This window comes from Amblyomma americanum, chromosome 9, assembly GCF_052857255.1.
Source record: "Amblyomma americanum isolate KBUSLIRL-KWMA chromosome 9, ASM5285725v1, whole genome shotgun sequence".
Classification (NCBI taxonomy): Eukaryota; Metazoa; Arthropoda; class Arachnida; order Ixodida; family Ixodidae; genus Amblyomma; species Amblyomma americanum.
The window spans coordinates 30,304,909-30,593,266 of NC_135505.1; the positions used below are offsets into that span (position 1 = coordinate 30,304,909).

General features: G+C 48.5%; 4 protein-coding genes, 1 long non-coding RNA gene and 1 pseudogene across 5 annotated transcripts in view; 3 read left to right on the forward strand and 3 right to left on the reverse strand.

Moving 5' to 3' along the window:
• Positions 1-65,969: 65,969 nt before the first annotated feature.
• On the reverse strand, positions 65,970-70,461 carry LOC144103272 (uncharacterized). The gene is made up of 2 exons (XM_077636036.1): positions 69,265-70,461; positions 65,970-66,014 (listed from the first exon to the last, which is right to left on the reverse strand). Exons 1-2 carry the CDS (start codon positions 70,459-70,461, stop codon positions 65,970-65,972), a joined length of 1,242 nt encoding a protein of 413 aa, XP_077492162.1.
• Positions 70,462-107,642: 37,181 nt separating this feature from the next.
• LOC144103980 (L-sorbose 1-dehydrogenase-like) lies at positions 107,643-206,038 on the forward strand. The gene is made up of 12 exons (XM_077636729.1): positions 107,643-107,755; positions 110,276-110,439; positions 128,483-128,685; positions 135,430-135,622; positions 156,274-156,405; positions 167,828-167,952; positions 181,014-181,181; positions 182,823-182,967; positions 190,840-191,003; positions 199,088-199,265; positions 204,093-204,312; positions 205,737-206,038. Exons 2-12 carry the CDS (start codon positions 110,289-110,291, stop codon positions 205,927-205,929), a joined length of 1,872 nt encoding a protein of 623 aa, XP_077492855.1. The 5' UTR covers positions 107,643-107,755; positions 110,276-110,288; the 3' UTR covers positions 205,930-206,038.
• Positions 200,752-202,881, forward strand: LOC144105065 (uncharacterized; annotated as a pseudogene).
• A 2,460-nt stretch (positions 206,039-208,498) lies between the features above and the next one.
• On the reverse strand, positions 208,499-209,895 carry LOC144103273 (glycerophosphodiester phosphodiesterase 1-like). Its single transcript, XM_077636037.1, has 2 exons — positions 209,751-209,895; positions 208,499-209,534 (listed from the first exon to the last, which is right to left on the reverse strand). The coding sequence occupies exons 1-2, from the start codon at positions 209,893-209,895 to the stop codon at positions 208,684-208,686; spliced, it is 996 nt and encodes a 331-aa protein (XP_077492163.1). The 3' UTR covers positions 208,499-208,683.
• Positions 209,896-217,088: 7,193 nt separating this feature from the next.
• On the forward strand, positions 217,089-222,730 carry LOC144104229 (uncharacterized). Its single transcript, XR_013308470.1, has 2 exons — positions 217,089-217,215; positions 222,561-222,730. It is a non-coding gene; the product is annotated as an uncharacterized LOC144104229 (long non-coding RNA).
• Positions 222,731-274,176: 51,446 nt separating this feature from the next.
• LOC144103274 (lipase member K-like) overlaps positions 274,177-288,358 on the reverse strand; it is a 24,744-nt gene continuing 10,562 nt past the window's right edge. The window contains exons 5-10 of the mRNA XM_077636038.1: positions 284,994-285,144; positions 282,114-282,206; positions 279,005-279,160; positions 277,167-277,238; positions 274,562-274,630; positions 274,177-274,437 (exon numbers count right to left, since the gene is read on the reverse strand). Of these exons, the coding sequence (XP_077492164.1) occupies positions 274,177-274,437; positions 274,562-274,630; positions 277,167-277,238; positions 279,005-279,160; positions 282,114-282,206; positions 284,994-285,144 (802 nt within the window). The remainder of the gene's footprint in view (positions 274,438-274,561; positions 274,631-277,166; positions 277,239-279,004; positions 279,161-282,113; positions 282,207-284,993; positions 285,145-288,358) is intronic.

The window sequence follows — 288,358 nt, forward strand, 5'->3', positions numbered from 1 at the left end:
GGATCGCAGCCTCAAGAAGTAGACGACGCTGAAGTGTAGGTCCGTTTCTCTGGTGCCCTCGTTCAGCCGCTGCAGTTCCTTTTTAGTGTAACAACTGTTACAATATATTGTAGAATATCCTTTACGAAAGCCTGCCTAATCATTTCGTTGATTAAAGGCAAAGGTTGCCTTGACTCTATTGGCGATTACCTTAGTGAATACCTTGTAGGCAACGGACAATAAGCTGATCGGTCCATAATTTTTAAAGTCCTTGGCGCCTCGTTTCTTAAGAAATAAGATAATGTTTGCGTTATTTCAAGCCTCTGGTACGGTCGACGTCATAAGGCATTGTGTATACAGGGTGGCTAGTTTTTTTAGCACGATGTCCCCTCCATCCTTCGACAGATCTGCTGTTACCTGATCCTCCCCAGCTGCTTTTCCCCTTTTCATTGCTCCAAAGCCTTTCTTTACTTCATCTTTCGTTAATGGCGGGATGACGCATTGCTGTGCACTACTGTCTTTCTCATTAACGCTCTGATTACATTGGCTACTGTACAGGTCTGTGTATAACTCTTCGGCTACGTTAACTATCATCCATATTGCTAATGACATTGCCCTGCTTGTCTCTTAATGCGTACATCTGGTTTTTACCTATGCCTAGTTTCCTCTTCACTGCTTTTAGGCTACCTCCGTTCTTTAGAGCATGCTCGATTCTCTCCGTATTAAACTTCCTTATGTCGGCTACCTTGCGCTTATTTATTAACTTTGATAGCTCTGTTCTATTCTGTCGGTAGGGTTAGACGCCCTCATGCTTTGGCGCTTCTTAATAAGATCTTTCGTCACCTGAGATAGCTTTCCGGTATCCTGTCGAATTGTCCTGCCGCCTACTTCTACCGCACACTCCGTAATGATGGCTGTCAGATTATCGTTCATTGTATGAACATCAAGATCGTCTTCCTTATTTAAAGCCGAATATCTGTTTTGCAGCGCTATCCTAAACTCTTGTACTTTCCCTCTTACGGCTAACTCATTGATATGTTTGGGTTGCTACAGGATATGAACATTTGACCCGCCAAAATGAAGAAAGACCAACTTAATCAGTACTGTGAACGAAATCAAGAGAGGTCAGGAGGCAATTCAGAATCGTTGATCCGATATTGATACTAGGCTACATAACACCTACATAAATGGTAGGTGTTACTGTTACGACCAGCTTAACGACAGCGTTTCTGAAGTTCGCGGTATTGGATGCCTTTCATCCGAATCGTCCGCAGATTAAGGATGCGTGAGCGGTAGTGGGCACCCGTCACTGTCCAATCGCTCATTATCGTTTCTGTGCACTAATATTAGAACTGCTCTGCCTAAACGTGATGAGCTTTGTGCGACTATCGACGCATGTGATGCAGACATCGTTTGCCTTACTGAAACTTGGCTTTCAGCAAAAATTGATAGCTCGGAAATCTTTCATTCCCACAAGCATTTTAGCACTTATCGGTACGACAGGGATGACAGAAACGGCGGTGGTGTTTTGATAGCTGTTGCCGACACAATTTTCCTTCTCCTGTTCATGTAGTTACCAGATTAGAACTTGTTTGGGTTGAACTGCGCACGCGCCTAAAAAAATTGATTTTGGGCGTTTACTATCGCCCTTCATCGTACAATGCCACTTTCTTTGAAGAACTTCATGATGCTGTTTGCGCGATTGTCGTTCGCTTTCCAAATGTTCCTATTCTTTTGGTTGGAGACTTCAGCTTTCCAACTATTATTTGGTCCAATGTACTTTCTTATGCCGACCCTTTTTCTACGGAGTGGGATGGTTTCTGGCGCCTATGTTCCGACTTTAATCTCTCCCAACTTGTTACTAAGCCTTCCTATGTTACATCTTCATGGTCCAATCTGTTAGACCTTGTTCTTACCACGTCGCCTGATCTTGTTGCTCCAATATCTTGCTTGCCGAGCTTAGTGATCAATGTATGCTTCATTTTTCATTGAACGTCGTGTCACCACGCCAAAATAAGAATTCTAAATACATCCGTGAGTACAAAAATGCCAACTTTGAGGCCATAAATTGCGAACTCGCTGCTTTTATCAATGTATACTTACCGTCTTTTCACGAGCGTCCAATCGAAATTAACTGGAACCTTTTTAAGCAGAAAATTGCGTCCCTGAGAGATTCTTATGTGCCCCTGAGAAAAGCATTAACTAACAAATGTTTTTTTTTCTGGTTTAGTTCTTCACTAAAAAGGCTAACAAAAAGAAACGCCTGTTTCGATCCGCCAAACTGTCCAATTCTGTGCCCCGGTGGGATGCTTATCACTCCGCTGCGTCTGAATACAAGTCAGCACTAGAGTCATTTTTTATTCATACTCTTCCGTCGATGCTATTAAATAATCCCAAGTAATTTTGGAACGTGGTTAAGAAAACTGATCCATCTACAATTAATCTCAAAACTTTAGGCGATCACGTAATTCCCAGTGAAATGTGTGCTGATGTCCTTAATGATGTGTTTACAACTTCTTTTACTAACGATTTAATTACTGCAATTCCTCTTTACTCACCCCACGGCTACTTGACTATGAACCGCATTATAACGAATTCTGTTGGCATCAAAAAAAAAATAATTGATCAGCTGAAGACACCATCATCATGCGGAGTGGTTAGCATAAACTCGAAAATTTTGAAAAATACCAAAGTGTATAGTGCGGTTATTCTTGCTGAACTCTTTCAACAATATCTTGTCTCGCTGTGTTCTTAGCGACTGGAAGGTGGGCAAGGTGGTCCCTCTGCACAAGGCTGGTGTCAAACATTCTCCTAATAATTATCGGCTCATTTCACTTCTTAGCATCCCATGTAAGATCATGGAACATGTAATCTGCTCTCAGCTTGCCAATTTTCTTGAGTCAAATTCTTTTTTCAGTCATTGCCAACACGGGTTTCGTAAATTATTCTCATGCGAGACGCAACTCGTATGCTTTACACAGGACCTTCATTTCCTTCTTGACCGGGGTTCCATAGCTGACTGTATATTCTTCGATTTCTCCAAAGCCTTTGACAAATTTTCTCGCCAATTACTACTTTTAGAATTAAATAATCTCAATCTCGACCGTAACATCATCTCGTTGCTTCAGTATTTCCTCACTAATCGTTCTCAATACGTGACTGCTAATAAATCCAACTCTCGTTCCTCTCCAGTTGGCTCAGGCGTTCCCCAGGGTTATGTCCTAGGGCCCCTACTTTTTCTCATTTATATAATTAACCTGCCTCATAACATTGCTTCTTCCGTTGCTCTTTTTGGAGACGATTGCGTTGTTTACAGTGAAATTAACAGTCACTCTGACACTTCTGTCCTTCGCTCTGATATTAGCCAAGTTTCAGAATGGTGCAAATTATGGCACATGGAACTTAACATTAATAAGTGTAAACATTTGCGTGTTTCTCGACCTAACACTGGAATAGCCAGTTACGACCTTAATATTATTCCTCTTGAAACTGTGTCTTCGTATAAGTACCTTGGTGTGCACATAACTTCTAATCTTTCTTGGAACCTGCACGTGGAATTTATTACTAATAATGCTAACCGCATGTTGGACTACCTGCGTAGAAACTTCTTCCTTTCTTCTGCAATAAAACTGCTCCTTTATAAAACACTTGTTAGGCCTAAATTGGAATATGCAGCATCTATCTTGGACCCTGACCTGCAATCATTAGCTACCGAAATTGAATCTGTTCAAAACCCTCCGTCACGTTTCATACTTTCCCATTATCATCGTATCTCCAGTGTTACTGCTATGAAAACTACCTTATCATTGCCACCTCTTTCACTCCGCAGAAAAATTTCGTGCTTATGCTATTTCATAACATCTATTACTACAAATGTCTGGTTAAGAGCCGGCAACTAACCACCCCTACATATGTTTCAGGCCGCATTGATCATCTTCGCAAAGTAGGTGTTCCGTCATGCCATACTAAACACGCTTTTTCTTTTGTCCCCGACACTTCTGACAGTTGGAACCTCGTTCCCAGGCACATTGTCGATATATCTAACCAAAGTTCCTTTAAGACTGGCCTATGTAATCTTTATTTGTAGATTTTAGTCAGTTTTGTTTTACCTTCGTTTTCGTTGTCTTATTGCCGTTTTCCGGAAATGTTCTCTATTTTTGGGAATTGTTGTTTCCCTTTTGCCTTCTCTTGTCTTATTTTGTGCTATGTTTTGTTCATTTTTTGCCACGTTTTCAATTCTTCTATTTCAGTTTTCTGCTGCTCTGTATCTGACCCAATGTATGTCCTTCCCACTCCCCTCTTTAATGCCTTCGGGCCCTGAGGGTAGTTGAATAAATAAATAATGGACCTCCTCTCCACTAGCTTCTTACGTTCTCTCTTCAAGTCTAAGCTAATTCGAGACCTTACCATTCTGTGGTCGCTACAACGCACCTTTCCGAGGACGGCCACATCCTGAACGATGCCAGGTTGAGCGCATAGTATGAAGTCGATTTCATTTTTAGTCTCATCATTGGGGCTCTTCCAGGTCTACTTCCTGTTTTCTCGTTTGCGGAAGAAGGTATTCATTATCCGTAAATTCTTTCTATCGGCGAATTCGACTAATAACTCTCCCCTGCTATTTCTAGAACCTATCCCATAGTCACGTACCGCGTGGTCGTCAGCCTGCTTCTTGCCCTCCTTCTCATTGAAGTCGCCCATCAGCATAGTGTACCGTGATTTTACTTTATTCAATGCCAATTCTACGTCCTCATTGAAACTTTAAACGGTCTGGTGATCATGGATGGATGTGGGCGCGCAGGCCAGCACCACTTTCAGCTTGTACCTCCTATTCAGCCTAATTACTATAGCTGCTACCCTCTCGTTAATACTGTAGAACTCCTCTACGTTGCCAGCTATATCCTTATTAATGAGTAAACCCACACCTAGTTCTCGTCTATCCTCTAATCCGCGATAGCACAGTATGTGTCCGTCCTTTAGTACTGTATACGCCTCACCTGTCCTCCTAACTTCGCTAAGCCCTATCACATCCCATTTAATTCCCGCTAGTTCCTCGAGCAGCACTGCTAGGCTAGTCTCACTAGATAAAGTTATAGCGTTAAACGTTGCCAGGTTCAGATTCCAATGGCGGCCTGTCCGGAGCCAGAGATTCTTAGCGCTCTCCTCTGCGTCACAGGTCTGACCGCCGCCGTGGTAAGTTGCTCCGCAGCCGCTGAGGACTGAGGGCCGAGGGTTTTTTTATTTATTCATTTATACAAAATGCCCCTAAAGGCCCTAAATTTTAGAGTATTACATACAGGGGGGGGGGGGTCCAGGCAATAATCAAAAGTAAGAAATAAAGCCAAAAATTCAAGAAAAAAGATAAAACAAAAAACAAACAAAAAAGATAAAAGAATATGGATCATTGGCATAAAAATACAAAAACGACATAACTAAACATTGAAGCATAAATGGCAAGAAACAGAAACATTAAAAGAGGAAAAATTATACAAGTTATACAATGTCTATCCACAACGGCATGAAAAATAAAACAACGAGAATCATCAATAACAGAAATAAAAGACAAAAAATCTAATGCACTGGTAAGTTAACAATGTACTAAAAGATGTTACGCAAAAGTAGTGGCAGATGTTAGTTTATGAAATTTCTCCGGATCAGTGATGGTAGCAACATCTGAAGGGAGAGCGTTCCAGTTGGTTATAGTGCGTGGAATGAATGAATGTGCATAGTTAGATGTACGGCATGACAAGCGCTTAACTTTAAACAGATGGTCGCGGCGGTCAAAAATCGAGGAAGGCAAAGAAAAGAGTCATTATGAAGCGTTGAGTGATGGTATAATTTATGAAAAAGTGATAAACGTGCCACTTTACGACGGAGATATAGATCTTGCAGATCAGTGCATTTCTTCAAGGCTGTGATGCTGAAATGACGTGAATAATCAGAGTATACGAAACGAGCTTCGCGATTCTGCAATGATTCGATGTTATTTATTAAATATGATTGATGAGGGTCCCAAATAGCCGAAGCATATTCAATTTTAGGTAGAATAAAAGTGGTGTAAGCACGTAATCGGAGGTGAGAGGGAGCATGCCTTAAGTTATGTTTTAAGAGATCTAATGACCGATTAGCAGATGCAGGAATAAGGTTAATGTGGTGGTGGCATGTTAGGTCTGAATGAACGTGAAGACCGAGGTATTTATACGTGGTTACCAACTCGACTTGAGTGTTATTTAAAGAATACGCTGTTTGAAATCGAGACATTCGGTTAGTAAAAGACATAAATTTTGTTTTGGAAAGGTTCAGTTACATAAGCCAAGTAGAGCACCATGCTTTTACTGTCTCGAGGTCGGATTGTAGGGCTAGGCAATCTTCGTTAGCATAATTTTTGCGATTAATTACACAATCGTTGGCAAAAAGCCTCATTCGAGAAAAAATGGAGTTAGGTAAATTATTACTAAATATATAAAAAAAAGCAAGGGGCCATGCACGCTTCCTTGTGGGACGTCAGAATGTACTTGGCTGAGAGACGAATTATGGTTATTGGCACTGGTAAAGTGAAACCTGGAGCAGAGAAAATCTTTATCCCATGCGATAACAAGAGGGTGAATATTAAGAAGTGTTAATTTGGTAAATAACCGGTTATGAGGGACCCTGTCGAAAGCTTTGGAAAAATCAAGAAATATGGAGTCGACTTTAATTCCAGCGTCAACAGATGAATTAAGTTTGTGGATGAAACCAGCAAGTTGCGTTTCGCACGAGTACCCTTTACGGCAGCCGTGTTGGTATTTAAAGATGGTGTTGTGTTGTTCTAAAAAGTTAAAAACCTGCGAATGAATCACGTGTTCAATGAGTTTACAAATCGTGCTAGTTAATGAATAAATTGGTCGATAATTCAGTGGTAAAGAACGATCACCGGACTTGAAAATAGGCACAATCTTAGCTAGGCGCCTGTCGCGTGGAACCAAACCAGATGAAAGGGATTGCGAAAAAATAGTGGACAAGATGCGATGGATACTTTCAGATGAGTTCTTGAGTATTTTGTTATTAAAACCAAGGTGATCAAACGCTGATGTCGTTTTAAGTTTCCTTAGTAAAGATAATTAAGATGCCAGTCTCGCTAATAACTATTTCGGACATTGAGGTATTAGAATGATTCGTAGTAGCAGGTACTGAATAAACCTCTTCTCGGGTAAAGACTGATGTGAATGCGTCGTTGAGAATTGGTGCGCATTCAGCCACAGGAACGCTGCCTCCTTCGGCATTGGTAAGAGTTATATCAGTATGACATTATGGAAACAATAAATAACTGCGCAAAAAGGATGGGACAAGAGAGAAGAAACACACGAGACAAGCGCAGACTAACAACTGGGGCGCGATTACGGATCAGTCTCAATCGAAATTGTCTCAAAAAGTATATCATTTGCCGCTCTCCTATTGGTCGGCGGCCATTTTGATTTTTTTCGTCACTGACTGACGTCGTAAATGGCGCAGAAGTGGTGACGTTGGCCATCTAATTATGCGGGCAGATTGAGACGATTTTTTGAGACTGGAAAAAGTAGTATCAACACGTTTGAGACAGAAAATGGCGGCTGTTTACATCGTCGTATACGCGGGTGACCGCGCGAGCAACGGTGTCGGAGGGTGCATGAAGACGACTTTGACGCGCGGGAGAGTTACTTCGAGGAGACTGCGCAGTGTCTGTGCGACGAACTGGGAGGTGCGCGGTTGAGTGCGCTGTCAGTGGAGCGGCAGGTGCTGTGCGCGCTGCGCTTCTTCGCCTCCGGTGGGTTTCAAGGCGCCGTTGGAAATGAAGAAAACGTCGGCGCAGCCCAACCGACTGTGAACAAGCCTTTGCGGCGGGCAGCGGAGACCAATGTCAACGTTGGGTAACAGAAGGGGGGTGTTCGCTGTCCGAGGAGACCCGAGGAGAAGGCGGCGGCGAAGGAGGGCGTCCTTTGCCTAAACGTTCGCCGCGGCAGCATCTCCGGCGTCGTCGGGTGTGTCGATTGGGCACTCATCACTATCAAGGAGTCTGGAGGCAGTGCTGCGAACGAGCCGCAAGCGGTTCTACGCTGCGGACGTAATAGTGAGTATACCTCGGCCACTGTTTTTGACCGCATGAGTTCAAGTGCTACAAGTGCATGAGCTACAAGTGCGGGCCTCGGCAGCGAGAGTGAGTACGGGCTGTGCTTGTTTTTTGTCAGATCTGTGGCGCGAACATGTGCATCCTGGCCGTGGACTCGCGCTGACCCGGATCCTTCCGCGACGCGTTTGTCTGGCGGCATTCCGAGGCGGAGGAAGGCCTGCTGGACGACGGTGATTTTTTTTCTGGGTAAGCAGTAAAATAGCCGTGTCACCCGTCGGGCGAACTCAGTCACATCTATTGAGCTCCAGCACTATGCATTTGGCCGGATCTGCTAAAGCTACAAGAATCAGTCTGGACAGTTACACAAATGCAGACACTTTACAGTATGATACAGTGTATTGCCACCCTTTCCTTTTGTTAAATATAATTGCAGCAGAAACACAGGACACATATTACATTGTTGAAATGCATAGCCTTTCCTGTTGAAGAAACCAAAGCAAAATGCACCTGACAGCGCTTGTGTTTTGTAGGCAATCATAGCGCATCATTTATATGAATATGGTGGTAAAAGACTGACCTTACAGTAGTGCTCACTTATACATCTAAATCCTGCATGTATGTATGCTCTTGAATGTCATATTCAGCAAAGCCTGGTTGTGGGCTACTTGGCGTGAGTCTTCTACTGTATAGCAGAGTGTCCTGTAATGCTGTTGAGATCACTGAGAAAGGACATGCTTAGCTGCATCATTTTTTGTTATGCAGGAGACTGTCTACCCACTGGAGCCATGGCTGCCTGTACCAGTTGCATGACATTACAGACCTGACTCAGCAGAAGGCCTGTACAACACACCACATGCTTTCACACAATTTGTGGCTGAGCGCTTCCGTTGCTTTCAAGGGCACCGGATGCACCAGTGCCAGTGGAAGTGGACAGTGCGCATCATCACCGCACGTGCTGCACTTCACAGCCTCTGTTTGGATGTGCCCATATCAGCAGAGGGTGCAGGCGACACTGCCTCTGACCCAGATAACAACGGGCCACCTCTAAATGGTGGCCGCCTCGTACAGACAGGATCCCTCCTCACCTGCCTCCTGAGAAGAGCATGCGGTGCTGTACTTTTGGCCTCTCTAGGACGACCCGTCTCCAGAGGAAGGCGTACCGAGGGATGGTGCTGCGGCAGTTGCGATGGAAAATCTAGCGTCCAGAGACGACTCACCATGCTGGCATAGAGAGTCATACAGGCACTCTTCCCCTGTTTCCACTGTCATTTCCTTGTGTCATTGCACAACACACATCTGCAAGTGTGTGAGCAATTGTGTGATGTGGTTGTGCCCTTGGCCAACCTGTGTGCAGCGAGAAGCCAGCTGTGACAAACAAGTGCCCCCCACCGGCTGCCACTTCATTTTCAGTGTGTTTGCTAGTATATCTTCCAGTCCCTCAGCAGCGTGTTGCACAGTCTCTTCCTGAAGACGGAAAAGGTGTTGAAGCAGCTCGCCCAATTTCTGAAAAGCATCATTTTGAACTCTCTTTTGTCAATGCTTATGTCAGCCCACCTGCCCCTTCTCTGCTGTCTCCTTCCAGCTTGGTGGAGTGCCTGTGGTCATTACCTGTGTGACGAACATGCATGAACCAAACGTGTAGTGCTGGAATAAGGCATGAAATATTTGTGGTGCTTGTTGGAATCAAAAAGCTGTTTTTTATTGCATCATACATTCAGTAAGCGCGTTTATTTTTTTAGGCACAGCATTTGACACGAGTGTTTCTATTGCAGAAAAGGCAGTGTACATACAAGCATACTTTACCTTAATGTACAATTACCGTATGGCATTTCTGAGTGCAGTTAAGAAAAAAAATCTGAAAAATTGAGTTAAAAGTGCATGTTTTCTTTCATACAGCGGCTACCTGTACAATAAATATGGCATAGTACAGTGTACATGATGCATTTTCCGGACTACAAAACATTTTGGCACTTATAAGTAGTGTAAATACCAAAGCTAAGCTTTTAGCGTAATGGTGTGTGGCTAGGGGTTTCGCTCTGTGCTAAAAGCTGTACCTACTGCAAGGAAACCACTGTAAAACAATGCATAATAAAGATTGTAACGTGCAGTGTCTACAATGACTGCTGAATGGCTAGAACATCTTCACTGATAGACAAAGATGTGTAACAGACACATCATCAAGGAGATGGTGTGTGATTAGAGGTTAGTTTACAATCACCAATCATGCAACACCGTTACTGGAAATGCTCTACAGCTCTAAGAATATACAGGCAGCTCCATTGTGGGAAATTTTGAGCACTCGGTTATTGCCCCATAACTGACACCTAGCTTGGTTTGCGTAACACAGGGCTATGAAGTCTTGTCCATGATGACACGAGACGGTGACAATGCCGAATGGCCGGACAAGCTCCTTGTGCTATCATAATGTGTGATAAGTGCAACTGCTGTCAAGCTACTTTTCGCCTAGGTATTTAATGTCCTAGTCATTTTCAACTGGCTGTTCCCTTTCAAACTGGAGTGGCCTGTATACAGGGTGTCTAAGATATGATGGACCATAATTAAAAAAAAAAAGTGGTCTTCCGACCTGAAAGGAAGTGCATGTTAGAAGCTATGCAAAGTATTTAAAGCCCTTCAAACACTGCCCTCACCAAACCCAGTTATACCAACATCACTCCGCCTGCTGAGCAAAATACAATATTACACATCACTGCCCTGTCCTACCTACCTCACTGCCCTGGATCATATGCAATTCAAGCGCTGTGTACCAGCAAACATAAACAAACTTGCTCAACTTTCTGCCCAGTTGCAATTAGCCTCTATACAAGCAAACTAATTCTTTCCAGGTTGACCCTGGATCTACTACATGATCAGTAAATAACGTTAATGGAACAAGCTCGTTCTCTCCTCGGTGACAATAGCAAAGTTATCAAGTGCTTCCTTTCTCTGTAAACAAAGTGGAGCATAAACATCACAATTTCTGCATCTTGCACAGGAAAAAAAAGAAACTACGGCAACAACTGAACATAAACCGAACGGAGCTACAAAAATACAAACGGAACATCAAGTGCTTAGCCCGATGTGGGCGGCAACACTTGGTTATGAGGCAGAAGAGTGCTGCCACAGAGGCAGGCCGTGTCGGCTCTCATTTCCCGCACCGAGATTGCAAGCTATCAGTAGCTGCACCTGTCTGTCGGCAGTTGCTTCTATGTGATGATTCATGGTTTTCTGGTATTTTCTAAAGAAAATAAACAGAACCACACGTCACTCGGCGATCGATAGGCGCCGACCGAGAACACAGACTAAAGTTGTCTTCGTCGATTTTCGAGCCGAGCGCTGCTTGTAAGTTGATCTCGGCAGGCCCGTAGCATTCACTGCCTTCAATCAGATTTTTCTGCACACCTCAGACATCCGCGAAGTGCCTTGATTTTAGACGACACGCGAAAAATCGGGAACTAGCCGTGGAATCAGCTGTTTTCTTGCACGCCGCCATGTTCACGGATACCACTGCCAGCGCGCCCTCATGGCAAAAGAAGTGTTACGTTTGGAGACGCCAACATGCCAAGAATATTAAAGCCACTGGGACTCATCAATCTACCGAGGCTTCAAAGGGCCGTCGATGTGGTTGCAGCGCTACGAGTGCAGGTGGTGGCGTCTACAAGGGTCATTCCCCCCCCCCCCCCCCCCCCCCCCCCCCTGCTGTTTAAGGGGTGAAACGGCTTCCCGCTGTCTGAGAAAGGCTTTAGTGAACCTGTCTTTTGTTCTCAACGCCGGACCAACCCGGGACATTTTTCTCCCGGAGGGGACGGCGGGGGAGCCGGCGAGCGGCGGAACTGCAAATCAGCCGTGACAAATGCGGCCGGGTTTGGCTAAGCCAACGTCTCTGGAATCTTCGTGCTTCGAAAACAACTTCGACTTGGACTGTGCTTTCCCACGCTCTACGTGACAGCTTCTGCGAACTGCGGTGGGATCCATTCGCCCCCACACTACCGCTGTGAAGTGCAGGTGACTGACCTTCAACGCTCTCAATGGGACCCCCTTCGGGCTATTCATCACTGAAGCCTGGACAGCGCGGACACTAATCTGCCGGAAGTGGCAAGAGTGTGTGGATGGGGGCGGACCCGGAAGACTGGACACGTGATCTACATCACAGTGATTCGACGCATTTTTAATGAACTAGATTCCCCAACTAGGGACCTGGGGACAGCGGACCCTATTTAAGCAGCGATCTGGCGTGTGTTCGCCAGCTCCCGATTCACTCTTTCAATCTTTGTATAAATGTAAATAAACCCTTCAGTCTCTCCTTCACCTCGAAGACCCTCTCATCTCTTCGTCAACCCCACTACAGCAGTCTCCCGATCCGGAACCCGGAGACACCGACCTTGGCGAGAGACGGCACAGGCGAACCAGGGGCCCACATCTAACAACTGGTGGCAGCGGTGGGATCGAAGCGCAATCCCCCAACACCGGTGGCCTGCTACGGGAGAGAAGCCCCGCACCTAACAACTGGTTGGCAGCGGTTGATTCGACCATGCGGCGTGGTGTTGCTTCCGTGGGTGAGTGCTTGAACTTTGCTTGAGATTCGCCAGGCTTCAATTGTTTGGGTTAATACATTGAACTGCTGGGAATCGAGGAAAGTTGATCAGTGAGTCTGAGTGCGTGTAGCTCACGTCAACAGTTGTTCAGCAAAGTCAAGGCTCAGAGCAGCAAACATGGACCTAATGAAGTTGCTAAGGTCAGATTTGCTGTCATTGTGCGAAGAGTTGGGTGTAGATGTAGAGGTTAAGATAAAAAAGACGGACATTTGCAAATTGCTCTTGGAAACCGCCGAGGAAGGAATAATTACCGATACGTGGGAACTCCTCAAAGCTGAGCGAAAGAAAAAGAAAGATGAGCAAAAGAAAAAGGAAGATGAGCGGAGAAACATAGAGGAACAAAGGCTAGCGGCAGAGAAAAAGAAATGGGAGCTCAGAAGGTTGCAGCTTGCGCATGAGAGAAAGGAACTGGAAGATGAGATCTCGAGAGCCAAGGCTCCAGAGAGAGCGAGTCAGGCCGGATCGTTCCAGTTGGACAGACGTGACGACATAAAACAGTATTGTGAAACAGCGCACAACCGTCAGGAAGGCTGCGGAGCTGTAATGTTGAAACGCAGTATCGAAAGCCACGCGGAGACAGAGGACGAAAGCTCAATTGCAGACGAGCAGGCCTTTTCAGGGGTAAGCGCTCAGGCCGATAAGCGGGCGGTGGATGACTGCCTTCAGGAAAGCGAACTGCCCAACTCGGGGGCAGCGGAAGGTTCGTCTGTCAGCGGTGCGGAGCTGACACTGACCTGCGAAGGCAAAGCGGCCAGTTTGCAATTGGATGAAGGTCTCCGAGGTGCCTCTGAAAAACTAGATCAAGCTAGTTGCGATCAGGAGCCACAAACGGAAGGGCTAAGGCGTAAAAACAGGAAGAGGGCACGGACCAAGAAAAAACGGTTGAAATGCCAAGCCCTAAATCCAGGAGCGCAGGCAGGTGCTAATGTTAGCACAGATATAAGTGCGGCAGAAGGGAAAGAAAAGACTTCCCGCATGGAACCTTGTAATTTTGCAGGTAAAGTTACTGGTCAGGCGGCACGCGCAGGTGCTTCTAAAGGTGACCGCAGTAACAGAAAGAGAAAAGCGCATCTTGCAAGCAGGACAGGAGCGAGGTTCTTGAAAGGGCATCGGCCAGCGTTAAGACCCAGACAACCCCGACCTGACAGAAAGGCGGTAAAGAAAAAGGCAAAGTGGCAGGAAAGATCAGAGGGCGCTAGATTGCGGTACACCCGGCGCATGCGAGCTCGGGGGTCGAGCAATAAAGACCACGCATGCAGGCGTGTTCGGCGCCCACAATTGACAAGGATGGGTCCTGCACTTTCCGCACTGTATTTGAGGAAGCGCGCAGGGCGAAAGGGTAGGCGGGCTTGCTTGGGGCGAGAACAGAGAGCAGCTTCTCGCTCCGGTCGCTGTCCGTCGCCCGGAATCGGTTATCGGCACTGCATGAGCTACCGGGGTCTACTGAGCGCGTCGAGGGGCTGTGGAGATGACAGTAGCGATCAGGAATGTCTTCTTTCAGTTGCCCTTTGTCACGAGTTGACAGTCGTACAATCAGTCAGAGCGCGACCCCGGCGGGCGCGGCTGAAGGACTAATCCTTTCGACGCGGGGGTGGTGAGCCATGTTTGACCCCGCGTAGCAATTCGAAGTAGCTGTTTTTTTTTATTCCTCTTTTTTTGTGTGTGCGTGTAAAAACGGGGAAGGAAATGCTACTTTGTTTTAAGTTAAAAAAATTTGGATTTCATCAAGTGTCACTGTTTTCTTAACACTTAAATAAAGGTAATTGGGCGATTGGGTTAGAAAGGACGTGTTTATCTTTGAGATGCTACTAAGTGATAAAGGCACTCACAGGAGTTCAGCGAAGACATATCCCGAGTTGATGATAAGCTGTTTGCTTATGTAGAACCGTTCCGAGTAAGCAAATTTCTTTGTGTTTGAATTTTGAGCGCACGTTTCGCTTTGTATCTTTAGCAAATACCGGACGACAAGTTTTGTTGGGGGCCATAGTTAGATACCAAACGTTTGTCTCATTCGCGATAGTGTAGCTAACGCATTGCAGAGGCAATGAAAGTACGTGAATTTGAGCCCATTTGAGTACCTGTGTTTAGCGGCGCTGGGTTAGCTAGCCGATTTTGCTATTCAAGGATTAAGCGAATGAAGTGAGGCTACAGACTTCTGCGGAGAACAGCTGTAGCAGCTTTCTGTACAAGTGATGGGGACGAGGAGGCCGTCAGACCTCAAGATAGCCCCTATCGCTGAATTCCCGCAGCCCCGAACTAAGACGGATGTACGGTCATTTCTCGGTCTGGTGGGGTACTACCAAAGGTACATACCCAACTATTCACAGCTAGCAAGTCCTTTGACCGATGCGCTTCGCAAAGAAAAGCCGAATAGCGTTATCTGGGACGCAGCAAAAGAAATTTCGTTTCAGAGCTTGAAGAGCGTGCTGGTTTCGCGGCCCGTGTTACGCGCGCCGGACTACAGCAAGGAATTCGTGGTCCAGTGTGACGCCAGCGACCGGGGTATGGGGGTCGTATTAAGCCAAGTCGGAGACGACAATGAGGAGCACCCTATCCTTTATGCCAGCAGGAAGTTAACCGTAAGGGAAGAAGCCTACAGCGCTTCGGAAAAGGAATGCGCTTGTCTGGTTTGAGCCGCACAGAAGCTAGCCTGTTATGTTTACGGGGCGAAATTTACTTTCGAGACAGATCATTGTCCGCTTACATGGCTGCGTCAAATGTCGCCCAAGAATGGCCGCTTGCTTCGATGGAGTCTAGCCCTCCAGCAATATAACTTTTCTGTGCGATACAAAAGGGGCAAATGTCATGGAAATGCCGACGGATTGAGCAGGTTATTCCCATAATTGAGGTATCCGTTCGGTGGCAATTTGGTGCCTTTTCGTATTTTTTTAGGTACTAGTTAGCTTTGTTTTGGCGTGGTGTCCTATTATCCTTTTTCTTTTGCTTCCAAATTTGCCACCTCTCTTCAAGCCGTGTTCGGCGAATCGGACTTTGGCAGCGAATTTGGCAGACATGGAAGCTGTTCTTAGTAGCCGAGATTACTGCTGTCAGCTACAAAATTTTGTGCTTACGTTTACATTGACAATGCAGTAGTATTGCAAAACAGCCTGGCGGCTCTCGGGTGAATTTCGTGCACTGCCTGGGGAGTGGCGCCATGTTGAGTGGCTGATTTCGACTAATGCCTCCGTTGTCCGAGGTTTAGGACTCTACTCTGTGCTTGCAGACAAGATGCAGAAGGGCCTCCCACGCTACAACTCAAGTCATCTCTCCTCGACCAGTGATTGTGACCACTGGCCGATCGAGATTTTCCTGGCCGCGGAGGAGCTGTTACGTTTGGAGACGCCAACATGCCAAGAATATTAAAGCCACTGGGACTCATCAATCTACCGAGGCTTCAAAGGGCCGTCGATGTGGTTGCAGCGCTACGAGTGCAGGTGGGGGCGTCTACAAGGGTCATTCCCCCCCCCCTGCTGTTTAAGGGGTGAAACGGCTCCCCGCTGTCTGAGAAAGGCTTTAGTGAACCTGTCTTTTGTTCTCAACGCCGGACCAACCCGGGACATTTTTCTCCCGGAGGGGACGGCGGGGGAGCCGGCGAGCGGCGGAACTGCAAATCAGCCGTGACAAATGCGGCCGGGTTTGGCTAAGCCAACGTCTCTGGAATCTTCGTGCTTCGAAAACAACTTCGACTTGGACTGTGCTTTCCCACGCTCTACGTGACAGCTTCTGCGAACTGCGGTGGGATCCATTCGCCCCCACACTACCGCTGTGAAGTGCAGGTGACTGACCTTCAACGCTCTCAATGGGACCCCCTTCGGGCTATTCATCACTGAAGCCTGGACAGCGCGGACACTAATCTGCCAGAAGTGGCAAGAGTGTGTGGATGGGGGCGGACCCGGAAGACTGGACACGTGATCTACATCACAGTGATTCGACGCATTTTTAATGAACTAGATTCCCCAACTAGGGACCTGGGGACAGCGGACCCTATTTAAGCAGCGATCTGGCGTGTGTTCGCCAGCTCCCGATTCACTCTTTCAATCTTTGTATAAATGTAAATAAACCCTTCAGTCTCTCCTTCACCTCGAAGACCCTCTCATCTCTTCGTCAACCCCACTACAGCAGTCTCCCGATCCGGAACCCGGAGACACCGACCTTGGCGAGAGACGGCACAGGCGAACCAGGGGCCCACATCTAACAGAAGTTAACCTGCAGCAAATTTCATTGCAAAACTGAGAATGCTTCTAATTTTCCCTCGTGTTGTTGAGATTGCAACACAGTTTACTACCAAAATAAAACGTTGCTTGTATTCTTTATTGCGTTTTTGTTCATTTTCAGACTAACATGTTCATGCTATACCGCTGACAGCACACCTTCGCGGCAAAAAAAGTGACTGAACAGCAAACTTAATTGCAAAAATGAAAACACTGCTTTTTTTGCTTGGTGCTGTTGGGTTTAAAATACAGTTACTTAGCAAAATAAAACATTACTCGTTTTTATTCACTGCGTTTTTACTGCAAAACATTAGTCTACGGTCCCTTGTCGTGCGATTAGTGGTTTCGGGGCGGAGCCCACCGCCTCCTTGCTCCGCATTGGCCGATTCGGCGGTCGGCATTTCTCGGTGTCGTCATTTTGACGTCACTGTCTCAATATTGAGACAGTTTTTTGAGACTGATCCGTAATCGCGCCCCTGGTTTATTGCACCAACGCCTCCTTCCTTCGACACCAAAGCGCATGCGCACCAACAGCAAAGACAAAAGCCATAATCACCACGTCAAACCAAGAAACACCAACTCCTTGCGGTACAGGTGTATGGAAGCTTCGCTAACACATTTGTCACGCCCTAATCTCGCGATTTCCAAGGCTTCGATAACTTCACGTTCTTTTTTGTCCCTCGCGCGTCTGATAATCTTAGTCCTGCCGAAAAGTGGAGTGCAATCTTTACCGTCTTGCTTGCAGGTCGTACAATGCCTAGGCAGATGCTGCCCTCTAGAATCAGCTAAGGAATTGGCATGCTCTAATAATTTAATGTTGATGCAGCAGCCAGTTTTCCCTAGAAGCAAGAATATGTTAGCGAGGCTTCCATACACCTGTTCCGCAAGGAGTTGGTGTTTCTTGGTTTGACGTGATGATTATGGCTTTTGTCTTTGCTGTTGGTGCGCATGCGCTTTGTTGTCGAAGGAAGGAGGCGTTGGTGGAATAAACCAGTTGTTAGTCTGCGCTTGTCTCGTGTGTTTCTTCTCTCTTGTCCTGTCCTTTTTGCGCAGTTATTCATTGTTACCATAACGTCGTACCAACTAGCCCTGCACCGCGCTCTTCTGGATAACAGTATTATTCGAAGGGTTGATCGTCTGCCAGAACTTAGGAGGGTTATTCTTTAACATTGATTGTAAATCATGGGTGAAGAAATGGCAACGAGCAGATTTAAGCGCCGTCTGATAATCATTATCGCACTTTTTGTATCGTGGCCAGGAATCAAAGCGCCTGTTTTTGTCGGTCTATCTTTAAAGACGCTTTTTCTTATTGTTCAGGCGACGCAGGTGTCTATTAAACAAGGGCGCGGTGTTAGTGTGTGGTATACTGATAACAGGTATATATCTGTCGATAAGTGAATCAAGTTTGTTGCTGAAAAGGTTCCAGTTGTCCTCCACTGAACGTGTTAAGAAATCGAGAACGGAGTCCTCAGCAAAAACTGTCATCTGAGCGTTAATTTCATCGAAGCTTGCTCGGTTGTAGCCCCTGATTTGTTTCTTGCGAGTTATTTTTTATGGAGCGTGAAATTAATCTTTCTGGTGATTATGGAATGATCCGAAAGTCCTTCTAAGAGCGTAATATTGGAACAAAGATAAGGATTATTTGTTAAGACAAGACCCAGAACATTTGCAGAAGTGGCGGAACAACGCGTGGGTTCAGAGTTTAGTTGCTGCAATGAGAAGTCCAGGCAACACTGGAGGAAAGCCCGAGCTTCCGGATCATTAGTTGGAGCAAATAGTGAGGACAAGTAAATTGTCGGAAAATTAAATTCACCTACCAACAGGAAGCTTGGCTTCGGAAACCGAACAGCAAGTTCGCTTAATATTCGATAAAATTCACTTAAGAATGAAGTGCTCATATCAGGAGGCCGGTAAACTACACCAATAATGATAACAGAAGGGCCACATTGCAAGCGAACCCACACTGACTCCTGGCACGACGCGACGTCAATAAGCAAAGCGGTGATCTCTTAACTGCAAGAAGTACACCACCACCCCAACGGCGCACGCGGTCACAACGAAATATGTTAAATTCGGAATCACAGGTGAAAAGGACATTGTCAGGAATCAGTCATTTAACCAAGTCTCGGTAAGCGCGATGATCGACGAACAGCACGAATCGATTAGTGAAGAAAGAGCCACGTTTTTATAAAGAACACTTCTTATGTTTGGTGTAGAGGAAGTTTGTGCCGAAAACAGCGCAGCGCTGTGCAAGTGACCGCAAGGGTGGTTTGTCTGCAATTTCTGAGGACTGGAAGGTCTGCGTCACTCTTGAGACACCTGCACTGCACAATTGGCTTCGTTATCCCGGAAATAAGACACCATTGATATACAGTTTATCAAGAACCAAACGCACTTTGTCACCTTCTGATTTTACTGATTTTGCATACGTGAGTAGTTGGCGGCGTTTATTGCGAGAAATTTGTGAGTGATCGCGTGAAATACTGAAGTTCGTATTCTTGAGCTTATAGTCCCTACTCATAAGAGATTCAACTTCATTTTCGTTGAACTTGGCAATAATAGGCTGGTTTTTGCCGTCTCAAAAACGGCCTATGCTGTGAGCCGGAGATAAGGAAGATACAGTAAGACCAAGTTGATCAGAACAAAATTTGTTAACAAGACGTTCAGAGTCTTCCCAAGTTTCAGCCATATCCTTGTCAAGAACGCCATAAAAAAGAATGTTGGACCGGCGCGATCGGTTTTCCAGATCATCAATTTTTACATGAATGTTAGACACACATCGTGAGTGCTGCTCGTGGGAGCCTCCGATGAACGTGTTTACTGATTCTTAAGTTCAAGTTCTTCCACACGTTTAGCTAAAGACTTAAATTCATTTATCAGGTCTGAACTTGACTGGTTTTTGAGCTCAAGTTCATGTACACGTTTAATTACAGACTGCATATCATTTTGCAAGTCGATATGAATAGTGAGGACCTTATTAGCACTTTCAAAGATGTTCGCGTGCTCAGGAGCAAAAGCTCAAGCTTTCCCTCCTGAGCCTTTGTCATAGGACTCAGGTTCATTTAAATGTCCCCTTCCAGAACCAAAGAGCGTCATATAAACGTTGCCACGGTGCTAAAAACGGTTCAGGACTTGGGTGGCCACGACACCGCTAAAAGGCAGACATCGTCATCTCGGTAACAGGAATATTCGTAATAACTAACCTGGAACAGCATGAACGCTGAGTGGCGTGGCATTTATTCAGCAGTGCCGTGGCCCTAATTGACGGTGAAAACCGCATGCCTTATCTAGGGGTCCTGATCAGCTGATATTGTTGCGTGTTGCCAGGTCAGAAAGTTGGACGCCTCCAAAAACGGCTGCGATGCGCACAGGTAATCTGTACAACGGTTGCAGGTGTCAAGAATCCAGTCAGCGGTGGCAGCTTGCGGATCCGGTAGGCATCTCGGTGAAACGGGTGGCTGATAGTAGAATCCGGTCAGCAGCAGCGCCTTAAACATTCGTTTGTTCGTAGAAGGTTGTGGCCAAGTACTGCACCAGGGTGGTTAAGTCCTGTTCTGGTGAGGGAGTGCGTTGTCGGTTCTGGTCACCGAGATCAGGCCGTACCCCAGGCCTCGTTATGCAATTCCTTCGACACGCGGATTTTTTTTAACCCGCTGGAGAATTGTGGGGCAACAGATCGTCGAATATCAAATATCACAAACTGTTCATGCTGGCAAAAGAATTCTCGAACGCGAAGTGGTAAACTCGAAAATGATAAAACAGGCAACTACAGATATTGCAAAGCATATCCACCATCTACCGTTATTTTTTTGTTAAGGTGTCCAGTGGTATCAGCACGTGATACGGGAAACAGCGCAAAGTATTGAAAGTTGAATGAGGTGACTGCAGATGCAGCTGCGCGCATAGTCTCGCACATTGTGTGTTGTGATTATCGGCGATTAAAAGTAAAGGCTGAGATGGAAGCGTATTCGCATATTGTTAGGCCGGAAGATCGTCGTTCTCAGCTGGGTTTTCTCTGCGAGGATGGAAACAGTTGGTCTACTTTACCCACGGTCTTCTCATGTGACACTTGCTGCTACCTCTTCGCAGCGCCACAGCTTTTGGAAGCGCACCGGCGGAGTGCCCACCCACAGAAGCCGCAGCGAACGCACCGCTGCAACTACTGCAACTATTCTAGCGAACGCAAGTAAGCCAAGACTTAACCAAATCATGCGCTTTGCTTCAGTTTTTTTTTGTACACGTCGGCAACAGTAGCGGCGTTAGACAAGCGAATGTGAAGATGTGTTTGGCACCATGTTTGTCACCAGCGGACGTTACTGCTGTTGCATGTTTATTATTTGACTAATGCTACAACTTTTAGAAGTGATAACCGCTTCTTTTTAGCCCTGCCGTGCCCTCGCAGTACCTGTACTTTATATGTACAGGTACACAAAGACTACAGGTGCACGAAAAGTAATACGAATTACGCGAGCTGTGGCTGAACTGGAAGAAGCCTTCAGTTTTTTCTAAAGTCACTGGGACGGTAAAAGTACCGCAACTATCGCCGGAGCCGCCGACCCGTCGCCATACTTGGTCCAGCGCCGCTGAAGCGACAGCCGCGCGCTGTGCATTTTTTTTTTCAGAATAAATTAGGTTTTCAGAATTGTGCGTGCTTTTACAATAATGAATGAAGCATGGCGTTGTTCACTTGCTAGTTGGGCGAAAAAAGGCTAATTATTAAAGCGGAAGCCTTTCTAGGCTCATGGAACGAAAATCTGTCCGCGGCTGTGTGACCAGATGTGTCACTTGTACATTAGAAGGCATGTAAGGAGAGAAATTTGACGGCTGATATGGGCCCAACCTGACGTACAACTGTATTTCACTACCGCGCACAAAATGGTGACCACCAAATTTGGCCCGGACCACACCCAAATTTGGCCCAGACACTCCTGAAATTTGACCTTTGGCCAATATAGAACAATATCGACGTAGAACCCAATTTCACTACGGCGAACGCGATGATGACCTCCACATTTTCCCCGGACCACTCTCAAAATTGGCCCACCCACCCCTGAAATTTGACCTCGGCCTGTTTGGACGAAAATCGATGTGCAACCTAATTCGACGGCGGGAAACGCGACGGCGTCCACCAAATTTGGCCTGGGCCGCTTAAAAGCATCACACTCAACGCGCAGGAAGGCACAAATTCCTTCGCATTATCGCACGTAAGGAGATGAAGTGCTCCCCTGAATTTTTGCTTGCGTATGCATCACGCGTACTGTCTTGAAAAAAAAAAAAAACATGCGAACAGTGCGGCGCGTGTGCGCTCCGCTGTTCGCATTTATTAAGGCGAAAGCCTTTCTTTCCTCATGAGTGGCGTGATGCAGGCATCAAATGCACAAGCGCCAATACGCGACTGCAAATGCTGTGCCTGCTTATCTCAGCCCATAACAGCAAGTGCTACGTAATGCCCCGGGCGATTTGTGTTGGCGCGGCCGCTAGAAAGAAGCGAGCGGACCATTTACGGGAAGGAATGACCACGTGAGCGCGGAGAACGAATCGGGAGCGCACGCGAAAACGAATGGGCTACTTCTGCAGTGACTTTAGAAAAAACTGCATGCCAGCGTGCTTTGCGCGCAGATGCGCGGCAAAGGGAGAGGGTACGTCGGCACATCCGGCTCACCCATCTCGGTATCTTGATGCTCACGTTATCGCCACCACGAGCGAAGATGCGCTGCTACAATCAGTGCTCGCCGGCGGCGCTCTCAAAGCATCATGCAGGGGTTTGTTGTTTGTCCGCGCCGTGTAGAAAGTTGTTCGGCAGCTTGTGTATTAGCCGCCATTTTCAGCCTGCGTGACCGCCGTGGTTGGCTCTTCGCGGCGAGTTTGTGACATTGAAAACAGCAAACTTCACGAGCGACGCAGCAAGGGAAGACGAGACACAGACACTGATCTAACTGATTGTCTTCCCTTTCTGCGTCCTTCGTGAAGTTTGCTCTGTTTTTATTGTGAGGAACAACCAACTAGCTCATGATGTGTTCTGCGAATTTGTGCGCGAGCTATAGAGTACAAGCGCTGGTCCAATGCTTTGGCAAGTGGCGTCAACTTTTTCTTGGCTCGAACAAGAGCATGAAGAAAAAAGAACATCATGCGCGTGTTTTCATCGTTGTCTTCATTATAAGGATAGGGGCTAAACACTACAGCAAGTGAGCTAATTAGGGATCACTTCCCTTAGAAAAATTTTTTTACATGCAGGAATAATTACAAGCAGAAAACGAGGTTGTCTCTCATTTAGTCGCCCGTGATTGGCTATATTTTTCAAACATACAAGGAGAAAAGGGCAACAAGGGGCAGTCAATTAAAAAAAGGCACTTTCTATGCGAACTCAAAGTTTAATGACGGGTGAAGCTCCCGCTCACGCTAATGACATCGGCCATACGCCGAGGAAGGGACTAACACAAAAAGTCGACGTATCTGGGTTGTTCTCGGAGGTTGTCCCACTCCGTCTTGACAGCCTCCCAGAGGTCATCTGGACGCATGCTATGATTGATACGAGAGAGATTACTTTTCAAAGTTCCCCAAACGTTCTCAGCGATGTTCATATCGGCTGCTTTCGGAGTCCACTCCAATACCTGCGCAGCCCGTTCTTTAAGCAAGGCTTTCATAACTAGCGCAGTGTGGACAGGGCTATAGTCTTGTTGCAGGAGAAATACTGAATCTTTAATTGGCCCGCCCAACGCGTACGGGATGACACAGTGGTCGAGGACGTCGCAGTAGCTGGCTCCGTTAAACTTTGACGGCAGGCGAATGAGAGGGCCGAGGCCTTCTGCACTGACAGCTCCCCAGACGTTCACGGCAAAACGGCCACTGCTGATTACTTGCGTCGTGAAGTCGGGCTGGTGCTTATGTGCTAAAAGAATAATGCGTTTATCAGCTCCTACGTAATATATTGCCGCGTCTACAACAACAGCCGCTCGACGGCTGTTCGGCACGCAGCTCGTGCACCACGGCACCACGCTGTTAACTTCTGAAGAAGAAACTGACGTTCCGCTCCGGCCGTCTCGGTGTGCTCTCGCATCTTCTCACATCTTCTCGGTGTTATCGTCTCTCTGCCGTATAGACGCAAGCTACCAGCACCAACTGCTACGTGACACTGGTGGAGGTGGCGGGCTCAACGCCCAAAGCCCAGGACCCCTCCAGACAGCCGCCGCCTCCGGGGACTGGTGCCCGAGTTTGGTCTCTTCCACAAAGAGGCACGAACTCATCGACCTGGTGAGCGTACCACTATGGGGCAGGCTAGAGCGCCACCCTCGACGCTTCAGCAACCCCGTGTGCCAGCCAGCTTTCATGGCGCCACTTTCGAAGACGTTGCAGACTGGCTTAACCAGTTTCAGCGGGTCGCCGATTTTCACCAGTGGAGCCCTGCGGAGAAGCTGCGGAACGTTTATTTCGCACTCGAAAACGTACAGAGCCAAGACTTGGCTCGAGAACAAGGAGACCAATATCGAAAGCTGGGATACCTTTCGCCAGCAGGTCCGGAACACGTTTGCTAGCACGGACCACTTGGATCGTGCATGGCGCCTCCTGGACGCTCGCATACAGAAGCCTGATGAGATCGTTGCCATGTTCGCCGACGACATGACCCGCATTTGTCAGTGCGCTGACCCAGATATGGCGGAAGCCACGACGCTCCGCCACCTGATGCAATTTGTGAAGGACCAACTCTTGGCTAGTTTGGTCAGAAATTCACTCCAGACTGTGGGTGACTTCATAAAAAAAGCGACCGCGATTGAGCGTGTCCAGTGACAATTCGTCGTCGCGTGAGCTCGTACCCACGGTTGTCCGTGAAGCGCTCCAGAAGCAAACCCTCGCTTCGCCTGATCCGACAGCTGCAGCTCTTACCGAAGTCGTGCGCGACGAGATCCGCCAAGCATTTCCTCCGCCTCCTCCATCCATTCCGGGGCCAAGCCCACGTGAGCTACGGCGCGGCTCTCGCCACCTATGACCGTTTGCCATACCGCCCACCGCCGTCACTGTGCCAGCGGCCCCAGCGAGGACCTGCATTGCGTCCAACGGCTCGGAAGGTGGCTGCTTGGCGCACTTCTGACCAGCAGCCGCTCTGCTTCTATTGCAGGAAACCCGACCACCTGTGTTGCCGTTTCCTCTACCGCGAAATAGGGCTCTGGGGTTTTCCACGCGACACTCACTGTCCCCGTTTCGGTGAGCGACCCCACGAAATAGAGGAATACCTTGCTGCCCGTGACTCTTCCTCTACCCGCCGACCACGATCTCCGTCTCCCGCGCCGCCAGGCTTTCGCAGATGGGCTGCGGGCCGGTGTCCAATCCCGCGCAGGGGAAAATGAAAGCGGCGACTCTAAGCTAAAGAACACCTCCAGTGCCTCTTGACTGTGCTACACGCTATAAGATGAGTCGGCGTGACTAAAATCCCGAGAAATGCCACTTTGATTACGAGGATCTCTTTTTCCTGGGCCATGTCGTCAGCCATCGTGGAGTCCGGCCGGATCCTGCTAAAACAGCTGCCGAAGACAACTTTCCCACTCCTGACAATAAAATGGTCAGGCGTTTTTTGGGCCTTTGCGCTTATTACAGACGGGTCATTTCCAACTTTTACAAACTTGCTGCACTATTGATGCGTCTTAAAATAGAGGACGTCCCGGTCACGTGGACTGAAAAGCAGCAGCAGCAGGCATTTGATGAATTAAGGCGCCGCTTGCAAACTACGCCTGTCCGTGGTCATTCCAATTCTGGTGTAGAGACTCTGGTCCACACAGATGCCGGCAACTTGGGCCTCGGTGCTGCATTCGTCCAGTGGCAGGATGGTGCCGAGCGCGGGATAGCATAGGCCAGCCCAACTCTGTCTCGTGCCCAATCTAATTATTATACCACCGAAAAAGTATGCTTGCCGTGGTATGGGCAGTAATGAAATTTCGACCTTACCTGTACGGCCCGCATTTTTAAGTCGTAAGCGACCACCACTCTCTCTGCTGGTTGACGAACTTGCGGGATCTCTCTGGCCGCCTTGCGCGTTAGAGCGTATACGTCTTCACGAGTTCGACATGGCCATCGTGTACAGATCAGGGCACCAGCATAACGATGCCGACTGTTTGTCCAGATCTCGAGTCAAGGTTGCGCGCGACGACGACGAACCGGACTTTCCTCTCATCGCAGCCGTAGCTTCAGCGACTATTTCCAATCGACTTCCTGGATGCACGTACCACTGAGGTTCCCAAGCCCTTCGCAAGAACGCAGTCTTCCTTTTGTATGCGCAACAACGTGCTGTACAATGCCAACTTTTCTCCAACCGGAAGCGACTACCTCCTAGTCGTTTCAGCGAATGAATCTCCGTGAAGAAATTTTGCTGGCGTGTCATGACGAGCCGCCCTCTGGTCACCTCGGCTACGCCAGCTCTCTAGCTCGGATCCGAAAGAGCTATTACTGGTCTGAGCTTGCAGCGACAGTGCGACACTGTGTGCGCACGTGCCGCAATTGTGAACGACAAAAAAGACACCCCTTCAAGCCAGCTAGCTGGACTTTTACATCCCGTACAAGTGCTTAGAGACCCGTTTTAGCAAGTTGGCGTGTACCTTCTCGGCCCTTTGCCAACTTCCTTTTCGGGGAACCGGTAGATCATCATAGCCGCTGATTACCTTACACGCTACGCTGAAATTAAGGCCTCCAGCGAGGCATAGCAGCCGAGGCTGCGAAATTTTTCGTAGAACACGTTGTCCAGAGGCATGGCGCCCCGGCACTTATCACGCATAAGAGACACCGCTTTCACTGCCAAACTTTCGGAATCCCTCATGCGGCCGAGTGGCACTACTCAAAAGAAGACAGCCGCCTACCATCCCCAGGCCAATGGCCGGACCAAGCGCCTTAACAAAACTCTTGTCGTTGTGACGATTCGTGCACATGCACCGGTGCCACGGCGAGCCGGTCAGTGACTTTTCCTGGAGACGGTTGGCCGCGCCGTCCCGGCGTCGGGTCGCAGCGGAGAGACATGACCATATTTGGTTGTGGCGGAGAAACATGACCATATATGGTAACCGCCGACGGCCCTGTCGAACGACGCTTGAGTGTCCCCGTCATTATGCACCCCTCGAGGGCCACGGGGGAGTGGACAAAGGCGCGGCCACGGCTGAAGAAAGAAGCAAAGGCTTTAAAAGCGGAAGCCGACGGGAGGAAGGAGGAGAGCGATCGAGGCGAGTGGACGTGAGGGCCGGAGACGGAGCGAGGCAGAAGACTGGGGCTGCGCATTGACCTGAGCCCGGGGTCTAGCCGTCGCTAACGTTCGACCTTCGCCAACGCGCCTCCACGCCTGGCAGCTCATCCAACGACCTGCCGAGAACGAGGGCAGCACCGCCACGAGGAACTCCCAGCCCGGCCGCTGCAGACAACCAGCCATTCATCGAGCCCGTGCCACACCACGCTGACTCAGCCCCGGCGACGACGAGCCCAGCTTCAGTCCCGTAAGCGGCATCGAGCCAGATGCTTTAATTAAATCACTTCAAAATCATTTTGGAGTCTGTGCATCAATCTCCTCATGCCCAGTGTGGACCCAGGGCCATTTTAAGAAACTGGTTCATCACATTGGTGTCAGAAGTGGGGTCCACACTTAAATCATTGGGCAAAAGCTGGACTGCACCCCCGGCGAGAGGAGCTTGAGGCACTGACTATATTTGGTCTAATATGGAAGAAGCCCACTCGAGTGCACAGCCCTTTGGGGCAAGCGTACTTGCATTAGCAAACATGGTGGAGAGATTCACTGGCGACGGTCAGGGGCCGTCTATTGTTGAATTTTTTGACATGTTGGAGCAGGTGTGCAAAATGGGCGGGTTAACAGATGCACAACAGCTGGGAATGGCGAAATGTTGCATGTCAGAGGCAGCACATGATTTTGCCTGGAGAGATGAGGGAGTCAGGAAGGCGGGCACGTTGGCTGAATTTAAAAAGCTAGCGTTTAAATATTTTGACAGGGAACATTCTAGCGTAAAGCTCAGGCGGTTCCTCGACGCTCGGCAGAAGCCGGGAGAAGACGCACGCGCGTTTGCCTCCCGCCTTCGCTTCCTTGGGAACGAAACCCTAGCGCGAGAACCGGGGCCTGATAGTTCGAAGCAAAAGCACGCCAGAGAGCTGCTTCTGGAGCAGATGACGTCCCACTTCATCACTGGCTTGAGGGATCCGGTGCGCAGGTTTGTTCTGTCTAAGGCGCCGTCTACTTTTGAAGGAGCGGTAGAGGCAGCTGTAGACGAGGAGCGTAATGAGTTGCTTGTCTCCAGTAAGGAGAAGGTGCGGCTTGTAACAGAGCCAAAAAGTGCAAGCGCCGACGCGAATGTTACTCAGTTAACAGATAGGCTAGACCGGCTGGAGGCGCTCCTCGCGGAAGGCCTACAGTTAAATAACAGGGGCAATTTCCGGAACCGTGAAAGGAGGCAGGTTCGCTGTTATGCTTGCAGAAGGTACGGACACGTTGCCAGATACTGTCCCGAGCTAAACCGTGAATCTGGTACGCCAAATGGGCAGCAGCGCGCGCCGACCAACACGGGGATGGAACAAAGATATATTGTGCCAAAAAACGCGTAGAGTCCCCCGCAGCCGAGCCGGTTGGGGGGGAGAGCAGTAATAGCTGTGCTATTGTAAGCATTTTTGGAGAATCCTGCCCGATTGCCAAATTCGTGGTAAACGGGGTCACTTGCAATCTGTTGGTTGACACTGGCTCCCGGATAACGCTCCTTAAGCAAAAGTTTTTTGATCTGCTGACAAGGAAGGGAGACAGGCAGGTGCATGAGGCCCGAGAATCTCCGAAAGTAAGATTCGTGGGCATCACAGGAGCTGACCTCGGCACGGGAGGACTGTACCTTTTGCGCTTCACAATCGGGAACGAAAGTTTTGACCATCCCAGCTACATTTGTTCCGATGCTGTGTCGTTGCCGGATGGTATATCGGGCCTCGTAGGTCAGGACCTGTTACGGCAGCATGGCATCGATCTCATGTTAAGCCAGAACTGCCTTTCCTGTCGCGGGGCTTTGGTCCCATTAGCAAATCGAGAGGCCGAGTACGTTGCACGAGTTGACTATGGGGAACAGAGCGCGAAACAGGGCTCGCTAACACACGCGGGCGTTAGTGTTAGGACAACGAGAGAAACAGTGGTGCCGCCTCGGTCAGAGATAATCTGTGTGGGAGCGATGTCGGCTCAGATTGATGAGGGACACATAGGAGTCGTTGAACCTACAGAGGGGCTCGCAATAGGACTGAGTGTGGCGGGCTGTTTGGTCACGGTTGACTCAAAGAAAAGGGTTCCCGTCCGCTTATGTAACTACTCGCAACAAGAGCTTCACCTGCCGAAAAACAAAAACATAGCTACATTCTCCACGGCTGAGGTAGATGAGCAGGGTACCCCGATTTGCACTACGGGCCTCGTCAATGAAAGGAAAGGAAAAGAAGGGAACCTGCAGTTTGACCTCTCTCACATCGACTGCAAAGAGCGAGGAAGAGTTGAGGGTCTCCTACAGCGCTACTCGGATGTGTTCGCTGCATCGAAGCTAGACCTGGGAAAGTGCGGAGTGATTAAACACCGCATTACGACTGGCGACTCGCCACCAGTGTACCAACGGGCCTATAGAATTCCCTACTCACAAAGAGAGGAAATGGATAGGCATGTCCAAGAGCTAATCGACAAAGGCATTGTTGAGCATTCCAAGTCGCCGTGGGGGGCACCGGCACTTCTAGTTGAGAAACCCGATGGTTCATTTCGACTGGTAATAGACTACCGGCGATTGAATTCCATTACAAGGATAGATCCCTACCCGCTGCCACAGGTGCAGGAAACCCTCGCGCAGCTTGGGTCAGCCAAGTATTTTACAGTTGTCGACCTCGCATCGGGGTTCTGGAAGATCGAAATGGATCCAAACGATGTCGACAAAACCGCATTTAACACCCCGTCTGGCCACTTTCAGTGGAGACGCATGCCGATGGGACTTGTTAACAGCCCTGCAGTCTGGCAGAGAACTGCGGACGTAATCTTGGCCGGTTTGCTGGGAAAGAGGGGCTTCGTCTACATGGACGATATAATAATTTACAGCAGTACCTTTGCCGAACACTTGGAGGCCATTGATGAAGTGCTGGTCAGATTGCGAGCTGCTGGCTTAAAATTGAAACCTTCAAAGTGCCAACTTCTACAGCGGCAGGTCAAATACCTTGGACATATCGTTTCCGCAGACGGCGTAGAACCTGAAGCGGGAAAGTTAAGTAGCGTCCGCGACTTCCCTAGACCAACTGGAGTTCGAGGCGTTCGCGAGTTTCTTGGCTTAGTCGGATACTACCGAAGGCATGTGCGAGATTTCGCCCGAATCGCAAAGCCACTGACTGCACTAACAGCAAAAAATATAGAGTTCGTATGGTCGGAGGAGGCAGAGGTGGCGTTCGAAGAACTAAAGGAAAAATTAATAACCGCTCCCTTGCTACGGTATCCAAACTTCAGCCAGCCTTTCATTGTAGCGACTGACGCCTCGAAGTTTGCAGCGGGTGCAGTGCTGTCTCAGAATTTTGACGGCAAGGAGCACCCTATCGCGTTCGCGAGCCGGCAATTCAGTCCAGTCGAGCAGCGGTACAGTGCCACTGAGCGGGAGTGTCTTGCAGTGGTTTGGGCCGTGCGGCACTTTCGGTGCTACCTCTATGGCCACAGATTCAGGCTAGTGACCGACTGCCAACCCCTTAAGTGGCTTCTAAACGTGAAGGATCCGAGCTCGCGCCTCGCGCGCTGGAATCTGCAACTTCAGGAATACGATTTCGAGATAGAACACAAGCCAGGCAAGGTGCACACTAACGCGGACGCATTAAGTCGAACTAACCTGGTACGCACCGTGAATGAGTTTTGTCCGGCCATAGATACAAACGATCTCCGCACCGAGCAGCGAAAGGACAAAGGGCTAGAGAAAACATTTCATGCCATTTCTGGGGGGATCGCCCGGGATCCCGACAATTGTTATTTTGTTGACAACGAAGGAACCCTACGAAAGCGCACCCGGCCTACGCGGTCAGGAAGGAAGGCTAGCCAGGTGTGGGAAAGAGTGGTGGTACCAAAGTCAATGGTGCCGCACGTCTTGAGGGTTTTTCACGATGCCCCATACGCGGGCCATTTTGGAGTAATGAAGACGCAAAGGAGGTTGGAGCGCTACTACTATTGGCAGGGCATGCGTTCAGATGTTAAAGAGTACTGCGCTAACTGCCGTTCTTGCCTGGAAAGAAAAACTCCGAAAAACCGCAGGCCGGCCCCCCTTCAGGAATTCGAGGAAGTCTCGACGCCTTTTGAGAGGGTTGGCATGGATATCCTAGGCCCACTTCCGACTACGACAACAGGAAACAAATATGTACTGGTGTGCGTTGACCACCTAACGAAGTATGCTGAGATAACAGCACTGCCCGACCAAAAAGCAGAAACTGTGGCACGTGCCTTTGTAGAAACAGTGGTTCGGCGGCACGGCGTTCCGCGGCAGTTGTTAACGGATCAAGGGTCAAACTTTGTGTCGAGGTTGATGAAAGATGTGTATAACCTTCTGGGAATTGACAAAAGACAGACCACCCCTTACCACCCGGCTTGTAACGGTGCTGTGGAGAGGCTTAATCAAACAGCAAGCAAACTGTTATCCCATTATGTTTCGCGAGACCAACAGGATTGGGACCTCTGGATACCGTTTGCTGTTTTTTCTTACAACACGGCGGTGCACGAGAGCTCCGGTGACTCCCCTTTCTACCTCTTGTACGGTCGCGACCCAGACACACCGAATGCGGTGGTTGATGGACAGAGACGGGTGCCATACGGGTCACTAGATGATTATCGAGCCGAACTGACGTCTCGATGGCAAGTGGCCCATGACGTAACAGCCGAAGCATTACGGGAAGCAGCCGACAAAGGAAAAAGGCGGTTCGACACTAGGGCTAGGGCGGTTCCTTTCAGGGTGGGAGACCGCGTATACCTTGAGTGTGTGCAGGTCAAGGCAGGGCTTGCCCGTAAGTTAACGCCCAAATGGAAAGGACCTTACCGCATAGTAGAGCAGCTATCGCCGGTTAATTTTCGGATTCGGGAGATCGCAGGGCCCTCAACCGCTGTGGTCCATGCTAACCGGTTAAAGCAAGCACCAACATGTTCGCCTCTTTCTGAAACGGCTGCCTCAAGGGAACAGGAGGGGGAGGATAACCTTCGCACGGAGCCCGCCATTGTAAATAACCCTGCATTGCAGAAAAGCGGTCAGAGCGGCCGGCACAAAAATTTCAGTCCATGTGATGAACTGGAACACTTCATGCAGTCGCAGCTCGGAGGCGCCCTTCTCGAGGAGGAGGCATTCCAATCTGGCAGACGTATTCCAGCCGCTAGGTACTACCTCCGTAACCGAGTAGTGGACAGGGAGGTACCTCGCTAAGACTACATTTCCTTGTTTTGTACATTACAAGTGCGCTTCGTTTAGTTTCATTTTTTGTTCGTTCTCTTGTTTGAGATGTTGTACATACTGTTAATTATGGTCTTATATTGTGCACTCGAGTGGTATCTACGGGGAAGAATTGTTCTGAAATTCCGCTCTGGCTCGGTGCTCGTGGGGAAGAAAGGAGCGACTTGTGCGGGATACTGGCCCGAACAGCGCGGCGTGTGTGTGTGCGCGTGTGTGTGTATGACGAATTCCTAATGTTCAATGAACATTCCTTTTAAGAAGGAGCGGATGTGACGATTCGTGCACATGCACCGGTGCCACGGCGAGCCGGTCAGTGACTTTTCCTGGAGACGGTTGGCCGCGCCGTCCCGGCGTCGGGTCGCAGCGGAGAGACATGACCATATTTGGTTGTGGCGGAGAAACATGACCATATATGGTAACCGCCGACGGCCCTGTCGAACGACGCTTGAGTGTCCCCGTCATTATGCACCCCTCGAGGGCCACGGGGGAGTGGACAAAGGCGCGGCCACGGCTGAAGAAAGAAGCAAAGGCTTTAAAAGCGGAAGCCGACGGGAGGAAGGAGGAGAGCGATCGAGGCGAGTGGACGTGAGGGCCGGAGACGGAGCGAGGCAGAAGACTGGGGCTGCGCATTGACCTGAGCCCGGGGTCTAGCCGTCGCTAACGTTCGACCTTCGCCAACGCGCCTCCACGCCTGGCAGCTCATCCAACGACCAGCCGAGAACGAGGGCAGCACCGCCACGAGGAACTCCCAGCCCGGCCGCTGCAGACAACCAGCCATTCATCGAGCCCGTGCCACACCACGCTGACTCAGCCCCGGCGACGACGAGCCCAGCTTCTGTCCCGTAAGCGGCATCGAGCCAGATGCTTTAATTAAATCACTTCAAAATCATTTTGGAGTCTGTGCATCAATCTCCTCATGCCCAGTGTGGACCCAGGGCCATTTTAAGAAACTGGTTCATCACATCGTCATGCTATCCATGTATGTTGGCATTGAGCATCGATCTTCCGACGATATCATGCCTTATATTACTTTCGCGTATAACAAGGCTCAACGGGCAACCATGCAGAGGACGCCCTTGTCTGTTGTACGGCCTTGAAGTGTCGACAGTGTTGGAAGCAATGCTGCCCATGATGGCCGCGACCCCGACTTTGGCACTGAGGAATTTACGCTTCGCGCAGAAGCTCGACAACTTGCTCTGAGAGTGCGCATCCTGAGCCAACAAGGCCGTGACGCCCGACGTTACAACCGCCGCCACAGACTGATGACGTTCGCCCCGGACGACAAAGTATGGGTATGGACCCGCTTTCGAAGCAGCGGTGTTTCCGAAAAACTGCTAGCAGTATTTCGGCCCCTACGGAGTTCTCCGTCAGCTAAGCAACGTAACCTAAGAAGTTCTTCCGGATGGAGTTTCCCGGACCACTTGCCGTCAGCAAAGACTAGAGATTGTTCATGCCGTGCGCATGAAGCCCTATCTTTAGCGAGAGATTTAGTCGGCAAGTGCCGCGCGTTACTCAGTTTTGTTTTGTCTTTCTTCCTATTTTCTTGCTAAAGCATCGGGCCGATGCTCTTTCCAAGAGGGAGCGCAATGCCGCGTCTACAATAGCCGCTCGGCGGCTGTTAGGTAGGCAGCTCGTGCGCAACGCTGTTCGCTTCTGAAGAACAAACTGTCGTCTCGGTGTTGGCGTCTCTCTGCCGTCTAGACGTGAGCTACCAGCACCAACTGCTATGTGACAATATTAATAAAAAATGCATTTAACCCAAAACCGTGATTGTCGGGCCACAGAGAAAAAGAAAAACACTTTTCTGTTTACGGACCTTAAATAAGAGAATACTAGTGAAGACGAACAGTTTCGTTTCTCTACTTTTGCTTGCTCATGGCTTCGTGTGCTTTAGAAGACTGTGCTCTTCACTTCACACAAAACAATCTTACTCGGACATACCTGCAATTGCATGGACGCCAAACACGCCGCTGCTAGTTCCATCTTGACGAGAAAGTTGATTAATCTGTAAAGACGACTTGCCGCCAGTCGTCCAGTCCACTGTTTGCCGTCAAAAACAGCTTCCGCGCCGCCACACATCCACTTCATCCGGCTTCCTGGAGACGGTTCCGAATGGTGCTCAGACTGATGGCTAAACCGAGGGCATCCCGAATTTCTGTGGCGCTCTGAGAAGTATCCGCAACGGCTGCTGCGACGATTGTTGGTCAGCCGAAGTGCACCGCTCGCGACATGGACGTGGCGCATCGCCAAGGCGGCCGCCTTCATCCCTCTAAACTTGTATTATCCGATTAACTGCAGTCATCGACCTTCCAGTATTGCGGCATATTTCTCGTTGCGGTACATCCTGCGCGCATAGAACAATTTCGCGCCCAACAGGCAGTGAAACTCGAGGCGGTGTTTTTCGTGGAATAACGATTTCCACACTGTTTGTTAATATATATGTGCGTGTGAGCGTGTCTTGCAAAAGGAGTCTAGCCTTGTTCTCATCGATTATCAAGGCGACAGCATGAACGAAGTGAGCTGCTGCGACGTGCTCGACCACTATCTCATCCCACATGACTTGGACGGCTCTTTTAATGATGAGGTATTCTTCCGGCATCAAGACTATAGTCCCATCCACATTGGCCGAGTCATAAAAGCCTTGCTGGAAGAACGGGCTGTGCTACTTTTGGAGTGAACGCCAAAGGGCACGAATATGAACACAAGTGAGGTCGTTTGGTGAACGTTGGAAAGAAATCTACCTCGTATCAGCCGCAGAATGAGTCCAGATCACCTTTGGGTGGGAGGCTGTCTAGAAGATGTGGGGTAACCACCGAAAGCGACGTCGACTCCTTATACGAATCTCTTTTTCAGCGCTTGGCTTATGTCGTCAACCTGCGTGGGGGCTTTTCTGGTTATGAAACGGCTGAGTTTGCATATAACGGAACTTTTGAAGCTTATTTTGTTTAGCTGTCTCCTTACTGCCACACATTTCTGCCTTCATTTTTTTTAAACTATGTTGTCCAGTGTAAGAAAGTCAATTGGTGTGAAAGAAATTGTTCTTGAATTATTAGCCCACTTGGTATGCCGTTGAGCACCTTCTTTTATCGAAGAGAGCACATGTATGCAATTGTTTCAATTCGCGTGTTTCCTAGAGCGAAGCAAAATTTTCTCCGCATTTGCAAAAGCGTTGCACGAGCGTGTATGCTCGTCAGCGCCCAAACTAGCCGTCAAATGAAGCAGAAACTTCGGCTGCCACTCAGACAAAGATCAAGAAATTCCTGACGAAGTATAAAGTACACGGATATAGCGAATTCTAGGCACTATATCACTGTGCCAATGGAAAGCATTTCACCACGGCCGGGACGAACAACAAACCCTTGCGTGGTGTATTGAAAGCGACCCTGGCGGGCAGGGATAGTATGCAGCGCAGCTTCGCTAGTGGAAGCGATAGCGCGAGCATCAAGTTATGGAGATGGGTCAGTTATCGGATGTACCGACGCCCCCTTGCTCTTTGCGGCGCATCTGCTGATAGAACGCGCTGGCATGCCGTTTAATAAGCGTTCGCCCTTACTCATCACGTTTCGAGATTTCGTGGGGTCTGGTGCCACTCTTCACCACAGCGCCACTTGTCACAGCAAGTATTCATCACGCTTCGAGATTTCGTGACGTCTCCTACCACCCTGAGATCAAAGCGCCGCCTGTGGCTGCAACAGGAAAACAGCACATCTCGAATTGTCAGTTGTAGCGCCCTCTACAATAGCATTGTAGAAACAACCATTTGTCGCGTGCCAATGATGATGTCACGGTCTAATATGGTGGATAGAGGCGGAACAACGTGACCGAAGCCAGTATTACGTCTGGGGACGAAATACCGGCATAGTTCCGGTTTATCGAATCCAAGATGACAGCTATTAAAATTGGTTGTGCCCTCTCATCCCTGCCCTCCTCCCTCACCAAAAATATTCCAAAACTGGTAGGAAAACTCCATTTACGGGACCACTATGCATGTATACATCCGTTTTGCTATATATACTCCGACAACAATGGGCACCTATCCGGGGACAGTTGTATACCGAATTTGGTAGGCAAATGAAACCGTATGGGTTGTGGTGTAGAAATAAAACCACAATTAATAATAGTAAACTTTTTATACATGCAATTACTAATTAATGTGTTGCCATATCGCACCGCCAGCCGAATTCTAGGCCCATCTTGACCCCCCAAGCGAAGCACATTCCGTTTTGGACGTACCTTGAGGGGGTGCAGCTCGACAATGAGTAGACGTGCATCGTAATTTATCTCATAAATGGCGCTAGGTGGCGATCGTTCTTTTAGGCGGCGTGCGTGCATGCGTAGCCGAGCATGTTGGCAATCCACCCCGTTTCAAAGGGTATTACGTTCCGTTTCTCGAGACGAGCGGCGCGTTCTTCTTCGCTTTCTTCAGCTAGTAAACCAAACAGCTAACGCTCGTTACTTCAACATCTTCCAGACGGTGGCGTCTTTTTTTTCTTCATTTCGGCCACCGCTCACGCGCTCCACCTTCCTTTGAGGCACCTGTGCATATAAATTCGCCCGCAATGCGAAGTGTTTTCAAGAATATAGCTTGTCTAAAAAAAGGCTTGGGTGCGGTAAGTTATTATGCAGTTCAAAGCGGCAAATGCACCGTTGTAGCAAGACACCTGTATTCGCATTCCATCATACAGCTACAGCTCTAATGCCTGCAGTCTCGCTTCAAAAGTGAGAAGTGACTGAAGCAATGTATGTATGTCTGCTATGTCGAACGACACAGAGCAGCTTTTCTCGCGTAGGAGTGATGTCTGCGGACTTCGTTACCAAGATGCATTGAATAGCACAAGCGGGTACAGCCAGCGAGAAAGGCGAAATCGCTGTGTCCAGAAGAGAGCCTGTTGAAGAAGCGCCCTAAGATAGAGGTGCGACACAGAGGGGCAGCACTATAATATGGCGTCAGTGCGCATTGAAGCAAATTCGCGAATTCTGCGAGAGCAGAGTTCAAATCTTCGCCGTTCCCGTTGGGCTGTGTCCTGTGTCTAGGAAAACAAATTGGAGAACACATAAGCTTGGTCTTCAAGAGTGGAACGCGACAACGTATCAGAGCGCTGACAGGGAGTCCACGGATAGCCATCGCCCGTTCGACGCAACGCCTTTGCCGTTGTAGAAATCACTCGCAGACTTTATAAGACTCTAGGAGGGCTCTCAAAACAGACCATCCGCTACCCGAACAGATCACGAACAGGCTTCAGTGAGGCTGCTCTCTGAATTGGCTGTTCTCCGTCTCCGTTTCGATTGTAAATTTAGAGGAAAAGAAAGGCGCAGTAACTGTCTCACGTATCGTTGGACACCTCAACCGCGTCTTGAGGGAAAGGAGGAAGTCTAGTGAAAAATATGACAGAAAGCGAGGCCGTAATGCAGGCCTGCGTCTCCGTTGGGATCACATTCGTTGACCACAACAGCACACAGACACGTATATCACAGGCCTTCGGGCGGTACGGGTTCCATGACATCGCAATGCTTGATACCCGCACAAAGCATGATGCACACTGGTCAGGTCGCCGGTGCCTGTCCGTCTGAAGCCTGCAGAGGTCGCGAAGGGCTGCATCTATGCTGCCGCCCGCGTGGGCGAAACCGTCGTGTTATCACCGGGCTCCGCGTTAGGACCAGCTGACGTCTTCAAAGGTTTCTCTGCCCGTTCTACAAATTCATATAAACAACACCTGTGCGATGTCAGTGCAAGTTAAACTAACCCCAGGCCACCGACATTACCGAAACCCTCCACTAAGCCGTCCCTCATAGCCTGAGTGAGTTTTGGAACATAGAACTCCATAACCCCCCAATAACCTCACCCAAGTAGTATACGCCTTTCAGGGAACAAACGAAGAACTTCTCGACACCCTGACAGACAAGTACATTAACATCTCGACCGAAGTTGTGGGAGATGGTGCTTCAATCCTTCCGCTGCCACCAGTTATTGGATGGGGGGCTTGGAATCGCTCGCGACAGAACTACGGGCCAGGAACGACGCTTGCTCAGACCGCCACCACCACTAGGACAGTACTGCCGACGAGTTAAAGGCGTTGGATGATGGGAGGAAGGTTACGAGAGGGTTTATTTACATATTATCAGGAGGAATGATTACAGTGGAGGATGAAAAGGAGGCTTAAGGAGCATCGAGGATGATCCCTATGGTGCATTAAAAGGGAGCACACAGGAGTAGCATGATAGAGGAGCATTAAGGGATCACGTTTAACTGCACTCGCCGACCAGTTTGTATGCAGTTCTCCGTCGTTAGATTCCCCAGGTTGAGGACGTCTCCGCCAGGGTGGCAGTGGCCTATAACTTGCATTATAGTGCACAAACACGCACCACCGCACATAGGAACACGCCCTCGTCACGTGTCGAGCCAGGGTGAGAAAAGGATTCCCTCTGGTCCACTCCGACTGCGGAGGGTGAAAGATTTCTGGCCAGCCGAAAGTCCCCACGCGGGGTTGACACCTGTTTCTTCACTCAAAGAATCCGACGTGAAAGACCGCAATCCCAGGTCGGCCTACTTGAAGCCAAATTGGTTGTTCCATTAGCCGACGCGCCGGACAACATCGCATGGTCGGGTCCAGTAGCCGAAAGGATAGTTTCGTTCCTGGCGACGCCTGCGAAGGCTGGCGGACGAGGACCACTAATCCGCCGCCGTTTTCCCACGCAGACCGTCTTCTACCGGGAACCAGGCCGCATTAGTTCTCCCAACTTAGACACGACCATTGGGGATTAGCTGCCGCTCGATCCCTGTGGCGGCCTCTGCTCCGCCAAGGGTCCATTCAGTGCAGCCGCACTCGGTGCGGCCTGGGAGCGATCGTCAGATGCTCGACGCTCGCTGCGGCGGCGTTCTTCGGGCCTTCACTCCTCTTACTTGGATCCCAGAATCCCTCCGGGTGACGGTTAGCGTGCGAGCGACCCTTATCGCGGGAGTCGAAACCACCCCGAAGAAGCTTAGTGCTGGCTTTTAGCAGTTGAGCCTTGCCGACGACGCTGCTAATACAGACGGGTGGGCGCCGGAATGTAACACCGGGCTCCGCGTTAGGACCAGCTGACGTCTTCGAAGGTTTCATCTGCCCGTTCTCCAAATTCAAATACACAACCCCTGTGCGATGTCAGTGCAAGTTAAAGAGCCTAAGGCCACCGACATTACAGTGACCCTCCGCTAAGCCGTCCCTCATATCCTGAGTGAGTTTTGGAACGTAGAACTCCATAACCCCACAACTACCTCACCCGAGTAGTATACGCCTTTCAGAAAACAAACAAGGAACTTCTCTACACCCTGATATACAAGTACATTAACACCTCGACCGAAATCCCCATCCCAGCGGCCTACACGGGAGTTCCAAACCCCGACATGGCCACAGGCATCACATTATCCGAAGTCCGTGCTGCCGTCAATCACATCAAGAGCACCGCAGCCGGTGATGACGATCACATAACCAACAAAATGCTCTGTAACCTTGACGACCAGTCCCCTGAGGCACTCACAGAACTTTTCAATAGACACTGGCATGATGGTCACTATCCGGATAACTGGGAGCATGCCAAAGAGATCTTGATATCTAAGCCAGGAAAAAAAGCTTGAGCTGGGCAATCTCCGACCGAGCTCCCTTAAATCTTGCCTTGGTAAGGTCATGGAGTACGTCGTCCTCCACAGACTTTAAACGTACGCAAAGAAGACCTCCTCCCGACGAATATCGTTGGGTTCAGAGCCGGAGTCTCCACTCATGACATCGTGTGGTAAATACACCACGACATACTCGACCCTGGCCCCAACCGAGCCACGCGCACTATCCTCGGCCTTGACGTTACTAAGGCGTTTGAAAACGTATCACACGCCTCCATTTTGAGAAATCTCGCTGAGGTGAATGCGGGCACTCGTATCTACTATTATATCGCAGACTTCTTACACAACCACACCGCAGAACTTCAGATTAGAGAACCCAGCAGTGACAAGACAACCCTGGGCACCAGACGAACACCACAAGGCGCTTGCCTCTCTCCTTTCCTCTTTAACGTCCCCATGAGGGGTCTTCTCTCCTTTTGACCGCACTACCTCACGTAAAACACTCGCTATATGCTGATGACATCACCATCTGGACGAACGCTTGCTCAGACGGGTAGATCCGGACTCTTTGCAGAGAGCCATTGACACCGTTCACACCTTCGTACAGGGGACCGGCCTCACATGCTCCCAAACCAAATCTTAATTGCTTGTCTTCCGTGACAGGAAGTTGCACCTACCCACCCCCGAAGCACATGAGCTCATCATGCTCCGCATCAGCACACACCCCATTCATTCCGTCCAGACCATTAAGTCCCGGCCATGCTGGTACCGAACAATACGCACACCTCAGAAGCAATACAATACCTCCGCACAACAGCTTATTCGCCGCAACTCCACAGGCCGTAGGATGGACGGATGGACGGACGGACGGACGGACGGACGGACGGACGGACGAACGGATGGATGGATGGATGGACGGACGGACCCTTTAAAACGGGTGGTGGTTCAAGCAACCTAGCCAACTAGTAGAGGCATGAAGGAGGACGACCTCTGTTGGCTAACACAGGCATTTCTCTTCACTAGGATAGTGTACTCCTACCCTTACTATCACCTTCGCAAAACAGATGACGAGGCAGTAAACCGCATCATCCAATCAGTGTACAAGGCTGCCCTAGGGTTGACTAAATGCGGCAGCACACACATACATACATACTTACATACATGCATACATAGATATATACATACATACATACATGCATGCATGCATGTGTACATGCATACATACATCGTCGTCCATCCGTCCGCCGCTCCGTTAGTTCGTTCATTCATTCACTGCAGTGAATTGAAATACTTTATAGAGTAGAAAGCGATTTTTATTTTATCGGGTTCTGTCTCAAAATTAGCATACTCATAATAATTCATGTACGCATCAGAACACAGACACTTAACGATGTCAAAGACTACAACACATTCACTGGGTCCACTTTTTAATCAGTTCGAACTAACGAACCTTCATAGCGTGTTCTGCGCGTCCTCGCCTGGCAATATGAACGACTTTGGCTCGATTCCCCATGGTTGCTGTTGCGACTGCAGAAAGAATGAAAAAATGAAAAGGAAAGTGCACGGGCCCGCCCACTGGCTCAGGTTGAGCCACATTCGCCTCCACGTGCAGAATATAAAAGAGATATGAGAGGAAAGATTGAAAGAAAGTACGCGCGTCGCAGCGAGCGTGATATCTAACATTACGACGACGGTTTAGTACCAGATACCATCGGTGACAAAGCGCCCTCGTCACATGTGCGAGAGCTTTTAGATGCCAGCCACGTAAGGCTAGGAAGCCACCTATCTCTACAAGCTTTTTAAGGCGAAAGCCTTCCTTGGCTTATGAGTGACGTAGACGGAAGCTCTATACGGAAGCTGTCCGCGAGAAGTGTCAATCATAAGTTGTGTGACAAATGAAACAAAAATATAAAAGTTGATTAAGCAACAGTTCTTAAAGGGGCCATGACAGCCTTTTTTCACGCATACCCTGCTTACCGCCTTTAATTCTGAACACATTAAATTAAAATTCCCCAAGTTTCAGTTGATTCTGCGCGGTAAATCTTTTCAAAAGGAGTTTCTTCCGTTTCTTCAGCGAACTGTTTGCTCGTCTGGCAACCTCTGATCGCTGACGTCACGGGGGCATGCATACCCGCCCCGCGTCGTCTTTTGCGCGCTGTTGAGGTGTTTGCATGCACACCGTAGGCGGCGGTCTCTCAAAAAGTTCTTTTTTTAGGTTATCGAAATGAAATGCATTGTTCCTGTTTTCTTTTCGGAAGCCTTCAACTTAGAACGCGAGCTGAGTGATCCTGGGGAAATCGGACTTGCTCGTGGCACCCCGTTTTGTGATTGTTGAGGAAACAGAAATCGATGGACCCCTGCTTTATTATTTGCGCTCAGAAACTTGTTATTTTTATGTTATGAGTGTGGTCTCTTTTGAGCAGTCAAGTTCTCCCGTATGTGAAAAGCGGAACGGGTCGAGCATGCCTTCGCCGATGCGCGCTGTGAAAGCCGCGGAGTTTTGTAGCTGGCTACCAATTTCTTGTTCGCTATTCATCGGCTCGATAATTAAACTCAAATTATCACAAAGTGGCACTATAGTAACTTTGAAGCACGAAAGGAGGAGGGAAAAGTGCCGAACAAAATGACTTGCATGTGCGCATTTGTAAGTCCTACATACATTCCCTTCGGTTCGTAGAACCCTTTTGCAGGAACCAAGACACTTGCAAAACCCTACGCGACTCGAATGCTTTACCTGCTCGCACCGATGAATAGTCTCCGCCGTGTGAATGAGTGCTTCAAAATAATAGTACATCATTTATTGTTTACTGTGCGTGCGCATTGTGACCCAGGAAAGCGACGATCACGACAACTGCAGCCCCGCGCTGGGGTTGTTTACGTAGCTCTGCACAAACTGTACTGCTCGTTTGCTTGGCATAAAGGGCAAGGTGGGCTCTCCTCACCTTAAATATTAAGTAGTATTGCTCACAAATGTTAGCTTTACTCATATGCACACTACGATAACACTGCAATTATTAAGCGCCGCTGATGCTATATCGCCTCCTTGGGAAATGCATCAAGTAAAACCGGCGCTTCCCGCTTAGTTTTATCTGCTTCCTCTTATGTCATCAATATTTGATTTTAAATCGCTTTAGCTATATATACGCTCGGACATTGCTTGAATTAATGAAAGGAACCAAATTTGTTGTCAAAGTCGACGCCGGCGGCTGCTGCCGGCTGCCTTCAGCATATGCTGTGCAGACCGGGTCACATATCGACACTTCCCCTTTATTGTACTCGCGCTCTGCGAAGTAGGCAGTCGTCGCTTTGAGGGCACTGTAGCCAAAAATACGCCCGAAAGCTATTTCCAGGCGCTAAAACTTGCGAATTCGCTCTCCTCATTCGCCGAAATCGCACACACGAATCGTCCGTACTCGCTAGGTCTTGTCGCGAAAGGGGCCGGCGGTCCATCGTCGGCCGAAATTAAAGCATCTGGGAGGAGTTCCCCGCTGATTAGTAAGAAAGTGCGAAGATATGAAATGCAGCCGCTCGTTTCGCTTTTTTCGATACGGATAAGGTACACAAGCGCAGTTTTTCGGGCCGCCTTTTCACCGGGCGTGAAGCTTTCGCTCGGCCGCAGAAGACCAGGCGACGGCGGCGAGCGGCACCGTCGTGCGGCGTTTTCTGCCCGTGTCGCTTGCCTCGCCGATAGGCACTATGCGCAGACACCGAATGAAAGCACATCTTCGCTGGTGCATGCGCATCGCGTACGTCGCCGTGGCTAGCATTATCAGGTCCAATAAGTTTTATGGTTCTTAAGTTTATAGAATGTCATACCAACAAGCCCTCCACCACACTCGGCCAGTTCCCTCTAAGTTCACTCTTTACACTACTGCGATACGGGGTCGTTCATCGTGCTGGCGTCGTCGTGGGTCTAGCTTGGCAGACCAGTGAGTCAGCGACGGCATTTGCATACCGACCAGCCAACCGACCGCCGATCGCCGTCGCATCGGCCAATAGTGGGACCGGACCCTACCTATACCGAAGAATGACTGCGTTACTGTTATTAACGCTTTTGCGGCACCAGTCACTCATATATGGGGGATGACTGCTACTTCGATCGCCCGCGGAAGTGCAGGGGGGAATGAGACTTCACTGCGCATATTGCAGCAACGAGAGCAGACGACGCAGCTCAGTGTAGGCCCTATTGTGACGTCACGGCAGCATTTAATATGGCGGTCGCTGCCGGTGGGAGGAGTTCCCCGTTCTTAATCTCGATCGCATTTTTTTTGGAATATACAGCTCGTCCAGGCCCCCCAAATTTCGGAAACTGAATCATAAGCTCTTGTGTTAGTTACTGAAGCACAAAACCACAATATGAAGAACGACCATGTAATGGCCCCTTTGAGCAACATGTATGTAATGAAATGAAAAATTAGAAATAAAAAATAAAAACAAGAAAATAGATACAGAACTAAAAACAATCAAAACAAAAATAACGAAAGAATAGTAAAAGACTTGCCGAAATTATAAGAAAAATGAAGGGAGGAAGAGGGAAGAGAAAGGCTTTCGCATTTGCGCTCTTAAGCAGACTGCAGAGCAATCCTGTAATTTTTTATTGGCAGATTCTCGTGTTTACTGTTACAACGCCATCAACAATGGCCCACATTGCCGCAGGGGGGGCGTCTGCAGCTTGCAGGCGTTGGTGAGTGGCGACACCACAGGGTTCCCGAGCATCCACAGGGACTGCACTGCAGGGGGATGATGGTGAACGGTGCATCACCACGGACCCGAGCACCCGCGCCTCGCCGTGCGTGGCATCGCCATGTCCGGGGAAAAAGGGGCTTCTGGTGGTTCAGCCGATTAAGCGCGTCTGGACCTTTAAGGCCCCTCGGCAGAGGCAACACACCACTTTGGTCTCAGCTTCCTGTAGATGGCACCTCCGGCCTGACCCGACCGGGGGAAATCGGCGGTCGCCTTTTCCTGTCCTCCTCTCCATCTTTTACTTTCCTATCGTCTTTCTCACAACTCTCCTGTCTCCTCCTCTCTTCCCGTTTTTCCTACATATTTCATAGGCGGCAAGGGTTAACTTTGTGTGGCGTAACTACCCTGAGTTGCCCATGTTTGGTTATAGCAGTGGTGTACAGCTGGCGTGGGCAGAACTTACGTGTTCCTGTCCCGTCCCCTTGTTGGGCTCCATGGTTGGGGGCTGGCACAATGGCCGAAGAACAAACTTTTTTATGGCTACCTCTCTCGTTTCAAATGATCGCCCTCTGAAAAGAGGGCGGACCGATGTCACCTCTCAGTTTTTCAGCGAAAAGAAAACTACCTTCCCAAAGTACGACGTCGTTCATAGCGGACAAAAAGAAAAGGCAGCCAGACTTATATCCCTGTTTCTAGTATCCAAAGTTCTCACAGATTCCCTTGGTCCTAAGTATAAAGTGAGAAAACAAGCTAGTGGTGACCTTTTGCTCGAGCTGATCGATATCATTCAGATTTCAAAGCTGGCAAGCATCGAAAATTTTGTTGATATTCCTGTCTCCGTGACTCCACATAGAACTCTTAACACAGTGCGCGGCGTCATTTCTGACAATGACTTCTTGCAACTAACCGAAGAAGAATGCTCGAAGGATTGTCAGATCAGAATGTGACTAAAGTACACAGAATCAAAATCGGTAAAGAGAAGAAAATTCCGACAAAGCACCTGGTTCTGACCTTCTCCTCCTGCACCTTGCCCTAGCCAATCGAGGTAGGATATGCAAAAATCCCCGTCCGTCCGTATATACCTAACCCTCGACGCTGCTTCAAATGTCCGAGATTTGGCCACGGGTCCCAAAGCTGACGTGGCCGCGATACCTGCGCCAAATGTGCCTCCAATGATCATAAATCCGAAGACTGCGACGATGCGCCACGTTGCGCAAACTGCCAAGGCGACCATGCCGCTTATTCAAGGTCGTGCCCTGCATGAAAAAAAAAGAAAAGGAAATAATTACCATAAAGACCAATGAAAATATAACATGTAAAGAGGCAAGACAGCGTTACGCAACAACTCAGTGCACAATCTCTTTCACTGCATGTACAAACTTCGCCGATGTTGTGCGTGGGCGCGGCACACTACAGCGCCCTTCGGCACCTGCCCAGCTCACACCTAGTGAGGCTGAGGCAGGGCCATCCGCGCCCTTTGCAGATGGAGCGAAAGATGCTATGCCACCCCCGAAAAAGGGCCCGCCGGCCACCAAGTCGGCAGTCCGCAAGGCTTCCCCTGTTCGAGAGAAGCCCACAACCTCCCTGCCCGTGGGCTCCCCGCAGAACTCCAACGCCTCCAGTGAGGCGATGGACACAAGTCAGAGCTCACTGCGCCGCTGCGGAGGCGGAACTGTCTTGATCGCAAAAAAGCAAAAACATTCATAACAGGCCCTCATTAAGGAGGGACCTAAGCTCTCAATACAATCCCGCCCCCCCCCTCCCAATAAAAAATATCATCATGGCGTTCCTTACACACTGGAACTGCCGTGGAATTCTAAATAACTATAGTGGCGCAACAGATATCCCGAATTCTCTATCTTTTGTAGCACTGTGTCTGCAGGAGACAAACTTGGGTCAAACTCATGAAAATATTTTTAAAAAGTATTGTCTTTCGCCGTGACCGTGAGCAAGCAAATAAGCTCTCTGGAGGCGTTGCTGTTGTAGTTCAGAGCGGCGTTGCAACCCATGAAATAAAGCTCCAGACGAATTATGAAGCCGTTTCAGTCACCGTCGTCCTAAGAATTAAAACAATTACCGTATGCTCTATATATCTTCTACCACATCTTCACTGTTACGTTACAAGGTCTAGAGGAGTTTTTTAGGCAGCTACCAGAGCCGTATCTGGTAGTCGGCGATTTTAACGCCCACTCCTCGTTTTGGGGGAGTGAACAGACACTTGAGGTCGGATTTTAGAAGATTTTATTCTGTGCAATAACGTCTGCTTGCTCAATACAGGCAAACCCACATGATGCTCTTCATCCTCAGGTAAGATGAGTTGCATAGACTTGTCTTTTAGCTCTCCATTCGTTTTTACCGATTTTAAGTGGGATATTCTTGATAACCCGTACGGAAGTGATCACTTTCCAGTGGTAATTAACTGTGCATCACCACCACCAATAATCCCAACAAAACCACGCTGTTTTAAGCTGCACTTAGCGGACTGGCCACTATTTCAAGAAAAGGCCTGTCTGGAGAAAATGTTTTGTGATAATCTTAGCGTTGTCGAACTAAATGAAATTTTTACAACATGTATCATTGTGGGTGCACGTATAGCCATTCCTCAATCGCCAGGAGTTGTAGGACAAAATAATAAGCTCTGGTACACATAAAATTGCAGAGAAGCAAAAAGAAACAAAACAAAGCCTGAGAAACTTTCCGAAGGTACCCCACACATGACAACCTCATAAATTTTAAAAAGGTGAGAACAAAAGCACGGTACATACGTCGCAATGCTGAAAAAACTTCATGGAAAAACTATGTGTCGTCCAAAAATAGTTCAGTTATATCGAAACAAATGTGGGAGCAAGTCCGCAAACTTGATGGCAGCTTTACTCCTTTCACAATTCCTTTCCTAACAGCTCCAGATACACAAACAAGCATTAGCGAACAGGCCGACAAACTAGGGGAACATTTGGCCACAGTTTCTAGCTCCTCACACTACACCCAATCATTATTAAAGCACAAAAACACAACTGAAAAACAACGACTGCCGACAAGTGGCAATACAAATGAACATTGAAATAAATTATTTACACTACAAGAAATCCGTACAGTACATTCGGCCGGCAAAAAGACAGCACCAGGCCCAGACAAAATCTATTGCGAAATGCTTGCTCACGTCCCCGAAGATGCTGTAGAAGCTGTTCTAAAATTCTTCAATAAAATATTGCAGTCCTGGAAAATTCCAGAGGCCTGGAAAAACGCCGTGGTTGTGCCATTCCTAAAATCTGAAAAACCGCGAACTTCGGCTGGTAGTTACAGGTCAATAGCACTTACGAGTTGTCTTGCTAAATGTTTTTAAGGTGTGCTAAATATTAGATTAATGTTCTTCCTTGAATCGCGAAAACTTCTTGATATCCACCAATGTGGTTTTAAAAAAGCATGCTGTACAAATGAAGATCTCGTCGGTCTTGAAAACGCAGTCCGTGAAGCATTCATACACAAACAGCACTGTCTAGCAGTATTTTCTGACTTGGAAAAAGATTATGATACCACCTGGAGGTATGGGATTCTTCGTGACGTCGCGGATCTAGGTATTCGTGGTAGGATGCTGAAATGTCTAAAAGACTTTCTTTCTGACCGTTCCTTTCGTGTACGTCTAGGCTGCACGCTTTCAAAAAATTCATCCAAGAAAACGGCGTACCGCAGGGGTCTATTCTAAGTACCACACTCTTTATTGCAAAAATAAACTCAACATCGCGAATAATTCCAAATGCCATCATGCATTCCGTATAAGTTGACGACCTTCAAATTTGATGCACATCTTCCAGCTTATCAACATTCGAAAGACAGACACAACAAACCAGCAACTTGGGCAGTCCAAAATGGATTTAGGTTCTCTCCACAAAAAACAGTTTCTGTCCTTTTCTCACTGAAACGAGGCATTCAGATTTATCCCACCCTGCACTTGAATGAAAGTGTTCTACAAGTAAAAGAAGAGCATAAATTCCTAGGCATAACTTTTGACCGAAAGCTCGCATTCTTACCCCACATAAACAAAGCTTCTCGATCTCTAAATATACTGAAAGTACTCTCAAGGAAACACTGGAGTCCGAAATGTTATGCCTGTTACAGATATACCGCTCCGTAGTACGGTCTACTTTGGACTATGGATGCATTGTGTATGGGTCTGCAAGACCATCATACTTAAAATACTGGATCCCGTACATAACCTGGGTCTTCGTATATCAACTGGTGCATACAAAACATCCCCCATAAATAGTCTATATGTAGAAACAAATGAACCATCTCTTGCAAACAGAAGAGCAATACTTACCTGTGCACATGTACTAAAAGTAAGATCCTTACCAAAACTCCTTTGTTACCCCGTAGTTACCAAGTGCAGATCTAGGAGACTGTTCAATAATGAACCACAATCGATCTAACTTTTGTTACTACGCTTTGAAGATGCATGTCATGAACTCGGAGTACTAGATGCTCTACCAAAAATTGCCCCGAGGCACGATCCATTGCCACCATGGTACTGTCTTCGTGCTGCTTGCGACTTCACGCTAACATAGTTTCGTAAAAACAAACACCACAAGAACATCTTCTACAACAATACTTGGCTCTGAAAGAGAAATATTCAAGCTACATTGAGTTTTACACATATGGCGCTAAAACAGCGATGCACGTTGGAAGTGCCGTAGTACATGAGAAATGGGAAAAATAGTAAGATTTCCGAGTTATGTATCAATTTTTACTGCCAAATGTTACGCAGTGTGTATGGCTGTGGACAAAATAGTACGAGAACATCGAAAACAGTATAATATTGACACAGTGCATTCCGCATTTTCGCTTAGCGCTGACCTGAAGCACGCGCCGTCTCGAAGAAGAGGAAGCGGAGGTGTCAGCGATCTTGAGCTGTGGTACAGACGTTCGTCGGATCCTGCGTTCCGGTGTTCAGTGATCACCGCATTCACGCGTGACATTTTGGTGGAGCTTTGCTGGGTAGTGCACCCCATGCTCGGGACCCCTCCAAGAAGCCGGGACTCGAGCCCGCTTGACACCTTGAGAGTCGCCCACCCATCAAAGTAGCCGGCGGCTGCAAGGACTGCAACCAGAGTTCGGGCCTCTGCAGTCTCGTCCGACCGCCAGGAAACTGACCTCAGCGCGACCATCAGTGCCCACAAACACCTCCGTCAGCATGCCGGATGCCATCCCTTTGCCGTCTGTCGTGCTGCAGCAGCCACGCGAACCACCCACCTTTCAAGGTTTCCCAGGTGAGGACCCTGAGGACTGGCTCCGGAAGTTCGAGCACATAGCCCAATACAACAGGTGGGCTGACGACTCGAAGCTGCAGCACGTGATTTTTTCACTGGAGGGTGCAGCTCGTATTTGGTTTGAGAACCGAGAAGCCACAATAACAGCATGGGGCTCCTTCAAGACTCAGTTTTTGCAGGCTTTTACCACCGTCCTCAGGAAAGAACGTTCCGAGCTGCTCCTCCAGACACGCGTCCAACTACCAAACGAGACCGTCCTCGTTTACTCCGAGGACATGGCGAAGCTCTTCCGCCGGGCTGATCCCAACATGTACGAAGAGAAGAAGCTGCGTTTTCTTACGAGGGGCATCAAGGAGCAGATCTTCGCTGGGTTAGCTCGAAGCCCGCCCAAACAGTCACCGAATTTGTTTCCGAAGCCACTACGATGAAAAAGATGCTCGACATGAGATCCAGACAGTACGAGCGTCCGCCGTCGCCGATGTCTACCAGCGGTGTCGATGCTTCTAGCCACGACATCCTTCGGGAAACCATTCGGACCGTCGTACGCGAAGAGCTTCAAAAGGTCTTTCCAGCCCTGGAGTCGCCGCAAGTTTCTTCTATTTCGGACATTATTCGTGAAGAGGTCCAACAGGCGCTCACGCCGCCAGCCCCTCTTCACCCGAACACAACACCCCAGATGACACACGCCGCAGCCGTTCGCCGTCCACCGCCGCCTCCAAGTCGCCCGGATACACCTGGCCACATTCACCGCCAACCACACCCACCTCACCCTTCTCAGGTTCTCCCTCGGAAGAGCGACGTCTGGCGTACCGCCGATTATGGCCTTCTGTGCTATCACTGCGGCGGGCCCGGTCACGTCTAGCGCAACTGTCGTTACCGACGTACGGGTCTGCAGGGATATCGTGTCGATGCGCCCCGACCGCAGCGTGGTCAATGGCCTCCAGAAATAAGCGATTACCTGGCCGCGACACCCGAAGCACCACACTGCTATGTCCGGTCGCCGTCTCCACGTCGTTTCTCGTCTCCGCGACGTTTTTCCGCCGACATTTCGCGTGGAAGGTCTCCTAGACCCCGTCGGGAAAACTAGAAGCGGCAACCTTTGGGGGCAAGGTTGCTCACCTGCGACATGTCCAAGATCCTCCACTGCTGCACAAACATGACCGACCGCTTATACGACGAACCGACGATCACCAGACCGATAACACGCCTCGCCGCATCAATTCTTCGCCGCAACGAAACCGCCTGGTGCCGCACCGCAGCCGTGAGCGAACTCCACGACGTTCCCGTGCACCTACGACTACAACTGCTGATCTGAACATTTCAATCGACGGTACCGACGTCACCGCACTTGTGGACACCGGCGCCGACTACTCGGTAATCAGTGGACCTTTTGCCGCGACTCTGAAAAAGGTGGCCACACCTTGGACGGGCCCACAGCTTCGTACTGCCGGGGGTCATTTGATCACCCCAGCTGGCACGTGCACATCACGATTAACCATCGAAGAGGACACGTACCTGGCCACCTTCGTCGTAATCGACCAGTGTTCCCGGGACGTAATCCTCGGAATGGATTTTTTGACAGAAAATGGCGCGGTCATTGACCTTAAATTGAAGTCAGTGACGTTCTCCACCGAGAACGCAATCCACAGTGCTTTCGAACGTCCCGCGGCTCTTTCCATCCTTGATGACGTCACCATTCCACCCCATTCGAGTGTTGTGGTCTCTGTCGGCGCGAAGACGCTGCGAAAGTTTGAAGGTGTCGTCGAAAGCAAACCAATCATGCTTTTCGACCGCTGCCTTGTCGTCGCCAGAGGGGTCGTTTACCTCGAAAACGGAGAAACCGAAGTCCTGCTTACGAATTTTGGCAGTGAGCATCAAACATCTTAGCCTGGGGAGTACTGTGGCCCACGTTCATGGTATCGCCGACATTCGACGAGCGCCCAGTCTTGCCATGGTGTCGTCAACAGAAGTTCACACCGGTGTTCCCGACTTCCAGTACGACATTAACCCCGCACTTTCGCCGCAGCAGAGAGGCCAAGTAGAAAATCTCCTCCAGCGCTACGGCGATACCTTCTCGACTTCTTCCCGCGTCGGCAGAACACACTTGGCCAAGCATCGGATAATTACAGATGACGCCGTGCACCCTCTCAGACAGTCACCTTACCGCGTGTCTTCCACGGAACGCGCCGCAATCAGCCGTCAAGTTAAGGAGATGCTTGGAGACGACGTCATTCAGCCCTCTCGTAGTCCCTGGGCGGCACATGTCGTCCTCGTGAAGAAAAAAGATGGTACACTACGGTTTTGTGTGGACTATCGTCGCCTAAACAAAGTAACTAAAAAAGATGTTTATCCCCTTCCTCAAATCGACGATGCTCTCGATCGCCTCTGCTATGCAAAATATTTCTCATCCATGGACCTCAAATCAGGATATTGGCAAATCGAGGCAGATGAACGGGACCGAGAAAAGACCGAATTTATTACTCCGGACGGGCTCTATGAGTTCAAGGCAATGCCATTTGGTTTGTGCTCTGCACCCGCGACGTTCCAACGGCTGATGGACACAGTTCTGGCAGACCTGAAGTGGCAGACATGCCTCGTCTACCTTGATGACGTTGTTGTGTTCGCCCCAACGTTCGAGGAGCGCCTTCGGCGCCTTGAAGGTGTGCTGCAAGCCATAAAGTCTTTTGGGCTAACGTTAAAAAATGAGAAATGCCGCTTTGCTTACACTGAGCTAAAGTTCTTGGGTCACGTCGTCAGTTGCGAGGGAGTTCGGCCGGACCCGGACAAAACCAAAGCTATTGCCAATTTCCCTCCACCGCAGGACCAAAAGGAAGTCCGCCGCTTTCTAGGATTATGCCTACTACCGTCGCTTTGTGAAAGATTTCGCTCAAATCGCCGAGCCCCTGACGAGTTTGACAAGGACAGACACGCCTTTCACGTGCGATGCCCCTCAAGCACAAGCCTTTGAAACTTCAACGCCACCTGCAAGGACCTCCAGTTCTGGCTCACTTCGACGAAAACGCAGATACGGAGCTTCATACTGACGCAAGCAACGTAGGCCTGGGTGCCGTTCTGGTTCAAATCCACAGCAGTCGAGAGTTATCGCTTACGCCAGGCGCTCTTTGTCTCGCGCTGAACCTAACTACTCAGCAACTGAGAGTGCCTAGCGATCGTGTGGGCGACGTCGAAATTTCGACCCTACCTTTATGGAAAACGTTTTACTGTAGTTACGGACCATCATGCCTTGTGTTGGCTTGCGACCCTCAAAGACCCATCAGCCCGCCTTGTCAGATGGAGTCTGCGCCTCCAAGAATACGACATGACAGTGGCGTACAAGTCCGGCCGGAAACACTCGGATGCCGATTGCCTCTCGCGTGCCCCCGACGAATCCCCAACGGAGGACGGCAACTACGACGACGACATCACGTTAAATGCGATCAGTGCAACGAGCCTTGCTGACAAACAATACGCCGACCCAGAACTTCGGGACCTCTGAGTTTCTTAACGGGACCCGCCCGACTGTCCCGAAGGCTTTCAAGCGCTCGCTAGCGTCTCTCTGCGTTCGCCATGGTGTCCTTGTAAAGAAAAATTTCGCCGCAAACAATCAGCAATACCTTATTGTTATACCGACGAGCCTAAGGGACGAAATCCTTCAAGCTTCACACGATGAACCGACTTCTGGACATTTGGGTGCAGCCCGCACGCTTGCAAGAATCAAAGAGGAGTATTACTGGCCCCGCCTTCAGTCGGACGTTGCACACTACGTCAGAACGTGCCGAAGCTGTCAGCGTCGCAAAGTGCCCTCAACAAAACCTGCTGGATTCTTGAAGCCTATAACACCGCCATCGCGGCCTTTCCAGCAGATCGGGATGAACATGCTGGGCCCATTCCCTCTTTCTCATTCGGGAAACAAGTGGGTCATCGTGGCAACTGACTATCTGACCCGATACGCGGAAACATCAGCTCTGCCAAGTGCCACAGCCCTTGACGTAGCAAAATTTTTATCCATCAGATCGTTTTGCGTCACGGTGCCCCGGAGACCCTAATCACCGACAGGGGTACAGCTTTCATGGCTGACCTCCTATAGCAGATTTTACTCCACTGTCATACAGATCACCGAAGGACGACATCCTACCACCCTCAGACGAACGGTTTAACGGAACGCTTAAGCAAAACGCTAGGTGACATGCTCTCCATGTATGTCGACGTTCAGCACAAAACTTGGGACGAAGTGCTCCCATACGTCACCTTTGCATACAATACAGCCGTTCAGGAAACGACAAACATGCCCCCGTTCCGTCTCGTTTACCGCCGCGACGTGACCACGATGCTAGACGCCATGTTACCGCATGTGGACGACATCGACCCGAATGCGGATCTTCACACCTTCCTGCACCTCGCTGAAGAGGCTCGTCAGCTAGCCAGGGTGAGGATTCTCGACCAACAATGCCGAGATGCCCAACATTATAACCTCCAACGCCGTGATGCTCGTTACTCATCAGGAGACCGTGTGTGGGTCTGGTTTCCCATTCGCCGACACGGACTTAGCGAAAAGCTCCTCTGCCGGTATTTTGGACCTTACAAAGTCATCAGGCCACTTGGAGACCTGAACTATGAGGTCGTTCCTGACGGCTTTCAGAAGACTCGGCACTCCCAGCACCCTGAGGTGGTACACGTTGTCCGCCTCAAGCCTTACTACAAGCGGTAGCGCTGGAGCTGGACTTCCCGCCGCACAACACGTGAACTTGGTGAACTTTTTTTTTCAACACACCGGCTACGCATCGGGACGATGCTCTTTTTTTTCCGGGGGCCAGTGACACAGTGCATTCCGCATTTTCGCTTAGCGCTGACCTGAAGCACGCGCCGTCTCGAAGAAGAGGAAGCGGAGGTGTCAGCCATATTACTTGAGGAGAAGAAGAAGAAGAAGCGATCTTGAGCTGTGGAGCAGACGTTCGTCGGATCCTGGGTTCCTGTGTTCAGTGATCACCGCATTCACGCGTGACAATATACGCAGATTCCCTCAGCCTACTCGCAGCGCTGCAGTCAAGAAATGCAGTTGAACCCTTAGTAGGCCACATCATACACAGCACAGAAAAAGTCAACACAAGGACATATGATAAGGTTCTGCTGGGTCCCGAGCCAAGTCGGCATAGAGGTTAACGAGATAGCAGACTCAGCAGCAGTAAAAGCTCAAATAGGTGCAATAAAAAAGTGAACATACCTTTTAAAGACTGCATGAAGTTCATACATCACAAAGTAAAGAAGAAATGGCACATAGAGTGGGATAATGAACTGAACAACCAACTGCACTTCATAAAGCCCATCTTGGGGAAATGTAAGTCATGCAGACACAAGAAACGTTTCACTGAAGTAATCTTATGTCGCCTTCGCATAGGAAACACACACTTGACACAAAACTACTTACTTACAAAAGAAGCCAAACCAGTTTGTGGTAGATGCGGCGACGAGCTCACACTAAACCATATCTTATTTACATGTTCTAACCTAGAAAAGTTAAGAAATGTATTTTAGTCAATTTTATAATCAATGAATTCTATTTCACCCAGCACTACTCTTGAGTGATAACACAACTGTTGACATTTCTTATGTTTTTAACTTTTTACGAGAGGTTGGTTGTCCTAATGAACTGTGAATGCCTCACTTTCATGTGATACACCTCAGCCACCTTCTCATTCCTGACAAGAATGCTGAGGTGTGTATTTCATTGGTTGGGGGCCTCGACATCCTTCCTCTGCAAAGGATGGTCGCTGAGGTTACCTGACCTTTTTTAAAGCTTTTACCACTAGCCATTTCGAAAAATTCTCACCTTTACCTTAACTAGATGGTGTGAAAAAACATTTTAAGTCATTTACACTACCGCTTCATTTCTGTCATGAAATCCGGCACAAGAAAATTTTCTATACCTTGCGTTTGGCCGATGATGGTCTTAACCGCCTATGTGCCATAGATAGGTAGATAAAGAGGAGGAGGGAAAGGCAGGGATGTTAACCAGAAAGGGGTTCTAGTTGGCTACCCTGCACTGGGGAAGAGGAATTAGGGCACTAAACGGAGGAAGAGAGAAGGGGAAAAAGGCATAACACACACACACGCACAACGCTGTCACAATTTGTCACTCAATCCAGTCGCACTCAAGTAGGCAAAGAGTGCCTTGTATGCCTTGTGGGCAGAAGACTGCTGTGGCCACAGACCGATGATCTTTTGCTCTGTTAATGGGCTAGAATCGAGGCGGTCCAGGGCACAACACAGTATATGTCTTGCACTCGCAAATGCAGGACACTCACGGAGAAGATGAGCGATGGTCTCCTCACAACCACAGCTTTCACAGGCAGGACTGTCGGCCATCCCCATCCGGAAAGCATAGTGGTTGGTATAAGCAACACCGATTCATAAACGGCATAAAAATGTTGCTTCGCGACGTGATAAGTTACGTGGAATACGAAGGCGCAGTCCAGGGTCCAGTGCCTTGAGGCGGAGGTTGCAAAACTCTCCCGTGTTCCACGCTGAAAGTGTGAGCTCCAGCGCCAAAGGGCGAAGCCCACACGCAGCGTCAGGTCTTGATATTGGGATCTTCACTGGAAGTCCGTCGTTGCGAGCCGAACGCGCAGCCGCATCGGCCTGGTGATTACCGTTAATACCACAGTGTCCTGGCAGCCATTGAAAAATGATGTCATGACCTTTGGAAACGGTGCCGTGGTAGTGTAGACGGATCTCAGTAACAAGTTGTTCCTGCGACCCGCGGCGTAGCGCAGCTTGCAGGGCTTGAAGGGCTGCTTTAGAGTCGGTGAAAACCGTCCAGTCATGTGGAGGTTCTTGAATGATGAACTCTATCGCAGCCCGTAAGGCTGCGATTTCCGCAAGCAGTTGAAGATGTTGGATAGGTCGTCTTCAATGTAATGAAGATGGATCTGGCCGGTATCACCACCGACCCCGCAGAACTGGTCGAGTGAACTGATCCATCTGTGTAAACATGTACGCGGTGACTGTGGTAAGAATGCAGGTGATTCAATGTCAGTTGTTTGAGAGCGGGCAGTGATACACCAGCTTTCTTCGTAATGCCAGGAATATAGAGGTGAACCCGAGGTTCACCAAGACTCCATAAGAGTGAGCACGGTCTTGCCGCAGGGATCAACTCCGATGGAAGATATGCGCGATGGGCTTCAATGACTTTGGCGAGTGCAGTACACGGCCTAATTATTGGGAGCGTTGCAAGGTGATGACAGGGAACCAGTGTGAGGTGCCAAATATGTGTTCTCATTGTGTCAACAGCAATGTATGTAGTAACAGGATGTTCCCGGGCAACAAGAACAGTTGCTGCTGTTGCACATTTAGGTAGTCCACGGCAGATACGGACAGCTTGCGCTTGCACACTTTGAAGAGTCTTCATATTTGTCTTTCTAATCGAACTGAATATCGGAAGACTACTTCATGTAGCCCAGAAATAGGGTATGGTACAGTTGTAGCATCGAGTACACTGATGCGCCCCAGGACCTTCCTCCGAGGAAAGAGAGGACGTGGACAATCGCAATTAGTCTCTTGCTCATGTCGTAGACATGTGGACTCCACGAGAGGTTCCTGTCGATGACAACACCAAGGAATCTGTGGCTTCTCTCATAGGGAATGGCTTCGCCATTAATACGAATGGTGTAACGTGGCATTATTTTGCGTGTGAACGCCACAAGTGAACACTTTTCGGCCGAAATGTTCAGGCCCTGCAAGCGAAGATAAGATGTCAATATAGATGCCGCCTTTTGAAGTCTTGCACGAACTTGAGGACGGGTTACCCCTGATGCCCAAATACAGGTATCATGTGCATATACAGAGATCTGAGCAGATTGTGGCAATATGTCGACCAGGCCGATGAGAGCAAGGTTGAAGAAAACTGAGCTCAGCACTCCACCCTGAGGGACTCAGCGCGAATTTCGGTGTAAGGACGTTGGTCCGTCCGCAGTCAGGACAAAAAAAACGACCTCTCTGATAAATCGCTGCGTATTCAGCTGAACGTGTGGCTTCCGATCTCAGCAGCTTCCATTGCGTCCAAAATGGCCCGATGCGTTACGTTGTCGTACGCGCCCTTGATATCCAAAAACAATGCCACGGTCAATCTTTTCAACCTTTTGCTGTGTTGCACCGACGTTACAAGGCAAACCACGTTGTCGATAGAAGAGTGGCCCCGTCGGAACCCAGACATGAAGGTTGGACAAATCTGATATCGCTCCAAGTACCATTCTTCGCGTGTGGGCAGCATTCTTTCCATGACTTTGCCGACGCAGCTGGCGAGTGCAATTGGACGGTATGATGAAAGGTCGAGCGGTGATTTCCCCGGTTTAAGAAGTGCAACCAGACGACTGGTCTTCCAATCATGAGGAACTATGCCAGCAGTCCATGACTTGTTATAAGTGTACAAAAGAGCTCGTCGAGCTTCTTGGCCAAGGTTGGCAAGTGCGTAGTACGACACACCATTGGGCCCTGGTGATGATGACCTTCTACAACAAGACAGCGCAGCATCAAGTTCTTCCATGGAGAATAGTACATCCATCCGAGAATTCCGTGAGGGTGGAACATTGTTGCAGTGCAGCATTGCGCCTGGATTCGGAGGGCCTCTTATTCTTGCGCAGAAATCTTCCGCTACCTCAACCACACTGCGCCTTTGGTGGAGCGCTACGGATTTGAACGGGTAGCGCTGTTGAGGGGACGTGCGAAGACCCCGAGTTACACTCCAAACGCGTGACAAAGGCTTCCGTGGATCAAGTGTTTGGCAAAATAACCTCCAGCGTTGTGTTTGCAGTGCCTGAATTCTGCGCTTAATCTTCTTCTGTATGCGCCTAGCATCTCTTAGATCTAGCCGTGACTTTGTGCGTCCTTATCTGCGCTCTGCCCTGCGCCGTTGTGACCGCAGTCGCTGCAATTCGAAGTCAAAATCGGTGTAGTTAGCGACAGGGTTAAAGGGGCAGGTGGCGTGTTCCATGGCCTCTTAATTTTTTGCTCAAGATGGCAGAAAAGCCCTCTGTGCAAGCAGCCTCCATAAGTAATTTAAAAACTGTCCAGTCAATGCGCTGCCTACACGCGGCTGGGGAAAATGTGGAATGACCGGTAATAATCAGACAGGTTGGGATATGGTCGCTGCCATGGGTTTCTACATCCGAAAACCACCGGACGCTGTTGGTAAGGCACTGTGAAACGAAAGTCAAGTCCAAGCAGCTGCTATAAGTCACCCCTCGAATATAGGTCGGGATTCCGTCATTCAGGCACTGGAGGTCATGGTCAGAGGCGAAGGACACAAGCTGTCTTCCCCTAACATGCATCCTAACGCCTCCCCACATGGTGTGATGAGAATTGAAGTTACCCATAATGACCCACGGAGCAGGTGTAGCTGCCATCAAACCACTCAACCTTGTGGCGTCGAAACGACTTGATGGCGACAAGAACACCGCCAGTAGCTTAAACGTCAGGTCTCGGATCTTCACTGTCAGGCAAATGTACTGATTGTCTCCGTTCGAAGGAACTGAATGTTGCACATATGTAAGTTCACGTCGAATGTAGACTATGACTTTGCTGGATCTGTTGCGCGTGGGTGATGCAAATGCCTCATAACAGGATATTCGCAAAATTTCCGGGGTCTTCGGTTCCCAAATCACAAGAATGGGGAAGTGATTCTCGTAGACGTAGCGCCGTAAATCGGAAATCCGGGACTGGAGTCCACGAGCATTCCATTGGAAATTGAAAGCTTGCTTGACTTTCTTTTGAAAAGACAGGTCCGAGGGAGCCATGATACCTTTTACTGTAGAGCGGCAAGAACAAGATGTAGCGCGTCCAGCACTTGAAGTGCGCTATTTGCTGCTGGCATGCGTAGGCAGGAAAGCAGAGCACGCATGGTATTCATTAGTGACGTTAGCATTCCAATCACTTGCATATCTGGGTCATGGCCTTGATTGTGCCTGTTGGCTGGATCAGTCGTAGGCACTGCATACTGCCCTGAGTGCGCCCACATCCCTGACACAGTAGGCGTAGAAGGCTTTGGCAATGGTGGCCAAGTTGAATCTGAGGCAGCAGGTCCAGCCTCACCTAGCGCCAGGCTCCCTTGATTTGGTACGGTTTTTGCTGGCGGCGGACAAGCTGCAGTTTCGTTTGGGGCATTCTTCTCAAATGTGCCTGCTTTCTTTGACGACCTTCGGCGGGGCGAATGACGTCGTCGCACCTTTGCGGCGGCTTCTTTGTGCGTAGAATGGTCTCACACCATTTGCTTCAGTACCGCCCGCTCGGGCTTTAGACAGGGGCAGTCTTTCGAGGAAGAGTCATGAGGGCCGTGGCAGTTGGCGCACTTCAAGGTAGTCGCGCGGCAAACGTCACCGCTTTGTGACTCGGAGCGTCGCGGGCACACGATGGAGTTGATGCAGACGCCGCTCACGTGGCCGATCCTCATGCACTTCCTGCATTGAAGGGACTTAGGCACAAACGGTTGAACTGGATGACGAAAGTGTCCAACCTTCACGCACGACCGTATGCAGTCACCCTTGAAGGTCTGCTTGATGCATGTAGATCTTCCTAACCGCTGAACTTGAATGATGGAAATGCCGTTGGTTGCCGGCTTGATCAACATGGGTAAATCTGCGTCACTGATGGCGATATCGACGTTGTAGATTACGCCAGCCGTAGTGCCGCTGTCCTGGAGAATAAGGGGGCTTACACTGATTTTGCCGAGTTTGGTGATTGCGGTTAAACTCTCTAGTGCACTTCGCTCCACCACATCAATGGTAATGAAGTTTTTGAACGGGTTTATTCTGAAATCTTTAATGCCTCCCGGTACGAGGCTCTCCAGATAAATAGAGATGGCTTGCCTGTTCAGGAGGTTCAAGTTGTCCGTTGGGTTCAACGGCACAAACAAGGCTGTACGCGCCGAGGAACTTCGCGCCGTGATGATCGTTGGCGTGCTTGATGAGGACAGTGTTGACGTGCTCGATGAGGACGATTCGGCTTGTCTACGCAGTCTGCGCTTGGCCTTCTTGCCAACAACCGGTATGAAACCGTCGACGGCCGAGGACGAGTACACAACAGTGCCCTGGCTGCTCGAGTCACTCTGGCGGTGCAGGCGCTTCCCCTGGGCGACTGCTGCCGACCCACCGGGTTTCAATAGAGGCCCAGCAGCCTCCACTTCCATCGCCATAGCGCAAAGTACCAAAACAAAACTGCAGAGACGTGAAGGCAGTGTTCTGATACGGAACAACTTCGTCGTCTTCCCCCAAATATCTGCCATAAAACCCAACACAACACAACCCAACGCAACAATGGCCCACAACGTTGACACCGCCTTTTGTGCTGCACGAGCTCCTTAACGCTATCGCATTAAAGCATGCGCACGCGGCCTGCTTTACCTGTTCCTAACCACAACACATATACTGTATGATGAGTACAATGTGTGTGGCTTATTCTTTTCTCAGTTTTTGTCGCATACAATGTCAAGAAAAAATATATCTGTGAACACTCGAACCACACCGTAAGGGAGGTATAAACGTGGTTAGGCTGAAGGTGTCCACTGTACCGGGGGGCTGTGAAGAAAATTGAAGATTGGTTATTAATAATAATAATTGGTTTTTTGGGGAAAGGAAATGGCGCGGTATCTGTCTCATATATCGTTGGGCACCTGAACCACGCCGTAAGGGAAGAGATAAAGGAGGGAGTGAAAGAAGAAAGGAAGAAAGAGGTGCCATAGTGGAGGGCTCCGGAATAATTTCGACCACCTGGGGATCTTTAACGTGCACTGACATCGCACAGCACACGGGCGCACAGCACACGGGCACAGCACACGGGGGCGTTTTGTCTCCATAAGCCTCCGCGGTGGCTGAGTGGTTATGGCGCTCAGCTGCTGGCCCGAAAGATGCGGGTTCGATCCCGGCCGCGGCGGTCGAATTTCAATGGAGGCGAAATTCTAGAGGCCCGTGTTCTGTGCGATGTTAGTGCACGTTAAAGAACCCCAGGTGGTCGAAATTTCCGGAGCCCTTCACTACGGCGTTTCTCATAGCCTGAGTCGCTTCGAGACGTTCAACCCCCATAAACCAAACTAAACCAAACCGTTTTGCCTACATAAAAACGCAGCCACCGCGGTCGGGTTCTAATCCGGGAACTCCGGATTAGTAGCCGAGCGCCCTAACCACTGAGCCACCGCGGTGAGTGAAGATTGGTTATTAAAATTGGTTTTGGGGAAAGAAAATGGCGCAGTATCTTCTTACATATATGGGTGGACACGCGAACCTCGCCGTAAGGAGGGTATAAACATGGTTGCGCTGTTGGTCAGCTGAAGGTTAAACTGCCGCAGCTAGCCCCAGTAAAGCATTCGCTTCAAAAACTGCTGGTGGCCTCTAGCATTGCTAAGCAGAAAATATTGTCACGTAGTGGTGACGGCAGTCGAAGCAGCGATGAAGACGGACAGAAGGTCTTCTAAAAGAAAGCTGTTTATTGGGCTGACTTGCGCCCACAATGGACTGAATCACTCGGCGGCGGCGAAGCGACAAGCGTGCTCGGCGGTCGTCGAACAGAATGCCCGCCGCTGTCAGCCGTGCTCAATTTACAGCTAACTTTCTAAATGAAGCGTGCAAAGTTACTAGAATATTCTGGAACAACGGAGAATCAGCTCTGCCTGGCTGCGAACAATCTAGATGAATCTAGTCGCGCCTTGCGTCGCAAACAAAGCGATAAAGCGGCGTGGCTGCAGCCTTGAAGAATGAAAAAATACTGCAAAGATTCGTGGCAGTATTGTGCGAGAGCACGGTTTCTTCAAGTGGCCACCACCGCCACGTACCTGATACCGCGATTAAGCTGCCCACTGACCCAGGTAGTCAGTTATGCGCCTTTCCTTTCCTAAAAATCAACGGAGTCTGCAACGTAGTCAACGCAAACGCATCCAATGAATGCGGCGCAAATGAAGTGAAATTGGGATTTGGGGAAAGGAAATGGCGCAGTATCTGTCTCGTATATCGTTGCACACCAGAACCGCGCCGTAAGGGAAGGGATAAAGGAGGGAGTGAATGAAGAAAGGAAGAGAGAGGTGCAGTAGTGGAGGCTCCGGAATAACTTCGCCCTCCTGGGGACCTTTAACGCGCACGGACATCGCACAGCACAAGGGCGCCTTTGCGTTTCGCCTCCATGAAAACGCGGCCGCCGTGTTCGGTTTCGGCCTATTGAAAAAATGAAACGTTCCTTTTTAGGAAAACACGTCACGGTGGCTCAGTGGTTCAGGGGCTCGTCTACTGAGCCGAAATACCCGAGTTCGAACCTGGCCGCGGCACCCTTGTTTCGACTGAGGCGTAGCGCGAAAGGCGCCCATGTGCTGTGCGATGTCAGTGCAAGTTAAACACCCCAGGTGGTCGAAAATTTCCGGAGACTTCCACTCCGGCGCCTTCCTCTTTTCTTCTTTCACTGACTCCTTTATACATTCTCATAGAGTGGGGTTCAGGTGTGCACAGAGATATTTGAGACAGATACTGCTTCATGTGCTTTTTCAAAAAAAAAAACGATTTAATAATTCTGATGCTGGTTTACACCTCGCTACGTGTCTCGAAGGTACGTTTCTGAGGTATCTGTGAATTCACTAGATTCGCCTTTTTATGCAAATTTGAACGTTGAACCAATTGTTTCCTTCTTGGTTTCTACATAGCTCATGTTTATCGAACGTTGCTTCACTGGTTAGAGTTTCGATGAAGGCGAAATACTAGAGGCCTGTTGTACTGGTCGATGGCAGTGCACGTTAAAGAAACCCAGGTGGTCGAAATTTCCTGAGCCATTCTCTACGACATCTCTGATAGTCTGAGTTCCTGTGGGACGTTAAAACGTAGAAACCAAACCAAATGAGACTTAAGAAACTGTGGAATCGAATGCGAACCCGCGGTGGCGCAATGGTTAGAGCGCTCGGCTACTGATCCGGAGTACCCGGATTCGAACCCGACCGCGGCAACCGCGTTTCGGTGAAGGCGAAATGCAAAGTGCGCCCGTGTGCTGTGCGACGTCAGTGCACGTTAGAGATCCTCTGGTGGTCTAAATTATTCCGGACCCCTCCAATATGGCCCCTCTTCCTTTCTTCTTTCACTCCCCCCTTTATCCCTTCCCTTACGGCGCGGTTCAGGTGTCCAACGATATATGAGACAGATACTGCGCCAATTCCTTTCCCACAAAATCAGGTTTCATTTTCATGTTTGACGCGCACTGACATTGCACAGCACACGGGCGCCTTTGCATTTCACCTCCATCAGAACGCGGCCACCGCGGTCGGATGCAAAACCCGGGTACTCCGGATCAGTAGCTAAGCGCCCTAATCACTGAGCTACCGCTGCGGGTAAAACCGTAGTGGAGGTCTCCGGAATTACCATTGTTTTAATAATTTCGCGCCGGCACGCTCTATCCTCAGATTCTGTCCACACCTTCCGTCCACAGCACTCGTCCACAGCTTCGGAGACACCACTCGTGAGCTAAGAAATGCTCTCGCATTGAAAGGTGTTTTGAATGCTAATCAAACCTTCTAAGAGCTAGCTCATCGCAGTGGCTGCTGCGGCTTCTTGTAACACGCTCTTGTCGCAGTCATGTGAAGTCTGCTATAGGTAGCATTAACGTCCGCATGGGGTGTTTTTGTTTTGCAATGGTTTCTTTACTCTTCCTTCTCTGAGCCTGAAGTGACGCTGCCAAGCCCATTGTGCCATAAGTAACTCTTCTTTCCTCCTTTCTCACCCAGAGGGAATGTCACAAACCATGAGCGTACCCACAAGGGCGAGCGGCCCTTCGTGTGCCAGGTGTGCGGAAAGGGCTTCTTAATGCGGCACCATCGCACCCAACACCAGCTGGTCCATTCGCGTGAGAAGCCCCACGAGTGCTCCGACTGCGGACAGGGCTTCACCACAGCTTTCAGCCTGCGGCGTCACCACGCAGAGCAGCACAATTCTGGCCTCACGTCGAAGTTGTTCGTGTGTCCCCATTGCGGAAAAGGCCTTGCCCAGAAGCGCATCCTGGAGAAACACCTGTTGAAGCACGCGGGCCAGAGACCCCACGCCAGCGCGTATGCAGCACTTCAAGAGATTCCCGCAGCACACCGAAGCCAAGAGGAACGCGAGTGTGATGTCTGGCCGCCGGCACCCTCTGCACAGGACGCACTGTGGGAGGGGCTTATGTAGCTTCAAGGACCTGACACGCCATGCAAGTGTGCTTTGACAAAGGTTCCCCGGAAAAACACGAACCCCTACGCAGATACTACCGAACAAGACGGTGATGTACTGGAATCTGCAAAATAAAAAGCAGTGAAAAACTGCGTTAGTTGTAAATCCGGCATAACCGAGATGAAGACACACTTTCTAGGAACAACAGAGGGAAGACCTGATATTTTCATCAGTAGTTAGTGCGCGAGCAATTCTAGACGAGTGGACGCCGCGGTGGCTGAGTGGTTATGGCGCTCGGCTGCCGACCCGAAAGACGCGGGTTCGATCCCGGCCGCGGCAGTCGAATTTCTATGGAGGTGAATTTCTAGAAGCCCGTGTGCTGTGCGATGTCAGTGCATGTTAAAGAATCCCGGGTGGCCGAAATTTCCGGAGCCCTTCACTACGGCGTCAATCAGAGCTTGAGTCGCTTTGGGACGTTAAACCCCCATAAACCATAAACCAATTCTAGACGAGTAAGGAGTATGCTGGAGCCCAACTCTGTAGAGCGCGCTCAGGCGTTTCTAGGCATGCATGCCGCGTGTACAGGCGTACAGGTGTGAGAAAAAACGGAGGAACCACGGACACGAGGCCATAACAGCGTGTCAGCACTGGTTGGCGCAGCGTGCGTTTGTCGAGATACGCGCTGTACGGTATATGCTGACCTGTTAGCACACGCATTTCCGTTAGGCACGGCTTTCTTGAGAACTGAGCCACAAGGACGTCGTGCTTTTCACTCCCACGGTAGCATTATTTCAGGTTGAATGAGACAGCAATCGCTACCAGCTTTATTAGCATACCTCTATTGCAGGCCGCTTTTACGCCACAATTTTCCACGTGTGTTCTGCATGTTTTTGAGCAAGTAATCTCTCTACGGCCGGTGTGGTGAGAAGTATTTGAGCCCTTTACCATCTTGCAAACTGCGCTCACTGGCCCAGCGCCCTCTGTTCGCCGGCACAGGCGATACAGCTCTGCAGATGAGGGCCACATACACGTAGCTTTTGGGTTTGGTCTTAAGGGGGTTTAACGTCCCAAAGCGACTCGGTTTATGAGAGACGCCGTAGTAAAGGGCTCCGGAAATTTCGACCACCTGTGGCTCTTTAACGTGCACTGAAATCGCACAGTACACGGGCCTCTAGAATATCGCCTCCATCGAAATTCGACCGCCGCGGCCGGGATCGAACCCGCGTCTTTCTGGCCAACAACCGAGCGCCATAACCACTCAGCCACCACGGCGGCTGCACGTAGCTTTTGGTCTGTAGTATGGCCACTTGGGATTAACCACCATGGATTGAAAGCCTTACATTGCTTTAAATAGCACGCAGATTCTACGCTCAAAAATATGCTGCTAAAGTGACCAGAGATCAAGCTTCAGCGATTAAACAGTAGTGTGTGTGTGAAAAACTTTATTTCAGGGAGGAAGCTTGAGGTAGCCGGAGCAACCTCTCGCAATCTCTAGGTGGGCTCCTCATTACAGGAGCCCATTGGCGACCGCCGCGACTCGGGCTCGGTGGACCAGGGCCTTCTGGCTTGCTAGGTCCGAGCAGCCGAGCAGGGCTGCCTCCCAGTCCTCCCGGGTGGGGTTGGGTTTGGGGGCGAGGTTCGGGGTTGACTGGCATGCCCACACCATGTGAAAGATGTCCGAAGACTTCTCCGCACAGTGTGGGCATTCTCCTGTACAGGCAGGATCAAAGTGTTTTAAAACTGCCGGGCACAGCAGCGTTTTGGTGTAAAGGCGGAGGAGTGTGCGTTCCTCCACCTTTGTGAGGCCCTTACAAGGCTTGTGATTAATTGCATGGCCGAATTGGAATAATTCAGTAATTTCTCGAAAAGTGAGGGGACCAAGATTTTTTTTTCAAGCCGTAAAGGAACGGCTTTTCTTCTTGGCCCCTTTCACAATGTGTACGTCATGTTGTGAAGAACAAATAAAAATGAATGAAATGAAATGAAATGAATGAATGATTGGGTTCGGGATCCGTATCCAAAGGGTCTGAAGGCGTTGCCCGGAGAGTGAGCGCGCGGGCGGCGGCGTCTGCCGTTTCATTGCCTTCGAGGCCCATATGAGCTGGGGCCCATACAATCGTTCGAGACGCGGGGGCCCCGAGGTAGTTACTGTTTTGAAGGATGCGATGCGCAAAGAGAGGAATGTACCCATGTTTAATATTTCTGCAGGCCCCTCTCGAGTCGGTGACGATCACTCGCGACTCCTGGTCTGCGGCGGCTAACGCGATGGCAACTTCTTCCGCATGTGTTATGTCTTGAGCTCGGAACGTTAGGCCATTCACCACGATTTTTTGGTGGACGACTGCGGCCGTGTACCACCCCCCATGGTGAGGGCCTGAGGCGTCCACGTAGAAGATGCCATGTTTGTTCCCATAGTGACGGGCCAGTACCTCCGCCCGCGCAAGGCGCCTGCCACTGTGGTCGTCACGAGTCATGTTGGCCGGAAGAGGGCGTACGTGCAGGGCGTATCTCCAGATTTCAGGAATGCGTACGCGCTCTTCCGTAAGTGTTGGGTGGTGGATGTGTAGTCGGGGTAATAGGCGGCGACCCGACGGCGTTTTTGAAAGCCTTGTGTGTTGATTTGTCAAGTGCGCCTCCCGGAGCTCCGCGAATGTGTTAACCATCCCCAGGCCCATGAGACGCTGGTTGGATGTGGTGATCGGGAGATCGAGGGCACGCTTGTACATCTTTCTGAGAATCACTTCGAGGGCGTTCTCATCAAACTTGCGCAGGTGGAGGTAAGGAGTCGAGTAGAGGACTCGACTGGTCACGAATGCATGCGCCAGCCGCAAAGCGATCTGCACCGCAACCCCCCGCGTTTGTTGGAAACCCGGCGGATCATCCGGCCCACCTGGTCCCCCACCTTGCGCAGTTTGTGGATAAGGAGACCAAGTACTCTAATCTCATCGTGTTCGGGTATCGGGCCGCTGGCCAGAGATAGTTACATTTTGGTGGCGCACTGAAGCGACGGGCGAATGTGCACAAATTCGGATTTGGACGGTGAGCACTGAAGGCCGCAGCGGCGGGCGTAAGCGTCCACGATCTCCGCCGCTTGCTGCAGGTTGGCCTCAATGTCTCCAGCCGATCCGTGTTTGGGCCAGATGGTTATGTCGTCGGCGTACAGCGCGTGCTGGATGCCTTCGACCTTCGCCAGCTAAGCCGGGAGTTTCATCATGGCCAGATTGAAAAGTAATGGCGAGAGGACCGCACCCTGTGGGGTTCCTTTCGTTCCCAGTTTATATGGGCCGTGTTCTTCGTCTTGTGTTCGGATGAAACTTCGTCGATCCGAGAGAAATTGCTTGATGTACTGAAACGTGTTATGTCCACAGTTCGTTTGGGAGAGATGTTGCAGGATGATTTCGTGTGTGACATTGTCGAAAGCCCCCTTCAAGTCAAGGGCGAGTACTGCCTTATCGTTGAAGGGATATTCGACAGGGTTGAGAATTTCTCGGTCGAGTTGAAGCAGAACATCTTGAGCGGACCTCTGCGGGCGGAAACCGAACATGGTGTCTGCGAATGTATGTTCATTTTCCAGAAACCCATACAGCCTATCCCGCACCATGGTCTCCATCAGCTTTCCCGCGCAAGACGTGAGGGAGATGGGGCGGAGGTTGTCTGTGTTTATGGCTTTGCCGGCTTTCGGAATGATCTTAGGGCTGCTCGCCATGGTCATTTAGATTGAGGAGGGGTTGTACTGACACTGCTCCGGAGCCAACACTCGCAGGAAGGGGGGTATCCTCCATACCAGAGAGTGAGCAGTTGTCGTCGTCGGCTACCTCGGGGGTGCGTCTAGAAGTTTTGTGAGGGCGGCCGGGTAAGGGATCGCCGGGCCTGCGCGAGGAGCGCAAGGAATTCGCAATTTCTTGGGCAATCATCGCGGGGATTGTCTCTTGGAATTGGAGATGGCGTTTACCATCATTGAAATTTGATTTTCTATAGCGGCGAATCGGGCCTCTGTGGCCCCGAGGCGGGCCTCGAATGCGGCCTCCAAACTTGTTACCGCCTTCGGTACCACGAGCTCACTCTCCATTACCTCAGCCGCGGGAGGCGAGGGGGGAGAAGAAGACTGGTTGATTTTAGATTCCAATTGGTTAATTTTCTTTAGCAGCATCTCATTTTGGGCCCTGAGTGCTGCTATTTGATCTTGCTCGGCGCTATGCGCCCTTGGAAAGGGAGTGGAAAGGGGGAGAGAGAAGCAGCCCCACCCGAACCGCTCACCTGGTGGCCATTTTTGACTGCGTTGACCCAGGCCCTGGTATCACCGCGTGTTTCTGTCGACTGTATCGCCAGTCCGCCGTGTGGTGGCCACACCTTGGATGGTTGTTTTGCAGCACCTCCGGTAGGTGGGTTCTCGGTGTTGGAGATTTCCTGGCCATGCTGATCGCCGGGAGGCCCAAGATAGCGGCTTTTCTTCTTGGACGCCGTGTTTTTCTTTTTCGTCTTGGGTGTGCGGAATTTTGCTGCACAGTCACGAGAGTTGGTGGCATGGGAGCCACCGCACAGAGAACACCGGGGAACACAGTTGTGAGGAGCCCGCACCCCCTCCACTAGCGGAGCATGGAATCCGCAGAGTCCACAGGTGTTCGATCGCAGGTTTGGACACGCATCAGCGCGATGCCCGACGACCCCACACTGGCCGCACGCCGGGATAGTTTTGTAGTAGTTTCTCACAGAGACGACCATGTTGTCATAATGTACGTAACGGGGCTTCTCCTTACCCGCGAAAGTGATGCGTGCTTTGTTGGATGTCCCGAACTTCCGGATTTCCAGGATGGTGCCGGCGCGCCAGCACACTCGGTCTTTAAGAGTTTCCGTGGTGTCCGAGTTACGGACCACGATCACGTCGTGGCACATGTTGCCGCCGTCTTGTCTTAGGTAACCCCGAAGCGGGATCGACCCATTGTCGGAATTTACTGCGAAGTCCCCGATAAGCTGGTCGGCCGCCTCGATGTCCGGGGTATGCACAATGATGAGGTTTTGCTCTCGTGAGGGTAGAACGGAGATGGCGCGGGCCCATTTCAACCCGAGGTACGCTGAAATGGCAGTGCCGTAGCCGGTTTCTGTGAACGCCTCGTGAAGAGAAACGCTTTCTCTGGGCTTTATAACTATGACGTAGTCTTCAGGTTTCGGTTTGGGCATTGGACGCGTCTTCCACTTCGAGAACGCCTTGTCCTTGCTTCCCGTGGCGCGCGTCGCGGGAGCGTTCACGTTTCCGACCGACGAACCGGCGGCCGGGGCGGCGCCGAACGCCGCCATCCGGGCCTTGTCTTGGGAGCGGCGTGCAGCCGCTTGAAGCAAAGCTTGACTCCGAATTTTGGGAGTGACCGTCGAATTTGAATCTCCGGTGGTGGGCACTGAGGTCCACAACATCGCCTCAGGGTCGTAGCCGCGAACTTCTTGCGCGGAAGTCGCCATCTTGTCCTCGGAGGGCTAATTCCACCAGGCCAGGCGTTGGCGACGCCGTTAGGCTTAACGACGGCGCCGACGTGGTCGGTCGAAAAACGGCCGTAAATTTAGAGAAAATTGGCCTACCTGGACGAATTCGGAGTTCAGGTGTTCCGCTTCGTTTTCCGGCTCGTTTGACGCCAGTTTTTCCGGGGTAGAATGATTTGGGACGTGGCCCCAGCCGAAAATCGGCGGAGCCGAAGAGACACACGTCTGCTCACGTCGCGCGCTCGCAGCGCCCCCCCCCCCCCCCCCCCCCTAAACAGTTCCCGTGCTCTACCTGCGACATATATAGACCATGCTAAAGCGCGGAAGCGCTGATCGATCCCATGGCTGTTTATCTGTTGAAAAAGCTATGTCCCATGGCAGTGCATAGACGAGCAGGCTGCCACATTTAATAGCACGAACTGCATAAATCTCGAATATAAAGCCCTGAATGTACCTAACGGAACGTCTTACTAAATTTATTGTATGGGAAAGGAAATGCCGCAATATCCGTCTCGCATCTCGGCGGACACCTGCACCGCGCCGTAATGGAAGGGATAAAGGAGGGAATTTATGGCAGGTAGTTACTGCTGGTCTGGATCATGAGAACGAAATGACTAGCAGATTAAGAATGGGATGGAGCACATATAGTAAGTTATCTCAGATCATGAATGGCAGTTTACCAATATCTCTGAATAGAAAATATACAACAGGTGTATCTTACTGTTACTCGCCTATGTGATAGAAACGTGGCGGCTAACAAAGAAGGTTCAGCTCAAGTTAAGGACAACGCAGCGAGCTACAGAAAAAAAATGTGTCACGGTAAGAGATCGGAGCCTACAGAGTGGGTGCGGGAACAAATTCGGGTTAATGACATCCTTGTAGAAACCAAGGGAAAGAAATAGGCTTGGGAGGGCACGTAATGCGAAGGCAAGATAACCGATGATTCTTACGGTAACATAGTTCATTAAAAAAAAAGGCAAGCATAGATGGGGGCTACAGAAAGTTAGGTGGGCGGATGAAATTAAGAAGTTTCTGGGAATACGGTAGCGGCAACTGCCAAAGGACAGGGTTAATTGAAGAGACATGGGAGAGGCTTTTGCCCTGCAGTGGGCGTAATCAGGCTGATTATTATGATGCAGTTGCCATTCCTAATAAATTTCCGCCGTTTTGTTTACGGTTTTCTTGTTCTTAAGTACGGAAGTAAAGCTCGATTCAAGTTTTTTTTTTTAACCTGTCAGAAATTGATGCTTTACGCTGTGGTTGGTCGTAGATACACTCTGTGACGTTAGTTGTTGTCATGATGTCTTGTTCGCTAACTGATGTTTGTTTGATGTCGTTGCTTTTAACCTTAAATGAAATACTTGCGCACGTGTCACTGATAGCATTCTGCTGTCGCTATCAGAGACGCTTCGGGTGATGAACTCGTAAAAATAATAGAGAGTTACCACTGGTGTTCAGTTTGACAATTCGTTATTTGGCGTCTCAGTAAAAATTATCACTCGCGCGGCGCCGCGATTAAATTCATTGCTCCCTCTGAACAGAGTATCAAACCTACATTTTATAGCACGGTTTCCACTAGCTTTTGGAATGTGTTTGCTCTTATTAGCTGTATTTGCGTTCCACGTCTTAAAATGGTACCTTATAGCTTAAAGTTTTTCGTTGGTAACTTGAATGTAGTTTCTTTTTTGTGGCCGAGAGCACTTGCCTAAGTTGCCCTATCCACTGTACTAAGAGCCACTCTTGTTTTTGGCCCGCTTCGCTAAACTTGGAAGACGATAGTTCTAAAAAGAAATGTGTGAAAAGTAACTGCGTTTCACTTGCGTATAAAATTCATTGCGCGGCACGACTTCGAGGAGCTGGAAGATGACAGAGTCCTGCTGCTATCACAATCATACATACCACAATGCACCACTGTGGAACTGGGCGCTGTTTAAAACAGAGTTCACTTGCCAGCCGCCGCAGTGCGTCTATTATTACGGTTCACACCTGTTGACCCGAAAGACGCTGGTTCAGTCAAGGGCAATAAGGGCATAGTTAGATCGAAGGAAATGATGGAGGGCGGTTTAGGGTTCACCGTAGAAACTGGCCGCCCAACTGCTGCAGCTATTTCTCGCTGCGGCATGCAAACTATAGCGAGGCGCCCTACCCTCGGCACTATTCGTGGCATCTTCAGCACACACTGCTTAGATGCATAGCTGTACATAACCCTGGTCTAGCGTAATATCAAACTATCCAAAATTTCATTGGCTGTCGCCGTGCCTATATCGGCGTTAGCGCGTTCATGCTCTCTCATCTTGCTAGCTGCCTGAAAACGGTCCACTTCGTGCTTTTTTATCGCTTCATGATGTCGTATAATCAATTACTAGGCTGCTTGGCACGAAATTCGCCGAACTGTAGCCCGTGGTTTGCGCCCTTGATGATATTCCTACACGAGCAAGGCCATTTTACAGTATTCTTTCTTCTTGATACTAGCCTGTGCACAAAATCAAGTGCCATACCTGCCATATCAGAGTCACTTGGTAAAGATCACATCAAGAGTGCCCGGGGAGCACGCGGCAACAGCTCAGTGGCTTCGCAGAATATCGCAAAGAGCCATCTTTTATAAGCCAACCGGTATCCTTCATCAGCTTATACCATTGGACTTGTTGCATCTCTGGCCAGATGGTTCCTTGTTTGCATAATAATGCCGCCGCCGCATCCAATGGTTTTTGTGCTCAGCTGCTGGCCCAGAAAACCTGGGTTAGATCCCGGCCGCGGCGGTCGTATTTTGGTGTATGCGAAATGCTATACTCACGTGTTCTGTCCGATGCCAGCGCACGTCACAGAACTACATGAGTCAGAAATTATCCGCTGCCCTCCACGGCGGCATCCACAACCTGAGTCGCTTCGGTGCGGCATCCATAGCCTGAGTCGGTTTGGGAGATTCAATATCATAAAACCAAAATAAGCTTTTTTAAAGAGTAAGTTTTTTATTCCAATGGATGCTATACATAGCGCTTCTCGCTAATAAGTAGACATTAAGCCCTTAGTTTGAATTGCATCAACCTGTCTTCCTTGCTCATGAGACGACCAGCTCTTACGCACCTGCACTAGATCTCCAGCGGAACGTGGGCGAAACAGGAAGCCAGACACTAACTTGCGAGAGCACAGCGACACACGCTGTCCTAGAATATGAGAAATGAACCTGCGAACGATGCCACAGGATTTGAAAATTTATTGTCCAATCTTTACAATCACCACAAACCCACGTTTTCTCTGCTTTTCCGAATCTTCATTTATTTCGATCACAGGCTTTGAGGCCGACCTGCAAAAGCGCTCGAACGGTCTGAAGCCACGCAACTTAAACGCTTTTTGGAGATAAGCAAACCGGAACGTGTTTTCTGCGCCCGCGTGAGCCGCGGCCAGCATAGAAAAGTCGCGAAACAGTCAAGTGAGCGCACTCGCCGGCTAGATACAAGCGAAAAAACAAGGTGAGTAGCCAAATCGAGCTGCGCTCCAGCTATCGTCAGCCACCGCAAACATACCGAAGTATTATCTCGGCAACAGCGCGCAACACTTCACGGCGCTGGCGTCAGTCCAAGCCGCTCCCGGCCACGCTTTCCGTCATTCATGTTAAGCCTGCTGTCGACTGTACTTGCTGGCATCGGTAGCTGCCGCATTCAAGCCGGAGCAACGCAAGGCTATTCTTTTGCATTGTTTGGGGTGGAGGGCCAGCGTGTTTACCAGACATTACATGCAAGGACCAGCGCCGCAGCACTCGCCGATGACAAGTCTGTCGTGGCCCCTCTTCACGAATACGACTCTGCACTCGCCGCATTACGGCGCCAGTTTTCGATGTCGCGCAACGTTATTGTCGAGCGTCATCGCTTTCATTGTCCGTCCGTCCGTCCATCCATCCATCCGTTCATCCATCCGTCCGTCCGTCCGTCCGTCCGTCCGTCCGTCCGTCCGTCCGTCCGTCCGTCCGTCCATCCATCCATCCATCCATCCATCCATCCATCCATCCATCCATCCATCCATCCAGTGTATGTGTAAATAAACAGTTTTTTGTGCATCGGGACGGCTGGAGTCTGACTTCTACCTTCGAAGAGAGTTCGTCACTTTTATCGGTTAACAGAAAGCAAAAAATAGGCATTCCTCCTAGAGATCTTCAATCGCACCTGGCACACGAAGGGCCGCTCACCCGAGTGCGTCCGCTCGTGTCCGGTGACAGACTCTGGGCGAGAAAAGATGAAAGAAGGTGGACATGTGGCACACTATGAGCATGGCAGCCTCATTGCCGACACAACGGAGGAAGGGTGAAATAACTCGTACAAACACCATATGCGTCCGTTCAACTATGCATGGCAGCGTTTACATGGCTCAGACAGAGTAGCGACCACTGTGATGAGCCTGTAGACTGAAAGTTTGATCAGCGTTGTCAACACATCTTTTTTGTTACCTTAACTGTCAGAAAAAATAGGACACAAGCTGGGCCTTATGGGTAGACGCGATAGAGTAATGGCTTAATTGACATATATGCAGAATGTCATTTCCTGCTTTACATTAATAGACCACTGGGATCTATTCCAAGGCGCTTCTGGCGCTTTGGTGCAGCGATTAAGCGATCCGCCACTGCCCTGCAATGGCAGGTGCTCTCAGCGGTGTGCCTTGTGCGACTCGGATTGCTCTTCTCGAGCGACCAAACATTAATTTAACGGTCTCCTGCCACGGTAGGCAGTTCGCTCACAATCAGGTAGGCAGGTTTTGATGACGCTGCAAGGTCACCTGAGAACTCGGTGGCCTTAGTGTCTCCAAGGTTGCTCCCTGAGCACCACCAGCCACAGTCATGCTCGTTTTTCACTGACAAAGCGGACAACGTTGACGCTCGCTTTTATCGGTAACTGTGCCTTGAGCGCAGCCGCGTTAAAACTGACAAAATAAGGCCCCCAGATTGCGCTTGGGTTATATGCACTGGCGTTTGGAAACCGCCGAAATACGTCGAGTGCCCACGTTCTTTGTCAGACACCGGAATTCGCAGTGACGGGAAAACTGAACATGCGAATACTCTCGTCGCAGAATTCGACGATTCTTTTCTATGCGCAGCGATGCTGGCGACACATCTCTGTGTCGCAGCTGGTGCTTAGGGCGCTTCTTCACCACTTCCGGTTCTGCGCTCGGAAATTTCCTGCTTTTCATCGGCCCGGTCGGCTCGTGCCACTCGATACGTCTCCATAACAATATGAAACATTTACGTCCAGAAAAGCCGGTCTGTGTGCAACTCCATCGCAGCCATATGGAGCTCCGCTTCACTTTTTTCCTTCTAAAGGAAGACGGTACGCATCACAGCTAATGCGTGGAATACAACTGAACGGATCCTGTTGTAACTGTAGATTTGCGCCTTCAGTGAACAAAATATTAAGCTATCATACTCCTCCCTTTATTTAGAGAAAGGCAATGCTCATAAACGCTTATTATTTCGGATGTGTTTATATATAGCCGTGTGGCCAAAGAGCGCCAAGCGTTCGCTGATGTTCGATTCTGCCTAATGCCACTAGCGACCTACACGAAATGTCAATAGTGAACCGCAAGGCGTAGTCAAGGTCGGCTTACTTGTTCTCGCTGGAGTAATTGCAGTAATAGCAGCTGTGCCTCTTCTGTGGCCTCTGTGGGTACGCGCTGCGCCGGTGGTCTTTCAAAAGCTCAGGCGCAAAGAACGGGTAACCGCATGTGTCGCAGGAGAAGGCAGTGGGTGAAGTGGGCGAACAGTTTCTATCTTCGCAGAGCAAAGCCACCAGAGAAAGAATATTTTCCTGACTCAAAATATTTTACTGTGTTTCCATACAGCTGCACTCCTAATCGCCAGTCACCACAAGCACACGACACGTGAGAGGAGGCGCGCAATTGTGACCGCAGTTTCCTCATGCATTTTTTATACTTTGCGATATTGCTCGTATCAGTTGTTACCATCCCTGCACACGTATAACACGTATACTAAAAACTGTAACATTAGATTGCCGAGATACCTCGCCATATCTGTAGTTTCCTCTTTGTAACTTTCGTTTTTTTCACTCGGAGTTAAAGAATTTTTTTCTCGGCATGAACTACTACTGTTGTTTTATATGTAATCTATCTCATCGTCACGCTCGCGCTCCCTGCTGTAACGGATCGGTGCTTCAATATGCTGCAGTTTTAAAACTAAAGTAAATGAAATACTTATTACACAATGTGTGACCTTTCCTTAGCGGATATTACTTTTATAATGGCAAGGTAAGTGATTTATGGAAATAAGACGGCTGAAGGCTCATAGGTTTCAGACTATTGGCATATGGCCTAAAAATGCTCAGGAATATTTGATCTCAGTTACCGAGCAAGTAGAAAGATGACGAGCACGCTATGTGGCATTAAACCACTGGGACATGAGCATTATTATGTTTTTGGTCAACTTAAACTTCAACGTGCGCACCACTGGTTTTATAAGCGCATAACTAATTAGAATTACTGTACGTACCTCCCTTTTTCTTATCTCTGCTTTCGGACTCAAAACCAAAATTAACCATTCATTTTAAATTTCAATGCCCACATTTGTAAAAGAGTCGACTGAGTGGCGAGCGCTCTAAGCTATAATAATCGCAAACAACTTTAGTTTTCATCTCTATTTATTACTTTGCTCTAATCCCAGCTAACAAAGGGTCCAGAATATTTTAAGTCGATATGGATGGATCAACTTTTCTTTTTATCGGCAAAATAGGAAGAGTTTTCCAATAATAAATGTATTTAATAATGGGTGAAGCGCTGGCACGCCGCAGGGTGACGGCGCAGACGCAGGCGTTGACGGTCGACAAAACACTGATGTGAAACGAAAATTATTTTGTTAACCTGTTCCCGCAAGCTGCAGAAACAAACCGGTGGGGATAGCAGCATGAGTGCTCCGTCGAAGATGAGAATGCTGGTCGCTCTCAGCCGCGTTCATTTTAAAAACTACAGCGAACTGTTGAGATGAGAAGCAGCAAACATCAAATGTCTGCTGGCGATAAAGAGAAAGCATAGCATACATTTTGTTGCGGCAGTATCTGACCAGAAGGTCTTCGGTTTAGATTTACTCCACGATCTCCCGTGGCATCTAAGATTAATATATTTTGCTTTCGAAAAGAAAAGCTTTCGAAAACTTCAGTCAGTGTGGAAAGTTTCACTATGTCGTATACTCAATCCTGGTAATTCCTTGCAGCATTGTAAAGGATATAAGCGTGCAGAAGGTGATGCTCTGGAGCTATGCAATATAAAATAAGAAAAAATGTCTACTCTATCGCAGAACGCTGACATGTACAAGTGGCACATATAGTGGCACTGGTAGGCTACTATGTGCGCAAAACAAAACCAGTTTATGCGCTTTGATGTTGCTATTCATTACAATTGTCCAAAATCAATGACAATAATGATTGTCCAAAATCAATGACAATAATGAACAGCGTTCTGATTTATTTCCTGAGTCCTAGAAACGGCCCCATGAAAACAATATAATTTAGACTTCTTTTCAGGCGTGATCCTCATCATCAGCCTAGCTACGCCTACTGCAGGACAAAGAGGTCCCCTATATATCACCAGTTACCCTGTCCTGTACCAACCAGAGCCACTTCATCCCTACAAAACATCCTAATCTCATCCGGCCACGCAAATGTCGTCCGCCCCCTACTGCGCCTGGCTGCTCATGCAGTATAGTCCTTTACCCTCAATTACCCTTGGTTATCCCTTTGTGGCAGAACGGGACACATACATCCTAATTTGTTTTAAACAGTAAAGAGCTCGTTAGAGGAAGTGGCCCGCAGCAGCCCCGCTTTAGCTGCGTTGCCACCTTTTTTGCAATTCCAATGCTATGTTTGAAAATGTTTTCAGCCGCGTCCACTAGGTGAGAAAGCGAGTGCAGACCTTGAAGCTTCGTCCTTGATTTGGATTTAGTTGCAGCTTTTTCGATATATTGTTACGCCATAGCGAGCCGATGATAACAGGATGACATGACTGATGAGGATGGCATAATCTAATGCCAGCGGTCCTAGTAGGAGTGCTCTCGTCGCGTCACTGTCGTCTTCTTGTCCGTGACATCCCGAAGCCGCTGAGCGATCGTCCAGATCGCGAACTAGAAGGGTGTTGACGACGTGAAGCACGGCATGACGATAGGCGTGAAGGAATGGTTGATCGGAGAAAGGAACAAGGTGAAGACCTTGCATGCACGGTGGATGAGTGGCTGGTCAGGTGACCGCTGGCTCACTAAGCATCCGGCCCAGAGGTCAACTGGAGCCGACGGCAGTGGACCATGAACGCACCGAACGGCATGCTCTGAGTCCTGGCGCGTAAGCGGCTTCTCGGGTTTGTGGTGTCATAGCGTCTCGTCGAAGCGGCGCAGTCAATTCGCCGTGTCTTCTGGTCAGGGCGCGGGACAGGGCTGGGGTGAACAGCGAGTTTTGTTCTGGTGTGGCGGGTTGAGGCACGGCCGGCTGGTGCGGACACGAATACACGGCCGACGACTACGGCAGGCCGAGGACACCGAAGCTAGGATGAGATTGATCATGTCGTCCCGCAGATCACCAAATGCTACATGGAGGTCAGCCGAAGAATGAGACATGATGACAGAGGGCAATGAGATGACTTCAATGGCCGCCTGTCTAGCGTGAGCGCTTCGTCCCGCTGTGTTGCCAGCTTCGTTTTCTTCGTAACACATCGTGACGAACTGCACCCGACGCAATGTCCGATCCTTCCGACCCGAGACACTGCCCACATGTGAGGCACCGCCGGCCTGCCTGTGCCGGTCGGCGCATCCAATGGCCTCGGCTATCAGCCCCTGAAAACTCGGAAGCTTCGTGGACCAGGAATCATTTGCCGTCTCTTTCATCGTGGCGGCCAGCACTTCACCAATCTGCGCTTTCTGTTGTACTGTACTCTCAAGCCCGCCATGGCTCCACTTCACGATCGGGATGCTCGTTCTGTGGACGCGGGTAGTGTCGCGAAGACAAAGCTAGCAGTGGTGCTGGACGGAGCGCTCGCGCTAGGCTGGAAGCCATTAAAATTATCTCATTGTCATCGGTCATCACGTGTTATTCTTCGGCTGGCCACCATGTAACAATATGCTATCTGACAAGAAACACGATCAAAATGCCTGATAACTTTTTTAAAGACCAGTCCACATTATTTTCAAATGAGCGTACATGTTCAACAAAAACTATAAATATACCTTGAAAATGTCTCTGGCCTTTATAAAAGCCAGCGGAAAAAAGATAAACATGCAGCGGATGGAGGTCGTACACGAGCACACTAGTGGCCAATTATGAGTAAAGAAAAAGCAGAAAGGATCCTCGTACAGGGTACCGTAAACGTGACAGATTGTGAACGAACTACTTACAAAGCGCAGTACGGGGAAAGAAGATGTATTTAAATTTTCGCACAATGGTGGATAATAGCGGGAACAGCAAAAGGATGCGCACCCACATTGCAATAGGTAGAGGGTAGAAATATTTGTTTACAAAGTGCAGTTTTAAATCATGTTTAAAACACTTTTAAATCAGATTTGAACACATTAAGTCGGGTAGACCTAGACCTGTTAAGAATATCAGATATGATGAAATCAAGCATTTGTTAACCGTACTTGCAGACACCGGTACGGACGTCCTGGGGATACCACATCGCTCGACAAGCGGAGCGGAGACTCGTCCAAGCACGTGCTCAAGAATGCCGTCGAAACATCCAGAACCTGGAAACTGAGGCCTCTCTTGGCCGGTGACAGCTGGAACACAGCATTCAAGGTGATTTCACTGACGTTCAACTACACGCGAACTTTACTGCCAGCTTGACGGAGCACCAGTGCACGACGTCTCAGCAAATGAAACTTCAAGCTTTACGGCCGTGTGGAACCAGGGATGTCCAGCAAGACGTGGTCAACTTGTCCTCCTAACAGCCCTCAACCGCCGAGGCATCCGTCCTATCCCGCGGTCTGAACTTCAGCACCGGTCGTGCACCGGATAAGAGGGAAGTAATTTGCTCTGTGGAACAAGCTGTGAACCGGTTGCCGTCGGCAGTCCGGAACGAAGCACGCACCCGCGCCATTGGCGTGCTTTCAAAATGGCGGAAAGACACGACAAGGCTTTCAGTTCTCGAGCAACAAGCCATCAGGAATCCACGCTGCAACCGTAGTATTGTTGTTCTACCTGCCGACGAAGGCAACGCCACTGTGCTGCTAGACAAGACAGACACGAGGAAAAAATGTGTGGCCTGCTTAAGGACCGAACAACATATACCGCCCTGCCGCGCTACCCTACTGGAGTGCTTCAAAGGAAGCTACAGGAGCTTCTGGCAGATATCTTCAAGGTCGTGCCTCCGGACAGGAAGAGGTTATACTATCAACTAGTGTGCACAAACGGCTCCGCGGCTGCTATTTATGGGCTACCCAAGATCCACAAACCAGGCGTTCCGTTGCGGCCTATCATGGATTTCAGCATGTCACCACTTTACAGCCTTTCCAATTACCTGCACAGTGTATTAGGCCCCTTGGCCGGAAAAACCGCAACATATGTGGGAAATTCCTGCGACTTTGTTGAAAACGTACGCAACGTACAACTGGACGAAGAAGATATAATGGAGTCTGTCGACGTCACGTCACTGTTCACCAGCGTGCCGGTCAGCCTGGCCGTCTCTAAGTGCAAAGAAGAGAAGAAAGGGAATTTTAATGAAAGAAAGGCGGAGAGGTCGGCCGGTGGTAACAGGGCCCTGGCCTGCTACTCCACACAGGGGAAAGGGAAGAGGAGGAAAAGGAAAGTGTGAATGAAGGCTGATGATGGCATAATACAATGAGTTTCACGGGTGATGTCTATGCACACGCACACACACACACACAACACTGGCTGGCGATCGCATCGCGGTTACTGGACACACATAAAACTCAAAACTGGTGTCTGCAACACAACACCGACACATGTCATTAACCATGTAGGTTGTGCACAGGCGGTCACAAACGAGTATCCAGGCCTGTTTCACACAAAAAGTTGAGCAGGGCTTTTGTCACACACCACCAATCAGAACGTCTCGTCCTTGCGCCCAGAAGAGTTTCCTCAGAGAGAGGGCGAGAGTCCAGGTTTTTCACGGTCGCCTCCAATGTTGTTCTTTCAGAAGTATACTTCGGGCACGCGCAAAGAAAGTGTCCAATAGTCTCTGGTGTGTTGCACTGTGCGCAATTTGGGTTACTTTCGATGCTGATCTTGTGAAGATAGTGTTTGGTGTAGGCAACGCCAAGCCGTAGCCGGTGGAGTAAAGTCCCATGACGTCGCACCACCACAGATGGGAAATGTAATCGTGAGCCTGCGTCAAGGTTACACACGCGGTCCTGTTGATGACTCGGATCATGCCAGTGCGACTGCATTGCCGCCTGCATTAAATGCGCCAACAAGGCTCCAATGTCTGATCTTGAAAAGGCTATCTCAATGAAAGCACCATCACTATGTGCCATCCGAGCCTCGGCGTCAGCACGCTCGTTTCCCGCTATGCCGCAATGGCTCGGTATCCATTGAAACTTTATGATATGGCCGCGGTGGAAAGCCTCGGCTAACAAAAGCACAATCTGTTGAACCAGCTGCTCGCATGCTCTTGGTTTTAGATAAGTTTGTACGACCTGTAATGCCGATCTCGAGTCGCAGAATATAGTCCATTGCTGCGCTGGCTGGTGACCAATATAAAGGACGGCTTCTCGTATGGCTGCCAATTCGGTTGCCGTAGAGGACGTTTTGTGCATGAGCCTGAAACGGTGACATGAGGCATTTCCTGGCACTATCACCGCTGCAGCTGAAGAAGTGGTCGTAACGGATCCGTCCACGAAAACATGCTGGGTGTTAGTATACATAGATGTAATGTAGGACAGCGCCAGCTGTTTCAGTCCGACTGTTGGAATGTGCGTTTTCTTTGTTATCCCTGGGATTGTTGTCCGTATAGATGGTTTTGGTACTGCCCAAAGTGGCACCTCCGCAATCTGGTGTGGCGCGTAGTTCGAAGGCAGCGCATGGGGTGGTGACGAAGGCAGGGGGTGGTGACGATGCCTGGTCAGATGCCGCAAATGCACACGAAGTGGCTCCTGTTGAAAATAAATTCGTGCTGGGCAGGCGCGGGCCTCATAAAATGTGCCCCATGTAGAAGTTTTACATGGCAAACCCAAGCATACTCTTAAAGCACGAGCCTGCGCGCTTTCAAGCACACGCAGGCCTGATAGTCTGACCCCCGAGAGAACGGGTGCACTGTATCTGAGAAGGCCGACTACCAGCGCCTGGTACACGTGTAGTAAAGATCGCTCAGAGGGACCCCAACATTTTCCTGCCATACACCGCACAATGCTTGCAAAGCTGTCGAGCTTTTTCTTGAGCACAGAAATGTGCTTCGTCCAGGACAGGTCACGGTCTATCGTAACACCTAAGAATTTGTGATGTGTTACGTATGGAACAATTTGCCCGTCGATTGTGACCGGATACCACGCCATTATCTTGCGTGTGAAAGCCAACGTTACGCTTTTAGTTGGCGAAAGTTCAAGCCCCTGACGGCGCAAGTACGCAGACGTAATGGACACCGAACGCTGCAATCTTGCTTGCACTTGGGGACGCGTGACACTTGATGTCCAGATGCAAATATCGTCTGCGTAGGCGGATATTGAAACAGTCTTCGGTAGTTGTTTGAAAAGGCCAATGAGCACGAGATTGAACAACGTTGGACTGAGCACTCCTCCTTGAGGAACACCACAAGCAACATGATGATCTGCTGTGTCACCTTCAAGAGTCTCCATGTAGACTGTCCGGTTTGTCAAATAGCTTGCAATCCAATTGTGTAGACGTCCGCCTATACCACATTCTTCGAGTGCATTTAGTACTGCATCATGCTGAACATTATCGAATGCGCCCTTTATGTCGAGGAAAAGAGCAGCAGTCAACCTGTGACGGCGTTTTTCATGTTCTACCGTTGACACGAGATCAATTACACTGTCGATGGCAGACCGGCCTTTGCGGAAACCCGTCATTGTGGAAGGGTATAGCCCATGTTTTTCAAGGAACCATTCTAGACGGGTTAGCACCATACGCTCCATCGTCTTGCCAATACAACTTGCCAGAGCTACTGGTCTGTAGGATGTTAATGTGAGTGGCGATTTTCCTGGTTTGAGCAAGGCCACAATGCGGCTTCTTTTCCACTGCTGTGGTACAGTGGCAGAGGCCCAAGAGTGGTTGAACAATGTTAAGAGGGCTTCCATTACCTGTGGGCCTAGATGACGAAGCGCATTGTATGTTATTCCATCAGGTCCTGGGGATGAAGGATGCGTGCAAGCAGAAAGAGCTGCTTTCAGTTCTTGAATTGTGAAGGGGATGTCCAGTCGATCGTCCATCGTGGGGGGAGCACATCGATGCTGCCGAGGTAAAGAAGCGCTTCCGGCAATTCTCGAGCAGAAATCCTCCGCCACCTCTAGTTCTTGCCGTCTATCATGAAGTGCCAATGCACGGAAAGGGTGTTTCTGCTGGGGAAATGTCGGCAGTGCTCGAACAACGTGCCAGATTGTGGAGATTGGTTTGCGGGGATCCAATCTGCTGCAAAATGACCGCCACCGTTGTTTGCCTAGGTTCTCCAAATAGCGCTGTATTTGCTTCTGGGCACGTCGAGAGGCCCGGAGATCCGAGACATCCTTTGTCCTCCGGTATTTTCTTTCTGCGCGCCGACGAATCGCCCGAAGCTGCGCGTAGATCACATCCACTGGTGCTGTGGAATTTGGCGCTGAGATATTGCGTGTTGCATCGTGCATGGCCGAAATAATACGCTGTTCCACATCTGTTGGATCAGCGAGTTTCCCACAGGTTTTTTCTAGAACAATGCGGAAAGCACTCCAGTCGGTGCAACGTATTTTGGCATTTGGAAGACGGTGAAACCACCGTAGCGGCACATACGTCGGTATGTGGTCACTTCCATAACTTTCAATATCAGCACACCACGTTGCGAACGATGACAGGCGCCTGGATACAAATGCAAGGTCCAGGCAGCTGCTGTAGGTAGTCCCGCGTAGAAATGTCGGCGTGCCATCATTGAGCAAAACGAGACCTGCATTGTTCATGAACGTGGCGATATCCCGTCCTCGAACGTTCGTAACGGCGCTTCCCCAGCCGTGGTGATGCGCATTGAAATCTCCTACTATTATATGGGGTTCCGAAACGCTGTCAAGTAGCGATTGTAGTCGTAGGGCATCAAATCGACCCCTTGGTGGTATGTAGCCACCTATAATAGAGATTGTGCGCCCATTCAAAGTCACAGTGATTGCTACATACTCGTTGCTACTGCCCCCAGGAATTTGATGCCGAACGTAAGTGAGGTCACGACGGACGCATAGTAGTACCTTGCTCAAATGCCCAGCCGCTTCAGAGAGGAAACTTTCATAACCGGACAGTCGAAAAGGAGATGTGATATTAGGCTCACATATTACAAGCACCGGAAATCGGTATTTGAAGATCCTCTGCCTGAGATCTGCTAGGCGGCCTCGCAGACCTCGAGCATTCCATTGTAATACTGCCGATCGAGAGATTCTCTCCTGCAGGGAGGGTGCTGACGACGGTAGAGCCATAATTTTGACTGCTATTAAAGGGTGGCAAGCACCGGTTCAATAGCGTCTAAAATTTGGACAGCAGCCTTAGCAATTGGCGTGTCCACTCCAGCAATTATCAGCCGTAAGGTGCCTAGCAGCTGTTTCAGCATCGCCCTGATTTGATCATCTGTTGTCGACACAGCCGGCGGACGCACAGGCGGACGTGTCACAGAGCTTACAGTACGCGATGGTAGAAGTGGCCACTCTGCGGGGTCCTCCTGGGGGGTTGTCAGTCTTGGCTCTTGCGGAGCTGGAGGCAGTGGCTTTTGCGCGGCAGAGCGGTCTCGGTCCTCCTGATGTGTTGACACGTCATTTACTGAGCTCAATTTCTTCTGCCGACTTCGTGTCCTCCTCCTGGAGCGACGTACTGCGATTGCTGCTTCTCGGTGAGTAGAATGGTCTCTCACCATTTTCTTCAAGACCTTCATCTCTGTTTTCACCTTCGGACATTCCCTAGATGTTGCCTCATGAGGACCTTTGCAGTTGGCACAAACTGGAGACTCAATCGTACATGTAGGTCCATCGTGCACGCCATCACAACGCGGACATGTTTTCGTGCTCGTACAGGCAGCACTTACATGTCCAATCTTCTGGCATTTTCGGCACTGCACCGGTCGGGGCACATAAGGACGCACTGGGTGCCTCACAAAACCCACTTTCACATGCGATGGTAAAGTAGTACCCTCAAACACTAGTTTGACACATCGTGATTTGCCGAAACGATGGATGTCAGTTATGCGAACAGAACTGGATAGCAGTTGCACCAAGTCCATATCCTTGATCTGTATGTCCACGTCAGAAATCACACCAGCAGTAGTGTTAAGTCCATGAGCGAAGAACGAGCGGACTCGTATGTTGCCAAGGACAGACACGGTCTTCAACTTATCCAGGGTTGCCCGGCTAGAGACATCAACAGAGAGGATATTCCTTCTTGCGTTAATACGCACTTCTTTGACTTGGCCCGGAACCAGTCGTTCAAGAAGAAGAGTCAAAGTCTGCCTGTTGATGGAGTTGAGATTCTCTTCCTCAACAGGCATGTATGAAATTGTGTAAGTGAGAGATTGCTCACTTACATTGGCCTCGTTGGTTGTTTTCTTGCTCACACTGGATTGGTGAGGCATCTTCGCTGGCACAATGGACTTGTTAGCCCGCTTCGTACACACACTGGGCCCACACTCAGTCGGGGTTTTGGAAAGCTTCCTCTTCAGGCGCCGACTCACAATCTCGGTGTAGCCTCCGTCGAACTCCATGTCATCCGAGTCAGAGAAACTGGACGATCCCGGGAGCTCTGAGGGGAGATCCATACTGCACCCAGGCTGATCTGTGCAGTTCACACTGCTAGCCACAGAAGGCAGCAGAGGCGGCGGGTCATCCGCCATCGCCTGGGACGGCGAGGTTGCCTTGAAGGCTACAGAAGCACAAAGTATTTCAAAAAAACAGGAGCTCGATCAAGAGATGCTGCCGTTCGCAGCGCTCTTCTTCTTCTTCTTCGTATTGGTATAAGTGCAAAGAGCTTTCGCAGAAGGACACCGCTCTCGCTGAACGCAGACCGTTTGACGTCCCAGAGCTTTTTAATTTACTCCGGTTCTGCCTCAGCAATACGTATTTTACATATTGCTCGAAGTTTTATTCGCAGACACAGGGCACTGCCATGGGCGCCTCCATTTCCGTAACCACAGCAAATATTGTAATGAAAGCATTAAAAACGGAAGCCTTCAGTAAATTCACACCGCAACCCAAGCCTTTTTACCGCTACATATATGATTGTTTTTGCATCCTACCCAAAGAGGACGTCTCCCGGTTACTGCAACAATCGAATTCATTCGAGCAGAGGCTACAGTTCACGGTCGAATGTGAACAAGGCATCCTGCCGTTCCTCGACGTATTGGTATTACGCAAGGGCGATGGACTCTCCTTCAAAGTATACCGGCAATCAACGCACACAGGAAAGTACTTAGACTTTAATTCGAATCACCCGACTGCCCACAAAAGATCCGTTGTGTCATCTTTGGTGACGCGGGTGACACGAATCTGCAAAGAAAAGGAGATTTGCAAGCCAAGCTTCAAATGGTACGCCAAGAACTTTCGTCTAAAGGTTATTCCGACCATTTTGTGAAATGGATCCAAAAACATATTTTGCAACCGAGCTCTTCCAGTCGTAAGGTTTTCACCGTCACTGCTGGAATTCGGTATGTACGTGGTATAAGCGAACCTTTATCGCGTATTTTCGCGAAGTATAACCTACGCATCGGACACGTGCCTTCCAGCAAACTTCAAAGTATGCTTGGTGAATGTCGAGGACCCCCTGCCAGATAACCGCTTTCCCGGCGTTGTCTACCGAATCCCGTGCGGTGATTGTAACCAGGTTTATATAGGCGAAACCGGAAAATTCCCCAGAATATTGGAAGAGTATCAGCGCGATGTTGATAACTACAAAGTGGCTTCCAATGCGATTCCCGAGCACGTGCACGAAAAAACGCATGATATCGCCTGGGACAACGCCGCAATTCTATCCAAAGAGCGGAACCTCACGACACGCCTTTTGCTTGAGTCATCATTCATCCAGACGACACCTGATACTATGAACCGGAAGGAAGGGACGATGCCACCCGTGTACATAGTCATTACGTCATATTCTGCGTATTTAAGTTTCGACCACTGCCATTTTAGCCTCAGTGTGAACAAGGAACCCGTACGAGTTCCGAAACGTCAAATTGTTTTTACTTTGTCTTGGTCAGTGACTAATCTTTTGCTTCTATCGAAGCCTGATATTTCAAATTCTACTCAATATCGAACGCACAAATTAATCTCTTGAAAATTTTATGTAAATGTAAGGGAACGTCCAGTAGTAGATAGGCCGGCAATTTCAGGAATCGCAGGTCGTTACATATATAAGGAAAGGCCGCGCAGCACCCATCCTAAGGTCGGATCTCCTAAAGACGCCCTTTCTTCACTGTTTTGCGCGCGGAGCTGTGCCGACTGCGTGGCATTCGGCACATTCTAGCATCTCTTGCATTGTTATACTGCGTTGAGGGGTGGACGTGGGGAGAGCCTACGGGGGGTACTTAGTCGAAGTATGTGCAGTGCACCCCCCTTAATCTGGTGGCCTGCTCGCCCTCTCATTTCCGTTGGACACGGCTTTTTAGCTGATAATCCGAAGTGGGATCAGTATTCTGTTCCCTGCTGGCAGGCTGTCTGGGGTGGGCAGGTAGAGCACGCGAACAGTTTAATCGCTCAGGCGCCATCTCAAGTCGCTCTAGAAGCAGAACTTTGCACGTATGTTCGCATGCTGTCAAAAGCAACACACGGCTTCCGCTGTACGGTGGTCGTTCGCACGTGACCATGATGCAGATTGAAAGCAATGTATACAAATTTCGCCTCCAGTGCAGCGTCGCCGGTGAAAATCGCCGCCTGTGCCGGCGAACTGATGGCGCTGTGTTATTGAGCTCAGTTTGCAAGATGTTACACAGCGCGCATATTTTTTACCACACCGGCCGTTCTCAGATCACTTGCGAAGAACCATGAAAAAGATGCGTGTAAAGTTGTAGCGCATGGTCACTGTTTCACTCGCCGAGAAATACTTCCACCACGGAAGTGATAAGCACTCGCTTGCGGTTTAAAGCTATAAAAGGCCGTGCCCAATGAATAAGCCAGTGTGAAGAGGCCAGCATATTATGGACCGCGTATCCCTACCGCATGTATCCCTAGAACAGGCACGCTGGGTCAGTCTGCGCTGAGGAGCCGTTATGTCACAGTTTACGTGATCTAATTTTCCTCAACACAGTACATATGGCATACGGCATTCCTACAGGCGGCTGAGCGTCCACTACGGCACTGGGTTTGAACAATGATTTTCAATCGCCTCGAATTCCTCCCGTACCACCGAAGAAAATATCAGGCCTTCAATCTGTTGTTCATTGCACGTTTTTCTTTATCTCGATCATGTGGACTTTGCAACCAAGGCACTTCTTCCCCGCCTTTTTTATTTGTAAGTGTCCATACTGCTGCGCCTTTCTTGCTAGTCACTGAATTGGGTTCGTGTTTTTCCGGGGAACCTTTGTCAAAGCGCACTTGCATGGCGTGTCAGATCCTTGAAGCTACATAAGACCCTTCCACAGTGCATCCTATACAGAGGGTGCCGGCGGCCAGGCATCACACTCGCGTTCCTCGGGGCTTCGGTGTGCTGGGAGAATCTCTTGAAGTGCTGCATGCGCGTTGGCATGGGCTCTCTGCCCCGCGTGCTTCAACAGGTGTTTCTCGAAGATGCGCTTCTGGGCAAAGCTTTTTCCGCATTAGGGGCACAAGAACAGCTTTGGCGCGAGGCCAGAAATGTGCTGCTCTGGGCGGTGACGCCGCAGGCTGAAAGGTTGGCTGAAGCAGCGTCCGCAGGTGGCGCACTTGTACGGCTTCCCTCTTGAGTGGACCGCCTGGTGTTGCGTGAGATGATGCCGCTGTGGGAAACCCTTTCCGCACACCTGGCACACGAAGGGCCGCTCGCCGGTGTGGGTGCGCTCGTGCCTGGAAACATTGCCTCTGTGTGAGAGAGGAGGAAAGGAGAGGTAGCGCAATGGCCGTGACAGCGTCATTGTCTGCTCAGATGAGGTAAAATTACTACTGCATCATAATATTACAATGCGCGCCCGATGAGCTCTCTATACCAGCGTTTGCATGGCCGTGTCATAAGCGTGCTAGAAGCAGGTGCAGCGGCTTGGGCGAAGAGTCAGTTATGAGGATGTTTGATTAGCGTTTAAAACGTGTCTTTTTCTTTATATTAGATCCCAGAAAAAAAGAAAAATGTAGAGCACGCACATTCTGCTCATCATACGGGTGTTGTGGTTCGGAACCACCGAAATAGGTTGCGTGTGCTCGTTCTTTGTTAGACACAAGACTTTGTAGCAAGGAAAAAAGGGAACGTTTGATCTCTCTTGTCGCAGAATTTGCTGATGCTTCCACACGCACTGAGGCTAGTGCTGTCCCTTATTGTCGCACCGGCAACTTATAGGGTGCTGTTTTACCAGGTAAGCATCCGGACGCAGCGATTTCGTGTTTGTCGCCGGCTTTACGCGCACGTGCTACTCAATGCCTGTACGTAGCAAATTGTGCTGTTCACATCACGTCGTCGTGATAAAAAATGTTATCGGTGCTTCTACGTCGACGCCATACAAACGCCACTTTAGTTACTTGCTCCTTCTGAAGGAAGACGGAAGGCATGACAGCATCCTCATGGATTGCGACAACATGCATCCTGTTGTAAAGGCGCATTTTCCATTTCAATGAACAGAACAATAGGTTATCACCTTCAGCCCTTTTTTTGCAGAAGCGAAATACTTCAAGACGCCTCCTATTGCGAGGGCAAGTATACGTATCCGTACGTAGGACAAATGTGCCCAAACGGTGCTTGATGTTCACTTCCGTTTAACATCTCCACTCTTGCGCACCTATACGAAAATAGAATATCAAAGCGCACGGCTGGGTCAAGCCCTGGCTTACTTGTTATCGCTGGAATAGTGGCAGTAGGCGCAGTGGTGCCTTCTTTGTGGCCTCTGAGAGTGCTTGTTCCGCCGGTGCTCTTCCAAAAGCTCTTGAGCAGAGAACAGGGCGCCGCATTTGACGCAGGTGAACACTGAGGGGGAAGTGGAGGAACGGTTCCCACTCTTCGAGGTCAAACCGAGCACAGAACAAAAATCTTCCTGGCTAATGATGCTGAACCTCTCTTCCATCACAGCTGTAGTCTTAATCGCTAGTCCCCACAGGCACACGCTCTACAAGACGAGGCGGGAAATTTTGTCCGCCATCCTCATTCTTCTTTTTATACTTCGTGATTTTTCTCGTATCAGGTACTGCAAAACTGCGCGCGTATAGTTGAAAAAAAAAAGAGGAGAAGATGGTGCAATGGCTTTGCCGTATCTGTAGTTTTCGCTTTTTCATTTTCGGGTTTGGCACTTCGATTTCAAGAAGTACGTTCCGTGCATAAACAGTTTGTCATGTTTGATATTATGGTGTAACTATTGCATCGTCAAGTTCGTACCCCCACTGTACCGGCTCATCGAGCCAAGGTGCAGTGTAATTAAAAATAAAATAAATACTGCTTTCACAACATTTGATCTTTTATTTGCGCAAATGAGTCATAACGGGTGTTTAGTCAACCCTTTCACAAACATTAAAAATAAACTTTTTGGGGTGAAAATATGGCTTTTGCTGCAAAGTGTTACCAGTGCTGGCGGACACCAGCAAGCCGATGAATCGCCTCAGGCAGAAAACTGGTTAGCTAGTTTTTAATAAAAAGCTTTTTAACTAGTAGTGTTGTACGCCTAGTTGCAATTAGATTTCTAGCCGGCCGTTAGTAACAGCCATATCAGTTTTTAGATTTTTGGAAACGGGATTATCCAGTGCGCTGGGGCTCGACAAAATTTGGCTAAATCGCGCAGAATACAAGCGCTTTCGAAAAGCATGCAGGTGAAGCAACCTATCCAGTGCAATCAAAATTGCCGTTTGGGCGAGTTGGTGCGACATGATTCGAAGTGACCAGCGCGGAAACAGACGGGGACACGAGAAGAAAAAAACACTCACGACAGGACGGGCGCTGACTAACAACTCTTTATTGTCGAGGAACACCCAGCACAATATATGCCAAAAACTACGTGACAGTGAGGGGGCCAAAGATTACAACCTAATCCACAATCATCAAGGGGCGGCCAACATATGTATGAACCAGAAGGAAAAAAACAAGCGTTGTTGACGAGAAGCTGAGTTAAAGGGCAACTGTTGCGGCAAAATTGTGAATAAAACGTCGAAAATAGAAACAGTGACCTAGGAAGCTCTGTAGTTCTTTAATGAAAGTTGCTTTTGAAATTGCAGTTACAGCCATAAGTTTGATGGTGTCGGAACCGACACCCTCCTTTGACACAATGTGGCCCAAAATTGTCAGCTCACGAGCAGCAAATCGACACTTTTTTAAGTTGAGCTGAAGGCCTTTGTCCATAAGGCTTGTTAAGAGGCTCTTCAGCCGGGAGAGATGATTCTCAGTGTAAAAGAGAGACGACTTCCGCTTCAGGCCCTACAGAATGCTGTCCATCATGCGCTGGAAAGCAGTCGGAGTGTTACAGAGAAAGAAAAGCATGACGTTAAATTCATTCCAACAGGGGTCACAAATAAGGTTCTAGGGCGATCTTCCGCTGCCATGGGGTTCTGCCATTACCGAAAGCGTAAATCGAAAGACAAGAAAGTTCTGCCCCTGGTAGGCGGTACATAGCATGATCAAAACAGGGAAGAGGGTAAACATCCTTTCGCGTGATCTTTTCAGGCGGTGTTAACAACGCAGAAACGAATAGAGCAATCTTTCTTCTTCACGAGTGCCACGGGCGAGGCCCATGGGCTGTGTGAGGCCTGAATCACGTCACTCTGAAGCATGGTGTAAACCTGTTCCTGAATAACCTGGCGCTTAGTAGCGAAGACACGGCATGGCCCCTGACACAGCGAGTCATGGTCGCCGGTCTCGATGTGGTGGGCGACAGTCGACGTGCGCTTCAAAACGGGTTGGTGCGGATCGAAGGAGGAACGAACCTGATGAAGCAGCGCGAGAAGTTGAATGCGTTGAGCTGCAGGACAAGAAGCGTCGAAGGAGGGAATTGAAAGGTCTGGAGGCGAGGTGCCGGGCGCAGGAATCGGCGGGTTGAGGGCATCTATACGTTGAGGAAGGGCGAATCGTCATTCTCATCGCAGCCGCCGCGGTGGCTGAGTGGTTATGGCACTCGGCTGCTGGCCCGAAAGACGCGGGTTCGATCCCGGCCGCGGCGGTCGAATTTCTATGGAGGCGAAATTCTAGAGGCCTGTGTACTGTGCGATGTCAGTGCACGTTAAAGAACACTAGGTGGTCAAAATTTCCGGAGCCCTTCACTACGGCGTCTCTCATAGCCGGAGTCGCTTTGGGACGTTAAACCACATTAAAACGAAACGGAACGTCATTCTCATCGCGATAGGGAATGAAATCAATGAGCTGGACGGTACCGCGGCACTCACGACGACGCACAGCGGAAGCATAAGTAAACGGACTGTTCACGAACAACGCGGTAATGCCAGCTGACAGGGTGAGTACGTTGTAAGGTATGGGTAGGTACTTGCGGCGCATAAAGAGGGGCGATGGTTTAAAAAGTGCGCCGCCATAACGAACAAGGTCAGGAGTGATGGGCACAGGTACAGAAGAACAGGCTGGTAGTTCAGTGCCTTCGGCAACGACAGCTTTGGTAGAAGCAGCAGGAAGGGCATCGGTCGACGAGGAACCGCCGAGCGCCTAGAACCCGAGTTCAGCACGAACACAATCGATGAATGCGTTACGGCGCTACCGGAAGTCCCAACCCAAGATAATTTCATCAGAACTGGTTGGCAAAGTGATGAATTCAATTACGTAGAAATTCTGCTAAATAACGACGCGAGCCGTACACGTCGCTCACGGCGCTATAGCCTTCGCGTTTACGGTGCGCAGCGAGAATCCAGAAAGGGGGTCGTCACTTTTCGCAAGTAGCGGCAAATTTATGCGGCCATGGCAGAAACTGCAGCACCGCTGTCAACTAGCTCCAGAACAGAAACACCCTATACGGAAACTGCTATCAGATTGCGGGATAGAAATGAGGCCTTTGGCATTTCGCTGGTGGCATCTAGTTTTCCTGCTGCGAAAGATCCAGGCGCCGACGCATGGAGAAAGTGAGCGGCGACGCGGAGAAGGCGAGTGCCGGTTGGAGAAGGCATGGTGATCTGGTGAAAGAAGGCGACTCTGCGGCGGCTCAGCTGGCGTTGAGTACTCACTTGAAGGAGGCCAGTAAGCGGCTCCTCAGGATACTGGCACACGACGGCTGCAAAGCCGGACCACATCACCAGGCATTCCGCACAAGTAACAAATAGGTCAGCAAAGATATGCAAAAGGTTCTTTCTTCCTCCTTCAGGCCTCGCTTTCTTCGAGGTGCTCGTTTTTTTTTTGGCGTTGGACTCGTAGCCGACAGCCAGGCGATGGACGATCGAAGAGAGACAGACGAACGAAGAAACTGGACTTTTATAACACTTGAAAAGCTCTGCAGAAACAACTATACACAGAAAAAAACAGCGGCTATGCACTCAGCTACCAAAGCCGTCTCCAAGTAACGCTCGAGCTCCAAGCTCGCTCTTCGCAGCTTGCCGAAAGCCGGGTTCTGCCTACTTCCGTACGCGAAGCCAGACCAGAAACCGCATAACATGATGCAACACGCTCTTAAATAACCTAGTTTAAGGCCTCGTGCGCCGTCCACGAGGGACTGTTACTACGTTTCTCACAGAAGCGGTCACAACAAAGAAGATGCTGCTGCAGCGGTCTACCACCTACGACAGGCTGGCACTCGCCGCTTCGGTTACAGAACCACTTCCTGTCTTCGGGGCTTACCGTGATCTTTTCCATTACCTGATCCGCTCCGTTGTGCGCGAAGAGCTCCAGACGCGTTTCGGTGCTGCCCAGCAGATAATCGGCTCTCTCGTCGGCCTCGTCCGTGAAGCGCTTCACCAAGCATTTAGGCCTTCGCTACCGTCCTCTTAAGCCACACCTTTTCCAACGGAGTACCGTCAGCCCACGTATGCTGAAGCTATGCGCCGACCTGCACTAGCTTCGGCGCCGTTCCGCCCGTTCAATCAAGGCTCACTGTTTTCCGCGAACCTCGACCCGTACATCGACAATCGACGACCGTCCCAGCGGAAGACGGACCTGTGGCGTGCTCCAAATCGGCGGCGCCTGTGCTTCCGCTGAGGGAAACCCTGTCATCTGTATCGCGAGTGCCCATATCGACACTTGGGACAGCAGGAATTTCCCGTCGATATGCCCCACCCTCCATTCCGCCAACGATCCAGTGAGATTGAGGACTATGTCGCCCAGCAGCGCATGGCGCCAAGTTCCCAGCGGCCGTCAATATCCCCGTCTCCACGCAACCTTCGTTGCAGCCTTCAGCTTCTCCTGAATCATTGTTAGACAGCGCAAAAAATAGACAGGATATGCACTGACTCGGCACAAAAGTATTTATTTGCTAAAACATTTGAAAATGAAAGGACATTCAAAGACATCAAAGTGATGATATAAAGTAACCATGAAAACGAAACAATAAAAACCACCCAGAGATGCGCGTGACCCTCAGGCAAGGAAAACAATGATCGTAACGGTAAGAAAATCTGATATTTTTCTGATGCACTTCTGTTGGTCCTTTTCGATATGAAAAGCTTCGACCGCTTCCCGCGTTGTCTGATCTTTGCTGGTGTAAATTGTATCGTTGCGTGCTGCAGACGAGACACGACCAGAGGCTCCGAGCAAAGGGAGCAGAATAACCACCCCTTTACTGAACAGCCGTGTTTATATACACTAAAGTGGGAGAGGAGGGTGTGTTCTCTCACCAACATGTTACAAGCATAAGACTGATATCGCGTACGTCACACGGGTCGTAGATAGGGGCCCGCGCTGCACCAGATACGATACATCCCCCTTTCTATAGAAGAAAAATAGTAGATTTGATAGAAACAAAACATTGAGAACGATGCTTAAAAAACCTGCACAAAGTTTCGATTATATGTAAGTCTCTGTGGCGGCCTTCGTTCTCGGTTGGACCTTTTTGGTACAAGTCCTTTGTGCGGAGGCACGCGTGCAGGAACGTTCAAGGAGGCAGGGATGCTACTCGTGGCCGGTGACCCTGCGGGATCGTTGCTACCGAATGCTGAAGGAAAACCTTGAGGTGCTTCTTGGCTCAGATCCTCACCGGGCTCATAAAGGCTTCTCTGTCGAAAAGCCTTTTTTGTAGGCAGCAGGTGCCTCCGATTGCTCAGCAGGATTATTCCGTCTTCGCTGACTATGTTGTATGACTTGCGGTATCTTTACGCTTGACGCTTTTTGATGCGAACCGAGTCTCCAGGTTTGAGCGGTGCTAGCTGTCGGGTGGAATGATCGGTCTGGCGATGCTTCAGTACGCTGCCAATTGGACATGGCCGGAAGTCGGGCAAAGTTGTCCGCAGTCTTCTGCCTTGATGTACCTCGCCAGGTGGTGGTCCGGATTCCATTGGAGTAACTGTAGGCAATAATACCAAGCCAAAAATCTTAATTCATTTCACTGTTTTTTTTAGAATCCTCTGAACTATTTGAATACCTTTTTCCGCCAAACCGTTGGACTGGGGTGCCTAGGGTTGGAAGTGGCGTGGTTGATGTCGTACGTTTGAGCAAATTTAGGAAAAGCGCGGCTGGCAAATTGTGGACCATTCTCTGAAGAAACTTCAACTGGTATGCCGTATCTGGCAAAAATCGCACTTGTTGCTTCAACGACTGTCTTTGCGGTAATGAGCCCGTTGTAGCATATTGCTGGTGCGGGCTGAGTACTAAATGTTCATTTTTTTAAGCCCACTCTAACTTCTGTCTTTGCGGTATAGTGTCTGAGTAGCTTTGCCTGAGGAAAATTTGATAATGCGTCGTAGACGCACAACTATGACCGTCCTCTATACTCAAAAATATCGATACCGACACGATGCCATCAGGGCTTATCGGGTACCGGGCGCCACTTTAATGGCTCTTGTGGCTGTACGCGTACGTCTTGCATGCAGAACACGCCTGCGCGAAAGTTTTTATGTCTGCATTGATTCGGGGCCAGAAGACGACATTTCTTGGCCTTGCTTTACATTTGTTGATTGCTTGATGATGAACAACGCTGTGCAGTTTTTCTTTTCCTGCGGGATGGCGCAACGACGGTCGTGCAGGCTCCGCCAGGAAAACTAGACAGTGACCTCCGGCAGCTAGGCCGCTGGCAATTGTAGCGTTGCAGGCACCACGACAACGCGAACAGCGACCGACCGCCACTGAACTCCACCGACGGCAGTTCCTGAACACGTAGATCGATTCTCGCTGGATGTACCCGTGGTTCACAACGGCTATAAGGTTAGCGCATTGGTGGACACTAGCGCTGACTTCTCAATTTTAAACGAAACGCTAGCGGCGCTTCTTAAAAAAGTAATGACGCCATGGTCTAGCACCCAGATTCGCACGGCTGGCGGACATGCCGTATGTCCGCTTGGCCTGTGCACGGCACGAATAATAATAATAATAATAATAATAATAATAATAATAATAATAATAATAATAATAATAATAATAATAATAATAATAATAATAATAATAATAATAATAATAATAATAATAATAATAATAATAATAATAATAATAATAATAATAATAATTATAATAATAATAATAATAATAATAATAATTGGTTTTTGAGGAAAGGAAATGGCGCAGTATCTGTCTCATATCTCGTTGGACACCTGAACCGCGCCGTAAAGGAAGGGATAAGGGAGGGAGTGAAAGAATATAGGAAGAAATAGGTGCCGTAGTGGAGGGCTCCGGAATAATTTCGACTACCTGGGGATCTTTACGTGCACTGACATCACACAGCACAAGGGCGCCTTAGCGTTGAGTCCAAATTCGCAACTCCACATTTTTGTGAGCTGCCTGATTTTACCTGACCACTCCAGTGACTGTATCATTGATGCTGATGTTCTCCGGGAGTATGGAGCTTTTATCAGCTTCTGAAAAGCGTACTGTCACATTTTCTACCGAGAAAGCTAATGTTCCCACCAACGACCGCCAAAGCCACGCCTTCCTTCGAATTTCCACCAAGAGCATTTGGATTCCGCCTCGTGCCAGTGTTTTTGTCAGTGTTAACTGCCATGGTCTACTTGACGGGACAGCGGTCGCAGAAAGCAAACTAACCCTTTTGCTCTCCCATGGCATCTGCTCAGCACGAAGCCTCATTAATCTCCGAGATGGCTAGTTTGAGCTCTTTGTGGCTAACTTCCGCAAAGATCCCCGGCATCTATTTCTTGCTACTGCCCTCGCATTTGCCGACCTTTAACGGAGGTTTCTGTGTGTTGCACATATGAAGCTGCTGGAACTGTGAGTCCGTCTCTTGACTGTCTTTATTTTAGTTCGGACCTCTCGGTACTCAACAGCGAGAACTGCATGCCCTGCTACTCGAATACACTACCTATTTCGCGTCTTCGTCGAAAGTACGCCAAGCAGCTCTTCTGAAGCACTGTATCATTACGCCTGACAATGCCTGCCATTTCCGCCAACCACCGTACTGTATCTCATCAACGGAACGTCAGGTGATCCGAACGGAACTGCTTTCTGAGGAATCATTCGACATTCCAAAAGCCTGCTGTCACCTGTCATGCTGCTGAATAAAAAGGATGGAACCTTCCACTTCTTTGTAGATTATAGGAAACTGAACAGCATGACCAAGAAAAGACATCTACCCACTGTCCCGTATCCACGACTCGCTCGACAGACTTGATCGCGCCCAGTACTGAATAGACTTGAAGAGTGGGTACTGGCAGATCGAGGTCGATGAGCGCGATCACGGAAAAACAACTGTCGTCATCCCAACGTAGTGTCTGAATTTAATATGCTTCCTTTCGTCCTCTATTAAGTGCCAGCAGCAATCCAGCGCATAATGTATACTGTTCTCGCTGGCCTAAAATGGCAAACTTATTTGGTTTATCTCGATTACGTCATCGTGTTTTTCGAAACCTCTGCCTAACAATTTTCACGCCTGCGCACAGTTTTAGATGCACTCCTGTCGGCTGAAGAAAAGCTCAAGCTCGAAAATGCCGCTTTAAGTATAAAGAGTTGGCATTTCTCGGTCACCTTGAGAGTGATGATGATGATGATGATGATGGATTTTTATGGCGTAAGGGCATCCATGACCAAAAAGCACCATGGCACAAGGTAGTTTTTCATTGCACAAGATGGGGTCAAAGGCTCATTTCCCAAGAATTTCACCCTAACGACGCCGAGCACCAGGCAGGGGAAAGCTTGTACCCATTGTATCACCAGTGGGTAACCAGCGGCACTGGGGATCGAGCCCCACACCTCCCGCGTGCGAGGCGGATGCTCAAACGGCTAGACTACCGCTGCGCTCATCTTAAGAGTGCCGAAGGTGTTATGCCACACCCCGAGAAAACTGCTGCTGTCGCCGATTTTCCCGTCCCTGTTGCCAAGAAAAGTGAAACACATCCTGGGTCTCTGCGAATACTACCGCCGCTTCATCGCCGACTTTTCCAAGATTGTCGCAACCCTGACCTGCTACACGCGCGAAGATACACAGTTCCTTTCGGCCGCAGAAACACAGGAGGCTTTTGCAGAGCTGCCTATGCTATTGCAAACAAACCATGCTCACGCACTTTGATGAAGAGGCTGACACCGATGTTCACACCGGCGCCAGCAGCATTACCCTAGGCGCTGTACTCGTCCAACACCAATGTTGCGTGGAAAGTGTCATCGCGTATGCAGAGTGGGAAGTGTCATCGGATATGCAAGCCGCACAATTTCTCGCGCTGCAACAAACTATTTTACTACGGAAACGCAATGCCACGCGGTTGTGTGGGCAACCATGAAATTTCGGCCTCATTTCTACTTCCGCGCAATTGAAGTCGCTACCAACCACCATTTTTTGTGCTGGCTGGCCAGTCTTTGCGACCCATCGGGGCGCCTAGCCCCTGATGGAGCCTCCGCTTCCCAGAATTCGACTAGACCATTGTGTATAAATCTGGACAGAAGCACGAAAACGCTGGCGCGTTCTGGCGCACTCCCGTGTGATTAGCCGATGAGAGCTTGCAGTATAAGGATGGTTTTCTTGGAGTTGTCAGTGACTTAGACGTAACGACCCTAAAGCGAGCTGACCCAAACCTTCGACCTGTCAGTGATCATCTGGCGAGGCTGAGCTACTCACTTATTTGACAGTTTTCTTCTAAAAACCTCTCTGGCTTCTGTCTCCGGAACAGCATTGTGTTCCAGAAGAACGCACGCACTGTAGACCGAGCGCACCTCCACGACATGCTAGCAGACCTCCGCACCGATATCCCTTCTGCTTGCCACGATGAGCCTACCACCGGCCACTTGGGCTTTGCACGCACACTCGCTCGAGAGCGCCAGGCGTATTATTGACCACAACTTGTTGACACCGTTCAACGTTAAGTCCGGGGCTGCCGCGAGTGCCAACGTCGTAAGGCGCCGCCTCTCAAGACCACAGGTTTGCTCCAACCAAATGAACCGCCTCGGCTGCCGTTTGGTCAAGTCAGCATCTGCCTTCTGGGCCCATTTCCTGTGTCATCGGCCGGTTATAAATGAATTATATTCGCGACCGACTATTTAACAAGGTTTGCGGAAACTAAGGTGGTGCAGCGTGGGCTGTCCTCTCAGATCGCCCACCTTTTTTATGCAGCAAATCGTGTTGCGTCATGGCGCACCGTCGCAAGTAACTACCGATCTAGGCACGACGCTTACGTCATAGCTCATGCACGACGTGTTTGTGCTCAGTCACACAAGCCATCGTCACACAAGCCATGTTTTGTTATACGGACGTGACGTTCAGTCAATGTTGTATGCCATGGTCCCATGCTACACTGATGATCGCTCGCTAACTCCAGGCGCCCAGCAATTAGCTCAGTGCGCCAAGGAAGCACGTCAACTTGCCCGCATTCACATTAAGCGGCAGCAGGGCACCAATTCGCGCCGCTACAACCTTTATTTATGCTGAAACCTTTAGCCGTCATGGCGAAGTGACTATGTGTTGCAGGTTCTCCATTGTGCGGTGAAGACGGTGCAGGTGATGCACAGAATATTTGCTACATTCGTATGGCGTTCCCAATGGGAACCCATGCGTCGTGATAACCTATTTCTTTAAAATCGGCCTTGTTCACTTATTCGTGCATCAGCTTGTTTCGCGTTGTTTCATTTTCAAATCGTAAAACCACCTTTTCTCAGTAGGTGTGCTTATCAGGCGTCTCAGTGCTCATTTGCCTTTTCTTTTCGCACCGACTGGACACACTCGTGAGGGGCCTTTATGGGGATTCTTCAAGTTGCTGACACCTTCAATTTCCTCACTGTGAGCTTTTCTTTAGACTGCCTGTATCGCCTCTCCAGAAGGCAGATGACTCAGACACTTAAACAGTATTTGTTCCCTGTTCCGTTGTATCGGCGACCTTTTCTAGAGTTCCTTGACACCAGTGTTTTAAAACGTGTTAGACGAATGTGCATTTCTGCTACTGCAGGAGCATTCTTCTTTAAACTGCACACGTCTCGCTGCCTGTGAAGGCATGGCTTCATGCTAAGGAGGTGCTTGCGCCATGGTCGGTGAACTGTCGCTTGTGTAGTACACCACAGACAGTTGACCATTGCTTTATTTTGTGCATTGATGCTGTATTCTTCTAGGATATAATACGACGATCAATTAAGAAGGACATCGACAACATGTCCTACAGTATCTGTTTTTTGCCTGTGGAGAAAGCTGGGTAGTGCCATATGATAATTTACGTTGCTGGGAGTATTTATATTCAGTTTCTCAAAGAGCCGCATGACGGACCGCCGCGTCGAATCACCACAGTCGTCGAAATCTTTGTTTCGTGAACAATGCGCTTTGGTGCAGGGAGCATATGCTGCCCTGCAAAAGCCGAATTGCTGGCTTCCCTATCTGGATGCATGTGTGTTGTCACGTTCCTTGTGTGTGCTCCGAGCGTCCGCGTTCAACGGCGCGGCGTAGACGGAGCCCCCAGTTGCGGCGAAAGCACAACCGGACCCCCTTTCATGTTTCTACTGTATATGGCTGCAAGCAACTTGAGTGGGATTGCTTTCGGGCCTGCCGCCGTGGACCGCACGGAGACGACCAGAACGAAGGGGTTTAAGCACAACCGGACCCCCTTTCCATAGTGTCGGCACGAGACGAACGCCGCCGCCGCCGCCGCCACCGCGGGGAGACGGGCGTTATCTTCCCCAATTGCCATGGCCGTTCCAGGGGGGCCTCGTTTCGGCGGGCCTGGCCCCGTGGCAAGACGGCGGGCATCATCAATCAACCCTCCCGAGCACATCCCAGGACAAGGGGCCACTTTCCAGGCCTTTTAGTGACCTCGCGTTCCGGCCTTGAGGGGCGAGTATCATTTGATGGAGAACGGAGGCCGGTGACCCGCAGCGGGCCAGAGCGCGCCTTACCACAGCCGACGCTATGCGCTACCTCGACGACAACCTTCTTTCCCTCGGACTCAACACGTGAGGGGGGCGAGACCATAAGTGCGGTGGTGTGTTTGTGCGCCCAAGTGAAAGCCCTAGCCCCCCCCCCCCCCCACTCCGGCGTGGGCGTCCTCACCCTAGGGAGTGTGGGGATAAGAGGATATAAAAATCGACAAGGTGTACCGAAGAAGGACGCTCAGGACGACATCGTTCGCCAAGGGGGCCTTCAGCGCCGAAGCCCGACGGCGTGCAACTTCTGCCAGCAACCGTTCGAGCTCAACTCCGGAGCCCCTCCATCGTCCCCATGAAGTCGTCGGCACGTAAGCTCGGACGCCCCAGCCTCTGATGTATAATCTTAATCATGTGTAATTATTGAATATATCTGTTTGTTTAAACTGAGCCATACGGTGTCTCTTTGCCTCTCCGTCCCGTGTGGACCTGCGCATTATGGGCGGTCATCACAGTGTGCCTCACAGACTTTTGATGTTTTGAAAGGAGGAGTCATGCAGGGGTATGGTGACCTGGTGTTTTGTGGCATAAGCGTGCTTCGACTTCTCGCTTCGGCACTATTTTCATGCAATAAAGAAAAAAAAGAGCTGTCATTGCAGAGCTGTAGCGTCTCCACCTTAAACGCAAAATGCCCTGGTTCGATTCCCAGCCTCGACACAGGTTTATATTTTTATACAGTGAGTGTGCGGTGGTTTCAGTGGCTCCCATAGATAGCGCCACCAAATACGCTGGTTACCGGTTAAGCGTGTAAGGGCGAGTAAGAAAAAGGGGGCTCCGCGGCGAGGCGCGCGGTGAGACGTCATGCCAGATGTCGCGGCGTGCGCGCGGCGTCCGCCAGCAGCAGCCGTTGCTAGGCAACGGCTCTGTGCCTCCCTATCAGGAGTGCCACAGCGAAATCGCAAGCTCGTGGCCAATGTAGCTTTCGCTACAAAAAAGAATTGCACCAATGGCCGAGTAGTGTAAATCCGCAGCAGCGCCGATTTTTTCTCCCCGCCCCGGCTTAGAATCTCGCTCGAGGCCATAGGTATTGTACGTTTTTTCTGCTTTCTGGGAGGCAAGTGACCGATAGACGGTTGTCGCCGTATTTTCGTTCGCATAAGGGTTCTAATTCTAATGCAATAAGATATTTTGCGACTTAGATACGATTTTCCTAATCCATCTGCCGCGGTTATGATGGATACGCCTCAACCACAGGGAGCTGAAGTTGTGGGCCGTGGCATTTTTAATGAATGCATTCTAAATGAAGAGCCAGTACTCGAGGATCTTTCCCTCTTTCATGGCCGGATTAGACCTCTCGCGTCCTCGGGTTCGAAGACGACTACGCTTGGTCTCGGTATAATTGATTATTAAATCTCGAATACCCCAAAAACGGATATCACAGGATGGATGTAGTGAGTGCCGAAATTAACGGGAGAGTCGATGCAGCATAGAAGTAAAGTCGATCGGAATGGTGGGAGTTACTAACATATACAAAGAACAACGCCGAATATATATATATGACAGGGCACAAGCCATCCTACCCCGCCGATTACAAACTCATTCCTTTCTAAGTCACTCCCGTTTGGCACTTATCACCAACGGTGAATTCGAATCCTCTTGTCCAAATTGTAAGAATGGTACCCCTGGAACACGGGCTCACATGTTATGAGGATATGCGAAAAACCACCCCAACCTTCCCTACAGCCAGCTCCCACTGAAGTGGAATGGACTGCTGACAACCACCGACAACACGCAACAAGTGGCTCTCACTTCGTGGGTCCAGGCTGTCGCCCCCACCTGGAGGCCAGGCCGCCCCCCTACGCATCACTAATTCCAATTATGGCAGTAAAGTTTATACACTCACTCATTCTCTCTGGCAGCAGCAAATACGAATGAACATTGACTTCTGTGACTCGAGATGAAACAACCGCTTGTGTGCGTGTAGACTAGTTGCGTGTTGACCTTGGCCTGTGATGAAGCACAAAGCGTCTAGTCGAGATGAGATAAATGCGTTCCACTGTCACTGATTGCCGACGTTCATGCAGACAGAGTGCATGTGCTGACACGGAAGCGTGAAATCCTGCATAGCGTATATATAGCGTTACTTCATTTTTTTCCTCTGATAACGCACTAAAAAATGCTAAATAATGTTTACGACATTCGCTTACAGTACGAAAGCATGACGTACTTGCGAGATAACCGTTGGATTTGTGCCACGTAGAAGACGACAATGAGCGGGAAGTGCCGCGGGAGAGAGCACTCGCGCTAGGCCGGGCTAGGCGCTAGGCTCATTCTCCCGGCCGGAAAAGACGGCGACGATTTTTCTAGGCTCTGAAGCGTCGGGTTAGTGCGACGTTTCAATGTGTTAGCAGCTAAATATTCCTTATATCCTACGTTGCACACTAAAGTTCGTTATATTCGAAGCGGTACACTTGTGTTCGTTATATGCAAGGTCATCCGGTAAGTTCGCTAAACTCGAGGTGGCGTACTGAGGTTCCTTATATTGGGCCTCAACACGAGAAGTGGTATATACCAGCTACCTGCCACGGTGGGCAGGTGGGCATTTTCCCACTTGATTGTGGGCAATCTGCTTTCATTGTCTGCTGATTGACGGTGGTCGACATTTCCGCTTGCACAAACCGTTATAATACTAACTGAATGACAAAATACGTAATTTTATTGCCTACATGCAGAAAAACGCGAGCGCCTGCTTACTGCCAGAAGGCGATCGCTTACCGCATCTATGCCTAGCTTTTATTGAACAAAATAAACCTGCAGTTGTCAGTTAGCGCTCGTCCTGTGTTGTCTTTGCACTGTCCTCTCTTCATGCGCTATGTCTTATTCAAAACTCATGAAAGCGTTTTCTAACTTCTGCAGCCTCTGAGTCGCCGAACGTCATGACCATGCTCCAAAGGTGGGGTTTCTTGCAGCGATTTAGAGACTGTTTTATGTATCGTATAGCCACTAAGGTCGGGAAAACGCCGTGGAGGCGAGGCTGCTGCTTTGTTCTCAATGTCATCGACTATAGGACGTAGTTCGCACCCTGTTCATAGAATGGCGATGGGAATTCACTGCTATGTGCATGACCCTGAGAAATAAAACGGTTTATGGTTCGCGCCTATAGCTAGACCTCGGAGCCAAAGTTTTAAATTTTAAACATATATGGACAACGGGCTTTAGTCCAGCATCTACGGGTGGAGAGTGGCAATTTTACTGATATGCGTGGAAATCTTTTGCAAAGAACTTCCAGCTACTGAGTCGATGGATCCGGCGTTTGAGCAAGAGTGAGTGCATACAAAAAGACCGAAATGTCACCTCTTCATTCTAGCAGTCAATTTTGGTAACACTCAGACCGCTTAGTAGACTGTGGCACACTATGCTCGATTTATCAAAATTTTCTTGTTTAGACTTGGACACACAGCAAGTTAGCCCAGCCGTAACGTGGCACAGACAATTCTATGAACTCCAGCATCTCACATTGTGTCGTAAAGGGCCTGCTTCATAAGTCATCGCCATACCCAGTCGCCATGACCATACAGCATATATTAGGACACCAATGACGCAAAAGAGTGCAACCAAACGACAAGCTTAGGAGAAGGTTAACGTCCTGTTGCGGACTGATGACACCTATCTTTGGAGTAACACAAGCCGGTGATATTGCTTATGAGCAGCCACAATCAGGAAATTCCGAAGAAGCTTTGACCTGTGTCTCTGGGCACACGCAGACCACCACCGCGTCACGAAATTCGCCGCACTCATTTTAATGTCCATTACTGCCATTGTACGTCATCACCGCAATCGACGAGAGCCCTCAACCATGGAAATAAGTATTCCAAACAATTGCCGTATGTTATGAAACAAGTACGCTGGTTTCCAAAGCTATCTTTTTCAGTGAACCGATTTAGAAGGTGCGAAAACAGTGGGCTATCGTTATTGATTTCAGGTGTGTTCGTCCCTGGCGTTCACGTACTGTTACTACCCAGCGGCGCGCCGGCGGTGAGACCGTCTTCAAACGCGCACCGTCTCGCCATTTGCATGCCACGCCGGGGCATTTAAAATGTCTGACTCGGTCCCCAAAGAACGTCACAGCAACCACAAGAAACACTTGGACCTACTTGATGGATGGATGGATGGATGGATGGATGGATGGATGGATGGATGGATGGATGGATGGATGGATGGATGGATGGATGGATGGATGGATGGATGGATGGATGGATGGATGGACGGACGGACGGACGGACGGACGGACGGACGGATGGATGGATGGATGGATGGATGGATGGATGGATAGATGGATGGATGGATGGACGGACGGACGGACGGACGGATACGGCTGAACCCTTTAAATCGGGTGGTGGCTCAAGCCACCTAGCCATGACTAATCAAATTTTACTCTTCTCTTGATTTTAGCCACCAATCAGATAACCTTCGCTTGGTTATTTCTACCCGCTTAAAATCTACTTTCCCTTCACTGTCCTTAAATCAGCCCCGCTGCTTTCAACTGCAGGGTGAAGCCCTTAACAGAAAAGTATCAAGTGTTCAGCCGTTTCCTCCTCCTCTCCGCACGCAACGCACTACGTGTCTATCTCATGGTACCTGACTCTATATATCTTAGTCTGCAAAACTCCCGTCCTGGCCTGAAACAACAAAGAGCTTCCCCTACAATTATCATAGATATTTTCTTTGGTAATTTCCTGCTTAAAAATTCTGTATGTTTTCCTGCATAAATATCCTGTATGGATGGATGGATGGATGGATACGGCTGAGCCCTTTACATCGGGCGGTGTATACTTATGTGTATTACTGCCACCTACAGGCTTTCTTCTCTACTAACACAAATTTCATGCTGTTTTAATGATTTGTTTATTTTAGTATCTCTTTAAAATTTTCGACTTGTCGGTTTCATCATTTCTTTACTCTTAAGTAACGATTTCATTCGTTGAACAATGGCAAATATGCGCCGCAAAAACTGTTCCTGTGGTTTTAGGTTATGCTTCCAGGCATCGTTTCTGGAACAAAGTGAAAAACAAGTTAAGATTTCTGTTTATCTCTCTCCAGTGCAGACAAAAATGTGAGCAAGAAAACGTACTCGTTTCCATTAATATGTGACATGTTAGGCTTTTTGAAAAATGAATCTTAAAAAATGTCTTCAATCAGGGAAACTCTCCACACCGTTTGTGAGAAAGCTTATAATTTCTATAAACTATTGTCTCTTCGAAGTTAAAGAAAATGCATGGTCGTTCCAACTCAAGCTATGCATGCAACGTGTCAGTCTTCTGCCTAAGCAGTGCGTCATTCTGAGGCTACTACAGAACCCCAGAGCCCCTTGACGTGTCATCTTTTCAACCACGGCACATGCAAAACAGTTTTTCCCGAGCCGCAGACACTACGCGGTGGCCATTGTGTTTTGCACAAAGCGAGTTATTAGGACTGCCAGAAAGATGGACGCCGCATGAGGCGAGGCGAGTGCAAACAACTGGCGCGACACGTGTACTCAGCCGCCGACGGCTACTGAGAGCGAGCTTCGCACTCAAATCTGCTACTTTAGCGCAAGTTGTGATACTCCTAGCTTAGTGACGTTCATTTGTGAATGACCAAGCCGGATAGGCCGTTGCAAGGTAAGTGGTACGTGAAAGGACGCTGGCGCGAAATGCGCACATAACGAGGGAGGAAGCCTGCCTGAGGGTGTTGCAGTGACCATGTTCATCTAGAAGGCAGCACTGATCATTGGGAGTTTTAGACATTCGAAGACTGTGCTAGTCAAACTTGTGCAGATAATGCCAAACACTCTGGACTGATTTTGGCAGAAAACGCCGGAAACATTTTTGCATGAGCACGAGCTGTACGAGATATAAGAAGAGTAATTGCTCTACTCTACTCAGATTACTCGGCAATCCTCTCTTCTTTGGCGCGGAATGTCACCGTCTGTAGCCTCGCATACATCAAGCCGACATGACCGAAGTGATTCGGGCTGAGACATGCCGATGCGACACCTGCGCCCTTACATTGCACTTGGTACTAGCACATGATGCCATTCGTGGTGCATCTTCTACGGCGCGACGAAGAGAGTAGTCAACCGGCTTCTGCTGCTCCCGGTAGGTAACCCTTCACAAATCCCGAGAGGTGAAGGGTGTTAAGTTCAATTTACGACATTAGCTAGAGTGGAAGGGTAGTTAACCTACATGCAGTAGTCCGTTATACTCGACCCTGTTCCAGGTTCCTCATAAAGACCTGTTACGGGTGACGAGAGGCCGAAAGGAATTTCAACCCGACAGACTACTCGATCTAGCATTACCGAGTACAGTTCAACGCCAAGTTTATTCCATTAACCCGCGTCCGAAATGGTGTCACTAGTTAGTTGGAAATTGTTTTGAAATAGTTAATGAGCATGTAATAAAGCTATTGTAACAAACCTGGCGTCCTAACCATATTCAAAAGAAAGAGAGCAGCCCATCATCACTCGAGAATGTCTACTAGCTAGTGCAAAGTGTCGTCATCTTACCGGAGGTGAAGTTACCATACCAGCACCTGCAAACCGTGGAAGGCGGTGTTCGGGAAGAGCTCGGGAAGAACATTGCTGCGGAAGAGTAATGTACGCCTTACAAGCCCCACCGGCCACTTTCGGAAAATGAATCGACAGGTTCGAATGAGGCCATATTGCCAATATATATTGTTATTAAGCGCTCCGGTGTTTTTTTTTCGGATGGAGGGAAGCAATGCATTCTTATGTTAGTTACACTTATTGCTGATCGTTTCAGCAATGCTTTGAAAACATACTTGGCATTTCATTCATAATTTTTATCATTTTATCAATTTTGTTAAATGATTTCGCTTGCGTGGCTTTTTGGGGAAAACGCTTTTTTCTTCGTTCACATAACGAAAGATTGTTTTAATTCAGGACGAAGAAACCTAGGCACCATCAGCTCGGAAGTAGGTATTAAAGCGAGAGAAGAAAAGAGGCATGAAAGTCCGACGAGCCAGGGCACAATCAGTGCCTGTCTTTGTCAGGGTTCTATAACTTCGTTCAGTTTAAACGCACCTCCTTGTCTTTGCATTTGGTCTGATGGGCTTTTCTTAACACTCTGTTATAACCACTGTGCAGCGACCTTGGCACTCACACAGTGACACGCGTTTCGCAGCGCAGTGCTCGCAAGGCATTGCTATAGGCATAACCAGCTTCGCCTCGCAGCCATACCAATCGGTTTCTTCCATCTAGCCACTACTTATGGCGAATGTCTAAGGCTGTTGCCAGTACATTTTAAATAGACTAATCGCTGACTAAAATTAAGGTACAGTTGTATTCCACAGTGTGTTCTGCAGCGAAGCACGCCAGGTGAGGGCGGCTTCGATGTCGCTGAAGGGCTAGCATCGGCTTCTCATCGCAGACATGTGGCGTTCAAGATGAGTGCAAGGGATTGGAGGCCACCACCAAGCACATGCTACATTCACCGCGCAGCACGGTTTCACAGTGTTAGCGTTTCCAGCAGAGGCCCAAGGCTGTACAGCCGCTCCGTTAGCGCGTGCGCGCGGCGATCGAAGAGCGCCATTAGTGGCCGCACTTTCAAGCGCGCGGCGCGCATTTTGATACACTCAGCGACGTTCCTATACTGTAGCAACATGTATTTAATAGGATTTTCTGCGTGTTCGATATACCCAAATATCCGATATATCTGGGTTAGATATTCCGTCAACACATCTATTGAATGCTAGACGTAACACGACCGCACATTTACATTCTTCAGTCTGGCTGCCGCATTTGAGTATAACTAGACACGATCGCAGAAATAACCTCAGTCTCAGTAAAACATAAAGTATAGTTTCTTAAATATTTTTCAGTTATAAAGAGCGGAATGAATGCCTCGCCAATATGGCGTCTTCTCTAAGACAGCATATATTACCAAAATGTAAAACTTACCGTACTAATTAAACGTTCGTGTCTTCCTGCCATATTCAACTTGGTAAGAACAATGCTTTTTTGTAACTAATATTGTAACTAATAATTTGCGACTAACAGTGTCCACTGAGAAGCGACATAATTGCGTCAACCCTTTAATTGAGCATGATTTGTAAGGAATGAAGTCCACTTTTTTTCTGGAAACTAAGGACAGTGCACCAGACCCAAACCTGCCACTTCGCAGGAGGAGCACCACCATGATCAGCTCGGTGGAGATCCCCTTCGTCATCCCCAAATGGGGGGCCTTTCTGCTGGCGCAGATGCTTGCGCTGCTCCAGCTCAGCCAGCCTCCGGACATGAGCGTCTACAACACCGAGAAGCTGAAAGACGAGTACGACTACGTTATCGGTCAGGCTCATTTTTTCATTACGTCCTTTAGCCCACCGGAGATTTCCTCTGACTTTTGCTGCTTCTTGACTGGCAACAGCGGCGTGTCCAAAAGTGTCTCCTTTATCCCTCAAGTTGCATTAAAGGCGTTCGGCTAAATGCGTGCAGGCCGCGATAAATCCGAAGAAACAATTTAGCATACTTTGCCACAATTCTGCGTTATCATCCAGATGTCGTGAACGAAAAGTCAGTGTCTCTACCCCAAGCGCTTTTGGTTCGATAATAACAAGGGATAACGTAGACGTTAATAAGAAACCGTTGTTGCAGGAATAGATGGCTGAAAAGCTGATCTTAAGATGGATTCTTAAGATTCAAAGTCGGCTAGCGTAAATGTGAATTGAAGGTGAAGAGTTGGACCGAAGTTGGAAGAGATGGAAATAGCCCCAAGAGTTTTTACCATAGCATTTGCTTCGTTATAACAATACGCGGCCTGGGCCATAACTCTATGGAGTACCAGCAGGCTTACAGCCACTGGGTACAGCGAGGACAGCATAACCCGTATTTAGTCTGCCCTCAGTCAGTGCTGAGGAATGTTTCAACGCAAGCGCCGAGCGCCCACAGTGGTGCCGATTATGAGGGCGCCAACCGAAATGCATGGGGCCACTTAAGCAATATTTAAGGGGAAATGCCATAGCATTAGAGCGTCCTCTTAGATTTCAGTACGTTGTGATACGCTCTCTCGACTGAGTGCACCTTGCGACTGCCGCTTGCGCGAGCGCGCTGCTGTTGTACACAACTTTTCTCGCCTAAATCATAACTAGCCCGGATTTTCCGCCATCTCAAATTTTTCGGTTTTAAATTTTAGGAGTGGGCCAACTTGACTCCTATGTCGGAATCCGGGAATTTCCTGACATCCGGGGGAGCGATTTTGCTGTTCCGACAGCCTTATTGCTATGGCTACAATATGTTCGTTTTGCCAACCCATGTTTTTCTGCGACTCGCAAAGGCTTAAGCGCTTACAAAACGAACGCTGAAGAGGGTGCATGCTGCTGCAAAAGATTGCGGGGAGCGGTTTCATCGCAACTACTTGTCTCGGTTGGCTTCTCCGCACAACATGTGAGCGCACTTGTGAGAAAACTTCACCCTAAAAACGAACTGTATTGCGGAGAATGTGTACGGCAGTGCGTATGATGCTCTTCGCACCCGACGCAACTGCTTTCGTGACGGCCACCTTCAGGCGAACGGGAGTGGCCTTGAGCTTTCTTTCTCTTCTGTATGGCCATGGGAGAACAACTGCAAGTCGCTGCCATCAAACACATGAAACACACTGTGAATCGCTTTTGACAATCTGAAAAGGCTGCGAAAACAAACTTCACAGCACACGACAGCTGACAAGGAGTACGCGCTCGTTAAAGGCTGAGCATCGCAGTGGATTTTTGAACGAGTTAAATGCACGGCCACTCACCTAGTTTAACGCGAAGATGAGAGTGGCGGTGTGAAACAATGCATCAAAGGTGACGCATCATGCATCGAAACGGCATACGCCGGTCCCGCTTCAGGCGAGGACAGATTTTTGCGTGTTTTGAGCGATGGCCTAAGCAGCGAGTTATACACGGTAATTTCGAATTACCGCATGGAAAAGGTACACAAGTGTTGAGTGTCGTTACAGATCTACATACTCAGCGCTGGACAGTGCAGCTCATTTTGGGTTTGAAACGCTTCCTTTTTATGAACCTTGTACGCCGTGAAAACGAGAAATCAAATCCATGGGACTCTGAGAGCATCAAATGGGAATTTGTATTCCTTTGTTATACCAACTATTTTTGTTCTAAGTCAGCTATGATTGTGTATTTAAAGGGAAAACTTATAGTTGTTTTAAGGTTGGAGAAATTGGTTATTAAAATATCTAAATATAATCGACAAAGCAAAGGCACAGTAACTATTTTAATTCCATTCAATTCAGTTTATTTCCAGTTTTTGTGGGGATTTTCCAGGGTAAAAGCTGCCAGAGCAGCTTGACTAAGTCCAGTGAACCGCTACAAGACAGCGTGCATAGCAAACGTAACACTAAAATGCAAGCATGAAGGCATACAACATATAATGGAAACTCGTCATATGCATCAAAGAATAAACATCAGGAAGAAAAGGAAGCATAAGAATCATTTTCTACACAGTAGTAGCAACACTAAAAAACTTAAAGATTGCTATAGCAAATTCATTCAGGTAAATGAAAGAAGCAGTGCAGCCATTTGCACAAAAAGAGCCCAATACGTTAACAAGTAATGCATAAGTATCAAAAGCAAAGCAACACATATTCAGTCATAATTTTAAAAGTAGCTCAGCACTTTTTTCTGGTGTATCCAGCAGTGTTGTTAAAATCATGAAAGTACGAGATAGTTTTTGAAGTAAAGACTGCATTTTGTAGTTACGAAAAAATGGTATTGTCCATGTAGCTTGATTTCTTGTGCTCGCAGGAATTTGGCGCAATTCTAAACATTATAAAGGTGATAAACAATTTCCTAGAATGATGGAACAAAAATACATTGCTTGCAGAAGACTGAATGCACATAGGTATAATAAGGTGGATTGTTGAGCTAGTTGGTGCATGATCGAATAAATGGCAGCGGAAAGTAAACGAAGACATCGAAGAAACACACAGACGAGGACGATGCTGCACTGACAACTGAACGTTTATTGGAAAGGCCGCATATTTATACTTAGAGACCAGCCAGTGCTTCGAATGATATCTTATCGATTCCTGCTTGCATCCCGGCACAGATATCTCACTTCTTTTTTCGATAGGCCAACCGATGGCGTGCTGACGCATTGCTCTCCGGATTCACGGATGGCCCAGGCTTCCAGGATTTCTCTTGTCAGCTTGTCTTTGCTCTTTTTCACTACCTGCACGTGGTGAAGGTCAGCAGGGCTTGTTTGTTTTTTGCAAGTTTCGCAATCTCTGCAGTGTATCGCAAGGTTGGTGCCAGACTTGCCTGCTATGGCTGTTGCGTGCTCTCTTGCTCTGTCGTTGACGCATCTCCCGGTTTGGCCTATGTAATGCTTCCCGCAGAATAGAGGGATACGATAAACAATGCCCTGAAAGCACTGAGAATACCTCGTTCTGTGTCCGATTTGGCAATCGGAATTGTTTTTCTGCCCATTCACTCGCGCACACATGCTTTTCGCCTTGTTTGGCGCCGTGGGAATGATCTTGATGTTGTGCTTCTTCCCGATCTTTTTGAGATTGTGGGTCAGCCCATGAACGTAGGGAATAACGGAAAACTTCTTTCTTTGAGTCGATGCTTCAGGGGCACTTTCCTTTTCCCTGCCAAGCTTCTTCGGCAGCACGAGGTCTTCTGCTATGCTGCAGAGCAACGCCAAAGGATATCCGGCTTCCTGAAGCCTAGCAACTTGCCTCTGAAGGCTCTGGCTCATCTGGTGTGGACACGACTTCTTTAGAGCAGATTGCAATGCTGCCCTCACAATTCCTCTTTTGACCGTCTTAGAGTGGTTAGAGCTGAAAGGAAGAAACTGCTTCTTTGCTCGAGGCTGGTATGTCCAACATAGGTGCCCCGGCGAGAACTCAAGGCGTATGTCTAAGAAGCGTAGGACGCCGTGCTCAGGAAGCTCCCATGTGAACTTGAGCCCTGGACAGCTATTCTGAAAGGTGGTCAGTGTGTTGTCTTTTAGGGTGTCCGTGTCCTCTTTTTTCTGCTCGCATAGAACCAAGTAGTCGTCGACGTACCGGACGATCCTCACGATGCGTCTGTCCTTGGTTGCTTCCTGTATTCTTTTGTCGCAGGCCGCGAGATATAGATCACTCAGGGCTGGAGCGACTCTGGACCCGATGCACACTCCACTCTTCTGAATGTACAGGGTGTCTTCATGGGAAGCGATGGTAGACATAAGGTAGGCTCCCAACAGCTCCAGGAAGGAGTCCACTGAAACTCCTGCGGCGTTTTGAAACGACACAGCTCCCTGCTTTTCTATAGTGTCTCGTAGAACGCTCATCAATTCATCATGTGGGATGGAATAGTACATATCTTCAATGTCGAGTGAAAATCCATTAGAGATGTTCCAGTTGTTACTCTTTATCTCAGAGATTAGCTCTTCAGAGTTCTTGATTCTAAAGGGGTCATCCACGTTTACGTTGCTTAGTTGCTTGGCAAGATAAGCCGAAAGAAGCATCTGCCAAGTGTGTGCTTCTGACAGAATCGCCCGGAAAGGGATCCCAACTTTGTGCGTTTTGGCACTGAAAAACACGGACAGGGTGCTTTGTCTTGTCGCTTTTACCTTGAGGTGGAGCGGCCCTAAGTTGGCGATTTCGAGCATCGATAAAACCTTCTTTTTTGCTGTTGTGAGATGCTTTTTGTGTACTTCACGGAAATTCTTCTTCATGGCATCCAAGGCTCTCGTTTTGTAGCTGCAGGAATCCAACACCACAAAACCCCCTTCTTTATCCGCAAGGCACAGCTTCAAGTTTTTTCCTTTCAGTTCCTTTATGACTGGTTCGAAACTTTTCTTGCGTCGTTCACCTGCATTTGACCGACATAAAATGTCAATTCCTTCAGCCACAATTCGGCTGGCGTCTTCATCATCCGCTTTGGCGGCGACTTGTCTAACGATGGCGAGCTTCCCTGCAGCGTCAAGTTTAGGTGGAAGCGCGAACTTAGGTCCGTGTTCCAACACGTCATTGGTTAAAGATGATAACTGGACGTTCCCCACGGTGACCACGGGGTTTTTTCTCATTTGGACGCGTGTTCTCTGCTTCTCTGTGCAAGCCTTTACAAATGGGAGGAACCACACATTCCACATATGCTCGGTGCAAAATCGTGTGGAAGCGGAATAGTGTCGAAACGAGGTTTCGTCCGAGGCTCTCACCTTGAGAAATTCGTTGAACAGACGAATCTGCCTCCATACGTTCAGTTGTCAGTGCAGCATCGTCCTCGTCTGTGTGTTTCTTCGATGTCTTCGTTTACTTTCCGCTGCCATTTATTCGAATTCGCACATAGGTAGTCGACGCGAATAATATTGTGTGTTTGGAAAGCGTGTGATGTGTGACATGACGTTTCGAGATTTCAATTAGATGAATCATTCTTTTTTGTATGACTAATTTCTTCATATTAGTCACTGGCATCGTAGCCCATACGAAATTGCAGTAAGTTAATTGAGAGTGGAAGAGTACATAAAAAATCCGAACTTTGAACTTTACATTTTAAAGGCAGAGTGCTGTGACATCGTGAAAGTGCGCCTACAACAGAAGAAAGTTTTTTGCAGAGGTAATGAATGTGAGTTTTCGAACTCAAGTAAGATCAGAAATATGCTCTTAGTGTTTATGCACTTGAAGAGTATGAATCGCCTGTCCTTCAAAATTAGCACATAATTGTAGTGTAAACGGTCGAAGGCCAAATTTTGCATTGTACAATGGCGTCCCTCCGATCCATGATGTAACTATACCCGAAGAAGGTGTGTTCTCGCTCCTGCTAAAAATTGGTGGGAAAATCGCCATGTATTGATGGCATACCAATGCCTTCATTGTCAGATATGCTTAATGGGGCTCAAAATACTCGCGAGTGTTATTTATTGAAACATTATTGCAAGCATACATTCCAAGCGACTGGAAGTATGGAAAGATATACCTATACCCAAATCAGAAATTCCTTATCTTCCTGGTTCCTACAGGCCAATTTCATTACCATCCTCCTGTGGCCAAAGACTCGAACATATTATCTTTAAGCATATCTCGACTTTTCTTGAAAATAATTGCGTAATTGATTGCAGGAAGCACGGCTTCCGCAAAGGGTTATCGACAATAACGCTGTAACTGGAAACAATTCAGGATTTCGCCGCAGTTTTAGATAAGCAAGATTAAAATGATAATTCATATCTGGATTTTGAAAAGCCTTTCGATCGTGTGTCCCATCAGAAGCTACTTCTAAAATTGCGAGCTATCTTGAAGAACAGCACATTGCTCGCATATACAGAGGCATACCTGTCTGAACGACAACAAAGTGTTTTTGTTAAATGCCAAGGTTCGAGTGCAGCATCAGTTCAGTCCGAAATACCGCAGGGATCTGTGCTTGGGCCAGTTTTCTTCTTGATTTTCATCAGTGTCATTATTCAGCATATGCGTAGTGAAAATTAAGCTATTCGAGGACGACTGCATCCTCTGTAAGGAAATCAAAAGCCCAAGTGATCACGCACTACTACAGGTAGCCTTATCACAGTAGGATCTTGGTGCTCAACATGGCAGATGAAAAAAAATGACAAAAAAACATTAGGCATGAGGAGGACACGCAAAATCAGCCTTCAAGTTTTTCATGCAGCACTAATGGTCAGCATTTATTCAAGGTTCGTGCGGCAATACACACATGAAATTAAGCAAATAGCTTACAAGACGTTCATTAGTTCAATCCGGGAATACGCAGCAGTCGTTTGGGATCCGTACACCCAAGCAAACATAACCACACTTTAAAATGTTAAAAGAAAATCAGTTAGATGCATTTGTAATTCATATAGCTGGAAAACATCACCGAGCGTTCTTTTAGACAGAGAAAACCTAGAAGCACTGCAAGAAAAAAGACGCCGCGAAAGACTAAAATACATGCACTTAATCTACCATGGTGAATTGAAACTAAATAGACAGCAGTACACTCAAGACGCTGTCGATGCCCAACATGATCACATCATTCTAAGAAAAAGGCTTTACTTGCAGGACTGATGGTTTCAAAAATTCCGTCTTCCCACGAGCCGTTCGAGAATGGAATAGTCTCAGCCGCGTTGTCATGGAATGAGAAACACTCGAGTCTTTTTTGAAGATGCTTTAAGCTAATTTTGTAACAAACTTGCTTCTTCCTTGTCATAGCTTGTCACCGTGCATTTTCCTTGTCAACATGCATTTTATGTGGCACCCACTTCTGCCACGGGCATTAGTTGAAAGGCTCGCGGTATTACTAGAATAAATAAATAAATAATAAATAAATAAAAGCCTTTATTATTGGCCCGGAAAATATTGCTTTAGCTTTCGCCAAATTTAATTATATCGATTTAAGCGGCACCAGGCTGATAATCTATCTAAATTGGCATTACACTTCGTTATGACATGGTTTAGGTTAGGGCCAGAGACAAGCAGTGCGGTGTGATCAGTGTATGTGCTAAATTGAGGTTTGCTATCTATGTTAATAATACCTACATCCCCGTCGTGAAGGAAGGAAGTAGGGAGTGAAACAAGGAAGAAAGTGGCTTAGTATAGTGTAAAGCTGGGAACTTATTTCGTGCACCTGGGCTTTCTTAATGCGTATTGACATGACACAGCTAATGGATGACTTTTGTTTCGCTTCAAAAGAAAAGAGGCCGTCGCAGTAGAGATTGTATCAGCATTTCCTAGCTCAGGAGCTGAACTAGTTAAACAGTGAGTCACCCAAGCTGCTCAAATATTAGGTAAAGAAATATAGAGTATAAGTGCAGCCTGTGGGAAATATTACTACGGAGATGGTGCAATGCATGACTCTCACTTGAATGCCATGCCACTGTACTGCCACTAAACAAACAAAAGTACCAGTAGTCGCCTAACAGTATAAGTTATGTGGAGAATTCATGTCCAAAGGTAAGTCTCTGTCATATTCTAGTAGAGGCGGGCAAATGCCCTCATTTGCGCTTTTTCTCCCTCATGAGCACCATCAACAATATATCATTGGGCGTTCTCTTACCCTCCCTTCATTTTGTAAAGTTCCCTGCCCCCCTACCGCTCGCCCTCACTTCGTAAATTGTGCTGCGCCTCCCTTGCCCTCTCCTTACATTGTAGGCACTTCCTCACCCTCACCCTTACCCTCACAATAAGCAGTTTTAACATTTCAGTTAAATTTCCTTATAGCCCATATATGCCGATGTTACTTAATCGCACTAGGCGCAAACTATTGTTCCGCAGGTCCGGTTTCAGCTGTGTCAAGCCGAGCGGCGCTTTTAAGCTTCACACTCCAAAGTTATGAGTAGGCGAGAATGGTTGCATGAAATAACAGAGCTACTACACACATGCGACAGCCGACATTGGCAAGAGTCAAGTCAGTCCGGAACTCCTCACGGCTGCGACTAATTTGAACTGCGCATGGAGAATCGTGGCCATGCAAAACGCAGCAAAACTTCTCGCGGTGTTCTAAATAGCCAGTCGTCAGAGGCGACTGCAGGAGCGTTGCATCCAGGCTTAGCAACTGACGCAGCACAACGCAGCCCGTCCTCCAGCCGCAACCATCTCCCAGCCATTCGACTCCCTGTGGAGTGCTTGGGCATTGCTGGGCTGGCTTAATTGTGTGAGCCATCCTATACGGTCAGCAAATCCCTGGGCCCCGAACTGACGGATCCCTCCTCCCCGCCCCCCTTCCTCCCATTCCCAACCCCGTCCCCGCATACTGAGCAGTACTCACCCAGAGTAGAGGAAGCAAAAGATAGTGTCAGTAGTAAAGAGAAGATTATGGTGACATATTATTACACTACGTATGGCGAATCCGATGACATTAGAATCCGTGAATTTTAGGACAAACCACCGGCTTTTTTCCGTGATGAGGGTTCTGTTTGCTGCGATGCAGGTCGAAAGAGGGGGTGGGAAGAGGTGGCAGATAACACGTCACGTGACGTAATGACGTCAGAACTGTTTGAACCAGCCGACTACTTTTATAGCTGACACCAATACCAGATTTTGTCCGCATTTTGCAACAAAACGCAGCGCCGGGTTTCTTTCGTTATGATTGGTCGGTTTGGTTGGTTTATGGGTTTTAACGTCCCACAGCGACTCAGGCTATGAAAGACGCCGTAATGGAGGGCTCCGGGTAATTTCTACCACCTACAGGGTTCTTTAATGTACCCTAACATTGCAGAACTGTCAGCCGCCCTCTAGAGTTACACTTCGTTATGACATGGTTTAGGTCTGGGCCAGAAACAAGCAGTATGGTGTGATCAGCGACTCAGGCTGCAAAAGACGCCGTAATGGAGGGCTCCAGGAAATTTATACCACCCACAGGGTTCTTTAATCTACACTAACATTGCTCAAAGGTCAGCGGGCCTCTAGCATTACACTCACCCCGAGGGCAACTCTGACGCTGATCAGCGACGCTTGGACACAACACCCGTCCACAAAGCGAGTCGCCGCCTGCGAGGCCTGCAACCTGAGTGTCAGCCACTGACGAGGCCGGTGCGTAGCATGACGTCTACTACAGGCAGTCAGACAGGCCAGCCTTCCGGCACTGTCCCGCCCGTTGTAGTTCTCACCCCTCGCTCACCACGATCCTTCCACGGCGACCGGTTTGAGGACGTCGAGGACTGGTTGTCCAGCTTTGACCGTGTGGCCACTTTTAACCAGTGGGACGACGACCGAAAACTACGAAACGTCTATTTCTCGTTCCAAGACTCTGCGAAGACATGGTTCGAGAACCATGAGGCATCCTTTACGAACTGGGAAGCGTTCCGCCGTCAGTTGCTGGCTACCTTCAGTACAAACGCACGCAAGGAAAATGCCGAACTCGCCCTTCGCACCAGGTCACAGCAGGCGAACGAAAGCGGCGCTATGTTTATTGAAGACATGGCACGTCTTTTCAATCGGGCTGACCCTGCCATGCCAGAGGCTACCAAGGTGCGCCACCTCATGTGTGGTGTGAAGGAGCAGCTCTTCGCTGGCCTCATACGCGACCCACCAAGAACCGTCGCTGACTTCGCTAAAGAAGCCACAGGCATGGAACGTTCCTTACAGGAACGCAGTGCGCAGTACGGTCGCCCGGGAAGTGTTGCGGCCAGCAACTATTGTGCGTCCCTGCCAGTCGCCGGGGACGAGGCTCTTCGGGAGCTTGTGCGGAGTGTAGTTCGTGAAGAACTGCGCAACCTCCGCTTAGATGCTCGACCTGCCAGTGTTGCAGCTGTAGCCGATGCCGTCCGCGAGGAAATTCGGCGAGCAGTCCAGCCACCACCGGCACCACAGCCGGAGCCGTACGCCAGCAGCTACAACGAAGCCCTACGGACACCACAGCCGGAGCCGTACATCATGAGCTACAGTGAAGCTCTGCGGAGACCTGCGCCAGTTCCACATGCGTTCCGCCCTGCTGCCGAACAAACGCAGGGGTACTTTCCCTCCGCTCAGCTGCGTGACCCGCGCCCTGTTCGAAAAGCTGACGTGTGGCGCACACCCAACAACCGGCCACTATGCTACCACTGCGGGGAGCCCGGTAATATCCTCCGCAACTGCCCCTACCGGCGGATGGGATTAAGAGGATTTCCACCGAGCGCACCTCAACCGCGCTATGATGAGAAACCGCGAGACATTGAGCAGTACCTGGCCGATAATGTGCTGCCCTCAACGCCTCCACGACGCCAGTCTAGATCGCCGTCTCCAAGACGAGTCCCTCCACCCAGTCATGCACCATCATCTGGCCAATTCATAGGCACGTCTCCCCGCCGGGAAAACTGAAGACGGCGTCCTCTGGGGGTAGGACCGCCGCTGCCGCAGACAGTGAACAGCCTCCATCCGACGATTTTATGCCACGACCCCACCCGCCGACCTTAAAGACGATCCCACCGCCGACCTCACCGACGACCTCAGCGACGACCCCATCGACGACGGCACCAAAAACCTCGCCGACAAATTGTCAAACAATTCTTTCCGCCGCCGAAATTCTTATTGCCGCCGATGGCTATGACGCATCTGCACTCGTCGATACCGGAGCCGACTTTTCTGTCATAAGTAGTAACCTAGCCGCAACCCTCAGAAAGGTTCTAACACCTTGGCATGGGCCGCAGATACGCACAGCTGGTTGCCATGTGGTAACGCCGGTTGGCGTCTGCACCAGCCGTATAAAGATCCGCGGTGCAACTTTCACTGGCTCCTTCACCGTGCTACGAGAGTGCTCTAAAGAACTGATTCTCGGCATGGACTTCCTTAAAGAGTATGGGGCGGTCATCAACCTGCACGAGCAATTGGTATCGTTTTCGACACAGCGAGCCGTTGATACCGACCCCGAGCCGCACAGAGCACCATTACGCATCTCTGATGACCACACAACGATACCGCCGAGAGCAAGCAAGTTTGTCAAAGTAAAGTGTGATACCAGCTCCGGTACTCGGGGCATTGCCGAAGCGAATATGTCGCTGCTACGGTCTCGGCAAGTTTGCGTTGCTCGCGCCTTTGTCGACCTTGTTCACGCGCGTACCACGCTCTTAGTGACCAATTTTAGTTGTGAACCCCAACATTTGACGAAAAACACGGTGATTGCCCATTTTGAAGAACTTAGCGAGCATGCCGGCCAATGTGCCTTATCAACAACGGCCCCCGAAATAGCTGAACAGGACACTGCAACAGCCATTAGGACCGACGTGAACCCTGACCTTCTGACCAATCAGAAACGCCGCGTGGAAAGCCTTATTGACTCTTTCCGCGACTGTTTTGCATCAACATCCAAGGTTCGCCAGACGCCAATAACTAAGCACCGTATTATCGTCGACAGTGACCAGAGACCGCTATGTCAGCGTCCTTATCGTGTTTCGTCGAAGGAGCGCGATGCTATCCGCCGCCAAGTTGCCGAAATGCTCCACGACGACGTCATACAACCATCGACGAGCCCCTTGGCGTCACCTGTTGTTCTCGTCGCAAAGAAGGACGACAGCCTACGGTTCTGTGTAGATTATAGACGTCTCAATAACGTTACCAAAAAAGATGTCTATCCGCTGCCGCGCATTGATGACTCATTAGACCGCCTCCGCCATGCTACCTACTTTTCGTCACTCGACCTTCGTAGCGGTTATTGGCAAATCGAGGTCGACGAACGTGACCGAGAAAAGACCGCCTTTTTTACTCCTAACGGACTGTACGAATTTAAGGTGCTTCCTTTCGGCTTGTGTTCAGCCCCTGCGACGTTCCAACGTATGATGGACACCGTACTAACTGACCTGAAGTGGCAGTCCTGCCTTGTCTATCTCGACGACGTCGTGATTTTCTCCGACACGTTCGAGGAGCACCTGAAACGTTTGCGTGCCGTCTTCGAAGCAATTCGTTCTGCGGGTCTGTCTCTCAAGCCTGAAAAGTGCCACTTCGCTTTTCGGGAGCTCAAGTTTCTTGGCCACATTGTGAGCGCTCAGGGCGTTAGTCCCGATCCAGAAAAGACCGCCGCCGTTGCTGCATTTCCCCAGCCAACAGATAAACGAAGCTTGCGGCGTTTCCTGGGGCTTTGCGCCTATTATCGGAGGTTCGTTCAAAACTTCTCCAAGCTCGCAGAGCCGCTGACTCGACTGACAAAAGACTCCGAACCTTTTTTCTGGGGCCAAGATCAGAAAAAAGCTTTCATAGAGCTTAAGGCCCGCCTCCAATCTACGCCTATCCTTGCCCACTTCGACGAGCAGGCCGACACGGAACTGCACACAGATGCCAGCAATGTGGGCCTCGGTGCGGTGATTGTGCAGTGGCAAGACGGTGTGGAACGCGTGATCGCATACGCAAGTCGCATTTTGTCCCGTTCCGAAGTGAATTATTCCACAACGGAAAAGGAGTGTCTCGCTGTTGTGTGGGCAATCACAAAATTTCGTCCATACCTGTACGGCCACCCGTTTCGAGTCGTCAGCGATCATCACTCCTTGTGCTGGCTTGCGAACCTCAAAGATCCATCGGGGCGACTTGCACGGTGGAGCCTTCGGTTGCAAGAGTTCGACGTCACCATCGTGTATAAGTCGGGTCGGCAACATAGCGATGCAGACTGTCTCTCCCGAGCTCCTCTTCCGTGCACACCAGATGAGTCCGACGACGATTCTGCTTTCCTCGGCGCTGTCACCACATCCGACCTTGCCCACCACCAGAGGGCCGACTGCGAACTGCTGCCTCTAATCGAGTACCTCGAAGGAACCGCTCCGTCTCCGCCCACACTCTTCTCGCGCGGACTTTCGTCGTTTTGCTTAATAGATGGAGTCCTCTACAAGAAAAACTACGGTCCGACCGACACTGCGTATCTCCTCGTTGTCCCAACCGTGCTTCATAAGGAAGTTCTCGCTGCATGCCACGACGACCTTTCTTCTGGCCACCTCGGTTTTTCCAGAACATTGGGACGCTTCCGCCACAAGTACTACTGGCCACGGCTTGCTGCGGTCGTCCAACGCTACGTTCGAACCTAGGTACCACCGACAAAACCGGCCGGCCTTCTGAAGCCAATTGATCCACCGCAAATCCCATTCCAACAAGTCGACATGGACTTACTGGGCCCATTCCCGGTGTCCTCCATGGGAAACCGGTATATTGTTGTTGCCACGGACTACCTAATCTGCTATTGTGAAACCAAGGCTCTTCCCCGTGGCATCGCGGTTGAAATTGCACAGTTCTTTGTTCACGACATCGTGCTTCGCCACGGCGCCCCCGTGGTTGCATTAACTGACCGGGGAACCGCGTTTACGTCGGCTCTTACACACGAGGTCCTCCGTCTTAGTGGCACCAGTCATAGAAAAACGACTGCTTACCATCCTCAAACGAATGGACTTACTGAGAGACTGAACAAGACCATCACAGATATGATATCTATGTATGTCGACGCTGACCATCGCAACTGGGACGAAATACTTCCCTACATCACGTTTGCGTACAACACCGCCCTCCAAGAAACGACGCGCTTCACCCCCTTCCGTTTGGTGTATGGCCGAGATGCCCTGACCATGCTTGACGCCATGCTGCTCCCGGATTCTACCCCCTCGTCTGTCCCAGGCGCTGACCAATTCGTTCGCGATGCAGAAGCCGCTCGCCACCTTGCTCGACAACGCATTCGCCACCAGCATACAACTGACGCCCGGCGTTACAACCTCCGCCACAGGGAGGTGATTTACCAACCCGGCGAGCACGTCTGGGTATGGAGCCCCATACGTGTGCGCGGTCGCTCTGAAAAGCTTCTGCGGCGCTACTTCGGCCCCTACGAGGTGCTACGTCAACTCAGCGATGTGAACTATGAAGTGTACCCGCAAGGAGTTGTCCGGTCTTCTCGCCCGCCCAAGTCTGAAGTCGTCCACGTGTCCCGCATGAAACCATATTACGCCCGTTAGCCCCTCCCGGAGTTCACATTCAGTGCTGCCACCACACGCCATCGCACTTTCAGTGTCTCCACACTCTTTATCCCCCTTGCCGGAGGCATCGAGGCGATGCCTCTTGAAAGGAGGGGGGCAATGCCACGCTGCTCGCATTCTGCGAGCGCCGCCATGCGGCCGAGCGGCATTACTGGGCTCGTGTGGGAGCGAAGAAGAGGACGTTCCCGTTCGAACGCGCGCTGCTGGGTTTCTGGCCTTCGGATTAAAAAAGCCCCTTTTCGTGCCGCCCTACGTTTGTCGGCGACAATATTAAAGACGCCTTAATGGAGGGCTCCGGGTAATTTCTACCACCTACAGGGTTCTTTATTGTACGCTAACATTGCACAGCAGTCAGCGGGCCTCTAGCATTACACTTTGTTATGACATGGTTTAGGTCAGGGCCAGAAACATGCAGTATGGTATGATCAGCGACTCAGGATATAAAAGACGCCGTTATGGAGGACTCCGGGTAATTTCTACCACCTACAGGGTTCTTTAATGTACACTAACATTGCTCAAAGGTCAGCGGGCCTCTAGCATTATACTTCGTTATGACATGGTTTAGGTCCGGCCAGAAACAAGCAGTATGGTGTGATCAGCGACTCAGGATATAAAAGACGTCGTAATGGAGGGCTCCGGGTAATTTCTACCACCTACAGAGCTCTTTATTGTACACTAACATTGCGCAACAGTCAGCGGGCCTCTCGAATTACACTTCGTAATGACATTGTTTAGGTCAGGCCAGTGACAAGCAGTATGGTGTGATCAGCGACTCAGGATATAAAAGACGTCGTAATGGAGGGCTCCGGGTAATTTCTACCAACTACAGAGCTCTTTAATGTACACTAACATTGCTCAACAGTCAGCGGGCCTCTAGCATTACACATCGTTATGACATGGTTTAGGTCAGGACAAGAGACAAGCAGTATGGTGTGATCAGAGTATGTGCTAAATTGAACTGCGCTATCTGTGCTAATAATCACGACACCCGCGTCGTGAAGGAACGAAGCAGGGAGTGAAAAACGGAACAAAGGGGTTCGGTAGTGGTGGCAAGCTGGGGAATTATTTTGCGCACCTAGGGTTTCTTAACGAGTACTGGCATGGCACAGCTAATGAATGTCTTTTACGTTTCGCTTCCATCGAACCCGCGTCTTTCGTGTCAACAGCCGAACGCCATACCCGCTGAGCCACCACGGCGGCCTTTTCCCGTGATGAGGCTTGTGATTCAGTCGCATTAATAGTCGCAGCAACCGATATGGTGTCGCGAATGCGAGCGCCGACACCGCACTCGTATAAGACCGCGGCCAGAAGCTCGCGTCGGCTACGTTCGTCGCTGCCCTCACACGCGTTGCATGCAGCGACTCCCTGCACGCGAATTTCCCGCCGCCGCGTGCTCGTAAACAAAGAAGGGAGATCTAAAGGACCAGCGTGGAAGCGCTAAAGCTAGCTCTTGAAAGGAACGCGAAGAGATGCATCGCGGGATTGACAGCCCAAGCGCTGACTTTCTACTGAGCGTTTATTTCGCAGACCGAGGGGCGAAGCAGAGAAGGCGACAAAATAAATAACTGCAGGGTGAAAAAAGAAACGAGAGCCACAAGAAAAAACATCGAGGGACAATTAAGCTGCGCCATAGGGTTATGACGCGATAGCAATAATGGGTCCTTTCAATGGCGTGGGGTTCCCTTCGCCCATTAGTTCGCAGAAATGGTCAGTCTCTGCTTTACATTCACAGATCGCGGGGATACCTCATACCATTCCGGCCGCAGTGGCGCAGTGGTTAAACGATGCGCCACTGCCCTGGCAGGTGGCTGTTTCCAACACAGTCCCTGGTGGGGCTTGGAGACCCACGTTGCTGTTCCTGAGCCACCCCTCGTGAACAGTGATTGATTTAAGTGTCAGCTTGCCACGGTGGGCACTTCTCTCACACTCTGATGAGCAGTTCAATACAGCCTGCCACAATGGCCATGCTTTGATGACGTCACCAAGGTTACGTCACCTAGCCGGCAGGTGGGCCCTGGTTTTTCGCTCTACAAACGGGAACCTTACCGCTCTGGCTTTAAAAGTAAAGCACCGGGCGCGAAACTCAGAGGTCGTCAGTTCGAATCCCACCGGCGGCATGTAGTAGTTTTTTTCTGCTTTTATTAGTATACCATCGATAAAAACCACACATTTAAGATAAAGACATCAACTATGCTCCTCAATTTCGTCATGTGTGGGGACGCTTAAGTCACCTTAACCGTGGAATGCGACAGTATTACATTTGAGGTTTGTCGCAGCTTCTGTTGCAAATTTGGAGTGTGTTTGCGTCGGTTTGTGCGCAATTTTCGGTTCATCAACCGCAACATTCGCATGGCTACGGGGTGAACCCACAAATGCAAATAGACGACGCCTAAGCAACGACTCTAACATTCGGACTGCCAGCTGCACAAGCAGGTAACCGCTGTGTTTGATGGTGCCAACAATTGCAAGTCACATTTTTCTGATTTTTTATTTCGAATCTTTATCTAGGTCGCTGTCAGGGAGTAGATTGCTCACAACATGGTAGCCAGGCTTCGATGATGTTAAAAAGTCACGGGACCTCTCTCGACTATGCGTCAATTTAACTGCCACGAGGCACGATAGAAAGCTTCCTCAAAATCTGGAGGCCAGGTTTCTCGAAGTCTGGTGGCCAGGTTGATCACTGCCTCGGTGGGCAAGTTGAAGTGAAATCGGAAGGTGACGTGGCCTTTCTCTACCAATCAGCGAATTTCGTTTTGGACATCAGCGTCTTGGACATCGGCGGGTAATTGGTGAGACAGCTCGAAATTTTTCGCGTTAAAACAAAAAAAGAAGTTCAGGGCAAAGTCTGTAGCACGTCTCCTCAAAGAATTGTCACGAGAAAACGTCACCGTAGTGATGGGCCCTCGGGAAACATGAAAGCAGTGGGGGGCAAAAAAGTCAGCGGAGTGGAGCGAAGATGCAAATGAACGGATCCCAAGCAGCAGAGCGGAGGAAGAACAAGGACCGGAGGTAAACCGGAGTTAGGCGAGCTTTGTTATCCCATCCGCCAATGGTAGGGAAGGGGGTGGATAAGGCGTGAAAAAATTTTGTGAAGAAAAATTAAAACAGAAAGGTCTACGTCGAAAGGACATCCCTTCATAGTCATGAAAACAACGGAATTGGGACACATAAGCTTCGCCTTAAGTATATGAAGCGATAGCTTATTATATTTATGCACATATATGTGGGACAGGTAATTCTCGAATTTAATTCATCGATTTCTACATACCATTTCTGGCGCAGTGGTGCAGCGGTTAAGCCGTGGGCCACTGCCTGTGCCGTCGTATTCATGAACTTCCAATCAGGCGGTGCGAGCAGATTAGCTTTGCATTAGAGTAGTACGCCATAGCCGCACCCGAACACTCCGGATGCATGCTGTCGCATTCACAACACGTGACTAGTCCTGAGTTCACTCCGTAATTTCTTTCCGGAGCCATCAGCTACAGCATCTCTTTCTCTCTTCTTTCTTTCATTCCCACCTTGTTGTCTTTACTCTTGGCGTGGTTGAGGTGTCATCTGACTAGTGAGACAGTTACTGCGTCATTTCGTTTCCTGTATTAACTATCTGAGCGCAACAACAAACAGCAGTAACTGTACATACGCAGTGTTCTGCGCTATTTATGACGAGAAGTGTTCTTTGACGTAGGACGCTCTTTTGGGGGCAGTGTTAAGCCGCTGTTATCGACCAATACATGGCATAGCTCAGAGGCGCTCTGTACGAAACAAGAAACATACGCATACGGCATACCCGCAGACTCAGGACGAGACGCTACTAATTACATGCACACGGCAACTCGGGCACTAGGAATCAAGAAAATTCTCGAACTAGCAGAGAGCTCAGTTAAGAGCGGACCACTGGTCATATTCTGTCAACGGAAACAATCAGCTAGTCATTACGTCAGATCGCTCTTCTCTCTTAGACTGTAAACTTAGAAAAGGTTCTAATACATTCGTACAGTGGGCGGCGGCTCGGCGGGCTGCGTTCTGGCCAACCGGCTGTCAGCTGATCCCTCTGCCAGCGTTCTGCTGTTGGAAGCCGGCGGACTTGAAGACGCCGCCACCGATGTCCCTATTTACGCTCTTCTCCACTTCCACGGTCCCTATGACTGGAACTACGCCAGCGAGCCGCAAGAGCACAGTTGCCTGGCTCTCAAGGAACAGGTACTTTGAGCAATATTCTATCTGTTTTGCTGTCGCTGGGAGACCGATGGTGCTTGAACCTGTCGTTTCTTTTCATAGCTTTGCTGTTAACCCCTCACGCATCTTGGATTGCAGCAGTCGTAAGTGCGAAGCCAGTGGTAACACCTGCGGTGGTACTCAATATTTTGGCGTAGGTTTGCTCAGCCTAGCACCTCAGGTTTTAATCCAGGCCGGAGCAGCTGCATGTTTATGGACGCGATGTACAAAAAAAAAAACCTCGTGTACTCAGCAATTTCAATGCACAGTTCAAGAATCTTACATAGGCGAAGTTAAATCGAAGCCCTCCCCTGCAGCGCCCTTCGTTGCCCACGTGCAGATGGTGGATGTTAAATGCAGCATACCACCTTCCTTCCATCTGCAGCCTCTGTTGTTTACCGTTTGGATGAGAAGAGGTTATCCTTCTTGCAGAGTTTTATGGCCTTAATCCTAGTGGAAGGACTTGACTCTAGCCACAGCGGCTGAACTGTATGGAGGCGAGGCAGAATGCAGGAAGTGATTGGTGCTGGTACTGCAGTTTCAGAGCTGTACATTTTGTTTTCTTAATTAAAGCACACTGTGCTGTAAACAAAAAGAGGGCCGCACAGCCTGATATAGAAATATGAATTTCCACACTTCTAAACCCTCTAGCGTCGAAGTCGCGCGGCCGAGCTGCATTATCTGGCACTTGGAAAGCCTTGGGCATGCTAGGCGCTAGAGGTTTGTCGCCTTCTTCTCTCGAGCTCCCTGCTATCTTGCGCGTCCCAGCATGTCCAGGTAAACCTTCCCTGCGTGCGGCGACCTCTTTTCAGTGACATATTTGGGGGAGGTGGTGGGTAGCATCCCCAATATGATGACTTCAAAGACACCACTGACGCCATTCTCAGAGCGTGAACACCCGTCCACAAGGCTCCGCCTGCGAGGATTACAACGGAGTTCGGCCAAATGACAACACCTTTAAGGGTCGCGATTTCCACCACTGGCAGCCAGACAACTCAGCAATCCGGGAATGCCCTGCCGTTTGTCCTTCAAGCACCTCGGTCGCAGCCATCGTTTCACAGTGGCAGGTTCAAGGACGTCGACGTCTGGTTGGCCAGCTTTGACCGTGTGTTAAGCTTCAGTGAGTGCGACGGCCAGCGTGAATTGCGGACCGTCTACTTCACACTGCAGTACTCGGCAAGACGTGGTTTCAGAACTACGAAATTTCCTTCACCAACTAGGAGGTTTTTCGCTGAGAGCTGTTAGCGACATTCAGTACCAGATCGAGAAAGGAGAAGGCCAAAATTTTCTGGCACTCAAGGTCGCAGCAACCGGACGAGACCGTCGCCATATTCATCGATAACATGACGCGACTCTTCAATCGGGCTGACCCTGGTATGTCCGAGGCCAAGAAGGTGCAGGGGTGATGGAAACAAATGTGAACAGAGCGGAGTCTCGGCGCTCCACTGTTCGCATTTCTTTTCACCATGCCTTTACTTCGTTGGAAGGAAAGACGCTAAGAGTCATCCGTGACGCATTACAGAACGACTCTAAAGTACTTTTTTTACCACGCAGGGATAAGCGCGATGAAAAGAAATTCGGAGAGCGGAGCGCGTAGGCGCCCCGTTGTTCGCGTTTCTTTCCATCTCTTTAGTGCCCCACTTGTTTGCAGTTGTTTGCAGGACTTGTCCGTGACCTTCCAAGAACGGTGGCCGATTTTACCAGGGAGGCAGCGAGTATGGAGCTTTCTCTGCAGAAACAGTGTGCGCACTACGGTCTTCAGGCTAGTGCAGCAGCCACTCGCCAATGCACGCTTACGTCACTGCCCCCTGAGGAGCTTCGATAGCTTGTGAGGAGACTTTAGCGCAAAGAACGGGACGAACTTCGCTCTGAAGCTCCGCAGGTAGTCCTCGCTGCCGTAACGGAAGAAGTCCGTGAAGAAATCCCGAGAGTTGTCCAGCGTCCATCAATTCTACAGCCGGCACCCCACGTGATGACCTACAGCAATGCACTATATACGAAGTCCTGGGCCAGTGACGCGAGCCTTTTCCCTCATGCTCCTCTATCTTCTCTACGGTACCCATTCGCACCTGTACCCTCCGTGCCACAATAGTCCAGGCCCACCATGAGCAAAGCGCACGGGCGGCGTACGCCAAACAGTTTGCCGCCCTTTTACCCCTACGGGGAGCCCAGCCACATCCTCCGCAACTGCCCTACCGCTGAACGGGATTAAAGGGGTTTTCACCCGACGAACCTCGACTGCGCAACTGTGAACGACCATCGACCTCGCAGCGACGCTACTTCTCTTTGCCCATCCACCCATTGCCTTCCTGAAAAGTTCAGAGGCACGTCCCAACATCAGGAAAACTGAAAACTGCGTCCTCCAGGGGTAGGGCCGCGGCTACTGAACAGGGGCAGGAGCCTCCACCTGCCGATTCGCCATAACTCTCTAACCGATGACGACCTCTACGACGCGCTGTTACCGACTGGTTTCCGCCGAAATTCTGCTAGCCGCCGACAACCACGACGTTACCGCACTCGTGGATAGCGGCGTTGATTTTTCGCTAATAAGACGTCGGTTAGCCACGGCCTTCAGAAAGGTTCTGACCCCTTGGTCTGGACCGCAGATCCGCACAGCCAGTTACCATGCGGCGACTGCGATTGGCATCTGCACTTCGCGAATACAGGTCCGCGATGTTACTTACCCTATTGTTTCGCTGTCCTACCTGAGTGTTCCAAAGACCTGACACTTGGTTTTAATTTCTTTCGGGAGTATGATGCTGTCCTCAACGTTTACGGGCTAATCGTGTCGTTTTACACCCAACGCCCTGCTGACGACGACACCAAGCCATGCAGGACTAAGATGCGCGTCTGTGGCGACTGCGTATTGTTGCCGTCAAGAGGCACCGCTCAACCCTACATGTCGCTGTTCCTGGGCCGATAAGTATGTGTAGCTCGCGGAATTATTAAACTAAACAATAGGTGGACCGAATTTTTGGCGACAAATTTTGGTTATGAGCATCAGTGTTTGCCATGCACAACAATTATTGCGTATTTAGAAGTGAGCAAATGCGCGGTACAGCACGAGCTGTCTGAAACACCGACTACAGTGGAGGCAGCGAGCAATTCAATACAAAACGACTTAAAGCCTAATCTCCCTACTAAAGAGAAACGCTGCCTAGAGAGCATTACGGAATCTTTCCGCGAATGGTTTGCCCCTACCTCCAAGGTTAGGCAGGCACCGCTAGCAAAGCGCCGCATTATTGTTAACGAAAGCCAGCGACAGTTACGTCAGCCACCTTATCGGATATCTTCAAAGGAGCATGATGCCTTTGCCAAAAAGTTATAGCCGTGCTCCAGGACGAGGGGATAGAGCCGTCGACAAGACCGTAGGCGTCGCTTGTTGTTCTAGTGGCAAAGAAAAGATTGAACCTTGCCGCTCTCTGTTGATTACAGACGTCTGATCAAGGCCGCCTCTTTATCATATATGCCACGCAGTGATGACTCCCTGGACCAGCTGCGCCACGCCACATACATCCAACGCAACATTTACGCCGCGGATCGGCAAATCGGGGTGGCCGAACGCGAGCAGAAGACAGCTTTTATTACCCCAGACCGTTTGTACGAATTTTGTGTGCTCCCTTTCGGCCTGTGCCCGGCTCCTTTAACCTTCCAACCAATTGCAGACGCCGTCCTTACTGATCTGAAATGGCAGTCCTGCCTCGTATACCTGGATGACGTTGACATCTTCTCCGATACGTTCGAAGAGCGCCTGAGGCGCCTGCGTGCTGTGTTCGGAGCAATTCATCCTGCCGCTCTTTTCCTCAAGATTGCAAAGTGTCACTACGCTTTCCAAGAGTTCAAGTTTCTGGGCTACATCGTGAGCGCTAAGGAAATAAGTCTACACTACGACAAGAAAGCCGCCGTCACTACTTTTTCCCGTGCCATTCGACAAGCGAAGTGTGCGCCGCTTTCTCAGTCTCTGCGCCTATTATCGGCGTATTGTGCCCAACTTCTCCCTGGCAGCTCAGTCCTTAACCCGCCTAACGAAAGATGCAGAACCATTCTTTTAGGGCCAGGAGCAACAACAGGCCTTCGAAGACCTAGGAACTCGTCTACAAAGTACACCCTTGCTTGGACAATTCGGGGAGTGAGCCGACACTCAACTGCGCACAGACGCCAGCCCCATCAGTCTCCGTGCGGTCCTTGTGAAGTTTCAGGATGGCCTAGAATGAGTAATCGCATACACAAGCCGCACCTTGTAACGATCCGAGGTTATATATCCCACCATCGAAAAATGGCGCCTAGCGGTGAGATGGGAAGCGACAAAATTTCGCCCCCATATGTATGGCCGCCTGTTCCGAGTCGTCAGTGACCACCACTCGCTGTGGTGGCTGGCGAACCTCAAAGATCCATCGGAACGGCTTGCACGCTGGACTCTTCACCGGCAAGAATTATATATATCACCATCGTCTATATGTCCGGAAGGAAGCACAGTGATGCTGATTGTATGTCTCATGATCCTTTCCAGGACAAGTGAGCCGACCCCGAAGATGATTCTATTTTTCTTGGTGCCATCTCCATGTCGGTTCTCAGTCAACACCTAAAAGACAAAATTGAACTACGGTCCCTCATTCAGCATCTGGACGGAAGCGCTGTCTCTCCCACGAGCGCTTTTGCGCGGACTGTCGTCGTTGCTTTTAGGAGATGGCGTTCAATCTATATATAGCTAGAGTCCTACGGCTAGAGTCCTACGAAAGCTGTCTACGTGTTCGTCGCACCTACAGATTTTCGTCTTCTCACGTGGACTGACGTCATTATGTTTGTGCGATGGCGTTTTGTATAAGAAAAACAGAAAAACTACTACCCGATAGACGCTGTCTATCTGCTCGTCGCGCCAGCGGCCTTGCGCGACGAAGTCCTGCAGGCGTGCCATGATGACCCATTTTTTGGTCACCTGGGTTTTTCCCGAACATGGCACGGATATTTCAAAAGTACTGCTCGTCCAGGGTTGCTGCAGTTGTGAAGCGTTATGTCGGAACTTGCCGCGAGTGCCAACGCCGCAAGATGCCACCGAATAAGCCAGCCGGAATACTGCAGCCTACTGATCCGCCACAGGTCCCGTTCCACCAAGTTAGCATGGGCTTTGCCTATTTCCGGAGCCCTCGCTGGGTAAACGCTACATTGTGGTCACCACCGACTATCTTAGCCGGTACTGTCTGGCTCTTAGTCGTGGTACCGCTGCTGAAATTTCAGCCTTATTTTTCCTAAAACATTGTGCTTCGTCACGGTGCACCCGCCATAGTTCTAACTGACAGAGGAACTGCCTTCACCTCGGCTCTTGCACAGGAGGTTATGTGCCTTAGCAGCACAAGTCAATGCAAAACAACCACTTACAACCCTCACACAAGTGGACTCAAAGTACGACTCAGCAAGAAGATCGCCTACATGATTTCTATGTATGCTAACGCGGACCACCGGAACGGGGAACAAATGCTCCCTTACGTCACCTTTGTATATAAAACTAATATACCAGAAACGGCACGCCTCACTCGTTTCGTTTAGTGCATGGTCGCGAAGCAACAACCATGCTGGACGCAATGCTGCTTCCAGCTGGCAGGAACTCCTCGGTTCCATGCGCTGACCAATTGGTTAGTTACACCGGGCCCACCCACATCCTCGCTTGACAGCGCATCCGGCACCAGCAAGCAAACGACGCTCGCCGCTATAACCTCCGCCACCGAGATGTGAGCTACCAGCAGACAAACAAGTCTAGGCATGGAGCCCGATCGCATGCGAGGGTGCTCTGTAAAGCTTCTACGCCGATATATTGACCCATGAAAGGTACTCCGCCAACTAAGTAAAATAAAATACGAAGCTCTCCCCAAGGAACAGTTCGCTCCTCTAGACGGCTGACCTCTGAAGTTGTCGACGTTGCCAAGATGAAGCCGCACCACGCCCGCTAACGCCTCATGCGTGTATGCAACAGGAGCCAGACACTTCCGACATCCCTTCTTGTCCTGCTTAGCATTGCCCGGACTCTGCGGCACTGAGTCGGTGCCCTCGAGAGGGAGGGAGTAATGCCACAGTCTTAATTGCTCTACTGGCACTGTCCCGTTGTCGAACTGTATTATCTATACACTTGGCTAGTCTTCGGCATGGTAGGGGCTAGAGTTTTGCCGTCTTCCTTTCTCGAGCTCCCTGCTGCCTTCGCACCCAAGCACGTCTAGGTAAACCTACCCTGCCTACGTCAACCGTTTGTCGACGAAAATACAGGACATAATAAAGCAGCTACGCACAGGAGACGTGTATGCGCACATACATAGTTGACCTAATCTTAGTGTGTGCAAGGACCGAAACATGCGCGTAAAAGAAGGGAAACCAGAGCAACTGATGTTATTTGTATGTAACTCAGAGGAAGTTCGTTTCTGTGCATAACTTGGACGCCAGTGGAGAGGGATCACGTTGCTTGTCTTAGTACGTGTTCAGACATTTCACGCGCAAAAGCGACAGCAAGAGCAGCCAATGGGCTTTAGATAGCTCAAGTGAACTTTGCTTTCAATCTAAAGTAGGCGCTCAGTGAAAAAAATAATCGGCTGCATGATAAAGAAATCTAGAGGGCAAAAATCCATCATGTGCCCTCCACGACCGCTTGCCGTGTAGCAGAAGACATTTAGTTTCCTAATGTAAAATATATAGTTAAACCAATTAAGGTATTAATCAGACTGTATTTCGGAATTGCACGCCCAGCGCAGTCCGTGGCCCCGCGGCAAGGCTCTGGGAGGCAGCAGCGTCATCAACTTCATGATGTACGTCCGGGGCAACCGACGCGACTACGACGGCTGGGCGCACGAGTACGGTGCCCGAGGCTGGACCTACGACGACGTGCTGCCCCACTTCAAGAACATTGAACACTTCTACATCGACGCCTACAGCAACAATGGTATAATGTTAAGGATGGCACCTCTTCTTTGATGCCCAAAGAATCCATGAGGTTGTAACCATTGTACTGAAATACATGGTTCCAACACAGCGCCGTAGGTACATTAAAAACCTCTCACTGTTGGTGCGCCTCGACATGAAAAAGTCACTGTTTGCAAAATGCCGAACTAGTTTGTTGCTAAGAAACGAGAAGAAAATTTTATAGCTCATTAAAATCGGGCATTTGGCCGATAAAGAAATAGGCATTACAATGCGGAATAGTACAGTATATTCGGTTGAACGTCCTCAAGCTGAACGCTGAACAGAGAAGCTGCGGTTTAGGGCTCCGAATCTATTTATGCCATCAGGGGTTCTTCAACGTGCGCTGACAAAGCACAGCACACGGGCGTTCTTCTTTTTCACTTGTATCGAAATGCGGCGGCGCCCAAAGGAGAACTTCTGTCTTGTGATCTTCGGCTCATCAGCCGGGCACCATATCCCGTAAGCTACTGCGGTGGGTTGTTACTAAGTTCGGCTTTCTGAGGCAAACGAGCTACTACTGCGGCTAGTTGGAAATACATCCTTAGGGGCATTAGTAAGCGCTAGCAAAATCGTCCCCCTCTGTATTTTGCTAGCGCTTACCAATAACCTTAAGGTTTTCTGAGGCACATCCATACCACAGAATAAGCCATTTTCGAAGTACAGACTCAAGAGGCGCACAGTTTCTTCTATCCATTAGTTTATGCAAATTTTCAATGAACCTGCCGGGATAGTTTGTGAACGGTAGAGATGCTCCGACGTCTGACCTCCGACATGAAGCCTGTTGTACGCGAACATACTGCTGTCGATGTATACCTGGGGCACTGGGTGCAACTTCAAGCTTTCCAGCAGCTTTTTTTCCCGTGTCCCCTCTATTGAAATAAACTTTAAATTTAGATAAACACATCACCATGATAACTTATCTCTGTACCTTTACAAATAAGCTAATTACCTTGATAAACAAACTCATTACCTGTGGTAGAGAGGGCACAAAGATAAACTTCTCGATAAAAAACAATGTGAACAAGGGTAGAGGGGGAGCCTCAGTCTGCTTAGCCAGCGCTGCGACAAGAGAAATTGCCTTCGTCTATGCGAAGACAAGAGCGAAATCTTTAACTGTACACAAAAACTCAGTACCTTCAGAAACAAACTCAGTAATACGATAAACAAACTCTGTACCTTGATAAACCTCTTTCGTTCCTCTCTGCGCTATTTATCTTCTTTTTGTTTAATATTAAAATCGCAACGCTCCCAAACAAAGTAGAAAGTTTAGCAAGTGGGAGGTTCCTCTGCTAAAATAATTAGGAGACGGCTTAGCATGCCTAACCGCGGAATATCGTGCAGTAGCTCTAGTTACGGTGGGCACTTAAGGTCCTAGCGTGCTGTGAATGAGAAATGATTATTTGACCTAAAGGCCTCTACACTAAAGGCTTTAACCATAAAAGCATTTGTTCAAAAGCCTTCTATGTTCAGACATTCACCAGGAACACATTTACCATGAAAGCCTTCACCATAAACGTATCTTCCGTGAGACCTTTATCTTAAAGGCGCTTACCCCTGATGGCATTTACCTAGAAGACCTTAACCCAGGGGTATCCTTCACCCAGGTGTTCAGCCAGGCGAAGGCCTGCCAGGTGCACGTACGTGCAGGTTGAGCACAGCCTGGTGCGCAGGTGTACCACGTGCCACAAAGCAGGCTTCAAGTATTTACGTTTGCCTGAAGTCATAAAATGCGCCTAGTAGTCCTACCGCAGCAGAAAAAGCGCTTCACACGAGAATCAAGAATTAGATGACGACAGTACGTATGCTAACATTAAACTGAAATTTTACCTTCGCAAGAAACACTGTAGCGATTATGAGGGTAGCCAGGGCTACATTTTTAGCTAATTACTGTATGCACTGCAGGATTTCATGTATGTATCGGCTCAGCGGGGCCTACACGCAATTAAGTCATGAAATCTTGAAGCTGTAGCAATTACCACGGAAGGTGATCGGCGCGTCAGTGCTTCTTCGCCTGTCTTCTTTTCAAGAGAGAGAACATATACTATATTATGCAAGAGTTTTGTACGTGCGCTGACATGGTCGTTCTTCTCAATCAAGTGTTTTGTGCACATGTGCGCGGAAATGTGCACTTAGGCTCCTTGTGGAAGTAAAAGTTCAAACCATGTTTAGTGTGTGCCCGGTTCTGTTTTGGTCCCTTGTAAACGGCTATATATTATCCGAAAGAGTCAAAACTGTCAAACGAGCGAGCCGCAGGCGTTTGTGAGATATGTAGGTATCTTCGTAGGTACTTTGAAAATTTCGAAGTTTTTTGAAAGCAACAGGGTTCCGCTCAGGAATACTAGGCCCTATTTTCTAGATATTGTTACGGGGATGTTACGGCGGTAAGTCTATATTGGCGGCTGCTCTGAGATGACCAGCACTCAGCTCAGAACCGAGCGCCCAGCTACCAACTGTCAACGTCGTCGTCGTTCAGCGCACCGCCACTTCTTCGTTCATGATTCGTCCACTTGTAACACTATCCCCCTCGGCTGAAGGCAACGTCCCGGTGCGTGTTAGGCGTGCGATGTCGATGGTGGGCGATAGGGCTTGAGGCGAGCTACATGAACGACTTTGGACTTCAGTGGAGCGGACGTCGACTTTGGATGCAGCGGCGTGATTTCATACGTTACGTCGGTCACTGCCCGTAATACTCGATAAGGACCTGTGTAGCGCGGCAGAAGTTTTTCACATAACCCCATACGACGGGATGGGAGCCACAGCAAGACGAGAGATCCGGCAGGGTATCGCACATCACGGTGCAGGCCATCGTAGCGGTGTTTTTGAGCCTCTTGGGGAGGCGGAGAGCTTGTGTCGAGCAACCTGGCGGGCGGCGTCTGCTCGGGCGATAGCGTCACGCGCATATGTAGTGACAGGGCCAGCTGTGGGCAGCAGAGTGTCTAAGGGCAGAAGGGGTCTCGTCCAAAGAGAAGATAGAAGGGCGAGTAACCAGCGGTATCATGGCGCGAAGAGTTGTAGGCGAAGGTGACAAAAGGCAAGCTTATGTCCCAGTCCCGGTGGTCGTCGGATACGTACATGGCGAGCATATCTGTCAGCGTGCGGTTGAGACGCTCCGTAAGGCCGTTCGTCTGAGGATGATAAGCAGTGGTGAACTTGTGACGAACGGAGCACGAACGAAGGATTTCGTCAACAACTCGGGAAAGGAAGCAGCGGCCACGGTCGGTAAGGAGCTGACGGGGAGCGCCATGGTGTAATATGACGTCGTGCAGAAGGAAGTCAGCGACGTCAGTGGCGCAGCTGGTTGGAATGGCGCGAGTGATCACGTACCGCGTGGCATAATCGGTGGCGACGGCAATCCACTTGTTCCCCGTGGAGGACTCCGGGAAGGGCCCAAGTAAATCTAGCCCATCACGAGAAAACGGGTCGGTCGGGATGGGGATCGGCTGCAGGTGTCCAGACGGCAGGACAGCGGGCTTCTTTCGGCGCTGACAGACGTCGCAAGCGGCGACGTAGCGTTGGACGGAGCGGTACAGACCAGGCCAGAAGAAACGCCGGCGCACGCGGTCGTACGTACGGAAGACACCAAGATAACCAGCCGTAGGTGCGTCATGCAGTTGTTCGAGGATAGTGGACCGTAGGTGGCGGGGAACAACGAGCAAGTGCTCAGCGCCATCAGGTCGCATGTTGCGGCGGTACAGCGTGTTCCCGTCCAGCAAAAACCGGGCCAGAGAAGTGTCGCGGCGGTCGGTGCTGAGGCGGTCGATGAGAGAGGTGAGGGTGGGATCCAAGCGCTGTTCGTCGGCAATGTGGGAGAAGTCGGAGATGGAGAGGACACAGGCATCCGACTCACAGTCTGTAGAAGGAGGATCGACGGGATAGCGGGACAGGCAGTCTGCATCTTGATGGAGGCGACCGGACTTGTGGACCACGGAAAAGGTGTATTCTTGCAATCGCAATGCCCACCGGCCAAGACGGCCAGTAGGGTCCTTGAGAGATGAGAGCCAACACAAGGCGTGGTGGTCGGTTATAACAGTGAATGGGCGGCCGAACAAGTATGTGCGGAATTTTCCAATGGCCCAAACAAGAGCCAGGCACTCGCGTTCTGTGATGGAGTAATTCTTCTCGGCGGAAGAAAGAAGACGGCTGGCGTACGGAATCACGCAGTGCTGGCCGCATTGTCGCTGAGCAAGGATGGCGCCAATTCCGTGACCACTGGCATTGGTGCGAAGTTCAGTCGGGGCAGACGGGTTGAAATGGGCCAATACAGGAGGGTTGGTGAGGACGGCGATAAGGCTGGAGAATGCAGTAGCCTGCTCTGGGCCCCAGGAAAAAGGAACGCCTTTCTGCAACAGATTGGTGAGAGGGCGAGCGACGGCTGCGATGTTCGGGACGAACCGGCGAAAGTAGGAACAGAGACCGATGAAGCTGCGGACATCACTGGGCGAGCGGGGACAGGGAAAAGCACTGACGGCACGAACTTTATAAGGGTCAGGTTGTATGCCACTCGCATTCACCAAATGGCCGAGGACTTTGAGTTCGCGGCGGCCGAAAGTACATTTTTTTTAGTTGAGTTGAATACCTGCGCGGCGGAAAAGTGCCAAGATGGACGAAAGGCGAAGCAGGTGGGTTTCAAAAGTGGGCGAGAAAACAATTACATCATCTAAGTAACAAAGGCAGGTCGTCCACTTGAAGTCCCGGAGTAACAAGTCCATCATCCGTTCAAATGTGGCAGGGGCGTTACAAAGGCCGAAGGGCATGACCTTAAAATAGTAAAGGCCATCAGGGGTGACGAAAGCTGTTTTCTCGCGGTCTCTTGCGTCAACAGAGATTTGCCAATACCCGCTACGAAGGTCGATGGAAGAAAAGTAGCGGGCGCCATCGAAACAGTCCAGGGCATCATCTATGCGCGGAAGGGGATAGACGTCTTTCTTCGTGACCTTGTTGAAATGACGATAGTCGACGCAAAACCGCCAAGTTTGGTCTTTCTTTTTTACGAGCACGACAGGAGATGCCCAAGGGCTGTTTGAAGGCTCGATGATATCGTTGGCCAACATCTTGTCCACCTCCCGCTGGATGATCTGGCGCTCTGGTAGCGACACACGATAAGGCCTCCGGTGTATAGGTCTGGCATCGCCGGTGTCAATGCGATGAGTCACTACCGATGTTTCACCCAGAGGAGCAGAAGCGAAGTCAAAAATGTCGGAGTAGGACACCAAAAGGTTGTGAAGATCCTGTGCATGCTCGGGGCTCAGGTCAGAAGCAATCATCGCAGAAATGGATTGCGGAACGTTGGCCGGGATGTCGGCCGCTTGAGAGACAGTAGAAGGCGGTCCAGGTGAGAGAGCAGTGACGGTACAGTCGGTGAGAGAAGACAAAGTAGCAAGCGATATGCCTGCAGGAAGAACTTGTGGTGACAAGCTGAAGTTGAGGACAGGAAGGGAGGTGCTATTCTTGGTGACGGTCACGATGAGGTGCGGAAGAACAACATTGCGGGAGAGAACGACATCGGCGAGTGGACAGGCAAGATAATCCCCATCAGGAACCGCAGGAAATGGGGACATAGGCAGATAAACGGCAGAGTCGGGGGGCAGGCGAGCGTACTCGGTGGAGCGAAGGCGGGGCGTGGAGCTTGAGGGTGTGTCGGCTGAGCTGAGAGGCAGGTCCAATCGTAGAAGGCCGCTGGAGCAGTCGATAAGGGCAGAGTGAGCGGTTAGAAAGTCTAGACCAAGGATCACATTGTGAGGGCAGTGTTCGAGGACGGTGAACAAAACTGGGATGTGACGATCGGCAAGAGTGACGCGGGCAGTGCACAGGCCAGTGACGGCAGCAGTGCTGCCATCGGCAACGCGAACGGTGGGCGAAGCGGCAGGGGTCTGAACTTTTTTGAGGCGACGGCAAAAGGATGAGCTAAGAACCGAGACTTGGGCACCAGTGTCAATGAGGGCAGAAACAGGAACACCGTCCACAAAAACGTCGAGCAGATTACAGGGCGAAGGCTGGGTCAGTAGAGGATTTTCAGGTCGGGGCACCAATGCAGCATCACCTCCGGGAGCTGCACTGGCTAGTTTCCCGCGAAGCGGCCTGCAGAGGACGGTGAGTAACTGCGGTGCGGAAGAGCTGATCGGGAACGGTGGGCTGTCGGGGAGGGAGAGCGGCTGGTTCTACGAAGAGGCGGTGTGGACTCGGCGCTGGGTGGGTCATTCCGAGGCGTGAAGCGACGGGGTCCATAGTCATAACGGCGGTCGACGTAGGGCAAAGGTCGGGGAGGTGCGGACCAACGGCTGCGGCAGTGGCGGGAGATGTGGCCTACGCGCGAGCACGTAAAGCAGATCGGCCGGTCGTCAGGGGTACGCCACTCATCCGGATTGCGATACCTTGTGTAACTTGGGACGAAGGTGTTGCGGGCCGTAGCAGTAGCGACCACGGGAGAGATGGGGCTCGCACTCCGAGGTTCGACGGGACGATGGCTGGAGGGCATGCCCAAGTTGGCGACCTCCTGGCGGACGACAGCTTGAATAAGGGATATTGTGGCCAGTGTGTTGTCCGACAAGGGCGCGTTGGGCGTAACAGGAGCCAGCGCCTCCAGTTCACGGCGCACGATGCGAGTCACGTTGTCGGGGTTGGAAGGCTGCCTTAGTGTCGGCAGATCCTCGCACGTGGAACTGGCGGCTGTGTTAGGCAGGCGGTCGAAGCGGTGTGCAATGCGCCGGTGCTTGGCCTGCTCGAAGCGTCGACACACCTGCAATATTTTTATTTTGCCGATTACGTTAATTTAGTGTGCAATTGCGAAATACGCACCTTAATTCAAAACGATCTTCTTGACTGAATATATCCGAACTTGATAGCGGTTTATAAGCAATGCCCGGGTCAAACTTACTTGGGGCTCTCATGAGCGTTTCGGTTGGGGACAAGTAGCCATGGCAACCTAATATTGTAATATTGTGAAGTTGGCATGAGGTTCTAAGTATTTTTGTAGCTCGCAAGCTTTAATTTGTATCATCGGTTACAGCGCATTTGCTTTGTGCCTGCACCAACTCTGTATTTATGATATGCCCACCTTCAATATTGTCCCGTAGTGGTGACGGCCGTCGAAGCAGCGATGAAGACGGACGAAAGGGTCTTCTAAAAGGACTGTTTATTGGGCTGACTTGCACCCAAAATGGACTGAATCACTCGACGGCGGCGAAGCGACAAGCGTGCTCGGCGGTCGTCGAACAGAATGCCGGCCGCTGTCGGCCGTGCTCAATTTAAAGCTGATAGCGAACTTTCGAGATAAAGAGCGCAAAGTTACTAGAACATTCCGTAACAACGTAGAATCAGCTCTGCCTGGCTGCGATCAATCGAGATAAATCTAGTCGCGTCTTGCGTAGTTAACAAAGCGATAAAGTGATGTGGCAGCAGATTTGAAAAACGAACACACTGCAAATATTCGCGGCATTACTCCCCTCTCAAACAAGCATCGACCCGATGCATTAAAACAAATAATTCGAATAGTAAGGAAAAAAAACACGGATCTTGCGAAAATAGAGCATGGAAATGCAGCGGCCTTTAGCGCGCATAATACGGCTTCAGACGGACTACATGGACAACTTCTGATCGTACGCGGCGTCGCTGGGATGCAGTCATTGCGTCAGGGATGACTTCATAATCCAGTTCACCCAGCCGGCGAAGAACCTTGTAGGGGCCGTAATAGCGGCGCAAAAGCTTTTCACTCAATCCACGGCGGCGAATGGGCGTACACACCCAGACTCTGTATCCTGGCTTGTATTCCGCATTGCGTCTTCGTAGGTTCTAGCGTCTGGCGTCGGACCGCTGCTGATCTTTGATCCGTAATCGGGCAAGCCTTCGAGCTTCTGCGCGTTGAAGGTAGGCGGCAACGTCGACGTTTTATTCTTCTGTAACGTTGGGCAGCATGGCGTCCAGCGTGGTCGTGGCCTCCCTGCCACGGACGACACTAAAAGGCGTCATCTGGGTGGTCTCCTGCACTGCGGTGTCGTAGGCGAAGACGACGTAAGGCAGGATGACATCCCAGGTATTGTGTTCGGCATCGACATACATAGCGAGCATATCGGCGATGGTTTTGTTCAGGCGCTCGGTCAGTCCGTTGGTCTGCAGATTATATGCAGTTGTCCTCCGGTGGCTGGTTTGGCTGTAGCGCAGGATGGGATGCGTTAGTTCCGCCGTGAATACTGTTCCTCTGTCCGTGATGAGCACATCGGGGGCACCGTGTCGAAGAAGAATGCACTCCACGAAAAATTTGGCGACTTCTGCTGCTGTTCCGTTCGGTAGTGCTTTCGCCTCGGCGTAGCGGATCAGGTAGTCGGTCGCTATGATGATCTACTTATTTTTGAGATGTTGACGTCGGAAAAGGACCAAGCAAGTCCATGCCAATCTGCTGAAAGGGCCCTGAGGGAGGTTCAATGGGGTTCAGAAATCCTGCTGGTAGTGTGGGAGGAGTCTTTCGTCGCTGACAATCTCGACAGGTTTTCACATAGTGTGCGACATCGGCAGACAGTCGGGGCTAGTAATACTTGTCTTGAATGTGGCGGAGGGTGCGATCAAACCCGAGATGTCCAGCTGTCGGCTCGTCGTGTGAAGCCTGTAGAACTTCTTCGCGGAGACAAGTAGGTACAACAAGGAGGTAGGCTGTTTTGTTCGCTGTAAAGTTCTTCTTCACAAGGACCTCATTCTGCACACAGAAGGAAGACAGTCCTTGCTTGAATGAAGCGGGGGGTGAAGAAACCTTGCCTTCCAGGTACTCGATGAGGCCTTTTAGGTCGGGTTCCGAGCGTTGCTGCTGAGCAAAAGAGCTGGGGCTGATGGGTCCCAGGAAGGCGTCCTCATCGTCGTCCGGCGGCGGTGCATCTTCAGGGGCTCGTGAGAGGCAATCGGCGTCATAGTGCTTGCGTCCGGACTAGTAAACGACGGTGACGTCAAACTCCTGGAGACGCAGACTCCATCGAGCGAGTCGGCCAGAGGGGACCTTCAAATTGGCAAGCCAGCAGAGCGCGTGGTGGTCGCTGACCACCTTGAACGGCCGTCCGTAGAGGTAGGGGCGGAATTTTGACGTAGCCCAGATAATGGCAAGGCACTCCTTCTCAGTTGTCGAATAGTTAGCCTCGGCCTTGGAAAGGGAACGGCTAGCGTATGCGATGACTTTCTCCAGCCTGTCGCTTTTTGAACGAGAACGGCGCCTAGTCCCACGCTGCTTGCGTCGGTATGAACTTCAGTATCGGCGTTTTCATAAAAATGCGCAAGAATCGGTGGGGACTGTAATCGACGCTGAAGTTCCTTGAAGGCTTCTGCTTGCGGCACTTCCCATTTAAACGGCACGTCTGCCTTCGTCAGTTGGGTCAGGGGCTCGGCGATGCGCGAAAAGTTTTTCACAAATCGTCGGTAGTATGCGCACAGCCCGAGAAATCTGCGCACTGCTTTCTTATCGCCCGGCAGTGGAAACTGTTCAATAGCAGCTGTTTTCTGCGGGTCTGGGCGTACTCCTTCCTTGCTAACGATGTGGCCTAGAAACAGCAGCTCTTCGTAAGCAAAGTGACATTTCTCTGCTTTCAAGGTTAGGCCAGACGACCTGATTGCGTCTAGTACTGTTCGAAGTCTTTTGAGGTGCTCTTCAAAGTTCGAGGCGAAGACAACGACGTCATCTAAATATACCAGACAAATCTGCCACATCAGGCCTGCCAGCACTGTATCCATTACTCGCTGAAACGTCGCTGGTGCGGAACAGAGACCAAATGGCATCACCTTGAACTCAAACAGCCCATCCGGAGTGATGAATGCTGTCTTCTCGCGATCTCTTTCGTCGACCTCAATTTGCCAGTAGCCGCTCTTGAGGTCCATCGATGAGAAATATTTGGCGTTGCAGAGGTGGTCCAGTGTGTCGTTGATGCGGGGGAGGGGGTAGACGTCCTTCTTTGTTATGTTGTTCAAGCGGCGGTAATCCACGCAAAATCGAAGTGAGCCGTCTTTCTTTCTCACTAGAACAACCGGTGCCGCCCATGGGCTGTTTGAAGGCTGGATGACGTCGTCGCGAAGCATTTCTTCGACTTGGTCCCGGATGGCTTGTCGCTCTCGCGGTGACACACGGTAGGGGCTTTGACGGAGAGGTCGGACGTGTTGATCCGTTATAATGCGATGCTTGGCAATTGGCGTCTGTCGCACCTTCGGCGATGTCGAAAAACACTCACTGTAGCTTTGAAGCAGATTGCGGATCTGGTCTTGTCTGTTCCGGTGCAGGGCTGGGTTGATGTCGAAAGTGGGTGAGTTTTCTTGGTCAGGCGAATCTTCTGCGGAGGGGTCGGAGAGGGCGAAGGAGTCTCGTACGTCAGATATTTCGTCGAAGAAAGCAATCGTCGTTCCTCTGTTAATGTGCCGGTATTCTTCGCTGAAGTTAGTCAGCAGTACTTCGGCCTGGCCATTGCGCAAATGTGAGATGCCTCTTGCGATGCTGATTCCTCGGTCTAGGAGCAACTGTATGTTGCCATCGATGATGGCTTCAGCGTTAATGGCTTTCGTGGCGCCTACGGTCAGGATAACGCTTGATCGGGGTGGGACGCCCACTTCTTCCTCCAGGACACTCAGGGCAACGTGATTTTCTTGAGTTTTCATCGAAGCGATGGCTTCGTCCGTCGAAAGCGTGATCAGCTTGGATCGCAGGTCGATGATCGCCTCATGCTCATTAAGGAAATCCATACCCAAGATCACTTCGCGGGAGCATTGCGGTAGCACAACAAAGGTCGCAGGATAGGTATGTCCTTTGACAGTCACTCGCGCTGTGCATCGTCCTGATGGCGTATTGAGGTGGCCCCCTGCGGTGCGAATCTGTGGGCCGTCCCAAGCCGTTGTGACTTTTCTCAGCTGCGCAGCGAATGTTCCATTCATCACCGAGTAATCGGCTCCTGTGTCGACTAGAGCGGTAATTTTCCGGCCGTCGATAGTCGCTTCTAAGTCAGAGGTCCTGGCTCTTGCATTGCACGTCGCTCTTGGCGTCGGGTCACGGCTTCGTCGCGTATGCGAGTCGCGGGTGGGGCGTGTGGTCGAAGCTCTTCTGGGTGGCGGCGTTGTTTTCAAGGCAGCCTGCGTCGTGGTCGGGGTTCTCGTGCGCGGCGTCGGTGCAGCGAGTGCCGGCTCTTCATGCGGCGTTGCAGGTGCAGCGTCTTCATGGGGCGTGGTCGGTGGAGGATCTTCGGCGTTTCGCTCTTGAGCAAACTCACCTCCAGAGGTTGCTGCCTTCAGTTTCCCCTACGGGGGCTGGGAGACCTTCCTCGTACCGCGGCTGTGTTGCTGCGGCGTGGCGACGCAAAGCGCGAGGTTGACGGCGATGGTGAGTGCGAAAAGCGGTTCGGCGTGTACTCTTCTCGACGCAGGTACTCGTCGATTTCCTGCGGACGTTGCCCGAAGCGTGGTCGTGGGGCGTTAACGGCAAATCCTCGAAGACCGATACGTCGGTACGGGCAGTGACGAAGAATATGGCCGGCCTCACCGCAATGGAAGCACAACGGCCGGTTGTCGGAAGTCCTCCAGGCGTCGCATTTCCTGGGGCTTGAGCGTCGGTCATAGGCTGGGCGGGCGGGGGCTGGGAGGCGGCGTTGTGGAACAAGTGGCTCATCTCGGGGAGGACGTGGGGGTTGTGGTTGGGGCTGGGCAGTCCTTACTGCAGCGGCGTAGGTCATGGCCTGCGGTTCTGTGGCCGTCGGGGTGCCAAGTGCCTGTTGCACTTCTTCCCATACCACGTCCATCAGAATCGCTGCTTGTGGCTGTGGGGAGGATGGCACTAATCGGCGTAGCTCCTCTCGGACAATTTCGCGGATAACTTCGCGCAAGCTGTAGCTGGTGGTGGCCGGCGTGTCCGAACGGATTGCACAGGCAGAGGAAGGACGATTGTACTGCCGAGCTCGGACGTCGAGGGTCATCTCAATCGTGCAGGCTTCTTGCATGAATTCCTCGACTGTTTTTGGCGGCTGGCGGACGAGGCTTGCAAAGAGTTGTTCTTTTACGCCGCGCATTAAAAACTGAACTTTCTTTTCCTCGGTCATCCCGGGGTCGGCGCGGCGAAATAGGCGCTTCATCTCCTCGACGTAACTGCGGACGGGCTCATTCGGAAGCTAGTGTGATGACCCCCATAATGCGCAGGTCCACACGGGACGGAGAGGCAAAGAGACACCGTATGGCTCAGTTTAAACAAACAGGTATATTCAATAATTACACATGATTAAGATTATACATCAGAGGCTGGGGCGTCCGAGCTTACGTGCCGACGACTTCATGGGGGCGATGGAGTGGCTCCGGAGTTGGGCTCGAGCGGTTGCTGGCAGAAGCTGCACGCCGTCGGGCTTCGGCGCTGAAGGCCCTCTTGGCGAACGATGTCGTCCTGAGCGTCCCTTCCGTACTGCTTCTCGATTTTTATATCCTCTTCTCCAGACTCCCTAGGGTGAGGACGCCCACGCCGGAGGGGAAGGAGGGGGGCTAGGGCTTTCACTTGGGCGCACAAACATACCACCGCACTTATTGTCTCGCCCCCCCTCACGTGTTGAGTCCGAGGGAAAGAATGTTGTCTTCGAGGTAGCGCATAGCGTCGGCTGTGGTAAGGCGCGCTCTGGCCCGCTGACAGTTCCCTTGTCCTGGAATGTGCTCGGGAGAGCCGCCCCTGGAACCGCCACGCCAATTAGGGGAGGATAAGCCCGTTTCCCCGCGGCGACGGCGGCGGGTCCCTTCGTTCTGGTCGTCACTCAAAGAGCATGGCTGGGTAATTGATGATGCCGCTGTCATCTGGGTCTCCGTCTACGCCGCGCCGTGGAACGCGGAACCTCGTAGCACACACAAGGAATGTACCTCGTAGCACACACAAGGAATGTACCTCGTAGCACACACAAGGAATGTACCTCGTAGCACACAAGGAATGTCACACTCGCTCACCCTCCAGAAGAATGTTCTCCGAACATTTGAGTCCCTGCAGCTCCCCTTGTCTTTCTGAATCGCCTCGCACAGTGCGTCCGACAAAACACTTTTCGCTGCACTCACCACCACTGCACAACACCATATGCCTCCGCTGTCATAACTGGCGTCTCCAGGGGCAGCACTGATCTTCTTTTACAGATAAACATGAAACTCAGCACCCAAGCCTCTCCTTTCTAGTCCAAACTGGACGAAATAAATTTACCACAGTTACAAAGGAGCTCCCACTTCTAGCACGATCACGGCACAGACAAAAATATAGATAACGAAAGGAAGTAGGGCAGGTTCTGCATGCGCTCCGCATGCTCTCCTGTGAAGGTGTTACTTAATGACAGAAAGGTTTAACTACTAACTCCGATAACTTAACACATACGCATATAGCAATGTTATGAGCTGCGGCATTACACAATTCTGACCAGTTCACAACTCCGCTCTGTTTACACCATTAGTCCGACTTAGCTTTCCGATTTCGCAGCGGATATCGGCCTTCATGAGTCATACTAAGTAAGTCTGTGACCCTTTGTCTGCTTTGGGACTCGCGAGGGCTCGTGGCAGGAGCCTCTCCTGGCGTTATCTGCGCGGCAACCTCGCGCGCTTCTTCTTCTAGCAATGCATGAAGTAAATCCGGTGGCATTCTGGCCGTCACCTCTGGCGCCTGCCGAACAAATGCAGGAGAGGGCGTTTCTTGCGAACTATCTGCGCGCTCCGCTTCACTTCTGTCCCCATCAAAATCCGCGCTTTCCCTTTCCTCATTTCGTGAATACTGAACCGGTGCCGACTTGAGGCGATTTGCGTGTATCCTTATCAAGCGCCGGTTCACGTCTCGGACTCTGAAGTTTACCGGAGAAAGCTTCTCGACAACCTCGCACGGTCCTCTCCACTTCGTCTGGAACTTACGAGCTAGCCCAATCTGCCTTTGGCAGTTTTCAATGTACACGCTGTCCCCCACATTAAACGGCGCGTCTCTAGCACTGCGATCGTGCACCTCCTTCCTGCGCTTCGCCGCTTTCTTTAAGGCCTCCTTTGCGATGTCCCTCGCCACTTGCAAGCGCGATTCTAGCTCCACCTTATAGTCGTCCAGTGAAGCGTATGGGACACGACGGGGGCCCTCTGGCACTTCACTAGGCTGGTCCGGGTCTCGGCCGTAGAGAAGAAAGAATGGCGATTCGCCCGTGCTCTCGTGTGCTGCGGAATTGTAGGCAAACATTGCATACGGGAGCCACAAGTCCCAGTCCCGCTGGTCGCGCGAAACAAAATGCGACAGGAACCCGGCCACGGTTTGGTTCAGTCGCTCCACCGCGCCGTTGCAAGCCGGATGGTACGGTGTTGTCTGCTTCTTAGCGATCTTAAGCAGCTCGCAAACTCTCCTCATTAGCTGCGACACGAAGTTCGTTCCCCGATCTGTCAAGAGTTGCCTCGGGGGTCCATGTCGGAGCACGATCTGTTCGACAAATGCTCTTGCAACCGTGTCTGCCTTCTGATCTGGGAGTGCTACCGCTTCCGCGTATTTTGAAAGGTGGTCGACAAATACTAAAATGTACTTGTTTCCGGAAGTGGTCGTGGGCAATGGGCCCATTATGTCCATACCTGTCCGCTCGAAGGGAGCCGAAACCTCAGGGAACGGCTGAATTGGAGCTGGTCTTCGTCCCTTGGGTGTTTTTCTTTCGAGACAGGAATGACACTTCGCACAGTAGTCTCTAACATCCCGTCGCATGCCACTCCAAAAGTACAAACGCTCCACACGCCTGCGTGTCTTCGCTACGCCAAAATGACCGGCGCATGGCGCATCGTGAAACGCGCGAAGAACCCTTTCTGTCCACGACCGAGGTATGACGACTCTCTCCCAAGCGGTTTTCTCTGGTCTCCCTTTCCTGGTTGGCCTCGTGCGCCGACACAGGGTGCCGTCTTTGCCAATGAAATAACCTAGCTGTTCGGGGTGAGACGGTGCGCCCTCTAAGCTTTCGATTATTCGCTTCAGGTCAGGATCTTTGCACTGCTCTGTGCGTAATTCGGCGGGGTCGACTACGGGGACAAACTCATCTATAGCTGCCACGGCAGCTGTGCGGCTGAGTGCATCAGCATTCAGATGTGTCTTTCCTGACTTGTGCTCAACTTCAAAGCAGTATTCCTGCAGGTGTAGATTCCATCTAGCGAGTCGGGAGCTAGGGTCCCTGACACTCATCACCCATTTCAGAGGATGGCAGTCTGTGACTAGCTTGAATTTGCGGCCGTAAAGGTAGCATCTGAAGTGCTTTACTGCCCAGACAACGGCGAGGCACTCCCTTTCCGTAGCTCCGTACTTTTGCTCTGTGGGGCTCAGCTGTCGGCTAGCAAAAGCAACGGGATGTTCTTTGCCCTCGATAACCTGAGATAGCACGGCACCAACTGCGAACTTTGACGCATCTGTGGCCATAACGAAGGGCAAATTAAAATCCGGGTGACGCAACAGCGGTGCACTCATTAGCTTCCTTTTCAGGGCCCCAAAAGCATCCTCCGCGTTTTCGTCCCAGCGAAAGGCGACATTTTTGGCTGTTAAGGCGGTGAGCGGCTTAGCGAGCTTGGCGAACTCCTCTATGTGCCTTCGGTAGTAACCGATCAGGCCGAGAAACTGCCGGACCTGGCGGACGCTAGTCGGGGATGGAAAATCCGAGACACACCTTAGTTTCTCAGGGTCCGGTCGCACGCCGTCAGCTGAAACAACGTGCCCGAGGTATTTCACCTCGTTTTTGAGGAATTGGCACTTAGAGGGCTTCAGCTTGAGACCCGCTCCTCTTAGTCGCACCAAAACCTGCTCAATATCGCGCAAATGGTTCTCAAAACTGTCACTGTATATGATAATGTCATCCATATACACGAAGCACAGCCTCCCCAGAAGACCTGCCAGGATAACATCAGCTGTTCTCTGCCAGACAGCAGGGCTGTTGGCCAGACCCATCGGCATTCTTTTCCATTCATAGTGCCCTGAGGGCGTGTTGAATGCCGTTTTCTCGACATCTGCCGGATCCATTGCTATCTGCCAGAATCCCGCCGCCATGTCCACTACCGTGAAGTACTTGGCAGAGCCCAGCTGAGAAAGCGTCTCCTGTATATTGGGGATGGGGTATGGATCGATGCGAGTTACGGCATTTAGTTTGCGGTAGTCCACTACCAATCGATACGAGCCATCTGGCTTTTCCACCAATAGTGCTGGTGCTCCCCAGGGTGACTTTGAGTGTTCGACAATGCCGCGATCAATCAGGTCCTGCACCTGCCGCTCCATCTCCTCACGTTGGGAGTAAGGAATCCTGTACGCACGCTGGTAAACGGGCGATGAAGTGCCGGTTTCTATCCTGTGCTTTATAACGCCACAGCAGCCCAAATCCAGGTTGGACGCGGCGAATACCTCCGAGTAGTCGTTCAGAAAACCAGCCAGAGCCTCCCTCTCCCTGGATTTTACGTGAGAAAGATCGAACGACACCTTTGGAGCAGCCGAAGGACTAGCATGCTCTACAGTTGCGAGTACCGTATCGGTGGGCTCACGTTTCTCTATCGCAGAGGTGAAGAAAGCCAATGTTTTGTTCTTGGGAAGGCTCAGTGGCTGCTGGCTACAGTTAACCACCCGTAGGGGCACTCTGTGGGCGTCATTAACTGTCACGAGGCACGCGGCTGCCTTCAGGCCATTGCTGAGAGAGTCGACCGGCTCAAGCACTCCCACGGCGCCGCTCTCTACATCTGAAGGCACAAACGCGTACAAAATGTGCTCCGACCAAGGAGGGACGACCGCCTCATCGACCAGCCTGACGGCAACCCGCGAATATACCTTCTCCAATGATCCCACTGTTTGACGGGTGTCAATATCGGTAACGCGAATCTCAGCCCCTCTCCTGTTCAAAAACGGAACTTTTGATCCGCCCGCATTAACCTCTTCCTCAGAGAATGAGACTACCACCTTCCCTTTTCTCAAAAAATCCTGCCCTAATATACCTGACACTCCGTTTGGCAGAGACACCGTGTCCGAGCATACGTAGCAGGGGTGCTCCAATGCAATTCCGCCGAGAGAGAAGTGTAACCGGTAGAGTCCACTTATGCCAAGAGGATCCCCCGTTATGCCTACAAATTTGGTTGCCATACCACCAGACGCTTCCAACACCTCGCGGTCCCCTTTCCTTCGAAGCGTGTTAAAACTGCTCTCCTTAAGCAATGTCACCTTTGACCCCGTATCTATCAACAATTCCATGCAACAACCATTTAACTTGCAACGCACAACAGGGCATGCCTCGTCGGCCACACAAACTACCACCACCTCATCATCCACTGCTCCCTCCCCACGCTCCTCAGGCTGGGGAGGACTATCTAGTTTTTTGTCTCGGTATCTGGAGCCCCGCTGTAGGCTTGCTTAGGGCGTGTCTCGCCTGCTTCTCTTTGTGGCTCCCCACGGCGCACGTTTTGGCAGAACCTGGCGATGTGTCCGCGACCCTGGCAAGCGAAGCATACGATTTCTTCAAACTCTCGCATACCGCGCCTGTAGCTTTGTGGCGGTCTCCGGTTTCCAGCGAATGGGCGCTGTTGAGCGCGCGCTTCAACCTGGCGTTCTACCTGCTGAGATAGCAGCTGTTCTAAGCGATCTAACCGCTCTGTCAAGAGAGCAACCTCAGGGTTGAGCACCGCTCTCTCTATGACGCGTACTCTCGCTGCGGCTGTCGTTAACGCCTCATTTTGTTCCTCATCCAATGCGGCCTCCACGGCTTGGTCGAAATTGCTCGGCTTGCGCGAGAGCACGAACCGGCGCACGGGGTCTTGCAGACCAGCCACGAACAAAGCGGTCATTTCCTCTTTAAGTATATCCTCCGCGTATTTCTTCTTAAGCTGGTCTCCTTCCTCCTCCCTGCTTAACGTATCGCGCGCTAAGCGCTGAAGCCGCGACGCAAACGTTCGCACGTCCTCCCCTACCATCTGTCCGGCGTCACGGAACCTCTGTACTCGCACGTGACGTGGTTGAGTGTCAAAATGCTCAAACGCGAGCTTCTTAAATTCCGCAAATGATTTTGTGGATTTTACCTTTTCGTCTCGCCATGCAAAATCATGAGCAGCTCCTGCCATCTTACACCTCGCCATTCCCAGCATTTGAGCAACGGACCATCCCCCCATTTTCCCAATCTCTTCTAGCATGGAAAAGAAATCGCAGATTGGAACCCCTGTCTTATCTCCCGTAAACGTCGGAATGACGCTTCCTAATGCCAGCATGCTTGCTCCGAGCGACGGCTGTGGAGTGGGAGCTCCCTCAGATAAAGACATTTTTTTTTTCCAAGCCCTCCGGTGCCTCAAGCCTCTCAAATGGGGGTAAAAGTCCCACAATCAGTCCCGTGATTCCCTTTTGATTACAATTTTGAAGTCATGAATGTCGCAGCATTCAGAGGACATTTGCTTTTGAGACCCCACTTCTGACACCAGTGTGATGACCCCCATAATGCGCAGGTCCACACGGGACGGAGAGGCAAAGAGACACCGTATGGCTCAGTTTAAACAAACAGGTATATTCAATAATTACACATGATTAAGATTATACATCAGAGGCTGGGGCGTCCGAGCTTACGTGCCGACGACTTCATGGGGGCGATGGAGTGGCTCCGGAGTTGGGCTCGAGCGGTTGCTGGCAGAAGCTGCACGCCGTCGGGCTTCGGCGCTGAAGGCCCTCTTGGCGAACGATGTCGTCCTGAGCGTCCCTTCCGTACTGCTTCTCGATTTTTATATCCTCTTCTCCAGACTCCCTAGGGTGAGGACGCCCACGCCGGAGGGGAAGGAGGGGGGGCTAGGGCTTTCACTTGGGCGCACAAACATACCACCGCACTTATTGTCTCGCCCCCCTCACGTGTTGAGTCCGAGGGAAAGAATGTTGTCTTCGAGGTAGCGCATAGCGTCGGCTGTGGTAAGGCGCGCTCTGGCCCGCTGACAGTTCCCTTGTCCTGGAATGTGCTCGGGAGAGCCGCCCCTGGAACCGCCACGCCAATTAGGGGAGGATAAGCCCGTTTCCCCGCGGCGACGGCGGCGGGTCCCTTCGTTCTGGTCGTCACTCAAAGAGCATGGCTGGGTAATTGATGATGCCGCTGTCATCTGGGTCTCCGTCTACGCCGCGCCGTGGAACGCGGAACCTCGTAGCACACACAAGGAATGTACCTCGTAGCACACACAAGGAATGTACCTCGTAGCACACACAAGGAATGTACCTCGTAGCACACAAGGAATGTCACACTGGATCCTGAACTCGAGGAGTCGTTCGGCTCTTTCTTTCCTCACGACTCTGGTGAATACCTTCAATAGTTCTCTCTTGAATAGCTGCCATGTCGTAAGGGACGACTCGTAGTTTTCGTACCACGTGCGTGCGGAGCCATCCAATGAGAAGAACACGTGTCCAATTTTTGCCGCATCATCCCACTTGGTGAATGACGCCACGCGCTCAAATTGATCCAACCATTCTTCAGGGTCTTCGCCTAGGGATCCATTGAAAGTTGGCGGCACCCGCGGCTGCTGCACTATGATCGGTGTCGACATCTTCGGCGAGGTTGCGGTGCTCGTAGCCCTGTCTTTTCGCTGTCTTGTGCGGTCCGGCAGTTTCCCGAACTCAGTCTCCTCTCCCTGGAGACGTCGGCTGGCTCGCTGAGCTGCTGGCTCGTCCTTGGGTGCGAAGCGCTCAGGGCTGGCTTCACGACTTGAAGGGGGCGTCCGGAACATGGAAGGATACCCAGCACCTCCACCAGATGTCACGTAGTGGTGACGGCAGTCGAAGCAGCGATGATGACGGACGAAAGGGTCTTCTAAAAGAACTGTTTATTGGGGCTGACTTGCACCCAAAATGGACTGAATCACTCGGCGGCGGCGAAGCGACAAGCGTGCTCGGCGGTCGTCGAACAGAATGCCGGCCGCTGTCGGCCGTGCTCAATTTAAAGCTGATAGCGAACTTTCGAGATAAAGAGCGCGAAGTTACTAGAACATTCCGGAACAACGTAGAATCAGCTCTGCCTGGCTGCGATCAATCGAGATAAATCTAGTCACGTCTTGCGTAGCTAACAAAGCGATAAAGTGATGTGGCGGCAGATTTGAAAAACGAACACACTGCAAATATTCGCCGCAATATATACAAGAGCATGTATCTTGCCCTCCGCACTTCAATCTGGCCGGAGCTACGTCCTGTAGCTTCACCGTGCATCTGCTGTGAGGATCTTCCGTATCGACTTGCATTCGCTTGCACTTTTTATGAATGTTGTTTTGTTCCGACCCTCCTGCTATGCTTACAGGAATGGAAATACGCAACCACTGTCCTCAGTACTTTGTTGTGATAGTCGAAACAAAAACGAAATATACACAAAACTAGCTTATAAAGCTCTTGTACGGACGCGGTAAAGAATGCTCGCGAGTTCCTTGTCGTACGTAAACTTTGCCGACGCACCAATCTTTCAACCCTCTCAGTGAGTTACACTTCGAAACATCATAAACGCTATCCGGCTCTCCGTGACAAAGATTCCTGATCAGCATGTACAAATACTGGTTATAAATGGTTCTGCTCAAAGTTATAAGCAGGAAGACAGATAAACAAGCGTGAGCTCCCGTAGCTAGTATAAGAGCGAGCCGTTGTTGCAGACCGCACAGGCTTATGTTGAAGAAGTACGACCCAGCATCTTGCGCTCTACGCAGGCTACCACGGCTCGACTGGCGAACTCCCGTGCGCATACGCCAGCACCACGACTCCGGTGAGCGACGTCTTCCTAGAGGCCGGAAAGGAGCTTGGCTACCCTTTCGTCGACTATAACGGGCCCAACCAAACAGGTATGCAACACACTTTATCGCGTGAGAGCACAAAGAAGGCGTGTACGCCTTGGAAACCTTCAAACCACGCTACAAACTTCTGGTGGCGCAGTACCGTGTGAATCATGTTCCGGTGTCATGCACTTCCAATTGCTGACTTTGTGCGCTTCTATTTTGGCAAGCATGCTAATCCATGCGCGTTTGGCACCTCCTAGCAGCGGACCGCATACACGAATAAAGCGAAAGGACTCTCATTTTCTCCTCGCAACTGGTTACAAAATTAATAAATTGCATTTACTGGCGAAATGCTGGTAGATAAAAGCTTATCAAGCTGAATGCCGGAGTCAAGAAGTCAATGCTCTTTAAACTTGACCATTTGAAAGAAGCTGTGCGTAGTTATGGTGGTCGACTTATTGGAGATGATTCTAAAAAATATATAGATTGCGCACTACTACGCGCTACGACGCGCAGTAAAGAGGGAGATAGACTTTGCAACAGGTCAAATTAAGACCATATATGAACTCTTCCTCCAAGCCCACAAGAGCCAACGGGTTGACGAACGCGACCAAGGCCAGCCACGCGTGTCAGTAGGGAGCAGGTGGTTGGGGTAGTGTTGGGAACACATGGCTGCGTGGCAAGCGCAAAGCAGATGTTCTACGTTCGCGTAGCAGCAGGAGCAATTAAAGAAGCAGAGGACGGCACTAAAAAAAAGTTATAGGAACAGTGACGAGTTCGTTTACCTGTGTGGCTGTCAACGTACATACCCAAAAATTCTGGACGAAAGCATTTTTGAGCGGGAAACTGTTTATCAACGCAATTGTTTTTAATAAAATTTAAGATTTCGCATATAATAAACATATCCGGAGATCACCGGACGGTAGTCCAGTATTCTTTTTCTATTCACGTTTTTGCTATCGTTAAAATGTTCCCGATAGGTTTTCTACGGCAGTTTTAACTTTTCGATGCGATCACTCGAAGCACTTTAACAAAAAATTTGCTACATATCAGAACAATTCCATAATTCCATATTTCTATAAGAGTTTCTTATAATTTTCCAATTATCAGAATTTTTGCCCAAAAAAGGTGGACTTGGAGTATCAGTGCGCGTAATGTATTAAAATTGTTTGATGATTATGTTTTTCCCCGTAACGGCTGGCCCATCTTTTCAAATGAAGCAGTGTATGAAGCTTTTCAGCAGCGCAGACAAAGCCTCAAATTTTTTCGACTGCTAAGGAAATTCCACACTTAAGCCCACAGCCCAGAATGGTTGTACTATGAATTATTGAAAACATTCTCCGCCTACGGTGCTCAATGTTCGATTTAAGAACATTAGCTACGGGAGCTTGAAGTGTTTATAGCGGTGTGCGAAGCAAACCTGGAGAAGACCAAATCTAAACATCCGCTGATGTTACGGATGTTTGGATTTCCTTTCCGGAAACATTCCTTCTAAGAAACAAGTAGCGCATGGGTTTTGCACTACTATTGTGATTTACAGCTACCTTCTCTATATCCGATATATTTTCTCGTTATATGAGCTAATAAATTTTATAAGCGTGTGCATCACGATACGACGAACCGTTTCACGCCATCTGAAACCCCCTGCTAGGAAGGCTTAGGCCGTAATGGCTGTCTGAAGGTCCTCGGAATGATTGGGGGGGGGGGGGGGGGGAGTCGTTGTTTGGGAATCCCGCACATATTTTCGGCTTCATCTAAATCAGTGATTTTGTCCTCACGAACATGCCAAGTCATTTGGCATGACTTCTAACATTCTGCATTAAACGGGAAGAACCCAAATTTTATGGAAATGGTTTTCCTTCTTTTCTGTCCTGTGTTCGTCCTATTATGGAATATGCCTGTATTGTATTTGACCCTGCACAGCAATTATGAATAGACAAAATGGAGAAAATTCACAACAGGGCAGGAGGATTCGTCTTGGGCAGGTACGGGCGAAGAGATAGTTGTACAAAAATGAAAAAAAAAATTGGCAGTGGTTTAGCTCTGGTTAAAATGGGAGTGGCGCGATAGCTACAGCTGGCCGAGTGGAACTTGCTCAGTTGAATTGAAAAGTCAGTCTTTCGCCTCTCCGTTTCGCTGGGCGTTCCTTCTTCATCTTCATCCCACTTGAAACGGCGCATGCGCACAGGTGTGGCAGCTCGGTTTCGCCGGCGCGCCGCGCTGCCGGCAGCAGCAGCTGCTCCGCACCAAGTAGCTAGTTACGTGACCAAGCACGTGACGAACCACGTAATCAGCCACGGCGCCGTGCCGCTGGCAGCTGCTCCGTACCACGTTACCAACCACGTGACAGCGTCGCGGCACAGCCACGGCGTGGCAACGCACCCACGGGGTGGCAGAGCCGCCACCGCCACGGCGCCGCCCCGCTGAAGGCTCGAAATGCTGCAGTAATGTAGCTATCGCTACAAAAGTTTTGACGTGAGAAAGTCTTACTGCTCCAAAAAGAATGTTTAGACTAGAGTTGTCGTACTTAATAATTCATGGCAAAACTGGGAGTAATTGTGAACGTTATTTCAAACAGCCCTTTTACTTTTTAAAACGACATGACGATTTTTGTAAAATTCGTGAGTACCGTGCCAGGACGAACTTGTTCGGGAACTCATGTTTTGTTAAAGCTTTGCAACAGTGGAATCGACTATAGGAGGTTCAAGTGTGCTAACAAAGGTGTGTTTCTGCCAATCTGTAACCCCCTGCCATGACGCTTTCGGGCAAGGCGCGGTATTTCTTGAATAAAGAAATAAAAGAAAACCCGGGGGGGAGGGGGGGGGGGTCCCACTCCGATGGCCGCTATACTGGCACATATATAACGGATCGAAAGTATAGGTATCAATTGAGGCGTTACGCACCCACTGTTGCTACGTGATACAGTGTGGTCACATGGTTGCTTTTTTGGTCACTTTGACCTTCATTGCAGACAAGCGCGTCTTTGACAAACGTAAGTAGGGAGATCTAACGCTGTTAAAACATAAGCTTGATTCTCGCGGAAGGGAGTCGAAGTTTACGATAGGGGAGTGGTATGGTATGTGGTAACTGATACATTTATCTAGCATGTTGTGGCCGCTGATCTGGATTATGAGGCAAAGGGTCTGGAGTGAAAGAACGAGGCGGAGTACATTGAACAGTTGCTCTGAGATCATGAATAGAGGCTTTGCAGAACCCCAAAGAGAATGACGTAAAATAGAGTCATTGCTTAGGTTTGCTTAACACGTGCTCTAGAGAAATTCTGCGTGCATGGCATGGGATCCACATTTCCCCTGCAGGTTGGCCGCCTGTCTACCTGAGGATAGCCTGCTCATTTGTTTGCGTCTTTCGCGGAACGCCTAAATCAGAAAAAACAATATGAAACCGCCAGTAGTGACTGCCATGTTTAAACTATGCGAGAAGCAGGGTAGGCTGTTGCTGTTCGGCCAGTAACTTACCCATTGCGTAACCATAACTGGCAGTCGAGTCAGCGTTGTTGTTTTCTCAGTACCTATAAAGCTTCAAAACTTTTGTAACCCTTCAAATCGTAACCGTAACGAAAACCAAGGCTCTATGAGCAGGCACTGCAGTCGGTTCATGAAATCTTTGGAAGGCCGAGTATACATGATTTCTATAGCGTGTGGTCCAGTGTGAATCGGTCTCTCTCGTAAGTGTGCCAGTGCACAGTTAAATGAGAGCCATTATAACGTACAGATGCTCGTCAGTGACAACCCGGGCTCTGAAGGAACGATGAGCACAAATTGATGGTTACCTACATCGCTATATCACCGTTTTCTAAAACCTTCAACTGAAAATTCTGCTTTTATAAGCTCGAAAAGGTAGAATTATGGTGATGTGTGGCATGACGACCGCCCCGCATGACAACCCCGGACGATGGCGCGTACAAGATAAGAGCAGGCTCGTGCGAAACAATGCAACTTTTTTGCCGGGCACACTGGTGCCCCTAAAGATCTTAACTGCTTGGAGGCAACAGTGCCAGCAATCGGCACTGGGCGGCGTCGAAGATGAAAATAGCTGCCGCTCTCCGCAACGCACAATTTCAAGGTGGCGAAGTACTTGCGGAATAAGGTGCACAAAGCACCTGAGACCGTTTAGAACATCGCAGAAGCAATTCCGTGCGGCTACAATCATACAAGACGAATCTTGTCGCTTCTGGCGTGACAGAAATTTAGCATTGCTTGCTACTGACCGACATGTCTTTCCAGGCGCGATAAGTTAAAAAAAGCTGTAGCCTTCAGCTCAACTAATACATCAAAGTCCGTAGTGCATGTTCACGGCATTTGCTTTCTTTCGTCTCCGTCACGTGACGGCGTAAGATGGGTCCACTCCTCAAATTCGTTCACTAAAGAAACAGGCGCCAGCGGTCAATGCAATGCGTGCGCGAGATAGGGAAAATCACTATTTTCCTATTTTCCTGGGCGTGGACAACTTAGGAAGACCCTTGGACATGGAAACCACAGCTCGCTGGTCGTCCAGTTGGTCCGACGTCAGCCACTCCAGTTAGGAGAGTGGGGGAAGAGAGTAGAGGAAAGGACCTCGTAGAGCTACTGGACCCTGAAGGAGCCAGTGCTGCAGATTGGCATAGCCTTGAGGAAGATAGAATACAGTTGAGGTCATAAATGACAGGTCGATACCACCTACATTTAGCTGCTATTGAAGGGTATCAAGTGCGCTTGAATGAAACAGGTGCTGGTGTCGAGCTTATGGAAAATGCTAGCGTAGGCGAAGCTGAGTTGAGGGAGTGCTTTGAGGAGCGTCTGCAATGAGTTGAGGAGTTGTGTGTTTCGTGCCTTGCTAAGCCGTTCGCAGCGTAAAGCCTCGTCACAGGTTGGGAGGGCTTGGCCAGGGGATTGGGGGAGTCCGGATGTCAGTTTTGCAGTGCCAATTAAGTCGAAGAGAGAAAGGGGGTTAGAGACGGGAGAACAGACGCATTAGCCGCCATCTCTGTGGAGGCTTGCTGATGGCTCGACTAAGAAGTCTTTTACTGTGATAGCAGTACCAGTGGCGCTTGGTGGAAATTCCAGCGTCGTCCGAGCGAAGCGTTGGTGAGTGACGCCTCCACCCCCTCAGAAGCTTCAGCCCTGCACCTACCTACCCTGCCTTTACACTCCACATGGCCTATACCCTGTAGAGTGCATCTTGAAACCGCGCAAAAAAGGACAAGGGACGAGGAAGGAACCAACAGGACAGAGCACGGAACTTCAAATGGTTTATTACAACAGTGCGTCACATTTACACAATCATCGTAATCACGTGGTAACGTGACAAACGATCATCACGTAGCACTTGTGCGCGGGCGTGTACGAGACATCATGCAATCTAGATATGAATACTCTTTATCGGACAGGTTAACCGATGTTTTGCTGACACACGATCCGGAATCCTTCTTGATACAGTAGACCTCATACACTTCTCTGCTTAGTTAGACACTTTCCGCGAGGGGTCCGCATAACAATTTATGCTGATGATATCTGCATCTGGACCGCGTCACGTTCGCGCTATATTACCCAGCAACGTCTTCAGAGAGCACTATTGCACATTTCGATGTACCTGGCTTCCAGAGGTCTTCGTCTCTCGCCAGAAAAGAGTGTTGCAATGGCGTTTACAAGAAAAACGATGACCCGATATCCGCTGCTCCTAGGCGGACGATCGCTGCCATATGTACGATCTCAGCGATTCCTGGGTGTTGTAATCGACTATAATCTGTCATGGTCACCTCAGATCAAAAAACTCCGTGCGAGGATTACTGCAGCATCGCAAGTGTTCAGGTTCATGGCGAGAACAAGGTGGGGTAGCAACTGCCGATCAATGCTTCTGCTTGAAAAAGCCTACGTTGAAGGAACCTTGCGCTACTGTCTACCAGTGCTTCAAAGATTATCTACATCAAGCACTAAGACTCTCAATGCCGCACGGAACAACTGCCTGCGAATATGTTTTGGCCTCCCAAAGGGTTCCTCTGCATCAGGAACAGTAGCGGAGGCAGGATGTCTCCCAATAGAGGTAATTGCCGCCCAGGAAACTATGCGTACCCATCTCCGCCATGTCCTGCAAGGGAAGAAGCACTTCCTACACCGTGTCCACCTAACTCACAGCAACTCTAGCTTTGTCCAGGCAGTGCAGCTCCTGCCCCTTCCTACTATTAATCAGCCTCAGAAACTACTACCTCTGGCCTTTCCTCCATGGACACTCTCTCCTCTAAAGGTGAAGAAGTCTGTTCCAGGTGTGAATGCAAAGAGCCGCATACCACAGGCAGCACTTCTGCAAGCTACTCTCGCCTACTTAATCGAAGAATATACGCAGCACACCCATATCTTCACCGATGGTTCAACTACTAAAGAAACTTCTTCTTGTGGCCTTTATGTGCCCTCAACAGGCCATGCCCTTTCTTACCGGCTGCAGCGGAGGACCTCCTCTACAACAGCTGAGCTTCACGGCATTAAGGAAGCTGTTTCTTACATCCTGCGCCGAACCGCCGGCCGTTGGGTTATCTTCACCGATTCAAAAGCATCTCTGAAGATCCTGGCCAACCTGCTGAAGAAAACGAATCACCAGCCAGTTTCCCTGGACATTGGGTATATCCATCATTTAGCTATTGCCGCAGGCCACTGCATAACATTTTAGTGGGTACCTGCTCACTGTGGCATTATGGCTAATGAAAAAGCAGATGAAGCGGCCCGTAAGGGCCATCAAGGTCAGAGATACATTCGAAGTTTTCTCACGAAATCTGATGCGTCCCAAATGGCTAAAAGTTTTGCGTACGAAGAAACGTATCGGCTTTGGAGTTTGCCGACACATCAGTACCAATTTCTTCACTCAATCGACCCACATCTTAGATCAAGACTCTCACCCAGAATTCCTCGACAACTCGAAACACTTTATCACCGACTTCGTCTGAATGCTGCATATACAAATGGCCTGCGATACCGTTTTGGACAAATGAACAGTCCGCATTGTGACAACTGTGCTTCGATAGAAACTGTGGAACATATCCTGCTTGAGTGCCCTGCGTATGCTAACGAGCGTGCGTACAATGAACATTGCATGCAGAAGCTCTGCCCAGTGCCCCTAACAATGGACAAAGTTTTAGACCCCTTAGCCTGCTTCAGGCAACAGAGACTTGCAATGAACTTTCTTTTTACATATTTAAAAGACATTGGACATCTCGATAAGCTCTAAATTCACTTGCAGGTTACCTTCATGCATTCTTCTTGCAGTGAACTTCGTCAGCCCATTCGTCGGACTATGCACTCCATCATTCCATAGGTTACATCAATACTCGCCACTGCATCCTGAGTACCCATTTCATGCCTGCATTTTATCTTCGCTTTTTTTTCCACCTCTTCCACGCTGCTCTCCTTCAGTCTTTATCTCCCAAATTCCCCTCCCTACGCAGAGTAGCATGCCAGCGATATTGAAACGCCGGCTAAATTCTCTGTTTATTCATTAAAGAGTCTCTCTCTCTCTGCTTAGTTTCGACCCAAACGTTTTGAGCATAGTGGTATCGCGAAACCGAGGCGTGCAACCACGGCAGTGGCGACAATGGTCGGCCCCATACCCTCCCCCCAGCAATGCGCCTACTCCTGCGTGGTGCTCCTGGAGTCTGACGTGTATACAACGTCCAGTTTGTCCGATGTAGCTTTTGCCACAGGACAGGGGTATACGGTAAACAACCCCCCTTTTACACGTGACAAATCTTTCTGCGTGCTTGATACCGCAATCTTCTTTGTGCTTTCCCTGCACCTTGTTGCATAGGCCGGCCAGTTTTTGGTGTGCGGTGAAGACCACCGGCACGTCCCCTTCTGATCCACTTTTCTCTAGCGATGCGAGATCTGGTGGTAGTATGGGATGGAAACGGGTCTCTTGCGTTGCGCTTCTTCCCTACGGCGGTGCTCAGGTACGCCCCTGGCTTCACTGGCAAGGGCCTCTAGCACAGAGGTGATTAACTCCCCAGGAGAATCAGCACTGGCAAGCCTTTTTAGCTGGAAACTAGAGCCGCACGCAGGCAGTTTTTTGCGATGCCCCTTTTAACAAGCTTGGAATGAGCTGATTGGTGGCTTAAAATCGCCTTTTTTGAGCGAGGCTGATACCTCCAGCACACTTGTGTTTCGCGGACAACAATACAGATATCAAGGAATTTGCAAGGAACCTTGCGCTGGCACCTCATGGCTGCAGCTAAGGCCAAAAGAGCACTCGGAGAAGATTTCTAGAACCCAGTGCACCGCTGTCATACCCCCCTCATGCGTAACCTCTTTCAGGAAAATAGCGTAATCATCCACGTATCTAAAAATCTTAGCCGAGTAGGATGTGTCAAGGCGTTCAGCAATTCGCTTGTCACAGTAAGATAAAAATGTGTCACTCAACAAAGAGGCTATGCAAGAGCCAATACATACGCCACTCTTTTGAATGAAGTTTTCCCCCTTCAAAATTGACAATGGTCGATGAAAGAAAAAACCTAAGAATTTCTGAAAAGTTATATACGCTTAATCCGCATACATTCTGGAAGGCCACATGACCATAGTCATAAATTGTATCTTTAAGAGCACAAAAGAGTTTGTCATGAGGTAGGGAATAAAACAGGTCGGTTACATCTATTCAGAAAGGGAACAAGGGTTGGTTCGAGCTTTCATGGTCACGAAGAAATGCGATAAACTCTTCAGAATTCTTTATCATGAACGGGTCGGCTATTCGGAGTATACGCAAATGTTTTTGTAAAAACTTGGATAAAGCCCCCTGCCACGTATCCCGCTCTGAAACAATGGCTCTAAAGGAAACGCCTTCTTTATGAATTTTCGCGGAAAAGAAAATACTCAGTGCTCCGCTCTTTTCCTCTTTGACAGTTTCTCCAAGATTTGCCACGTTGTGCTTGTCGCACAAAGCCAACGCTAGTTTTTTCAGCTTAGGAGCGCTACACTTCGTGGCGGAAAAGTTTTTTGAAACAGCTTCCTTCGCTTTATACGATAAAGTGGAATAGGTAGAACAGCGAAGCTACCCTCTTTATCTGAAATCATTAAAGCCAGATCATTGTGCTGGAGATAATCGATGGTTTCTCTAACTTGTAGTCGGTCTTTTTTTCTGGCCTTCTTCAACAAAATACATTTAACACCTTCCGAGACGCACCAGCCTTTTTCGTCTTCAGGCATACGTCTATCTATATCCTTAACTAGGCTTAACTAGGGACAAGAGTTCCACTGCAGAGACCTTAGGCTCAGTGCAGAATTTGGGGCCATTGGACAACACCTTATCAACAAATTTCGGCACAGAGCACGGACCGACATATGAAACTTTTTCTGGTAGTGAATTGAAACTTCTCCGATACTTTGACCAATCAAGAAGTGCTGGAAGGCACTGGGACCACAGCGCATTTCTTCGTGACCACGAAAGCTCGAATCAACCCTTGTTTCCTTTCTGAATAGATGTAACCGACCTGTTTTATTCCATACCTCATGACAAACTCTTTTGTGCTCTTAAAGATACAATTGATGACTATGGTCCTGTGGCCTTCCAGGATCCATGTGGATTAAGTGTAGATAACTTTTTAGAAATACTTAGGTTTTATCTTTCAACGACCATTGTCAATTTTGAAGGGAAAAACTTCATTCAAAAGAGTGTCGTTTGTATTGGCTCTTGCATAGCCCCTTTGTTGAGTGACATATATTATCTTACTGTGACAAGCGAATTGCTGAACGCCTTGACACATCCTACTCGGCTAAGGTTTTTAGATACGTGGATGATTACGCTATTTTCCTGAAAGAGGTTACGCATGAGGGGGGTATGACAGCGGTGCACCGGGTTCTAGAAATCTTCTCCGAGTGCTCTTTTGGCCTTAGCTGCAGCCATGAGGTGCCAGTGCAAGGTTCCTTGCAATTCCTTGATATCTGTATTGTTGTCCTCGAAACCCAAGCGTGCTGGAGGTATCAGCCTCGCTAACAAAGCAATTTTAAGCCACCAATCAGCTCATTCCAAACTTGTTAAAAGGGGTATCGCAAAAAACTGCCTGCGTCCTGCTCTGGACAAGTCCTGTAATCATTAAATGGCACACAGCGTGAGTTTCCAGCTAAAAAGGCTGACCAGTGCTGGTTTCCCTGGGGCGTTAATCACCTCTGTGCTAGAGGCCCTTGCCAGTGAAGCCAGGGGCGTACCTGAGCGCCGCCTTAGGGAAGAAGCGCAACGCAAGAGACCCGTTGCCATCCCATACTACCACCAGATCTCGCATCGCTTGAAAAAAGCGGCTCAGAAGGGCGACGTGCCGGTGGTCTTCACCGCACCCCAAAAACTGGCCGGCCTATGCAACAAGGTGCAGGGAAAGCACAAAGAAGATTGCGGTATCAAGCACGTAGAAAGATTTGTCCCGTGCAAAAGGGGGGTTGTTTACCGTGTACTCCTGTCCTGTGGCAAAAGCTACATCAGAGAAACGTGACGTTGTATACACGTCAGACTCCAGGAGCACCACGCAGGAGAAGGCGCATTGGTGGGGGAGGGCATGTGGCTGACCATTGTCGCCACTGCCGTGGTTGCACGCCTCGGTTCCGCGATACCACTATCCTCAAAAATTTCGGGTCGAAACTAAGCAGAGAAGTGTATGAGGCCTACTGTATCAAGATGGATTCCGGATCGTGTGTCAGCAAAACATCGGTTAACCTGTCCGATAAAGAGTATTCATATCTAGATTGCATGATGTCTCGTACACGCCTTCGCACAAGTGTTACGTGATGATAGTTTGTCATGTTACCACGTGATTACGATGATTGTATAAATGTGACGCACTGTTGTAATAAACCAGTTGAAGTTCCGCGCTCTGTCCTGTTGGTTTCTTACTCGTCCCTTGTCCTTTTTTGCGCGGTTTCAAGATGCACTCTAATAATAGTCACCAACTAGCCCGTCTCTCTCTATTTTACTACACCCTGTACAAATACACAGAGCAGAAGAACGATGAAGCGTTGACGAAAGCTAACCCAAAGACAAAGCTGGAAAACCAGCTGCCCTCCAGATGCACCACCTACCAGCCACTACCCTACCCCACCCCACAATATATTCACCGCATGCTCCAAAAACACCATCGAAATTGGCATAAGACTACCACAGCATAATGGTTCTGCGTAGCAGCTGTTTTGCTATTAGGGTAATGTACATTTGATTGCGAATTTATTTTTCTTGTCTTTCAGTTTACATTCATAATTTTCACGTCATTTATGCATACCTGAGGTCCAGGGAGTTGTTTTATTCAGGCGCACTGTGGCCCACTAGAACGTATTTCTATTTTTTGTCGATTACTCAATCGGACGATCAGCTCAACAAAATTACTCACAGTTCTTTTCACAACTCAATTTTTGTGGACACTTTTATTTCTTGATGTTATTGACGTTGAGAATAGCAAATGTTTTGCAAAAAATCTTTACGCATGGACAAAGCACGTAAACCTCAACGGGTTTCCCAACGCACTTCGATGCAGGGTTCGCACGAATCCAAGTTAACGTGCTGGATGGAAGGCGTTACAGTTCGAGCAAGTCCTTCATCAAGCCCGTTATATCATTGCGGACAAACCTGCACATATCGCTGCTCTCCAAGGCCACCAAGGTGAGGAATGAGCCCCCGTATGGAGGCGAACCAACATACACGCGGAATTACGAGGAGCCTGTGATCGGCACCAGGTGATTCGTCGATGAAATTGTGCTTCATGCGCTCAGAATGTGCATGAAGCATTTTAAGGTCGCTTTTTTATTTGCTAGTTTGATTTTTACCACTCTTCCCTTTTTGGAAAGCCACTTCGCAGCCTATTGTAGAAAATAAACCTGCACGAATTAGTTATTATCTGCAGTGTTCCACAATATTTAACATGTATCAGTTTTGAAGCTCGGTTTGCCTTGGATATGGTTCTTCGCTTGAAGGCATGAGGCATTTCGGGCTAGCTTGCACTTAAAATAACGGAAAGCTGGGCTAGTTCGTATCACATACACATAATGTATATATATATATATATATATATATATATATATATATATATATATATATATATATATATATATATATATATATATATATATATATATATATACCAAAAGTGATTTCTGGCAGCTGATTTGGTCAATATAATATAAAAGCACAACAAAAATTTGAAGAAACATATCAGGATTTAATTCACGACGTTTCGGCTGGAGGACCAGCCTTTTCCGAGTGTAGTACAGCGTTTGAAACACGCAGTTTTTATAGAGAATGCGCGAGGTACAAAGTTTACAAGTTTACAGCAAAGTACCGAGTTCAATACACTAGGAGGGGGAGGGAAGAGACCAGGAAGAACATTTTTTTTAACAAAGGAAGAGAGAGAATCGGTGACAATCTAAGAAGGCGTCTCCTAACCTGAATGCAGGTGTTCCCAAGGGGCCATTTTTTTTAAGTAACAAAAGAATAATAAGATTAGGATAATAAAAATATAAAAAGGAGGAGATTCTTTCCCACCACCTCAGGGCAGCCTTGGAAAGGACCTCGAGGTGTGGCTCCTCTCAGCATTTTGGTGACAAGCGTGAAGGGCTCCACCCCTGTACAAGGAGGAAGCTACATTCCAGAGAAACTGGTAGGAGGGGGGGGGAAGGGGGAGTAAAGAGGAATGCAAAGGAGACCTCTAGTAAAGAAAAAAAGACGAAAAAAAAGAAAAAAGTAGTGAAAAAAGGAAAAAAGAGCCATTGTACAAGGCTTGGTAATATGCATTCAGAGAAGGGTGGTGGCAACAGGAGAGAACACAAAATAGGACATTTAAAAAGAAAAAAAAAGAAAAAAGGGGGATTCTTAAGGGCTGCTATGGAAAGGGGTGAAGGGGGCATTTTGGTGACAAGCGTGAAGGGCTTCACCCCTGTACATGCAGAAGGCAACATTCCAGAAGAACTGGTAGGGGGGAAGGGAGGGGGTAAAGAGGAATGCCAAAGAGGCCTCTAGGGAAAGAAGAGAAGAAAAGAAACAAAAACGCAGAGACAAAAAGAATAAGAAAAAGAAAGAAAATTTGGGGAAAAAGGAAAGAAGAGCCATTGTACAAAACTTGGAAATATCCATTCAGACAAGGGTTGTGGCAACACCAGAGAAATCAAATAATACAAGTTCCTAATCAATCTTTAGAAGGGCACTCCGTACACACGCATACAGATACAGACAAAAGACGAGGCTAACAATAAAACCAACACCAGAAACGAACTGCAATGAGTCGGAAGTAAGACAAATGGCCATTCAAAGTGAACAATTCATCAATGTATGAAGAGAAGACAGACATGACAGCAAAAAAATGAGGGGGGGATAACAGCAAATGGGTGACAATATAATACAATGCGTGACAATACAAGATTAGAATAATAATAAAAAGGGGAAAGAAAATAGCAGTAAATGTGGGACAATGCAAGTGAAAAAAGGAAAACATGTCGGAAGCTATGCTTGTTATGCATGCTGCCGCCCGTTCTATGAGTCTGGGGTAATTATTTTTGATAGTCTGGGATAATTATTATTCTAGTAGTCTGGGATAACTATTTGTCACATCTATTGAGTGTGTAAACATGATAGCCGGCCTACTGTTTTGTTAATGCCGCTCGAGACTGTGTTAAATTTGTGAGTCAGGTACGATTCACAGCTCTCGCGGTCATAATTTGTTTTGAACCCCGATTGGAGTACAATAGCTGCAAAGTTATCGAATGGGTGCCCAAGGCTGTTGATGTGTTTTGAAAGTGGGAGATTTGGCTGTGTCCGCACATGTGATCTGTGGTTGTTGATGCGAATTCTGAACGGTGTAACTGTCTGCCCTACGTACTGAGCTTTACAGGTGCCACATTCCAGGAGGTAGACAACATTAGCGCTGTCGCATGAAAAGTTACCTTTTATCTGAAATGAGAAGGATGACGCTGTGCTTTTAGCACTGGTTGTTGTTGTCATCATCGGACAGAGTTTGCACCTAGGTTTATTGCATGGCGCGGATCCTCTGAAGCTACGGTTGCCGATTCTAGACGATGTTATCATATCCCGGATGTTCCTTGCGCGCCTATACACAACACGTGGGGGATCAGGGATAACTTCTTTCATCTTTTCAATCTGTTGAAGGATGTTGTGGTGTTTTTTAAGAATTGTGCTAACATTGGGCATTGAAGCCGAATGGGTAAGGACCACATTGACTTGGTAGTCCCGGCGTGGCTGCTTTTTGCCTTTATGAGTTCGCGCCGGTCATGCTTTGAAGCTTTCTTGACTGAATCGTCGATGACTGACAATGGGTGCCTCTGTCGTGCTAGGTCCACACGGAGTTGCTCGCAGTTTGATTCAAAGTCGCCTTCTTTAGAGCAAATCCTACGGAAATATATATATATATATATATATATATATATATATATATATATATATATATATATATATATATATATATATATGTGTGTGTGTGTGTGTGTGTGTGTGTGTGTGTGTGTGTGTGTGTGTGTGTGTGTGTGTGTGTGTGTGTGTGTGTGTGTGTGTGTGTGTGTGTGTGTGTGTGTGTGTGTGTGTGTGTGTGTGTGTGTGTGTGTGTGTGTGTGTGTGTGTGTGTGTGTGTGTGTGTGTGTGTGTGTGTGTGTGTGTGTGTGTGTGTGTGTGTGTGTGTGTGTGTGTGTGTGTGCGTGGTGTGTGTGTGCGCGCGTGCGTGCGTGCGTGCGTGCGTGCGTGCGTGCGATACCAACCAGCCAAGCTTTCTGTTGTTTTAGGTGCAAGCTGGCCCCAAAATGATATATCGAAGCAGGTGACCAGTAATATGACAATTTCTGCACAATTAACCCTCAATCTGCCTTTCTAGCACGCCAAAAAAAAAAGTCTATTAGATTCCTCTTCTTGCTGCAGCAACAATATCGGGGAAACAGGGTGTTGTTAAATGAGCTCCTCATTGAGCAGAACCACTGTCTGAAGCACGTGAGGCCAGCTAACTTGAGCTTGCTATGCAAACAACACAATTGTAGAGCGATATTAGAAGACAGTGAAGCTATCTTCTTAGACAAAAATCTATCAGGGAGATAGTAGAAGTATTTTACATTCGCAAATATGGCGCCACGTTCGTTAAAGCCTTCTATTGCACTACACGAGCGCGAGATTCCGATATTGGACAGCATCTTGCGAGCATGGCCGGATTATTCATCACATCAATGTGTGTATATCTACATTGTATGTGAATAACCCTTCACTTGAACGTTAGTTTCATTCTATGTGAATAAACATTCAGTTGAAAATTAGCTGCCGTCCAGTATTCTCGTCTGTCATCTTTGATGTCCTGCGCTGGTATAAATTTGGTTCGTACAGTTAGGACGGAGTGGAACGAGAACAGGCATATGCCGTGTTTTCCCGCTTTGCAGCGAGATATTCATATACAACCGGTTTATGAACATGGACTTCCGTAAATATTTACCCACAGATAAGGATAAGGCTAGTTGTAGACTGCACCATGAAGTCAATAGGTAAAATGTTTGCTTTGTTCACAGGCGCTGTTCGCGTTTCATTCCGGCCTAACTCTACATCGTAAAAATCAACAAAGCAAAAATCATTCGAGCTACTCGTCCTGAGGTCTTTTACTTACCTCGTTTTTCTTTCTGTGAGTTTCTTTTTTTACCTCGCAGGTCGTTGTTCTTAAGAAATGTGTATATTCTTCAGTGAATGAGAACAATTATTGCATATAAAGACATGCGGTCTTCGTTTGCGTTTTCCTTCTCGCTTCTGCATTGCAGTTTTTTTAGTCCTGGAAGAGATCCTCAACAGCAATCATCAGTCTTTTTTCTTCTGACATCAGTGGTGACATAGTAGTTATTGATACATCATGCAGTGTATGCGTCACTTTCTAGAAGACGGTGCTGCTTGATCACCATTTTTGAATCGATCTGTGCTTCCCGTTCGAGCGTTCAGAAACTGTTCTCATGATTTCTACAATCTTATCTTGGAGTGCGAATGCACAAGAGAAATCGAGTTAAAGTTCTAGAACCACAAGTTAAAGGAGCTTTGAAGTGGGCTCTCGGTAAAGGTCCGATATTCATGACACCGCTTCATGAATATCCTTCAGCAAGAATGCCCTTTGATTCATTTTGTAGAAGCTGTACTCAAACATCGAATATGAGCGCCTTCCCCTCTCCTTTCATTATTTTTTGCAAGCTCAAAAGCCGCCGTTTCTCCTTCGGCCTTACCCTTTTATTGTTCCTCTCAGAACATGTTAAAAACAGCCTAAAGGAAAGAGAGAGAGCGAGCCCGGACCAGCAACTCTTTGGCAGGCTTAACGCCCACTCGGCACCACCGCCGGCTGCCACGCGCGCGGGAACTCCAAGGTGCAGAGCTTCCTGAGTCGCCGGAGCGACGCAGTTAATTGGCCGTGGCCATGGTAGCTTCATGACGCCTGAAAGAATTGATCCAATAGTCATGTCTCAACATACGTACTTAGAAGCGTAATATGGAGGAGGGCGCGATTTGAACGCGAAGTGGCCGGAGATTTAGCATTGCTAAGCACAAAATATTGTGCGAAAGCAGTTTTTTGCATGTGTACACTATCTCCACGTATCTGAAAGGGTGATTGAGGTGTCTAGTGACCCAGGGAGCACTGTGCGCATCCTCAAATTTTTCATCGTCAATGCCAATTTACCCAATGTACGCCAGGCGCCTATGTCCCAGTGCCGCGTTTCTGCCACAGTGGTGTTCACGCCAACGCATCCAGCGCACCTCTCTTATAACTACCGTCACATAGTTCAAAGCGCAAAATATTAGTTTGACAATTGTATTAGTTAACGCACAATGCAATGCACAGTGTGACGCAGTTTAACACGAGGCGTGATCGCGTGTGTGCGTCCCAGAGTTTTGATGTTTTGGAACGAGGGGTCATGCAGGGATATGGTCGCCTTGTGTTTAGGGGCGTAAGCATGCTTAGACTTTTCTTTTCGGCACTATTTCCATTCAATAAAAAAAAAATGCGGCGATAGCTCAGGGATCTCGCGCAGTGGCCATCGAAGCTGAACTGTTCGCGTCGCCGCGGGTTCGAATCCAGTCGGGCATTATTTAGTTTATTTATTTACTCATAGTTTGTCCAAGGTCATCCTCAGGTCAAGCTTCACACAAACCGGTCAGCCGGTTCGGCCTCCTGAATTAGTACCTTCGCATAAAAATTCGCAGCAAAGGGCTCGGCAATTTTTGCACGACATTGTGGGTTCTCTGCTATGTGCACAAGTGTATGATTTGGCTCACGTCTTCATGACAACAGAATGTATTGATTGAACGAGTTCATGTGCTCACCCCAAAAGGCACTTCAGGGCCCTTTTAAACATGGCTTCTTCGATGTTGATTGTGATGCGAGCTGTCGAAGGCCTTTCAATGTTGCGACACCAAAAGTGAGGAAACGTAGAGCACATCACACACTGGAAGTCGCAAATTGATTCAGAAAATTGAAAGGACCATCATGTGACCTGATGCGAGAAAGCTACGATTGAAGTTGGAATTACGGTCGATGATTACGTTGATGCTTTTACTGTAAGGCATTGCTTCCCATATGCTACTGAATCTTCTGGTGGATGAAGATGGGGAGAGAAGGCTGGCACTTCTGGGGGGTGGAGGTGAAATCGGGAGGCGAGTCGAGAGTGACGGCGCTTCAGGAAGCAGCTCCGCAGCTAGGGGAGGAAGGTAGGGAGATGGCTGGTGTGTAGAGCGTCTTGAGGCCAGCTGGTTTTTCCACTCTACATTTTAATTTGATTTCACCGCAGCTTTTTCATTCCTCAGCTGCGCGGCTTCTAGTGGGCAAAGGCCGTACGAAGGGCGGCGGTAGGAGGACTAATGGTGGGTGGTTGCTTACGGGTGGCTTTCAGGCGGGAGGAGCGAGTAGAGCGATGCAAGCTGCTTCTGAAGGGTAGAGTCGTCACTCGTTGAGGTTTCACACAGAAGAACCTTGAATTTTAGCAAAGTGCGACTAGTACAACAATCACAGCAGAACTCCAAAAGACGACCTGATTATGAGGGCCTTCGCTTGGCTCTTTCTGCGAGCACATTAAACTGCTGCAGAGGTGAAAGAACACCAGCTGCAACCGTCGGTTCTCGATCATCGTCATCATCATCAGCCTGACTACACCCACTGCAGGGCAAAGGCCTCTCCCATGTCTCTCCAATTAACCCTGTCCTTTGCCAGCTGCGCCCACCTTATGCTGCAAACTTTTTAATCTAGTCCGTCCTCCTAACCTTCTGCCGCCTCCTGCTACGCTTGCCTTCTCTTCGAATCCACTCCGTTACCGTTAAGGACCAGCGGTTATCTCACCTTCGTACTACATGCCGTGCCCAAGCCCATTTAATCCTCTTGAATTAGACTAGGATGTCATTAACACGCGTTTGTTGCCTCACCCACTCTGCCCGCTTGCTGTCTCTTAACGTTACACCTATCATTTTCCTTTCCATGGCTCGCTGTGCTGTCCTTAACTTAAGCTGAACCCTTTCGTTAGCCTTCACGTTTCTGCCCCGTAGGTATGTACCGGTAATATACAGCTCTTGTGCACATTTCTTTTGAGGGATATTGGTAACGTGCTATTTACGATCTGAGAGAACCTGCCATATGCGCTCCACCACAAGTTATTTCCCTCTCATGATCCGGATCAGCTATCACTACCTGCCTTAAGAATACGTATTTTTTACCACTTACAGCACCTTGTTGCCAATTCTGAACTGCAGTTCCCTTGCTAGACTGTTGAACATTACTTTGGTTTTCTGTATCTTCATTTTTAGACTTACCGTACTGCTTTATTTGTCTAACTCATTGATCATGATTTGCAGTTAATCTCCTGAGTGACTCAGCAAGGCAATGTCATCAGCGAATCGCAGATTATTTAGGCACGCTCCATTAACTCTTGTCCCCAACTGTTCCCAATTCAGGCCTCGCAAGACCTCCTGTAAACATGCTGTGAATAGCATTAGCGAGATCGTGTCCCCTTTCCTGGCGCCCTTCCTTATCTAAAATTTCATTACTGACATATGGAGGACTATGCTTTCTGTGAAGTTCCTATATATACCTTCCAGTATGTTGACATAAGGCTAATCTACACCCTGATTCTGCAACGCCTGTATGACTGCTGATGTTCTCAATACCTGACGTATAAAATAGTGCTACATCAGACAAGGACTTGAAAGAACACACACGAGCGCTCGTGTGTGTTCTTTGCGCTATTTTATACATTATGCACAACCAACAATTAAGCCCAAACCGCCACCATATTGGACTTCTCAATACCAAGTTTATTTTATTTCGTGGCATCAGACGAAACCATGAAGTATAAACTGGGCAGGACTTCAGTCAAAGCCTAAAACAGTGACGGTCATTAAGTGTGGCCACAGCTAAACCAGAACGCTGTGCATGCACTGCCACTTCTGAGCCTTGCTCACGACGCGGATCAACAGAACGGCAAAGGGAAAAGCTACTGGAAGCCTGCAGTGTCTCCCTCCTATACCCTCTTCTTTTTACAACGACTGCGCGCGAAGCAATACAAAATTTGAAATAATGCCACAGTGTCCTGGGATCCACTGAAAGCGCACCTCTAGGACATGACGTGGCACAAAGTACTTTAGGGATTGGTACAGGAGAGTAGTTTGCGAACTTTCTAGTGCAGCCAAGACTGAGAGGCAGTCCGAGAGAATGATAACTTGAGAAATATTGCTGGGAACTTTTTGAAGGGCCAAACCAATAGCGAGAAATTCAGCAGCGAAAATTGGTGTGTAATCAGGGACCCGGAGAGATTGACTCCAATCTAGTGTGTGGGAATAAACACCTACTCTACCTTTTCGTCTTGTTGACAGGTATCTGTGAAAATTGCAGCACGGCTCGGATACTGAAACAGATATTCCTTCAGGAGACCGTTTAGCACGTTGGCAGATAAGTTCTTTGCATATAGCGGCAGCATATGGTTGAAGCAAACAGCTGGTGCAGCCTGCAAACTGCTGACGCATTGCACAGACCTAAGCGAGACTGCAATTCTGGGCAAAAGCTGCTCAGTAAGCAGAAATTAAGGCAGTTTGTAAAGCGGTCAATGTTTATCTAGAAAAAAAGCTGGGTTAGTCAAATAAATTGGAGGAGCCACTCCAGGCATTGGCTCAAGTCCCCGTAAGAAGGTGCGCACTGTGAGAAGCTAGAAGCGCGAGTTCAAGTCCCGTATGTGAGCTTCCAGAAAGAGGACACAATTCGCCACTGATTTTGGTAAACCCAGGCAAAGCCGTAGAGCGCGCCTCTCCAAAAGAACCAGAGGTTGAACTTAGTTTCTAGGGCAACCGGAGAACAGAACGCAACCGAACTCCAAAATTGGTCTTACGTAAGTAAGTCTTATATAGAAATAATTAAGAGAGTGTCTCTGCGCATACCAAATTTCTCATTGCTGATTCGCATAAGGCAACCGAGAGCTCGCTCACCTTTTAAGACTATACTTCTGATATGAGGTCGCCAGTCTAGATGAGGGTCGTAAATTACGCCTAAGGACTTTAAGAACTCAGCTTGCGGGATTTGGGCGCCACAGTACTGTAGACATATATAAAGAGGGGACGCTGGAGGAAAAATCAGAACGGAAGATTTGTTCATGTTCAGAAATTAATGTAACTTGCCCAACCATACTTCCAGTGCATTGAGGTAGGCCTGCAAAAGTTGGTAAAGTGAGTGAATGCTTCTAGCAGAAGCAAAAAAGGCGATGTCGTCCGCATACACATACACTTTGACGTCGCCCTGAATTGTTATGTCTCGCACAAGTATATTAAAAAGTAACGGAGACAGTACCGAACCCTGAGGCACAGCCCTAGTCTGTGAAAAAGTCTCGGAAGTAAAAGAACCGTCAGAACAGAAGAAACGCCTAGCGTTTAAGAATTCCTGAACCCATGCAAGAATGTAAAAAGGCGGCCGGGTTTCGTCCAGCTTGTTCAATAGTATCGAATGCTCTACGCTGTCATATGCTTTAGCGATATCCAAAGTGAATAAAGCCGCGACCTTTTTCTTCTCCATTGCGATCCTAATTCTGCTTTCCAAATCTATATGTGCGGTCCAAATCGAGCACCCCCGACGAAACTCTATCTGAGAAGCACTGAAGGCTTGTATTGCAAGAACGTGATCTGTAAGACGGCTGTGCTTTTTGCGTTCAATAAGTATAACTAAATTCGACAGGAGGTAAACTGGCCGAATGTTATCAATTACAAAGCTCTATGAGTGGTTAGTGATGAGTTAGTGGTGAGTGGTTATGAGAGAGGGTTTTCCAGGCAGCTTTTCTAAGTCGATATGCTCTCTCACAGTAATCACTCCACCACAGAGAGGGCTGTTTGTTCTTGACCGTAGACTGCACCGTGAACACGGAACGCTCACAGACCCCTAAGACGGAACAGAGAACTTGGTTAACGCGATCCAAGTTATCAGATGATGCAATGGAGGAGAAAGAGGATTGCACAAGTTTTTTGAAAAGTGTGTGGTTTACGAATTTTTGTGGAGAAGCAGTCGTCCTTAGGGGAGAAGCTGCTATTGTGAAAGATATCGGAAAGTGGTCACTGGAAGAACTGTAGACCATGAAGAAAGCTGCGCCCCGTTCACGGCCAGTGTTGAGTCAATGACAGACCGAGAGTCGCAACGCAAGAAAGTAACTCCTCAACTGTTACAGCAACGCACGTTCCTTGCCGACATCCATGACCATAGAAGCTGGCCACATGCATCAGTACGAAAACCCCAAATTAGGTGATGGGAATTGAAATCACCAGCAATCACCACTCTAGTGTTAGACCGCAAAAGAACATTTAAATGATCTGTGCTGTGAACACCTGACGGAAAGTAAACATTAGCAACGGTAAGGGAAGCACACTGTGGAATTGTGATATCAACAGCCAACAGTTCGCAGTCAGGTCTTTGAATTTTTGGTGATACATACGTCCGATGAACAAATTTATAAGAAATTAATGTTAACAAGCAACCACCCTGTCCGCAATTGCGATCGGCTCGGAATACCCGGAAATTTTTTAGAGAGAATGACCTAATAGAAGTAAGCCAAGTTTCCTGAAGAAAAATTATGTCTGGGTCGAATTGAGGGACAAGGTGCTGTAAATCGTGAAAAGAAGATACAACTGAACGGCAATTCCACTGCAGTACTTTCAACCCCGCCATTGTTTGTTACTGTAAAAGCAGAGAGGCTGTGGCAGCCTCCTTTAATACATCAGATTTATGCGGAATACTGGAAGAACCTTTCTTGCTTTTGTTGCTTGGGAGGGCAGACTTCGAAGGAAAGGAAGCAGCACGACGCTTCTGGGAAGGATTCCCCATCTCGACGTCCGTAGTGCAACGGTAGAAAGGCTGGTATCCCCGGTACTATGCCCAAATCGAGCACCCCCGACGAAACCCTACCTGAGAGGCACTTAAGGCTTGTATTGCAAGAACGTGATCTGTAAGACGGCTGTGCACTTTGCGTTCAATAAGTTTAACTAGATTAGACAAGAGGGAAATCGGCCGAATGTTATCAATTACAAAGCCAATTACAGACGAGGACGCAGCAGGAATAGGAGCCAGGGGAGAGACACCAGAGAGGCTATGGGAAGGACTAGTTGATAGAACGGGAAGGCCAACAGTTGAACGAGCAACCTCACTTGAAATGACCTGGGACAGAGCTTCACAGAATGTAGTCAGCATACGGTCCACAACACCTGCAAGCGCCTTCTCGACAGCTGACACCACAGACTTTTTCAGCCACGCCTCTGCCTCAGAAGCAGATGATCTGCAAAGCCCGCATAAAACTACTTTTTTCGGTCTAATTGTGCATAAGCATCAACTTTAGAGCACCTTCTCTGCTGAATGATGTCCAGAACTTTCTTCTCTTCTGAGCGTTTGGGACAGCCAGCATCATCAGCCGGATGAATGCCGCCACAGAGACTGCAAATGGGACCTTCAGATGTGCAGAGGTCTGCGGAATGATTCTCCCCGTATATTCGGCAACGCGTCGCAGATTTGCAAGCTTTGCTGCTATGACCGAAGAGCCAGCAATTCCTGCATTGCAACGGACGAAGATGTAGCGGGTCGACTCGGTACACTATGGGCCAAACGTTTAGCTCAGACGGGCATGAATATGCTGCAAATGTTTCAATCACAGACTCTGTCGGCACACGTACGTGAGCCATTAGCATCTCTGGTGCACCGGTAAAGTGATAACACGCCAACACCGGCGTCCTGAAAGTCGTCAAGTAGTTCCTGAGGAGAAGCCGATGGGTCCACGCCGCGGATGATGCCTTTTGAACATGCAAGTTGCTCTGGAATAAAAGGCTTTACTGGAAATGACGCGAAGGATGTGCAGCGCAGCAACTCTGACACGCACTGCACATCCGAGGATCGGCACAGATTGCCCCTACGGCCGAAAGGGCGCACTTCAGAGATTTCTAGGTGGCGGCTGGTAACATCCTTCAGCTGCTCCTGGATCATTTTAGAACTTTTCAATTTTAGTGCCCCGTCTTCAAAGGGTACAAGCGCCACTGGGATGTCAGGACGCCATTTCGACTGAAAGAATCCAAGGGCAAACTTTGGGCCGGAAGGATGGCGAACCAGAGAGCCGGGCCCCCACCCGGGGAAGCTAAAGACATCGCACTAGGCCTAAGAGGACAGTGCCCCTAGCTATAGGTACAGCAATAAAAACACCTGGCCAAAACCCCAACACGTGGAACGGCCTCGCCGAAGAAAGGAGGGAGTCCGCGTCGGTCGACCTTCGGAGAACTTCTGAGAAGAAGACCGGAAGAGCCTTCACGCCCACACACACTCGAACGCCCTAGCTTGCAAGCTTCAATCAGTCCGCTGCTTGTCAGGCTGCGTGAGCCATGTCTGCTTCTTCTTCTGTTGACCGTATGTTTAGGCCAGTAACCCAATTTACAAGATGAAGATCCACCAACTTGCCTATAGCTTGCCGCTTCACTCTAACCAAACTGCAAAAAGAAAAAAAGGAGGTGGGTGAATGTGCAGCTGTCACCGAACTTCAAACAATTCCTCGTCTCATTTTATGCTGCATTTGCGAGGCAAATAGAAAGTCACATTTACTGTATAAAATGTTCTTTAGGCTCTCTGGGCCTTGGACTTCTTGAGAAACCTTGGATTCTGCCTTTCACATAATTCGGCCTAACTTCATAAAATGGAGAATACTGCTAATAAGCGACATGCCTATTTCTCGACCTTCAGCAATGCCAACAAAATTTTGCTAGTGACATTTGTAAGAGGCAATAATTATTGCTTCGTTTCTTCACAATTTCAGCAGTAAAGGGTTACGTAAGTAGCGCCGATCAATCGGCTCCGTTGAAAGAAACCTGCGATTATTGGCAGCGCCTGGCCGGCGCCCAGAGTAGGAAACCGTGTTCATGGGAATCAGATAATCAGCTTGCCTGATGACATCAGGCTTTTTTCTGTGACTCAGCATGTAAGGCTTAACGCAACTAAGATGTACTAGTAGATGTGTCCTCAAGCGAACTGTACTCAACGGGTGGCGATGATGATGTTGCACCTCAGACTTCGAACTTAATTCAGTACAATTTGACGATGTTTAACGCTTCTCTCGCACATTGCTTGTGATAGTGCTTGAGCTGCTAATTCTTTACATATTTTTGCACCACATAAGGGGTCAGCGTACCTGACGAGGGCGTGTTCGCGCTGATGGTGATCGCAGGTGCTGTTCGACGGTCGCCGAGCCGTGGGCGTAGAATTCGAGCGCGGCGCTGACAAAAGCAAAGTGCTCGCCCGGAAGGAGGTCATCCTGTCCGCCGGCACCATCGGCTCCGCACAGCTGCTGCTCCTCTCCGGCATAGGTCCCCGCAAGCAGCTCGAGGAGTTTGGGGTATGGTGGGGACTGAATGATGATAAAAGTGTAGTGCACGCACGCCGTTTCGCCGCATTTTTGTCGCAGAGTTCCTGACGCTGATGACGCCCTTATTCGAAGCACAACGTCTCAACCCTCACAGATCTGGAAAGGGGCCACTGTACAAGACTTGCAATATCAGCGAAGAACTGCAGCGAAGAGCACAAAACACATGTGTCCAGCTTTCTCGGGCAAAAATTTATTTTGAAAATAGGAAAACTTTAAGACACTGCTATGGAAATATTGGAGATAATGGTTCATAATTCTGATATGTAGCAAATCTTTCTTTTAAAGTGTCCCCAGCGATCGCATCGAACAGTTAATAGTGCCTTAGAAAACCAATGGGGAACGCTTTTAAATGATAGCAAAATCGTGAATAGAAAAAATACAAGACTTCTGTCGAGAAATCTGCGAATATACTCATTGTTATAGTGAATTCTTACATTATATGAAAAAAAAACTGCGTTCATAAACGCTTTCAAGCTCAAAAATGCTTTTGCCCAGAATTCTGGGTACGAACACACGGAGACAACCTTACACACAAGCTCTGACTTCGAACTGACATTTACTCGAAAGAACTACGACTTAATACTGATTTCGGAATAAATTACACAAACCATAAAATGACGATGCTTGGTACATTACCGCATCAATAATATCATTTCTTGTTTGTGTAATTTATTCCGAAATCAGAATAAGTCCTAGTTCCTTCGTATAAATGTCAGTTGGTAGTATGCGCTTTAGTGTCAACATTCCTCTGTCGCTTTTTCCATGGTGCGCCGCAACTCGTCATAGATGATGAACTATCCCGCATTCTTATCTCAGAGTCTAAAATCGACGGTAGTGACGTAAAAGCGAAACGCAATGCTATATTGATATCATCTAAAAGGATGGAAGGGCACAACAAATTTTATTGGCCGCCATCTTGGAAACTATGCCGCCATTTCGTCCCCTCACGTCATACTGGGGTTAAGGGGGAAGAGAAGGGAGGGCACAAGCAATTTTAATGGCCACCATATTGAATTCGAGAAACTATGCCGCCATTTCGTCCGCTGACGTCATACGCACAAACGCATACTCGCAGCGCCCGTGTTTGTGTCTTCCTTTCTTGGTCCCGTCTATTGCGCTGTTTCCACGCAAACATTGTACCAACTAGCCCGGCTTAATCCTTTGTTAGACACACACAAAGTTCCACCTCTGTCCACCATATTGGACAATGACGTCATCTTTATCACGCGGCAGATGGTTGTTTCCACAATGTTATTGTACATAGCGCTACAAGTCCCAATGCGAGATGTGCTGTTTTTTAGTTACTGCCACAGATGGCGCTGTGTCCTCAGGGTGGTAGCAGACCCCACGAAATCTCGAAATGGGATGAGTAAGAGCTAACGCTCTTAAAACACTAATGGCGTTAGGGCAGGAAGATGAGCAGTATAGGTACCATGGAAATGAGGCATTCATGGGTAATTCTCATTGCAAGATGGCGTAATTTTTAAAGGATGCAAACATCAGCCGTTACACTGTAAACGGTATCTGCAGTGGTGTTGAAAAGGTGACATGGCAGCGTTTTTCCACCTACATGGCAGCTCTTTGTCGATCATTTGCCCACGCAACGTGCAGATACCCGTGGTGGCAGACCTGCCCGTGGGCGAGAACCTGCAGGACCACCTCTTCGTCGGCGGAATCGCAGCCACCGCCAAGAAGAGCTGCGAGGTGAAGCTGAACAGCGCTTCCATCATACTCAACTACGCCTTCCGCAAGGAAGGTGAGTGCGCCTGCTTGCCACACATAAGCTATAAAAGGCGGGCAGGCTCAACTTCCTGGCTCCAACTTCCCGCATGAAAAGTAAAAAAGCCAAGGAAATGTGCACTGGAACAAGTTTGTATACATGCGGAATCTAGCCAGCTGCTTCCATTGGAGTTCGCCTGGGATGGACGGATGCGATATTCTTAGAAAGCGCGCACTTCGTGATTAAGCACAAAGCTTCCGTTAGATGCGCAGTACGTCGAAGGTCTGAGGCGCCTTACTACCTAGTGTTGTCAAATCTTTTTATTTGAGAGCTATGTGTTTTATTGCTGCTGAGATGGGCCTACCACTAGTGTGACACAAAAGGCAGCGATGAACCAGTCGAAACGTCGGACCCCTTGCGATTCAAACATGGACAAACCTGGACCGCGGACGAGAAAACCTGACAAATAATTTATTTACAGGCAAATATTAAATAGGCAGCTCTCAATACAGGGGGAACAAGCATTTTTGTACGATGTACGCCAATTGGTTAGGCACCCTGTTCCCTCGGCAGAAAAGTTCGTAATATCCAAAGTTTATGTAAAAATACTCACCGGCACACGTAGCTCAGGCCATTCTCCACATACGCTTTACTTTGGGGGAAAAAAACTGCAGGCGTTTTTTGGACAAGTGTAATTCGCCTTGGTACTCTGACTCGGAATGCAAATTCCTTAAAGATTTCCAGCATAGAAGCGAGATTCGTTCTTTGAGTACTATAGCTGACGTCTTTTGCAATGTCATCCGTGCTGAATTGGGACACCCGCCACGCTGCGAGCCTCTTTTCTGCGAATTGATGGGGCCAGGACATCAATAATGCCCGATGCGTCCTGTTATGTCTGGTCCGAATGTCATAGAAAGACAGATTGCAGTGGCATCCCCTCTTAAGCAGGGCACTGGTGACAGCCAGCTCGTCTATAGTGGGATACAACTTAAGAACGAAAAGGAGAATGTCTCTCATTGCAAGTCCTGAAGCCAATGGCGTCATCCGACTTTCATGACGTCCTTATCCCCCCACTTGCACCTGCTATCGCGACATCATAGGGGCTGGCAGATGCAAGAAGGTTAAGCATTGATTAGTCGGATTTCCATCGATGTCATGTGAATCGGTGAACACCAATCGCCGAAGCGCCATAAAAGTTCTCCTCTTCCTTACGCTACAGTGCATTATAAATAGCGCCTTTAGTAAAGATGTCAAGAGTGCTTCCTTCGTCACACCACACTTCTTTCGAGGTGCTCCTTTATTTGGCACAAGACTCGTAGCAGACAGGCAGACGATGGACGAAGGATGAAACACGGACGAACGGAATAATTGGACTTTTATAATACATAAAAAGAAAACCTACAGGAACAAAGACATACAGAGGAGAAACAGGGGCTGCACACGCTGTTACCAAAGCTGTCACAAAAGTACACTGGAGCTCCAAATTCCCTCTACGCGGCTCCGCGAAAGTCGGGACCTGCTACATCCCTTGCGCGAAGCCTGACAAAGAACGTCTTAGCTACCAAAACTGGCACAAAATACACTCGAGCTCTAAGCTCCCTCTACACGGCTTGGCGAAATCCGGGGCCTGCCTACATTGCGGCGCGAAGCAAGACAAAGAACGCCTCAGCTACGAAAGCTGACACAAAAGTACACTCGAGCTCCAAGGTCGGTCTACACGGCTTGTCTAAAGCCGGTGCCTGCCTACATCGCTGCGCGAAGCGTGACAAAGAACCCATCAGCTAACAAAGCTGACACAAACGTACTCTCTAGCTCCAAGCTCGCTCTACACGGCTTGGCAAAACCCGAGGCCTGTCTACATCACGGCGCAAACGGGACAAGGAACCCCTCAGATAACAAAGCTGACACAAAAGGACTCTCTAGCTCCAAGCTCGTTCTTCGCAGTTTGGCACAAGCCGGGGCCTGCCTACATCACGGCGCGAAGCCTTATGAAGAACCCGTCAGCTACCAAAGCTGACAAAAAAGTACTCTCGAGCTCCAAGGTTGGCCTACACGGCTTGGCGAAAGCCGGGACCTGCCTACATCAAGGCGCGAAGCGTAACAAAGAACCCGTCAGCTACCAAAGGTGACACAAAATTACGCTTGAGCTCCAAGCTCGCTCTGCACAGCTTGCTGAAAGCTGGGGCCCGACCACATCATTGCGCGAAGCCTGACTTAGAACCACATAACATGATTCAATACGCTGTTAAATAACCTAGTTCAATATTTCCAGAAAATAGCGAGGGCGCTTTGAGAGAGAAGAGGCGTCGCAGCACACGTTAAGCTCCGTCTCTCTCCGCCATCTTCTAGAGAGCGGTGGAATTCTACAGGAAATCTGTCCGTGTGTCCGTGTACGCCCTGCTTCTCCAAAGTTACGGAGGAGGAGGTCCTGGCCCCTGCGCTGGGATGCGCTTAAAGCTGCGCGCGCCGTGAGGAATGTTCAGGAGAATGGGAAGATTAGACCGATTTCACAAAGCCCACTGCGCATGCGCGCATTGACCGGACCTGTCCAGCTGCCATCTTGACCGTATTTCGTGGCGTCGTCTGGACGACATCCCACTTTCCTTGGCACCTTAATCGCCATTATATCTGGTCGCAGTAGCTTTCCGCATTTTCATTTATTGTGTTGAGCTAAAGGAAACAGAGGCGCCACTACGGAGTTTCGAGGGTTGCAATGCTAATCGCAGCAGGAGCAGCGCAGAGAGGGTGGTGAATTGCTTAATGGAGCAACCGCCGCGGAGACGCTGGGCTAATTACTCGAACTTTGTTTTTAAAAATACTGCAGATGACAATAAAAACGCGCTTGACCGTCACTTTCGTTCATTATGACAGCACAACATTTCTGTGCATAGCGTTGCACACGTTTGACGTCTTCAGGCAGTGCTAACATTTGCTGCCAATTTATTTTGCATTTTTAATATTCTCTGTATCTATCCTGGCATTCACTTTAGTCGTCTCACAAGGATTTTGTTATTATTTTTTGCCATTTTGGTGCTTATGTCATTTAGGGTAATATAATCTTTGCTGCCAGGGAGCCTACCGTACGACTCACTCTCGCTATTTTCTCAGCAAGTGTAAGAACATGTTGACTGAAGAGTAAACATTAGATTGCCGCGAATATTTGCGGTGTGTTCGTTTTTCAAATGTGCCGCCACATCACTTTATCGCTTTGTTTGCTACGCAAGACGCGACTAGATTTATCTCGATTGATCGCAGCCAGGCAGAGCTGATTCTGCGTTGTTCCGGAATTTTCTAGTACTCTGCGCTCTTTAGACTCGAAAGTTCGCTATCAGCGCTTTAAATTGAGCACGGCCCGACAGCGCCGCATTTCTGTTCGACGACCGCCAAGCACGCTTGTCAGCTTCGCCGCCGCCGAGTGATTCAGTCCATTTTGGGTGCAAGTCAGCCCAATAAACAGTTCTCTTTTAGAAGACCCTTTCGTCCGTCTTCATCGCTGCTTCGACTGCCGTCACTACTACGTGACAATATGGCCCTTTTTCTTGAAAAATACTGAGCAAAGTAAGGGTGATATCCCGGCATAAATGGCATAATGCTTGAAAGGCAATATCACTTATGGTCAAAGAACTATGTGCAACAAGACGTCATGCATTGTTGTTTATATTGCTAGTCGATATTTATTAATAAAATAACAATGGAAGGAAAAGATGTTGCTAGCCGCGATATCTGCCATCGAGAACTGAAGCACCTGGGCTGCGACTAGCGGGAATAAAACGACAGGGAGATGGAAAGAAAGGGGGAGCAATGGTAAGAAAGGATAGGGGCAGGGGGTAAGATACTTGTACTGTCTTGGTCAAAAGTCTTAAGGCCAAAGGCTTTTCGCTTCAGCCGCATAACAGAGCCACTAGGGCACTATTAAAGACAGAATGACATTGCAATGCTAAAAGAAGGTTTCTTCTTGCGATAGAGAAGCTTCCTGATTTACTTGTGTTTTGAATGATCCGGTACGCGGAGCATTCTAGGAACATTCATTTCGCTGCAGCTGAACGCTGTGGCGTTAACACTTTTGACCATGACTGTGCAAATACAGAATATGGAAATAAGTGTAAGATCCTGCGCCGCGCATGATAGGAGTACTCGGTGCCGGGGCATGCAAAAGCTGGTTGGGGGAACAACCGGTCGCGGCCCACGCGACGTCTTCCACGCCGGCACAGATGGGTTGCAATTCCGCAGTTTTGTAGCCATGCTTTTTCATTTCGTGAAATCGAGAAAGCACTATCGCTAGTATGGCAGCTTGAGGTGTCGTAGTGAATACGGGCATCAAACGCGCATGGCGGCTGCCTGAATTTGACAATAAAACTTTTCACAGTCCTTCACTTACAACCCTATATCGGGCAGAAATCGCTGCAAAGACGGCTTGACGACGCAGCGTGATGGCAAATCCGATCGCCTTCGTTTTGGCAATTAAAGTAACTGCCTCAATGCTGACTGGCGCGTTAAAGGCATTTCAGCCAGATTCAGACCTTACAAATTTACCATTTGCCAAAGTCCGCTGATCAACAGGGACAGGGGTGCTAAATGTGCTGAACACGACTTCTTCAGCTGCCTCTCATGAACACTTCTACGCTCTCTTCGGCACCTTTCTTTTGTAGAAAACAAACGATGGGGGAACCCACTACTTCGGCCAGTTGTTGGAGCTCATGACACACCTCAGGTTGACCAACTTCGCTCACAAATGCAGCATTCATGCAGAGAAACATTGTGTGGCGATGCAAGCAGGGCTGCTGCTCGCGCGTGCGCCACACACCGCGCCGACGCGGCCTCCGGCCGCAGTAGCACAACTCCCACAGTGCATCGCGGCAGCGGTGGCGTAGCGCAACTGCCGGTGAAATCGGTTTGTTCTTTTTCTCCTCGTTTTATGGCGAGCGCGCTGGAAACGATTGGAGGGTTGCTGTAATGGTAAGTGGAGTTTATTGGCATGCGTCGAATGACGAGAATGTATTATTCCTCCTGCCAACAACGTTTATTGGCTTTCTGTGTTGTCTCTGGAAAACACGGATGATGAACCGACATTGTAAATCTGTTGCTTCTACAAAAGACAACTTTAGTAGAATGATTACACGCCTAAAGGAAGCGTATACCAAGACTCAGTACGAACCGGAGTGGCACTCAATGTGAGTTCTGTGCTCTGCATTGTCTCTGTTCTCGTGCTTGGTTGCCTAAATGTGTCGCGTTATGCATCGTGTTGATTTGCCATTGTCTTTCTAACGTTTGTACCTAGTATTTGACGTTCATAAAATGTTGTACCACTGCAACAAATATTATGTCGAAAATAAAAGCGCCGATAGCATAGTGGTCTCGAGCAGTGGCCAAAGAAGCTGATCTGTTCGCTCCATCGCATGTTCGAAGCCAAGGCGCGGCGCAGTCGCGGCCCCATTTGTTTCATTTCTGCAGGTCTAGCCGGCTCCAGACTCTAAAATAGATAACGGGGTTTTTTTCGAGACCTTAGTGATATAGCGCACTAAAATTTTTGCAAGAGGTCGTGGTTACTTTCATAACGCGGTGGGCCCGCTGAACTCAAGATAGATGCACGTGTTTCATGATGTTGTCGACCAAATTGGGTTGGTTTTTAAAGTGCAAGCCTGTTGCGACTTGGACCAAGAATTGCTAATTACTCTTGACGGGGAGGCTAAATCGCCAGCGACGACGACTGGTGTAGTGCCATCGCAAGTGTGAATTGAGGACCTGTCTAATTCACTAACCTGACTAAAAGACCCCCAAGTGGTGGAAATTATTCCGGAGCCCTCCACTATGTTACCTCTTAATTCCTTTCTTCTTTCACTCCCTCCTTTATCTCTTCCCTTGCGGCGTGGTTCAGGTGTCCAAAGATATATGAGACAGATACTGCGCCATTTCCTTTCCCCCAAAACCAATTATTATTATTATTATTATTATTATTATTATTATTATTATTATTATTATTATTGTTATTGTTATTATTATTATTATTATTATTATTATTATTATTATTATTATTATTATTATTATTATTATTATTATTATTATTATTATTATTATTATTATTATTATTATTATTATTATTAACCTTAGGAACCTCGAGGTGTTAGGATTTGCCTTGTTGGGACTGCGTGCTCTACCCGATGAAGACGAAGGTAGCCCTAGGCTCAAGGAACCGTCTTCGTGCACGGGGAAGTAACGGTATGCTGGACGAGCCTGTGGCTTCCCTGTGCACAGGACTCTGCTGACGCAGAGGACTCAGGGAAGCCATGTTCACTAGGCTAAGACGTCTAGCGCTGCAAAACTTACACCGCTTCAGAAGAGGCTCTAGGTGTTAGCTTCGATGAACACTAATCGAGCTAGGCGTCCGGGCGAAATCGCACTACTGCCCCCTCCTCCCCCCCCCCCCCCCCCCCCTCGAGCACAATAACCAGTTTAGCAAAGGAGCCACGCTTCGTACAAAATAGCTGTGCTCTTCCAAGAACATGCGGTGTCAGGGTCTCTCACGTGTTGCGTGTTGTGCAAATTCGGCGCCAGAACATTATCTCAAGAAGTGGTTTGGTATTTTCAAGATGATCCTATACTGTTTGCGCTTGCCCAGGTGAATATGTGTGAGAATAACTGCGCCATACCTGTCCTAGCCCTCCCAGAAAACCCCAGTTGCTCACGAGCTTGGTGCTCGAGGCTGCTGTTTATTTATTATTGGGCTATATTTATTTACTTAACAGTAATGAAAGCAGCGGCACTTCGAAAGCGCACGTCCACGATGCGGAGTGAAGTTTGTAAAACGCGAAAGTAGTCCTTTCTTGGAGGCGTTTGGAGTCTTACGGAATTAAAAACCTTAGTTACGTAATTACGGTATAGAACCGAAATAGGTTTGTTAAAAAAATAACGACGAAGCGGCGGAAACCTAATAACGTTAAAGGAGATCGAAGAAGCTTTTGCAAATAAGAGAGGAAGAAAAAGAAGTGGAGTAAATAGCCATTACCGTCGCCTGACCCCACCCCACTGCTTCAGCTATGTCTGCTCACGTTTCACTGCCTTCCTTCTACATGATTTTCTTGTTTTTATTTATAGTGACTGCCCTCGGGACGTCTTCGTTTTTCTGTGCTCTTCAAATGTCTTGAACAGGAGCCCTATTTCTAAGGAGTATCATGCGTTCTCCTCCTCCATGTCTTTCAGCTACCACCGCCCAAAAGCGCACTGAAAGAAAACTACAGCTGTCGTTTGTTAGTGGATTACAGAATAATACTCACTAAGGGGTCACTCTATCACAAAACCGAGTTTTACAAGTTGAACATGGCCAAGAAATGAAATACAGATGTCTACACTGCCAGGCGTTTTCATTAAAAAATGCAATCACCTCAATACATTTTTCATGCGGTCCCAGGCCTCTGAGGATGGCCCACATCGGCACTTACTTCCGCGCGGTGAAAATGCGGTTCTTTTTCGTTGTTTACGTCTCGAGTTGCAATCTTTCATAGGATAAGGTGCCCCGTTTGCCAAGTTCAATTTCCTAGTTGAAGATGCCTATTTAGCTGCTGAACAAGCGGCGACGTAGCCACGAAGGACGGTAGATTAAATTTTTAATAAAAACAAAAATCAAACGCACTTGCCTTCAGTGCACCGCTAATCTGCACTCGCAGGCAAGCCTGGATGTTTTTTGCAAATACAGCAGGCGGCCGCGAAGATTGTTGGGGACGACATACCACGACGTCGTCATCAATTGTCAAAGACCCTGACTCACCTACCTCTCTAAAAGCGCTTGTCTACTTTACACTTGAGTTCTAATTTGTGCGCGCCAGTGTTCGCCAAGGGAAATAAAATTAATAGCCTTCTTAGTGGCTAAGCCTGGCGCATGCCAGCTTTGATATGAGGCTGTGGCTACCGCAGGGCCGCTGTCCATACCGGCGGGAATCGAGGCGGTGGCGTTCGTCAGCACCTCGTACGTCAACGCAAGCCTGGACTTCCCGGACGTCGAAATAGTGCTCCTTTCAGTGTCGCCAGCCAGCGAAGAGGGGGAGCGTTACTTGATCGACACAGGGCTGACGCAAGAGGTACTCGTGTTCAAAATATAATACGCTCTGTCTCGTATCGTCCGGCTCGTACTGTGAGGATAGGTGTGCGCAGAGTACATTTCCTGCGGACGGGATCAATTCAGGGCTAAAATGCCGAAATTATTTGTGGAATTCCAAGTATACATTCAGCATGCCCGGTTCAAGGACGCAGTGCACTATAAGGGATTACATGCGCAGCTATGAATAGCTGCACTAATTTTATGCTCCTCCCGAATTTCCAAATAATTTTTTCAGGTGCCGCGTGGATTTGCAGAAGGCGACAGTCTTCCTACGTCTCACCATCATTCTTCAGAAATTCTGGGCGTAGATTGGTTTGATTTATGTCGTAGAACGAGAAAAAAAGTAATAGCCTCATTCTGCGTGGTTGTTTGATCCGCCCTCAGATTTCAACTTCTACCCATCAGAAGCGACACTAACGGAAATACACCTAATATTTCATTTAACTGAACACTGTCGCAATTTTTCAATTAGCGTTAGGTAGGCGTCCGAAATAGGTCGATAACAATGATAGGAGCACGAAATCACATCTGAGCGGAGAATGCCTCCAATCTGAAATGAAAAACCGCGCATTATCAGGAACCGGATGTACGCACTAGAAGCCAAAGTCCGAAATATTAGGCATGGAACTATTTTACCTCCAATTCTTCGTAAATTAAAGCGAACAAATTGTGAACCCGAAGCCGGACATGAGAGAGAACCTCACGTCGAACATGGTGGGAAACCTGACATTGAATCTGAGGGCTCACTTTTCCGAAATCCATTGTTAAATAGCACTGTTTAACAATTAATCAGTACGAGCTTGTCCAAATCGCAGCCTTAATTTTCCAAAATATCCGAAACTTTCTCTCCGAATGGTAGCCAAGAAAATGGTATACCCATGCCATAAACTTCGTGATGTAAAGCCACGCTTAACCCCTCGTTTTCGATGAAAAATGTCAAAGAAATTCGTGGTTAAAATGAAGCAGCGCCCACCCACCCCCTCTCTCTCTCTCTCTCACACACACACACACACACACACACACACACACACACACACACACACACACACACACACACACACACACACACACACACACACACACACACACACACACACACACACACACACACACACGCACGCACGCACGCACGCACGCACCTCAAAAGTTCTCTTCAAAAGTGACCGTGATAGAGAGGCCAGACTTCTCAGTCGCTCTCTCACCATCACCATATTTCATCTCGGGCGGCCAGTGCTAATGCGACTTTCGCCGCCTATCAGCATTATTTATTTATTTATTCAAAATACCCCCAAAGGCCCTCATTTGAGGGTATTACATGGGGGGGGGGGAGTAAGTACAAAGCATTGTTATAAGGTTAAAGATATTGCACTAAAATAAAATAGAAATCACAAAATAATAATCATAAATAGGCATTCACAGAAAGGGTCGCTACAATGCACATAACAGCAAAATTTGAGCATAAATAACAGCACCGCTAGAAAAAGAAAAAGACAACACTGGAAAAGGTGCGCTGAAGTACAATATATATATATATATATATATATATATATATATATATATATATATATATATATATATATATATATATATATATATATATATATATATAAAATAAAAAGAAGACAAGGCGGAAGAAAAGAATGCTCAAAAAATACCTTTTTAGTTGTTGAAACATGAGTGCATAAGATGTTGGAATTTATTTAGATCAGATTCAGTGGCAATTTCTGATGGCAAAGCGTTCCATTCGGTTATTGTGCGTGGTAAAAAAGAATAGGCATAATGAAATGACTGGCAGTTAATGCGTTTAACTTTGTAAGGATGATCGCGACGTGGAAAGATAACTGGCGGTGGCTGAAAGAATTCATCATGAAGGGAAGGATGGTGATAAAGCTTGTGGAAAAGTGACAGACGGGAAATTTTTCGGCGCAGTGCTAAGTTATCTAACTCGGCTTTAGTCTTCAATGAGGTGACGCTGGTGTAACATGAATAATCAGAAAAGATGAATCGCGCAGCACGGTTTTGCAGGGCTTCGATGTTACTGATGATATAATTCTGATGAGGATCCCAAATGGCAGACGCGTATTCGAGTTTCGGACGGATTAATGTGGTGTACGCTAGTTTTTTTACATGTGTCGCGGCCTCTTTTAAATTATGTTTGAGAAGTCCGAAAGTACGGTTAGCGGAGGCAAGAGTGAGATTAATATGATGATTCCATGATAAGTCGGATTGTAGGTTAATGCCTAGATACTTGTAACTTGTGGTGAATTCTACACTATTGTTATCAAGAAAGTAGGCGGTAGGAATACGTGGCTTGTTAGTGAAAGACATGAGCTTAGTTTTGGAAAGATTTAAAGGCATTAACCAATTAGAACACCATGAGCTTATCGCTTCAAGATCAGACTGCAGTGGCTGGCTGTCAGTGTTACAGGTTATACGTCGATAAAGCACACAATCGTCAGCAAATAGTCTGATTCTGGACGTCACGCAATTGGGTAAGTCATTAATATAGATAAGGAAAAGTAAAGGTCCCAGTACACTGCCTTGTGGAACTCCAGACGTAACATTAGCGTAACATGAGTTAGAGTTGTTAACTGATGTGAACTGAATTCTAGATGAGAGAAAATCTGCTATCCATGCAATAATATTAGGGTGAATGTTCAGTTGGGAAAGTTTAAGCAACAACCTTTGGTGTAGAACGCGATCAAATGCTTTAGAAAAATCTAAAAATATTGCGTCAACTTGGAAACCAGCGTCAATCAGTGCATGAATATCGTTAATAAAACCGGCAAGTTGGGTGTCGCATGAGTAGCCCTTGCGAAAACCGTGCTGATGATCGAAGATAATGTTATGATCTTCAAGGTAGTTGATGACCTGAGTATGTATAATATGCTCGAGTAATTTACAAACTGTACTTGTTAAGGAGATGGGACGATAGTTAAGCGGAGAAGCACGATCACCTGATTTGAAAATGGGTATTATCTTAGCTATGCGCCAGTCGTTAGGAATGGTGCCAGTTGATAGCGACTGGGAAAATAATGCGGTTAACATGGAACAAATGCTATGTGATGTATTCCTTAAAATTTTATTATTGAAGCCCATATGATCAGCGCTAGAAGATGTTTTGAGATTGTTTAGTAGAGATAAAACACCAGGCTCACTGATGACTATCTCGTCCATAGTTAGTTCCACTAGTGCGCTTAATGTAGGCAAGGATGTAATGTCTTCATCTGTGAACACAGTTAGAAACGCATCGTTAAGAAGTTGAGCGCAGTCTCAATCAGGGATGGGAACACCAACAGAATCTGTAAGAGTGATGTCAGGTCGAATTACTGGGTTTACCACACGCCAAAAACGGCGAATATTATTTTTCAGCATGTCACGAGAAAAAAAGTTGCGCCGAGTAGATTTTAATAGTGCCTTATAATCATTTTCACATGCTCTGTATTTGTCATGTGAACTCACAAGACCATTCAGTTTTGCCTGTCTGTATAGTTTTTTCTTTTTGTTGTTCAGCCGCCGAAGACGGTTGGTAAACCAAGGAGAACTGCTATCACAGGTAATGGTTAACATGGGAATGAACTGGTCGATGAGATCATTGAGGGCAGTTTTAAAAAGGATCCAGTTCTGCTCTATAGAGCGAGAGCAGAAATCATGCAAAAATTTATCAGAAAACATTAATAATTCTGCATTAATTGCATCAAAATTTGCTTTGCCGTAACATCTTATGTTCTTTTTAGTAGTTATCTTTTTACTAGTGCGAAATTTAATGTACCCAGTGATAACATCGTGGTCAGAGATGCGTTCCTCATGAGTTATGCCTGAAAATATATCAGGTTTGTTTGTGAGAACTAAGTCAAGTACATTGGAAGAGGCTTTAGTTGATCGTGTTGGTTGGTTAATGAGTTGTGTTAGTGAAAAATCAAGGCAAGTGCTGAGAAAAGAATGTGCTTCTGCATCTGTGTCCACTACGGAAAGCGTTGACCAATTAATTCTTGGAAAATTGAAATCTCCAAATATAATAACAGCGGAATTGGGAAAACGCGCATACATTTCACTGAGCACCCGATGATATTCATCTGAAAACGCACCAGACATGTCGGGAGGGCGGTAGAAAACGCCGATGATGACACGAAATGCACCATCATTCAAAGAAACCCAAACACATTCAAGGAAAGAATCGATAACGATAGGTGTGGCAATGAAATCCTCCTTTATCGCGATGAGAACACCGCCCCCCCTTCGCAATTGTCTATCGCAGCGAAAAAATTTGAAATTGCATGCACTGGTAAAGATGTTGACATCATGAATAGTGTCGTTCAGCCACGTCTCAGTTAGTACCACTAAAGAAGCTTGACATGAATCGATGAAAGATGATAGTTCAATACCGTTAGCTACAACACTTCTAATGTTGGTGTACAAAAACAGCCATTCGTTATCATTACCACAATGTAATTTGGCAGGTGAGATGGTCGATGAACGCAGGTTAACGGAAACGGAGGGAGGACGTCATTCGCTATCCTCGCGCCCTGATACAAGAATGGCTCGACTTTCGTTGGTGTTCCACATGTAAAGATCATCGTTAACGAAGAGCTTGTTGAAAACGAGTCGCACTTTATCCCCATCTTTCTTAATAGATTTTGAAAACTGGAGAAGCTTCCGTCGCTTTTCGCGAACGGCTTCGGAGTAATCGCGCGAGATGCTTAAATTAGTGTTTTTTAACTTATAGCCGCGGCTCATGACAGTGTCAACTTCTCTTTCATTAAAAAATTTGGCTATGATAGGCCGCTTTTTCTCGGAAGAAAAGCGGCCCACGCGATGTGCTCTGGAAACAGATTCAACAGTAAGCCCAAGTTTTTCTTTACAAAAGTCATTTACGAGACGTTCAGACTCCTCCCAAGTTTCCGACTTCTCTGGATCATCTATACCGTAAAATAGAACATTGGATCGCCTAGAGCGATTTTCAAGGTCGTCAATTTTTGCCTGTACATTTGCGAGACCCTTGTCACTGTTCCCCACGAGCTCAGCAGATGGTGCGGTTGCAAATTTCTGCTCTAGATCGTGAACTCGCTTTGTTAGTTTTTCTAAGTCAATTTTTAAGTCTGCGTGAATCTGAAGCACTTTGTTGACAGAGTCTTGAAGGACTGCATTGCTGGTTTCAAGGCGTAAGATGGAACCAGCCACAAGGTCCAGCTTTTCCTCTTGAGCCTTAGTCATGGGTCCCGGGTTTAGCTCGACATCGCCTCCCAAAACTAGCAGACACCATAAATAGGATACACCAGCGCGGAAACTTTTTAAAACATGAGGTGGCCACGACACCGCTAAAAGACAGACGTCATCGTTACGGTAAGAATAAGCGTCATAGTAACCAACCGGTAGATACATCAGTGGTGAGCGTGGGATCGCAGTGGCGGTGCCGTGGCCCAGAGGGGCGTCGAAAGGCGCGCACTTTTGTACCGCCCGATCAGCAGTCAGAGTCCCACGTTGCCAGACGGAATCGACCACTGCGTCCAGAAGTGGCGGAGCATCCAGAATAGGTGACGCAGGCAAAAAACATGTTGATAGGCCGCAGTCGGTTGACGTACACGCGCCGAGCTGGGAGCTTGTATCGTTGAGGCATTCCGTCTTGTGCATCGTCCATGGCCGGCCCAGGAAAATCAGCAGCAGCACCTGTAGATACATCAGTGGTGAGCGTGGGATCGCAGTGGCGGTCATTACACCGTATTAGCGTCAATTTCATGACAAAGAATAGCGCATATATTTAATGGGACAAATTGTCAGGTTTTTCTTAATATTAACAGGTGTCGAATTAACAACGTTTTATTCCACAAGAGGAGCATCCTGCCCCTACACTCTCTTACGAGACCGAAAGCTTTAGGCGAAAGAAATATTTTCGACCAAGGACAGCACTGTGTGTAATGAAGAGGAAGACAATAAAGGTAATGTTGAGCGACAGAAGGAGACCTGTATCAGTTATAACAGAGACTCGAGAGCGCAATATCATAGCAAAAATTGAGGAAAAGATGAATGTGGGCGAGGCGTGTAGTTCGGAGATAAGACAAGGAGGTTTGATAAGGTAACAATAAATTAGAAGGGAAGCATGGCCTCCCTGATGACAGCCATGAGTGAGATGAGGAGGCGAGATTAAAATGAGAGGAGACGAGTTGCTGGAATAGAATGGTCGCAAGTTACACCTTAGGCCTTCAAAGGGTGCAATCTAGATTAATATCCTGACCTGTAACCTTTCTGTGCTGGCAGGCTCATCGAATAAAAACAACCAGTCACACGTACAGAGGACCATATTTTACGATTCTCTTGTTCGGAGAAGTGCCTGAACACCGACTTCAGAACAATGAACTTGTTTCGCTTTTTACAAACACCACTGGCGATCTTACGCTACCTATGCCAATGTAGCTAAAGCAGTAACCGTGCCACTGGTTCCACAAACGCAACCGCTGCAATGGTCACCTGCGTGGCACGAGGATATGTGTTGCATTCTGTTACGGTTCAATGTCAACAGTACTACATTCTATCTGGTAGGTAGGAGAGGCCGCTAGGTGTCAGTTAGAGCGTAGTACTCCAACTGCGATTCAATTCGCAACAAAAACTGTCCTAAAGAAGCTATCGCTTTAAAACTTAAGATGTACAGTAGTGAGCATTATGACAGGGAACAAAGTCCAGCACTCATTTACTGATTACGCCTTAATTACGTGTGACAAGCACAATTTTTGTTGTTCTCTAATCAGGATTCTTTTTGCTGTATGATATCCGAAAGTCATTCTCTACTTTAGAGGAGAAATAACTAGAAAATTAGCAGTTACGTGTAAAATGTCTGTTTCCATTCATATTGCTCACGACTGTACCTCCTTGAACGTCAGAAACAACACTCCGCACTTTTCACGACGCAGCCATATATGAACTTGACAGCCTGGTGCTACTGTACAGCCAACACCGCCAAGACTTCTGCAGCCGTGCACAGTGCAGTGTGCGTTCTTAAGCAACAGCAGGCAGCGAGCGCCAAATATTACTCAACCACTTTGCAGCACACGGGAAGCCAAGTTAAGACACGTGAGGGCATGATTATTTTTTAAAGTAATCTGAGCGCCGAGTTGTTATGGCAAAGAAAGTTTCTGAATGTCGTCCGCTGCTTTAGCAATCTACCGTAACTAATCAAGACCAAGCCATGCCGTCATGACCGTGAGGGCTGAAAGCAGCGCAGGCAGTGCAGCCATACTTTTTGTTACAACCGGATGAAGCTTACTGGAGATTTGGTTATCATTAAGCTCAGTCCAGCTAAGTTCTCTGCGGTACAAAGGAATCTTTCATTAATCTACGGTTACCTCTGTCCGGCGTCATCTGGGCGCGCGTAACTCACTACAACCTAGAGCTAATCTTTGCCCTCGTTGGTATCTATTCTGTTCCCTAAATACAGACCGGTTATTATCCATTCTGCGCATTACATGCCCTGCCCGCTGAACGGCTTCCAAAATCCCAGGCAAAAGTAAAGCAGCCAAACTTAAAGGAACCCTAAAAGGATTTTGATGGTCATAATCAGTCTTTATTTGTCGATATATTACATATGCAACATACTAATCCAACAGGTCCGTGCATGTGGCCTTTGTGAGTACTCTTGTCAAATTTTAACGCTCTACTTAGAATCTACAATTTACAATTAATTTTGTTTAAAATTGCTGCTAGTAGCAGATTATGCCGAAACCTCACTGCGCGTTCTTAGCCTCCTCTGCTCCGATGACGTGAATTGAAAATCTGGCCAATCCTTCTAATTTTGGGCATGCCCAAATGACGTGGGCTGGACGGGATGCGCCTGTTTCCTTCTTTTTTGCTTTGGCGTCTATGAGTTGAGGGGGAGATGAGAAGCATTATTTTTAATTGTCAATGTCCTCGTTTTTTAATGAAACTAGCTTTAAAATGTTTGCTGCGGCAGGTGATAGAATACCGATCGTTCGTGCACTTTTCTTAACCCCCGTCAATAGCATTTCATGATCTCTTTATGCACGCAGCCTAGCGTAGCTGTTTGTTGTCCCACGTAACGTTTCTCTTTTGCAGGCGTACGACAAATACTACCGTTCCAAGCGTGGCCAGCACGGGTTCCAACTGGCGCCCATCCTGAATCGACTCAAGTCCAAGGGGTACATCCGCCTCCGCAGCAGTGACCCGGACGACCCGCCTATCATAAACCCTTGCTACTTCACCCATCCGGAGGACATCAAAGTGGCCGCGCAAGGCAGGTGTCTCGGCCGTGCACTGAGGAACGCTGGCTTCTCTTGCACAGAAGCCAACACGCACTCACACAATTTAACTAGGCTTGGCACAGGTTTTGCATCAGTTCTGTACTGCCCTAGTGTCATCACTTAAGCGTGGACACTTGTGTGGTTTCGCTTCTATTGCTCACAGAAACACTGACGATGGAACGCGACCTCGGAAATACCAGCCTTCCAAACTCTGATTCTGCCTTCTCTTTAGAGAGATAGACAAAATGATACAGTAGGAAAGATGCGGAGGCTAACCAGCAGGTTTGGGTCGGCTGTCGTGTAGTGTGAGAAGAAAAAAAGTGGAGATATTATCAGATAAAAGAGAGGGAGAGCTAAGATGAAGGGCATCCATTAAGTTCATGCGCACGTCGATGTTATAACGTGTGATGTAAGCGCGACGTCCTCTTCTCTGTCTCATTAGGCCTCATTGTGCATTCCTTTTAGTAGGTTACCCGGACCGCATTTTTGGGAAGTTCCGCTGTAGAAGCTTCGAGGTAGTTAAATACCTAGTCAAGCAGTGGTAAGCGCAAGCGTGATAACATTGCACGATACGAGTCATGTAGGCGTGGTTTTCGTGGCTTCACGCAGTACGGATTTCAGCAACGAATCAAAAGAAGCACTTCTTAACGTGCTTGACACAGCATGCCCTTTGCCTAGCAGCCTCGTAACTGGGGTACGTTTCTTTTCTAAAAACTTAAAATACATGTGAGGAAACACGATCAAAAAGAACTTCTTCAGGATAGGAGGCCTTTGGAGCCGTCCGCTGCCTCCTACTGTGAAAGCACTCGCCTAAACATGCTTGTTGGACCCTAACTTGAGCATTGTAGCATTCATACTGGCCTTCATCTGGATAATCTGAAAACTTTGTGCTGCTTTGTTTAGAGCCACACTTCAAGGATCGAATGCAACTATTTTTCCTCATAAGCTAACATCGCGACCAGACTAACCAAACTAATGCAACTACATAATACAAAAATTTGTCCCAGTGTGAACAGGACGGGGACAACTACAGAGAACGATCAACACAGGACGAGCGCTGCACTTCCAACTGAAAGTTTATTGAAAAACCGAAGCTTAAGTACACAGTCCTACAGGTCATCTTGTGCAAATCAATCAGTTTTCTAAAAATACTATTTCTTTATCATGCAGAACTAAAGACGGTGCGCTGATACACTGACTGCCTGCTAGTCTCATATCGATATGCCTCTACGATTTCTTTTTTCACTTAATTTCACGCACGCCCAAAAAATTTGGTTTTTAGAAATATCATATTTCTAAAAACCATCGCGTTCATGCAGGAAGGAGAGAACTTCCTCGCATTCTTTCTTCTGTTGTGTTTGCCCGTTTGAAATGGTGCGTTTGGTGTGGTCATAGCCGGGCTTGTTAGGCCTGTTGTGTTGCCGGCGGCGTTGTGATTTCCGCGGCGTGCAGCGTTGTTGCTGCGGTTGTCGTTGTAAGATGTCCGGCAAGAAGTACTTTCAAGTGTTCATACCAAGTTATTCGACGGATTTTCCGTGCATTCAGAAATCTCGCAAGGGTGAAAAATATGCTTTCTGCACTGTCTGCCGCTGTGATCTGAACATTGCGCACGCCGGTCGTCGGGACATCCTCCTGCATCTCGGAACAAAGAAGCACAAGGACTCGGCGCAGATCGTTGACACCAACGAGAAGCTCGGTGGATATTAGCGCTTCGGTGGACCAAGGCACTATTCGAGCGGAATGCCTTTTCACAGCTTTCTTCATCGAGCACAACGCGCCATTCACTGCTGCAGACCATGCGGGAGACCTCTTCAGGAAAATGTTTCCGAACTCCAAAGAGGCAGTGGCCTACGCTTGCGCTCGTACAAAAACGGCTGCAATCGCCAAGGAAATGGCCAATCAACAGGTCAGTAGTGTTGTAAGCTGTCTTCAATCCGGACCGTTTTCGGTCGCTACCGACGGGAGCAACGACGCTGGCAATGATGCAAAGCTCTACCCGATTGTTGTCACATTCGTCGACGGCATTGTTCGTACTGCTTTGCTAGCAATGCCTACACTCGAGGGAGACTCAACTGGACGGAACATTGGTGCACTTGTTGTAGACACGCTGAAGGCCAACAACGTGCCTGTACGGAACTGCGTCGGCATGGCGTGCGATAACGCGCCAGTGATGATCGGATCTAAGAATGGGGTTGCTGCTGCTCTCAAAGAAAACCATGAAAACATTGCCATCCTTGGATGTTGTTGCCATTTAATCAGTTTGGCAGCTCAGAAGGGTTCGGCCTGCCTTCCTATAAGTGTGGACGAGGTGCTGATTGATGTCTACTACTACCTGGAGAAGAGTTCAAAAAGGAAAGACAAACTGAGAGCTTTTCAATGCTTGCATGATGTAGAGTCAAAAAAAAATCCTGAAACATGTCAACACGCGTTGGTTATCTCTTGGTAGGAGCTTGAAACGGCTTGTTGAGCAGTGGCAGCCACTGCTCAGCTTCTTTCACAGTGAAGTGAAGCCATCGAAGAAACCCTTGGAATCACCATGTGAACAACGAAATCCAGAGATGGACTCTCCGAAGTCGACGCGGACAGCAAAAATCGCACATCAGAACAAGCGACCAAGGCTGGACATCGATTCAGCTCCTTCGCAGCAAGCTCTGAAGCAGCAAGTGGCCAAGGTCTTAAATAGGCAAGAAAGACTTTTCATGTTCCTTTCATCAGATGTCAACAAGGCATACTGCGCCTTCTTGCTGTCAGTCATACCAGAATTTGAAAAGACAAACACCTTTTTGCAGTCTGGAGCTCCCCAAGTACATGTGCTTCTGGAAGTTTTGAACAGCCTGCTCAGGGAGATTTTACTGCGGTTCGTGAAACCATCTGTTATCAAGAGTAGTTGTGAGCTGACAGATATTGATTACAAGTCTTCTGGCAACCAGAGGGATGATGATGACCTTGTAATCGGCAGCCAAACTCTACAAATCTTAGAAAGGCTGAAGATTGCTGACAAGCAACAGTTTCTTACACGAGTAAGATTTTTTTGTGGTGGTAAGCGATTACATCATCCTGAAATTCCCCTTGAAGTCAGAGATTCTGAAGAAAGCAGAAGTGGCAAGGCTTTCCAGCATTGTGACAGCAAAGTTTGCTGATGTCACGTACTTCATCAATCGCTTTGCAGTTCTTGCCAGTTTCTGAGGGGCAGGATGATGACTCGGACCTGGATGACATCCAGCCCAGTTAAGCAGCCTTCAGCTCAAAGAACTTCCAGTACAAGTAACTACACAGGTGCGGATAGACGAGCAGTGGCATGCTATTGCCAGTATTCAGGACATTGACCGTACTTTTATGTATGATACGATCTCAAAAGTTATGTTAGGGATTCTGACTCTCCCACACAGTAACGCAGACTGTGAAAGAGTGTTCAGCAAAGTGAAGAAGACTTGCACTCAGTTTCGCTCATCCATGTCAGAAAAGAGCCTAGAACAGCTGTTAGTTGTGAAATGTAAGGAGTCTGTAGTCTGTCACAATCAGGTGCTCGACAAGGACTTTCTGAGGAAGGCAAAAGCAGCAACATCCTCAGTGTTGTCCCAACCTTTCACTTCGAAGACATCTTTCTGAAGTTGTTTGCGTGATGTATTGAAACACCAGTTGAAGTTGCTTTGTTTTCATAGCCAAATAAAAAATTTGATGTACTAAAACATAATTTTAGTATTTTTCACCGAATTTTAGTATTTCTTGGCATCCTCTATAGTAGATTTAGCATCGTCGGGTTGGCAGGTCTGAATATGGGTTTGCATTTGCAGTACCGACAATGCACGGCAATGCCTGTAGAACTGTACTTAAGCATCGGTTTTTCAATAAACTATATGTTGGAAGTGCAGCGCTCTCCCGGTGTTAATGGTTCTCTGTAGTTGTCCTCGTCCTCTTGGCGCTGCGATAAATTTTTGTAATATGTATCAACAACGATTGGCCCAAACTTCAGTACTTCGGCAATGCAACTAAACTAACATTAGGAAATCGTGTTTTGTCACTCAGCATAAAATAATTGATTTTTGTCTCGTACTTCACAAACTGACTGGCGTTAAAAGCCTGGCACTTGCCCTCTTAGAAGATAGCCCACTACGCAAACAAAGCCGATCGAATAAGATATCGTCAGTTCAGCAATTAAACCTTTCGAATGTACGATGTCTGTTGAATTAGACTTGTAGGCACACGGTTCCGGGTTTATGATGAAACTTTAAATGCAATTAAACGGCACACAAACGGTCCAACTTGCTCAGTGCCTCGTGCATTTCATTATAATTTAGCATTACAGCCAGCGAACACTGATAACATTACACCATGTGCAGGTTGCAAACACAATATTTCTCTTGTTCAAGAGAGCTCCGCCGCGTTAAATCATCTTTTATAGTTCGACATGACGTGAGCGCCTGTGGGTGTTGGTCAAAGGAAACTGCACAAAGCTCACTAAGCTGTAGCACTAGTACTCTGTCCCCTCTACGGTTTGGTTCATGAGGTTCAACGTCCCAAAGCGACTCAGGCTATGAGGGACGCATTATTGAAGGTCTCCGGAATAATTTAGATCACTTGAGGTTCTTAAACGCGCACTGAGATCGCACAGTACACGGGCCTCTAGAATTTCGCCTTCCTCGAAATTCATCTGCCGCAGCCGGGATCGAACCCGGGAACTCCGGCTCAGTAGTCGAGCGCCCTAACCACTGAGCCACAGTGGCGGTCCCTTCTACAGTCCGGTATTGTTCGACAACCGCATACGCCATAGCTTCAGGAAGGACATAATGACGACGTGTCCACGTCGGTGGCGTCTGCAGGCGCCCGAAAGGCCGTGGATATCCTGGAGACCGAGGCGTTCGGCAAGTTGGGCACCAAGCTTTGGAACATCCCTTTTCCGGGCTGCGAGGAGGCGGGCGAGATGTGGAGCGAACCCTACCTCGAATGCCTGGCACGCCACCACACCCAGACAGTGTGGCATCCGTGTTGCACATGTCCCATGGGAGAGGACGACCACGCCGTGGTCGACAGCAGGCTCAGGTACGCAGACAAACATAAACGCCCTCCAGTCGTTTTCCAGCCATTTTCCCCTGTGGTAGAAAGTGATGAGATTAAGAAGTTTGCGGGAATAGTGTGGACGCAGTTGTGACAGGAGAGGATTAATTGGAGAGGTATAGGAGAGGCATTTGTTTTGCAGTAGGCGTAGTCAGGCTGATGATGATGATGCGGATGTCTTAACTGGTTAGTAGTCGCGTCTTAAAGGTTCGCAACGACTTGCAGGTGCGGATAAAAGTAAACGAAGAGCACTGTTGCCGTCGAACACTTTTTACGTGTTTTTAAATTGAAACTGTAAGTTGTGGTTTGAACATGCTTATAGTGGTGACCACGGTGGTTTCTCGTGGCTGGACTAGGATTCCCCATTTCTGATAGGAAGGACGTGATTGCACTGAAAATGGAACAACGTGATCTGCTTTTTGCTTACATTTGTCCGCACCTGTTAAGCTTTGGGAAATCTAAAGAGCCCAAAGCGTTTGCTTTTATGCCGTGTAACGGGGCTGTGGTTGCATCCGTGGAAGGCATAACATTTGGCGGAGTGGGAAAGCTGTCTCAACTTCAAGAGAGTGGCAATGTTGGGACATAAGAGCATAATCCCGAAGCCAATCTTTTGCGCATTGAACTTTTGACATAGAGTACATAGCAAGTCGCCTTTGCGCACACTACGGCGGTCAAGGTCCTCGAAGGAAATAAAATACACAGTGTCAGCAACAATTATTTAGGCAGCAGGTGACCAATTTTGAGTTAAGGCTCTTGGTCGTCCAGGAGGAGTCATTTAGACACTTTCCCTATGAAGTCATTTGGCGCCTATGCCAGCTCATGAGCTTGAACACACCACCCAGTTCATTCCCATTGGGCATCAATTTCGTGTTATACAATCTTTGTGGTATGCCTTTAGCCTTATGCTAAGGCAATGACTAGTTCTAAACGGCAAGATATCATCGATCACCTTTTTAACGCAACATCGTTAAGGATCCCGCTCAGCAGAGAACCCGGCTTCGTAGTTGGCATGTCGTGAAAATCCAGATTGGTTGAGAGGGTTGAGATGTCACAGTCACATGACCTTGCGCGAGTTACTGAAACACCCCACAACGATTGAAAGAAAAAGGTCTAGCCTGCACTCGAGCTGCTGCTTCTTGGGTCGTGAGTCAGGCACAATACTTTTCGGCTACTGCCGAACCCATGTTCAACTTGGTTAAAGGAAGGCCTTTTGCGTCTTGCACAGAAAAAATAAAATTGAATGACAAATAAAATAAAATAAAGAACAGTGTCTGTGTCTGCTAACTCATACGCAAAAAGGACCTCATGTCGCTGAAGGGACGCATTAAGGCTATCGCGTCATGCCCTTATGGCGGAGCAATTTTGTCCCCAATTTTCTGGAGTTCATTCATTCGCATCTGCGCGTGCAGGGTCCGTGGCGGAGTGCAGTCGCTTCGCGTGGTGGACGCATCCGTGATGCCCACCATCGTGACAGCCAACCTGAACGTGCCTGTGCACATGATTGCCGACAGGGGTTCCCTGCTTATCCGCGAGGACCACGCCACCTCCTCCTCCGCCTCTACTGATTCTTCCCCTCTCTGGCCCTGGCCTCCCCGGAAGTGAATCTCTGTGTCCAGCAACGACTCCACGCCACTGTCCGCAAAGCCGCAGGAAGCTCATTCTTTGTTACCTTCTTCTCTGGCTGCTCTCACATTTCAAAAAGGTTCGTTAGCACGGCTGTGAAGTAATAAAAACTGCACTTGCAACGAATGCGACCGCTAAGCATCAACTGACATCAGGGAGAGAGCCGCCATGGTGGCTCGGTAGTTATCGTGATCGCCTGCTTATTGCAAAGAAGTAGGTTTGATCGAGGGCGCGTCGGCCGCATTTCGATGAAGGCGAAATTCTGCAGGCCCCTGTACTGTGCGATTTCAGTGGACGTTAAAGAACTCCAGAAGGCAGAAATTAACCGGAGCCCTCCACTACGGCGTCTTTCATAGCCTGAGACGTTTTGGAACATTAAACCCAATGAACCAAAGCAAACGTCAGGGAGAACTTCACTTACCGCTCAAGGTGTTCAAGTAAATTCATAAAAAACGTCTTTTGGTGGTGTCAGAGCCATGTTTGGCAATACAGTGCCGAATGTTTGCTCAAGAATAACTTCATCACCTGCAAACGAGAGCGACAATTCTTTATATCTGCGAGTATTGGAAGACGCCGAAACAGCGCAAGGAAAACACAAACAATGGATGCAAATAAGGTGTACTAGTAGCCAGGGTTGTTCTTTTCGAAATTAAGTAGCAGCTGGACGACTGCCGCATGAAAGTGGCAGTATTTTGTCTCTGGCGGAGTTCAAAACAACTGAACCTAAATGGTGGACAAGTGTAGGACTGAATAGTCACACTGCCCTTTGGTACCCCATTTTGTAAGCATTTGTTGCCGAATGCATTAAAAACAGTTTGCAGCCCTCAGAGCTAGCAGCGAACTTTTCAGGACCTTGCTCCTTCGGCGCCACAGCCGTTGTAATGTGAAAAGAATGTACAGCGTAGAATTATCTCAGCAATAAAATAGAATTCGGCACCAAATGACTTCTGTAAGTCAGGAAGCCATCGTCGCTTTGAGAAACATTCTATGCGAATTTGGTCCGCGCGGATTCCAAGTCATCGAAGCGGTGTTACATATTGGTCTCTGATAATGCCGAAAATTCTGCACAAGATTCGCAAGAGAGTCATCGCGATGGGCGCCTAGCGCTCTAACAAATGAGAAGAAGCTGATGCGCGTTAAGTGGTAAGAATATAATGCTGCCCGAATTATGTGAACAGAACCCAAGATAGACACTCTTTATCTTAAAGTAACTGGCTGCGAGACCATAGTTAATTTTTTCTCTGATGCTTCGACAGTAGTTTTATATTTTGCTAGAAATGATGAGGCAAAAATGTATAGCGACTGTTATCTGCGACTACTTGGCGTCATGACGAAAATCTGGCAAACGAACGTTTGGTTTTGAACCAAAAGTTTGGATTTCAACAGCTTTGGGCCAGCTACAAGGAGAGCAGCCAAGCGCAGGACTGCGGAATATTGTTTCGTTTCATGACTACGTGTACAACCAAAGTCACCATTCACTTCCTGGACTCGACAATGGCTGCAGTTAGTATACTTTCCACAATGGCTCAGTGGTTATGTCGCTTGCCTGCTGAAAACAAGGTCATCAGATTGAATCCCGGTTGCGAAATGGGAAAACACACTTTTGCTGTGGATTTCCGAGCCCTTTCAAAGACCCAGATTGCTCTAACTTAATCCTGAGCCGCCCAAAACGGCGTTCCTGATAGCTGATGTTGAACTTGCAGAAGTTAAACTCCATATACTATCCGTGCCAAGGTTCTGACTCACCCACCCTACAGTAGTGACCTGACTCAGAATGGTGGCTTTTTGTTTTCTTCCCTACAATGAACAATCGTATGCGCTGTAATAACCCATCGAGCACTGAATAAATTTTTCACTCCCTGAAGTGGGAACTCACGGCACGCAAATATTATCAGTCAGAAGCAGCGCTTTCAAAAACTGTTTACAACAGTGTTTACAATAGTGCCCAAAACATAGAATGGAATGATAACAAATTCTAGAAATCAAGGTTAAAACAATTTTGAGCACTCCGTCTAGAGTGCCACAAAACTATCATACTGTCCGTCCTACAGAAAACAGCTGCTCTAAGCCACTCTCGTTTAATAATATTTAGACCATATTACCCTCGCTCATGAGCACTAAACTAAAAAAAAATTGAAACCACGACTTTAAGCTGTCATAGAAATGCAGTAATCGAAAAACAGGGCTGTTTTGTGAAGTTTAAGCATAATGAACGGCGCAAATGGACCAGAACGAGGAGATAATAAGTACGTGTTAAATCAGCCTCGGTGACCTAGAGTAACCCAAATTACTCGCCGATTGTCCATACACGCTATCAAATGTTTGCGAGTTTTGTTCTAACGTTCGTAGTCAGCTTGCCCACCAGGTTAAGCTAGCTCGTTTTCTTTCCTGTTCCTTGTCGCCACGCATCCACCTTTCTACAACCTAACGCTCTCGTGCTGAAGGCATCCCACTGATGTCCTAGATGGCTCCTAGCTTGGGGGACTATTGCAGCACACAATGGTGTCATCGCATATGTTCAACATGCGCACAAAAATATTCAATGGCTTTTCACGTCACAAAGATACCGCAAATTTATTCTTTGTAAACATCTATTGCCTTTCTCCTCAGCAATAGAATTGCAGAGAGCACATTTTTGTAAACAGGTAATGGCTGTTCTATTGTGATCGCCGCGAGAAATGTTGCCAAATGAGGCCAACTAGTCGCCGCATTGCACCGGAAGCGACTGGCGTCTCACGCTTGCCGCACTACATCCACGACAACGGGCACCTTGAGGACTTTGCGCAGGAAGTCGGTCCCGACCGTGTGGTTCGGAGCCCAGGCGATCACGTGAAGCCCTTGGGCGCGCCATGTGCGCACGCTGTCGGCGCTAAGCGTGTCTCTGCGCATCATAAGGGCCGAGACGCCAGTCACGTGAAGGACCAAGCCACCGGGAATAGTCATCTCCAGGATCCAGTCGACGGTCTTCGCCAACCAGTGCACAGGCAGTGACTGGAAGCGCGCGTGGGTGCATTCCGTGTCCTTGTACGCAATGGAATACGGCCGCCAGCTCAGCGCCGTGACGATTCGCGGGTTGCGCTTGCGTAGAAAGTACAAGAACCACTGGGAGGCAGATGAGACGACTGCTCGTCGGTACAGCTCGGGCCGCTCGGTGAATACTTCGTGGACTGCTACCAAGACGCGTGGGTCAAAATCATCTGCGTGAACGATGAGCCGTAGGCCAAGGCGAAGGCACTCCTTGACACTTTCTTGGAGCGTCGGCGCTAGCTCCCCTCGTCCGTCTACCCTCGGGAGTGTTGGCTGCGGGCTGGCTGCATCCACATCGCCAAGGTGCGCCGTATGCAGGTGTACCGTGTTTTCGTGGTTACCATACCACGTACGCTCGAAGGTGCTGTCGCAGAAGAGTACCGCGACGCCCTCTCGAGTGGTGGTCACGTTCAGCACGACTCCAGAGGCGCCGTTGCGCTTCGCCTCGCCGATGGCGGCTACGAGGTTCTTAGCTGAGCGGAGCAACCCACCGTGATGCGCGAAGACAGGTGGCAGAGCCGGGTCATCACCGAGGATCACCTCAGCGGCCAGCTGGTCTGCAACGCGCGGGATGGATGCTCGCTCGATGTACAGGCAGAAGAAAGCCGTGGCGATAACGGTCACATAGAGACAGCCCATTTCCTGCTACGGTGAAACAACCGAAGAAATGGGCTTTGCTGTCCACGGTCCGAAAGCCTCCCACTGGAGCAAATCAGCGTGGACCTCGCGAGGTGCATCGCGCCTGAGCGGTCTTATAAGCACGTCATTTTTACCTTGCAGTAAGCCGAGTTGGCGATGGCGACGCAACCGACCCACCGCGTGCTTCTTCTTCTTCTTCTTCTCCGCACCATATCTGCTGTTTGCTCCATATTTTTGTGAATTTATTATCTCGGCACAGCAGCCGGATTTACTTAACATCCCTGCAAGTAAATATAACCTGGACCACGTTTCAAGAAAAAAAATTGGTCCCTGAAAAGTTTTCTTCGTGAGTAAAATAAGGACCGGATTTGTCTCAACTCCAACAGAAACGGACGATCGCAGCGCTTTCCGTTCATCCTCGATTCTCTTTTATTCTTCACGTGTACCGTCTTTTTCTAGCAGCATGTGCAAATCGGTGCCGTTGCAAGCGTCAGCGACTGTAGATTAGAGATCTAAGCACCAGATATGCGTTAGGCGTCTGCAAGCTGGCCTTTCGACGCCAGTGAGCGTGGTGGCGCTAGCTTCTCGCTTCAGTATCCGTTCGATTTTAGTGCCCTGACACTAGATGTGTCACTATAGAAAATGCTGTTATGTACAGGTAGAGCTCGGAGTAACTCGGGTAAACTCCAGTAAGTTCGGAGGAGCGCCGCTCTAGCTGCAGCCGAATGAAGAAAGGGTGAGAAGATTAAGAGCAAGAAACCTGGTTGCCCACACATGCAGATGGAAATGCCAGAAAGAAGAGCCGAAGGATGTGGCCACTGCAGGAGCATGTAGTGCAGCAACCGGTAAATCATAGATGAAGCCGGTCTTCGGCTGATTCCAAACCTGAAGTGCAAGGTGAGCTGAACAACAGCTCAAAAGAAGGGAATGCCAAAGTGCCAAAGTCAGTCACTTTATCCAGTGGATACAGCGAGACGGAGAGCCAAAGCAGAGCGGCGGAGACAGTATAGCTTTCCTAAACGGAATGCGGAAACAGATGAAGACAGTGAAACGCAATAAATACCTGATGTAATAAGAACACAGCACACTACTAATACAGCACACACAGCACACCACAGCACACCACAGTAATAAGAGCACAGCACAGTAACAAGCACAGCGTCACGAACAACCAGTGGAACCGTCCAGGCGCAGATCAGAGACCGTGTTCAGTCCAGAGCACGCACGAGCGACCGAGCATTCGGCGCTCGAGCTTCGGTGTGTTCGGCGCTTCTCTTCGTCTTCATCGTTGAGCGCCAGCCTCTGAAGATTCTAAAGCCCGTGTCCAGTCTTACAATTCCCCCCGGGCGAAAGGGCGCCATCCTGGCGCCCTAGGGCGATGTGACGACGGCGGGGTCGTAGTAAGGTTTGAGGCGGGTCGTGTGGACAATTTCGCGGCCTCGGCGGCGATGATCAGAGGATGGCGTAAGGGGTTCGATAAGGTAATTGACGAGGGATGTCTGCTGAAGAATACGGTAGGGTCCCTGGTACTTGCTAACAAGTTTGGAGGAAAGGCCGGGGCCTGAGGAGGGCACCCAGAGCCAGACCAAAGAGTCAGGAAGGTAGCGGGAGGAAGTGCAGGGGGATCACGGGTGTTTTTCTGCTGCTGCTGGGCGTGAGAAGTGAAGGACCGAACTGTTAGAAAATTCTGTAAAACTACGGGAAAAGCTGAACGGCTCCCGTCTCGCATGTCGGCGCTATCGCCAAAGTGTAGTTTCGGTTTCGAAACGGGAACTTCTACGCAATTCAGAAATGTGCAACTAAAGTGCGAAAAAGTTGGTACATTCGTGCTATTATGCTCAGCGCTACACAGAGCGATTGCACGCTTATTATAAGCGTCACGCACTCTCAGGCTGTTCGTAAGCGCAAATAGCGTCTTTTATTCTTCAGAACATGATTGTCTTGCGGAGTGATACCACCCCTGGAGCCGCAGCACACAGCGCGGAGTGCCACAAAACGCGGCTGCTGATGCAACTAATGGCGCGCGAACAGCACGTCGTTTGACGGCGACTGCAACTGTGTGCCAAACAAGACAGCATTTCTTGGCCGGACAAAGCAAGTGCTGCTCGTTTTCAAGGTATGTATACATTCAGCTTTTATCAGCGCTGCGATTGTCAAGACAGCACTGTCAGTTTTCGCGGCGAACAACTCACTGTAGGGATTGGCAGCTGCAACGAGAGGAGAAAAAGAAACCATACGAACTAGTTAGCGCGTACTGTCGCGTGAAATGCAAAGAAAACATATATGCATGCCCCAAAATGGCCCTCGCATCGGCGTATCAGTAACCTGGCCAGCTCGAAATACAGCATTATCGAGTATCGTGGCTCGTTACCGTATACATGCGAAGCGCGGGCGCACATGGTTTCGATTCGCCGTATTGAAGTGACAAGGTGATGGGCACATGCTATACATACCGTTATTACATTTTTTTTTTGCGCCTGGGAGGTAATCCGCTCCTTATCCTTACTTCGACAGATGAGGCAGCTATAGGACAGTATGTACGCATTTTTATTTGTTTGCATAATTTCGTGAATCTATATACAAGTGAAACCATTTGACAAGTGAATCTCTTAGAATTGAACATGTCATTAAGTGCGTGCAATAGCTGAATCGAATTCATTATTTCAGTAATTAATTAATGTAATAATTAAGTGAAGTGCAATACTCGTCTCCAAGCAAATTGAAACAATTAAATTAAAATATTTTGCCAAATGCACTGAATTTAATCACTGAGCCGATTTTTCATGTTTGAGCATTATTTTTTTGTTCTTGATACAAATTATACATTGTTTTGCCATTGTGGTGTCGTTGGTTGCTGCTGTTGCGACTGTTTCTGAACATTTTGAGCCAATTATGATACTGCGGCTTGCACTGTTTTGTTTCTCACCCTAGTATCTTTTGTACAAGACATATTTTTTATAGCAATGTGTAATCTGTATTTCCTTTGCCCGTAATCCTGTATAATGATGTTGCAATATTTTAATATATACGTGCATTTATTTTTCCTGGAAAAACCTGCAGTTCAGCATTGTTCTTATGTATTACTTTGCAACCGCTCACTCCCCTCTCTTACTGCCTCTGCATGGGCCATGAGAGAACTTGAGTAAATTATAATAGCTAATGCAGATTTGAACTGAATAGTTTAATTTGGTTGTATTTCATTAATTAAAATTAATGAATAAGGGTTGCCATTTTTGTATTACTGGTATATTTCCACTTCTTAATTTCCAAGTGTTCAATTGTTTTGTGTTTGGCACAATAAATGTTCAAGTTCTGACGCGGCTTCTACCACCGTTCTCGCCAGCACCAGAAAAATTTAATGAGCATAACATTTGAATTTTGTGTATTGGACCAAAGTTGTCATTTTGGTAGGTCTGCTATACATGTTCAAAGCAAGTGGTCATCAGTTTATTTTAGCATATATTTGTATGTATGTATATATTTGATGTGGTTTGCAGTAAACTTTCTTGAAAGACGGCGTTTTTGCCATCATATTGTTTCGTCGTCCTTGTCTGCGCTATATTGTCATGATTATTTGACCTCCAGCTACCAAATTAAAAATGACATATTTGATGCCACTAATGCACTGAAATGGTGATTTCTGGGCAAAATGCGGCAGAACCACATATCCAATGGCCACCATTTTGCTCTTGTTTGAAAACTGCCGCTCTTCCCTACATTTAAGTAATACTTAGTATGGGGAAGTTCTCTAGGAATATCTGCATTCTGCCATTTTCTGGGGCCTCTACAAGGGCCTCTAGAGTGCCTGGCATGCGCATCTCAAATGCAGTTTTTTCCACTTCGTGTTTTTGCCAACTTGATTACCCTTACAGATGTTTTCATCATGCTTTTGTGGTGCAATTTCAATTAAACTTATACTGTCGAGATCAGAAAGAACTGAACCATGGAGCTATGCTATATTTTTGTAGCTCAGTCGAACATATCAAATTTTAATGTCACCTAATTATATTTCGTAATTATGATGCTTTAACAAAATTGAACATTTCTGTATGATGTTGTACCTCAATAACAATACAAATAGCATAGCTTTGCATGGTTGAGGGAAAGTGTCTGAACAACCTGTAAGAAATTACCTAATTAGGCTTCAGTTATTTTTCCATAATATGAAAACCGATTGAGATGTACTGAAACTAATTATATGTTCGAAAATAGAAGGAACTATTACATATGCACAGCTAATTTCATTACGTTATATCTTGTAATAAACATTTTCATTTTTAAGATCCACATCTTCCCTTTAGCCTCGAGATCGTTAACCAGCCTGCTAGACTGTATGGATCCTTGCTTTAAAAATTCACATTCTAAAATGTCCTTTTTTTGTCCTAGGTATTTCTTGAAGACGGCACAGAACTTGATGAGGAAAGCTTTAAGTACATGCAAGAAAACTTTGGTGGCAATTTGGGCTGCAAATTCATACTTGGCTCCTGTGCTTTCACTCCAGATCCTTTCAATGCAGGTATGATGCTTTCAGTGCATGCAACACTCTGTCGCTATCCATAAGCACATGCGCCACCTATCTTCTGGCCAAGGTAAATTTCAAGCCCTGGTACTCAGAGGATTCACAGATGAGGCTGACAACATAACATTTCTCGAGTGTGCATTGAAGTGTGTTGTTACACATTGCTTTGCATTCATTAGGCTGGTATGGCTTGTGATCCCGAAGCTGCACATGGGCTAAGAGAGATGCCTGAGTGCAGGGCTCCCAATTAATTTCAACTATCTGGGATTCTTTAATATGCAGGCACTGGCATCGCACAGAATGCAAACCTTTTGCATCAGTAGAGTGATGCAGAGCTATGGGTCTGACCTGACTAATATGCATTCTTATTATACCCTGATGTAGACAAAGGGCAGGCATGTTAATTCTGAAGTAATTTAGATTTGCTATCAGTATAATTGATAACTTGAAGCAAGCATTAGCCTGAGCATCAAGTTTATTCTAGGCTAACGATGGGGTCAAGTGATCAACAGCATCTGTTTAGTGTGGTGGATTGTAGTGGTTTAACTGTATTTACAAAACTATGTGCACAAACAGTTCTGGTTTAATAAATTTTTTCTCATGACTGGTAAGTCTTGAAGCAAGCAAACTGCATGCTAAGGATGCATTGTATTGTTGTCTGCACTGTTGTAGCCACTACACCTAGTTATATTGAGAAGATCCATGAGTTTTGATTAAGAGCCCTGCTACTGCACTATGACACCAGAGCTCCGATGTGATGGTTGTACAGTCATTGACAAAAGTTTGCAGGATGCAGATTGGCCGAAAAAAAAAAATTCTGCATTACCTCGCTAGAAAGTCAGCTATTCATTCCAGCAAATGGAGCACGCATATGTCATCATGTGTGTGTACTTTTCATTGCCGTGCTTTGCCTGGCTACACAGGAATACATTTATTGCCACGAATCTGCAACCCACAGGCTTTTGTGTATGACTGTACATGTGGACAAGCTGTGTAAGCAAAACCAGTAAAATTATAACATAGCGTGATAGTTGCTATACTGTTCTCTGCACCAAGACGTCTCTCAGAGAAAAAATTAAAGGTGAAAAAAAGGAACGGCGCTAGAGTTTGGCATACTGTCATCTGAAACTTGATTGTATCCTTTTCTATTTCGAAGAAAGGGAAGTGCTACAGAAATGAGTGGAAAGCAGGTTGAGTGTAACGAGAAATGCCAGTGTAGTCATAATCTGAAAAGAGATCTGGAGCAATTTCTGCCAAGAAAAACATCTACTATCACAATATTATTTTAATTTGGCTGCTGTTATTAGCGTTTTTCAAATGACTGCACCTGCTTGACATAAGGCAAAGTAAATTAAGCAAAGGCAGCTACAAAAAGCAAAGCTGCATCCTGCTCATATAATTGACTTCTGCTGCCACTATGTTGGACGCAGCAAACCACATGTCCTTGCTAAAGCAGCTCATTGTAATTATTTAAAGGCGCCAAAAACACACACAAGAGAAGATAATGGGATGGAGTGCCACTCACAACTCTGTGAGTGGTCAAAGGTCAACAAGTTCAAAGGTTTGATTCCTGGCCATTGCAGCCAAATTTAAAAAGGGTAAAATAGAGAACCGCCAGTACACTGTGTGATGCCAGTATGATGCCAGTGTGATGCCAATCAAGAAATTGCAGACCTCGAGGTCTTGTATGCATTCCTGCGACAGAGCCTGAAGGGAGACGAGGCACTTCAATGGCTCCTTATGACAGACAGGGCAGCACAGGACATGGGCCGTCCAAAAGCTCTGCTCAGTGGGGTGTTCCCATTGCTGGGCATTTTCTTCAAGGAAAAGACAGAGTTCCTATTTAGTGTTTTTGAGGTGAGATTATTGCGGGGATGGATACTCGGTAGCCTCTCAGCATTAACATAATTTCTGCTTTATGACCATAGATGAAACTCGCATATCTCTGTAAAATTCTAGAGCACTTGCTCCATCATTTGAGTTCACAGAAATTGTAGCCAGTGGCAACGAAAAATTAACAATTAACATGCGTCATTGTTCCAGTAGAATTTTATGGGCACCACCTCAAAGTTTACCAAAGTGCAAAAAGCTGTGAACTTTCCTTTTTGTAGTCCTGCTGCTGCAATTAGCCAGGTGTTCATTATTCCTGTGATTCTTCAGCACAGTTGTTACCTGTGTGCTCTTGTGTTGAACATGCAGTTTCCTTATATTCATCTGCTTATGATGGCTTCTTACCTCCACAGACGTCAACCTGTGTTTCTGAACTGATTAGTGACCTGCCTCCTACACCAATGGTGGTTGTACTTCATAAGATTTTCATAATTTTCTGGATGATTTGAGCAGAGTATAACCTTCTAAAAAAGCATGGAAGTATGAAACCTCATTTATCACAAAGAATTAGAGTGTGGTAACAAAGGAGGTTGTTGTGAATTACCCTGTATGTCAGACTCAATGCAGCTTCAAGAATTTTATGAGGCATGCCCAGCAAGCTAAATTAACCATCCGCATTCCACAGTCTTCTCTTTGAGATTGTACCTGGCAGCATAACCCGCTGCTAGAACCTTGTTAGTGTAGCTATAAAATTCAGGTTTGTGGCCTATAATATTAACTTGAGAATCATCTCTAGAAAATATCGCATGCATTGCCATTCATCCATCTGCTCTTGTCTGTTGCTTTATAAATACCTTCAGTGTCTAGCATTTGCATCTACATAGAGGTGCCGTCATATTTTTTTTGTGAGCTGTGCTGACGACCAGCTATGTGAGAAAGATTTGTATGCCTCATGTTCATATTATCATGCTAAAAATTATTCTTCTGAGCTGTAGCATTAAAAAAAACGAATTGCTCCACAATTGCTAATATTTAATCCGAACTCAGTTTTTGATGTAGTCGTTGATAATTTTCTTTTCAGGCACAAGCATCTTTGACTGTGATTGTACGTGCACTGTGACACTCGACGGAGCGAAGTGCTTTGAAGGACTGAGCTTTCTGGCCGCCATGGAGACCCTGTATGCTGCGTACTTTTGTCTCAACATGAAATACAATCAAGAAGTGCAAGCCACATTGGAATTCATTCAGAGGTAACCACATAAATTTTTCTCTTATTGTGTGTAGACAAGTTTTTATCATATCTATCTCTTTATGACTGTTGCAGTATATACTCAGTAAGACGTGAGGAAAAAATAGCATGTAAACTGCATATGCCTGGCATCCCTCCTGGAGCATCTCGACATTGTTGCGATTCAATGTGCACGTGCATTTTGTGCATACTTTGACAACCTTAATAACACGAACTGATGGGCGAGTTGGTCTAACACCACGGTGAAACAGTGCAGTGGCATACGGACAAAAAAAGAAAGTAACTACTAATCTTCACTAGGTGGCTGGATGGCACATTCTCTCATGTGAGCTGAGCATACGTGAAGGCACTGGGAGTTGGATGGCTTGTGTCAGAAGACGGAAGGCTGCTGTGCTTTTCAGTGAACGCAACCACAGCTTTCATCCTTTCGTACATAGTTTTTATGCCACTCTCTGGTGGCAACTGCTGTTGTATCACAGAAATAAGAAATATGAACACGAGAAATGTGAGCATTGCTTGTCAAACCTTTCAGTTTCAGGGAAATCCAGGAAAATATCCATGCAAATGCTGCGGTAAAGAGGTGCTTGCATAGCACTCTGCGTTCTTTTCTTCAGAGTGCAATGGAGTACTAGTAGAATGACAATGAGGCTAAGGTCATCTTATAACTGAATTTTCGCATAGCAGAGAATAGGCGAACGATGACAGAAACCAGGGCACCCGTCCTTTGAACAGCCACTCGATTTTAAATACTCCAAATATACAGCGCTAGAAGTTACAAACAGCCGATGTCTCCTGACATCGATGGTGGATGAAGATGTTTATTGCTTTAAGCGTTCATTTAGCTACCGGACATGCCTATAGCACAGCCAAGTTTATCTAGCGGCACCTACCTGAAGCACGCAAAATAGTTTTTGGGCTAGTCATGAGCTAAAGGAACGGCTTGTGAGAACGATGAATATTTACAGCAGCATGTGCCATTTTAGATATGTGCAGCGCGAGAGAAATGGCCAACAGGAGAGAGTGATAGAGGACATGCGCTGCTTTAAGCCAACTGCACCAAGCCCCATGAATAAAAGCCATTCAGGCATAGTACTTTATCTGCTACAATACAAAGCAGTACTTGATACCCTCGTGTACCAGGACGCCACTGACGTCACATTGGGTAGTAGGTACATCCTCTGTCGGCTTCGCTCGAAAGAATACAACTTGGCAAAGTGGTTGGCTAGCTGCGGAAGTTTTCCACTTACTACATGACAATAAAAATCAACGTTTGCAACCTGGTAACTGCAACATAATAAGTGGTATCACGCAAATCAGAACTTGAATACTAAGCAAAACTTCATGCTGGGCTTCGTGGTGCATATTATTAGACGGGTATTTTGTAGTGCAACAGGACGACACAGAGCCTAGGAGACAAGGCTCTAGATTGCCTATAGCGCTGTCATGTCGTCGGCTCTCCTACTTGTTGTCCAGTTGCACTCTGAAGGACCCTTCTTCCTGAAATGTCTTTCTCAAAAACTTTTCTAGTCTTCTTGCATAGTTGATGGCGTAACAACCACGCATTGTTGTGAAAAAAGACAAAAGTGACGGAAAGACGAGATGTGTAATGAATGATGCGAAATGGAAACCTCAGAACTTTGCTGATGTCCCATTCAGTGTACTGTGAAAGGCTGGCTTCTGGGACAAGCCCATTCACTTACAGTGACTTCATGCTCAGGCATCTTTTGCATCATTCAGCCCCTTAGTGGAGACCAGTGGATGTAACGCACTGATTCACTAATGTACAGGAGTGCTACGCCCTTTCTTTGCTTTGTTTGCATGCCATTGCAATGTTTCACCATTGTGTTAAGACAACCTGCCAGGCAATGTGGTTTAATTACAGAATGATGTCAAGTTGGCTACACTTTATTCGGAGTCTTTTTCTGTAGCCCTACATCAACTTTTTGCAAAGAAAATCTGTGCAGGATTTTCATTTCGCATTTTCCAAGCTGTCATTTGCTGTGCTTGAGGTCACAATAAAATTTAAGGACGCGTTGCTTTCCATTTATGTTGAAAGAGTAATGTGGTGCATTGGAAATAACGTTCCATATTGCAATTTAATAACGTAAGTCGAAGTGCTACATCTAAGATGAAATTTCAGGCTCGTGTACTTGAGACGTATATTCTGCTGGTGTGAATGCTACGGGATAGCCAACTCTTGAAGCTGCATAATAATATCTAAATGTTCAGTATAGTATTGAAGTGCGTACTTTTGTAATATGCATCTCTATGTTTAGCTATCAGATTACATGATTTGTACTACCATTTTCAGGATGAGATGCATAAAGACAATGGACTGGTAAAACAAACTGAAGTTTATGTAGGAAGGTGTAATGGGCAAATGCCTTGACTTCAGTACTAAAAAACTGTACCCTCTATAGGTGTCTTGTTTGTGATGAATGCTTCTTCTTTTAACTAAAAGAATAAGGAAACAGCCACTCACGTGCACTTGAGCACCCTGGTTATGATTAACATCATCGTTAGCTAGATTTTCAAGTTCATCACAAGTGTTTGGAGGTACATTTCGCTGTCAGTCTGGATGCTTAACTGTCTGTAATCATCCTCAAGATGTCTTTTCTGTTCTTTGAAACAAGTATAACAGGGCTTTCGTAAATGAAAGAAATGCTTCACAGTTGTGATTTTTTCTGTAAGAATCAAACATCTGTCATTTCCTTATGTTGGTGTCTCATGTTCAAGGAACATGGCAAAGAAAGGAAAAGTAAATGTGTGGGAATGTGTGTCCCAGCATAGCACAGGCTTATTCCAATAATCAAATTGACAAAAAAATACCAAAGGTACCAAAGGCCAATAATATACCAAAGCAAAAAAAAAAATGCCAAAAGCCAAAAAAAGCCAAAGGTAAAAAACCCTGTTCACTATGTTTTTGTCTGCTAATTGAAAATATGCCATTCAATTTCATTATGTTATGTAATATGCAAGATTTTGGAGAGAAATTGTAAGAAATTTTGCTGGAGGAAACTTGTTAAAAGGCATGCCATTCATTTGTAGTTACGTCAGGGAACGCAATAAGGGTAAAATTATCATCTTATCATAGAAATTAAGTTGTTGGTGTTTGAAGTTGCCATTTCAGAAACGGGAAGGCAAATGTTTACACATTCTTGTTTTTAAAATGGCAACACAAGAACCTTATAACTCAAGTTATATGATAGGCAGGATGATTTTACCTTTTGTCGATGTCAAGACAAAAATAATAGCATGCGTTTCAGCAAGCTTTCTGCAGCAAAATTTCTTAGTTTCTCTCCAAAATCTTACTTAACATATAAGTGCACAAGGACTAGATGTCTATAAAATTCAGGGACATATTTGGAATCACCGTGTAGAAACACGTTCCATGGAATTTTCATAGTTGTGACTATGGAAATTTTTTTTCTAAGACCAGCTTCCCTGCTTTCATGGGTTGCATGTGACATCACAGATGCCATGATTGAGTCCAAGGCATAGCTTCTGCAGTGAAGGTCAGAGCAGGCGGTAACACGTGGATTTAAAAATGCTCAGGTTTCCGCAGTGACTGTTTTCAAACATGGAGCTGCTATGAGGGTACTACACATGTACAGTGATTTATAACTAGGAATCAGTGATTATACTGCAGTTCACTCCTCACATGTCGAGGCTATTGTTCGGTTCATGAAGTATAAATAGCATCAAGAAAAAATACGATTATAAATAATTTAGCTGCAATAGGGAAATACTACAAGGTAATTCATATATACTAATGCCTAATACATGATTTGAAAAAAGAAAACATGCAAGCAATATTTTGGTATCTGCTGTTCTTGAATTCATGTTGGGCATGTCTTATGTAAGCCTGCAGTTTAGCAAGGCGGCTAGGAAAGAATATTTTCATATTCTTACTGCACTTGAGCTGGCCCTCCTGGAGAGATGAGTTGTAATTTAATGTGCTGTAGTTGCAAAGTAAGTCTTGGGAAATGTGCTAGTTTTTTTCTATTCTCCACACCCAGCAAGAGTTGTGCTAAAAGACAACATGCACACACGTGCGCTCAACCTGTCTGCTTATTGTGTATAGTGCTTTAGGGTAGTTCTTCATGGCCTTCCTGAAATCTTAAAGGCTAGCATTTATGTGACTATGGCTCAGTTAATAACTTTCTTAAGCTACATTAATCATTTGGCTCAGTATTAAAATCAGAGCTCAACTGCATTGGCTAGTCATGTGTAAGATCCCTAGTTTTTGAAAAAAAAAACCCCTGATTTTAGCATTTCTGTGCAATGGTGTGCTAGCAGCCACATTATCTTTTCTGGACGATATTGTGCCTTCAGTAATCAGTACGATGACGTAACGATAGGAATGCTATTGTTTGTCACGTGACTTATCATGAAGGGTACAACCTGGCAATGAAAAAAGTTCAGCTGATGCCTTGATATATTTGCTACCGTTCTGCTCATGCAAACTAGCACAAGTGCTGCGGCTCTGGCAGCAATGCTCTCACACTCTTGTATGAGGTTTACAGCATGGGCACCTGCCAAAAGCAGTACTACCGTATATGTATGCACAAATGCAGCACGAGTTTATTTTTAAAATCATATGCTTTAGAAAGCACCTCACGTTATATTGGATCCAAGGTATAAATACAGAGCAATTTTTTTTCTAACTTTTTTACACCCATAGCGAGCTCTCCCAACAGACTATTGAGCTGCGAGAGTAAGCCAACTTTTTGGTGGCCAGGAACGTGGAAAGGAAACCGTGCAGACTACTGAGAAAGAATAGAAGGCACTGAAAGAGCCTTGAGTAGTATGGAAGGAAAAAAATTGCTAACAAGCACAGAGCTGTGCCGCATGGACCATGAAGCAGTGAGAAAAGGAAGCGATGGCATGCGAGCCATTGCTGTAAGGCTGCGGAGAATATTGCAGATTCTTCATATGGAATTCACAGAATTCAAAACTTTTTCTTAAAATTAGAAGCTTAGGCATGTGGCAGCAACAGCACTGTACTGCTGTGCAGCAACAGCATGCACAAGGAATATCTCTGGCACCAGAAATTTGCTGTGTAAAGCATGCTAAATCAGAATGCTGTAACTGCAGTATTGCTATTACTGTTGCCTGCCTAATGCTGGAGGCATTTGCTTTCTTGGCATCGCAGCATCTCTGCCTCTGTGTTTTGTGATACATGGTTTTTCTTGAAAAGCTAGTGTAACCATGTAAATGATGTTAACATGAACCCTTATTTCCACAGAAGTGGCGCAAAGGCGGATCTACATTTAGACTGGCCCTATAATTCTGCACTTCTTAATTCGGATGATCTAGCTTCTTAATATGTCTTATTCTTTTCAGGCAACTAGTGGGCATGAACCCAGAGGAAGGGAGCCGGCAGTTGAACCGGAGGATCACCTCAGTCCACCCAAAAGTGCACAGCGCCCTTCAGCAGCTTGACAAATTTAAAAAAAAGTGGCAAGATTGCATGTCTCGGATTTAGTGTGTTTGTGAACTTTGAACTTTCATTTTGGATTTATTGCGTAGCTCAGATTACGAAATCTGATATCGGAAGTTAGATATTGGAAATTAGATTCGATTTGCAAGTACATGCATAATGTATATCATTTGATGTGTAGATTGTTTTTGCTATTTTTGTACCTTTTTGGGTTCTTAATTAAAACTGTTTCACACTAATTCGCTTCTATGCAACTTTATCACTTCCTAGATTGTGTTTGAAGGAGGTGCAAAATACCACACGCAAGCTCATCATCATCATCATCATCAGCCTTACTACACCCACTGCAGGGCAAAGGCCTCTCCCATGTCTCGCCAATTAACCCTATCTTTTGCCAGCTGCATCCACCCTTTGCCTGCAAACTTCTTAATCTCATCTGCCCACCTAACCTTCTGCCGCCCCCTGCTCCGCTTACTTTCTCTTGGAATCCACTCCGTTACCCTTAAGGACCAGCGGTTATCTTGCCTTCGCATTACATGCCCTGCCCAAGCCCATTTCTTTCTCTTGATTTCGACTAGGATGTCATTAACCCGTGTTTGTTCCCTCACCCACTCTGCCCGCTTCCGATCTCTTAACGTTACACCTATCATTTTTCTTTCCGTGGCTCGCTGCGTTGTCCTTAACTTAAGCTGAACTCTTTTCGTTAGCCTCCACGTTTCTGCCCCGTAGGTGAGTACCGGTAAGATTATGCTGTTGTACACTTTCCTCTTGAGGGAAATTGGTAAACTGCCACTCATGATCTGCGAGAATTTGCCATATGCGCTCCACCCCATTCTTATCCTTCTAGTTATCTCCCTCTCATGATCCGGATCAGCTGTCACTACCTGCCCTAAGTAGACGTATTCCGTCACAATTTCTAGGCTCTCACTGCCGATTGTGAACTGTTGTTCCCTTGCTAGGCTGTTGAACATTACCTTGGTTTTCTGCATGTTAATTTTTAGACCCATCAATCTGCTCTGCCTGTCTAACTCATTGATCATGATTTGCAGTTCACCTCCTGAGTGACTCAGCAAGGCAATGTCATCAGCAAATGGCAGATTATTTACGTATTCTCCATTTATTCTTATTCCCAAATGTTCCCAATTCAGGCCTCGAAATACCTCCTGTAAACATGCTGTGAACAGCATTGGCGAGATCGTGTCTCCTTGCCTGACGCCCTTCCTTATTGGAATTTTATTGCTGACTTTATGGAGGACTATAGTAGCTGCGCAGTTGCTATATATATCTTCCAGTATTTTGACATAAGGCTCTTCTACCCCCTGATTACGCAATGCCTGTATGACTGCTGAGGTGTCCACCGAGTCGAATGCTTTCTCGTAATCAATGAAAGCTATATATAGAGGTTGAATATATTCTGCGCATTTCTCTATCACCTGATTGATAGTGTGAATATCATCTATTGTGGAATATCCTTTACGAAAGCCTGCCTGATCATTTGGTTGATTAAAGTCTAACGAGGCCCTCACTCTATTAGCGATTTCCTTAGTAAATACTTTGTAGGCAACGGATAGTAAGCTGATCGGCCCGTAATTTTTCAAGTCCTTGGCGTCTCCCTTCTTATGAATTAAGATAATGTTTGCATTCTTCCAAGCTTCTGGTACAGTCGAGGTCATAAGGCATTGCGTATACAGGGTGGCTAGTTTTTCTAGCACGATGTCCCCTCCATCCTTCAACAGATCTGCTGTTACCTGATCCTCGCCAGCTGCTTTTCCCCTTTTCATTGCTTCTAAGGCTTTCTTTACTTCATCTTTCGTTACTGGCGGGATGACGCATTGCTGTGCACTGCTGTCTTTCTCATTAACGCTCTGATTACATTGGCTACTGTACAGGTCTGTGTAGAACTCTTCGGCTACGTTAACTATCTTATCCATATTGCTAATGACATTGCCCTGCTTGTCTCTTAATTCATACATCTGGTTTTTACCTATGCCTAGTTTCCTCTTCACTGTTTCTAGGCTACCTCCGTTCTTTATAGCATGCTCGATTTTCTCCATATTAAACTTCCTTATGTTGGCTACCTTGCACTTATTTATTAACTTTGATAGCTCCGTTAGTTTTATCGGTAGGGTTAGATGCCCTCATGTTTTGGCGCTTCTTAATCAGATCTTTCGTCACCTGAGATAGCTTCCTGGTATCCTTTCGAACTGTCCTACCGCCTGCTTCTACTGTGCACTCCGTAATTATTGATGTCAGATTATCGTGCATTGAATAAACATAAAGATCATCTTCCTCAGTTAAAGCCGAATATCTGTTTTGCAGCGCTATCCTAAACTCCTGTGCTTTCCCTCTTACGGCTAACTCGTTAATGGTCTTCTTCACTAGCTTCTTCCGATCCCTCTTCAAGTCTAAGCTAATTCTAGACCTTACCATTCTGTGGTCGCTACAACGCACCTTTCCGAGGACGGCCACATCCTGAATGATGCCAGGTTTAGCGCATAGTATGAAGTCGATTTCATTTTTAATCTCACCATTGGGGCTCTTCCAGGTCCACTTCCTGTTTTCTCGTTTGCAGAATAAGGTATTCATGATCCGTAAATTATTTCTATCCGCGAATTCGATTAATAACTCTCCCCTGCTATTTCTAGAGCCTATCCCATAGTCACCTACCGCGTGGTCGTCAGCCTGCTTCTTGCCCACCTTCACATTGAAGTCGCCCATCAGTACAGTGTACTGCGATTTTACTTTATTCATTGCTGATTCTACGTCCTCATAGAAACTTTCAACGGTCTGGTCATCATGGTTGGTTGGATGTGGGTGCGTAGGCCTGCACCACTTTCAGCTTGTACCTCCTATTCAGCCTAATTACTATAGCTGCTACCCTCTCGGTAATACTGTAGAACTCCTCTACGTTGCCAGCTATATTCTTATTAATGAGGAATCCCACACCAAGTTCTCGTCTATCCTCTAACCCGCGATAGCACAATATGTGTCCGTCCTTTAGTACTGTATACGCCTCACCTGTCCTCCTAACTTCGCTAAGCCCTATCACATCCCATTTAATTCCCGCTAGTTCCTCAAACAGCACTGCTAGGCTAGCCTCACTAGCTAAAGTTCTAGCGTTAAACGTTGCCAGGTTCAGATTCCAATGGCGGCCTGTCCGGTGCAGCGATGGAGCGATGCAGCGATGGCGTAGAGGTAGAACATCCGCCTCGCGTGCAAGAGGACCGGGGTTCAAATCCTGGTGCCGCGCAATTCTCCACCGGGTTTAAAAAAAACAAAAATCCGCGTGTCGATGGAATTGCATAACCAGGCCTGGAGTGCGGCCTGATCTCGGTGACCAGAACCGATAACGCACTCTCTCACCAGAGCAGGATTTGGCCACCCTGGTGTAGTACTTGGCCACAACCTTCTATGATCAAACCTTCTATGATCAAACACGCAAGCTATTTACTTTCAAAGTGTGTTCATTTTGGTACGTAATCTGTGTGCAGAAAAATTTGCATGCTACAGTCATGACACATTTACCATGCATAGCATGCCTCTTACCTAAACGTGGGCCTGGCTCCGATCAGAAAATACAGGAGTGTAATGCGTATTGTGTCATCAAGCATTAAACAGCATGTGTTCAGTCAGCTTTCAAAGATGAACATGGGCTGCTCATAAATGCTATGGGACATGCGTATGTTAGCATCTTTGCAGTGGAATGTACAGTGCAGCATGAGAACAGAACGTGATATGTAGTCATATAACACAGATCCTGTCATGTTAACTTGGTTACAGCACTCATGCCATACATTGTTGTGATGGTTGGTGTTATGTTGACATAACAGCACATACACCGTGGCATACAGAACATTTGACATCATAACAGGGTACGTAGCGTGTGTGCGCTAACCTTGCCGCAAAATGCACCGCACCACTTTACCACAGGGTGTGTGCACAACGGAGTGGTGCAGCACATGTTGCAGCAACAAGGTTAGCGGCCACATGTCCTGTATTTATGCGGGATTTCTTACAGTGGCGCGGGCAAGCTGTCGGCATTCTTCGGCATAAGTTGCGGCTTGAGAAAGAGTTGTAAATTCGGAAGCATCAGGGCGGTAAGGTAGAATGATGTCCATTGTGCCAGGAGACTCACGGCCGTACAGGAGAAAGTACGGAGAATCCTGTGGTGGCTTGAGCAGCGGAGTTATAAGCGTATGTGACAAAAGGGAGAACGCGGTCCCAGTTACAATGGCCGGAAGCAACATACATGGCCAGCATGTCGCCGAGGGTGCGGTTAAAAAGCTCAACCATGCCATTTGGGGACGGTAGGCGGAGCTGGTGCGGTGAACAACGTTGCATTCCTGATGGAGAGCTTCTACAACTTCTGAGAGGAAGGCCGGACCTCTATCACTGAGCAGCTCTTTGGGCGCACCATGGCAAAGAATGATGCGATGGAGAATGAAGGATGCAATGTCGTGGGCTGGAGCGGATGGTAAAGGCGATGTTTCAGCGTAACATGTAAGGTGGTTGATGGCAACGATTATCCAGCGGTTCCCGGTTGATGTGCTGTGAAGAGGGCCGTAGAGGTCGATGCCAACACGCTCAAAGGGCTGTACTGGGCAAGGCAGCGGCTGCATAGGAGCGGCGGGTCGGCGAGGTGGATGTTTTCGTTGCTGGCATGCGGTGCAGGACTGAACGAACTGGCGGACGTAACGGGCCATCCCACGCCAGTAGTACCGCTGTCGTAGACGGGTGAAAGTCTTCAAGAATCCGGCATGGGCACACTGGCGATCATCGTGGTAGGAAGAGAAAATGAAGGAGCGCAGATGTGTCGGAATGACGAGAAGCCACTTGCGACCATCCGGGAGATAGTTGCGGCGGTAAAGGAGCTCGTCTCGGATGGCGAAATGGTGGGACTGACGACGGAGAGCACGGGAAGGAGGTCGAGACGATTGGCCAGATAGGAGATCAAAAAGGCAAGTGATCCACGGGTCTTTGCGTTGCTCGGAAGCCATATCAGCGAACTCAAACTTCAAAGAAGGCAGGGCGGATATACAAGGCGCTGCCTCAGATGGTACAGGGGAACGTGAGAGGGCGTCAGCATCGGCATGTTTGCGGCCGGAACGATAGATAACGCGAATTTCGTACTCTTGGAGTCGCAGAGCCCATCGCGCCAGTCGACCAGAGGGATCTTTCAAAGAGGACCGCCAGCAGAGGGCGTGGTGATCGGTGACAACGTCAAAAGGGCGCCCGTACAGGTAGGGGCGAAATTTGACGATCGCCCAAAGGATGGCTAAACACTCCTTCTCGGTGACAGAATAGTTGGCTTCAGCTTTTGTGAGTGTCCGGCTAGCGTAAGCGACAACGTATTCGTCAAAGCCTTGCTTGCGATGAGCGAGAACTGCACCGAGGCCGACGCCGCTGGCATCGGTGTGGAGTTCCGTTGGAGAACGAGGGTCGAAGTGATGCAGAATTGGTGGAGTGGTGAGGAGGCGACGGAGTGTCGTGAACGCTTCATCACAGGCTGGCGACCAGGCCGAAAGGTCGTGGCTGGAAAGGAGCTTGTTCAGGGGGTTGACGATAGTGGTAAAATTGCGGACAAAGCGGCGGAAGTAGCAACAGAGGCCGACGAAGCTGCGGAGGTCTTTTACAGAAGTGGGCTTTGGAAATTCGGCCACAGCTCGCAACTTGGCCGGATCCGGGAGAACGCCATCTTTCGACACATGTCCGAGAATGGTGAGCTGTCGAGCTCCGAAGCGGCACTTTTTCAAATTAGTTGGAGGCCAGCGTCGGCCATGCAGCGAAGAACAGTCTCGAGGCGCTGGAGGTGAGACGGAAAGTTCGGGGAAAAGATTACAACGTCGTCTAGATAACAAAGGCATGTGTGCCATTTGAGCCCTCGGAGTATGTTCATCATGCGCTCGAATGTGGCGGGTGCATTGCGGAGGCCGAAGGGCATGACATTAAATTCATAGAGCCCGTCGGGTGTGACGAATGCAGGCTTTGGGCGATCGGCCTCCGCCATCGGCACCTGCCAGTAACCGGAGCGCAAGTCCAATGAAGAAAACTCGGAGCCCTGCAGGCAGTCAAGGGCATCGTCGATACGGGGGAGAGGGTAAACGTCCTTGCGTGTAATCTTATTCAGACGACGGTAGTCCACGCAAAAACGGATGGAACCGTACTTTTTCTTGACCAGAACCACTGACGATGCCCACGGGCTGTGCGACGGTTGTATCACGTGACGTTGGAGCATGTCGGTCACCTGGGCGTCAATGATGCTGTGCTCAGCGGCTGACACGCGGTACGGACGTTGGCGCAAAGGGGCATGGGTTCCAGTAGTGGGTAACGGTGGTGGTGCGGCCCAAGGAAGGTTGCTGGTAGTCAAACGAAGCTTGAAAACGCTGCAGAACGGCGACAAGCTGGTCTCGTTGTGTAGATGTCAGAGCGGCGTCGACGGAACGGTGAAAAATATCTACAGACGACTGATTCCTGATGGGAACAGGCGTAATGGCGCTGACGTGAAGGTCGGCCGCGCTATCGACGAGGGGGTATGCAGAGGCGGGATCGAGAACGGCAACGCTACCAAGCGATTGGCCACGGAGTAAAGTGGTGAGGCAGGAGAACGGGTTGGCCACATAAATAGCGCTGGAGCCACGAACAATTGTCAGCACAGCATGAGGCAGCAAAACAGACTTCTGGTCAGCGCATCGTAAAGAGGGGGTATAAGTCACAGTTGCATCTGAGAGCGCAGCACAAGAAAGAGGCACCAGCACTGAAGAGAAAGGTGGAACGTCTGTGTCCTTTGAGACGACCACAGTAGCGGAAGTAGCACCGGTTACGTCCAAGGGGGCGTCACTGTAGGTCGATAAGTCAAGCTGAGCACGGGCGCAGTCAATAACGGCGTGATGTGAGGAGAGGAAGTCCCAACCAAGGATAACGTCGTGAGAGGAGCGGGCGAGGACGATGAACTCGATTTTGTAGGGAACGTTCCCGATGAGCAGGCGAGCGGTGCAGGCGGCTAACGGTCGAATGTCCTGAGCGCTGGCCGTGCGGAGAGAAACGGGAGGAAGGGGCGTCGTCACTTTTTTGAGTCTGCGACAGACGGTGTGACTGAGAACCGAAACGGCTGCGCCAGTGTCAACAAGTGCTTCGACGGCGACTCCTTCAACGAAAACGGTAATAATATTGGCAGGCGCAGAAACAGGTCTTGAGTGAGCCGCTGGTGACGCAGTTCTTGCCTCCGGAACTGCGGTGGTTAGTTTTCCGCGTGGATGGCGTGTTGGCGACGGAGGATTGGAGAACGGGAACGACGGCCAGTAGACGGCGAGCGGTGGGAGCGGGGATGGAAACTAGGAGGAGAAGAATCCGGATGCGGCAAGTGTGACGAAGGCAAGGACGACGGCGGAAGGTCGTACGTCGGCTCACGCCTATAATCGTAGCGACGGTGGTCACGACTGCGACACAAACGAGCCACGTGACCAGCGACGCCACAGGCGTAGCAAATAGGGCGGTTGTCTAGTATGCGCCAGGGGTTGAGTGGCTGCGGCTGTGATCGGGGGCGGGCAACCGGACGATAAGGTGGGGTCTAACTGCCGGGTAGATGGCCTGTAGACAGGGGCAGCAGGAGAGGGCCGCGACCGCACCACGGCATCGGCGTACGTCAGAGGAGCCGCGATCAGGGGTGGCTGAGAAGGAGGTGGCAGGACTTCAGCGACCTGCTCCTCGATACCACGCTGTAGGTTGGGAGTGAGCGACGGTGCAGGTGTAGGCGGGCAGGTAGCCAAGGATAGCTGGCGTGCGACTTCCTCACGTACAAACTGCTGGATGCTCTGGAGGAGCGACTGTTGGTCCAGAGCACCGTCCCCGGGGAGAGCCAAGCTGCAAAGTGCGGCCTCCTGAAAGCCTGCACGCCGGGTAGAAAGGCGCTGTTTACGCAGCTCATCGAAACTTTGGCAGTAGCCGATGACTCCGGAGACAGTCTGGGGATCTTTGGCGACGAGCATCTGGAAGGCATCATCCTCAATGCCTTTCATAATGTATCTGATCTTGTCGGCCTCGCTCATAGAAGGGTTGACACGCTTGCAGAGGTCGACGACATCTATATAACTGATGAAGTTTTCACCGGTTTGCTGCGCCCGACTTCGCAAGCGTTGCTCGGCGCGAAGCTTTCGCAATGCGGGCGGCCAAAGAATTCTGTCAGACTGGTTTTTAGAGCTGCCCAGCTTGAGATGTCAGCCTCGTGCTTTCGAAACCAGAGATTGGCTACGTCGCTCAGATAAAAGATAACGTTGGTGAGCTTGACGCTATCGTCCCACTTGTTGTATGCGCTTACGCGTTCACAGGAGGCCAACCAATCCTCCACATCCGTGTCATCTGTGCCGCTGAAGATGGTCGGGTCACGCTGCCGCGCGGCGCCGGAACAGAAGACAGCCGACGAAAACGGTGAAGCGGTTAGGGTGACGTTCTCAGGCATTGCAGAGGTGGTAGGCAATGCGCGGGTGCGAAGCTCCAGGGCGAGGGATCGTTGGCACCTCCACCACTTGTAATAAGAACACAGCACACTACTAATACAGCACAGCCAAGTAATAAGAGCACAGCACAGTAATAAGCACAGCGTCACGAAAAACCAGCGGAACCGTCCAGGCACAGATCAGAGACCGCGTTCAGTCCAGAGCACGCACGAGCGACCGAGCGTTCGGCCCTCGAGCTTCGGAGTGTTCGGCGCTTCTCGTCGTCTTCTTCGTTGAGCGCCAACCTCTGAAGATTCTAAAGCCCGTGTCCAGTCTTACACTGATAATAAGCGGCGAGTCATGAAGCCGCTGGAGAAACATGCAATAAACCAGCGAATACAAGTAGTCGCGAAACCGCCAAAATGAGGGAACTACTACTCGAATCGCAACGAGCAGCTCGGGCAGCTTATCGCAAGAGGAAAGCCGAAGAAACACTTCAAGACAATTTGGGTGAAACTCGACTTTTTCAAATTTATAAAAAGCTAAACAAATATAAGCAATGTTAAACAAGGGCAAACATTCCAGTGCACCTATGTCGCATTCTGCCTAACCAGGTAAATCAGCGAATACTTCTTGGGCTGCTATCAGGGCCAATACACAATACATTAATACATAGGAAAGGGGACATCAGGGAATTTAAAAGCTACAGACCGATCAGTGGGCTTTGGGTTCTTGCAAGTTGTTCTCTAAGGTTATTGGTAACTGGATCAATCCCACTTTAGACTTTCTTCAAACAGGCCGGGGAATAAGCGGTTTTTCTTAAAGGTTTTTCGGCTATCGACTGTATTCACACTGTTAATTTAGTGATATTGAAGTCCACCGAATAAAACCAACACTTATATATATATATATATATATATATATATATATATATATATATATATATATATATATATATATATATATATATATATATATCCTTCATAGAAAACAAGAAACTATGGCATTGAGTCGAAACCTCAGCAGCCATGTAGGCATTACGAATACAATGCAATAGCCACATGTAGAAGTATGTCAGATATCAAGAGCGCCCGCAAAGCTGCCATAGTTCTCCGTAGAGAAATCGATAAATTCCCATTCACGAAAGGTGTCGGGCCGGGAAGCACGACTTTTCTTGTACTGTTCTCCTCGCGCTTGCAAGAGATACTCAGAGATAAGTTTTCAGAAGAGTTGCGCATAGAGATTAAAGCAGAACACTTTTATCATCTAGCCGCCCCGGTGGCTGAGGGTTTATGGCGCTCGGCTGCTGGCCCGAAAGACGCGGGTTCGATCCCAGCCGCTGCGGTCGAATTTCAATGGAGGCGAAATTCCAGAGGCCCGTGTACTGTGCGATGTCGGTGCACGTTAAAGAACCCCAGGTGGTCGAAATTTCTGGAGCTCTTCACTACGGCCTCTCTCATAGCCTGAGTCGCTTTGAGACGTTAAACCCCAATAAACCATAAATAATAACCCAAACTTTTATCATCTGCCATTCGCTGATGACACTACCTTGCTGAGTAACTCAGGAGACGAGCTCCAAAGCATAATAAGAACCTACACAGGCAAAGTAGAACGGTGGGTCTAAATATGAGATGCAGAAAGCTAAAGTAAAGCAGTAAAGTAAAGTTTTGGTTGCCCTCACTCCTGCTGTAACTCGGGTATGGCCTCGATTTCGCAACTTGTATCCCCGCCCAGGGTGTCCAAGTCTGCAAGTCGCAAATACTGAGGCTGACATTCACCACTTGTGGGTTTGCCCGGCGCTGAAACCAACCAGAATTCGCCAACTGGCAGCAGCGGGTCTCCACCCAGACAAGCCGTCCTCATATATTGCTTCGACGCAAGGGCCACGCCACCGCTCCTTCCTTGCCTTCATTAGATCGGCCAACCTTCTCTTATTCATTTCACAACCACCCACTCTTTCTTTTCTTTCTCTTTTCTTTCCAACTTTCCTTATGCCCAGAAACAATAACTAACGCTATAAAAATAGCTAGAGAAGCGAGAGGGGAGTGTAGAGCTTTGGGAAGTGCTCTCACATCATGAATGACAAATGTATCAGTATCCCTCAAAAGAAAAGTGTAGAACGGCTGTATCTTACTGGTAATCTTCTGCGGGTAGAAATGTGGAGTCTAACGAAAAGTTCTTAAATCGATGACAACGCAACGAACTTTTCAAAAAATGGCAGTGGTTTAGCTCTGGTTAAGCCTGGAGTGACGCGATAGCTACAGCTGGCCGAGTGGAACTAGCTCAGTCGAATTGCAAAGTCAGACTTCCGCCGCTCGGTTTCGCTGGGCGTTCCTTCATCTTCGTCCCACATGACACGGCGCATGCGCACAGCTGTGGCAGCTGATGCGCGCCGCGCCGCCGGCAGCAGCAGCTGCTCCGCACCACGTGACCAACCACGTGACCAACTGCGATGTCACGGAGCTCAAGTGGTGTAATGAGGGAGTAAATACTCATTGGCATCCACCCAAGCGCAGCCATACGGCTACAAAGGAAACCTACACAGCTTTCTCAGAAACTGCGTAGTTAAAGAAAAATTAGTCTTGCTCCGGGGTTCGAACTCGGGATTACCGCTTCAGCAAAGCAGTCGCTCTACCAAAAAATCCGGCCGTAAAACATTTGACCAACACTGTTCCCAATTAGAGTTATGGATCAATTCGTCCTCGCCCTACCAAAGTCTTGCCGTCCCGGTTAGCTCAACTGGTAGAGCGCCTGCTCCGGTGTAGCAGTGGTCCCGGGTTAGAGCCCCGGACCACGACGAATTTTTCTTTAACTACGAAGTTTCTGAAAAAGCTGTGTAGCTTTCCTTTCTATCCGTACGGCTGTGCTTGTGTGGATACCAATGAGTAATTACTCTCTTATTTCAATTCCAATCCACCTTGGGGGATTCTCCGGAAACATTTGACTAACGCTGTTCCCACATCGAGTTATTAATCAATGCGTTCTCGCCCTACGAAAGGCTTGTCGTCCCAGTTAGCTCAGTTGGTAAAGCGACTGCTCCGGTGAAGCAGTGGTCCCGGGTTCGAACCCCGACCAGGACGAACCTCGGACCAGGACGAATGGCCTTCGCCAGATAGGCCATATGGCCCAGGCGCTGAGCCTCGTTTCATGGAGTCTAACGCCTCCTTGATTTCAGCTGTTGTTGGCTCTAGAGCTATAAGGACATCACGAAGTTCAGCGGCAACCTGCGGCAAGCCTGCAAAAAATGGGTGTGCGGAAACGTCATCGCGATCAAATAGAAGGAGCGATTGAGCAGTATCCCGGAAATGGCCGAAAAATGCACTGAAACTCCTGCCAACTGGCTGTGCCACAGCCCTGACCGAAGATAAAAAATCAGGGGTACCTTGAGCGCAGAACAGCTCCTGGCGCGCAAACCGAGGCACCTCAGGATAAGCAGCTGCACTGCGTCAACAACGCCATACCGCCGCTGTCAAAGAGGATGATCGCAAAAGACGCTGGAGACGCTCTGAAATCTCCTCTTTCCATGCGCACATAAGCGACAATGGCGACGGGGTGTGCTGAGCTATCGCAGCTTCGCCGTCACTACGTGCACCTCAGCTGAGACGCGAGCACTAAGGGCTCGACCAGAAGCGGCGCAATGGTGACGCCACTGCTCCTTCAGACGGTCCCGGTCACCAGGCACGGCCCCAACAACCGAAGAACTCAAGGCCCGCGTTAGCCCTTCTCTAGTGCTGACGCGGTGAAGGATGCGCACATCCAAAAACCATGGTCTTTGAGGAGACACTGCAGGCGCCGGAACTCTGAGTAACTGAAGGGGCGATGGTCTGTTATGTATACCGGCGAGGATGGCAGCGTCATTACGTTAGCAGCGAAAGGCCCGTCGGTAAATACGGTACAGACAGCGTATCGTAGCAATGTTAAGAGTCAGCTTAGTGGGAACCAGAAGAGTGTGGTAGGGGACTAGTTGGCATCACATTCTACAAACTTCAGAATTTTAAAACTTATTGGACCTCATGCTAGACACGGCTACACACGCGATATGCAGATGTGCTTTCAATCGGTGTCTGCGACTAGAACCAATCGGCGAGGCGAGCGACACGGGCAGCAAACGCCGCACGATGGTGCCGCTCGTCGCTCGCCGCCGTCGCCTGGGCGTGTGCGGCCGAGTGAAAGCTTCACGCCCGGTGAGGCGACAGCCGGAAAAACTGCGCTTGTGTACCATATCCGTATCGAAAAAAGCTAAACGAGTGGTTACAAATCACATCCTCACGCTTAGTAAGGAACTTTTCCCATATTCTTGAATTTCGGCCGACGGTGGACCGCCGGCCCCTTTCGTGACGAGGCCTAGCAAGTGCGCAGTATTCGTGTGTGCGATTTCGGCGATGGTGGAGAGCGAATTCGCATGTTTTAGCGCCTGCAAATGGCTGTCGAGCGTAGTTTTCGCTACAGTTCCCTCAAAGCGACGACTGCGTATAACCCGACCGCGGCGGCTGCGTTTTTATGGAGGAAAAACGCTAAGGCGCCCGTGTGGTGAGCGATGTCAGTGCACGTTAAAGATCCCCAGGTGGTCGAAATTATTCCGGAGCCCTCCACTACGGCACCTCTTCTTCTTTCTTCTTTCACTCCCTCCTCTATCCCTTCCCTTACGGCGCGGTTCAGGTGTCGAACGATATATGAGACAGATACTGCGCCATTTCCTTTCCCCAAAACACCAATTATATTATATCGAAGGACGCGAGTACAATAAGGGGGAAGTGCCGATATATGGGACCCCGTATGCATAGCATGTGCAGAAGGCAGCCGGCAGCAGCCGTCGGCGTCGACTGTGGATAACAAATCGGGTGATTTTCATTAATTCACGTACTGTCCGAACGTATTTTTAGCCAAAGCGATATAAAAGTAAATTTTGGTGACATAAGAGAAAGCAGATACAATTAGTGGGAAGCGCCTGTATCCTACGCGAAGGGTTTCCCAAGCAGGCGATATAGCATCATCGGCGCTTATTGCCATGTTATCATGGTGTGTAAATGAGTAAAAGTGCAATTTGTGAGCAAGAGTACGTAATATTAAAGATAAGGAGAAGCCACCTTGTGTTTTATGCCATGCAAACGAGCAGTAGTGTTTGCGCACAGCCATGTAAACAACCTGAGCGCGGGGCTGCACTTGTAATCGTCACACTCCTGGGGCACAATGCGCCCGCACAGAAAAATGCTAAATGCTGTACTGTTATTTTGGAGCACTCATTTAGATGGCAGCGACTTTTCATCGGTGTGGGCAGGGAAAGCATTCGAGTCGCGCAGGGTTTTGCAAGCGGCTTGGTTCCTGCAAAAGGATTATGCAGCGGGGAAGTCGTCGCAATCTGCAATTTCTCTCCACCTTTCGTGCTTCAAGGTTACTGTTGTGTCACCTTTTAATAATTTGAGTTTAATTATCGAGCCGATGAATAGTGGACAAGAACTTGGTAGCTAGCTACAAAACGCCGCGGCTTTCACGGCGCACATCGGCGAAGGTATGCACGACACGTTCCGCTTTTCACATACGGGAGCACTTGACTACTCAAAAGAGACCACACTCATAACCTACGAACAGCATGCTTCTAAGCGTAAATAATAAAGCAGGGGTTCATCGATTTCTGCTTCCTCAGCAATCAGAAAACGGGCGCCACGAGGAAGTCCGCCTTCCCAAGGATCACTAAGCTCGCGTACAAAGTTGAAGGCTTCCCAAAAGAGAACACGGAAAATTCATTTTGTTTCGCTAAGCTAAAAGAAAAAAATTTTCGAGCGACCGCTGTCTACGGTGCGCATGCAAGCACCTCAACAGCTCGCAGCAGACGACGCGAGCATGCCCCGTGACGTCAGCGATGAGGGGTTACCAGACCAGCAAGCAGTTCGCAAAAGAAACGAAAAAATCGTTTTAAAAATATTTACCGCACAGAATCAACTGAAAATTCGGGAAATTGTAATTTAACCTGTTGGGAATCAAAGGTTAGAAACAGGTTATGCGTCAAAAAGGCTGTCATGGCCCCTTTAACAGAGCGTCGCTCTGTACATTCTGGCTCACGTGAGTTGAGCCAAAGCCGCTTTTTGTGGGAGGGGGGGGGGGGGTGGGGGACCGTTGTCGCCCCGACGCACGCAGTGCCTGCGATCCGCATCTGTTCCTCCTACCTCGTAATGCGGTAACTCGCACAAGCAGTCTCTCACTTTCAGATAGAGACCTATAGCAGGACGTGAGGGAGGAGAGAGGCGAAGAGAGACTTTAATGAAGCAGGAGAGGTCTGCCTGATTGTTGGCCTTGAAGAGTGCAAGGAGTGAGAGAGAAATGAAAATTGGTTTTGGGGGAAAGGAAGTGACCCAGTATCCGTCTCACATATCGGCGGGCACCTGAACTGCGCCTTAAGGGACGGGATAATGGAGGGAGTTTAAGAAGAAAGGAAGATAGAGGTGGCGCAGTGGAGGGCACCAGAATAATTTCGACCACCTAAGTATTCTTAACGGGCACTGACATCCCACAGCACACGCGCGCCTTAGCGTTTCGCCTCCATCGAAACACAGCCGCCGCGGTCGGGTTCGAACCCGTCAACTCCGGATCAGTAGCCAAGCGCCCTAACCACTCAGCCACCGCGGCGGGTGGTGATTCCAAAAAAGGGTTGTAGCGCCGAAAAAGACAACACAAACTAAGCGAGACGATTCGGGACAGGCGGTTTTTTTTTCCTTTTTATGATAGTGAGACGGTTTTTTTTTTTTTAGATTGCGGGGTTCTAGCCCCGAAGCGACTGAGCCTGTAAAGAACGCCATAGTTGAGAGTTCCAGGTTAATTAGACCACTTGGGGTCCTTTAACATGTTTGACATCGCATAGTGCACAGGTATTTTTGTATTTTCATTTATATACGGCCGCTGCGGCCGGGATCGAACCTGGGAAATTGTGGATCAAAAAGAAGTGAGAAAGGCGTCCTAGTGGAGGGTCCCTCCTTAATTTTGACCACGTGGGAGTCGCAGCCAGAGCTGCGGCAGTAACTGTCTCACTTCTCGGCCTACATCTCAGCCGCATCGTGAGAAAACGGGAGAATGAGAGACGGAAAGATGGTTCATGGTTTCATGGGTGTTTAACCTCCCAAAGCGACTCACGCAATGAGGGACGCTGTGGTGAAGTGTTCAAGAAATTTTCACCATCTGGTGTTCTTTAACGTGTCCTGACATCGCACAGTACACGGACCTCCATGATTTCGCCTCCATCGGAATATCGCTTCCCGCTGTAATATCGACCACCTGGGGCTCTTAAACCCAACGACAGGCTAGGTACGTAATTGTGTACAAAGCAAACTTTATTTATTTAATGAATACCTGCGTTGCCTCGAGGCCACTATCGCGGGGGAGACAGTTCTAGAATGATGTGGTAATTTTTCGCAGAAATAAGCAAGAAAGTAAAAATAGAGTTAACATCAAGGCAAGAAAAAACAATAAGTTCTCATTACAAGGTTAACAGAAATTAAAATAAATGACAGCAATATTACACTTACAAATGCAGTCGCAAATAAAAATCATGATTATCGCAGACTGTATTAATCATGATATTTATTCTCGCCTACATATGTGGCTGTAGTATTGTACCTTCTTAGAGTGGTCGTGCCTACTCGAGATGTAATTTGGCTCTGACAGGAACTTTCAGCTAGTTCTGAGAGTGCGCTGCACCTAGTAGTGACTTTTTGTTTCAGGTTATTTTCGCATCCTTGTCTCAAATAGGTTTCGGTGTATGTTGGCTTCCGTCATGTTCGTCTTAACGCGCACCTCTTTTCCCTTCACTTATCTGCCTAATAGTTTAACAAGGGTCTCTGATCTGACAGTGTGGACGTCATAGGTAGCATAAGAGGGTTCTCGCACAGCTTCAGCCATCACTTTTCGATCACGTACCTACGTGGCACACGCGGTAATACAGGGCGTACCACGTCCGCCGCTATGGACGAGAGTGGTGCCGGTGAAAACGCTCAAGGTTCGGTTACAATATATACATAAATACCTCCGAAAGCAGAACATTGGGCAGCCATCGCATTAGCTCAGATGGTAGATCACCGTACGCGATATTCCGAGGTCGTGTGTTCAGATACCACCGGCGCCGGGTGGTAGTTTTTCTCCTGCTTTCTTGTAGCAATCTCTAAGAGATAAAATAATTACACAATTAATCTCCAATGAATTAACACGCCAAATTGAGGAGAGAAAAAATCCCCTATGCTCCTCGGTTGCGGTGGTGGTGATGGTGAGGAAATTTATGTAGTCATATATAGAGCGAGGTGTTGGGCGTCGTGACCTGAAGGGTCACGCTCTTGTTGGCTTCTGTCATGTTGCTCTACTATGCCATACAGGGAGTGCAGTAAAGAATATTCCGCGAACAGTGAGCAGGCTAGCACGTCGTCTGCCATTTTTGTGCACACATAATTTGCCATCAGTTGGAATATCATGTTTTTTTTTAGTACGAAAAGCACTTCTTCATGAGCAAAGCTGGAAAAGCCGGGGTATGTCTGAAGCCTCAACCTTTGACTTTTGGCGCTGCGTCAGCAGCGGAGGTCTTCCGCGGCTGCGCCGTAAACGCGCGGAACCGCCGCGGTTTCTACATGGCTGACCGAAGGGGCAGAATCTCAGTAGTTTCTCTCCCTGTCGGGGTTCTTTAAAGTTGCGTCGTGACTGACTGGATACAAGTACAACAATTTTAGAGTCAGATGAAGTTTAAATACAGGTGCGAATGCTTCAAATAGTTAAGGCTAACTGAAGAAGCGTTAGCGACTGTAGGAAGAATGCAATGAAAGCACGGGACTGTCTACTGGCTCGAGCGGAGCCACAATCCTTTCCACGCTCTAACAGAGGAGTGATAAAAGAGAGCGGAAGATGATAGATCGAAGGCATGCACGCCCTTTACAAAAAGGAGTTCGCCACCGTCTGGAAGACGTTGAAGTAACGAGCGTTAGCTGTTTGGTTTACTAGATGAAGAAAGCGAAGAAGAACGTGCCGCTTGTCTCGAGGAACGGAATGTAATACCCTTTGCAACGCAGGGCAGGATTTAAAAAAATCGGGGCCGTGGCCTAATGCGCAATCGGACTCCTTTTCCCCATACTGACACCCCGCCCCCCGGTCGTCTGCAACGCTACTGGAAATGTGCCATGTATCATTTTAATTCCACCAAATTAAAAGGAACGAAGTGCGATCAACAGGATTAATATTACTGTTATTATTATAAGGAAAACAACAAAACTTGCATGAAACGCGTGCTGTTGTAAACACCAACACATATGCTCAATTTGTTATTAATCTGCATTCTGTTTTCAGCAAACGCTAGGCTTTAAGGAAAAGTTTAGTGCACTCGAGACTAACAAGAACGTAAAAAAGACAAAACAGCTCAGAAGTGGATCCTTCTGAACCTAGGCTTTGTTTGCATCACTAAGTTTAATCACGTGAAAAGATGCATGGTTGTATCCAAATAATATTTATTAAAATTCAAGCATCAGACTGCAGCAATCGTTATACACGCTACACTATAAATATGCAATAGATCATACAATACTTAAGGCAATACAAACACCATAAAAATGCACTTGAATACGGATGAAAATTACCAACTGTAATTACAAAACATTATTTTAAAATATTTTCGTTAAAGGTAAGACAAGCAAGACCTACACCAAATAAACGTGGCGCTATCAAAACAACAAAAATACAGTTCTTTATAAGCACGCTAAATATCACAAGAAGAACAAACAAGAGACAAACAACGAAGATTTTAATATCTTGAATTACACTGCTCAGCGTTTCATTGGCAACGTGGAGGCTGGAAAACGACACTACGAACTTGTTGGAACTATTCTTGTATAGCGCAAACAGTCCTCTTTTAAAATGGCATCTTTCGCGCCTTCGCTTCGGCGAAATCAGATATAGTTTGTTCGAAGGGTAGATCACGCAGGAGATCACTTTCAATGGACATGATAGTAAGCGAGTTCACCTTGCCGGTCAAGAAGGCTCGAACGAAGGCGATTTTTTATCAGCGACAACATGGAAACGATACTTCGGTCTCACAGTTTGCCACGGGTATGCTTAAGTACATTCGCAAAACAATTTAGAAAGGTTCGGAAACACATCAATAAACTTTATTTCGTGCACCAAATTCATTATTCCTAGGGGACTCGTGTCCTGGCACACAGAATTGTGCAGAAAGTTCGCAAACTGAACGATTTCAGCGGGAAATGCTGGCTCCCAATCATTTTTGTAGGTTTTCACCAACTTCTGAGCCTGCTGTGCCAGAAAGTCCTCGCTCCGAACTTATGTCAGCATTTTTCAGAATCCGAACCTTTCACAGAGTTCAGTGTAGGCAACCCTTCGCACTAGCAAAGCAGAGCCTAGACTGTCAAGTACAACATTGTAGGTCTCCACGATAAACTTTTTTCTACCTTGTAGCGCACTATCGCCTTTTCCGTCCGGGTGCTTACTCTAAACGATGCGTTTGCCCTCATCCTGATAACATTGTTTGGTACTTAGCGTGCGTGCTCTCTCTTCGAAGGTATCAAACATAAGTAGCAAAGAATTAACAAAGCCTTCCAGAGAACTCAGCAGGTCTGCAGCAGTTGAAATGTCTAGGCCTGGTTTCTGAAGCTCGTTTTGTGAAAAGCGCTCCAAGATTTCACTCCAGAAAATCGCTATAAATGCAGTCTCTGGTTTGGTCATTTGCTTGAAGAGAGAGTGCGCTTCGTTCCTAGTGTCACCGTTTTCTTCCTCGTTCTTTGATATAGCTTAAAGGCAACACAAGACTGCATTGAAATTTTTCAGAATGACCTTACATGATTCAGCGTGTCTTGAACACCTGGTATCAGAGAGACTTTTCAAAACAAGCTGCTGGCCGGTTCCGCCCATGCTGTGCAAAAGATACCTCCATCGCTTTAGTGAGGCAGCAAAGAACACAAAAAGGCTCTCAATTACAGTGAAAAATTTGACAGCCTCAAGGCAACTGTCAACGGTGCACAGGCCAACTAAGTTCAGTGAATGACCAGCACAAGGGACGTAAACTGCCAATTTGTTCAGGTGTTTGATTTGAGCTTGCAGTCCTTTGTATTTTCCTGGCATATTACTCGCATTACATAAGCTTGGCCCCTACAATCATCAATCGAGACGCCATTGGTCGTCAAGAGGGACATCACGGTATCGAGGAAGATACAAGCCGGTATGCGATTAGATTAGAATAAATCCAAGAAAGCGTTCGTACACTTTCCCATTTAAACAGTATCGTAAAACAAATGACAGTTGATCAACGTGAGTAAGGTCTGGAGTCGAATAATCAATTAAAGAGATGTATTTCGCGCGTTTCCATTCGTCAACGAGACGTTCCTTGACAGCCTTTGCCATATGGTCGATAAATTCATCACAAATGGTTTTTGACAGATACGATGGGTGACCTTTTCCTTTGTTCCCGCAGTTTTTGATGTGCTCCTCTAGAAAGGAATCAAGTTTGGCAATGGCCTCCAGCACTCCAATATAATTGCAATATCTCGGTGAAGCAAAAATCTACTCACTGCCCCTAAACGCTAGGTTGCGCTCAGCTAGAAGCTTAACTACAACTACTACGCGCTTCAACACCTCTGTACAGGAAGCGGTCTCAGTGACAAGATGCTTAATCAGCTCCTGGTCAATTGTGCTGCTCGAGTTAGAGCGGGCGAGCCATGCTGCCGCGCAGTTCCGGTGCTCGACGCTATTTTCATGTGGGCAATTTTCTTCTGCTCTTTTCCAATCAGAAAAGCCGTGCGTGGTGAAAGCACTGGGGTTGCTTTAAATTGAAAATAGTTTGCACATGAAACAGCAAACATAACCTTTGGACTCCGAGTACATTAACCAGTGTCGCTCGTACGGCTCCTTATTTACAGCCTTTCGCAAGAAAAGATGAGGTTACATAAAGCGTTTCTGAGTTTTGTATTGCCTTTCGGAAGACAGACCTTTTCTGCCCGATTTTGAAAATACAATGGCCCTTTCTCAAGGCATACACTCCGAAAGCCGTCAGTAATAAAGTCTGGCCACTTAGCAGGGTCACTTCGGAGAATCTCGCAACGTACCTCTTCCTGCGGGGCTGTCTGTACTTCTCTGTTGCCGCAACGAGAAGCCGTCTCATTCGTCCTCTCGAGGCACACTTTGTGGGTGGGAACATGATTATTTGAAGCCAAACTAACAGGAAAGAAGTGAGTTGAAACGGGCTGGATTGCCACCATGCTCAGCTACGCGCGCACGCACGCCGCCTAGCTGAACGATCGGCGCCTAGTGCTATCTTTCAGAGAAATTACGATGCACGTCTACCCATTGTCGAGGGGCACTACCTCAATATACGTCCAAAGCGGAATTTGCTTCGTCTGGGGGGGGGGGGGGGGCGGTAGGGGGGGGGGGTCATGCTGGGCCTGGAATTCGGCTTGCAGAGTGATACTGTATCACCTCAACTAGTAATTGCCTGTACATAACGTTTACCTATTATATAATTGTGGTTTTATTTCTATACCACGTCCAATAGGGTTTTATTTGCCTACGAAATTCGGTACACAGCTGTCCAGATGGGTTCCCGCCGTTGTCGGAATATATATATATATATATATATATATATATATATATATATATATATATATATATATATAGCGGAATGAACCCATACATATATATCGGTCCCGTAACGGGACAGTATGGTGGTAGTGGTAGTGGTTTTATTAAAATAAATAGTAAAAAGGAAGGAAAAGATTTTTGCTAGCCCCGGCATCTGCCATCGATACTGAAGCACCTGAGCTGGGGCAGCGGAAATAAAGGACAGCAGGCAGAATGGAGAAATGAAATGAAAGAGGTGAGGGGACAGGAAGAGAGGATATAGGGAGAAGTAATATTATTTATTTATTTCAGTATACTGCAAGCCAGAGTTGGCCCAAGTAGGAGGGGCATACAACTAAAAAAATTTCTAAAAGAGCACCAGCTACAAAACCGCGAGTCAGTAAACAGGACACAAAACCAGAGTCATCAAACAAGATACTGGGAGCCATACAATAAGTTCTTGAGCTCCTTCTCAAAATTCCTAGACTTACATAGACCCGAAGGAAGGCCATTCCACTCCGCGACAGTGTTCGGAAAAAAACTGTTCTTAAACCCACTAGTTCGCGCGAAAATTGGTGCTAATGACTGCTCATGTACATGACTTGTTCTCCTAGTGCTCGCCAGCTTCACACAATCAGGAAGATCTGCCTTCAGATTTCCAGACATGTAATTATGAAGCAGTACTAGACGGGTAACTTTTCTTCTTATTGCCAAGAACTGTAAATTACTCTTTCGAATTAATGCAGTTGGAGAGTCTATCCTTCTATATTTCCCATAAATAAAACGAACTGCTTTTCGCTGAACACGTTCCAGTTGAGCAATGTCTTTCTTGTTATGCGGGTCCCACACTGCTGCCGCATATTCAAGTCGGGACCTAACACAAGCCTTGTATGCAGTGACTCTGGTGCTCACGGGAGAGTTTCTGAGTTTTCTTTTAATAAACCATAATTTCTTTACTGCTGATGAGCAGATGTCAGCGATATGAGTGGACCAAGTAAGTTTGTTCGTGAGGGTTACTACGAGGTACTTATAGCTTTCAACTTCTAAAATGGGATGATTGTGAAGTATATAACTGTGAAATCTGGGCACTTTTTTCCTTGTGATTCTTAATAGTACGGTTTTGTTTGGGTTAATATCCATGCCCCAGCGCTCACACCAGTCCGCAATTGCTAATACAGTTTTTTGAAGTGACAAGTGGTCAGAATCACCTACTACCTCTTTAAAAACTATACAATCATCGGCAAACAGCCTCACCTCTACATCCTTTTCAACAATATCCACTAGGTCATTTACATAGATTAAAAATAACAGGGGTCCCAAGACACTGCCTTGAGGAACCCCTGAAGTCACATGCAGCATGTTAGAACAAGAGTCCTGGATTGCTACAAATTGCTGCCTATCTGTAAGATAGGCATGCACCCACTGAATTATAAAAGAGGGAAGTCCAATTGATTCAAGTTTAAACAATAATTTTCCGTGAGGCACCTTGTCAAATGCTTTACTAAAGTGAAAAAACAAGACGTCTGTCTGTCCGGAAGCATCCAGCACTCTTGAAAATTCATGCACTACAGATAAAAGTTGGGTAACAGTAGACATACCTCTCCTAAAACCATGTTGGTAAGCTGTTAAAATATTACGGTCCTCTAAAAATTTTACAATATAACAAAAAATAGCATGCTCTAACAACTTACAGCAATTATTCGTCAAAGAAACAGGGCGATAATTGGTAACTAGTTGGCAGTCACCTTTCTTAAGAATAGGAACAACTCGAGCCTTACGCCAATCAGACGGTATAACACCTGTTGTCAAAGACAAGTTAAACATATCAGTTAAGTATTGAGACATTTGTTCCGCGTAGCGTTTAAGAAATGAATTCGGAACACCATCGGGTCCGGAAGATTTTTTTGTGTTAAGTTTAAGTAACATTGCTAAAACTCCTTCGCGACTAATTATCAGTTCGTTACTACAAACAGAAGAATAATCATTACTACAAACACACTGAGGTTTAAAATCATCTAGCTTCGTGAAAACACTCTGGAAGTAATTGTTAAAATGCGTTGCAATCTCATTAGCGTCTGTTATAGTCACCTCGTCAATTTTTATCTTCGTAATTTCGTTCCTGGAAGGATTCAAATGGCGCCAGAACTTTGATGGGTCCGACCTCATGAACTCTTCAAGCCTGTTTTTGAAAAAGCTATTTCTGGCTTCTCTTACTTTGTCTGCCATCTTTCTTTTTAATGACCCAAACAGTGGAGTTCCTGTCCTGTGCTGTTTCCTAAGTCTTTTAAGTTTCCGTTTAACATGAATTATCTCTCTATTAATCCAAGGATTTTCACTGCGTTTAACGACTTTCTTGAGCGGAACAAATTTGTCAATACAAAACTTAACTGCATTGCAGAATTGTGTCCAACAACCCTCAACATCACTGGTAACAGAGCTAAGGTGACATTCCAAATAATCAAGAATCGCGACATCATCAGCTCTGCTAAAATCTCTGAAGCTGATCACTTTAACGGTTTTATCGGTCTTATCACCAGTGATTTTCCCGCAAAAGCATATTAATTTGTGGTCGGAGATGCCACGCTCTACGTGAACAGTGCCATTACTGAACGACTCGCTCACAAACAACAGGTCCAAGATCGCTGATCCCCGTGTACAGTCATTCACAATCTGTTCAAGATTGAGCGAGAACATCATATCTAAAATGAAATCATTAGACGAAGAGAGGCCATAGTTCAAGTCATTCCAGTTAACAGACGGCAAATTAAAGTCACCGGTAATAATTATATTCTTACCACGAAATTTCAGCAAATAATCGTATAGCCTGCTCAAAAACAAATCATCCGAGTCCGGCGCACGATAAACTGCACAAAGAACAAACGTGTTCCCCCAAATAGAAACCTTCAAACACAAACTTTCATGGTCTTCTAACTGGTCGATTTCAAAGACATCGATACTGTTTTTTAGAATGATCGCTACTCCACCACCACGGGAAGCCCTATCTCTTCTTTGCATTTTATATCCTGGTGGTATAATCTCATCATCTCTAATCATATCGTGCAACCAGGTTTCAGTTAGCACGCAGATGTGCGGATCATACTGCAATAACATGTGTTCAAGTTCGTTCACCTTATTAACTATACTTCTAGCATTCAGAGAAATCATACGGAGCTGGTGTGACTGTCGTTGCTAGCTTTGGGAAAGCGCACTGCACAAATCAGGAACCAAACGGCGAGAGCCTGTCTTTTCATCCCACGTGTAAACTTTGCCATCAATTCGAAGCTTATCGTGTTTCAGTGACACCTTTTTCCCGGCTGCCTTATCTGCTCTAGCACTTTCCCACAGCTGCTTGCGTATGCGATGCGTGTCAGCGGTGTAATCATTCTGCAAACTTATTCCAGTTCCTTTCAGCTTCCTGGCATTTCGCAAAACTTCTTGTTTCTCTGCATAGTTGTGAAAACTTAAAATAACCGGCCTTACCAACGAACCCTTTCCTAGTCTTTGAATTTTTGCAATAGAAGAACAAGTCACTCCCAATCTATGCTTGATAACATCGTTGACTATTGCATTACGCAATTCAAGTTCAGATTCATTTTCGAGCTCTGAAATCCCAAAAACCACAAGGTTAGATTTCCGATCACGGTCTTCAAATTTGGGAAATATTTCATGCTGGTTCCTCAGGATATCCTTAACATTAGCTGTGAAAGCGTTTAGTTGCTCCGTCCCCGCCCCATTTGATTTCAACTCATTGATGCTTACTTCAAGGTTAATCAGACGCCTACCAAAACCAGACACGATTTCTTCAGTGAGTTTGAGGCATGCTTTGATGTCTGCAATGTCAGCCCTAATGGCCTGTTGTCCATCAATAATTCTGAGATAAGTTTCCTCCAGTGGGGGACCAGGGTTAACCTCGATATCCCCGCACAACACCAGCATACAGGAGCAGAAACAGTTGTAGGCAATATTCAAACACATGCGTGGGCACGGGAGGACTACAAGAAATCTATCGTCGCTACGAAAGGAAGAGCAATAACTAACCTGCGCCACAAAGAAAAGACGCATGGTGAACGTCCGCCGCCGTGCGTCCTCTCCGCGCCCACTGACGATGTTAGCTGTCGTTGCAGTCTTTATAGGCGTCGATCCTGATGACGTCTGCCATCCTGATGACGTGTTCCAGCTTTGATTATGAACTGTCACTGTGTCGTCGCTGATAAGGGAATGATTCCCAGCTTGCGTCCCGCTGAAGCCTGACCAGGGTGTGGTAGGTGTGATGTGAAGCCACGCTGATGCATTGCCCGAAAGCAGCAAAGCCTGCGCCACAAAGAAAAGACGCATGGTGAACGTCCGCCGCCGTGCGTCCTCTCCGCGCCCACTGACGATGTTAGCTGTCGTTGCAGTCTTTATAGGCGTCGATCCTGATGACGTCTGCCATCCTGATGACGTGTTCCAGCTTTGATTATGAACTGTCACTGTGTCGTCGCCGATAAGGGAATGATTCCCAGCTTGCGTCCCGCTGAAGCCTGACCAGGGTGTGGTAGGTGTGATGTGAAGCCACGCTGATGCATTGCACATGCATTGCACAAACTATTTGCACAATAAGAAATGTGTCCAGGTTGTGCGCGTGATTAGTTCATTTTAGAGGAATTAAATCACACACGCGCACAGCACTGTGTTGGTTACAACTGGAGTGGGGCGTCCAGTTATTAATCGTTCAAGGTAGAACTCGCGGAGCGTTCGGTCACTACGTGTAACTACCTGACGGAGAACAGACGGGACGTCAAGCCCGTGTGTTCGAGGAATGCACAGAGGCCCACCAAAGTTCGCTCACGAGTGCGCGCACTGCCCTGCGGCCACAATACCGTCTTGATGGAGTCTGGTAGTATGCCCTGCGCCCTATAGGCTGCGAGCATATCGCGACGAGCATTGGCGAACGGGCCACAGTGAAGGAGCAGGTGTTATAATGTTTTCACTGCACCGCATCCGTCACACACATCACTCGTCGCGATTCCGTGACGCACCCGTCGTTCCCCCGGCCACACGCAGCCAATGCGCGCGCGGAGGATCATTGCATGTTATGACCGTGTAAGTGCGCGACAGCCGGTGACAGTGTCGATGCGCTCACCTCCCGCGATGCGTGGGTCGGGGTGCTGCTTTCGGAGATGGTCGTGGATGGCCGCTCGCACGTCCTCCAGCGCAAGGGGCAGATCGCTGGCAGGTAGTTGGTGTGCAGCGGTCGCGAGGTCGTCAGCTTCTTCGTTGCCGGCGATTCCGCAGTGACCGGGCACCCACTGTGCACGCACGGCACAACCTCTCTGCGGGAGGCGCTCGATGCGCGAGCGAATTGCCCGCACTAGTGGGGTACCGCGGCCGTTAAATTGCAGGCGGCTGAGGGCGTCGCGGGAGTCGCACAGCAGAGCACTCCTGGGCGGCGGAAGGGCCGAGGGTGAGCAGCAGGTCCAGCCCGAGCCGAATTCCCATCAACTCCGCCGTGGCGGAGAAGCCCAGGAAGGCTGCGTGTTGCTGGCTGTGCAGTCGCAGGGCGGGGATGGTGGCCGCCGCAGCAAGGGAGCAGCTATCGCGGGCCACTGAGCCGTCGGTGTACACGAGGAAATGGTCCTGGAGCTCCTCGTGTATGACGGCTCTGGCCAGCTGCTGCACAGCACAGAGGGGTGTGCTCCGCTTTCCCGCAATGCCGACGATCTCTCACTGTACCTCCAAGGCAGCAGGCCAGGGCGAGCACGAGCCGTAGGGGGGCGGGCCTTGTGTCAATTGCTCATACTCGAGCAGCGCCGCGCCCATTCGTGAGCGCGGGTGCGAGCGCATACGCTGAAGCAGCGAGCCGCCGTCCGACGCGCGGTGAAGCCGGTCGATGTGATTCAATGCCCTGCGCGCTGCTTGGAGCTCAAGTTGCCACGGGACAGTATTCATTCCCGTTTTGAGACATATTTTATGGTAAGGGGGGTGGGGGAGGAGAAAAGGGTGTGAGGCCACAACCAATTTTAATGGCCGTCATCTCCGATTCGAGAAACCTAAACTAAGCCGCCATTTAGTCCCGTGACGTCATACAAACAGTGTTCCACCGCTATCCACCATATTAGACGGTGACGTCATCATTGGCGCGCGGCAGGTGGTTATTTCTACAAGGCTATAGTAGATAGCGCTACAAGTCTCAACGCGAAATGCCCTGTCTTCTAAAGTTGAAGCCACAGATAGCGCTTTTTTATCAGGGTGGTAGGAGACCTCACGAGATCTGGAAACATGATGAGTAGCTGCTGCCACAGATGGCGCTGTGATCAATGGGTTGTAACAGACCCCGCGAACTCTCGAAATTTGATGGGTAAGAGCTAACGTTCTTAAAATTATGGCGCTGTGATCAAGGGTTGTAGAAGACCCCACGAAATCTCAAAATTTTATAAGAGCTAACGCTCTTAAAATTATTATAGCTTTTTGGTCTATCGCCCAGAATTTCCCTCTTCCTGCCCTTTTTCTCACACTAGCCACCGCTCACGTGCTTTAGGTTTCGTTGGTAGATGCCGTGGTCTTTTCCTTCCTTTGTTATTTTATTAATAAAGAGTCACTAATATTACTCAGTGGCGGTGGCTTTAGCAACAGACATACCCTTGGGCAAGGAGCCCTCCCCTGAATCGGTGAGGGCTCCAGATTCCATTCCCTTAGGTGCTGCCGCAAACAGGTTGAGTAATCATTATTGAATGGAACCGGCACAAATTAAATTCCGAACAATCGCCGCGGTCAGTTAGGGCGCTTGGCTACTCAGCCATAGTACCCGGGATTGAACCCAACCGTGGCGGCCACTTTTCGATGGAGGCAAAACGCAAAAGGCTCCCGTGTGCTGTGCGATGTCAGTGCACATTAAAGATCCCCATGTGGTCGAAATTATCGCGGAGACCTCCACTACGAACCCGCCGCGGTGGCTGAGTGGTGAGGGCGCTCGGCTACTGATCCGGAATTCCTGTGTTCGAACTCGACCGCGGCGGCAGCGTTTGGATGGAGGCGAAACGCATAGGCGCCCGTATGCTGTGCGATGTCAGTGCACGTAAAGTCAGTGTAAAGTCAGTGTCAGTGCAGCCGCCGCGGTTTGGTACGAACCCGGGAACTCCGGATCAGTAGCCGAGCGCCCTAACCACTGAGCCACCACGGCGGGTAGGACGCTCGGCACTGATCCGGAGTTCCCGGGTTTGAATTCGACCGCGGCGGCCGCGTTTCGATGGAGGCGAAACGCAAAATGCGCCCGTGTGCTGAGCGATGTCAGTTCACGTTAAAGATCTCCAGGTGGTCAAAATTATTCCGGAGCCCCCTACTACGGCACCTCTTTCTTCCTTCCTTCTTTCACTCCCTTGTTTATCCTTTCTCTTACGGCGCGATTCAGGTGTCCGCCGATATGTGAGACAGATACTGCGCCATTTCCTTTCTCCAAAAACCAATTTTCATTTTCATTTCAATTTTAGCTCCATTGCGGCACGCATTTCTTCTTTAATTTCCCCCTCCCTCCTTTAGCCTTCCAAAACGGCGCGCTTCGGGTGTCCACCGAGATGCGAGATAATTACTCCGCCGTTTTTCTTTCCTCAAAACCTATTTTCAACATGCGTGTTGGACGCTTCTCTCCCTCCTCGCCACGTTACTCCTTTCATCGACTGCACGTTCCAAACCCTCTCTTCCAAGGCGCTCCACCTTAACTCTGACCCACGTTTTGAACCCGCAGCAGTAGCTCAGTGGTTAGTGCGGTCCGCTACTGAACCGAAGAGCCCTAGTCTGCCAGGCCGTGGCGGCCGCGTCTCGATGGAGGCGAAATGCAAACGTGCCCACGTGCTGTGGGATGTCAGTGCACGTCAAAAATCTCCAGCTGGTCGATTGTATTCGGAAGCGCTCCACTATGCCTGCTTCTCTCTTTCACTTCCTGCCCTCACGATGCTGTTAGTGGTGGTGGCGGTACACTTATTGAAAATGTAAAAGGAGGTGTTTGGGTCCGGGCACTATTGCCTAGGTCCTCACAAATATAGGTGGAGCTCCTATTCTGGAGCCCCAGTGGCGTCTAGCGCGGCTCGCGCCCTGGCGACCGAGGTCCGTTGGGACTGTAGGTCATGGATTCTGAGCAGCGCGCCTTCCAGGCCTCCCTAGAAATGTGGGAGATAAATGATTTGGAAGGCTGGGGATTGGAAGGGCAGCCCTCAGCTACAGCACATCTTCCTTCGTGTAGTCTCTAAGTCCATCTTTTCTCTTACGACGCTGTTCAAGTGGCGCCCATGCGCCATTTCTTTTTCCCAAAAAACCAACCAACCAGGACGCAACAGAAGACAATTTTCGCAAAAATGCATCCGATTAGTTTCACAACTTAGCACAGCATATGAACCTTATTCTGGTTGGAAAAATAATTTTTTACATATGTACACATGCCAAGAATACCGGATAGATTGACATTTACAAGTAGACATGACGCTAAGCATGTAAGGAGAGCCAATTAAAGAAGTACCATAAGCATCTTTGAGCAGCTAACAGGAATTGCTTGTGAGCGATTTAAGACGGGATAGCATACCTATTCCTGCGGAAAAAGTGAGATGTTTTTGCCCCGTTCACGGCACGCATTGTATGGCCTAGACATCACAGCTCCTTGTTTTATTTTTCATTTTTAAAATGAGTACTCTTAACATAATTACTCTTAACGTGCAGGGGTTCCGATGAAGCAGGCCGAGGTGGTCGCTTTCGCTCGCTCATCGGGCTGCGATATCCTCTGCCTGCAACAAACTAATTTTTCGCCTCAGTGACGTGTTGGAATTCAAGCGTAGGTTTGGCATCGATGCTTTCTTTTCGTACGCCAGCACGCGTTCTTGTTTTGAACCGCATCCTCCTGCGAGACCATCATGTTACCTATTATGCGCTTAGACGCGTGCTGGCGTTCGGCTGCACGTTTAACGCACTTCGCCTGAGAATTATTCGCATCTATGCACCTGCGCATTCTAATTTGGTAGACTCAGAGTACGTAACGTTGTGATGTCGGGCATTTTCATCTGCGTGCTCGATACGGTCGCTGATGTGCAGGGCCCTGGTAGGGGCAGGCCAGGCTGGAATGCGCACGAGTTGCGCCGCCTTGTCACCCAATTTATGCTCATAGACGCTTATGAGCTCCTGTATGGCGGTGTCTGTGTGGACTTGGCGTCGCGGATTATCATCGGTCAGGTCAGACAGGGCGTATGTGCCGAGGGGCCTTTCGAGGACAGTGTGTGCTCCTAACGTAATGAGGCTGCTGTGATGACCCCCATAATGCGCAGGTCCACACGGGACGGAGAGGCAAAGAGACACCGTATGGCTCAGTTTAAACAAACAGATATATTCAATAATTATACATGATTAAGATTCAGAGGCTGGGGCGTCCGAGCTTACGTGCCGACGACTTCATGGGGACGATGGAGGGGCTCCGGAGTTGATCTCGAACGGTTGCTGGCAGAAGCTGCACGCCGTCGGGCTTCGGCGTTGAAGGCCCTCTTGGCGAACGATGTCGTCCTGAGCGTGCTTCTTCCGTACTGCTTGTCGATTTTTATATCCTCTTCTCCACACTCCCTAGGGTGAAGACGCCCACGCCGGAGGGGAAGGAGGGGGGCTAGGGCTTTCACTTGGGAGCACAAACATACCACCGCACTTATGGTCTCGCCCCCCTCACGTGTTGAGTCCGAGGGAAAGAAGGTTGTCTTCGAGGTAGCGCATAGCGTCGGCTGTGGTAAGGCGCGCTCTGGCCCGCTGACAGTTCCCGCGGGTCACCGGCCTCCGCTCTCCATCCATCAACTGACACTCGCTCCTCAAGGTAAGGCGCGCTCTGGCCCGCTGACAGTTCCCGCGGGTCATCGGCCGGGAAAGTGGTCCCTTGTCCTGGGATGTGCTCGGGAGGCCTCCCCTGGAACCGCCACGGCAATTGGGGAGGATAAAGCCCGTTTCCCCGCGGCGGCGGGTCCGGTTGGGTCCGGTTGGGCTTAAACCCCTTCGTTCTGGTCGTCACTCTCAACGAGCATGGCTGGGTAATTGATGATGCCGCTGTCATCTGGGTCTCCGTCTACGCCGCGCCGTCGAACGCGGAACCTCGTAGCACACACAAGGAATGTCACACTCGCTCACCCTCCAGAAGAATGTTCTCCGAACATTTGAGTCCATGCAGCTCCCCTTGTCTTTCTGAATCGCCTCGCACAGTGCGTCCGACAAAACACTTTTCGCTGCACTCAACACCACTGCACAACACCATATGCCTCCGCTGTCATAACTGGCGTCTCCAGGGGCAGCACTGATCTTCTTTTACAGATGAACATGAAACTCAGCACCCAAGCCTCTCCTTTCTAATCCAAACTGGACGAAATAAATTTACCACAGTTACAAAGGAGCTCCCACTTCTAGCACGATCACGGCACAGACAAAAATATAGATAACGAAAGGAAGTAGGGCAGGTTCTGCATGCGCTCCGCATGCTCTCCTGTGAAGGTGTTACTTAATGACAGAAAGGTTTAACTACCAAATCCGATAACTTAACACATAAGCACATAGCAATGTTATGAGCTGCGGCATTACACAATTCTAACCAGTTCACAACGCCATTAGTCCGACTTAGCTTTCCGATTTCGCAGCGGATATCGGCCTTCATGAGTCATACTAAGTAAGTCTGTGACCCTTTGTCTGCTTTGGGACTCGCGAGGGCTCGGGGCAGGAGCCTCTCCTGGCGTTATCTGCGCGGCAACCTCGCGCGCTTCTTCTTCTAGCAATGCATGAAGTAAATCCGGTGGCATTCCGGCCGTCACCTCTGGCGCCTGCCGAACAAATGCAGGAGAGGGCGTTTCTTGCGAACTATCTGCTCGCTCTTCTTCACTTCTGTCCCCATCAAAATCCGCTCTTTCCCTTTCCTCATTTCGTGAATACTGAACCGGTGCCGACTTGAGGCGATTTGCGTGTATCCTTATCAAGCGCCGGTTCACGTCTCGGACTCTGAAGTTTACCGGAGAAAGCTTCTCGACAACCTCGCACGGTCCTCTCCACTTCGTCTGGAACTTACGAGCTAGCCCAATCTGCCTTTGGCAGTTTTCAATGTACACGCTGTCCCCCACATCAAACGGCGCGTCTCTAGCACTGCGATCGTGCACCTCCTTCCTGCGCTTCGCCGCTTTCTTTAAGGCCTCCTTTGCGACGTCCCTCGCCACTTGCAAGCGCGATTCTAGCTCAACGTTATAGTCGTCCAGTGAAGCGTATGGGACACGACGGGGGCCCTCTGGCACTTCACTAGGCTGGTCCGGGTCTCGGCCGTAGAGAAGAAAGAATGGCGATTCGCCCGTGCTCTCGTGTGCTGCGGAATTGTAGGCAAACATTGCATACGGGAGCCACAAGTCCCAGTCCCGCTGGTCGCGCGAAACAAAATGCGACAGAAACCCGGCCACGGTTTGGTTCAGTCGCTCCACCGCGCCGTTGCAAGCCGGATGGTACGGTGTTGTCTGCTTCTTAGCGATCTTAAGCAGCTCGCAAACTCTGCTCATTAGCTGCGACACGAAGTTCGTTCCCCGATCTGTCAAGAGTTGCCTCGGGGGTCCATGTCGGAGCACGATCTGTTCGACAAATGCTCTTGCAACCGTGTCTGCCTTCTGATCTGGGAGTGCTACTGCTTCCGCGTATTTTGAAAGGTGATCGACAAATACTAAAATGTACTTGTTTCCGGAAGTGGTCGCGGGCAATGGGCCCATTATGTCCATACCTGTCCGCTCGAAGGGAGCCGAAACCTCAGGGAACGGCTGAATTGGAGCTGGTCTTCGTCCCTTGGGTGTTTTTCTTTCGAGACAGGAATGACACTTCGCACAGTAGTCTCTAACATCCTGTCGCATGCCACTGCAAAAGTACAAACGCTCCACACGCCTGCGTGTCTTCGCTACGCCAAAATGACCGGCGCATGGCGCATCGTGAAACGCGCGAAGAACCCTTTCTGTCCACGACCGAGGTATGACGACTCTCTCCCAAGCGGTTTTCTCTGGTCTCTCTTTCCTGGTTGGCCTCGTGCGCCGACACAGGGTGCTGTCTTTGCCAATGAAATAACCTAGCTGTTCGGGGTGAGACGGTGCGCCCTCTAAGCTTTCGATTATTCGCTTCAGGTCAGGATCTTTGCACTGCTCTGTGCGTAATTCGGCGGGGTCGCTACGGGGACAAACTCATCTATAGCTGCCACGGCAGCTGTGCGGCTGAGTGCATCAGCATTCAGATGTGTCTTTCCTGACTTGTGCTCAACTTCAAAGCAGTATTCCTGCAGGTGTAGATTCCATCTAGCGAGTCGCGAGCTAGGGTCCCTGACACTCATCACCCATTTCAGAGGATGGCAGTCTGTGACTAGCTTGAATTTGCGGCCGTAAAGGTAGCATCTGAAGTGCTTTACTGCCCAGACAACGGCGAGGCACTCCCTTTCCGTAGCTCCGTACTTTTGCTCTGTGGGGCTCAGCTGTCGGCTAGCAAAAGCAACGGGATGTTCTTTGCCCTCGATAACCTGAGATAGCACTGCACCAACTGCGAACTTTGACGCATCTGTGGCCATAACGAAGGGCAAATTAAAATCCGGGTGGCGCAACAGCGGTGCAATCATTAGCTTCCTTTTCAGGGCCCCAAAAGCATCCTCCGCGTTTTCGTCCCAGCGAAAGGCGACATTTTTGGCTGTTAAGGCGGTGAGCGGCTTAGCGAGCTTGGCGAACTCCTCTATGTGCCTTCGGTAGTAACCGATCAGGCCGAGAAACTGCCGGACCTGGCGGACGCTAGTCGGGGATGGAAAATCCGAGACACACCTTAGTTTCTCAGGGTCCGGTCGCACGCCGTCAGCTGAAACAACGTGCCCGAGGTATTTCACCTCGTTTTTGAGGAATTGGCACTTAGAGGGCTTCAGCTTGAGACCCGCTCCTCTTAGTCGCACCAAAACCTGCTCAATATCGCGCAAATGGTTCCCAAAACTGTCACTGTATATGATTATGTCATCCATATACACGAAGCACAGCCTCCCCAGAAGACCTGCCAGGATAACATCAGCGGTTCTCTGTCAGACAGCAGGGCTGTTGGCCAGACGCATCGGCATTCTTTTCCATTCATAGTGCCCTGAGGGCGTGTTGAATGCCGTTTTCTCGGCATCTGCCGGATCCATTGCTATCTGCCAGACTCCCGCCGCCATGTCCACTACCGTGAAGTACCTGGCAGAGCCCAGCTGAGAAAGCGTCTCCTGTATATTGGGGATGGGGTATGGATCGATGCGAGTTACGGCATTTAGTTTGCGGTAGTCCACTACCAATCGATACGAGCCATCTGGCTTTTCCACCAATAGTGCTGGTGCTCCCCAGGGTGACTTTGAGTGTTCGACAATGCCGCGATCAATCAGGTCCTGCACCTGCCGCTCCATCTCCTCACGTTGGGAGTAAGGAATCCTGTACGCACGCTGGTAAACGGGCGATGAAGTGCCGGTTTCTATCCTGTGCTTTATAACGCCACAGCAGCCCAAATTCAGGTTGGACGCGGCGAATACCTCCGAGTAGTCGTTCAGCAAACCAGCCAGAGCCTCCCTTTTCCTGGATTTTACGTGAGAAAGATCGAACGACACCTTTGGAGCAGTCGAAGGACTAGCATGCTCTACAGTTGCGAGTACCGTATCGGTGGGCTCACGTTTGTCTATCGCAGAGGTGAAGAAAGCCAATGTTTTGTTCTTGGGAAGGCTCAGTGGCTGCTGGCTACAGTTAACCACCCGTAGGGGCACTCTGTGGGCGTCATTAACTGTCACGAGGCACGCGGCTGCCTTCAGGCCATTGCTGAGAGGGTCGACCGGCTCAAGCACTCCCACGGCGCCGCTCTCTACATCTGAAGGCACAAACGCGTACAAAATGTGCTCCGACCAAGGAAGGACGACCGCCTCATCGACCAGCCTGACGGCAACCCGCGAATATACCTTCTCCAATGATCCCACTGTTTGACGGGTGTCAATATCGGTAATGCGAATCTCAGCCCCTCTCCTGTTCAAAAACGGAACTTTTGAGCCGCCCGCATTAACCTCTTCCTCAGAGACTACTACCTTCCCTTTTCTCAAAAAATCCTGCCCTAATATACCTGACACTCCGTTTGGCAGAGACACCGTGTCCGGGCATACGTAGCTGGGGTGCTCCAATGCAATTCCGCCGAGAGAGAAGTGTAACCGGTAGAGTCCACCTGTGCCAAGAGGATCCCCCGTTATGCCTACAAATTTGGTTGCCATACCACCAGACGCTTCCAACACCTCGCGGTCTCCCTTCCTTCGAAGCGTGTTAAAACTGCTCTCATTAAGCAATGTCACCTTTGACCCCGTATCTATCAACAATTCCATGCAACAACCATTTAACATGCAACGCACAACAGGGCATGCCTCGTCGGCCACACAAACTACCACCACCTCATCATCCACTGCTCCCTCCCCACGCTCCTCAGGCTGGGGAGGACTAACTAGTTTTTTGTCTCGGTACCTGGAGCCCCGCTGTAGGCTTGCTTAGGGCGTGTCTCGCCTGCTTCTCTTTGTGGCTCCCCACGGCGCACGTTTTGGCAGAACCTGGCGATGTGTCCGCGACCCTGGCAAGCGAAGCATACGATTTCTTCAAAATCTCGCATACCGCGCCTGTAGCTTTGTGGCGGTCTCCGGTTTCCAGCGAATGGGCGCTGTTGAGCGCGCGCTTCAACCTGGCGTTCTACCTGCTGAGATAGCAGCTATTCTAAGCGATCTAACCGCTCTGTCAAGAGAGCAACCTCAGGGTTGAGCACCGCTCTCTCTATGACGCGTACTCTCGCTGCGGCTGTCGTTAACGCCTCATTTTGTTCCTCATCCAATGCGGCCTCCACGGCTTAGTCGAAATTGCTCGGCTTGCGCGAGAGCACGAACCGGCGCACGGGGTCTTGCAGACCAGCCACGAACAAAGCGGTCATTTCCTCTTTAAGTACATCCTCCGCGTATTTCTTCTTTAGCTGGTCTTCTTCCTCCTCCCTGCTTAACGTATCGCGCGCTAAGCGCTGAAGCCGCGACGCAAACGTTCGCACGTCCTCCCCTACCATCTGTCCGGCGTCACGGAACCTCTGTACCCGCACGTGACGTGGTTCAGTGTCGAAATGCTCAAACGCGAGCTTCTTAAATTCCGCAAATGATTTTGTGGATTTTACTTTTTCGTCTCGCCATGCAAAATCATGAGCAGCTCCTGCCATCTTACACCTCGCCATTCCCAGCATTTGAGCATCGGACCATCCCCCCATTTTCCCAATCTCTTCTAGCATGGAAAAGAAATCGCAGATTGGAACCCCTGTCTTATCTCCCGTAAACGTCGGAATGACGCTTCCTAATGCCAGCATGCTTGCTCCGAGCGACGGCTGTGGAGTGGGAGCTCCCTCAGATACAGACTTTTTTTTTCTCAAGCCCTCCAGTGCCTCAAGCCTCTCAAATGGAAGTAAAAGTCCCACAATCAGTCCCGTGATTCCCTTTTGATTACAATTTTGAAGTCATGAATGTCACAGCATTCAGAGGACATTTGCTTTTGAGACCCCACTCCTGACACCAGTGTGATGACCCCCATAATGCGCAGGTCCACACAGGACGGAGAGGCAAAGAGACACCGTATGGCTCAGTTTAAACAAACAGATATATTAAATAATTATACATGATTAAGATTCAGAGGCTGGGGCGTCCGAGCTTACGTGCCGACGACTTCATGGGGACGATGGAGGGGCTCCGGAGTTGATCTCGAACGGTTGCTGGCAGAAGCTGCACGCCGTCGGGCTTCGGCGCTGAAGGCCCTCTTGGCGAACGATGTCGTCCTGAGCGTGCTTCTTCCGTATTGCTTGTCGATTTTTATATCCTCTTCTCCACACTCCCTAGGGTGAGGACGCCCACGCCGGAGGGAAAGGAGGGGGGCTAGGGCTTTCACTTGGGCGCACAAACATACCACCGCACTTATGATCTCGCCCCCCTCACGTGTTCAGTCCGAGGGAAAGAAGGTTGTCTTCGAGGTAGCGCATAGCGTCGGCTGTGGTAAGGCGCGCTCTGGCCCGCTGACAGTTCCCGCGGGTCACCGGCCTCCGCTCTCCATCCATCAACTGACACTCGCTCCTCAAGGTAAGGCGCGCTCTGGCCCGCTGACAGTTCCCGCGGGTCACCGGCCGGGAAAGTGGTCCCTTGTCCTGGGATGTGCTCGGGAGGCCTCCCCTGGAACCGCCACGGCAATTGGGGAGAATAAAGCCCGTTTCCCCGCGGCGGCGGGTCCGGTTGGGTCCGGTTGGGCTTAAACCCCTTCGTTCTGGTCGTCACTCTCAACGAGCATGGCTGGGTAATTGATGATGCCGCTGTCATCTGGGTCTCCGTCTACGCCGCGCCGTCGAACGCGGAACCTCGTAGCACACACAAGGAACGTCACACTGCCATCCTCACCGGTATACATATCAGACCATGCCCCTTTCTTCTGTCAGTACGGGTTCCGGCGGCTGCAGTGTCTCCTCAAAGACCATGGCGTTCTGATGTGCGCATCCTTCTCGACGACATCACTATAGAAGCACTAACACGGGCATCTTTATTCCTAAGCTCTTTCTCTTTCTTTTTAATCTAACAGTCACTTCTCCGACTGCAAACGGTCCTAACAGCGAAATGATTGAACGGCACACAATGCGCTGAAGAACGCCAAACAATGCATTCAAACGACAATTGAAATTTGTTGAAATATGCAAACTCTTTACAAAGCAGCATCAATTAAGGGTAATGTATTTGCTCCATTGCGCCAGTTACACCAAAATTAAATTCAAACCCTTGAAAAGTACCGCTGAGGAATGCGCACAGATATTTAAAGCGAAAGCTTTACTGGCCACGAATTTGCGATGAGGTACATGACGTCACAACGCGCGCCTCGCCGCTGGTATTGCTCTTTCTCTCTCTCTCTCTCTCTCTCGCTGCCTAGTCACTACTGCGCATGCGCCACTAGTAGCACCGAGCCACAGGTGTTTCGCCGCTGCGAAGCGCCGCGCCTTTCCTCAAAATCCAACTTTCAATTTTAAGTTTTATCTTTCTTCTTTCCCTCCCTCCTTTATCCCTTCCTTTACGGCGTGCTTCGGGTGTCCACCGAGATATGTGAGACTGTTACTGTGCCATTTCCTTTCCTCAAAAACCAAACAAAACAAGTGAGCCGGCGGCGGTCATAGAGTTTATTGGCATTGACAACTTTGCAAAGGCCGTTAATGTTCACGAAAGAAAAGGCACACAGCCGGCTCCGTGGAGACCTCAACCTCGCATTCATGCGCGTCGCGTTGGGTTTGCCAAGCCTCCCAAGTGGTAAGGTGCTCCAGGCCCCGCGGGGGAGGATCCGCCGGGCAGAGGAAAAGGATATGATCGAGAGTGGCTTTGGGGTGGTGGCAGAGGGTAAAGGAGGGGTTTGTGTGGACTTGGTGATAGCGCGAGTGTATATAAGGGGAGGGTAAGGTGCGTGTTTGGAGCCGCCTCTAAAGTGTCTGGTGATAATTGTCGAGGGAGGGATAGGGTGGAGGTACAGCCGACGCTCGGCTTTGCAGGCATGCGTCAGTTCACTGAAAGAATGCATGCGCTCCCGTGAGAACCTCGGATCAGAGGCCGCCGGTTCCCGGTTGAGAGAACCTCGGGCCGAAGTGTTGGCAGCCTCGTTTCCGGGATTCCCGGAGTTGGCAGGCACCATATGAGTTCCATGTGGCGGGGCGGGTGCGCGGTGAGGGAGTTCAGTATGCGAAATGCATGCACGTGAACTCTCCGGCGGGCGAAATTTAGTATGATAATATTAGAGTCCGATAGTATATATCGGGCCTCCGTGCGCGTGATGGCAAGGGAAATAGCGGCCTCTTCAGCCTCCTCCGAAGTGGCGGTGGGGGATATGTGAAGGGTGGCAATCGGTTGTAGGGAGGGGTTCGTGATGGCTACAACTGCGTCCTCGCCTGTGCATGCGGCATCCACCCACACGGCATCCGATTCCATGCCATAGTGTTTGTGGGGCGCCCGTGCGCGAGCTCTGCGGCGGGGTTCGTGGTAGGTGGGGTGCATGTTTTTCAGAGAGGTTTAATAAGTAGTTCGCGGTGATAGTGGTGGGTAACCTGGAGCTGTGTGGGATCCGGGGTTCGTATCCTGATATGTGTGTAGGATGTGTCTGCCGATGGTGGTTCTCGCGAGACGTATGTATTGTGTCTGTCGGTGGGCCTCGATAAGCTCATCTATCGTGTTGAGTAGGCTTAGCTGGAGGAGTTTTTCGGTTGAGGGATTTAGGGGTAGGTGTAGTGCTGTCTTAAATGCTGTTAGGATCATAGCATCCAGGGTGGAGATTTCTGTCCCGTGGAGTTTCAGGTAGGGTAGCGTGAAGAGAAAGCGGCTGAGGACGAAGGCATGAATGAGACGACATAGGTTCATGCTCCTTCATGCCCCGGTGGTGTCCAGAAACTCGGAGGATTACTTGGGATATCGACACCGCCGTCTGCTTGAGTTTCTGGATGGTGAGAGCCCGTTGTTCTGGATGTGGAGGCTCAGTACCCGGAGGGTGTGTACCTCCGGGATGTACCGGTTTTCCAGTGTCACGGTTATGGGGGCTGTGGGGCAGTTTCGGGTTGTGGGGCGGAGTATGAGGAGCTCCGACTTCTCCGGAGGGCATGAGAGTGACACTCCGCGCATGTGTTTGGGTAAGGGTAGCTGCCGACTGCAGAGTAGTCTCTATGTCTCCATCACTGTCATGGGTGCTCCCTCGAAAAATCCCGGCTGGCGTCTTCATTGGCCCGGCAATTAAGTCCTCAGGCTATATATCAGTGGCCTCGTGTCCGGGGTGCCAGAGGGAGCCGGCGGCACCTACAAGAGCTCAATGCGCCTATCGGAATTTAGGGTGACCATTCTCAATATCTGCCACGCGGGAGGATGTACGCGTGGGAGAAGATAAGAATGGCTGTTTTGGAATTGCTGACTATATAAGCCGCATTGGTTCTGGCGATGGCTAATGCTATAGCAGCTTCCTCTGCTTCTTCCGGGGAACAAGGGGGTCTATGAAATGGGTGAGGGGGGGGGGTCTGCTGGATGGTAAGCCACGGTTACTGAACGGTCTGCACCACACGCGGCGTCCACCTATAGCGCACATCCTCAGAAGTGCCGTATCCTTTATAGAGAGCTTTGGCTCGCGCTACTCGCTTGATGGTATTTTGGGTGGACATTCTTTAGAAGGGGTTTGATTATAAAGGCGGCGTAAACGGGGCGAGGGAGAAAGGTTATGTCTAGCGTGTGCAGGCATGCGAATTCCCAGAGAGTCCAATATATGCCGCCCTGTTTACGTGCTAGCCAGATGAAGGTACTTTGTTTGTCGATGTGCCTCGATAAGTTCCTGTATAATGTTGGGCGTTCCTAATTTTCAGATCCTCTGCGTGCTAGTGCTCTTTCGTAGGTTGAGTGCTGCTTTGGTAGCAATGCGGTTTAGAGAATTGATTTTATCTTAATTCGCACAGGAGACATAGCGACAGAAAGCCAGAAAAGACAGTGAGACAGGTCCACACACAGGAGATACCACTGTTGTCAGAAGACGCATCAACGTGTAACCGATACCAAGTAACAGGAACCCTTCTATAACAATCAAAGAAGGAAAGCAAGAGGAGTGGCCCTGCAAAAGGCATGGGGTTACAAACCGAGCTCTTTATATGCTGATGCAGCAAGACCAAATATAGGAGTGATGACTATCGTGTTCTCAACCCTTTGAGAGTAGCCGGCCAACTGCGCCTCGTTGAAAACATTTAACCCGACTCACGCAGAGGAAGCAGCTATTGCCTTAGCTGCACCTTTCAAACACGAAGTTGTGCTCGCGGACTCACAGAACGCCTGTCGGAACCTCAATAAAGAGTTCATTCACAAGTTAGGTCTGTCATTGCTTACTAAGCATCCGCCTCGAACCCCATCGATAACTATGCAGGATACTATGACTTAGTAGCTTCACAAACGTACACCGACTATCTCGCGCCGGACAGAACAGCCAAGCAAGCGTATCCAAGGTCACATAAATCCCTTACTAAATAAGAAGAGAGCACCCTTAGGAGAGTGCAAACACATATCCAACACTTACTAGGTCGCACCAGTGGTATGTCACACTACACTCTCTGCAGGACCCGCACTGCGGGGAGGTAGCTAATCTATACCACATGGTGTGGGCATGTCAATTCAGGCCCGCAGTTGACCATGCTCCAAACCCCCCGGAGGAGCAGCGGAAACCATTCTGATCAGCGGTGACCTTGACCACCAGCACTGGCTAGCGGGGTGCCAACGCGGCAACGATATCCAGTGTACTGCCGGACTAGGCGGCGCACCCATATTCTCTAAGAAGATTCTGCATCAATAAAGATGTTTTCAGTCAATCAATTAGTCAATATGGAGGTTAACTCGAGACAGGTGTTCGAACCAAGTGTTTGAGGGTTTCACTCGAACCGTTGTGGATTCAGAGTTTCTGTGCATGGGTGTGCGTGTGGATGTGTTTCTGACACTCGATGGCACCCATTAAAAGTGGCGTCCTCATGCAAACTAAAAAATGGCGGTAAATGGTTAAATTAATGAATGGTTGCTCGAGGTTGCTCGGGAAGAGCAACCACGATTGCACAAGCCCCACCGGTGGCGGCCCTTTCAACCCCCGGCCACTGGCAGTTAAATTATTGTTTGTTCGCGCGAGGTTGCTCACGAAGAGCAACCTGGATCGCACAAATTACACCGGTGGCAGCACCTGCCATCCCGGAGCAGTGGCGCGCTGCTGAACACTACACCACTGAGCCAGTAGTGTTTTGAGGGCTCCGAGTGTTATATGAACATTAAAGACCAATTCTGCATATATATGGGCATTAACCCATTAGCTATCGCGCCATACCCTTAAGGCAGAGCGCGGGGAACGGTACGGCGGCGGCTGCCTTCACGAGGCCAGTGTGAACATCAAAAGGAGTGCGGCGGCGTCGCGGCGGCGGCAGCTTCGTAGAGCCATTCAGGTAGAATTTCCAGCTGCGTGGTGTCAGGTTACGTCACGCCGCAGCGTGCAGCGACTGCGTTCACAAAATGAGTCGGCGGGCTAACGGCTTCTCACACGCGAGCAGTTTTAAGTGTCTCTGCCGACTTTATTTTTACTCATTTTGTCCAAGCTTGTCACAGCTGCCCCTCAACCATCCTGTGTTGGCTGTTTATTAACATCGATAGCCAGATTTCGTTACAATGCCTATACCATATGGCAGGATTGGCCAGACAGGCATATGCAAAGAGCCATACAAAAATAATCGTTTTAGTGAAGAGTCGCATTATAAAGGAATGGGGCTAAGAGCCGCAGTTTGTCCACCCCTGCTTTATGATATAGGCCGTGCACCAGGCATAGGGTGCGGCCCTGATCTCGGTGACAAGAGCCGACAAAGCACTCCCTCATCAGAACAGGATTTGGCTAGCCAGGTGTAGTACTTGACAACAACCTGCTATATGAATACGGAAACTATTTCTCTGCTGCGAAGCAACTTACCAAGACGGATCAGACCCGTGACGCAGCAGAGGGTCCTAAGAATCTCTAGCTCCGGAAAGGCCGCCATTGGAAACTGAACCTGGCAACCTTAAACGCTAGAACCTTATCTTGGGAGGCCAGTTTAGCAGTGCTGTTCGAAAAACTGGCGGGTATTTAAGGGGAAGTCATAGGGCTTAGCGAAGTTAGGAGGACAGGTGAGGCGTTTACAGTGCTAAAGGGTGCGCATGCAGTATACTATCGCGGAGTAGCCAACAGACGAGAAATAGGTGGGGATTCCTCATTATTCAGGAGATATCTGGCAACATAGAGGAATTGTATACTATTTACGAGAGGGTGCAAGTTATCGTAATTATACTTAATAAGTTATATAAACTGAAGGTGGTGATGGCATACGCGCGCGCTTACATCCAGCCATGGTGACCAGATCGTCGAAAGTTTCTATGAAGACTTGAAATAGGCAATGAACAACGTAAAAACACAGTACACTGTGACGGTAGGTGACTTCAATGCGAAGGTAGGCATGAAGCAGGCCAGAGACCAGGGGGAAGGGTAATGTGGCATAGGCTTTAGAGATAGCAGGGAGCAGTTATATGTAGAGATCGTAGAGAGGAATAATTTGGGGATCATGAATATGTACTTCTCCAAACAGGAAAACAGGAAGTGGATGTAGAACAGCCTCAAAGGTGAGAGTAAGAATGAGCTACACTTCATACTACGAGCTAACCTTGGTATCGTGCAGGATATGGAGGTGTTTTTAAAGGTGCGTTGTAGCGACCACAATGTGGTAGGGTATCGAATGAGCCTGGACTTGAAGAGGGAACAGCAGGGAATAATGAGGCGGAAGCGCATACACGAATTTGCAGTAAGAGGGAAAGAAGAGGAACTGAGGATGTCGCTACAGAACAGATATTCGCCTTTAACTGAGGAAGACGACCTTAATGTTCGAACAATGAGAGATAATCGCATAGATATGATGCCAGAGCGCACAGCAGAAGAAGGCAATGGAATGGCTAGACGGGATACCGACAAGCTCTCTCAGAAGACGAAAGACTTGAGCAAGGGGCGCCAAAGAATGAAAGCCTCTAATTCCACAGACAGAAAAGAACTGGCAGTGCTATAAAAGCTAATCAATAAGCGCAAGCTAGCCGGCATAAGCAAGCTTAATATGGAGGGAATCGAGCATGCTTTGAAGAATGGAGGTAGCCAAAAAGTGGTGAAGAAAAAACTGGGGACAGGTAAAAACCAGACGCATGCGTTAAGAGACAAGGAGGGCAATGTCATTGGCAATATGGATAAGATGGTTAAAGCAGCTGAAGAGTTCAACAAAAATCTATACGGTAGCCGGTGTAATCAGCACGTCAATGAGAGAGACAGTAGAGCACAGCAATGCGTTTTCCCGCCAGTAACGGAAGAGAAAGTAAAGAAGGCCTTAGGAGCAATGCAAAGGGGAAAAGCAGCTGGTGAGGATCAGGTAACATCAGATCTGTTGAAGGACGGAGAGGAGATCGTGGATAAGAACTAGCGGCTTTGTATACGCAATGTCTTTTGACGACGAGCGCGCCGGAAGCTTGGAGGAACACTAACATTATCTTAATCCATAAGAAAGGCGACGTCAAGGGCTTGAAAAGTGACAGACCGATCAGCTTGCTCTCCGTTGCTTACAAGGTGTTTACTAAGGTAATCGCAAATAGAATCAGGACAACCTTAGACTTCAATCAACCAAATGATCAGGCAAGCTTTCGTAAAGTATATTCCACAGTGGATCACACTCACACTATTGATCAGATTATAGAGAAATGCGCAGAATGAAACCAACCCCCATGCATAGCTCTCATAATACGAGAAAGCATTTCACTCAGTTGAAACCATCGCAGTCACGCAGGCATTGCGGAATGAAGGCGCAAAAGAGCCTTATGTCCAATATTGGAAGATATGTATATAGGAACTGCACAGCTACCATTGTCCTTCTTAAAGTCAGCGATAAAATTTCAATAAGGAAGGATGTCAGGCAAAGAGAGACAATCTCTCGCCAATGCTATTCGCCTACTGTTAACAGGAGGTATTTAGTGGCTTGGATTTGGAACACTTGGGGATAAGAGATAATGAGGACTACCTTAGTAATGCGCGATTCGCTGATGAACTGTCTTGCTGAGTCACTCAGCAGATTAGTTGCAAAGAATGATCGATTATGGTTCGCTTTGGTTTATAGGGTTTAACGTCCCAAAGCGACTCAGACTATGAGGGATGCCGCAATGGAGGGCTCCGGGAAATTCGACCACCTGGGGTTCTTTAACGTGCGCTCACATCGCATAGCACATGGGCCTCTATAATTTCGCCTCCATGGAAATTCGACCACCGCGGCCGGGATTGAACCCGCGTCATTCGGCCCAGCAGCCGAGCGCCATAACCACTGAGCCATCGTGGTGGCGCGTGATCGATGACTTATGCAGGTAGAGCAGAACGGTGGTTCTGAAAATTAACATGCGGAACACCAAAGTAATATTCAACGTTCTCGCAAGGCAACAGCAGTCTACAATAGGTAGCGAAGCTCTGGAAGTCTCTAGACAATACGTCTACTTAGGGCAAGTAGTGACCGCAGATCCGGATCATGAGAGGGAAATAACTAGAAGGATAAGAATGGGCTGGAGCGCATTTTTGCCGGGTCTCTGAAATCATGAATGGCAGTTTACCAATATCCCTCAAGAGAAAAGTACTCACCAACGAGGCAGAAACGGGGAGGCTAACCAAAAGGGCTCAGCTTAAGTTGAGGCCAATACAGCGAGTCATGGAAAGAAAAATTATATGTGCAACTTTAAGAGACTGGAAGCGGGCAGAGTGGGTGACGGAACGAACGCGTGTTAATGGCATCGTAGTCGAAATCAAGAGGAAGAAATGGGATTGGGCAGGGCATGCAATCTGAAGGCAAGATAACAGCTGGTACTTAAGGGTAATCGACTGGATACCAGGAGAAGGCAAGCGTAGCAGGGGGCGGCAGAAAGTTAGGTGGGCGAATGAGATAAAAAGGTTCGCTGGGATAAGGTTGTCGCAACTGGTACAGGAGATGGTTAATTTGAGATGTGTGCCTTTGTCCTAGAATCAACGTAGTCAGGCTGATGATGATGACCGGCAAGAAGATAGTTCTTTTTTTTTCAATTTTCCGGTTCTGCCTCCCAGCCAGTGCACGAAGGTATATTTTCTCTACGGCGGTGCAGCTGCAGCGGCGATGGATGACCGAGCCGGTGAGCTTTCTGAGGCGAATACAGAGCACTTCTCTTACGGGATGGTAACCCGTGCACTTCCGGGCTACGAATACGAATAAAGTTTTCTGTGCATGCGGAACCGAGGGACGAAGCAAGCGACACTGGCAAAACGTTCCGCGCGTCGGTGCCGCTCATCGCTTTACTCCGTCGCTTGGCCGTCCGCACGAAATGTCGCGTACATAGAGGTCAGCCGTTAATTAGTGGACATTATTTACGCAGACTTTCTAATATTCATTTTAGCCCCAAGTACGTTTCCATATGTCGCTGAGGGGTTCAGAAACAGTCCATTCGGTTTGTTTCTTTTGTAGCAACGTACCTCCTGCGTGGCCCTTTCTTGCAGTTATTTGAAGGACGACCGCGAATTACGAAAAAAATCACGTGACTGTGCTTTTGCACCGCTTTATTCTAGCGCTCTCAATCGCATTTTGAAGGAATGAAGAATGCGCGTTGAGGAGTTCGCATTGAGCCGCCTACTCCGCGTTCGGTATCACCGTGAAATTCCGTCAGCAGAATCGTCCGGATTATGCAAACCGCGCATCACCGCCTCCGATATAAGTGATAGGCAGGCCACCAACAGCCACGGAGAAGTACATACGCCAACTTTTAGCTTTGCGTGTTTTCTCCCTTAAAATAAGGTGCCAGACGTGGGTATGCTTTGATCACCCCGTGGTTTTCCCGTACGGCCGCTAAGCAATTATTAGAATTTCTTATGGATACCATCTCAGTTTCGGTTTTCTCAACATAAAGATGGCTGCCACTGTCACTTCAGAAGTGGGTTTATGGTGCAGGAGGCATGAAAAAAATTGTCATACAGTCGCGTATATGTAGCTTTTAATTCACTACAACTGTCAAGCCAGCATGTTTCAAAAGCCGGAATGACAACCAGCGGAGAAGTAGCGATTATATTGCAATTTTTTTTACATATCACCTAAAGCAACCTGTGACGGCAAAGCCATCATTCGGTTGATGAAACTGAAACAGCATGAGAGAAGAAATATTATTACATATTGAGTAGCAGTCGATTAGTGAATACCAGGAGGTTATCACTGTTATCTGACGTCTAATATGCCTTCGCAGAGAAGAAAACAAAGCAAAGAAAAAGCAAAAAGAAAAAAGAAAGAGGTAAGATGATGCAGTCGAAGGAAGCCTCTGTTTTTATGTCGTTGCGCAAGTCGTCGATTTGAGCGGTGGCTGCATATTGTGGCTCGGTCAGCGCGCACGCGATTATTTCAAAGCGCAGTTTAGAGCACTCGAGCGCTCTCACGTGGTTTTTCTCCAAATTTTGCAAGCTTTCTTTAGCTGGTGGAGAAAAATGGCGCCTCAGAGGTAATCTGGTGCAAAGAAACTGAATCGGCAGTTTCTGAAACCCCTCTATATCGCAAGTAAATGCGTTGGAGTCAAAAATGAATACTATAGTATTTCAATCAATATATTTTGCAAATAATTAATTAGGCACACTTTCAAAATACTAGTAATTGAGCCACACGGTGGCAAACAATGTGCAGCTGCAAAGTTAATACAGGGGCCAGTCGGTTGATCATTATGCGAACGTATGCGCTAAAGGCGACACAATAAGACAATACACACACGACCCAAGCCTTTGTCGTGTGTGTATTGTCTTCTTGTGTCGCCTTTAGCGCATACGTTCGCATAATGTGTACCTGACCTGAAACATATAGAATGTGTTATTTTTTTTAAGGCTTCTCTCAAGTTGTATGAAAAGCTCTGTATATGAACAACGTGACCGCCGACAATGTAATTTCAGGAGGTTCGACACCCACTGTACTAATTTATTGGGCAGTTTGGTTTGAATTACAGGAAACATCGCCCATCGCATACAAAAACGTCCTATGGGAGTCTGTGGAAAAAGCTATGTCCGTCTATGGCCTTTTATGAACGTCTATAAGCACCCACAGAGGTGCTTATTTCCAGCTATTGAAAAATCTATGCCACTAATGCTATAGCTCTGGAACCATACAACTGTCTTAAGCTCTCTACAGAAAAATATATCAGCCTGTATCTACAGCTATAGATAGAAATAGGAAAAGTTTGTAGCTATTTGGGCCAAATGTCTATAGCCGGCCATAGGACATTTTTGTATGGGATTACAGAAGTAAAATCCGCAACACTAAAACCATTAATATTACCTGTGTACAGAATTGCTGTCTTCTAGAAAAAAAAATAGCATGCTGCTGTTTTTACTGTTCACCTGAGTGTGCAAACGCTGCTGGGTGCCTGAGTCCTCGTCGCAGAGACGGACGATGTACTATTTGTAAAAAGCTTTGAACTAGGCAAGCACACCAACGGATAAATACTACGATGCTGCACATAAAAACATCCTTTAACATGTAACTGAAAAGAAGATTGAATAAAATACAACAAACAAGGAATGACGGCAACATAAGAAACGTGGCTATCAAACGTGAAAGCCTTAGAAAATGCACCTACGTATACAGGGTTATCAAAAAGTCGCAGAAAAACCAAGTATTCAATCATTCGGAAAGTAGCGAGGCTAAGGCGACACGGTTCTCACAGAAAAGCCCGAACAGAAATGTGATTTTTTTAATAGGAAAAAAAATTATTCGCATATTCGTCACCGAAAATTGGCGCTGTAGCGACACTCTATACAGAAATGACAACTGAAAAGCTGAATCGCCACTCATTCATAGCGGCTGCGTTTTTAAGGAGGAAAAACGCTAAGGCGCTCGTCTACTGTGCGATGTCAGTGCACGTTAAAAATCCCCAGGTGGTGAAATTATTCCGGAGCCCTCCACTGCGGCACCTCTTCCTTTCTTCTTTCACTCCCTCCTTTATCCCCTCCCTTACGGCGCGGTTCAGGTGTCCGCTGATAAATGAGACAGATACTGCGCGATTTCCTTTCCTCAAAAACCGATTAAAAACCAATTAAAAAAATTTCTGGCGAAGGCAAATAATAATAATGTTTTTTTGGGGGAAAGGAAATGGCGCAGTATCTGTCTCATATATCGTAGGACACCTGAACCGCGCCGTAAGATAAGGGATAAAGGAGGGAGTGAAAGAAGAAAGAGGTGCCGTAATGGAGGACTCCAGAATAATTTTGACCACCTGGGGATCTTTAACGTGCACTGACATCGCACAGCACACGGGCGCCTTAGCGTTTTTCCTCCATAAAAACGCAGCCGCCGCGGTTGGGTTCGAACCCAAGAACTCCGGATCAATAGTCGAGCACCCTAGCCACTGAGCCACCGCGGCGGGGCGCGAAGGTAAATATTTCGGCAAGGAAGTTTTGTGCTAAAAAATGCCCGGCGCTTTCTTAGTACATTTTTCTCCAAATGCACCGTGTACACTTCATACCTTTCGAATTAATAAAATTTTCTTTTTTGTGACTTTTAGATTACCCTTTACTATGTACCGATAATGCGGTATACTTAATTTGGGTAGTAAGAAGGTGAATCAAAAAGTCAAAAACATGAGCTCAGACGGGTGCGATATTCCGCCACTTGTTGACATTTACCTCCAGGCTCGCACCATAAAATCACATTTACCACACAGCTATTAGAAACTGCATATATGCATATATGCATATATGCGTAATGCCAGCGAAATATCAGATGCAAGACGGCTGCGTTCGCGTAACCTTCGCCAAACGTTCTGGTGTGTAATATTATCCGGTTCCGTACTCAATACCAGCTCGCTAGCACAAATTTATTAGCAGCTTGTTCTGACATGCGCTGCTAATCACATGTCAGGGAGACACGTTTGAGTTTGGCATAATGAGCTGCATACTATCAGGACAGTTGTGTGTATAACGTCATTAATGAGCATCTGCGTAGCCTAAAAGCTAACGTGTAACCGCCGCCGTGATTCAGATTTTTTGGTGCTCGGCTGCTGACCCTCAAGACGCGGTTTCGGTCCCGGCCACTGCGGTCGAATTGCTATGGAGGCGAAATTCTGCCCGTGTACTGTGCGATGTAAGTGCACGTTTAAAAATCCCAGGTGGTCGAAATTATTCGCAGCAATCCACTACGGCGTCCCTCATAGCCTGAGTCGCAAAGCGAGTCAGGCTTTCAGGGACGCCGTAGTGGAGAGCTCAGGATAATTTCGACCACCTGGGGTTCTTTAACGTGCACTGACATCGCACAGTACACGGGCCTCTAGAATTTCGCCTCCATAGCAATTCGACCGCAGTGGCCGGGATCGAAACCGCGTCTTGAGGGTCAGCAGCCGAGCACCATAAACACTGAATCCTGAGTCGCTTTGCGACGGCCCCGCCGCGGTGGCTCAGAGGTTAGGGCGCTCGGCTACTGATGCGGAGTACCCGGGTTCGAACCTGAACGCGGCGGCCGCGTTTCGATGAAGGCGAAACGCTAAGGCGCCCGTGTGCTGTGCGATGCCAGTGCATGTTAACGATCCCGAGGTGGTCGAAATTATTCCAAAGCCCTCTACTACGGCACCTCTGTCTTCCTTTCTTCTCTCAGTCTCTCCTTTATCCCTTCCCTTACAGCACGGTTCAGGTGTCCGCCGATATGTGAGACGGATACTGCTCCATTTCCTTTCCCCAAAAACCAATTTTCAATTTTTTGCAACGTTGTACCCTGTAAACCAAAAGCCAACATATGATCAAGGACTTGGAGATTTTTCTATGCTGGCATGGATACATAAGTATGCGACTCGCATAAACATTTGGACAAGCATGGCAACTATGATGTGTGTCACAAATTTGTGTCAGTGGCATGTACTATTGATTATCAGTTCATGGGCCTACGGAATAAGGCTTATCCATGTGAGCTCTCGGCGCCTCCCTTTATGAATAGCCCTCGTAATATGACTGGCACTGCAGGCAAAGAATTGCAGAATTTTAATGCAGATTTCCTCTCTTTGGGCAAAAGCACTGCCTCTGTAGCTGAAAATACTTTCAGATAAACTCGCTAAACATTGTGCGCAGCTGCCGGAAGGATGAATTCCCACCGAATGCACTTCCGTTTTGGCACAATACGCGGCTTACAGCGCATTCATGTAGAGGCAGTCATAACACTCGCTCTTAGCGTGTAGCTTTGTGATTGGATGAAACCACGAATACAAATACAGGGTCGCTCTGAATTTGTTTTCCAAATAAAGCGCGACGTAGAAAACGGCTCTGCCAAAGCACAGTCGACGGTGCTGGTGCATTTTAGGCAAAAACTTGAATATTTCTACAAATTATGGCAAAAGCATATCTCGTTTTTTTATACTTTTGTAAACCACATTTGCAAGTGTGGTTCGTTCTGAAAATGGTATGGCGGTATACGACGCCATTTTTATCTGCGGTCTTTCTTACTTTTCGTGGCTTGTGTTACCCATTTCTTGTTGCTGATAATCCAGCCGTATCTTCTCTGCGGTTGATGGCTGACCCATTGGAGAGATATAGCATAGCCCGATCCGGTTCCTTAAGACGTTGTCTACGCATGCGCAGATGGCCCCGAAGTGCGCGCACGCGCCACAGAGCAGACGCAGCTGAGTCCCCATGACAAAAGATCCAGGTAGCGGATCGCGCAATGCTAATAACTCTATTGTTTCGCCTACGACGATACTGCCTGGCTGGTTCGTCACCTGTGCTTAAGGGCACTGCGGTATGGGCGAAAAAGCGTTCCCGCTATTGTGGATTTTGGCAAGAGGTATGACTGCATGCTGTCAACGCACAATTCAGACGAAAACGCGCGGAGGAACTATGGACGCCGCCACTGTAGCCGTGGTCTATCACACAATGAGGTAGTCTCGACTCCAGATGTCCAGTAGCTGGAGCACGGTCTTGTAGAGGATCTCGCAGGCTCGGACCCCAAGCACGAAGTCCAGGTGCGAGAAATTTGGGTCAGGCACCACGTAGTCGTAGACAAGCACGTGCCGCAGGTTGTCCCGGAGGGTAGCCACGTCTTCCGGTGAAGCCAGGTAATCAGCCAGGCTGGAGAAGAAGGCCACTGGGACGCCGACTCGCGACAAGTCGTAGCGGGGCGCCACGGGCTGCGAATCATGGAACAAAAATTATCCTTTCCCTATTAGATTTATAAATTTGCAAATAATATTCACTGCGTGGAGCCGATTGCAAAGCATTTTCCTCAAAAGCACGGCAAGCAACCGAACCCACCTGGCCGTACCGCTGCAGGTTGCCCGGCAGGCCGTAGTTGTACTTGAGAAACTGCTTCGCTCGACGGATCTGCATTTAAGAAAAAAAATCTACATTTTAAAGTGTAGGACAACACAAGTGTAAGACATTTTTTTGTGGCGCCTATTTCATATTTTACTCTTTTAGGGCAGAAAAAATCTCCCGTATAGTTTTGTGGCTATGGCATTTTCCAACACACAGAGTAGCGCCCTTAATCATTCCAAACAATTCTGGACAAAAGCATTTTTGAGCGTGAAAGAGTTTAGGAACGTAGTTTTTCATATATTGTAAGATTTCAGTTTGACAATCAACATATCAGCAGATCTCCCCCGTCTACAGGCTTGCATTTTTTCGCTGTTAAGGTTCTTGCTTTCGTAAAAAAAATGTTTCCCATTAGTTTTCTAGGCTAGTGTTAACTGCTCGATGCCAGCCAAGAAAAAAAAATAGCGGCGGTTTAACAACTGCTGAACCTCTTAAGAGAGCGTAAAGCTGAGGTGAATCGGGCAACTAGAAGCGGCTTGGCGTCTGCAACGTTGAGTTCGTTCCGCACACTGGATAGGCAGTGCGCCCACCCTGGGAGGTGGCAGTTTAGTTAATGTTTGGTTGCGAGAGATTGATCACCCAGTGAACGCAGCGGCCTATATATTCCCCAAGACTGACGTCACAACGGCAGCTTCAATCGCACGACATCACGCGATTGTCACGTGACTATCTTACCGCCCTCTACCCGCGAATCTAGAAGTCAAAGGTAAATTAGTGCAACGCCATGGTGGACGACATATGATAAGGCGTATAGCCACATTTGACCTCCGGCTCACTTGAAGGTCAACCGGCAACGCACGGCGAAACCGGCTTTACCTAGCGTAGTGAAGCTTTCGCCTCAAAATTTTGAAATAAAGAGATTTTGCTACACATCCGCAGCATGGACCACTATCTTCAGTATTTACACAACAATACCAACAATTATCCAATATTAAGAATTTGGTGTAGAATGTTGGGCAGGTTGCAGCATAGAAGTGCAGAAACGCTCGTGTACTGAAATGGCGTCGCACGACGGGCAGAACGGGAGGTCCATGGTTTCCTTCACATTATGTGCACGGGCTGACGTACCACGTTCACGCATGACTGGGAAATAACGTCGCTTGAAAGCGTTTCATGAGTGAACACATCGAACCGAACGCTGTTCTCTAAGAAGATCGAGTCAGAGGCTTTATCGGTGCATGAGTTAATAATAATAATAATTGGTTTTGGGGGAAAGGAAATGGCGCAGTATCTGTCTCATATATCGTTGGACACCTGAACCGCGCCGTAAGGGAAGGGTAAAGGAGGGAGTGAAAGAAGAAAGGAAGAGAGATGTGCCGTAGTGGAGGGCTCCGAAATAATTTCGACCACCTGGGGATCTTTAACGTGCACTGACATCGCACAGCACACGGGCGCCTTAGCGTTTTTCCTCCATAAAAACGCAGCCGCCGCGGTCGGGTTCGAACCCGGGAACTCCGGATCAGTAGTCGAGCGCCTTAACCACTGAGCCACCGCGGCGGGCTGCCACCGAAATCTGCCCAGAAAAGTTTGAGCATGAGTTCTGGTGCAATCTGGCTGTGCGCAGTGCAACATCAAACGGTCGCCGGATGTCATGCTGAGTGTTCGCTCCCTACTTCGCCGCGCGAAAAAGACCTCGAAGATTTAAATAGACAGTGAAGACAATTTGAAGTCTGCCTATGTCGATAGGTTGTCGCGTTCTAATTAAGAATTAGCGGTTGTTCAACCCAGCTGAACCTGGTAAGATGAGCGTAAGCTCTGTTAAGCTAATCACACGAAGGTAAGCACAAGACACACGCTTTTATACAGCGAATGGCTCGTCACGCGATTTCCGTCAGTTGCGACAGCGCCGTCGGCTCCGCGTACGCAGCTGTGGTGAGGCGGGGCGAGTCACGTGACATGACGCCAGAGCCGAAGAGCCAAGCCTCCGCTCCTCCTGGTTTGAAGGTCAAATTTCATAGCCACATGACCTTCAGCTCTGTAAGGGAGGAGTATAGAGCTTTCACTCTAATACATGTTACTTCACAGAAAACTGATATTTTATCGGCCGCCAAATGTAAATAAAAGAACGAATGCGGCAACCGACGCCAGCACCTGCTCCAGCCCCCTCCCCCTCATCCAAAAAAAAAAAAACTTCCATGACTTCTGGACAATTTTTACGCAGATCACTGATGCAAGGCTACACCGTCATTCTTTCAAAAACGCTGATCACGGAGCCCTTTTCACTACTCACATCTTTAGTTTGACTCGAATGAACGCAGTATATCTTATTTTTAAAACCAATTTATTCAAGAATATAAAGCTTGTTTTGCTGCCGAGAAAACATTAACAAGGCCAAAGGAAGCAACGCAAGCGACTTTTACAAAAAGGTTATGCAGTTTTAATGTGTTTCACCGTTATGATGATCTCTGAAAAAGACACGAAATGATCTTGACATCTCAGTTATTAAGAGCCGGTCTGGTCTATCCGGAAGACATTTTTTTATTATGAAGATTACTTCAACGGTAAAATTTTCCATCGCATAACGCAACTGAACCCACGTACACACCTGGAAAAACTGCTCCATGTTCTTCTGAGAACCTCCAGACGGGTAGTGCGCCATGTACACCGGTAGCCTTGTCTCCATGCGAAGACACAGAGATAAACGAGGCGCATGTGAGCAGCAAAACATCGTTCAACTTCCGAATGCACTGCGGCTCAGCACAAGATGAGGTACAAATAGGCCCGCTGGTTGCAAGTAGTAATAAGGATTTCAGCCTTTTAGCGGTGCTACCGGATAGCAGCACGAGAAACTCAAACATTTCTCTCTATTATGCGCAGTTTTAATGGCTGCACTGCAGACTTAAGTTATAACAGAAAGAAACCTCACCGAAACAGCTGGCGGCTGTTCCCGAAGAAAAATTTCAAGTTTAAGTACAATTCGGCAGCGTTAGAGTTCGCACCAGTGCTGAAATAGGCAAAGGCTGTGGCCAACATGTGCAGTATTGGTTAAAAGTAGTCATGTCACAGTTACCTATTGATATGCGTATTTCGGCACTAGGCCCCCCTGACACTTTAGACCTCAGAGGTGGGTTATAAGTCTCAGCGCCAGCACTTCATATCTTTGACGCACAGGTGTCATCAGAGCACTTTACATAGAGAAAAAACAAGCCTTCCAGGGGAATGGTTGAAGAAGACTGCTCTAACTGGTGGCTAAAATGGCCCTGGACTCTCTGTCGCTGGTCATAAAGGTACAGATTAAGTTCAAAAGGCAACTGAAATCACCTAAAGTAAAAGATTCAACCTTTTCACTTGGTGAGAGCATTCTAACTGACCACATTCGATTCGACATTTAAATCGAAGTGTTACTAATCGGAAAACTCGAATGTCCTTCAAGGAAGGCCATTCAAGAAAATGCTTAAACGCGCGCATTTGTCTCTTGTAAATAAAGTCGTAGGCTTTAATAAGTGGCATACATATACAAGCTCTATTTTATGTTAAGCAACGTAATCCGTACGGTTCGCCCATTTTCATATATCCTTCATCTATATGTCCAAATTACTTTTGAAATATACTTAAATAGCAGTTACCTGGGAAGAAAGTTCAGATATTTAACATTTGTATATTACACATAAATGAGCAGAATAAATTTTGTCGCAAAAATTATCAAAATTACTGTTTTCTGCACAAAACCAAATATTTTTGACTTCGCCATTGAATATGGGATTTCATAATTTCATGACAGGTGGTAACGTGTTCCTGAAAGATAGTGTGAAAATGTACCTGTTCATATCTCGTAATTAGTACATAGTTGAGGTCGTCATAAATTATTATTTCGTGACAAACATGTTAAAGTAGTGTTTATCTCTGAAACTCGGACAATAAGCGGTATTGTAAACTCGCTATTAAAAGCTTGTGTCAAAATGTGACTAGGTTACGTTTAACAAGTTCATGTAGTGGGAGAATACGGCTGTCATGTACCAGTCGATGAGTAGAGCAATGGCATGAGGGTGGAATCCAGCACGAAAATACGAGCTTACAAGTTATTACCGCTTTTGAGCTATGTGTATCGATTCCAATCAGTTATGAGTAGGGATTTTATGCAAATCAGTAATTTGTATTTCGAGCGTACAAAAGTAAATCTCTATTCAGTTTATATAATTTGTGATGCATTCGATCTCACTAGTCTCGGTGTTGGGGCCATGGCAAGGAGGGGAGATGCGAGTGGCTGACTTGTCGTCAGGCGGTATTTAAACTTCGAACAGTCCCCTACACAACTGCGCTGTATGACATCACTTGTCCGAGCGAAGAGCCCCGTCGAACCAGCGTGCAGTATTGCGCTCGCTAAACCTAGCCATTCTCTTTTTGTGTGCATGGTGTGCACCAGAGTGCGCGTGTTGTCCTCACCACGTTGAGTTGCACATGGTTGATGCCGAGGAAGTAGAATCCCGGCGTGGAGCACGCGTAGCGCAGCTGGGGTCTGTCGCACACGGTGTAGGAGGCACGCCGGAGGTTCTCCTCACGCACCAGGACGCGGCCTCGGTTCAGCTTCACCAGCGCCGCCTTCGGGAACAGGAGTGGGGGCCAAGGGGAGGACATAAAAAAAAAACCGGCTTCGCTAGATGCCTTTGTTGCATACAGTGGCCGGCGGCACTGATATTAAACGGCCTTTCCGTACATTGTGTCAATTAGCGTGTATCGTACTGGTCGACTGGCGACACATCATGTGCCACTTGCTGGCGGAAGTGAATAGCGTTTACTGTTCACCATTGTTTTACATGTTACAGAGGGCAAGGTATTACTCTGTCTCGGGAAGAAGGGGGGGGGGCGTATTTCGACACGAACGTAACGCAATCTACATGCTGCACTGGTTAGGATACAGATTGTGATACATCCGCATTTGTAAACATGGAAAAAAAGAGAAAATCGGTGACATGGACAGTACATTAGCTCGGAAAAAAGAAAAGAGACAATGAAAAAAAAACACTTTGGCACCAAAAGTGCACTAAAGATCAGAGCACTGAATACAGCCGCGGAACCTGTTCAATGTTCGCGTCGTGCATTAATCGTTGAGCCGGTCTCCGTTGTCTTGTCGTCCGCCGGGGAAGCCACCGCTTGCAGCGAACTTGCAGGCCAGTGCTCATTGTGCAGGTGTAGATTTCACGGCAGGACTGGGTCGCGTTGTCCGCACGTAGATACAGATTATGGTACAGAACGGTTAAAATTTAAGAGAATATGATGTTGCTTGGTAAGGTTAACAAAGTAAGATTGGGGCTCCGAACTGTGAACAGCGGCGCAGCTCTGAGGGCAGCTCTGAACAGCTCCGAATGTGAACCGTAACACAGATAATGAACGAACAGCTCCAAAGGAACAGGGACAAGGAAATGAGACATGGAGCGATACACGAAGAACTTATGCGCACTGTATTTTTATGTTATTTGCGCCTGTTTGTTCAAAGTAGTTTGGTTTGTCATCAGCATGCAATAATTTGCCACTGAACGAATACTCTTAAACCAAAAGGACAGGGATATGAGAACAAACAGGCTGCATAAGCAGTTCTCTCTTCCGTCTTTTCTTGTGTAGATGTCCCGTTGGTGCTGCTGTTTCCGTGAACGGTAATCCCGGCGAGTGGTGGCACAGTTCTCTGAGATCTGCCAAAATATAATTATGTGCGACAAGCCATTATCTTTCCCCTGTTGGATATCATCAAGGACATAGCCGAACACCAATAAAAATCGGAAATTCGTTTCACTCGATACCAAACACAGGTCAAGTAGCATTTTCCTGCACGAACTCGTCGCTTTTTCAAGCACCGTGAGAGACGCTTGCCTCCAGTTTGTTTAAAACCATCATTTAATATAGGCCACGCGCCTCGTTAGCGGTGGCTGCCCATTCTGACGCTTCCATCCCAATGCTCATTTTCGCGGCGACAGCTGTTATAGGTTTGTTTGAGCTATATGACCCAGCATTCTACTGCGGAATCTGCAGCTTCATCCGTCAGAAAGCAAATACTAAGTTAATCTAACTTAATTACTCAAATTTACTTTCAGTTAATTCTTTCATTCACTTCAATTCAATTCAGTGGCAGCCACCGGCTGCGGTGTGCAGGTGGCCAAACGGAGATAAACAAAAACCCCTCTCCACATTTAGGCGAGAGGAGAGAGACGAAAAATGCGAAGGGAGAAGAGAGTGAAAGGCGACGGGTGGACCGATCATATTTCGCTGATTTGCGTTAGCACGGCCTTACTGATCCGGAGTTCCCGGGTTCGAACCCGACCGTGGCGGCTGCGTTTTTATGGAGGAAAAACGCTAAGGCGCCCGTGTGCTGTGCGATGTCAGTGCACGTTAAAGATCCCCAGGTGGTCGAAATTATTCCTGAGCCCTCCCCTACGGCACTTCTCTCTTCCTTTCTTCTTTCACTCCCTCCTTTACCCTTCCCTTACGGCGCGGTTCAGGTGTCCAATGATATATGAGACAGATACTGCGCCATTTCCTTTCCCCCCAAAACCAATTATATTATATATATTAGCACGGCCAGGTTTTCTCTTACGGCTGGCGATCATACATTGCACAGCTAAATTATTACTCAAATGGCTAAGCAAAATCCAGTTTCTGCTGATTAATGCGCTAAGTTGGTAAGCTTAGCCCTACATTTTTTTCTTTGCTCTTCCCCTTGCCAGCAATGGTCTGTTTCAGCGTAAAGGCACGCGATGTAATTTTTCCCGAAATGGCGCGGTCAACCGCTAGTGCTAGCACGGAATCGACGACTCATGAAGGATTTCGATTCACGGGTGAGACTACGCTGGATGAGCATGATGCCTACAGCCATCATCATCATTTATTGATCCTTAAAGACCCCTGGGTAGAGGGGCATTACATAAGGGGGTGGGGGGAGGGGGCTTACATCTCAAGAATACATTAGGTCACAATCAGAGCCCCTTCAAGTCACTGGTCTCGACCAATTGCCAATTTCCCTTATTAGCCAGCATTTTTCTTTCGATGTCCCAGCATGCAAAAATAATTCCTCTTGATGAATAACTACACATTTCCTAGTAAGCACATCGCACGTCTTTTGAAACAACTTACATTCATAGATTTTTATCTTTAATACCGCAATTATAACCAAAAACAAAGTGACTAAGAAAGAAGTCACCAGAGAACCGTTGCATTTGAGCACAATTTTGCATGCCACACCAGCGATGACTAATGGCAACACCCCTTTCTTCATAACACTAAAAACTGCATGCAATATAACAGCGACAACATCTAGGAGAAAACGGTGCTCTGTAAGAGTGATTCAAGGGGGACAAAGGTGTCTGGTTGTTTTCGTAGTTGGCAACCTATCGCTCCCCCGCTGTTTCTTTCAGAAGGACAACGCGCCTCTTTGCTACGTTGTCCCAACATGTCAAAATGGCGCCAATCAATGACGCCTAGCCGAATGGACAATGCAGTGGTCATTACATCCACCTAGGACTCTTGTAGTGGAATATGGTGGAAGAAGTGCCTTTTTGCTCACCGTGAGGAGCGGAGACCAGGACGTCATGTGTCTCGCGGGGCTCCTGAGGTGAGTGACGTTGCCGATAGGTGCCAGTGCTATCAGGAGACGCACCTGCGAAGGGGGTGCTTCATACCCTGCAATTCTCAACGAAAGAATTTTTGAGCTGGAAACCGTTTATGAACGCAGTTTTTTCGTATGTTGTGTAGATAAAACAATCAATATATCCGGAGATCACCCGACACCGGTATTGTATTCTTTTTTTTTCGATTTACGGTTTTGTTATGGTCGAAAGCGTTCCCCCACGGCGGTCTTAACTGTTCGATGCGATCGCTGGAAACACTTTAAAAGAACGTTTTTGCTACATATCAGAATAACTGAACATTACCTTGAATATCTCCGTAAGAGTGTCTTACAATTTTCAAAATTTTCTCCCGAGAAAGCTTGACTTCAGACGGCACTAGAAAAAATCACTTATCAAATCATCCATTAATTCATCCATCCGTTCGTCCGTCCGTCCTGTCCATACAGCACGTTTTACAGGACACATTTATCGAAACATGATAGTTTTGTTGGTGCGAAACTTAATAGGTAGCACACTCTCACATCACTTGACAAGCTACAAAGACTTTCATACAGTAAATCAAAGCTAAGTTTGCAGCACCGCCATTTACCGACTCCCCAAAATTGACTGGCTGACACTCACAGGGCTTAACGCGTATTTACTTAAGAATTCCCTTACTGGGCTTTTTAAAAATTTCTGGCGGTTTTGCAATGCCAAGTACCAAATATTGTGCGAAAGCAGGTTTCTGCAGGTGGACTTGGAGTGACATATGCGGTCCCATACACTAGCCGAACTAAGAAGGAAATAACGCACACGCAAGAAACATGTCCCGGCTTACAGGAAGGCCTATTAGGATTTGTAAGCCGTGCACGACGCCTGTGGGGGCGCGACTCAAAGCCTTAGCAGAAGCCATTGCATCTATGGGTGGGCCGCTCGCCGCTCGCCATGCGCAAGGGAATGCCACTGGATCAAGGTAGACACTTTACGTCACGGATAAAAGGTACGGTGTCCTGTCCATACTCGCCAAGAGTTTGCCGCCGACGAGTTTCACCGAACCCTGCTATAAGGCGAGGAGATAATTCTAGTATTCCGCCTCACTTAATACTACAGGCAGCTTTGGACAGTGTTTACCCTATTAATAATCCTGCTCATTTGCTTATCATGCTCTTCGTTTTTCCTAGTTTTTATTGTAAATGAAATTAATCGTCAGTGCAAGCAGAGTCATCGAACTAGTGATTGACACAACTGCTGGCTTATAAAAAGCCAGCAATAATAATTGCGAGAAAAAGAAATATAATTCATATTCACCAGCGAAAAAAAATGCCGATATTCCTGGCTGTTCTTTTTTTCTGCTCAACTCTAATTAAACAACCTTTGCTGTCATGTGCGCCACTTGGTCATCAACTGAGGGAGCCTGCACAAATCATACTGATTATTTTAGCGCACGCAACGCTTGTTGTGTTTTGTGTAGCTGTTGTAGTGCAATTTCCCGCTTTCATTAATACGGTAAGTACTATAAGAAGACACACGGTCGACCCTCACCAAAAAAAGATTAAAAAAAAAGATTTTATTCCAACTGCTCACGTGATTCTTTCATGCCTGCCGGGCGCATATTGCAAGATTCGCTGGTTAAAAAAGATAACAACATGCATGGTTTCCTCCAGGAAAGCGATTGCGATCATATGATAAAGATGCATCACTGAAAACATCGCCGGCTGGCCACGGGAAGACCACTCTTTTTTGTACTTGAATTCAAAGCGCAAGCGGATTGGTTTCGCATGGCTTAGGGCCCGAATCTACTTATTGTATAGCCTATGGGAAGGCCGATCCGGTCCGATCTGCCCCATCTCATGTACAAGCTAACGAAGCTGCTGTGTGTAAAATTTGCGAAACTGCCCAGCGCGTGAAACACTTGCGGGATACCATGAGGTTTTGAGATAGCTACAAACATCGTGGCTCGAAAGTCCAGGCTGCCTAAACCACTATGAGGTCATACTACAGAGCGATCACAAACTCGGTAACTTAGAGCGTTAAGCGTACAGTGCGCTCAAGGGTCAGTACAATACACAGTGCGGCCAACATGACACATCGTCAACTTGCATATATAGCTTAGGCGAGCCTCCATTGATAACTAATGAGTGAAAGGCTGCATTAGAGGCTACCGCCACTTTAGCGAGAGGCGCAAGTAGATGGATTTCCGTGATATTCATTTTTTAAGGCACCGACACGTGCTTGTGGTTAGCCAGCCCTTTCCTCTAAGCATCCCGAAGCTGTGAGCGAATGAGAACTTGGCTTTGCGTCCCCCGACTGAGCTTTTCGCATCAACTTAGCTCTTTAGAAGCGCTCCTACGTCTAAAGAAAGGCAGCCTGTTGTATTTGCAAAAACAGCGCGGCCATTTTTCCTGTTTTGAAAGGCAAACAAAGCGACCAATAAAGACGACTCGCGTACCCCCTTATACGAGTCACTTCTGAAGCCAACACTCTCAGAGGTGGTCTATGCTCGCCATAGCTCCGAGGCCACTGCTTACCGTCTCTCTTTAATACGTGCATGTCCGTGTGTTATTGTTGCTCATTATTTCACCTATGGAATATTTTTTGCTACATCTACCGTTTTCTCCAAGGCGCCTCGCGCAGGCCTCAAGCTTGCAAGCTTTTTCGCTAGCTAATAAGTTTTAGCCTCAAAGGTGAGTGCAAGCAAAATCAAACCACCTTACACATAGCCTTTAGGAATCGTCTGACACTCGTTTTGTGAGCCTATCGTGGGATTACGCCTAACTCCATCGTGCGTTTTGAGCCGAACTACAGCAAGGCATGACAAAAACCGAGCCAGCACCCACCTTGGCGTTGTACTCGGGCTTCTCGGAGAGGGTGACCCATGCGGCCGCGTTCCCCTGCGAGAAGCCCAGGTAGAAGAGCTCGCTCCAGCGGGTGACGGCCAGCACATAGTCGATGATGGCGGGCACGTCGTACAGGCCGACCTCGTCCAGCCTGCGACGGAGAAATCGCTCGTTTCCACTTCTCTAGGATTCATACAATGCGCTTAACCTTCGCGGCCTGTTGCATACGCACGAGGATGAGGTGGCGTATTTTTCGAAAGTAAGCCAGTAATTTGGTCTGTTTCTCAGGCCTGTAGCGGAGCTCTGAGTGAACTCAATAAGCTCTCAATTTGCGTGAGATAAGGAGAGCCCTTATCCTCACTTTTCGAGAACTTGTGACCTTCAGAGGTGCCGTAAGAACACCACCATACGGCTGAGAAGCAAACCCCAGTGCCTGGTTACTTTTGGCAACGACTTGCGGCAACGCGTGGTTCAGTACAGCCCAACGAGCTATGGAACAAAAAATCTCCGGGGGTAATTTAAGAGAGCAAGAGAGCTTAGTGAACCCCGGGGAACAAACGCGAGTCCAGTTATATCTTAGTTAAAACCAAGAACGATTTGGCACTGGGAGGCATGAATACGAAGGGAAGAAAGTCGGTGGTCTCTCAAGAAAACCGAGCGGATTCCAAGGGAAGGCGTGCATAGCAGCAGCGGCACAGACTTCGTCAGATACAATAGAGAGTCTGCGCGGACGGCGTGGCCGTGCCTGGCGTAGGACAAGGCTCAATTACGATCAGGAGGAAAGGCCATCCATGCCCAGCTTTCCTCGACGTCAGCAACTTGCTACATTTCTTGGTCGCCTGTAGCGAACACCGCGTAGCTTAAAGGGGAGGTTCTAAACTTTTATTTTCAAACAGCTATAGAGTACCGAGATATTCGTGCGAACGTGATGATTATCGTTCGCGAATTTTTCTACTCGCAACGTAGTCTGACGTGTAAAATTATTTCTGCGCTCGCACTATTTCCGACGCCCATATAAAATCAATGGGATGCACTGAGCATTCCAAATTCCCGCGCTGATTTCGAGTATGCAGCGCCACGAAGCACATGACGCCAGCCGCACAAACTAGAAGCGTTTGTCTAGGATTAGTATGGTTGTTTCATTTACAAATGTTAGCGCAAAATTAAGAGACAATCACAAGAAAGGTGGACAAGACAACGCGCTACTGACAACTGATTTTTTATTGAAAGAAACACAGAATATATAGATTCAAAAAAAAAATAAAAAAAATCAAAACATCAGTTGTTAGTAGCACGCTGTCTTGTCCACCTTTCTCGTGATTGTCTCTTATTTTAGCGCTAACATTTGCACATAGAACTATGCACCTACTAGCCCCGCAACAAGTGTTACTGTGGCTGTTCCTGTGAGAGAATTTTATTGTTCTCATTATGAAGATCACGAAACGCAGGCAGGCGAAAAGCACATGATACACACCGCCCTTGATAATTCTGAAAACTAAGACATTTTCAGAATTTCGCTGAGGCGTTGCTTCTCTTCGCGCCTCTGTGTGTTCTCGTGAGCAAAAGCGCGTAGTTGTCCAGAAAAAAAAATATAAACTTAGCACACCATGCCTTTATCACACCATATCATCCCAAAAAAGTACCCTTACAAAAAGAGAGTCTGCACTCGCCAAGTGGACAAAATAAGGCATAATCTTACAAAGATGATACGTAGTCTGGTAAGGGCTTACTAGAAATATTGTTTAAAAAGGCAGCAACGCGCGCTTGACTAACGCTTGAATGGAGAGCTCCAGGTGTAATTCAGATTGCTTATGGCCTTGAAAGGTAGAAAATACCAGCTAAGCAGCTGTTTTTGCTCACTATTTTCACCAAATTTAGCCGCTGTGACACAGACTCCATTATGTCAAGAACTCATGTCGTCACCTAGATACTTCAGCGCGTTTTTGCGGTGTTAGCTTTGCAAACCAAGGTTTTCTTACATTACATTAGGCGTGGTATGCACTCCTTATGAACATGTTTATAATTGGTGTGTACAAACATTTAGAACAATTATTTCGTGATTTCGGGCCACCGCGGTGTCTCAGTGGTTATGGCGTTCGGCTGCTGACCCCAAAGACGCGGGTTCGATCCCGGCCGTGGCGGCTAAATTTCGATGGAGGCGAAATTCTAGCGGCCCGTGTACTGTGCGATGTCAGTGCACGTTAAAGAGCCCCAGGTGGTCAAAATTTCCAGAGCCCTTCACTACGGCATCCCTCATACTCGGAGTCGCTTTGGGACGTTAAACGCCCATAAATAAAAATAAACCAATCATTCGTGATTTCAAATATTAGATACAACGTCACCGACAACAGCGTGTACTATTCATATCGCAGATAGTGGAATCATCAAAGCAGGGGTCGACAAGATTGAAACTCAACACGCGTCAGTCGTTTATTTGCGCATGGGAATATATTTCTAAACACGGTATTCTTATTATCTTACCTCAAGAAAGCAACCAAATCTTCGCGCTCCCTGCCTTCCACATGCACGTCTGACTGCAACGACCATCCTATGAGAGTGTCATCACACCATTTCCGTATACGTCTGCATCTTCCGCGTCATTTTTTCCCCCGAACGGCAATCGACTTGAATGTCCGCCCCAGTAATTTCCAGCTATTCCTTACCCATAAGCCCTTCTGAATAAGTTCTCATCAAGCCTTTCACAATGAGAAAAAAAATTAATTTGGCATTTGATTCTTCCAGCCGCTCGATACAATACAGCCATAAACAATTTTGAGAAAACAACAGCAAAAGTTGGACGGAATGCTTTAGCTCTCACTTAAGGCTATGACGCGGTAGGGTTAATGGGTTAATGCCCACGTATGCGAAAAAGGTCACTTAAGATGTTCTTTCATGCGTAGGACTCCTCATACCATTTGTGGCGAAGTGATGCAGCGGTTAAGCAATGCGCCATTGCCTGTGATGGCAGGCGCTGCAACCGGCGTGGCTTGTGCGTCCTAGGTTGCTCTTCCCGAGCAACCACTCACGACCAGTCATTAATTTAGTTGCCACCGGCTGCGATGGTCAGTCTGCTCACAATTCGGTAGGAAGTCTGTGGTGACGCGATAAAAGGTCACGTGTCCCAGGTGGCCCAACTAGGTCGCTTATCCAGGAATTTTTCGCCTGCTACGACGACGACACTGGATTTTCTGCGGAATGGGAACCTTAACGCTACCGCGTTAAAATGTGCTCATGTTTTGTTACTCCCTATGTAGGCTCAGCATGCAAATACGCTCCAATTCTCGTTCGCATCGGCGTGAATGCGTCTAAGAGACGACAAGATATATTGATTACAAAGACACGGGAGATGTAGTAGCGGCACTTCT

What these genes read in the sequence shown, in the direction of transcription:
- LOC144103273 (XM_077636037.1), bottom strand. Translation starts at nt 209,895, where the DNA reads ATGTTAAGTAAATCCGGCTGCTGTGCCGAGATAATAAATTCACAAAAA. An exon ending in CCAACTCGGCTTACTGCAAG is followed by an intron (nt 209,535 to 209,750) that starts GTAAAAATGACG and finishes CGCGCGTTGCAG; the next exon opens with ACCAGCTGGCCGCTGAGGTG.
- LOC144103272 (XM_077636036.1), bottom strand. Translation starts at nt 70,461, where the DNA reads ATGGCGACTTCCGCGCAAGAAGTTCGCGGCTACGACCCTGAGGCGATG. An exon ending in CAGTCAAAAATGGCCACCAG is followed by an intron (nt 66,015 to 69,264) that starts GTGAGCGGTTCG and finishes CCTCATCTGCAG; the next exon opens with AGCTGTATCGCCTGTGCCGG.
- LOC144103980 (XM_077636729.1), top strand. Translation starts at nt 110,289, where the DNA reads ATGATCAGCTCGGTGGAGATCCCCTTCGTCATCCCCAAATGGGGGGCC. An exon ending in CGACGCCTACAGCAACAATG is followed by an intron (nt 135,623 to 156,273) that starts GTATAATGTTAA and finishes CGCTCTACGCAG; the next exon opens with GCTACCACGGCTCGACTGGC. An exon ending in TAACGGGCCCAACCAAACAG is followed by an intron (nt 156,406 to 167,827) that starts GTATGCAACACA and finishes ACTTCGATGCAG; the next exon opens with GGTTCGCACGAATCCAAGTT.